The sequence below is a fragment of the Anopheles gambiae genome, chromosome 3 (genome assembly GCF_943734735.2).
Source record: "Anopheles gambiae chromosome 3, idAnoGambNW_F1_1, whole genome shotgun sequence".
Classification (NCBI taxonomy): domain Eukaryota; kingdom Metazoa; phylum Arthropoda; class Insecta; order Diptera; family Culicidae; genus Anopheles; species Anopheles gambiae.
The window spans coordinates 82,363,842-82,639,186 of NC_064602.1; the positions used below are offsets into that span (position 1 = coordinate 82,363,842).

Genomic DNA, 275,345 nt, shown 5'->3' on the forward strand with positions numbered 1-275,345 from the left:
CGTTGGAATAATGTCGCAGGCTGAGACAATAATGTGCATAATTTCGTCTTGAAAGGAAAGGGAAAAGCTTTTAAAATGGAGATCACATTGGTAGCAAAACCCTACAGTAACATGTAAATAATTTGCTCTATTCAGCAGGCGCGAACAGTCTAGTGAAGCCGTCGCCTATTTGAATGCTTCACGCAAAAGACGCCTAAATGTATGCAATGGGTACAACAATTGGGTAAGCACGCTTTCTTCACTATGACGCAGTAACTTCATTTACATGTAAAATCAACTGTGCCTCAATTACAAATTAGCTTCACTGCAGATTTTCGAGAGACTGTTTTTAATAGAGTTAAAATAGTGTATCCTATCTGTAGTGATAGCAAAATCTTAATTATTTTCAAAACATTGTAAAGTATTTTAAAACTAATAATAGCTACAGTGCAGCGTAATCGGGTGCATCGCAAAACCGATCACACGAAAATGCTCAGTAATGGGAGAGAATGAAGCTGTCGTTTACCAACTGCTCGAACAGCTGGTAGCTTTTATCTGCAGAAAACAGCTGCTCAAAGACAAAAGAGATACAAAAACACGTCAGTTACCTTTCGTTGCATTGAGCTTTTAGGGCAGCAAGTTAAATAATGGACTTGAATTTTTATTCGAATGTGAAAAAACATCTTTAAGTCCACAAGAACAAGAAAAAAACCCTAACGCAAGAAAGCTTGATAAGACAACGTACCTTAGAATTAAGACGCGATGTACTTGACATCTCTCTGAAGCGAAGTAAAAATGGGTTTCATCTCTCCTATCCCTCTTTTGCTTACCGCAAAAAAGTCGCACACCTAACGGGCATCTCGCAATGCCATTGTTGCCCTAATTGTTTGACTAATCTTAAGCTCGAGCGTCCGTCCGTCGCGATAAAGCTCCGTCCGACGGTGGCACTTTATCGGGACCGTGTTTTCTAGTATTTCTGTGGCACATTGCACGAAAAAGCACAACCGCTCACAGTTCCACAGTTAATTTGTGGTGACTGTGTTTAACCTTTCGCCAGTTGTTCTTACTCGCCAGTTGCCAGGACAGTTTGCTTCTTTTGACACATTTATTTCCAGTGGGACAATTAGAGCGATAAGCGTAAGACTGCTCCTGGACGAGGATTGCCCCTGTTTTTGTTGTTTTGCTTCTACTGGAGCCGGATTTTGTCTGGTCTCTTTCAGTGTGCCTTCACCGCGCGTTTATCTCAGAAACAATAAGACAGCACCGTGCGGGAGGAAATTATCTTGTAATTAGAATGTTTCGAGTGTTTGCAATCTCGCTGCACTTGAACTTGTTTGAAGCGGTTTGGGGTTTGTGAAGTCGTTTTCGGTGGAACCTTTTTTCCTGTGATTTAATCTTAACAACCTCTCCAACAACGGATGTCCACTTAGCTGCTTCGGCAAAAGTTCAACGAACAATTGCTACCTAACAACTGGCATTGGACAGTGGGTAAACACATTTTGCCTGACCTGTTCTTTCCTGTCAATGCTGCTCCAAGAAGCACCCTATATAACCCATCCTTAACCCGCATATATTAGCAACACAGCACTTAAACGCACCGAATTCAATCATAGACTTCAACTTTGAACGGCATTTTATGACGTAAAGTGACACCAGACATACAGGAGAATAGGAAGCCGAGCCGAGGGCCTTCTGGGAAGGGCGTCTTCCCGGCCTGCTTTGATGCCCTTTAACGTTGGAGTGAAATGGAAAAGCAAAAAGCATTTCCAGTTGCTTGATCTTGGAAGGCAAAATCATTTAGCCGTGGCAATGATTTCTCTTTTGTGGTTAGGGATTGTGGGACAAAAAAAGGCAAAATTTTACTCCCTTTTTTTGTGACTTTGTGTGTTATTTTATGGGAAGAATGTTTTTATTTCTTGATTGTAGATAAATAAAAATAAAAACAAGCGCATGCTAACCTGCAACAAAATGAATCTGTTTTGGTTCTGCCAACCGATGCAATTCGCTTGAATCAAGCAAACCTTTGACATTTGCAAACAATTGCAAACCGAATGGCGGGGAGGCGTGCGTGCGTGTGGAATATTAATGCGATACGGTTACAGCTCGAATATTTGCATCCACTGTGGAGGTAATTGAATCGAAATTGCTACCGACCGAAGGCGAGATTCTGAGACCGTCGAAGACAAATTCCTGACATGATAAGCCACAAATTACTCTTACGGTAGCAAAGTGGGCTGGGGCCAGATGGCTTCCTGTGAAATGTTGGCTCTTCCGGAAATTTATCGAATGTATCACGAATGCAAGACGATGCCGAATGTGAAATTATGCCGGCTGCATAAACATTGGCAGCATTCTGTTGGTAGTGTGTAGATTTGGGTTGTCCGTTACGTGCCTGGCTACAGACCGGTTCTGGACGACCATGCACCATAAGGAAGAATTAGTAAAGTTTTGCAATACCGGAAGAGTTTGTGTGTTCATTCTAAACAGCGCAATCTGGTCATGCCGATTGCATAACTTTAGGCGCAATAAAAGCTCTGATAGAGTAAAGCTAAAACTAACTGCCTATAGCATCTGGGTTAGTAGTACAAACATTATAAAAACGTGACGCATTCGCATCATTTCATTGTTTACGTTTGCCTTACCTTACTGTCCAAAATAGTGCGCAAACATTTTTACCCACACCCAATATGGCTGCCAGTCATGTATGCTTCCCAATTACTCAGCCGCAAAGCTTCCCCGAAACACTTAACAATTATCTTCCGATTTTGAAGATGGACAGTCTTGCTTACATATTTACACACACACTCACACACATACACACATACATACATGCCCACCTAAGCCCAACCTACACATACACACACACCGAGCTGCCCTGTCGACCGAGGTGTCGTAAATCAAACCTTGCTCATTTCGCACGTCTGCCGTGGTCGTACGGCGGAACGGCCCGGGGGCAACCGAAACCCGACGGTCGGCACCTTCCGGTCGCAGGTTGTCGCCCTTTTGGTGGGCCACAAATCTTGGTCAGCGTTGCCGGTCCCGTTCCCGGCACAGCCATTGCCACCCTCGGTGTACTCGTCCGACGGCAGCTCGTGGGTCGTTGCTAGCCTTGGGACACCCTTCGGTCGGTTTCCGGTGCCCGCTAGATGGTGCTTTCGCTGTTACGACAAACAGACCATTTCCTTCTCGAGCACGGCACCGTCGGATTTGGAGTTGCCGTTCGGTATCATCACGATCGTCGTCTCCTGGATGTTTCTGCGGAAGAGAGAAAAAGTAAACGGGGTGTTTATTTTTCCTTGTTTTTTGTGGGGGGAAGAACTAGTAAAACTGTTGAGCGGTGAATTGTGAATGTTTAATGAGTAATGCTGATTCAAATTGATGTGTTGAATTGAATCTTGATATTGAATTATTTACTCTAGGTTAAAGCATATTTTGACTCCGTTTGAAAGTTACAGATTGCATAAAGTTATTTTTACACAAAATACAGAGTTGCTTACTTTTTCATTTCAAGCTCGCGAGATCCACATATGAATAAAAAAAGGATTGGTAATTTGCAGTAATTACTCTGTTTTGTTGCAGAACCATTTGCTAACTTTTTCAGTGTACTAGGAAGAACCAAAAGCTTAAAAGACTATCATTAGCACAGGATATGTTCTTACTGGATGTGCAAAAGTCGTATTAAATTTCAATCGAACATCGAATGTTAAATAAATCATTGAATTGACTCGAACAACCCGTTTGAAGAATCCGTTATTAGACCATAATATTATAAGAAAAACCTACAAATTCATGAAAATTTTCAAACATTTTCGCTAAACAAACATGAGATTTAAAAAAAACGTGATACAGACTTGGAAACACGAAAATAAATTAAAATTAATTCATTAAAAGATCCCGAAGTCCCGCGGAGATAAACGGCGTGCGATTGTAAGAAAATGAATCCCATTCGTTCTTTAACAACGCATTTGGCTAACTTAGTAGCCAAAAAACATTTAGTGGTGACTTAAGAAGAACTCTGTTTTTAGTTTAAGGCCGGGGGACACTGTCCGTACTCGCTAGTGTAATTTCAATTTTCACTAGCGCATCTGGTGGCGGCTGACCGAAGCATTTTGCCAAACAATTTGGAGCCGCTTAAGAAAATATGTTATTTTTCGACGTTATTTTACTTAAATCGGACGAGAAAAGTTTGGTAAAAGGTAGATATACATATTCTGCATGCATTACATGCATTTTTGTATCGAAAAACGATGCAAATACTACTTTATTTTGAGATCCGGCACGAACATCCACTCGATGATCAAAAAAAGCTTCCACCAGCGGCCGAAAGATGCGCTTGTGAAAATCGAAATTACACTAGCGAGTACTGACAATGTACCCCGGCCTTTATAGTGTGCTGCGTTCATGGCATCGCTTAAAATCGAATCGTATATGTGCCACATGGAAAGAAACTCTGTCATTTCAAAACCACTTTCAGTGCACATCTATTGATAGAGCCAACGAGTGTCATCTATCGGGAAACCACAAACCATATCGTTCTATTGTAGCTTACCGCCGATGTCGTGTGGTGTTACATGTAACGTTTACTTAAATATATACTGTGCATTGACAACGAAAAGCACAACATTGATTAATTAAATTTAATACATAACTGCTACATCAATCGTACGCTCTCGTATGTAGTAATGATGTGGTTAGTAAAGTTGAAGCAGCGAAACGCAAAGGGGAATGTATGAATAGCAAAACTACCTCCCCAAACGCTCGTTCGGCCCAACAAAAGCACCAAGAGCAGTACGATAAGTGAGGCACCATTAACATTATTGCAATTTAGTTCCGGGATAAATCAGACCGACACTGAATTAGCTTAATACTGGGCCATCATTACCGCGCGCGCTCGCTTTGCCGCGCCGCCGCCGAGGATTAAAGCAATGCCCCGCACTGGTTGGGAATCGCAATTGATCGCACTTTTATTACCGGATCATTTACTCATTGTTTTATTCGCGGCAAAGCTATTGCGCAGCAAAACGATTATGGGTAATTTGTGTCGATTAAATCGATCGGCTTCAGCGAGACTGCCCTCGTTTCAAGCATCGTTAAATATCGATTTCCACCAGTGTGGCATCGGACCACACCCGAAAGAGACAGAGAGAGAGGAACAACAAATCCAGGAAACTAGGAGGCTTTGTTTCATTTCCGCCCTGTTTTCTTGTGCCATTTTTCCACTCATTGCGTGGCCCCGTGTTCACCAACTTACGGTTGGTAGCTTTGGGTTGAGTTTTGCCCGCACAACACACGCCGAAGGGCGTTTTTGGTCTAGGGGCGGTGGAACTGAAGCGTTATCATTTTCGTTCTCTTCTGTTTTATTTAACCGCCATCCCTTTTTTGTTCTTTTCTCCCTTTTGTCGTTTTTGACGTTTGTATCCTGCTTCCTCGCTGCCCCGTGTGCACACGGATCAAGAAGCGGATGCGGAAAATGACAGCAAGCGAGCGAAATTAAGCAAGGATTAACGTCGCCATTTGGCGAATTTAATCAAGCAAAAAGATTAGCCGCCTTAAAGACCCATCAAAAGGGGTGTGTTTGTGTGTGTGTGTGAGGAAGGGACCAAATAGGAGATAGTGGTTTGGGTCGCCGTGCAGAAATGTGGGCATATTAATTTCGGTACCGATTGGAGAGATCGTCCGTGCGAAGTTGGGCAGGTTAGTGCTCACATAAAACAGCCAACAGCAAGGGGCTCGTCACCATAATGCCCGTGTTTGTATGAGATATTAAGCTATGGTTATTCAAGTGACTAAATTAAGCAAAAGCAGCACTGTATTTAAGGAAAATTTCCGGTGTAAAGCTCTCGGAACGGTATGCATGAATGGTACAAACACGCTTAAAAACGCTGGTGCCGTGACCAGGATAGAAAATGGTGAACAAATTTGAAATTGGAATTTAATCATCTAAATCACTTGCCTTGAAAGTATTTAACAGCAAAAGAAGTTTACATTATTGAGCCAACCCTTGCCCGTCCCCTTCCCCTCACTACCGATCCTTCCCGCACTGAAAATATACGGTACGGTCTTTGTTCTGCTTTCTGCGCTGATCCTTATCAGAGGTGTTACGGTAGCCAATTACAAACCCTGCCACCTTCACACGCAGACATGGGAAAGTTTATTAAAAAGTTTCCCATCTTTTCCTGCTCACCCGTACAGTCGACGAGAAAATGGCATTTTCTCACAAATTTTATTTTACAGCACCTTTCAACCATTCCACCATCTGGTACTAAACGTACACACGCACACATAGACACCATATCAAAGTTATACTCTCTGTACAGCACCGAAAAGGTCAATCGTCGCACACCGCCTTACCGTGGGGTGTTTCCGTTGGGTGCCGGCAAGGATATTTACTCCTGGTAATCCACCTGTGGCGAAGAGTAATCCCCGATAAGATGGGGTTTAGCTTCCGCTCGATGGGAAGCTTGACAGCTTATCAACGTTAGCCGTAAGCATCCGCAAACGGTGTAACCGCTCGCCCGGAAGGAGTACGTGTGCACGGTGGCCCGTTTCGGGTTACCGGGGCGGGCACTGGCGCAACTTTAATTGAAGAGTTCCGGCAGCTAGAGCTAGGGACTTCTTTGTGCTTTGCGCGTACGGTTCCTCGCATTCAAGCGTATCGGACCGTGACAGCGTGCAGTGGGGTGCGCTGTGTGTCGGAGGCCGAAACCAGATGTCCACTGGGCTGATGTGTCCCGTCCAGCGTATGGTGCGATGTTGCGGCTTATCTTGACACTGTTCTTGGGAAATTATTGAATTAACGCACTTTTTGTAAGCTTAGAAGAAGGCAGCAAAGAGGGAAGCAGTGATAATAGATGGATAGATAATTGCATCACTGGATGAATATGTGCTTCAATTATTGGATATAAACATATTTCTGCTAAGGGATCATAACTGGCTTATGGAATGTATTCACCCGAGCGGTAAAAAACTGAGTTATTTTCATACACATTTCTTGTAGAGCATAATCTTTAAAACTGTTGAGCTTTCGTTGACATTTAAATGTTAGTTTAAGCACAACATGAGTCGATCAGTATCGTAGCTCATTTGACAAAGGTACGATACAACAACAAGCTTGTCATGGGTTCAATTCTCAATTGGAAACATACTTTTTCCATAGGTTTGAGAATTAACAAATGGATATTGGAATGAGAAGAGAGGATGTGTGTAAAGTTCTTAATCTCACAGCAGTGTGTTTAGTTTACGGAATTCAATTGCCTACACTATTGAGGCAATTTCACAAGGAGAAATTGAATCTTGTTCTCACTACACCATCTACCAACCGTGACGTGAGAGCATACGGGCGAGCTTCCGACAATAACGACCCAGTACCAAGGGCCCAACAGCTGACAGCTGACCCATTTCATCATCCCACGTGTAGATTGCTTTGGAATTGAAAAGAAAGGATAAAGAATAAACGTGATTTTCAAACACCCAGATTTCAATTGAAAACTAGTGCATATGCAGATCCACATCTCGCCCGCACAAGACTGCTGGGCTCACGCATACGGTCCGTAATTGGTACGCATTTAATTAATCACGACTGTGTGTACTCTCGAACGACAACCAAGCTTGGTGTGGAATCGATTTTTGTGTGGTTTTTTCCGAATGCTTCTTAGCTGATTGTATGCTCTTCGTGGCTCGGCTGCACGAACCGAATTCTATTATTCAGTGCAGCAAACGATGCATTGCTTTGCAACGTACGGTAGACATCAAAGTAGATTTGACCTGAAGATTTTGATTCGCAGGAGTGTCGATTGTTGCGAATACGGGGAAAATGTGTTTTACGTTGTTGGGATGAATTCACCGTACAAGAAGCTATTACAGTGGATGAGATGAGTCACTTCTTTGGACACGATCGAATTGGGAGTTTTTCACTCACAATAGGGAGCTTAATGGAATTGAAATGTTTGATGACGTGACTGTGATTGTTCTACGAAAGTGTCAGTTAGGCTCAAAAATATCATTCCATATTCTAGTTGCTAAGTCGTTCTATTTTAATCATTTGCCTTGGGCTTAACTTAAATTTGAACTGATTATCGACACGGTTTGCGACTCACCCTACTAGCAACCATTTCGGCGTCTAAATTGAATCGAAAAATGCGTTGAAATGTTGACTGGTGTCGTGAAACTTTATTAAAAAATAGTTAAAATTATACAGATCCTGGTCACGGCACCACAGCCGCAGCCGAACAGCACATGCTTGCTTTGGTAAAATGTTACTGAAGATACAAGCAATGAAAAAGCATCAAACAAGCAACCGAGCAGACGAGAAGGATGGAAAGCCATTTAATGAACGTCTGCCGACGGTGTCAATTTTGTAACAATCTCATTTAATTGCATTCGCCTCCTGCTGCTACGAAAACAAAACAAAATGCCAAAGGAAAGTAAGTACACACTATCCGAAAAACCTTTCTGGAAACCTTTTCCTGCGAAAATGTTGGTATTCCTTTCCACTATTTTCGGCGCACGGTAACAATTAGCAGCCATATTGCTCTACCTAACCTTACCGGGAGTGGAATGGGAATAAAAATACACACACAGCAGTGTCACTTTCCCTTTGTGAGTGAATGAGCTATAAATTAAACAAATTAGCTTACTGCGTCAGCAAAATGGAGGTAGCAAAAAGGCCTTTTCGAAGCTGTGTGTATGTGTGTATATGCGTGTACCTTGCTGACAGCGCAACCAGCTGACAAACGCAAGATTGCAAATAAACGTCAATATAGGCGAGCAACAAAAAAACGAGGAAAAAGGAAAAAACGAAATGAAAAATAGAATGGTATTAAAGAAAACAAAAAGCGTAAGCCAACACAAACGGGAAAAAAAGTGTGCGTTAGCCAGCTTTCGGATTGATGATACAGTCAACCAACAACAACAACAACAACAAAAATGGGATAAGGCGTAAAAAAAAGCATCCCCATCGAGGACGTGACGAATATAGTACTAGGAATTTCAATACCGGTGGCGTTATTTGTTTGCCAGTTTAAATAGAAATCGCACTCGTAGAAGGGACGAGTGAGCGAGGAAAAGCCAAAGAGAACAAAGCCCAATATATCCCGAATGCCTGGTGGCAATTCGATGCAGACAAAATACGCTTTTCAGAATTTCAAAAGAACGCGCGAGGCTGTTGCGCTCATGATGGCTTGGCTCTGTGAGGAAGCGTTTAAGTGGAAACGGCAAACGCGTCCACAACAAAACCAAGTGTAAAGATACGTCCTATTTTTGGCAACCATCAATAAGCCAGCCCCGAAACAACAAAAAATCTGTGCTAAAGAAACGATACACGACTCTTCCTCGATCATCGGCGGCTATTGGCATCGTTTGATATAAGCGCCGAGGGGGATCAGTGAGCCGGGGCAGGGGGCTGTTTGTAACAGCTGGGAAAAGCAATACGCCTTGCAGCGAATCGATACTAATATGGATCACGTTCGACGTTTGCCCGCATATTTAACCAACCCGGCCTTATGCCGTGTGTTAATGCTTCGTTTTCTCCCCCTGGTCTCACACAAAATGCCCGTGTCAAGATTACGTCAGCATAGTATCGAACATTAATCATCGTTCAATTCGCTGTACAGGCATCGCAATTTGCACAATTTGCCACACGGCTTATTGATTAGATGGCTTTAATAAGCGGTTTTGTTCGATTTGGACGTGGAGAGAAGACACTAATTTACCGTGACAGCACACCGGATCAGGTTTGTGACGGTGGGTGGACGTCAAAGGTTAGATAATTTTCACAACTCATATATGACCACACCGCAAGGGCAAGGCAGCTACTATTGATGATAATGAGAGATGGTTGCCGGTGGTTACGCTGCTTTCATCTTTTCGCTTTCTTTCTCGTTTTGTGCCAAAAAAATTGTCACTTTGCCAACTACCCCTATGGTGGCCAGTGTGACCTTCACGCAAAGACGACGACAACATGACAATGGTTCCGATGGCCTCGTCTAGCCATTTGCAATCTTCTAGCCTTCTCGCAGAGATTTTCTCCCTGTAGCGTATGTGTGTGTGTTTCTCTATGTAATGAATTACACCCATCATCTGCCGGCAAAGCAAAGAGAGAAAAATAGGATATCACTCATACCGTCACCATAGGGCAACGTTTCCCTCCTCATCAGCATCCCAGCATCCCACCCAACAGTGAGAAAGGAAAGGGCACCGAACGACGGCACAGCACACGAAACCGGCTCACCAAATTGACAGATACCATTAGAGATTAGTGTTACCCTGCGGACTGCGGGCTTTCCTTCTCTCTACCGTGTGCTCTGCACGTGTTGTACGCCACATTCTTAGTATGGTGTCGTTTCGTTCGTATGAAGAAACCGGACAACAGGAAATTAATGACGGCGCGTTACTTATGGAAGATTTTCTACCCACTTTCCAACGTCTTCATTACCGGGGTTTTGCTTGCGTTTGGGGGGGATGTAGGAAAAAAAGGGCAGCCAACACAAACAACGCTTTTCGCTCGTCTGACGCATTTTCGGGCAATGCAAACGGCAACCGCACGAGAGATACCTTGAATGAAACGCTCTACGCGGGCTCTCTACAGGCTGTACATTTTTGCCTGGTGCCTGGTGGGAAAAGCATCGTATCCATCAAGCACGAGCCGTTGGAAGCTCTTTTCGATTGGTGGTGTACGCAATTCATCATAGTTTCTTAGAAATGCGGTTTCATGTGCGTGTGCATGTGTCGCAGGTACGGAGTGCCTTTTTACTAAGCCGCTGGAAATGGTCGCTGGTAGCGATTGCTATGAGCAACTCAAAGGAATATGCTCCACGTGAGAGTAGATGGAGACGCCTGGTGTTTGATGAATTGATAGGTTTTCTTCCTAATTGGACGAGATGTGTGAATATGTTTTTGACGATAGCTGTTTAGGATCAGCAAGTGTAATATTTAAAATAAATCACTAATGAATGTTATATTTGTACGGTACAGTACATACAATTATAGAGCTTCTTCTTCTTCTTTGGCTCAACAACCGATGTCGGTCAAGGCCTGCCTGTACCCACTTGTGGGCTTGGCTTTCAGTGACTAATTGATTCCCCCCATAGCAGGATAGTCAGTCCTACGTATGGCGGCGCGGTCTATTTGGGGATTGAACCCATGACGGGCATGTTGTTAAGTCGTACGAGTTGACGACTGTACTACGAGACCGGCTCGACAATTATAGAGCACATCAATAAAAAAAAACTACCTCAACAACTTTAGTTTGGTGCCGTGACCAGGATGAGAATTAATTTTACTATGTTCAAACATTGCACTACATTTTTTTGTAGTTTGCTATGTCAAACTGAGACTTTCATAAAATAATCTCAGTGATGGTATCAAACTTCCCGAGGTACAGTCGTACAAATCGTGGGTTCAAGCCTTATACAGGGTTTACCAAGTCACACAAAAAATTAATTTTGAAAAAAAAAAATGTAAACATCGCGGACGGCTCCAGCTAACATCCCCAGCTAACAAGACTTCATATAGTGGATGAAAATGAATGCGGCGGAATAGAAAATTATTTCGGGCCAAATGAAGTAGCGCATCAGAATAGAAATACGTCTCAAGTGAGATGAATTGTGCAGCTCACATCGCAAAGTGACTTGGTAAACCCTGTAAGGCTCATAGTTCATGTAGCAGGGATCTGGCTATCCGACTGGTACTTAATAAGTCTCAAAAGCCTATATAGGCTGGCATGACCGCGTAGCTCGTTCTGGAAAATTGCAGAACGTATCAAACATGTCTAATACATTATGCTCGAAGGTGTGAGTGAAAAACTGCTGATTGAAACGCGTCCAAAGTAGTGATTTTCTCCTCAACTTAATTAGCTTATATGCTTACTCGTACTGTGAATTGATTATGACAGTAGTTGAGTTGCTTTGAAGTAACAGTACACCACCTAGCAGATCTATCTCGGTGCAAGCAAATGGTTTGATGTTACAAATCATCATATTTTACATTATCGTTTTACTGATGGAGTCATATTATGCAAACACCTTAGCTAAACCAATTCCATCATGAATATGTGTAGACATCCTACAGCCAACCAGTAACATTATTGATGTTTTTCTTGATTTTCAATCATTGCCTACGTCATGTTGGTCTTGGCGCAAGCAAAAGAAAGAAGAAAAAAGACAAACAAACCGCAGATATTATAAACAATTCGATCATACCTTGCGTTTACCGTTTACCTTCGAGTCAAATTCAGCAACCTAAGTTATTATGACAACGTGCACGATGTTTTCCCAACCAATCGACATTGTAAGATCCCACCCACATGCTTATTCAAGAGTGGGTTCACCGTACATCTGACAGTGCCAGTAAAGGACTTTTTGTGTGCTTCTGATGTGTGTGTGTGTATGTGTGTGTTTTCCCTTTTGCAAAACCTCCCCATTAATACATGGAAAAGAACACGTGTGGGACAGAAAGCTCATCGGTTTCCCATCGGTGAGCAGGAGCATAGCATCGTCTTGTAAAGACACCATCTCCGTGAAACCCCGATACCTTTTCAGTAACGACTGCATTGTGGGACGATTTTTGTTGTCGTTGTAAAAACTAGTTTTCCCAACGCTTATTTTGGTAATAGCGGATAGCTGAAAGAAAAACGGATTCACTACAACCTTATTTCACTGATTTCATCCTTCGCTTTTTTTTTGAGTTGCCCGAGGTGTGTTCAACTTCACACCGATGCAAACAAAAAATAATCGAAGAAGCTTAAACCCCCAGCGACGCTCTGTGACGTCCGTCATTGACCGAACCCTTTGACGGAACTCATCCAACCCGTTCAATTCCCCATCCTTACTGCTAATCCCATTTCTTGCTTTGCCGGAAATGCTTCTTACATTCGTAGCGATTGCATCCGTTTGCTGGTGTAACGGCGGGACATGGTGCTGGTGAGGGACGTGTCTCTCGGTGCCAGATTGTCTCCGTGCCGTCGCCGACTGTTGGAGCTACCATCGCACAGAAGATACCTAGGCAAAGAGATGGAGAAAGAAAAAGAGAAAAAAGATGAGTAAAATGAAAACAAACACGAAACCTTACACGATTGTAAAGGGGTTTTTTTTTTTGCAAGACCCCTTTCGGGTTGATGAAGGTCCTGAATAGAACAGAACATTGCCTACATCTAGGCTGAAGCTGAACGAATTAAATAGTGCAAAAAAAGGAGGGCAAAAAACGTAGTCCTCATTAAGTAACAAGGGAACCGGTCAATGTGGACATGACCCTGCTTGTGCATGATCCGGTTCATTTTGAAGGAGTTGGCCATTTCACTCGATAAAGAAAATATCTGATGTACTTACAACTAAAACACTGTCGCTACTTTTTGTTGCACTGAATGGTGCAACTATACATACCGATTGAAATGTTTCCGGAAGGCACCACTCACACAGTACAGAGCCACAGGATTGGCGCAGCTGTTGGCGAACGAAAGGCAGAAGCCCACTATTCGCAGCACGTGCCAGAACCCGTTGTAATCTTCGTTGAAATTTGGACTGTAAAACGAATAAGAGGAAACGAAAATTTCATGAAATTTGCGTATAATTTCCACCTGCAAACGGGTTAAAACTATTTATAAAACAACTTAAGCTTTAGCGAAGTAAAACTTTCCACTCGGTTCATTTCAGTCAATTTGCGTCCACGTTGTAGCGTTTGCAATCCTACACAACTTTGCTATAATTGCTTGAAAATCAGTTTTAAAGCGTAGGTTTTTCCACATCATCAAAGGTAATGAAGGCGAATCAGACAGCATCAGTCACATCGACATCCCTACGACAGCTGCTGAACGGTTATCAAAAGGGGGAAACAAATCTCAGAAATAGGTAGAGAAATTCCGTAGAAATAGATTATACGAGATGGAAAGCAAAAAGAAAACCAGGCGCGTGGAACAACCATAACTTTTATGCATAAGAATTAGGATGTGGGATGAAAGAGATCCTTTTTTTTTAATGTGCTTTTGCAAAAGTGCAAAAAAAAAGGTTGATACGAAATATTGGACGATGTTCAAAGCAATCATTTTGATTCTTTATATGGGTGCGATGGGTGTGATTGGAATCCTTTTTTATGATAAACGACGTAGCAGGTAGTTTTGTCTGACCGAATGCATACTTTTAGGAGTTTTATCTGCCTTAACTTTTACTCTTCGCCTGAAGATATGCAATATGTTGTTTTATTGTGATTTTGATTCAATTGTAGTAACAATCTTTTTTTTCTAGTTGGAAAATGTTAAAATAAATATTTTAATACATTAAACAAAACTTAAATTCACACAAAAATAAAAATAATCATTTCACACCAGTCCGTAAGTCTAATCCAGCTTAAAGCTGGCTTAAAGGGTAATGTTTACTCAACACCCCTTTAAGAGATAACCTTTCGGTCCCTCCCATTTGTTAAAATGCTTTATGAGCAATATAAATAAAACGCATTGCTTTGCTGGAAAGAATACTAAAAGGGCATGTAACGGCAAGTGCTTGATACGATTCAAGACTTTATTTCAATTATTTAATTGCAGGGGAAAGAAAACACTTCAGGTTTACAATCCTAATTAACCATAACAACAAATTTAATACCAACCAATGATAAATTGCCTCCACTTCGTATGACAAATGGGTATAAAATTGTGTTGCTTTTTTGCTGCTTTTGGTTTCCCGTCGCCTGTTTACTTAACAAATTGCAGTGTAATTGGTAAAACGGGCAAGCACAGATAGATTAAATAAAGCAACATCGTGTAATTTCGTTAATAATTTAGATCGTAACAAAAACAAAATCCATCAGCACGCGCTAGTAGCTTGTGCGTCTTAAACAAATTATAATTCATTATTTAGCCACCCATTTGCGCCATACGCGCCTTTCGCACTAATCGTACATTTCATGGCAGCCAGTGCAATCAAACAATTTTCCCTCATTGCCACATGGTGGCGCAAAAAGCGGCGCAAACGCTTTGCCATCTTTGCCTTCGGAATCATCGAGGCAGCAATGTGAAGAAGCAATCTCATTGTTGAAAGCTGGCACACACAAATGGCAAATGGCGTTGACGTCGCCGGGCAAGCAGCGATGACGGGGCGTTTATTTGGTTGATCCGTGAAACGAAATGTACTGGGGAGAGAGGGGGAGAGATTTTGTACATACTTACCGCACACGAAACCGGCACAATCCTGCGTGAATCCGCAAATCACGTATTTCATCACCGGTGGAAGGTTTAACGCATTTGTGGTTTTCTGTGTTTTTGCGGTTTGTAAGAAATGAACAAGCATTTCTGTGCGACTATGGATTCAAGCAGGGAGCTTAAGTGAGGCATACATTGATGGATGGCAGCATTTTAGCGCCAGCACTTTCGACATGCTTCTTTAAAGTGTTCCCACAAGATGAATGGGCACGGTAAAATGGTACTCTTTCCCCCCTAAAATGGTTCAAGCTTTTGTTAATGTTTAGACGCAAAGCTGAAGCAATTTCCGTCTTTTAAAATCCATCAAGCTTTTGCTTGTCTATCAGAGGGCGGTAATAGTATGAATTTGTTTAAAATTAGGCTTTTTTGCATCAGTTGAACGTTCAGCCCGTATGACTGTCCAAAATAAAAACGTTTAAACAATCTCGTTACATTTGCTTAGTCTCTATGTTCTTTGATAGCTTTTATGTTGGCTTACCTGATGCATATAAACCACATGGACTTGTTTGCATTCCATTACACAATCTTCAAAATATATTCATCTCCTTGAAGGTACATCCAAACTTTCAAACAACATGTATGCAACGGATCACATCGTTATTTACATCACCTTGCAGCTAATTCCCAAAATAAAAATAATAATATACACAGAAAAAAAACTCACAAACCATCATTGCCCTATGTGAGGGAAAAGTTACGCATCACGGAAACTCAAAGGGAGCGAACAGTTTGGTTCTACCGCACCGAAAGCCATCGGAGGCGATGTAACGTTACTCTTGCACCCGAGAAACTTCATTAAAACAAACAAAAGCTCCGAAATGATTCATGCTTCACGACAGGAACAAGAGCAACCATTTTTCAAATTCCAAACCACTCGTAACGAACGACATGGCAGTTTGTGATGTGTTTTGTGGTGATTTTGTTCTGCGGTATAGTTGAGCACCCCGTCCATGGGAAGTCTACAGCAGTCTTTCGTTCGCTGTTCATCTAGCTGTGCAATTATTATGGTACAACTATATCCGCCAAACTGTTGCCAAAGTTGAATACCCAAGGCAAGGGTTAAGGCACACGGTTGAACACTGATGGCTGGTTTAAACTTGGAAATTAACAGTTATGCATTTAAAGGCATAGCTTCTGAAGGAGATGATGATTCTGTGTAAAAAGCGATTTTCTCCGTGCGAGTTTTGGGTTTAAGACAATTTAACAATCCACAATAAGTGCTTGCTTCATTCCAGAGACAATTTCTTTATTGTTTTAAAATATTTTCAGCTAATGAAAAGATATAACAAATGATCTGCTAAACAATATCACAAGGAAAATTATCAAAAATTGCACCTTGTTGATGGTTACAAGAAGTCCTAAAGCCATGTACATACATCTGATGCATTGTTGCGCATGGGTGGTTCGTTGCACTTTGAGAAAGATTCTTTCAAGTCTTACACCACAATAAAAAGTTTTCGTTCTCGTGAACGAAGAGTGTAAAACAAAAATTTTGAAGAGAATTTAGAACTTTCAAAACACTCAAAGCGAGCAAAACGAGATTAATTGAAGCATTTAAAAGACACAAAAATAAATTCTTACGTTGAGTGAGCGTTTAAGCTTTGGGATTTTCCAGCGATGCATGCTTTCAATATTCAACAGCAATATTCTTTATATTATCTAATAAATCATGTTCTTATGTGAGTCTATATGATATCTGTATGTATAAAGGTTTTTTTAATGAATCGTTTGAAAAAAAGAACATACACAGTTCTAAACGAAATGCAGCACCAATTGCCTACTTTTAGGCGCAAACAGTTCGCACTTCCTTGAGCAAACGTTAAAAATGTTACAAGTAGAACGCAAACTGACATGTTTAAATATTTACACCATTTCAACGTCGCAGCGATGTTGTTGATACTCACTTGTAATAGAACCACAGCATAAACAGATGCGAAGGCAGGAAGCAGATACCGAATATGACCACAAACGCTAGCACGGTGATGGCCACTTTCCGGCGGGCTTTGATCTGTGGGTGGTGTATGCCGTATTACCCACGTCGCGTTTGGAAAGTTTCGCCAAATGTTAAAGTTGATCGGTGGAGATTTCATGTGAAAAAATTCACCCGGCAGCGGGTGTGGGTGATGGTGGGCGTCGTATAAACATGGCACGGTGTTCGAGTTGAAAAGTTTGCCGGTCCGAGGGAAGAAAAAAACAAAATAAACCACGTGTAAGTATATTCACGCTATTCGCATGTGTAGGAAGTATTTATTTTACACCCGAGTGCACCGCTTTATTGACTTTGATTTAGTGATGAAGGTTATTTTTAAAATGAACGTCGTATCTGGTTTTTTAATAGGTTTACTTTGTAAAAAAGTTTTAATAAATGTTCCCTGTTTGAAAATTATTTGGGCTTACTGTAGTTGACAAATAAAAAAAAAGTAATTACTTTGCGGACTTGACGTCCTACACCTCACCAGCAAGACATGAGACAAAAAACGCCTAAATGTATGCAACACGCAACAAAAGCCCTTCAGTTTTTAAATCCGCTCAATATGACGCTGCTTCTGACAGTGTGCAGCTTCATGTCAAGAGTTCATCCGATTATAATCGCAACTTTTACAGCACCTGTTATCGTTTTATACTGTTTCCACCGATAACGGGGGAAAGTTGGTGTCTGTTGCTTGGTGCGCAATGTTCCACGCACTTGAAGCATTATGCCATCGCTACCGGTGCTGGGCTACCTGAAATGCAACCATTTCTCTGCACCCCGCCATTGAAAGCTCACACCCTCTGCTGCGGAGAGGGTTTTACAATCAGCTTTCACTCCCGGGCTTGATATGGCGCCCATAATCTGGTTACAAAAATCCATAAAAGCATTGAAAGCAGCTACCACATTTAACGGTTCGCGTTAGCCGGGTAATATCCTCCGGTTTACGTGGCAGCACTTGAATGTAGGGTGAATGAAAAGCACCAGTTACGTTTTAAAACAGGACATTAAAACAAAATCGATCAAAAAGGTTATGATTTTCAGCGAGTACCAATGGTGTGATTTATTTGCCAAAAAGTAAAATAACAGCCTAGCATGATAACAAATGCAACTGCTATTTTTTTCGCTCAGGTTTTCAGCATTACCTTTGCGTAAAAAGAAAAGTAATTTAAATTGAAACTGTAAATAACATTGCGATGCGCTCGCAAGATTAAATAAATGCACATGGTAACTTCTGCTTACCTACCCGACTAGTCACTGAACCGCAGGTTTAAGCGCAACACAAATAACAGAAGTTTTTCCAGCCCAGTGCAATGCAATGCCGAGCGGGGCGAATGGTAGAAAAATGGTACACAAACTGTACAATCAGATTTCTGCCACGGTAGAGACATTGACCGTGGCTTTATTAAAGGACAACATAACACAAAGAAAGCTTTGCATAATCAGTGCACTTTCCATTGACTTTGCAGCAGCGCCGTTGCTCGTAGCAACTCGGATAACTTGATCCTGGTAGCAACTGCTTGAAAAGTAGTGGGTCTATGCTTGCGGGAAGCTACTTTGTTGAAAAAAAAATAAGATAAAAAAGTAAAGAGAAAATATTGTTCAAGCTTGGCAATAAAATTTACACTCCACAACTCGAACCAACACGATGTAGAAGGATGATCAGTCCGTCGGAAGGATGTTTAGTTTACATTTTCTATGCAACACATTTTTCCACAACCAGCACATCATGGGCTAGTCCGTTCGTGCAACTAAAGCCAGCCATCTTCAGTGTGCAGGATTCTCCTATTCACTATCCATTTTCTATCACTGGCATACCATTTTCTATGCCACATTACTGTATCCATGCACTACAGAGACTGCTTCGTCTTTCATTCACCGTACGCGCATGAGAAGGAGAAAAGGGCAGCGAAACGTGGCGCCACGTTCGGTACGGCACGGATTGCACTTACCTGTCGCACGGTGCCCTGCATCTCGCCCGGTACGTGTTTGGCGCTGTGGATGAGATGCCGCGCTATCAGTGCGTAGAAGATGCCAATTATGAACAGCGGCACGGCGTAGTAGACGAGAAACTTGCCCAGCACCATCCCCCGGGCGTACTGGGAGCCCCACTCGTCCGGAAATGGGTAGCAGAAGTAAAACGACACGTCCTTGTTGACGACGACGGTCTGGAAAAGGGAGTGTTTGAAAGGACGTCAATGTGACCGAATGCCGCAAGCACACTAGTACTGGTAAGTATGTAGACGTTCTCCAACAAATATCTTTCTACTCAAAACAATGGCGAGTAAGTTGGCTTATGTTTAAGGACATACATTGATGCTAGTTTTTTGTTTATCAAATAAATCAGTAAGAATGTTTCGATTTTTCATCACGAGCTTATTGTGCTACCAGTTAATGTGATGAATTTAAAGACTTTTTTTTTTAAATAAATAATGTTTTTTAACAAGATTAGCGTAAATTCAGTACGAATTATATTAATCTTCTTTTCCCAAATTTTGAAACAATGTATTGAATTAAATAAAAAGCGCCTAAATGCATACTGTATATTTGTGATATTGATTATTGAATACCAATTTATGGCTGAAAAGGTAGTAAATAGTACAACATAACAAGATAACACAAACATTGCATGCATTTAGGCGCTAATTAAATGACAAGGGAAAATGGTAGTTTAATTGCTCATTGTGTATTAATTACAATCTGCATTACATTCACGAATGATTTAAATATTACTTTGTACGTAAATTAAATTGTACGTTCTACTTTTATAGATTGCAATAAATCACATTTTCTCATGCATTAGCAAATTAATGCATAACCTCTCTAGCAACTACTACCAACAGCTGCACGAACAGCGACTGTCATTAGAGCTAATTTGGTACCGTTTTTCCCCCCTATCCATTATATTTTCCAATCTTGTGCATACTTTACACAATATAAGCCAACGTTACAATGAGATACGTGTGTTTTTCTCGTGACTTTCGCCAGTGATCCTACCTTGATGTGTGATCCAACGATGGCCGGTACGGCGAACGCGATGGCCAGCAGCCAAATTAATACCGCCGTCGTGATGGTCATCCGTGTCGCACGCCGTCCCCCACCTAGAAAAGGATCTACTGCAATGAGTGTGTGTGCGTGTGCGGCCCGAACCGGTACGACAAGACATGTGTGCGCGTGTGTGTAGTGTTTGAGTGTATATCGAGCGGAAAAAGGTAATGAAATGATTTCCTCCAGCACTAGGATGAGAAGATGCAAGTGAAACGAAGTATCGCATTTTTGCTTCAGTTTTGTAACGCACTCAGTGTTATAAGGTGTACGTGATGGATACAAAATGTATATATGTGTGTGTGTGCTTGGAAATCACGGGCGTAGCGGAAAGTTTTTACATTCCACCTGCATGAGCTGCAGGCCCGGTAATCAAAACTACACTGATTAAACAGCGAAACTTTATCAACAATCATCAACGGAACAGCAAACTCCTGCAGCGAATCTTACCGTGTGCGTGAAACTTCCGGAGCGGATCGACGATGGCAAAAAACCGATCGCCCGACAGGGCAACGAGCGTGAACACGGACACGCCGATCGACACGTCCTTGATGAACTCGGACGACGTGCAGAGCAGGCTGCCCCACGGCCACGAATCGAGCGTGTAGATGATGGACGTAAACGGCACGGTCGTTACGATCAGCAACAGGTCGGCTAAGGCCAGCGATAGGATGTAGCTGCAGGCAAAAAGAGTACACAGAAGAGAAAAAAAAACAGTCAGTACAAAGGAACGGCAACACGGCAAGCATCCGGGCGGAGCATCATGGTAGTTAATTAATTTAGTACAAACAGTACAGTTGCCGTTGGAATGTGTTGGCGTCGAATTGGGTTGCACTTAGCAGAAGGACACTGTAAGAAAATACGCCACACACAAAAGAGCAAATACTGCTCGTGCTTCGATATTACGTGACACGGATACTATTCCACTTACAACATTATGGTGTGCTGGTGGAGCATTCGGTTTGCATTGCTGTGCTGGGGGAGAGAAAGAGGGAACAGCAAAAACCGATGCTGGTCTGGTAAGTTCTACGGGTCAAACGATACACGTTTGACTATGGTGAGGCTAATAATTGATGAAATTACGAGCTAGAGTCATACCGTGACCGGAAACTGCTTCACCGGAAAGTCCTAAGTCGTGGACGGCGAAATGGAATGGTTTTTATTTCCTTCATGTAGTTGCTATGCGATGCACTTGCATTTGATTAATGTTTCTTCTAATAGGACAACGGAATGCAACCGAAAAATGTTTTATAAACGAAACATTTGTTGTACTCCTCTTGTATACAGTTTCGTAAAATTATCTTATTAAATACGCTTGTTTTAAATTAGGCATTTTGACATTTTAATTTTGTGTTATATTTACTTGAAGTTTAATTTTGTAAAAAAAACTGTTTTTTTGTTTTTTCAAAACTTTATAAATCACAGCATTACATAAGCTAGATGGACTTTTCTAGATTATCGTAACGCAGTTTAAATAATATTTAATGTCTAACCATAATTTTATGGTTCCTTTGACTGCAACATTGCAGGCTTTCATGTATTGTATACATTTAGGCGCTAATTATATGCTTTTAGTACTTTTTGAGCTTGCTTGAACACTTTCAACCACATTAAGCTCTTTATAAAGGTGATTTTCTATGCATCAAGCCTTGCACCGTTATACCGACAAGGAAAACAACTTGTTTTTCTCCCCCAGGTAACCATAAATAACATCACCATGGCAAATGCACGTATACACTCAAACACACATTAGATCACGCAGCAAATAAATGTGGCAAGCGAAAAGGTGACGGAAAAGCTTTTCCACCCATTCCGGGAACAACTTCTCATCCGGTCGTACGCCCGCGATTGCAGCGGTTTCAACGCGCCACGCTCATTAGTCCATACACTCTGACCCGTTCACGTGTTCCCGGGTGCACTAAATGGATAAACGTTGTGATGTGGTTTTTGCTGTTTTGTTTCACTGCTGTAATTTTATTGTTCGCTGCAACGTATCGTGATACGGCAAAGAGCAAAACAAAGCGAAATAAAAACACTTTGCAGAGAGCTATCAACTTTTTGTTGTTGCAACCGACAAGTACGCTACCGAACGCTGCAATACAAAACTAATCCCTGTATAAAAAAAAAGCCAATTCGAAGAAAGCGCCAACGACCGGGGGCACAGGGCGAGATGAGACAGCGGAACAAGAGCGAGCAGGATACCGTAAATTGCATTTATCGTGCTTGTTTATTCGAAACGGTCGCCACCACTAACGGGGAAAACCAGCCATCGACCACGCCTAACGGATAAGGCACCACAGAGCACATTAATTTCGATTGTGCGACTACCGTGATGTAAGCCTGGCTGACTGGCTTCCTTGTCGTTTTGCCTGGTTGCTTGTCGCCCGTATGGGAATTCTAATCGTGAACAAGAATACAGCAGAATACAGCATCCGACGACATTTCCTACCAATTAAAGGCCGTTCACCAGTGGGTCTATCTAATAGCATTCAACGTTACGCATATGGATCGTTGCAAAAGTATATCACGCTTCCAGGCAAACTAGCCAATGCGTCAGAAAAATCGTGGAAAATATTACACAAATAGAACGTGTTTAGTTTCCAATAATTGAAAGGTCAGCTTGTTAAACTTTCTAGGAAGATACTGATCTGATTTTAAAATCTAAACTCTGCATTCATAAAAATAGCAAAATTATTGCCTACATTTCTCATGAAGTGGAACGCATACAATAGTCCATATCCCTTCGAGCCAGATGATATGACCATATCGGTCTGTGAAACCCCCGCCAACAAGCCTAACATTCTTTTTCACTTTAATATGACTTTGTGATGGACCAACCTGGTCATAATTCCCGAAAATATGTCCTTGCAGAAGTGGTTGATTTATGGGTGCTTCAGCGCGGGATGATGCTATTCCTCGCACCAGACCCACTCCACTCAGCCTTTCAGTAGCTTCCCTTCCTCCCTGGCACTTTCGAAACGACACCGCGCATGGACGCGAGCATGAAAAAAAGCGAACACTGCTTCGCGGGAGGTAAAATGACGCGCAAAGCAAAGTTCATATTTATAGGCTTCATTGACCTGTCAGAAAGTTTATCATGGCGCGCTTCCTGATAATAAAGGCCCGAAATGCAGTAATTGCTTCGGTACGGCGTTCTCTACGCAACGAATGGACGGATGGGTGAGAGGCGTTCGGTGACAGAAAGCGGCGTTGGAAGTTCTATGGAAGCGTTACCTAATTTTCTTGGAACGATTTTCCGATGCTTCGGTACGGTGACAAGTAATTTTGCGTCCCGGGATGCTCTATGGATTTGCAAGGAATGTTTAACATGCCCACTCAATGCTGTGTACTCGAATCGTTTACAAGATTAATCGAATGTTCGAGGAAACGCCTTTGCATTGATGTTTTGGTTGATTGCACATGATTTTTTGTCTTTTTTTTAAGGAAAGAAACGCCTAACACATAGCAATACTGCATAAGGCAAGTGACAACGTTCTATGAAGGCTAACTTTAATAAACAGCAAAAGTCATGCAGATTGCATACATGTAGGCGCTTCGACACGGTGCTAGAAAACTTTAGCTCGTGGAATATGAACATCAAATTTTCACTATAATGATTCTTGAAATAATGACACAAAAAGTTATCACTTCATTCCTGTGTAAAAAAAGCATAGCCATTAGAGAAAATTTCACTCGCAACAACGAACCACCTCCATGCACTTCGGCTCCATTCAAATGCGCTCCCAAGCTGGTTGGCATTCCACTTGAAATCCAAAGTTTCACCGAACAGCGGATAATTAAGCATGGAACGCTTTCTGTCCCATTTTTGGCCACCATTAGCACCATCGATGGCACTTTCGTACGAACATTGGCAACGTTTGCGCGAGATATTATTTCTCCCATAACCGGTTTTACACTGTCGAACCCTCCGAACCCTTGGCTCGCTACACAGTCCGTCCGTGTGATGGTAAAACGACATGAAGGAGCGCTTTTGGCAACTATCCAATGAATGCTTCAGTGTGGCTGGTGACCTTTAATTAAATGTGACACAAAAGCGAGCTAGATGGTGTTGCAGGCACTGGTGATATCGGGTGATCAGGTCAACGGAGAAAGGATGGATGGTGTATACGAGCAAATGGTAAAACAAATTTTGAGCTTGGTATTTACATTCGAACATTTACATTGAATGAAAAGCTGCACAGAAGTAGTGTCCCAGACTTAGAAAACATGAACTCAATTCATGATTGTTAAGCTAATGAACAAGAGCATGCTGACTATAAAAGTCCATGTGACTGCTTTATGTCCATGTGACTTCTACACGTTATGAGTGTAGCAAACAAGCTTAACAGTTCATCAACAGTTCAATTCATGTCATTAATCGATTATCTTATTTGTGAATCTTTTGTTTGTATTGTCTTTAAGCGATCAAACTTTCATGGAATCAATCTTTCATCGTAAATTAATTCTCGAAAGCTATACATTACTCAGAAGCTTTCAAGTCTGTGCAAATTAAGAGCACGTGAAGAATGCATCCCAATTCATCGCTAGCTTCCAAACCTAGAAACAACACACCAGTAGTGCATGATTAAAATCAAACCGGTACTTACGTGTTGGGAACGTTGCGCATTGCCCGGTGCCTGAGGAACACGATTATAAGTGTCCCATTGCCGAGCACGCCGATGATAAAGATGGCAGCGAACAGTATCGGCACGATGTACGTCTCGGGCCGCAGCTCGTACGGTGTGTAGGGCGTTTCGGTGGCGGACGCGTTCCAGAAGCTGCCCATCGGTCCGCCCGCGGACGAGTTGAGCAGCGCTTCGAGCAGTTCGAACTCGCTCAAGGGCATCTGGTCCGGCTGGTGCGGCAGGGAGGATGGTGCCGACGGTAGCGAGGTGAAGGACTCTTCCCCGTACACCACACTGCCGTACACCTCCCTATCGTCCAGCGTGTCGGCGGGCGTGGATTCGTTGACGGTGGTGAGTGTACCTTGTTCCAGCATCCTGGTGCTTCGCGCAAGCAGCTGCTTGCCCGATGTTTGATTATGCGACAAGCTTACACTACGATAGGCGACATCAGCGAGCGTATCCTTGGAGTGATGTCTGTGGGAAGCGAAACAACAAGGTGAAAGACGTTATAAGCATAACGATTTCATTTGCGTACGTTAGCGAACAAAACAAAGGCGAGAGAGATTGCAAAATTCAATAAGTACTGGTACTGCTCAAGATGCTGCCTCGCTTCAGCGAGTCAAGTTCGCAGGTAATGAAATTCTTGCCTACCCGCAACGCTTCCAATCTTGTCGCTAGTTTTGCCACTATCGAAAAGCGAGGAGTTTTAACACTAGCGGTGTTGTACCGTGTTGTTTGATACACATAGGTTTACTGATAATCTTCAATGCTAATCACTAGTACCACTGTAAGTAGAATGAATTAAGCGAATCATACATTCAATGCGCATATCCATTAACTCTTTTCTTGCTTTCGGAGCAATGCGAGGAAAGGATTCTAAAAACAGCTCCAGAACATAGCCTTTTAATGTAGTGAAGCATTATTATTGCATATGTACGTGCTTAAAATAGGATTAAAAGGCTTTTAACGTCATACTCGAGTGATAAAAGCTTTTAGGAGAGGGATTATTCGCCGTAAAGTATGCAATTGTTACTACATACCCATACTTACAACGCTTGATCAATGCATAAATACGTCATACGGCTTTAAAGGGAGAGTGGAAGTAGCTTCCAACGATATGATTTATATGAGGAGAGGGGTATCATGTTGCGTAAGAAACGATTTATTATCAATTCTTCAAAAAAGGAAAATTTAAAGCAACGTCGCACGCATTAATATCATATAGTTATGCTATCCTGAATTAATTTACACTTACTTGGAAAAGGCAAAAGTCGGTCAGAGAAATTGAACATTTATCAAAAGGTGTAAAGGAAGGGTAAGACATCTTCCACTAGGAATGATTCTATTCTGCTTGGAGAAAGAGGGCGTCAAAGAACATTGGAACGCATTTGGTTCTATTTAATGCTTATTTATTTGACAACTAACTGGTAAAAGACAACAATAAAAAGGAAACTTTGATAGTATACAAGCAATCACGCAAGACATACCCACATTCATAAATTCCATCGAATCAAACTCCAGTCACATTGTATCTCCAGACGAATTCGATTCGACACTTTCCTGCACCTTGATAAACTTAATCTTGATCATGTCTGGCTTCCCAGTATCACTGCCCTCGCTCAGCTGCTCTTCGATGCGCTGTTTGAGCTGCATGTGCATCACAAACGATATCACCCCAAACGTCAACGAAACTAGCCCACATTTGGTCAGTAGCCAGCGTAGCTCTTCGTTTTCCTTTCCGCTCGAGGGAGGCCGTAACTTGACCGCAATTTCCGGCACGGTACTGTTCGGCTTCGGTGCCTCCTGCTCGAGCGTCGGTAGCAGAAATGGTCGGTGGCAGCTTTTGATCTCCTGAATGTAGCGCTCATAGATATCGCACCTACAGTGCAGTTTAGCGCCGGTCTTGCCGGAACCATGGATGACTTCGTTGGGGAGAGAAAGCTGCTGCATAATCTGAAAGTTTTGTTGCACTGTGTTGCGCTTGTTGACGAACAACCAGTACGCATACTCTCCCAGCATGCGCCCGAGCACGTGTTTGAAGCAGTACAGCAGTAGTAGATAGTGGCGTCCGTCACCCAACAACCGGTAGTGGCGTGTTTCACCGACGGTACAGGTACGCATAAGCGGCCCTCTCGATCGGTGGCGCATCTGATCCAACGCCACCGTATAGCAATCTTTCGGCGATACGTAATACATCACGTACTGTACGACCACGTGATCGCAGCGAAACCTTAGCTGAACTGTTTGATGGTACTTTACGCGTTTCGATGGCGGAGTACTTGCATTGAAATAGCGATAGCTGTTAATTCCACAGCGCACCGAAAGCTCGATACAGTGCGGTTCCACTCCCGGGATGACGAATATTGTGTGCCGCTTGTTGTACTTGTCCTGCAACGGTTTATAGCGCAGTGAGGTGAGATAATCGGTTTCCAGCGCACCGCCCGACGATCTGTTGAGCAATTGTAGCTTCTCGTCGCAAAACCATCGGCAGCTCGATGATACATTGACACAATTTCCAATCCCATCTTCGTCCAACGCGTGTATACGGATGATCCAAATGAGAAAGAGAAGCAGCCGTGCCAGACTCATCGGCCACATAGTTGAAGGTGATGGATGTGACTGATTTTACCTATCCACTGTGAGTTGGCTTTGAGCCATTGCATGAAAATTAAGCGTTTAATGATGCATGAAACAATAATGCACCATACGCTCGATGTGATTGGGAATGTTTCAGGGGAAGCAAATGAACACCTATAGTAATGCTGCTAGCGTTTTACTCGAATGGCAGAGTGAGTACGTGCAGCAACACAGTATATTTTTAGAGCGATAGTTTTTTTTATAAAATAATTTAATTGTTTGTTTCAGATTTTTTAATGCTTTATTTTTCTACCAGGCAAACAATTCTTAAAGAATGAAATTTAGTTTGAAAAAATCGTACCATTACATACTTGAAAGAGTAATAATCAAGTTAAGCAAGGCATATTGCATATATTCAGGCATTTATATTGGTGGTTCTGTTAGCCTAGTATATGCAAAGTGATGAAAATTGAAATATTGTTGCAATTTGCATATCGTTAGGCGCTTAGAAAGGGAGGGTTTTCGTTTCCGATATGGAGTTCGGTTACTTTCGACCGTGTAAATACCGACTCATCAGTAGAATTTACACCTGGTGAGGATGCGTATTTTCTCTTATTTTGTGTATGATATTTGAATAAAATTTATTTCGTTATGCCTTACATTGAATTTACATTCCGCTACAATACTAGCAAGGAACAACTGTTTAATTGATTCTTTAGCACGGCAAGCTTTTAATGCTGAGTTTTACAAAGTACCAGGAACTAGTTTAGGATATTCAGCATTGTATATTTATTGTCTAGAGAGCATTTAGTCATGGCCGTAACGTGCATTAGCATTTGATACAAAGAAAGCTAGTAAATATCGGTAGCTATCTCTCTTTCTCTTTCTATCTCTCTCTCTTTCTCTTTCTCTCTCTCTCTCTCTCTCTCTCTCTCATCACACGTGGCCCGGTCAACAGTCTTTCTCCAGGATGCTCGGTCACTGGCTGCAGCCTGGGATCCATGTAGACACCCGATCTCCGACAGGGCTCGCTCCATCTGATCCTGCCATCGAGTTCACTTTGCTCCCCTGCAAAGTCTCCCTTCAAAAAGGGTCATTCGCGAACACCTTCTTGGTAGGGCATCAGTCCGGCATCCTCATAACATGACCCAACCATCGTATCCTGCCAGTCTTCACCATCGTCAGGATGCTCGGTTCGCCGTACAGCTCAGCAAGGTTACTATCATGAATCTTAAATCATTTCCTCCATGTATTGTTTAAAGTACAACAATACAGCACAGAATAACATGCCAACAGATGCCGAAGCAATAAGCATGAGCGCATATGACGGTATCCACTCCAGAGGAACAGTGCTTACCATGCCACCCTGCTGTGCATGTGTCTGCGTTTCGTTTGGCTTTATAAGCTGATTTGCTACCGCATCGTCGCGTGTTGCAGTCGCAGTGGTGTCGAGCGTTACTTTGCAGCTCCTCACTTTACGTATATAGCGCTCGAACAAATCACACCTACACATGCCTTCTTTTCCGCTTGCATTAGCACTCTGACCGTACGGCTGATAGTTAGATCCACCCGGCAAGGCAAGCTTCTGCATGATGTTCCGGTTCTGTTCCGGCGTATTGCGCTTATTTACAAACAACCAGTACGCCGGTTTACCAAATTTGCGCTCCGAGATAGAATTTACGCACAACACCAATATTACATACTGATGGCCATCGCTCTCCAGTCGGTAGTTGCGGGTGAATGGCATCTTGCACGTTACCTTGCGATTCCACATGTGATGCGCCATTTGGTCGAGAAAAATGTCGTAGCAACTATGATAATCCTTATACCATCCAGAGTAAGAAGCGATAAAGTGATCGCAGCGAATGTGAATCTGCAGAACACTCGATTTTGCATATGCTGGACGCCCAGTGAGGGATGTATTTGGTGCGGGGCGAGCTGCCATGCACTGGATCGAAAGTTCTAAACAGTGCGGTTCAATGCCTCCGATCGCAAATATCGAGTGTCGCACACCGTATTTTTGTTCCAGCGGTTGAAGCACTAGCGAAGTGAAGTAATCGGTTCCCACTGTTCGATCAAAGGTCCGGTTGGCAGTCGAGGTGGGCGAATCACAGAACCAGCGACAGTTTCGAACTGTCGCATCGCATTTGAACAGGTTGTCAGACGACACTGTGTATGTATATGAAACCGGCATCACAATGAGTAGTAGCAGAGTAAGGCTTGCCGGGTTCATGGTAAAAATAAGACGTTTCAAGCAATCCGTAGGCACAGTGTTTAGCGAAGAATCACTTTCCAGTGGTTGCCTTAAGCAAAAACACACCATTCGCTAATGGATTACCAACAACATTTGATGCTCCGGTTCGTGTAGGCGCATGGGTCTGTTCAGGGGAATAGTTGCATCAAAGCGTATTACTGCATAAGTTATGAGCTCTCACGGTGGTGTAATATAACCCCTAACCGTCCCATCGAACGAAATACGAGCCATTGAACGTTAATGGAGAAAGATGTGGAAACTATTTCACCCTTTACAACTAGTACATTGATATTCTTGGTTAATGCGTGACACAACTACGTGCCTTTGTGTAGCATAGACCAGTGATCTTCAACTAAATGTATTTTAAAAGCCAAGTGGTCTGCGATCCTAAAGCCAGGTTGGAGAGCACTGGCATAGACGATATCGTAACAGGCGCATCTTTAGAAAAGTATTCGCAAAAGCTGTAGAGATGATTTACCACCGAGTTTCTATAATTCAACCGTATTATGAGCAAACTACAATATCTGCTACAATTTACTATCTAGCATGAAATATGTCAGATATTTCAAACACATGTAGTATTAGGTCTGACACATGGTGAGACAATTCTTTTGCATGAAGGTATACAATATAAATCTTTATTTCATTACAGCTGTATCGTTATATCTTTATTTTAAATGTATGTGGTAAAATTTGTGTAAGACAAAAAGGCTTGACATTTTTTTAAAGGATAAAGTTCTTGTTGAGTCGAATTGATATTTTATTTTTTTTGTTCAATTTTCCGTTGTATTTACGTTTTATTCATAAATTATGTTTTCTTTTCACGTTCTTTGTCAATAAGATCGGTATTAGTACCTTTTGTGGATAAAAAAAGCAACATCAAATTTTAGGTCTTTAGTAAGCTATAATTTGCGCTGTCATAACTGTTCACAAGGTGTTATAATTATAACTGCTAGCCCTCGCAAGCTGCTTTCATGCGAGGTCGCTGGTTCTATTGTTTTACGGGTAATGATCGTTTTGACAAGGATAACGAAAGCAAAAAAGCGTTTTCTACCCATTTTCATTAACTTAAGATCGCTAGAAATGTGCCTACAAAATATAAAATGAATCGAATTTTTCCGCTCCCATAAAAACTGCTCGAATCATGGAGTTGCTCCAACAATACTAAACCTTATTCCTATTCCAAAATTCCTATTATTCAAAACATTCAAAAATTTCATAAATAGATTTTGCAGAGGTAGGTACATTTTCGAAACCCTCGGGAACATAAAGACATATCATGTTTTGTTATGACATCATATCGCTCCATACGGATCCTTAATTATAACAGATTAGGATAGAAACATTCAATTTATAATGCCTACAGAAGCTCCTCCGTGTAAGGATGAACATATAGATATATAGCACAAATCAGAACGCCAAAAGTACTCGAAACAACCACCAGTACAAAAGCAAACATCATGCCTTCCTTCAATACTGTCACGTAGTCGTCAACTTTATCCGATTGCTCCTGCTCCTCTAGATTTAAATGTGATGTCTGATGCTTATAATCCCGATCTGCAGAAGCTGCTACAAATGGCATATTGCAACGCTTGATTGCCCGAATGTGGCGTTCAAATCGGTCACAGCGGCAAGCGTCCTTACTGCTTGCGTTAGTATTCTGCTCAAACAATTGATTCATCATCGCTTTCGGCAATGAGAGCTGCCGGATGATCTTCCCGTTCTGTTCCGGCGTGTTGCGCTTGTTCACAAACAACCAGTACGCACCGTTTCCAACCTTTTGCTCTTGCACCACACTCAGACACTGGGAAATCAACAGAAACTGATGACCATCGCCGTCTAACCGATAGTTTCGTTCGAGTGGTATCTTGCAGCGCCGGTTTAGCGACCACATGAAGTGTGGCATTTGGTCCAGACTAAATTGGTAACAATCGTTTGAGACCGCGAAACGAGCCTCATGCGTCGCAATAAAGTGGCCACATCGAAAGTTGAGCTGTAGTATACGCTTTTTCGGGGAACCGATCGTCGCTGGTGACGGGGAGCCTTCGGCCGAACAGTGCACCGATAGCTCCAAACAGTCAGGGTCCACGATTCCAATGGAAAAAATCGTGTATTGCTTGCTGTACTTAGAGTTGTACGCTTGGAACAGTAGCGGTGATAGAAACTCCGTGTCGAAGGCTCCTTGCGAGGTACGGTTCACCAACGGTAGGTTTTGATCGCAAAACCAATTGCAGTCCTTACGGTTACATGTAAACAGGCTGTCAAACCACTGGGGATATACGTGCGTTATGTCCATCATTACACACAAAAGATACAGAACGATAGTCGATTTCATGATTTTAGTACACCCGTTAAACATCAAATGTACTTCTACCACATCCAGGAACTAACCATATAGTTCCGGGTATAGATAGTTCGAACCCTGTATGATGGAGGCGTAAAGAATGTAGGGCATCACAAATTGGTTCCTTAGAAGGTTACATCACAGCGTATCAATGCATAAATTACGAAATCTAATAAGACGTGAAACTGCTGGACGATACACCGTTCCATACGATGAATTATAAATTGAATACTTTGGAATCATTACCTTGCCCTGACATGCTTCCTTATGTTTTCCGCATGAAATTAGTGCCTCCCAGCAAGTCGTCTAGTGCACGTAGGTCAACATTTAAGCTACTGCTACATACCTTAAAGGTAACAAGCAAGTTCTTATGGCTCCTTATGGATAAACATGGATCATTGGACATTCTGAAGAGACTATAAGTGGACGACTGGACAGAGCTATCGTAAACGAATTTGAGAACTGCGTCAAGGACCCAGTTTTGATGGGCCAACTCGGGTCATCTCAACGGTAAACATTTTCACGCTCCGAGAAGAATTTGAAGGAATTTCTGTTCCTTCCCAATATGTGAAAATAATGATTTATTACATATTTTATATTTTATTTCATGGTGATTTATGTCAAGTAAGGTACCAGCTTCAACACCAGCAGGTTTGAGTAGAGCTGATGTCTTGACACATGACGCAAACAAGCCCGTATCATGGTTCAGATGCTTACAGCAGTTCCTCCATGTAACGACGATAGTGTAAATACACAACACAAAACAATACGCCAAAAGTACTTGAAGAAAACAATAACAGCAACGCTAACAGCGCTTCTTCCTTCGAAATTGCAACGAAACCACTTGTGCTGGCTACCTTAGCGCCCTTCCCTTTGGAGGTTTGAAACTGGCGGACATTTTCTCGATGCCCTATTGCACCTAAGAATGGCTTATTACATCGCTTGATTGCACGAATGTATCTTTCAAAGAGGTAACACCGGCAGGCCCCTTTGCTTGTGCTATCGTTTCCAGTACTCCGTTCGTACATCTGATTAGTGATCGCTTCTGGCAATGGCAGCTGCCGGATGATCCGTCGATTTTGTTCGGGTGTGTTGCCCTTGTTCACAAACAACCAGTATGCTACGCTGCCAGGCTTACGCTCTCGCACCACATTCAGGCATTTGGAAACTAACAGAAAGTGTTTTCCGTCACTCTCTATGCGATAGTGTTTGGCATACGGTATCTGGCACAATGACTTTCTTGCCAAGAATATATGCGCCATTTCGTGTATATAGATCTCGTAACAATTGTTCGTTTCCTCATAGTGTGCCTCGTACGTTGCGATAAAATGCTCACAGCGAAAATTCAATAGTAGTACACGACTTTTTTGCCCTTTCGGTGTTGAACTGGCTGATGAGTGTTGCTTTCCGGCACACTGCAGCGACAACTGCAAACAGTGCGCCTGTGCACCTGCGATCGTAAAGATCGTGTGCTGCTGATTTTTCAACGGCTGGTGCACTATCGACGTTAGAAACTCGGTCTTGAAGCCACCACTCGTGGTACGCTCTACGAACGGTAGGTTTTGATCGCAAAACCAGCTGCACACATGTTTGTTGCATTCGAACAAACTGCCAAACCACACAGCATATGCGTTTGTTATCCAAATCTGTAGGAGCAAAAGCTCTACAACACCTATGGGACGCATGGCAAACGGGACTGCCACCGTGACCATCCAAGCACTGGGTATAATGTAACATCAAGCTAGTGTTCAATCACACGTATTCCGTCATAAAAGACATTTGCTGCATAATTTATAAGGTCTAGTGCAATGCATATTTGGGTCTGGAACATGCTAGAATCAAAATTTGATCGATTTTGTGTAGCTTTTGGTGTCTATTCCGAGCTGATTATTATTGGTTGATAGAGGTTTGTCCGTTTGTTTCAACTTGTCACTCGATTTTAGTTAACGTATGTTCACAGCATACTTTTCAGGTAATTAAAAATGGATAACAGATCATGATAATAAATGATGTAAGACGTCCGCTTTTCTTCTTCTTCCTATCCTTTGAGCCCCACTCACGATTGAGCATGCTGTGCTGACGACCTATCCCTGTTAGATGTATATTATCCGCAGCCCCAAGGCCTTTCATTTCAGGGATCGGACGTCCAAATCGGCCGATAAATGACCGAGTAAATAAACTCTAAAGGAATTTACCAAAAAGTTTGGGACCGTGTTAAGAAACATTAGAATTGCATATCTCGAGAACGTGTGGTCCGATCGGGATGAAATTTGATAGGTGAGTCGGGAGCAACTACTTTTACAAAATGCATGTTACTTCAGCGGATTCTTATACCAGCCGACTCGGCATCGTTGGTTGGGACCACTTGAACGCCCCGCATTTCTCCTATGACTATCCCCGATGATAACCGACAGAAAATGTCGCGACAAAGTGACTGAACAAGCGTTGGTTGCTAAAATGTCACCAAGCTTTGGATGGTCGCACCAACCTTTTGAGTATCATCTCTGATCATCTCGGTAGAGCTCGTAACGCCGATATAATTTTGATTCAGTCGGAATTTGACATGACTATATTGGTTGACATATTGCAGTCATGTGTGTCGTGTCAAAAAAAAGTCATGACAAAGAGACTAATCAACCGTTGATTGCTAAAATGTCACCAAGCTTGTATTGGTCACACCAACTGTTTGAGTCAAGTCAGTCATTTTTAAGACATTGCCAGTGACATTGTGCAGCACTGACTACATGTAGGATTATGGCTAAGATTTGATGGCCATTTTGGAAGAAAAGTTCTATTAAGATAGACAGATGGAGAGAAATATTTATTGCGTTCATTATATGATTCCTTGTTCTTTCAGACTTCGAGTGAAGAATTTTTAAACTAAACCATACTACAGAACTTACTGCATTTTTATTCCTATTTTATGATGTAAAAAATCTAAGTCTTAAACTGATTTTGCGTAACTGATTTGGATGTCGTACATAGCCTTGTCGAGCTCTGGGTGTTGTCATAGATTCAGGCTGACATGGAAGAATAAAAGTTGAGGCGTTACAGTATATCTTTCGACATATAACGTTACTCTAATACTGTACAGCAAATCTTGCCATTATTTGAATATTATTCTATATAAGAACAAATTAAAGATCCCTTAAATGCTGGGAATTGAAAAAGGCCAATACACAAAAACTGGATAAAAAAACACTTGATTGAGTTCATTATTTCGACACAATATCCTTAAAATATCCCTCGCATCAATCACCAAAACATCAAACAATAAGCTCCAAGCTTAAGAAAACTTGAAATCAAACCCCACAGGGTTAGCAACAGTAAAACGGTAGCTAAAAATAAGAACTAGGTATCCATTTATCTACCGCCTGGTGGTAAACTTATAGACGAACTCAGTCGCTTGGCAATACATTGTTTCTAACCATCCGAAAAGCTGAAACTGGAACCATTCGCGACCGATCTCGTAACCCATAAATAACCATCGTCCAAATGCTTTGTATTGACATTAGACGCCGACGGCCATTGTACGTACTGTGCACTCCTGCTCTTTGAGGTGTTGCTTAAGCCGCCGGTAAATTATGACCCACTAGGCATTGCTGATGGTACCTCGCAAACGCAAAACGCTTTCTGGGATCGAATACCAAACAAAAAGTAAAGAAAAACCTCCCCATTTGTGAAATAAATGTCCGTTCGTTTTCCAATCGACATTCCATTGTCGAGTGGAATGACCGTTGCCATAAATGTACACCCGTGGATAGAAAATGGGTTACATAGCTGCGCTGTTTCCCAAACGTATGGTACACGAGAAGGAAAACGATTTACGAAAAGCCGTCAAAAATACCGACGCAAACAAAGCTCCTCCAGCAACGTGGTGAAGGATATTTCAAAACCTCCCCCCGATCAAATCGAACAACGCGACAATAAACAATTCCTACCCGGTCAACCCGGGCCGATAAGAAAATGTGTTGGAAAATTCAATGTGCCAAAGTGGCACTTCCCCATCATTTGCGTCATCCATCTTCGACACGAGGCTGGTGTCGCCTGTGCGTTGCGATGGAGAAAAGTTTCTCCGTCCGGTTGACAGATTGAAACGGTTTTTCGACAGTGGGGCGGACAGCGCATGCAACTGTCACCAAAGTGCTCCCCCCGGAAGACCCGGTTTTAATTACCATTTCACGTTTTTATTACCACTTTTCGTTCCAGCGCGAGCGACGCTCTGCCGTGTAACGTGATCCGGCACGGGGCCTTAGCGGATGGTTGATGGCTGACGCTTTACGACGTGCAGCAACGCGTTAAGATGTGCGCGCCACCGGGGAAATGGTGGGACGCAGCAGGCACAAAGGAAACAAAGGAGCGCCCAGAAGTTCGGCGCATGTTTTGTTCGTTTGATCAATCCACTTCCGGTTTGATTGTTTTTCCCTCACGGTTCCTTTCGCCCGCGCTCACCGCTCACAGCGATGTTCAACGTGTCCCACGAGGCAGCGGGTGGAAAAAGGTCATTTTTCATGGGGAAGGAGCTGTTTCGCATGGCTCTGGCCACAGTTGCGACGGTCGTGCGATGGCCTAGAGCCTTTCTCCGGGGGCGACAATCATGTCGCTAAACTTTATGACTTTCACTTAAAGTGTCACTTCCGGCAGTGTGGGAAGCGGTTAGGGTACAAACCTTCACCGCCCGGAACATAATTTAAGAAGTGTTTAAGTGTTTGTTTCCCTTCGTGCTCTGGTAGTGTTCTGACAGTGACAAGGATCGTGCATTAAGTAGGTAAGCGAACACAAAACAAAACATTGTTACTGGAAATGGAAACGGAAATCAGTCCGTATCCATCGGCTGCACATTGACAGCTGTCATCAAAAATATGTCATTTCAACAGTAGCGACAATGATTCGCTTTCTGAAATGCTGAAAGGAGGAAATTTATCATTTTAATGGAATTTGAAAATCTTGACAATTTAAAATTGATATAAATTGTTTACAATCTCTTATCGAGTTTGTCAGCGCATCTGAAGTCACTTCTATTTTGCTTTGATTTTTATTAACGTCAAATTTACTACCTGTACTACTACTTAGTTGCATTCGTTTAGCAATTTCATTCTGTTAGGTGAAATCCGGGCCTAGAGCCAACAATACGGTACATAGTAAAAGTATGTAAAAACTGCATCATACATTGTTATAAACACAAAGAACTCAATTTAATTTTACTCAATGAACAATGTCCTGGGATTATTGGAGTTTAAATCCCACTCAAAAAACTACTACACTGCTCGAAATCGGCGCCTAGGGTCTGTAAAGTCTGTACAATACCTTGAAACATCACGTCCTTAGTTAAGATTTCATTGAGAAACTAACGCTCGTTTCGTTTATGTTGATGGTATTACCACAAAACGAATGTAACAAACGATGCTCTTGAAGAAGAAAAATGGTTGAGTGAGAAAACAGCACTAGTTTAACGATGTAGCAGGAATTTAAGAACCTTCTGCAGTACATTGGGCTACATTTATGGTGATTGAATATCTTTGTAGTCGAAGGACCTGGGAGAGCAAAAGTGTTAGTTTCCTTAGGGCCGCAATAATAATGCTGCCAACAACAATCCTTTTATGACTTCATCAACTAGACGCCTTTAAGGAAGTTAGAATCGTTGAATTATTGTATAGTTTTTCGAGGTTTTTTGTTGGTACTTTTACGGCATTGCAATAAAACCACCGCATGATGAAATTTCTTTAAATTTCAAATATTGTTTCCTTTCAACCGTGTACTTTTGAAGACTAACACTAGAGCCAGTTCTTTAATTCTCTTTCTTTCCCTTTTGCTCGAAATCAGTAAGATGTCGGACCTATTTCATCATTCATTTCAACCCCTGTTCCGCTTTAAGGAAGTTAGAAATCTTATGCCAGCGCAGAGGAGCTTGATGCACAGCGTGAGAATTTAATATCTGCTCGGACAATGCCCATAGACCAGCTGTAAATCTCTTGGTGAATATTAAACATACGGACACAGGTATAAAATATGCTTGCACCTTTAGTATATGACACATATTAACTAAGTCGTTATGCGACAACGCGCTAAAAGTGCCGAGTAAAATCAAAATCAAGAGCTTATACTTCCTGTTCTGCAGACCGTACGCAATTCAACGCTTCATCTTTTCCGGTGTTGCCTACGTCAACGAAATAATCTCCCTCAACAGTGTTTGAAAACTACCTTGACCAACGTTCGTTCGAGCATATTCAGTTTTTATACCAAAAATATACTTTTAGCACTAGACAGCACAAGCCTTTATGTACGAATAATTTTCTAAAGCATACGGAACGTTAAAAAAAACAGCTACACCGTTTTAGCTACACTCGCCATCGTTAAGCAGAGCTAAAAAAAGCCTACCAAAGTGATCGGGTTTCATTTTAAGTACCGTTAACTTCGCCCACAAAATTGACTCATGCAAAGAAAACAAAAATACATTAATTCATCATATTCCCTTCAGTTCCAGCTTCACCTGCAGCAGCCGTCAGATAAATATTTACATTTTTAATTCCACTCTCGAGTATGGGAGCAGTTGTTGAAATATGAAGCGAGTAAAAATGAGAAGGAGAAATAATTAAAATACGATTATCTTTCCTACCTTCCACTACAGCACGAACACGAAGCTAAGTGTAGGTAAGTTTTCCCTTTTTAAAAATCGTTAATTATCATATAAATTAACTTCCCTGTGGGGCAAAGTGCTACAGATAGATATTGATACTGTAAAACAACTCGGAAATGAACAGTTCGGCACACAGCCATGACGATTTATCATGTTTGCAAGTCTCAATACTGAGAAATGTCCGTTGTGCACTTATTATTCCAAAATTCAAAATTCACTCCATCGTTTTATTATATTTCACACATTATAGATTAACACAGTCAACTCGGCACTAGTTATTCTTTCATCTTTGAACGTCTAGCAGAAACGTAGGTCATCGCACTACACGAGCATTGTAAAAGTGTTGTAAAACTAATTCCATCTCCCCCTCCCCGACAACCTACAATAAACCCCAACCATGCTTCCCCGCTGCTTACGCATAATAAAACGACCACCGAGGGAAGGCAATATCGCATTTGTCACACTGTTTCCGTCCGATCGATCACGGTTTCTAATCAACAGCCAATTTTGCCCATCCGCTTAAGAAGCCCGCGGGGTGTAATGAACGGCAATAAAGCTGGAAATCAGCGCAATTAAATTGCTAGTGGGGGGGGGGGGGAGGGCAAAAAGCGCATCATGTTTATTGACGGTACGCATCATAAATCATAGCAAATGGTAGTTTTCTAACGCTTGTGGCGAAGATATGTGCCCGGTCCGCTCATTCGTGTCAGTCATGCTGAACAACACGTCAAGGGGCCGGAGGTTGGATGTTTTATGAGCATAACGAAGTGAACACTTTTATTGGCCCCGTTGTTCCAGTGTATAGTAGAGAGATGTTGTTGCTCGCTTTTCGCTGGTGAAAGTGATGCTGGTGTGATACACGTACGAAACATTATGCTGATTGTTAATTGTCAAGTGTTGCGGTGGCGGAGATTTTTATGGCATAATCATTGGGTCGTGTTTTGAGTAATGGTGTTATTATTAGGCTTTGATTTGATAGTAGCAATTAGGCCCGTTAATTTTCAAGCCTACATTTATATTGTTGGAGATATGTAATTATGTGGTAAAACGAAATCTCATCATTTATATTGGTGAATAAAAATATCCCCTGGCGAATGCATAGAAATTGCCATAGTTTAAGTGATATTCAATAATTACAGAGTTTTCCAGGAGGCCGCATAGCTGTGGGACACTTTATTGACTCCTTCTTACGTGACATAACTTAATGTAATGGGAAATGGACTCTATAGCATACTTGTTGGACAAATCCAATAGGAATTTCCAAGAAGTCTGTCCAAAAAGGATGCCATAGAGTCCAATTTCCATCATATAAAGTTCACTTCACATAGGAAAGAGTCAAGGAAGTGTCCTGAAACAATGAGAACTCCTGGAAAACCCTGTAAACATAATCGCAATAGAATTGTGAACGACTGAGACATTTTTGATACAGTTTTAATAACAATATTCTTATAATTATAGGTTGTAATGCTTATTTCATTTCGTTTAGTACATGAAGCGCTAATTACAGCCTAGTAAGGTGTATTATTAGTCAGGCTTAAATTATGAGAAACAAAAATGACACATTTAATTTTATTGTACCCTACATCCATTTCTACATGAAAAATAAAAAGGGCAAAGATAATCCTTTTTCGTTCGCTGTTTTCTAGGATTCTGCTGACGAATTAAATCCAAGCAACGAAAAGTACGGATTGCTTCGCAAACAGAGATTGTGAATTAAAAAAAAAAAAGAATGTCCCAGCTTAGGACTGAGCTGTACATTAAAGTAATTGCTTTCCTGTTTCAAGCAATCATCGCCCCTGCAAGATGATCTGCCTGCTCGGGCATTGTGCAAAGTGCTGTATGGGTAGAACAAAAAAATGGCTTACTTTTCCTTGCTACATAGATGAATGAAACTGCAAGGATTCATGTCGATGAAACCAACTCTTTTCTGCGGCCCACTGTTAAAGGCACGAGTTGTTGAAGCTCAATCTAGGCACGTCCTTGCATTAATACACAGCACATAAAACAACAAGCCAAATGATTAAAACCATTCATCACTTAACACTTCGTGGAAGCGATATACCGTATGCCATCATCGATCGCATCCTCTCGTTTGATGGATGGATATGAAAAGGATGGAAAAAGAAACGTTTGAAACGGTGTTTCCTGAGGTTTCATGAGGAAAATCTATCAGTTTTGTTGTGGTTCGCATGCAGGTTTCAAGTTTTATAGTAGTATGCATAGTAAAATGCCTTAATTTCCAGTATAATTTGAAATAAAATTGCTAAAAATTACCTTTTTGACATCTTTTACCCATCTATCCTCGCACGATTGACCATTTATGGAGGCGCATGGTGGATTAATTGAGCTTTACCATTTCGAAATGACAATATTTCTGAAGTCAAAAATTAATCAAAAGCTGCATAATGTAGTTAGTTATTCTTTAAAAGGCATTCCAATCAATTAAAAAAAGCGACAACATAAATTACACTTTATCGATTATTGATGGAGACGCATGGTGCCTAACGCGAAAGCCAATGATTTGGAACAAAACTAACACAAGAGTGTATATTTAGTTTTTTATTAATATTTACTAGAATTTATGGGGCGGTTCCGTGGTATAGTCGTCAACTCGAACGACTCGATAACATGCCCGTCACGGGTTCAATCCTAGAATGGACCGGCCCCCCGTAGCAAGGATTGACTATCCGGCTGCGTGGTAATGAATAAAGTCTTGAAAGCCTGTATAGGCCGGCATGTCCGCATAGGACGTTACGCCAAATATAAGAAGAAGAAGAAGAAGAAGAAGACGACATTTTAAGTGCTTTTAATACATCGACTTTTTTTGACAAATTCAAAATGCTTTTCCACCATTAAACGCTGGGTAACACTCATGGATGCTAGCACACCAAATCTTAAAAATTCCGTTCTACAATAAATCAGATTAATCACCTTTGCCAGTGTTATGGTGAAATTGATTTGACAAGAATCATCTATTATCACAACGACTAAAACAACATTCTTCTTATCTTTTTCTTATTTTTCTTCTTTTTTGTATTATGACCTACACAAGGTGACGACTGTACCACGGGAACGGTCTTGAATAAAACGCTTCCTCACAGCTCTCGGAACAGCCAATATGCTATAAAAATTGTATCGCATTAAATAGGATACAATGTAATTTAAAGGTTCTCTATTCGTTTTCTGGCAACACCATTCAATAAACTCCAACACTTTTTCTCTCTCTCCAGGAAACCGTACTATAATTTGTCATCTCAGTCGTTACCGGTCGTGCATGGAATACGGATCACTCCAACCATTAGCCGCGTACGACAGTGAGCCTGTTCGGTGTATCGAGATAACACGAATTTATTATAATTGCCCCACGCTGGTCAGATTAATGTCAGCGTTTAGTCACAAACGAACACTAATGGAACAGGGCAAAGTATCGAAGGATGGGGTGAAAAAAAATACTCACAATCTCTAAATCAGCCAAACCCTAAGCGTAAAAATAAAATCAGCTTAACGGTACGCTGGATGCCCGCTACAATAATATCCGTACGATTTAGTAACATTAACACACACACACACACTCACAAACACTCCAATGTTTGCCTTGGATTCAGTGGTTAAAAATATTTTGCTGACGTGCTGGGCAGCCCGTCCGGATGTCCGGAAATGTGTTAAAGGTGCTGAGGGTGTAAAAATGTTATCAAAAGCTCACGCCACCTTACGTGTGACATGGAATAAAGTACACAGAGCGTTTCGTTTTCATACTAAAACCATAACCAGAGCTATTACTATTGGTTGTAAGCGGTTTTAGTGTTGGCCATGAGCTACCGATAATCAAATCAACTAGACCAGCCTTATGAACAGTTTCCGATTTAATGACTTTTAGTCGAAAATATTGCCACTGAAATGCATGCAACTACCATTTCCGAATCGAAAGCTTTAAGACTGATGCGCACAGTATTGTTCCTTTCAATAATATTCACACAAGTTTATTTGCACCTGATTTAATGGGCCTTTAAAATATGATTTAAAATACCTGGAAAACATCGAAAACAGCTCAAGTTCGATCGTAAAAAGCTTCGCATGTAACACCTTATCAGCATCAAAACGCTATAAACCAATTGTTTGAACATACACTCATTTGGGGTTCACGCACTTCTTTTTACGATCCAATGCCATAGAAGAGAAACACCCATAAACAGAACAGCAGAAAGAGCAGAAAGATGCACAGCAGAAGTTAGCAAAAAACAAGCTGCCGAGATACACGCCTCGCTTCACGGCAGTGTACGCAAAGGTCATCCATTTTTGAGCATCTTCCCTAACTTCAAGGGTCTCGTTCGCGCCATTCGAAGAACGTTAAATCAAATTTTATATTTATTATGATTATACGTCGCTCCTGCTTTGTCTTCATTGTCTGGCACAGATGTGTTTCTTTTTTTTATAACGTGGTTGTTGTTGAAGCTTCTAGCTCCGTATCTGCCGGACAAAGGCCGATCCCTTTGGTTTGTTTTCCCCCATTTTTTTCAATCCCAACCAACTGTCCTACCAAGGATCCATTTTGCCGGCAGCCCAATGGGGGGAACCCTTACCCTCACGGAGCGGAACTCGTCAAAAGGGGAACACACTCCGCACACAGCATATGATCGATTCCCAATCCAAAACAACACCACGGAACTGATTCCTTCACGTTCGGTCAGTGGAGATTTTTCTTTTATTTCTCTCCGAGTTCGTGCCCATCCTTCTTCATGTGATCAGCCCGGGGGGTTGAAACATCCAGCGCAAGCGGGCCACAGCAAAAACGGACAACTCCTTAGGATCGTATAATGGTATTGACTCTATAAAACGATGCGCACGGTTTGTGTGTGCGGTGCCACGATGCCAGGCGTTGCCGGTTTTATGACCGAGATGGAAGTGGCAGCGGCCGCTGCAGATGATAAGTTTCCCTGTGGACATGCCCCTCTTATTTGTCCACGTCGCCTCGGTTTGTCGTGGTCGGTGGTTTTTTTTTTGTTTTTCTCCGACAGTTCCCGGCGAAGCGGACATTGAAAGGGGACAGCGCGTGGCATCAGTATTAGCCGGTGATCAAGTTCGTACGATGGGTACAATATTTTACTTTTCATATCTTAGCCGGGTCAGCCACATCGCGAGCGTGCGGGATGGGGTAAGTTGGTGAGTGAAAAATAAACCCCGTCTTTTGCTAGGAGCTAGGGTCCATGATGTGCCTGGGCTTTGGTGGGCCCGAGGCACTTGACTCTTCTGTAATCTCTATAAGCCTTACCGGCAATGGCACTGGGCTGTAAAATGGGACGGCATGTAAACAGACCCTCTATTCTGCTGAGTATTGCCTCTCTTACAGAAAATTGTAAATCGGATTTAACTCGCAGCGAAAATTTCGTGACAATCTAGTTTACCAAATTACGGGTGGGCGTTTTAGTTTTATAGTAAACGCTCGAGTAATACAGTTCAAATAGGGATAGTTTATGTGTAGTCAAAATTGTGAAATGTTAACGAAACCACGACCCGAATGTGAGTCATTGATATAGTTCCTTTATTCATTCCATGTTATAGTTATGTTTATACAAAAGTTATGCTACAAGTGGCTCGATATATCTGCAGCTTTTCAAATGTATGCGCAAATATTCACATTCTTTATACAAACATCGATTTTTATTTTGAAAGCTCAGTGTATTTGCGACGCGTGGATATGCGTCCGTGAATGTTTGCTCCATGAGTTTTGCGTTGGAGAATTCGCATCTGTGGTTTTTGCGTCTTTGATTTTTGCGTCTGTGACTCAAAATCACGACAGTATTATGAGACCAAGGATTTTGCGACCGTAGATTTTGCAACCAATCATTTTAGAAATGGATTTATACCTCAAAGTTTGGCGAGCACTTAACCAAAAAGTGTAGTCAGGTGTTGCTATAATATTTAACACAAATAAAAAGATTGCATACATTTAGGCGCTCCAGTCTAGCTATCGATGAGAAGTTGGATTGCTATAAAAATGTAAAACGGTAATGCTGCTACCATTGAATTACAAAATGATTGTTAGTAGATGTTTCAAAGGTATTCCCCTTTGAATGTTTGCTCACTTCCAACCAAATCAGTTCTCGTTACAATTGCACAAGTCCTCTTTTAATATACCTTAAATAATCAATCAAGATTATCCACACAAACGACTTTCTCTCTCTCTCTCTCTCTCTCTCTCTCTCTGTACTGTGTCAACGTACTCCACCTGCATAATAAAGCTGCATCTGCCAAGCACAAACGCACAAAGAAGGTGAAATGGTTTCCCGAGCATCGAATCGTTTGTTCCCTTGCACCAGGTAGCGTTTTATCCGCTTCAGATTTCAGCTCGATCGAAGCGCCACAGTACATGAGTGATTGCGAACACGATTGAAGTTGACACAGATTGCAAATGGGATGTTCTGTTTCATTTTCCTTGGCAAATAACGAAGCGCGAACCCGTTTGCCAAAACCATGAAAACGTATGTACGATTGTTTGCTATGGTATTTTCATCTTGACGCGTTTGCCCTCTCCGTACTATAACTTCATGTTCTTTTTTTCTACCTGATCCAGCTTGATGCGCTCCGCATTCAATTTTCGCCACAGTTTCAAATGAGGATAAATATATTGCATTGGCAAGACTGTTTAAATTAGCTTCCAGGTCACGGAGTAACATCTTCCCGCACTGCATGGCGAAAACGGAGAAGAGAATGTATAACATAAAGGGTATACAACACAATGCAAGGAAAAGGAAAAGGAGCGATTTCTCGCTCCAATAACACGCTCCGGCAGAGTAATGTTTCAGCAACACGCTTTTCAAGTGTCCTGCCTGTCAACTGCTCGCTTTTGCTACCATCTTCTATCAGCAGAGTGTTGCTTTGGTTTTACATTTAACTAGAATAAATGAAACGTCACGCGTTTGCACAAATTGATATGTCGAACGTTTCACCACATAAAATTGGACGACAAATGCGCTGCAGCTTGGAAGGAACCTTCCCGTTGACATGACACTGAATCGTGCATAGTGAAACAGAATCCAACGAATGGCATTACTATTGCGGTTCAATAGTGGCAGTTGTGTGGTAACATTCTGATACAACTTGAACTTCTCCTAAAAAAAACATATACATCACATGGTACACGCTCGCTCGCTCTCTTTACGATGTGTTTTAACCGCTTTTCCAAAATTCTTGCGAAACATCTACAACAGTTCCGGACAGATACATCTACAGGCATTTCATACCTGCCACTTGGGATAACTCCCACGGGTTGAAAGTTTATTTCCTCACAACACCAGCGGCAGCAGCAGCAGCAGCAGCATCATCATCGCCCAGACGGAAACATTCAATTATTCAAATAATTCCACGGAAACCTTTCCACGGCCGTGTATGCGGAATTACACAAACGAACCAAACACTTTCGGCTTCCGTTGCGTGTTGTCGTGTAGCAGAGAGCAAGCGGTGGTCCCCCAACTCCCCTTACCCCCTGTAACAATGGCACACCTTTCGACGTGCAGACGCCAAAAGACAAACGATGAATAATCGGTGGAGCCGAGTAATGTGTGGCCACGGGTTGTTTACTTGAAAAATTTACGCTCCAGCAATAAAATCAAACCTGGCTCCGGGCGTAAACATCAGATGCCGCCGGAGCAAAACACCGGTAATGTATCATTTACCATTGTAACCGCAGCGAACACAACTCTTCCGCGTCCGAGAAAGAACGGCATCGTCGGCGTGAGACATTGTCACGGGGAAAGAGAGGAGGGGGGGGGGGGGGCACAGAACACAGTGAGCGCACAAGACACACGTTTGCGAGAAAGGGCGAGAAAGGTTTAAATACACATGCTAGGAACCGGTAACATTAGCGTGCCACATGTTTGCAGGTGTACACGCTAAGTCGTGTTACCGTCGTTCGCTGTAACTTATCACACGAAGTAAAAGCCCAAAACACGGTGTCCATCATTTTGACGAAGAAGCAAGAACACTGCCAACTAGTTGCTGCAATAGCGCACGGTTATAGTTGCGGCTTGTTTACCTTCACCTGTGTGTCATCTGCTGACAGCGTGTGCGCGGCACATGCAATCATGATGGAAAGGTTAAAAATTTGTACCATACGAGTGGAACGCCTCCGCCTCCTGCTGTTGCAAACTGTTAAAGGTGCTAAAACCATTGCTACATGTTTGCCCAATCAGCTTGTGGCAGAGGCTTGCGCACACCCTACTCCGGAGCGTGATGATACTTGGAATTGGTGATAAACACACGTGTCGATATTGTTTCCTGAAGGCTCGTGTAGCTACCGTTCAGTAACAGAAGCGGTAACGTCAATAAGCGGTACATTAGTTCAATAAACAGAGTGAAAAGGGGCGTTTTAAGGTGCAGTTGGTAAGGCTGCTAACTATCATTATTATGCGGTAGCTTGGGTAGAATATTCAGCACCGAAGATTTTTTTCAGACGTGTCATAGCTGATTGTAGAAAAAATATTAAATTCTAATTAGTTGCTAATTCTTCCATTTGTGATTCAATGAAATTCGATTTAATGATAATGATTTAATAAGGTAAAATCGGCAATACTACAATGCCCATTACAATATACAAGCAATTTGAGTAACAATTACGAGCAATCATTTAAGCACAGTATACAGTTTGTCACTGAGCGTGCAGGAAGCTCAAATGTTAAGTTTATCCATCAAATAGTTGATTGTGAGTAATTATCTTTTCCAATGGAATTCAGCTTCAAATGAATTTTTAAATTTTTATTTCATTATTTGTGTCAAATTATTGAAAAATGGGATGTTTTACGTCACCAGCGCGGTTTACGATCAGATGGAGTTTGAATCCTGGGAGTTGAAATTTAGCCAACATTCCATCTTCTTCTATGTGACTTCTTCTATCCTTTATGCGGACATGCCGGGCCTAAACAGGCTTTCGGGACTTAATTCATTACCCAATCCGTGCTACGGGAGGACGCGGTCCATTCTAGTATTGAACCCACTACGGGCATGTTATTGAGTCGTTCGAGTTGATGATTGCGCCACGGGACCACCATTCCATACGAAATCATAATCGAAACATAAACCTCAGGTTTACAGCCTAAATTATTTATACTTGCAAAAAAGATAAACTAACGCCGATTCGTAGCAAGTTGAATCAAGTTAGCTCATGTATGATTGTATTTATTTGCTGAAGCATACATATTTTGTCAAGAAATGTTAAAAACATAATCGATATTTAAACGATACAATATTAAACGTAGTTCAACTAATTTTTCAGTGTCTACCAGCTCTATCGTCATCGTGTCATTCAATATCGTTGTATTGACATCGTTGTTGGTGCGCTTTTATCGTCGTTCCGTCAAACCCATTCATCTACGAAGCACACTATATCGACGCGTTTATGAAACTGGTATTTTTACAATCTTGATTACCTTTTTCATAAAATTATCTCCAATTTCATTCTTCAATAAAAGTTAAATTCATTTAACAAAACTATATTTAAAATTAATATTCCAGTTATTTCTGCATCCTAAATCAATGGGGTCGATGACAGTAAAGAGTTGCAGTGACAGTGACAGGAAGTGATATTTATCGATTATGATTTCTCGTTAGTTTCACATGCAATAAAAAATCATTTCAATTTTCATGTTAGTTTTAGTAGCACCTTAACCCGTACACAGTTTTGCCCGAGCAGTGCTCAGCCTCTCCTATAAGATTCCTATTTTTTCTATTTGATGGGTTTTTTTATGCATTGTAATTTAATTTGTAATCAAAACAGATGTAATGGGTGATAATGTGTTGACATATTTTTTTCAAAAACACGTGACTGTAAAGGGCTTAATGCCTTTCAAATGTATTAAAGTACTTCATATATTACAAATGTATTAATGCCTTTCAAATGTATTAAAGTACTTCATATATCACGTTAGTCAGCAAAAAAATGTAATTTTGTATAAAACTTGTAATTTGAGCAACGAAAACCATTTTATTTATTTATTTTTTCATTTAATTACACTCAAAATGCAAGTTAGTGTGTATTTTACAATTCAATAAAATATTTCTATCATTTTTTTGTATCCATACCGAGACCGTTCACCTTACTAAACATGGTCGTCTTACGTTGGCAATCGATTTGAGCACACATAGAATTGAATCCAAAATTTGCCAATGCAATCGTTTCCCCAACCAAACGACAAAGTCAAATTTGCTGCCTTCGATGGTCAGCATACAGTTAAAGCTTCCGGTGTCGAATATCATAACGACCGAAAGCTGATGGTACGGGACCGCTTTTATAGCTAACTTCAATGGCCCTCTCCATCCCACCACTTCCAGCTGACAAGCAACGCTACGATTTGTTTTTTGTTGCTGCCGTCTCATTCACACATTGATTGGCGTGTTTTGCTGTAAGCGATCAAGGGGAAATAGTACAAACTAAACCGCATTAGACATTGCGGTGCTAACATGCACGCCGGAGCGGCAGGGAAGCAAACACACGCCTGTAAACATTAGCCTTTCTCTCGCCAGCTAACATTCGGGTTTGTTCGTTTCTCCTTCCAAACCGAAATCACTGCCATCCTACGCGCCGGGGCCCACTACACTACACGGAATCTAATCCCAACTGTTTACCTTGCAGCCGGGGCACAGATGGTTCCGTGTTAGGTGGCTCGATAACCTAAGCGGGGGGTGGGGCAAAGAAGATTAACATTTTTATTGCAAACAACCAGTAGAGATGGCAGAAATGTTACGAAGAAAACCATTCTTGTTGCAGGAAGAATGTAGGTTAGGAGGTTTACTAATCGGTTCACTCAGTGTTAATGCTTATGCTGATGCCGGGGTGACCAATGCACAATGGGCATTTGCCGGGATGAAATTCAAAAAATCAACTTTGTAATATCGCAATTCCAAATAATAGGTTTTAATACTAAGGGTTAAACTAAGAAAAATACCAAATATGAGCTCTTCATCATTTCTGGTTCTCTAGAAAAGACCTCTCAAAGTCGAGACTTGTTAAAAAAAACGCAGAAAAAATTTCACTTTTTTGGAAAACTTTGAACCTTTGTAACTTTTTCAAATATGAACCGATTTTGATAAGTTTAGACATTTTAAAAAGGATATTTAGTCAGCTTTATAATATATTAAAGATTTTGAGTTAAGTTATTTTTTTGCAAAAATATACGATAAGAACTGAAAAAACTTCCCGAAAATGTTCATCATTTTAATTTTTGACTTGATGCCATTATGGAAGTGGCGTAGAGTGGCGTTGTCTCATATATGTCACATAATAGTGTAATATATATACTATCAATTTGTGAAGAAATATTCTGCGAAAGTTTGCGAACGCGAATTTTATAGAAGTTTTTTCACATCAACTTTTTCTAAAAAACAGACACATGCGTAACTAGGCGGCTCCATAGGTGCCTAGTGTAGCGTATTTAGTGTATTCTACAAAAATATATTCTACGTGCTTTTGATTACCTTTAATTTCCATTACGAAGCTGTGCATCTTAGTTTCAGCTCATGTGCTTATCTAATATGTAAATTTCTATTCTAACCTAACTTTATTATTAAATTTATTATTCAGAAAGAACGGCTTCGGCCGTATTGCTGACTTTATTATTAAATATAATGAAGCAAATCAGAACCAAATACCTTTTGGTACTGCTCCAGATTATAGACGGATGTAAGGAAAATAATTCTAAAATTATACGCATAACAGGAAAATGTTATGAATACACCAGCATCTATTGCCGAGAAGAAACTCCCAAAAGTCATGACAAACTAAATATAAGGATAGAGGGGAATATGCTACAAAGAATATTTTGCAAGAAAGAAAATGCATCCAGAAGGACATTTTGTATAATGAGCTGTATTACTCTGATTCGTTAACCAGTTCAATATCAGTAGCTACACACACTAAAAAAAAGACAGGGCTTATCATTACAAATGAAGTAAATACTTTGTTTGTAGCTATAGTTGAATTCTGATTTTTCAGATAGTTGTAAAACCAAGAACATCAGATTTTTATTTTTATTATCCCTTCTGAAGGCAGTTCAGGACTTGGAAAAGTATTGGATGAATATTGTGTGATATCAATGCCCAGGAAAATGTGTAATTCCTATTTTTTTTAAACAACAGATTTAAAATTTGAACCATCAAACACAAAAAATATGTGCAGCTTTTCGTTACGAATTTGGGAACTACTTTATTTCAATGTACCTGCTCTATCTAATTATTTAAATGCCTTTATTCATGTCTTTAGAAATGTGAACTAGACGTTAGAAGCTTGTAATAGCATCCATCTAGGTTGTGTATGTACATTTTTAATATTTGTACTACCTGTGAGTAAAAGTGATGAGAATTAGCTACAATTGTCCTATACAAAGCAGAAAAAATATCTTATTCAAAATGATTATGTTTTGTTCATATATTATGGAACATCACAGTATATTTTAAAATGGTTTGTACTATTAGAAACAACAAATACAAGAAAAAAACACACAAAATAAAAAAACAAAGCAAAGATCCCTTAAAACACTATTGTATGTAGCGCCACCTGGTGGTATGGATGCAAACTACATATAAAATGTTATTTACTATCATAACACTTTACTACAAACGATAAAAACTAACAATTTCTGCAAAAATAATTTTATCCCGAAATTTGTTCTAAACTGCCCATTGTGCAATGATGTGTTCATAGTTTAATAACTCTTGTAATTTTCTAACAAGCAAGAGCTTAAGTCTCTGATTGGTTCTGATTGTGTATGTTTCCTTTTGCTAGTATGTTTTTTTGGTACGAATTGTTTTATGCTTCAAAAAATCAAATGTAACATAAATTCAAGTGTCAGCATCATCAAACTGATAACATTACACCAGTAATCTAAGGCATCTCAATCATGAACATATCAGACACAAATCGAAGTATGTCATTGAACCAATCCGTCTACCACCAACTGCTCGAACAGATCTCAACTCACCGCACATTGAATGCCGTCTCAAGTGTTGGTCCAATCAAAAGTTATCAAACTCTCCCGGCAAAACCGGCAAATGTAGCTTGGGAACGTACCGCACCGCACCAAAAACCAAGCAAACTCGCAAAATCCGTTTTGTTCCGTTCGATTTACGCCCCCGTTACTGTGCACCCGAGATGGGAAAATCACTTGTAGGAACCGTTTAGAATAAAGTTTTACTTCCTCTCCTTTAAACGCATGGTAAATTTCCGTTTGCACATCCTATTGCATTGCACACTTGAACTACTCGAATTTGTTCGCTCGTTGGCGGTTAGGCTTCGGGCGAGCTGCTAAGAAACGTGGTACACACATCCTGGCACATGCTTCTGAGTGTGTCGGTTGGGGAACGAAAATAAACACTCTTCTGTCTGTAAGTGTAAAAAAAACGGACACCATCAATGAGGTCCGCATGAGAAGAGGAAGGCAACATCTCGGGCCCACGGTCCCGCCAACTTGTTGACGGTGATGTTGTCGGCATTTTTTTTCCTCCTTCTTTTGCAAATTTGCTTCCTGCCGCAAGAACGAACCGATTCGATAGAAATGTAAATACGCTCCGGCCGGTAAGATGCTACCGGTATCAATCTATCAGTGTGTCTGTTGGTGGTGGTGATGTAAACAACGCCAAACCGTGCAAGTGTGATCTGTCAGTGAAATGATCGGTACCGATTTATTATGCCGAAAATGGATGGATCGAACCACCGTACCGGGTATCGGGTGGAATTTATATTCCCTTCCATCTTGGATTATGATTTATGAGTTATTTTTTGTTGCTTCTCTTCCATTCCATTCAATTGAATCGTTTATAATTTCAAATGAAAAATAGGGTACCAGATAGGTTGAGCAATTTGTGTGTTGCCTGAAGGTTGGGTGTGGAATATTAATTTTTAAAAAAATACTGACAAGAAAAAGGTGTTTATCTCCAACCATTTGAAGTCTCTAATTTTATGCGTATCTTTCAAGGTGGTTTATTTTTACAATGAAAAACCAGATACTTTTTCAGTAGTGCTTACACCATACGGTGAAGATACTCATCTTATAATCATGCAATCTTTTTTTTGCCTTAAATTAATCTACAAAACCATATCTTTGATCATAGAGGATAAGGTTTATTTCTGTTTTCGATCCTCAGTCCTGTCGAGTGTTGCCCTAATCTATCGACCAACGCAAAGCATAATGCGTCGATTCGAAAGGTTTACCGTATACTTCGTACGTAAACCCTAATATAATAAATTTTGCATCAACAGCAAAAAACAAACCCCATCCCAACAACAGATTAAGCTCGTTTCCGGTACCACTCCAGCGCCATAATCGGTTTGCGAATGAAAGATAATTTTCTACATGCTTTCCAGCGAACAAAGAAAATGCTATCCCGGTCCAAACGGGCTTCTCTGACGCTTGTGGAGTGTGCCGAACAAGCAACAAAAAAAAACCCCATACGCCGACCTGAAGCTGCAAACCTTAATAGACATACCGTAAAGCCTTGCTCCATAAATAATAACCTTAAATCCAGCCGGTACTTATACCATCTGGCGTTACGCACTCCAGGGAGTGCCTAACGTTGCTGCAGCAACGCTGCAGCTCGCTTAATAGGTCCGTGTTTAAGTGCTGCCTGGGCTCGGCAGCAAATCGCGAAACCCTGTTTCCAAGAGCCAGCCCGCCGGAAGAGGTCAACGGCACCACCGTTGCAATGTAGCGAAAATAAATCAGAAAAATAAATGTCCAACAATGCCCTTGACAATGCGCCATAAAAAGAAAATTACCCTGCCAAGAATTGTGAATATCGATTTTGGGTGTTTTTACATTCCATTCGTGTTTACAACCAAAGGTAAATGTATTCACATTTAGTTAACTATAACTATGATTTGCACAGCCAAAGCGTGCCACTGGTTTGACCCATTGTTGGTTGGATTTATTTCATTTATTTGTTCTCCAGATGCTCTGCACCAAATGTGCCCTGCATTGTATGATAATAGTTGCATGGACAATGAACGTAACGAAGCGGCGCGCATTCACACCTCCAGTAGGGATGGCTTTCAACAAAGTAAGCTAGAACAAAGCCTATCTAATGATGCCATAAACCTTGCTTCAAATCATTTATTGCTAGGCCCGAATGGTTAGCAGCCGATTTGAAGCTGTGCAGAAACACCCGCACTGAGCAATCGCATCTCATTTCCCATTCAATAGACGGACACCGGAGAGAACGTGCCCATTGTTGATGATGATTTAGGAGGAGCATTTTTTCAGGGTTTCCTTCCGCCTTAAGGTTCCGTATAATGTCCATTTCCAAAGGTAATCTTTTAACACAAAAACCAATAAAAATTCAAAATAGCTCATGTGTTAAATTATCCCGCAAAATAGCAATTGAAGACAAAGGTTTTCTTTATAGGCTGCAGGAAGCTGCTTAAAACTGTTGAAAATAACAATTGCCTACATTTAGGCGCGGACGTTCGATTTTATGGGCATTTAAATTGCTATTCAAAAGTTACGCAATGTGCGCAATGAAGCTTAACTTCACCTTAATTAAAAAGCACGCTTTTCATTAAAATTCATCAATTGACATGGCGCACAGTATCACAGTATGGTTTAATAACACGTGTTGCATTTTGTTTGCTTTCCCCCTCTATCCACTACCGCCCAAAAGTGTCTCTGGCGCCAACAAAATAATTAAAATCAAAACATTAACGCTTTCCGCAGACAGTTTCAAATTATTAAAAGCATCATTTGTTCTTTACCCCAATTGTCGGTTTTTTGTCTACCCCAAACTTAAAAATGTAGGTAGGGCCTGACGTACAGTGCTGGTACAACTCACCCACCCTTACCGGAGGAATTTTAATTGCTCCCCATTGTGCCATTCAGGTGGAAAAATTGAAATACCTAGTTGAAAAAGTTCACTACCCCTACCGGGAAAGTAAGGGAGATGCTGCAGGGCGGGTAATGTTTTTACACGACACTGCTTCCCGCCCCCTCCAAAATGCTCGTTCATTGTTCAACGGCGAGAAATTATCGGGCTCTTGGTTCTTTTTTTTGTACCGTGTCATCGCTTGCCAACAAAGACATTCTTAAGCCGAACAGGCAAAGAGATAGAGAGAGAGAGAGAGAAAGAGAAAGAGAGAGAGAGAGAGAGATAGAGAGAGAGAGAGAGAGAGAGAGAAAGAAAATCGTTTTGTGACCAAAAAGAAATTCTTTTGAATTTAGTTACGACATTAACGGACAGCAGCCTGAAGACGATGGCGTAGGGTGATGTCGCGAACGAAGGTGTTTTAGTACACTGACTTGGGTCACGGGTCTGCAAGTAATCAGGACTTATTTTTACATTATGTTCAACACGCTTCTGTCCAAACAACAACAACAACAACAACAACATAGAAAGCTCGAGGGCGCTGTCACTGACAAACTCAATATCTTGGGCGTTCGGAAAAGGACCTTACCATTCTGTGTCACTTGCTGATCCACGGCTGGGTCGCAAAGCCGACCCAACTCAGCAGGAAAAAAGCTGCACAAAGGAGCAGCGCAAAAGCCATCGCATAATGGTTCACTGACCCCCATTGTAAAGCCTGCAGACGGATGAACAGACAGCAAAGAAACGAATCTGCTGTGATTTTTTGTTGTTAATGTTTTCGTTTCTTCAGGTCACATAGAAGACTTTGGAATATTTTTGGGCTGTTTGATTCACATTGCCAAAGACGTTGTCATTTGGTACCGGTCGCTTACGAAACAGGCCATTTTAATTCAAATGTAATGATGTGCAAAAGGCAATCCCAGGAGCACTATTCACAGGTGATTGTGTAATGTAATTCCTGGATGATTGTGCTTCAACTGTGAAAAGCCTTCCTTGTGCTGATGCAGAACACGAAAGAATGCGATTAACATTGGCAGAACAGTAAGCATTCGATTTTGCTGCGCCAAATGCATACCTTTAGGCGCTTTGTTCGCTGCCTTTCTGATAGTGTCTCGGTAGTGACACGTGCAGTACACACAATAACGCTTCCGAGAAAGTGTTTACACGCATGAACTGCAGCCCGGATGGATGTAATTTATTTCCCTGTATTGATATTTGGCTCCTCTGACCCGTTCCTACTCATGTGCCGTGCTTTCAACGCAGTCAGCGACGCTTTTGAGCCGAGGATTTCGCCAACTGAGTTTAATGATCGTGTTTCTGTGTTAAACTTGGTTCCATAGTGCACATTTTTATGTTCTATGTTATTGTAATCCATTGTAAAGAACTCATTGTAAAACATTGCAAAAATGGTTCGAGAGGGCATTATTGTCCATCGATAGACAAATAAACATAAACATAAACATATTACCCGTCCAACTATGCGGTGGCTTCAACCACGTGTTCAACGGCCAGGGCAAGCATTCTGCGAAAATGGATGGCTTAACAGTACCTGCACCTACAAGTTTACGGGATCTACAAGTTTATGCACAGACGACATTTAGTCACGAGTAGCTGCTTGTGGATGGAAATAGAATCGCTACATCTTTGAGAGGTTTACACGCGTCACCGTTGTAAAAAAAAGCCAGCCATCTTCATAGCATGTAAACACACAATGTTGTGGCCACTTCGGTTGATTAAATGGTAACGGTGCCACATAAAGCTTCATATTGCCAAAATAACCCACCAAACGTAATTTGCATTACCATCGTAAAGTGGCGAACCATTTGCATGTGGACAAACAACGCAATGAAGACGGGGATAGAGTTGGAGAATGGACGCTCAGCCGGTTTTACGATTGTTGTTTACGTAGCCATATCGGTAATTTTACATAATTACAATGTTTTGCAGTATTTGTATGCTCTAATTTAAAACAACAGACATTCCAAAATATTAAATTGATTTCATAGACTACATGAACACGCTTGGCTGTATAGCCTGTATAGCCGTTACATCATGTTTAATGGAAAACAAAATCTCTCTTCAAAATAACATATTTCACTTCCTTTAAGCCGGTTGATCCAATCTCTCCTTCCGCTCCACGAGAGCCCATAAAAGATTTTCCCATAACATCACCCACGGTGGCTTCATGAGGGATCGCTCCAATAATGCTCGTTCTCGGGCCGCACCCACTCGGGCCCGCTCTGGCGGCACACTGGCCCAGGCCTTAGTCATCGTCAAACAAATTTAGTATGATCCCACGTTCCAGAGGAGGTGTGTCAATCAAAATCGTTTTATGGATTCCCCACAAACCCCCAAACTCACGCGGCGAAGGGTTTTGCGCGAGCCGGCGAAGCCTAGCAACCTTCCCCTTTCTCCCTCAATTTTATGAAAGAAAGTGCAATTTTTTGTTTAGCTTTTTTCCCACACGTATAAAAAAAAAGCATGTTAGTATCGAAAAATCCATCCAGTACACACACACAAAATGATGTCCACAGCACACACACACACACATTCACAAACACTTTCCAAAAATGCTTCATAAAGTGGGTAGCACAGGGTGTTTGGTGTTTTGGTGAGCTGTGAGCCGGGCGGCGAGCTTTGAAGAAGAGGATGAACAGAAAAAGAAATCAATCGAAAGTGGTAGTACTACCTACCCGTCAGCCAAAGCGTCCAATCAATCTCCTTCATCCAGCGCATTTGATTCGATCTTCCATAAAAAAGAACAGCCAACGTCAGTCAAACCGCGCACACGGCCATCGACGGGACAACAACAAAGCTTTCCAGTGCCGAGATTTGGCGCTCGTAAAATAAACGGGAAAAGCTCACCCCGTGCAGTGGTATGCCATATAAAAAAAACCACACGCACTCGTGCAATTAAGTGTCAACCGGCTGCAGGTCGATCGGGGCATATCATAATAATAACGTACAAGTAAAAATAACAAAACATATTTTGATATTATGATTAGTACTTTTAGCGTGTGTTGCTGCACGCTTTTTGCAACACTTCTGCGTAACTACCCCAATTGATGGTGGGGTCATATCAACGAAATTGCGCTCTGTATGTGCGTGCTTGGGGAGTGGCTGAGTGGTGCAAAATTTATGATTCCACCAATTTCAATGAAAGCTTTCGAAAAAAAACAACCACCATGGTTTTAGCGCACATCAAAACTCGACAAACGTTTAATGGTTTCATCAGCAGCCAACGGGGAGAGGAGTTGAAAATATTGACTAGTTTTGACCGCAAGCAAAAACTAGTTTCCTGGAAGAGTACTTTTGCATCAGACTCGAGAAGCTTTTTTGCGGGTTTGTTTGGTTCAGGTACGCTTTGATAAACCCTATCCAACTGTTTGCGCTTCGGTTGGCTTGTTTGTATATTTAAATTGCAACGTTCACTCAGATTGATAACAAATAAATAGACAATTTATAACAATTTGAGATCGCATTTCACTGCTAAATATTGTTTAAAGTGTGCTGGCATATTTTCAGAATGATAACAAACATAACAAATTGTCACCATTTTGCAATGTTCACAAGAGAAATAGCCTCTGAAAGGTAGTTGACAGTTTTCCATGTCCTGAGTCCTTTGATGCTCTGATCAAACAATAAATGAAATCTCTTTAAAACTCGAACGAACGAGTCAACGAGTATTTTCATTTTGTGAGGTTTCATTAAGTTCCCTGTATCTATAAAGCCCATACATTGCTGTAAAGCAGTGATTAGTGGTATCATAAAAATAGTAAATCTTTTTTTTTCAATTTACTCCAAAGACAAGCTCAAGTATGTCATTTAATGCATCGAACGATAGCATTCCCCAATAATTAATAAGCATAATTGGTAATATTTCAGCAAATTTACATATATTACTTTTACGCTATCTCGATCGTCGGTTTCATTGAAATCAAACACTCAATCAATGGTGCCCGATTGGTGTGCAAATGAAGCTGTAGTGTATGAAATTGAAAATTATTGCTCTTTAACATCCAGCAATAAAAAAACGACTAATTAAAATTATGTACGGCCTCAATGACTAAACTATTTGATCGACAGCTGCGCACCGAGACCCCGAAACTCACGCCCACCTCCCTAAATGGACCGATGGAAAAGGATTTGATAACAGAGCGGTGTAAAAACAATTTTGCACAATTCTACCATCAACGTCCCCCCCCCCCCCCCGGTAACAGACACGAACTGAATTTCATATTAAATTTCCCTTCCAAAAAGGATCTCTTTACAGTGCGGCCCTGAGTAGCACACCCCTTTGAGGTTAGGTCACCCGAAAGGACAGATCAGATCCGAGTGACCTTCTATTTTCGGTGGTTCGAGCAATGGAAAGCAACAAACAAACAAAAAAGCATACAAATTGTCATCTTCATTCATTTTGGCAAGGTGGGACAGCGGGACAAAAAGTGGGTGAGGAGCCATTTATCACTCGCCAACCACCTTTTCTCGGAGCGAGCGAGCGGTACACGCACTTGGAAAAAGGCCATACCGACCCCACGCAAACACACAATCCGTACCGTAGGTTTCAATGTAACGCTGGAAGAGTGTTCTTTTTTTCACGTATTATGTTCACTTCTTTTCTTTTCTAGTGTGCCCACAGCAAACTAGCTGGACGGTCAGCTGCGTCAGGGCCTTCGGTTGGGTGGTGCCGATCGGTTTAATATTCCTCTGCGGTAGAATCTTTTATAAATAGCACCCGTGCACCTCTTCGTTCGAAGCGAAAGGTGGACAGAGTGATGATGATGCGGTGAATTCTACGCCCATCGCCCTGCCTGCCAATGACAATGGCTGCTGGGAGAACCTCGGGCGGTGACGACTTTCCGGTGGGCGATTTAGAGTACAGACAGAAGAAAAGGTTTCGCAAATCACACCAACGGCGCTAACGTTACTATCACACTCAGCAGAGAGGTCAGAAGTGGGCAAAGGAAATATCATTTTCCCAGAAGAGTTTTACCGTAGGAGAATGGGCACAAATGGAAGCACGAACACATTTGTGGAAATCAGAGATCGTAATCATTTGCAGCGAGCGACCCATTAATCGTTCCCAAAGGACTTGTTTGCAACTAGGCTGGGTTATTTATTTCTGTTCGTAGAATGAACGCTTGAAAATCGTGATTTTGTTCAAGTTACTGTTGGGAAAAAAAAAACAAAACAAATAACAAAAACCCAATTTTTTCGACGAAACATCTAAAAATGTAATTTTGTTATGCAGATTGCATAATTATCACCTTGCTATAAATTTTAACACAGGGTGTGCAAATCGCATTACGACATAACGATCTCATAAATAAGATCAAGGTTTTTAAGTGGCCCATTATTTTTCAACGGAGTTTAAAATTGAAGTTTCCTAATCCTTCATTAAGCTTTACCCCCACTTGAAATTCACGTAAAAAAACAACATTAAAGAATGCCGTTAACATTCACCTGCACGCATAACTTCGATCAACTTTCCTTTACGCACAACAAACTTTTTCGATTGTGAGAGTAATATGACGCATGCCACTCCAGTGCATGAAACAATTAGACCAAATGTGGAAAAACTCTAAATTAACTCACCGCGTAAGCCGATGAGCCCCAACTGCCTGCCTGTGGTCGAGGCGAAAAAACACACAGAAAAAACATCAAAAAAGTACTTTTCTTCCCACACTGCACACAAAACAAACTTCACTTTAAGAGGAAATTATTTCAAAGGAATTTTTCAAACTGGCCCCGCACACCACGCAGCACTCAAACAATTTCATTTTCTTATTGGATGCGTTCCCAAAAGTTGCCATGCGATACTTCGTACGGCTTCGTACGCGTCTTTTCCTATTCGAATGAGTAAATTCGGTTTAGAAGATGTTTAGGATAAGTACACCGAAAAGTAGCACATAAGTCGAAGCCGAGCACAGCAATACATATACAAACGGGGAGAAGTAGAGTAAACTTTTAATGAAATTTAATTTTTAGAAAACCTCACACATGTTGGATGAATTTAATGTGGAAAAAAAACGTGAATGAGCTATGGATGGGAAAAGTTTTTCTATTCACTTGCCTTTTCGAGAGCTGCTTCTGCTAAACGGCTTTTGAAGTGTAGATTTGTTGATGTATCGCCTCAACAACAACAAAAAAAAGAATATTATCACATTCACCAAAACTCTTCGTATTTTTCACTTTTCCTCAAAATCACTCAAAACACACTACACAACCACTCAAACTGCCCGAAACCTTTTTGGCGTTGAATTTTTCACGATTTTTTATATTCCTTTCAAGCGCACTTCCACCAAGAGGAACAATATTTGCACAACACTTACACTTTTTACACACGCAGCGGCTGCACCAGTTTCTCCGCTGCAGACAACCCTGGAATGATGGGGCTATTTTTAACGGAATTAATAATCTTTCCAGCAATCCCACCGACGTGTAGCAAAACGGCAAAAGCAAGATTAGATTCCTAACATCGGGGCAATTTCGACCAGAGCATAGTATCGGGAGGGAAATCGAAAAAAAAGGTTCGAAGAAAACACACTTCTATTATTACTAACAGAGTTTACTCTACCGACCAACATCCTCCATATCCTCTCCGTCAGCAAGCTACAGCACTGTTCTGCAGACGCCAATTTCCGCACACAACAGCTTTTTTATCTTTTTCCCTTCTTTTTTTTTCTTCCTCTAACCACACACCGCGCATGGGGGGCTGCAAACACTTTCACTCGTAAAACTGGTAAAGGTAAACAGCTCGGGGTGAAATTAAATTCATCAATTCCACACCATCGGAAGCTCCAGTGTTTTGTGTATTCTAAGCGTTAGCAGCCCTATGGCGCGCGGATCCCATACGTTCTGTGACGCAGATTTCATTTTTCATCTATTTTTTTTAGCATAAATACTTTTACGCTTTTGCTTTGCGACACGGAAAGTGTTGTATAATGTGTCCGTCAGCTGAGTGAAACTAGATATTGATAAAAATAATAACTGGAAGTCACACAATTTATTAGCACTTGTGTTGATGGAGACGACAACTCTTCTCACTTCACAGCTAAGTTTGAACATCATTTGAACATACGGACACCATCGATAATGGATTTATGTACTCATCAGTCGATTGAAGAAACATACCAAACCGTGGATATTTGAATCTTCTCTGAAGAACACTTTTTTTGGGTATTTTTGTTTTATCATATTTTTGATCAAGATTTTGATTCCTCTAAAGATGTAACAACCATAAAATAATTTAAATGTATTTAATAAATTTATAATTTACACAAATACACAAAATAAAAATTATAATAATAAAATATTATAATAAAAATAGCTATAATATTGTGTGTGTCCAAATAAATCACCTCTTTAAAAAAAAAACTCGTTCATCAATTACACTTCACAGCACGCAAGACACACCGCGAACTATTCGATGTTACAATACACGACGATCGCCAACGCCGAACTCTCTGAACCAGTGCGATGTTAGCACCGACCGTTAGCGTACCCACCAGAGATCAATCCGACACCGTACCCGGCACAAAAGCTACTGACAGTGGCCCTCGGTTCGGTACGTAGCGCTACTGGCGCTCTCTTCTGCTTACAGGAAAATAAAAACACCGGCCGCACATACACAGGGTGCGCGTCAGCATCTGCCGCTGTCGTACGAAACCCGACGCGGCTTGTACCAGGTCAGGCTGGCTGGTGGCGATGATGATGATGATGCTGCTGCCCGACCCCGTTCCCGACGACACATCAATGGAATACGGTAACGTATTCAGAAGCGCGGGAAAATGACGCGCAGGCGCACTTACCGCTCCGGCAGTCGGATTTTTGCACCGTGTGGCCACCGGGTTTGTTTGGTAAACACAAGCGGGTCTGTGACGTCGCTTGTCGCTTGCTATCCGGCCGAACGATAAGTTCAGGCGCGCGCTTGAAACAAACCCGTTGACAGCCGAACATTCCGAACTAGCACGTGCTCGTTCGGGTACCAGGGGTACTGCACCTCCTTTAGTGGTTCAGAAAATATTAAAGATTAAAATAAGATATTTTCAATGAACCATCTTGGAGCTCCTCTAGATATAAGATACATCATGAGTCGGGTGGGCATAAGTGTCATTTAGTTGACAGGATCAAATTCCAAATCTCGACAAGTCTAGTTTTAAGGTATAGTCCCTTTGCCAACCAATCCCCAAGTACTCGCTCTCTAAATACATCTTGGAGCTCCTCTAGATATAAGATACATCATGAGTCGGGTGGGGTCCAATGTCATTTAGTTTACATGATCAAATCCCAAATCTACGAATATAGTTTATAAGGTATGGCCCCTTTGCCAACCAATAGTCCCTTTGCCAACCTGACAAGGTACTCGCTCTCTAAATACTTCCATTTCTACATCAGACTTCTAAGAGATACTGGTTACCCTGATCCAACATCCGTACTCGCTGTGCTGTCTTATGTCTCTTCTTCTTGGTGGATCTTAATGGTACGCCTTAACTGTTAGCAAAGAGGAGGTTTAACCGTCTATTAAAAGCTTCTCAAAACATTCGTTCCTTTCATTTCTTTCATTTATTTTTTCAAATTCACAACTCGTGAATTTGATATATTTTGGCCTTTACCGTTAAAACCTACCGATGTTCGGTCAGCAAGCTCGTACCTCAACATACTCCTTCACACGCAATGATCGAACAGATGACTTAAATATTGTGCTTCATTATGCGGATCTCAGAAATGTGTGGAGCATGTCGGTTTTTAATGTTAGTTGTACTAACGTACCACCGTTCCAAGTTAGCACAACTCCACTGTTATCTGACGTGTCTAATCTGCTTTACAAAAAAGGTTCATTGTGCTTCTTCATTGTGCTTCCCCCCTTCCATATGAAGCTAAAGTTCTTTCAGAGCACCAGAGAGTTTCGTAGTATTTTTGTAAAGTACTCCGCGATATGTTTATTAAACTTGCCAGCGATTACAGGCTTTTGGGATCTATTCAGTACCACGCAACTTGATAGACAGTCCTTGATACGGGAGAACAGTCCATATGAGGCTTAACCCCACACTTAGCATGTTATTAGGTCGTTCGAGGTAACGACTATACTGGGGGACTAAATATCGGCATCGATAGGTATGAGCTTACCAAGTCCCTAACGTGTTTGCAGACATTTCGACATGAACTAATTTAAGGTCATACATTATCATGTTCAAACAAATTGGTGCATTGACAACTTCGTATACACGATAACAGTATACCATAAATGCATTCCACCTGCACGGGAAACTTCTTCCACTTTCATTCTATGAAACCGGAAGAGTGCAACTCATTTGTCTGTTTACAAGTAATGAGTCAACCGCATGGAAAGCACTACCTATATTTAATCTGATTTCTCGGTAATTTTCTTACCAACTTTTGCACCCCATCACCCCAATGTCTACCTGAATCAGTCATCGCTCATGCAATTGGAGAACCTATTGCTGGTGCCAAGACCCCAACATATACAAAACCAATACATACAGCGAGAAGCTATTCCGTATTCTTCTTCCAAATCCTTCATGCAACCGGTACAATCCGACGATATCGGCCGGTATAAATGTTGAATAATCAGTCACACTACACTATCTGGAGCGATTTTGTGCGAACATTTATCTTATCAGTACCGCGTCGCTGTAGATGTATGTAGCTGTGTACACCTTTTGGGGCGTATCGAGCGTGACTGTGTACGTTCGTTCGTTCGTTTTTTTTAGCGATGATAACGAACATCAAATCTAACCTGCAAGACCCGGACCGAAACACCGCCCCAGTGCAAGGGTTCAGTTTCAACGGAGACTTTGCGGAGGTTTCGCGTGCGTGTTTTGTCCTCCGTGGTGCGGATTCGAACGAACAGCAGGGTGATATGCGTTAGGCCCGTAACGCAACATCCACATCCCCCGGAACGAGTGTGTTTGTGTGCCCCAGTGAAGTGTAGTTTATAATCAGATTTTGAGACGCTAGCACTACTGCCCACACCTAGCCATGGGTCAGGTGTACCGCTTACCAGTATTATTGCTCCTGGTCGCCTTCGGTGGCTTTGCCGCCGGACAGCAGCAAGGTATGTAGGCCATCCGGCCCCAGCCCGGCTTGATCATGTGATTCACTGGGGAAGGTGGCAGACTAGACAGACAAGTTAATCCCTAGCTTCGGAGGGCTGGGATTTCCCCCCAGGCCTTTAACAGCAAGTCATTTAAATCAACCACGCTGTGTCATAATTGGCAAAGGGATCGAGGCTACTAAAGATGTTGTAGTTCAAACGTTATTCTACAGCACTTTCGAGCTGTCAAATTAACTTCTAGTTGCTAGAAAATCATGTCCCCGCCGTTCAGTGATAAGCGATCACGAAGTTAACCACTTGAGAACATACGCTGGCTGCTCTATCAATCCCATCCTGCTAAGCTTATCAAAATGGCCACTTGTGCCGTCAGCGTAGGCGTGCGTCTTATGGGCGCCCCTTTTCGGATGATTTATTCTACACCTCTGAAGGTCACAAGACAGGCAGCAGACAACAGATTTTCACTGTCGAGAAGACTGTTTTGTTTCACGTTTACTCTCCTTAGCCTTTATCTCGTTATCTCAAGCGAGAACATTATGAGGCCGCAGAGTAGGGTGGTAATTTGCCACCGGGCCTTATGGCCGGCATATACTTGTATGTTGGGGGCAAATTCGTGGACGCTACCTTACATCACACATTCTTGGATGCTTTAAAAAGGGAGAAACTACAAACCCCACACCATGGCCATGTATTTTTTACAATCTCGATAAGCTCAAGGTTTTATCTCCCACTCATATGACTCTGGCGGGACATTAAAAATGAGCATATTAAAGTTTAATGTTTTCTGGCTGCTAACGAGGATACTCTGAAAGGCTTCATCACGGACAATTAAACGCTTGTGAATGATGATTCGAACAAAAAAAAGTAATGTTATGGCATTTAAAAGCAATTTCTGGAGAAGAAAAGCTTCAAAAAGTCAAAAATGTCCACACAAATGACTGAACTATTAATTATTGATGGCTTCGCACGCTAACTGGCACAGGCTTGTCAATTATCTTTACAACTTCCGGTGAATTCCAACCATCCCGCGTATGTTGTAACGAGTGCTTTACATCGTACAAACTTCTCCCCTTCCATAAAAAAAACACATTAACCCAACCCTTATGAATCTAGAGGACCCCCCTCCCCCATCAGAGCGTTAAACGAAACACGTTACAGAAGCGTTACGGTGAACTCATGCACCATTCCTTCTTATTCTCCGCTCAAAACCTCATCCAAGATGCCCGCGAACCCCCCCGAAAAAACGGCCAACATATCGACGAGTTTGTCGCAGTGCTGCCTCTGCCTCTCTTATCAGCCCGAACACCCCATCGCTGCTCGTGATAGCGCGCGCGATAACCTAAGCAAACAACTCAGTGCTGTACTCACGACTCCGTCCCAGCACGATACAACATCGCGATCAATATCGAGAGCTTAAATGCAATCCCCCCCTCTCTTAGCATGATGCCTCGTCGTCTAAAAATAAAGCAAACTTCTAAAACATTATCGATCGAAGCAATCGAAGAGGTTTTGGGGATTGTGCAGTGAGATCGTTGGAGTCCACGATGCGTCAGAGAGCAATCCGAAGGAGTGGTGGTGCTTACGATGTGTACAAGCAAGGGAGGGGATAAAAATGTTGGAATACGACATACCTTACAGTCATTCGCCGTACACTGTTTGCCCAAAACCCCATTTAGAAGATAAGATAGGAGAAGCGTGCAAGCGCGCCATTTTCGACAGTTCTAAGCGAATCTCGAAAAAGCCCATCCAGCGGTGGAAAAAGGGCCTATTAAAATGACTAATATCGTACCCAACTGCTTCTTCTTCGTCTTCTTCTTCTGCAGAGCGCGTCTGTGCCGCGGCGCGCTACACGGCCGAATGCGAGCAGCTGCAGCGCGGCGCCTCGGAGGTAGTGTGCGTCCACGTGCAGGACAGTGTCGAGTGCGCTCAGCGCATCCGCAACGGAACGGCCGACTTTGGCGTGTTCAGTGCGGAAAGTGTGCTGCTCACGGCCAGCCTCGACTGGGAAGGGCTGACCGTCATCAAGGAGCTGCGCAATGCCGAGCGAACGCGCGAATCCGTCGACTTCCAGACGGCCGTGGTAGTGCGCAGTCGCCATACTGGGGGGCTTGATGGGCTGCGCGGTCTGCGCTACTGCCATCCGGGCTTGCACTACAGCCGCACGCAGCGCTGGACCGAGCGGGTGCTGAAGCACTTTGAGCGGCTGGTCGCACCGCCAAAGTGCGAGGGCTTCCACACCGTCACCGAGATTGAGACGGCTGCCGTGGCGAACTTTTTCGGTGCCTCCTGCCGGCCGGGCGTCTGGTCGCAGCTACCGAAGGAAGACTCGGACCTGAGTGAGTAATGCAACTAATTGAGCGATTTGAAACATTACATGGTTTGCCAGGAGTTCGCATAGCTGTGGGACATTCTATTGACTCTTTCTTATGTGAAATAACATCAATCTAATGTAATAGGAATTGGACTCTATAGAACCCTTCCAACAGGAAGGTCCTGGGCAAATCCAACAGGAAGCCTGTCTAAAAAAGGGTGCCATAGAGTCTAATTTCCATTATATGAAGTTCACTTACCATAAGAAAAGTCAAAAACTTGTCCAACAACTATGAGAACTCCTGGAAACCCCTATATTAAATGTAAGTTTTGGTTTTGATTGCATGATTCCCTGTTTTTGTAGAGGAAAAATACTCGAATCTCTGCTCGCTCTGCCCGAACGTGTCGTCCTGCTCGTACGATGGGTACGCCAACGGGCAACAGTCCGCCCTGCAGTGTCTCGAGCGCGATGGCGACGTGGTGTACGCGTCCGTGCTCGAGATCCAACGCTTCTTCACCGATCGGAGCTCGATCGCGAGCGATTTCTCCTACCTCTGCCCGGACGGTACGCTGCAGCCGGTCAGTGGGCCGGCCTGCCCCTGGCTAGCCCAGCCCTGGGGCACCGTTATAGCGTCCGCGACCAAAGCCGTCCAGATAGCGGCCCGCATGGACGTTTGGCTGCGCAACTCGCTCACCTCGGGCGCACCGTGGGAAACGGCCATCATCGACATCCTAACCCGGCACAATACGGACCGGATTGCGGCGGCGTCCTCGATCCAGTCGCCGGTCGATTATATGCGGCCGCACCGGCCAATGCCGATACCGGCCGACATCTGCCAGACGACGGCCCGCTGGTGCACGACCTCGCTGGAGGAGCAGGACAAGTGTGACGTGCTGGCAAAGGCCGGCCTAACGTCCGGCGTGTATCCGCTGCTGCAGTGCAACAATCCTACCACGAACCGGATCAACTGCCTGCGGGAAATATCTGCCGACCGGGCGGACTTTGCCGGCATCGATTCGAACTATGGCTATCTCGCCCGCCAGTCCAACCTAGCAGCGGCGCTATACCAGGAGACGGAGAAGGAGAAGTACTCCTCGGTGGTGGTGCTGACGAAGGAGGGCAAGGGGCACGATCGGTTCGAGAAGTTGCGCAACGCGAAGGCTTGCTTCCCGGAGTTTGGTGGCATTGGTGAGTAGCGAGCGAGGTCAACGTTTCTTGAAGGAAGAATAACCGTACTGACTTTAACTATCTTTTTCCATTCCCCGGAAAGCTTCGATCGCATTCGTAAATGTGGGTCGTTCGCGTGGAATTTTCGATCGCAACGAGTGCGACTACGGCCACCTGATGAGCGAGTTCTTCTCCGAGTCGTGCGCTCCCGGGTCGCGCGATGACCTGCACGATCCTACCGGCGAGCACGCGGAAAACCTTTGCGCACTGTGCCGGTACGCCGAGAAGCCGACGCCGCGCGAACTCGGCACCTATCAGGCCACCGATGACGAGGGCCTCAACACGGACAGCCCGCTGGAAGACGACGCCGAGGAACCACCGGTCGAGGGCATTGATCCAGCGCTACGCCAGAACGACGGCATCGGTGGTTCGATCGACCGGAACGTCCTGTGTGCGGCGGCCGAAACGAACCGTTACTATGGTACGCGCGGCGCACTGCGCTGCCTGCAGGAGGCCGGCGAGGTGGCCATCATCGAGGCGCAGAACCTGGCCGAACATGCCCAGTTCCTGGCGATGAACGCGAGCGACTACCGGGTGCTGTGCCGGAACGGTACGCTGGCCGCCTACACCGGCTTCAACGTGGACGAGGAGTGCTACCTGACCACGATCGTCGACGGGGAGATCGTGGTGCGCCGCCAGTGGGAACAGTCGGACAACATCGTGCATCTGCTGACCTCGCTCGACGTATACCTGCAGAACGATCCCGACTTCCGGATGTACAACATTTTCGCCGGCCAGCGCAACCTGCTGTTCGAGGATTCGGCGCTCGGGCTGGTTTCGCCCCAGCACAACGAGCTCGGCACGTCGGTGAAGAACTACATCCGGCTGTTCGAAAACATCGAAGACTGCCAGAATGCGGCCCCGTCGACGACGCTAGCGCCGGGCGGTACCGGTGGCCGGGCGGCGATTGTCACGGTCAACCTGCTGCTTACGATCATTCTGGCGGGCATCATTGCCTGGCGGTTGTAATCATTTTGTTTCTGGTGGGTGTTTGGGCTCTCTCTCTTTCTCTCGCGAGAAGCCACACCACACCCAGAAGTGAAGTTTTGTTTTTGTTTCCCCCACTTAACGTGTTTACTTTTCTTCGAAAGCATCATCGCGATATCACTTCAATCCATAACTAGCGTAGTTCTAATGCCACACCGGAATGAAAAGTATATTTAGTGTAACTGGAACATTCATTAGTTTAACGGTCGAAACGTCACGGAAATACTAATAAAGAGAAACACTTTAAACTAACAACGAAAAAAGGGAATCATTTTGTTTTAGCTTCACGGCGACTTGTCCCTCACGTAGAAGGAGATAGTCGGAAATTATCAAAGAGGATTCCGAAACGGAAAATCAACCACTGCACAATGGGCATTTGCCGGGATGAAATTCAAAAAATCAACTTTGTAAAAGCGCAATTCCAAATAATAGGTTTTAATACTAAGGGTTAAACTAAGAAAAATACCAAATATGAGCTCTTTATCTTTTCTGGTTCTCTAGAAAAGACCTCTCAAAGTCGAGACTTGTTAAAAAAACGCAGAAATTTTTTCACTTTTTTGGAAAACTTTGAACCTTTGTAACTTTTTCAAATATAAACCGATTTTGATAAAATTAGACATTTTAAAAAGGATATTTAGCCAGTTTTATAAATATATTAAAGATTTTGAGTTAAATTAATTTTTTGCAAAAATATACGATAATAACTGAAAAAACTTCCCGAAAATTTCCATCATTTTAATTTTTGACTTGATGCCATTATGGAAATGGCGTAGAGTGGCGTTGTCTCATATATGTCACATAATAGTGTAATATATATACTATCAATCTGTGAAGAAATATTCTGCGAAAGTTTGCGAACGCGAGTTTTATTGAAGTTTTTTCACATCAACTTTTTCTAAAAACAGACACATGCGTAACTAGGCGGCTCCATAGGTGCCTAGTGTAGCGTATTTAGTGTATTCTACAAAAATATATTCTACGTGCTTTTGATTACCTTCAATTTCCATTACGAAGCTGTGTATCTTAGTTTCAGCTCTTGTGCTTATCTAATATGTAAATTTCTATTCTAACCTAACTTTATTATAAAATATAATGAAGCAAATCAGAACCAAATACCTTTTGGTCCTGCTCCAGATTATAGACGGATGTAAGGAAAATAATTCTAAAATTATACGCATAACAGCAAAAAATTATGAATACACCAGCATCTATTGCCGTTTTTGGAGAAGAAACTCCCAAAAGTCATGACAAACTAAATATAAGGATAGAGGGTAATATGCTACAAAGAATATTTTGCAAGAAAGAAAATGCATCCAGAAGGACATTTTGTATAATGAGCTGTATTACTCTCATTCGTTAACCAGTTCAATATCAGTAGCTACACACGCTAAAACAAAAACAGGGTTTAAGTTTACAAATGAAGTAAATACTTTGTTTGTAGCTATAGTTGAATTCTGATTTTTCAGATAGTTGTAAAACCACGAACATCAGATTTTTATTTTTATTATCCCTTCTGAAGGCAGTTCAGACAAGTATTGGATGAATATTGTGTGATATCAGTGCCCAGGAAAATGTGTAATTCCTATTTTTTTAAACAACAGATTTAAAATTTTAACCTTCAAAGACAAAAAATATGTGCAGCTTTTCATTACGAATTTGAGAACTACTTTATTTCAATGTGCCTGCTCTATCCAATTATTTAAATGCCTTTATTCATGTCTTTAGAAATGTGAACTAGACGTTAGGAGCTTGTAATAGCATCCACCTAGGTTGTGTATGTACATTTTTAATATTTGTACTACCTGTGAGTAACAGTGATGAGAATTAGCTACAATTGTCCTATACAAAGCAGAAAATATTATCTTATTCAAAATTATTATGCTTTGTTCATATATTATGGAACATCACAGTATATTTTAAAATAGTTTATACTATTAGAAACAACAAATACACGAAAAACACACAAAATTTAAAAAAAAAACAAAGCAAAGATCCCTCAAAACACTATTTTATGTAGCGCCACCTGGTGGTATGGATGCAAACTACATATAAAATGTTATTTACTATCATAACACTTTACTACAAACGATAAAAACTAACAATTTCTGCAAAAATAATTTTATCCCGAAATTTGTTCTAAACTGCCCATTGTGCACTGATCAGATCTTTACCATGCTTCAGATCTTGGAGAAGATGGCAGAATGCAGACACAACACGTACTATCTATTCATTGACTTCAAAGCCGCATATAGCATAGCCAGAGTAAAATTGTAAGACGCTATAAGCTCTTTTGGAATCTCGGCCAAACTGGTAAGGCTAGTTAGAATGACTATGACCAGCGTCACTTGGTGAAGGTGGATGGAAGCTCTCAGGGCCTTTTGCTACCACCAAAGGTCTGCGCCAGGGGGACGGGCATGCCTGTCTCCTATCGAACTTGGCACTAGAGAGAGCCAACGGGGATTCGAGGGTGGAGACTTCGGCAGTCATCTTCAATGAGTCAACCCAGATCCTGGCATAGACATCATTGGTCTCCGACTATCCTATGTAGTAGAAGCTTACCAAGGAAACGAGCAGGCGGCAGAGAACCTCGGATTGCAGATAACTGACGATTAGGCATAGAAACTCGGTCCGGATAAGACCAAACTGATGGTGGCAACATCATATGAGCTACCCAATACCAAATCCAAACTTACGTAGGCGTGACGTACAGCTAGCTGAACGCACCTTTAAAGTCACTAGTTAATTTGGCCCGGTTGCAGGTTTAAGCAACAGAACCTAAGACGTGTATACTAACTGCAGGGCACATTTAAATGTTTTCATTCAAACATGTAGGTAAGCAATCCTGCTCTCTTTTGATGTCTATTTACTGATACTTTTTATGATCGTGTTGCTATCTTGGTACAGGCTTCCATCCTATTGTGATTCCGGTTTATAGTCCTTCCATATTTTTGTCTCATTTACAAATGTTAGATGTTCCATTACATTAGCAATCGTGGTCCACTTTCTTTTTCAGTATGTTTGACTATCGGCTGGACTCGTGGTACAGTCGTCAACTCGAACGACTAAACAACATGTCAATCATGGGTTCAACTTCCAGTATGATTGACTATTATCCTGCTATGGTTTATCAAAAAGTCACTAAAAACTAAGCCCCGGTGTGGCGCAGGCAGGTCTTGGCCGACAACGGTTGTTGTGGCAAAGAAGAAGATATTTGACTATTCCGCTATCATTGACCATTTTCACAACCATATAGGACATACGAAAATTTAATTTAGTCATTTTGAACTTATGGAATAGCTACTATTAAATGTCATGACATGTTCATATGACATATGGGTCCGAGTCTTCCATCCACAGGGCTCACTGTCACGGCTTATTATTGACCCGTGCCCCATCTTCTGCAAGACTATTTGTGTACCAAGCAACAATGGATATTCAGGAGTGCTAAATGCTAATAAAACAATTAAACTTACTTCATTTAACTTTGTAGCTTCATCATGTGCTCATATAAAAAAGAACCCCTAACCCAGGAATGTCCTAATTCCGTGTAAATTATTATCCTATTACTTTTCCCAATAGGAGTTGCTGTTCATTTCAGTTTTACAGTGCAGTTCAGTTGTAATTCCACTGCTGAACCATACAATTGTTTTTTCCCACAAGATATACTTTCAATGGATGAATAAGTTGTAGCAACCTTGATCCCATAATAAATGGGAATTATTATAGCTAGGTTAGGTTTATAGATTAGGATAGTTTATAAGAATAGAAGGAAGTGAGAATAAAGCTCTTCTTTTGGTAACGACACAGCCGCGAGACTAAGCTCCGTGAACCCGCTACAAAATATTAAAATTCAATTATTCAATTTTTGTTTTTTTTTTTCAAATGTTTAACACAACTGAGCCTTATCCAACAATCTGCGTATGGAGACCCGATCCATGGGAAATATAAACCCGTTATATGCATGTTTTAAAGTTGTTTACTTAGTCCTAGTTATGTAGCTCCGATGGTTTCACTATATTCCATTGTACCAAGCATTTTTGGGTTAATGTACAATGGAAAATTGTAATTGTTAAACATTCACAGCGTACGATTTGGCAATCCTTTCAAGCAAGCATTTGACTGCATTTGGATGATGGTACATGAAGCAAGTACATGATAGTTCGAAGCAAGTCTTTTAATTTAAACGTTTTGAACCACACAAAAAACACTACTACGCATGATAAAACGGATGGAGCGAGGTAGAATCTCCACCACAGAATTATTTAGAATCACTGGGAATAATTTGCTAATTATTGATACACTTTCAACACGTGTGTAGAAGAAAACAATGATGTCTTTTGATCTGAATATATCAATGATTCAATCACTCTACCATTGCTTAATGCCTCGGAAAATGAAAACACCGTAAAGAAATAAAAATCATCCAAGCACCCATAGTTGGTTAGCAAAACCGTTCTATAGTGAGTAACTTTTTCGTGGAAGGAAGATCCTATAGTGAGCAATCGTTTCACCTATGAGCGTAACGTGAGCGTGACGTGAGCGTCACCTCTTACTTCGTTTTGTATAGGGAGATCCCAGAATTAACATATCTCGGATCAAAAGTCAGCAATGAGAATAGTTGCACGCAAGGATGCTGGCTGCCAACCGGTCATTCTACAAAAGCCTGAAAAATCAGTTCACATCAAAGAACCTGTCGCGACGGACGAAACTTGGATTATTAAGCACTTATATAGTACCGGTACTCACATACGCCACTGAGACATGGATACTCTCCAAATCTGACGAAACCCTCTTAGCCGCGTTCGAGAGGGAAATGTGCAGAAGGATTCTTGGCCCCGTATATGTGGAAGGACAATGGAGAAGCCGTTATAACGACAAGCTATACGAGATGTACGGCGACCTCACTGTAGTGCAGCGCGATGGAAACGGACGACCCAGCTCGTAAAGTCTTTTTAGGTCGTCCACAAGGACAGAGGAGGCGTGGTAGGCCCAAACATAGGTGACAAGATGGTGTGGAGGCGTCCGCTATTAAGGCCGGGATTAACGGACTGGCAGACGAAAACGCGAGACCATGAGCGGTTTCGGATGCTCCTGAGGCAGGCCAAGACCGCAAAGCGGTTGTAGCACCAGTTAAGTAAGTTAAGTATATGGGGAGATAGAAACCATTCTGACTTACCCAAATCAGTGACGTTTGATCCTGAACTGCTGAACTCTCATGCCAACTCTGATTTCACCAACAACTTCGATTTCTCGCAACCGGATACAGAAGTGTCAACACAGCCATCTTTGTGCACTTATATTCCAGGAATTCTTTATTTCTTCGATGACACGCTTCTCGTTGTACTTCCAATTTTTCGTGAAACGCGCTTTTGCTGAAAATCAACACCTTGTTGGGATTACCTTAGAGGAGCTTACACAAAACTAGTATCCTTAACTGCTAATGGCTTGTGGGTTTTCTTTTTAATACAAAACACAGCCTGCTGTTTCAATTTTCAGCATTAACTCACTCTGTTTTTTGCTCTCTCGCTCTCTCTCTCTCTCTCTCTCTCTCTCTCTCGCGCGCGCTATTTCTTCAGCAAGGCTGCGGCGCGTATGGCGTTATTCACGTGACAGAATATGGAGAGCTCATGGAGCTTCCTGCTTGCCACTTGAACAATTGGCTGACAAATCCCCGACTCTCGTCCGTGTGTCGATCGCGCTTATGAATGTAGTAAACTGTTGATCTACTCAATTATCTCCGCTCTGCTTTGTTTCTTTTGTAACGATATTATAAGAGAATTCATAAGATGCAGCATACGTTAAATTGATTTACGCGTAGCGCTAAATGAAACCTTCTTGCTCTCGTTTTTTTTCATTTTTTCTATCTTATAAAACAAATTTTTGACATTTTACCCAAAAAGGGGTTTGATTTTAATTTAGACAGAGTTCACTTTTTGTGTATAAAAAGACACATTTCTGGTGCCCAAAATCGGCAGCAGGATGGCAGTACCATTTTTTTAACCATATTCTACTGTTCCATTATTCTTCGTTACTCTGGCTGGCTCCCACATATCTTAACATACTTCTACCGTAAAAATACCATACCTTCCCCCAAGATGCACAACCCACACACACACAAAGGTACCACACACAGTCGCGGCCGAGAAGCTGGCTGGCGGGTGCACTCTTTACGCATTCAGTATATGGTAGACGGTCATCAGCACGCACCAGAGCTCGTTCTTATCGTTTCCCTCCGGCGTCATGGAGTAGTGCTTTACCTGGCCCTCGATCAGCCGCACTAGCGGGCTGCTTTTGATTGCAGCCTTGCCCCGCTGATTGTTGGCAATCATCTTCCACACCGCAACCGCTGCCATCAGGACCTCCGTACGGCAGGAGGTGCGCTGCAGTGCGTTCTGCAAGATAAACATGTAGTCCGCCGACGCCAACAGTGCCGCCCGGTTGTTCGGCACGAACGTCAGGTTCCGTACGATGGCCAGCGAGAGCAGTCTTACATCGATATCGGATTTGCGTATCAACGCACCCAGCACGGTCAAATGTCTGCAAAAGGAAGGAAAGGGTAATGGTTAATGGAAAATGATAAGAAAAAACGTATAGAAAGAAAAGTCAAAGAATGGATATTAAAAAAAAATCGAATCACGAATAGAATCATGTGGTTCGTGAAGCATGAATCATCGAATTTCAATATTCATGATTCAAATCATCATGAGTCAATATACATGATTCAAATTATCATGAGTCAATATTCATGATCCAAATAATCTTGAGTCAATATTCATGATTCAAATCATCGTTTGTCAATATTCATGATCCTCATAATCTTGAGTCAATATTTATGATTATAATCATCATATGTCAATATTCATGATTCAAGTAATCATGAGTTAATATTCATAATTCATCAGATATGGGCTTTGACTGTAGTCTGCTAAATCATAGGCAATTGTTTGCGTTTTCAGTTCCTCACCTTTAGTTACGTTTTTCTGAGGGTGCTCTTAAACAATAATGACTCATATCTTAGAAATCGCCCGAGAAGAATGATCTTCACTCCACTCTCCACTTCGACTAGTAACTCATTCGTAGTAAACGAAATCATTCGCGAGTTAGATAACTCTTCTGAGTGTTAGGCCACCAGGAAATAATGAACTCTTCTGTACCGATTCGCAAATTACTCAGAATGATTTAATGATTTTATTTTATTTATTTATGATTCATGATTGTGTTAAAATTCATCATTCTAACTCATTCGCCAGAATTAATTAACCATACTAAGTAATTATTCCCATCACTATGAAAACTAGTGATGGGTAAAGTTGGCAAAAAAAACCGGAGTCGACTCCGATCCGGCTTCGATAAAGTCGGAACCGACTCCGGAAGGGATCTACCTACAGCATTATCCGGAGTCGTTCGGAATCGTCTGGAACCGTCCGGAGTCACCCGGAGTCACTCGGAGTTGGAGTCATCCGGAGTCGCCCAGAGTTGTCCGGAGTCGCTCAGAATTGTCCGGAGTCGCCCGGGGTCATTCGGACTCGTCCGGAGTCATTCGGTGTCGGAGTCATTCAGAGTTGAAGTCGTCTGGAGATGGCCAGAGTCAGGCTTTGAAGGTCTCATCACAAGCACATTGCACCGGACGGCTCTAATGGACAACGATCCGGAAGATTTCGGGATCTCCGAACAACTTCAGGCGACTCCGACCGGCACCGACCGACTCTAGACGACTCCGGATGACTCCAGACGACTCCGGACCACTCCGAAACCGGGCGGAACTAGTTGTTCCGATTTTGCCGGAGTCGGAATCGGACTAACAATATCCTTAGTCTGATCGGAGTCATGGTTGCGCTCCAGAAAGTACATCACTAATGCAAACCACAGCTTACACAATCCGTAAGCTTCGGATTTACGAATAGTGCTCTGCTAAACTGCTAAAAGCCCCTCCCACCCCACAACTCACCTCACTTCGCTGACATCGACGTAGCGGGTGTACACCTCGTAGAACTCCAGCCACAGCTGCGTCACCTCGAGCCACGGTTTCTGCAGCTTCGTCACGCTCGGGTGCAGCTTGCTGATGTTGCCGAACACGTTCAGCTTGCCGATCATGCTGCGCCCCTCCTGGCAGCAGCAGCAGTTCTTCAGCAGCCGCAGCGACACCCGCAGCAGGTTCAGGTCGTACTTCGGCCCCTTCACCTTGGCCGTCTCGCCCGTCGCCGCCACGATCAGCAGCTTCATGATGCTGTGCGGGTGGCCGGGATAGGTGGCGACCAGCGCTTTGCACACCGCGATGCGGCACTCGGACAGGAAGGCGAGCACCTGCAGGAACTCCATCTGCAGCACGCCGTGATTGCCGAACCAGGGCCAGTACTGCAGCACCATCTGGCACAGCCGGTCGATTTGGGCCGGTTCGAGCTGGCACGGCTCGTCCGGCACGCTGAACCACGTCCCAAGCACGCTCGCCAGCTCCTTCAGCTCCGCCATCACCGACAGCTTCTTCACGTCGCCGTACTTGCGCACAAACTCGGCGTACGTTAGCCGCCCGATCAGCCCCTCGTGGATGGCATCGAACCAGTCGAAGATGACGGTGAGCAGATCGTTGCGCCACGCGACCCGGCACGACTCGATCGAGAAGTGCAGCATGGTTTGCAGCGTCGAGTAGACGGTGCGCTTGTAGCTGCTGGTCGTAATGCCGCCGGCGACGAGCTGATCCCGATTGCAGAACGACTCGAACTGCTGCATCAGGGCGCTGAAGATCACCGCCGAGCCGCTGCGCAGCGTGCCGTCCTGCTGCTCCGCGTCCTGCTTGGGCTCCGGCTGCTTGTCCTGCTCGGCGGCCGCGTTTGCCGCCGGCCGGTTCGGGTTAGTGTTTTCCGTGTCGTCTTCCGCCTCGGAGTAGTCCCGGTCGAGGCTTGGCTTCCAGCATTTGGCCGCGTCGCCCGCGTCGGCGTACATGTCCATCTGCTCGAACTGTATCAGAAAGGTCGGATATTCGGCCGTCGGCGAGGGCCGCTCGTCGGAGGTGTGCATCATCATGCAGAGGAATTTTAAGCACATGATCTGAAACGCTGCAGCGAAAGACGGGTTGTAAGAAACGATTCGTTACACTAGGTGGCCGTAGCCCCTCGTACTTACTTTTCGACTCGTGCGAAATGCCCAGCTCGATCATCTTCGCGATCGGCTTGACGTCCTGGTGCCCGAACTCGTGATGGATCTGCTGCTTGCCGGTCGGCGTGACGACCAGCGCGCACAGGAAGCGCATGATGTAGCACAGCGTCTGCTCCATCACCGGCTGCGTCAGCTTCCCGTACAGCCACGGGTTCAGCATGTAGATGACGCTCTCGATGAAGTTCTGGTGGCCGGCGAGCAGACTGCACACCCGCTCCCGGTTCGGCTCGTCCAGGCAGCGCTGCAGCAGCTGGCACACGTCGCCCACCATCAGGCAGACGGCCCGGTTCGGCAGCATCGCCTGCTGCTCGACACAGTCAAGCAGCCACTGCAGGCAGCCCTTCTCGCCGATCAGCTTCCCGAACCCGGCCGGATCCAGCTCGACCAGCGCCCGGAACAGTACCGCGAACGCGCGCACCACGTCGGCCGAAATGATCGCCCCCGGCTCGCTCGGGTTGACGTCCTCCAGCAGGAACTCCATGCACGTGTAGCCAGCGAGCGTGTGGCGCGCCGCTTCGAAAAATTGCTGCTTCGCCAGCAGCTCCAAAATCACATCGAACGAACCACCGCCCTTCGGCGTCGTTCCCGCACTGCCGGCTGCGGTCGACGCCGCCCGCCGCATGCTGGCCGCCCCGTCCATCGGCAGGACGGCGGGCTGCAGCGACCCATCCGCCTCGGTGTGGGACAGCAGTATGACGAACAGCCCGACCGCCGACTCGCGCACCAGGCACGCCTCGCCATCGTCCAGTATCGTGCTGAGGCAGCTCGCGTGTATGCCCCCGGGCAGGTAGGCACACTCCTGCACGATCGCTGCCGCGCCGGCCGGCGTGCGGGCCACCTTCGTCAGGATGTTCCACGCGAACGAGCGCACGAACGTGCAGCTGTTGCCGCACTGCGTCGAAACCGTTTTCAGATGCTTCGCTTGCCACTCGAACCGGAGCTGTTCGGGCGACGTGCGCTCGAGCAGATGGGCCGTCGCCATCAGGCACGAGCGCACGATCACCGAGCCGGTGTAGCTCGTCGAGCCGACCTGGCGCACGCACTGCAGCAGCTTCGGGATCACCTCGCCGACGTCAACGCGCCACACGTCGTCCAGCAGCCCGGTCATCATCTCCACCAGCTCCAGCAGCGACATTATGCGCGACAGGTTGCACTTCTTCAGGCACACGTCCAGCTGCTCCAGCACTGCCCGGAACACCCGCACATCCCAATCGTTCGTGCCACCAGCCTGCTGCTGCTGTTTTTCCTTCTTCGTCGCGGGGTTATCCGCCGTCGCCGGATCCTTCGTACCGTCGTACAGCTGCAGCAGCCCCCAGATCAGGTTAGCATTGCGCGTAAACAGCGGCTCGATGCAGTCGCTCGAGCGCAGCAACCGCAGGAAGAAATTGTCTTCCGCCGCCAGCACGGTGAACAGCCAGTCGCGCAGCATCCGGAAGTTAAGGTGCAGCATGATGCCGATCACGTTGAACACCTCGACCAGCATCTCCTGGTCCGCGACCGACACCGGCGGCGTGTGGATGTAGCGCTTCAGCGTGCTGATGATCACGTCCTGCTGGCAGATGGTGTTCTTGAGCGGAAAGCTCAGGTTCGCCTCGAGCGTCGCCAGCCCACCGTACACGTCCGTGTGCGCTTTGGCCGACGCGAGCCGGCGCATGCTCTTGCGAAAGATGGCCGGGAAGTCGATCATCTTCAGCCAGCGGATGTCCTGTCTGGTAAGCCGCAGGGCCGCACTGAACTCCATCGCCTTTTTGTTTGCGCCCCGGTACACCAGCGGGTGCTGGTCGTCTTCCGCCACCGCCACGCCGTTACCCGCACCAGCACGCTTCACGGTGGAGGCCGTCGTTTTCAGTATGTTCTCCAGCCCGCCGAACCACAGATCGGCAAACGTGAAGCGAAGGTAGCGCTTCGCGTACTCCACCCCGACCACCGACGGACGGACGGAACAGGCACTGCTGCCCTCCTCGGCGCACCCATTGGCGAGCGCAGCGCCCATCAACATCATGTCGCCACCGGGCCCGTCCTGCAGCAGCATCCGCTCGAGCAGCTGCTCCATTTCGCTGCCGTACTCGCGGAACGGGCTCGCCTGCCAGTGGAAGCACGACACGAACGGCAGCTTGAACGCGGACGCCGCGCAGACCGCCGGCAGCGACAGCAGCGCCCCGTTGCCGGTGGAACAGTCGGCAAACAGCAGCAGGTAGAGCAGGGCGCAGCACTCCACCCGAAACACCGGCATGTGGTGGTGTGCCAGCAGCGCGCGCACGATCAGCTGGTACGCGTTCGTGTTCGAGCCGAGAAAGCGCCGGAAGGTGGTGTTGCTGAAGCACAGCTTCGTCAGGATGCCGACCGCCGGAAGGGCCGCGTCCGGGTAGTCCAGCACCGGGTCGGCCAGCAGCGAGTTGTACAGCGCCTTCATCACCAGCACCCAGCCGGACGCGTTGTGTATCAGCTCGCACAGTGCCGGATCGTCCGCCATCACGTTCAGCTGCGTGAGGGCGCTGCGGCGCAGCGTCGGGTCGCCCTCCTCCTGCTCGAGCGCATCCAGCAGCGGCTTGACCGCGCTCACCTCGTACACGTTCGCGACCTGCTGCCGCCGTATGTCGTACGGGAAGGAGAGCAGACACACGCCGTTCGGTACCGTGTCGCTGATGTGTTCGATGCGCGGCGCCAGCTTTTCGCTCTCCTCGACCGAGCTCAGCAGAAACAGAACCCGCGTCAGCGCCTCCTCCCGCACCGCACTCTCCAGGTGGAACAGCAGCCGCAGGTTGCCCTGCAGTATGTCCAGCCACGGCAGCCCGAAGTCGGGATGGAACATGTTGAGGACGGCTTTGCGCAGCTTCGACTCCTCCCGCCCGACGGCCACCGTCTGCAGCAGCGGCGTGATCTGCAGCAGAATCTCCTCCACGTCGGCCCACTTTTCGCGCAGGAAGGCTTTCGAGTTGCACAGGAACAGCAGCATCGTTTCCGCGCATTGGTGAATCTGAAACATAAGGGTTGCGACGACCGTTTGACTTGCTGAATAAAGTGGGTACCACGTTCGCGTCACCGTAATTACCTTGCTGTTTTTGCTGGTGTACCCAAAGCACGTGATTTCCGTGATGATCTGCAGCGAGAGTGGCATACCCATAGCGCGCAGCTTGGGAGCCGAGCTGGAGAACAGGCTGCGGCGGGAAAGGATGGCCCCCTCGTCCAGATGGCCAATGAAATCTTTCATCATGTTAGCGCACAACTCGTAGGCCACACTGCAAGGGCGAGAGATCGTTGGAAAGAAATTACAGACACACATCAAAGTAACCAAGGTAAACTCCAAATGAAGTAGCCATTTACCTTCGTATCTCTTCGTCTCCGTGAGCGAGCAGTCGCACCGTTATCGACTCAATGACGTCCCACAGCGGTTCATCCTCTGTAACGGAACTGGCCCAGCTAAACCAATGGAAAGAAAAAGAAAAGTATAAAAAAAACCCATTTTCTTAACCACACTTTTCACACGCTGATATTTATTCTAGTGGTGAGAGCTCGGAATCGGACCTACCCGATTCCGATTCCGTGTTCGTTATCAATTCCGAAGCCGGTTCGCTAGCTGGAATCGACTCCAATTCCGAAGTCGATTCCGGAGTCGATTCCAAAGCCAACGCCGAAGCTGATTCTGGACTTGACTTCAGAGCCGATTCCATGATCGGCTATGGAATTGACTCCGGTATCGGCTTCGAAATCAACTCCAGAATCGACTCCGGTATCGGCTCGGGAATCGGCTCCGCAGCCGATTCCGATTCTGGGAGGAATTCTGATTCCGGAATCGATTTAGGAGTCGATTCCAGTACCGATTACAGAGCCAACGCCGGAGTCGATTCTGGAGTTGATCTCAGAGCTCCGGAACATGATCGGCTCCGGAATCGATTCCATGATCGGCTCCGGAATCGATTCCATGATCGGCTCCGGAATCGATTCCATGATCGGCTCCGGAATCGACTACGGGATTGGCTCCGAAATCGACTCCAGAATCGACTCGGGAATTGGTTCCGGAATTGACTTCTGGAATTGACTCCGGATTCGGTTCCGGAATCGCAATTGGCTCCGAAATCAGAATCGGCCCAGAAACGGAATCGACCTTCGAATTGCAATTTGCTCCGGTCACGGAATCAGGATTGACTCCAAAAATGGAATTTGCTCCGGAATGAGAATCAGTTCTTGAATTAAAAAAAGAAGTTTCCGAAGCCAAGTTTCATCTCGATGAGAATGGATCGTTTACAAGTAAATTTGAATTCTTTGTGGCTATCAATATGTAGCAGCATTATTGGTCCCAAACTATTCTTATCGAAATAGTCGAAACTGACATTGATTTCGAAGCCAATTCCGAATCCGGAGACGATTCCGGATCCAATTTCGATTCCGAAATCGATTCCGGAAACTGATTTCGGACCTACTATCCGGAATCGATTCCAGAAAATTGCGTAGCTAGTCGGCATCGCATCCGACGAAAACTTCATTTTTCCCACCACCAATCCATACCTTTCGACCGCTTTCAGCAGACACCGGACCATCTCGACCGACCGGTGCAAGCCGAGCGTGCTGATCGCTTCCCACCCGAGCAGCAGCTGCCGCTCGGTGCAGTTCTTCCCCGATCCGGAGCCGTCCTGCAGCAGCTGGACCGCCGGCACCAGCTTCTCCCGCAGGCGCGTCAGCGTCACCAGCATCAGCTCGTTCTTCTTCTCCACGTGCGCCCCCAGATGCTCGTACAGCTCCGGGCAGGCAATGCCGAGCGGATAGTCGTACAGGGCGAGCTGGCACTCCTCGCGCCACACCCCGTCCGACCGCTCCAGCGCCTGCCGGTGCGCCGTCGAGCTGACCTTCATGTCGACGAACTTGTACTGGATCGTGCCGGTGCGTCCACCGGCCATCGTCTCGTCCGCCCCGCCGTCGACCGCGTCCGGCTCCTTCTGCCACAGCCGCACAAAGTCGGCCATGATTTGCAACGCTATCCGGTAGCGGGTGCGGGCGAACGTTCGCTTCCCGTCCACCTCCCACTCCTGCCGGTAGTGGCGCACCAGACGGCCGAGCTCGCCGCACAGCTCGCCGAACCGGTGGGCCGGTATCTTCTGCTGGTCGCAAAAGTGTTCCGTCATTAGGAACGAGGTCGTCTGACTGAGCACGATCAGCATCATGTTGGTGGCGAGCCGGTCCCCATCGCCCGACAGTCCCTTCAGCTGCTCGATGCACAGCTGGAACAGCTCGTACACGAACGCACCGATGGAGATCTGCGGCCGGCGGCGGCCGTGCGTGGGGCGGCGACCATCGGTCTCACCGTCCGCCGGCTTGATGTACGTAACCGTCAGCATCCGCTGGCGCATCCGCTTGCGGAACGAGATGAGCAGCGCGAGCATCATGCCGTACCCCTTGCGGGCACCGAGCCGTCCGCTCTGTATGAGGTGCAGCAGAGACAGCCCGATGTACGGCGGCTGCAGGAAGAACTCCGGCGGATAGCTGCGCATGTACGGGATGGCGTAGTTGAGGGCGCGCTGGAAGTTCTCGTCGCCCGGTTCGCCCTCGAACAGCGATTCGTTCAGCCGGTCCAGCACACTCTCCACGGACGGCTCCGGCACCTCCCAGCATTCGGCGTAGAGCGACGGGTCGCCCTTCCAGCGTGCCGCGTACGCATCGATCACCGTGCGTCGCTTGCGCTTCCGGCCGCCCTCGGTGCCGGTGGCCTCCTCCTCCTCCATCGATTCGCCGTCCCCGGCACTGCCATTCGCTAGCGGGACGATCCGGTCCAGCTTCAGGCTGGCCATGCTGCTAGCGACACTCTCCAGCAGATCGATGCTGGAGGACGATGTGGCGGACGCCGAGGGCGTCGATTTGAGCCGCTCCACCTGCTTGATAATTTTCACCACCAGCTCGTCATACTCCAGGTTCGACCCGATCAGGCAGCGGATCTTCATCAGCTCCTTCACGATGCGCATCGGCGTGAAGAAGCTTAAAATATCTTTCCCATACTTGCTCTACAATAGCACGCGGATGGAGAGAGAGAGAGAAGAGAACATGAAATCGAGTTGATGTGACCCCCTGGGCAAGGCAATAAAACATAAAACGACATAAAATCGCGCATAAAGGCCGTGCGAGAGCGAGCGCTCGCGCGCTTACCTCCAGCAGCAGTGACATCAGCTCCAGCACGGTCACTTGCTTGATGATCGGCACATGCCCGAACCAGCGTATCAAATTCTTGAACAGTGGCGACGCCACCGCCCCAATGTCCGCATCGTCCCACAGTGCGCGCTTCAGCGTGTTCTCGATGTCGTGCAGGGACCGGACGCGTATTTCCTGTATCGGATGCACTGAAACGAGTGGAATGTGCATCAAAATCAAACACACACTCAAACACAAACACGCACACAGTCACACACAGCCATGTGCACGCATTCCGGAAGGCAGCAGCGCGTCGCTCCAGCCCAGGAGCCAACCACCCAGGTGTAGGTGAAGGGGGAGCAGCAAGGACGGCGGCGACGGCGGCTGCTGCTGCTGCTGCCGCTGGGCTACTTACGCAGTTTATCCAACGTGGCAGGATTAACCGCGGTGGCCATCCTGGTACTTCTCCGACCCACGGAGGCACACTCACGCTTGCGGTTCGGCGATGATTGCACGCAGCAGGGCGGATAAAATCGCAGTAAGCGTGTAGCGAATTCGCGTGTATTCGCGGCTTCCCTTCTCCAGCCAAGCACAGTGCTGCTGCCTCATCGGTGTAGAAACAAAAACTGGCGGTTATTCGCACCCGGCATTGGCTCTTATTTTGACACGCACTGTCAATACGCGCGGCGCCACTTCCACAGTCAGAGTGACCAGAAATACCGATTTATCTGCATTCCAACCGATTTTTCATGTGCCTAACAATTCACAGATGAGCCTGCTAAAACTACCGATTTTTCATTTAACCTACCGAAAATCATAGATTTTCTCATAATGCTGACCAAAAAGTCATAAAACCATTTCCCAAATCATTTAAAAAATTAAACTCCATATGGAAATCACCAGCAACCTGAACCAGAAGTTGAACAGAGACAACTAAGGCCTGTGTCTGTACTTCATGAGATGCGATGAAATCGGACGCGCTGGTAAAATTTTATATGGGACTTGACAGATAATGTAACCCGGCGCTCTAGCAGCAATCGAACACGACATCGAACATGAAAAATGTATGGGATTTGACATGTTCGATTTGTTGGTTATCAAATCGAGCATGTCAAATTCCATATATTTTTCATGTTCGATGTCGTGTTCGATTGCTGCTAAAGCACTGCCTAAGGCGTGCGATTTTGTCATACGATGGAATCAATTCAGGAGTCACTTATACAGGATTTTTAGAAACAATCTCTAATTTATGTTGTGTTATCATTAAACTTACTAATTCATCCAAATAATCAAAATAGCTGCTGACAGCACATTCGATTTGCACTGACCTAAGCGGCCGCGTGAAGCCCCGAAAAGGGAGTCCTCAACGCTCTGAAACAAATGTGCATCTCAATCATTCGTTGGGTTAGATTCCCTAGTACAATTTTCAGATTGACACCTAGGAAAGGCCTCATGTGACCGCTATGAATCAAATCTAAACTATCTCCTTTAAATAAATAAAGGATGTATTTTCTCGTGCTGCTGAACCTTCGTTGGGCAGATTAGCTTCCATCGGCACCCTCCGATAAAATTTTGATGCGCCTATAGAAAACCACCAAAATAATCTGGCCACTTTGTCCACAGTCACCCCGGTCAAATTGACTGACGTTTGATGCTCCCTTCGGGAACGTCGCCAACCGGTTTGCGTATCGCGATTGCATTCTGCAAATTGGGCTGTTTTTGTTGTTTGTGGTGCGTGGTGCAATTTCGGCACCATAATGTTGCTTCTGAGAAGAATCTTTTCCCCAACGGCACAAATCTGCCGCCGGGTCGCGTACGTACAGGGCCAATCGCCGGCGCCGAAAATACGCGAATATTTCTACTACATCGATCACGAAGGGATGGTAAGGGATAATTTGTGTTTATTTGCCCTACCATCACAATCACAACTTCACTTTGCAGCTTTTCCTAGATGATGCGAGAATCAAAAACTTCACCTCCTGCTTCAAGGAGAAGCAATTTCTGGAGTTTTTCTTCAAACGATTGAAGCTGAACGACACCGATCGGTATACGGACGAGTTTCCTTTTCTGTCTATTTGTGGCCGGGAACGAAATTTTATCCGCTGTGACGATCTACCGATCGTGTTTACACATGTTGTGAAAATTGGTTCGTATTTTTGTATCGTTAATTCAAACTGGCAGTTTATCTCATAAACGTTTACGCATACCTTACACTCTCTAGATAGCGAAGATAGGTTGGCTTACGCGCACGGGTACGATAAGATGAGCGTACCGTGGCAACCCGACCGGATTTGCATGTTCCCCGACACCGGGCGGGTGTACCATCCGGCCCCGGAACGGTACGGGTCGATAGGCCTGGTCCGGTCGAAGCTTGCGATCGAGCTGAGCTCTTCGTTTACATTCCAAAATGGTGAAGATCGTCCGCCGACACACTTCCGGTGGAAGGAGCACAATTACGAGCTCGATCAGGACTGGTGGAAGGAGACGTACATCGGCAAGAGGTCGCAGCAAGACTGACTGCTAGCGATGACCAAAGAAAGGGAGTACTGTTTTGTAGAATAATTTGAAAATGTGATACAATATTGCCGCACAAATGTTGAGATTAAATGTGTTGACTGTTAAACGATTAATTTAAATTTCTGCTGAATGGTTTCGTTTCGGATGGGCTACCAGGCCTCGCTGCCCATTCCTCACTATCTCATGTTGCGATCATATCAATCTCGTTGATCTGGAAGGAGTGTAGTAGGCTTTAGTTAAATTAGAGAATAACTCAGTCGATATGTTTCACTCGTACGAACCATTAGTACCCGACCGATCGTCAGAGATAGGGCAGCAAATCCTAATCTATATTTAAGATCACAAATCTTGCATGTTACGCTATGAATTCATGTGCCCATTGCGATCACAACTGCTCATCCGGACTGAGCGCAGCTTGCTCCACATAAGATTTATAGTCAACGATTGCGGACGCCTGCTGCACCGCCGAAACCGGCTGGTCCTTTCCCCCGGTAGCAGCACCATCCCTCCCTTCTGCCGTGTTCCCTTCGGGATGCTTTCCCTGAACCGACCCCGCATAAGGAGCGAACTGGTGGAGCGATTGTTGAATCGTCTCCGCTTTTAACTTTTTCTCCCGCGCTAGCTGCCTCCGTAGCCTCACCTTCTCCCGCCGTGCCAACTGTACTGGGGTGAGCACTTTGGTTGCTGGTGGCACCTGCGTCGCCACCGTAGTTGCCGCCGCCGCTCCAGACCCTGCACCCTCTTTCTGAGCGCCTTTCTTCTTCTTGCCGCCGGATGCTTTCTTTTCCACCGGCTTCGCCTTCATCTGGCTTTGGCGCGTGTTTAGCCACCGCAAGTTCGTCCAGTGCGGGAAGCTGCACGGGAACAGCGTGTTCGTCCGGTGCAGCTGCGTTATCACAAACTTATCGATCGGTATCCAATCGTACTGCTCCAGCGGTGGACAATCGTACTCCACCTTGCACAGCAACTCCTCCCAGTTCAAGCTGATTCCGCTGGGAGCGTTCTGTCCCGCCAGTCCTCCGCTCCGTTCGCTCGGGCGCGCGTACACCGACGGTCCCTGGGTGCTTTTGCCGTCGCGCTTGAGCAGATACTGGCCGGCGGGAAAGTTGCGCATCAGCTTCAGCATTTTCCACACGTTCGTGAGCAGATTGTGCGGCTTTACGCCGTACAGTCGGTTCAGCTCTTCCTCGATGTCGCGCAGCTCCAGATAGTGGTGGGAGATGATCGTTGAGGTCGTGCTGTTGATGCGCAGGCGCATCGTTTTCGAGTGGGGACGCAGCAGCTGGCGAGCCCACTCCTGCAGCAGCTCCGGCAGTGTCATCTGTTCCGCACCAAACTCTGGTTGATACTCCAGCTTGATGGAAAAGTTCATAAAGACGCGCATCTTGCGAAACGATTCGTAGCAATCCTGCCGGTAGCACACCAGCAGCTGATGCTCCTCCTCTTGATCCTTCAACTTCCACGGCTGGTAAAACCGGTTCTCACGCGTTGTTTCGTTGGCCGTTTTCTTCTGTGCCAACTGTTGCATAAACTCATCAAACGGAAGTGGTCTGAAGGGGCCTTCTGCAGTGTCCTTTTCCACTGTGGCATCTGATTTATCCAATTCAGCGTTTGATTTCTGCGATGCCAGAAAGGTGGTAAAGCTTCTAACCAGCAGCTTATACGCTTTCACCTTTCGTGCGTGCGTCGACAGCCGGGTCGGTGGCAGTCTGCTGTCCATGATAAGCACGTGCCGGCCGTCGGCCATTTTCTTCACCTGAAACGGTATCGTCCACTGTTCCTGGGCGTTTTGTGCATAGTTTAGCAGCAGCGTCAATGCACCCGCCGGCACGACGAGCGAAACGTCGGGCAGCTCGGCCAGACACGCGTCCACATCCGCCAGATACTGGTCCCGCGTGCAGCGCACCGAGGTCCACTCGTGCGCAAAAGCCTCCAGCACGCGTTCGTTGCGTTTGAGTGAAATGCAGCGCAACACATTCTCGCTGAACAAATTCCGCACCGTGCCCGTTTCCCGAGCCTGCTCCTGCTCCTGTCCGTACGGCTCAAAGCTCACGTTGGTTGCGTTTTCCGCGCGGCCAAAGAACGGCACCACCGTCATCAGCACGTACAGCCCGCCGAGCTCCCGCTGGAGACCGATCCGTTCCTGTACCTTCGCCTGCCAAATGCGCACCACCAGCTCGTTCAGCTCGGGCTCGATCGTTTGCACCCGGCGCAGCAGATGCGTGTTGAAGTGGTTCCGCACGAAGCTGTCGAACATTTCCTTCTCCGGCGCAAGCTTTTCCATCAGCACCTGGTAGCGGGCGTACTTTTTCTTCTCCTCGGCGGTGGTAAAAGGCAGCCGCATGTTGATACGATTCTGCACCGTCAGACAGTGCTGATGCTCCTGGCGGGTCAGTACCGAACCGGAGGGGAACCGGCTAAACAGCTGCAGCGGTTGAACGCATTTCACCTCCAGCTGCTGTATCTTTTGCCCCGTCCGCGGATCGGAGGGCATTTCCAGCGGCAGGAAGAGGGCCGTATCGGCGGCACTAATGTCCTCGATCTGATGCATCGGATCGATTTCGTTAATGTGCAGATTGAAGATGTCATTGTGATAGTCGGCGAAATCGATCGACGCCTGCTCGAGCAGCTTCCCTTCCGAGCGGGGATTGTGTCGGGACCTGCGGTGGGAAAGCAAACACAATTACAATAAACCGGACGACCCAATCACTCATTTTGGTCCTTCCACATTGACCAAATTTCATGTGATTTTGGACAATCACTGGCACCCAAGGCCCAAGGTTTCTCTTGGAGATCCAGATGGAGTGTTTTCGGAAGGTTGGTCACTTTTTGGCCACAAAAACAATCTCCGTACAAGTCCCACATGACCCGCCTGCGATGTAAAAGTCGAAAAATAAAACCATTTTCCTGTACTTTTCCCACACTCACCAGATTAATTTCTTGTACTCTTCCATCCGATGCCGGCAGGATCGCGTGCACTTTGTTTATGTTTTGGTTCACCAAATCGTAGAAGCGAACTGTCATTTCGTGGAATTTTGTTTTGATGGCGTTTAACTGTCAAGGCGTGCGTTGTGCGTGTGGTTGTGTTTGTTGTTTACCTGGCGAGGAAAACTGAACTGAGCTGCCTGGTTCATAATTTCATTACGCATCATCACTAGGCGAGGACAAACAGTAGTACATAATAGCGCCGATTGATCAAAGGGACGCAATGCTGACGTGAAACAGTGTGCGTGTGTGTGTGTGTGTGTCTGTTCCGTGCCCGATAACGCTCTCCTATTATCCGTCCTAAACAGCAGCTCCCGGAGGATTCTGTTGTGTCCCCTATTCTGTCGTAAGTAAATCCCCCGCGAAAAATCCCGTCGAAAATGTCCTTCCTCGGGCTGCTGAGCTACGTTTCGCTGCTGGTGCAGATCTGCTTCGTAACCGTCTCGATCGGTACGTAAACAAGTGCCAAGGGTTGGTAATAATTTCTTGGAACGTGGCCATCTGAATGTATTTTTTTCTGCGCTTTACCTTTTCACAACAGCTGCCGGCCTGTACTATCTAGCCGAGCTGGTAGAGGAGTACACGGTCATCGCGAAGAAAGTCATCAGCTGGATGGTGGCCGTGACGGCCTGCCTGTACGTGATATTCATCTTTACCGAACACTTCAGCTGGACGATGGTGCTGTGCGGGCTGGGCGCCCAGGCACTGCACGGGCTCATCCTGACCGATTTCCCGTACGTGCGGTTTCTTTCGCCCGCCTTTATCGGGGCGGTCGGGCTGCTGGTCGGCAACCACTATCTGGCCTTCGTCTACTTCCAGCTGCAGTACCACGCGTTCACGGAAGTGTTGGCGTACTTTACCCTCTGCCTGTGGTTGGTGCCATTCGCGCTGTTTGTGTCCCTGTCCGCCAACGACAATGTGCTGCCAACGAGCAACGAACGGACGCATTTGCTCAGTAAGAAACAGTGAACCGCCCGGGACGGGACCTCCGAAAACGAGAATTTACTTACAACACTTGTTTTCCCTTTTAACATTCCAGGTGGCAATGACGACGTGGTGACGAATTACTTCTCTAGCCGTAAAAAGATGGGCCTGCTTTCGCTGTTCAGCTACGCGAAGGAAAGCCTGCTGCCGGAACGCAACAAGAAAGCGTTCTAGTCCGCGACCACGAATCGAAACATTCAGTAGCCATCGGTTCGCTCTTGTATATTATTTCTATTTATTATGAACGAAGAAGAAAAAAAAGCAAAACTCCAAGATAGGAATAATAAAAAAGCAATCAAATGACACAACACAGATTAGGCGCTCCGTTCCGTGACCGAACCATCCTGCTGGCCAAAGTACGCCTTGGTCGCCATGCCAACGAACAGCCCCGTATCAACGACCCCCGGTATCATCATGATCTCCCGATTGACAGCGTCCCAATCGTGCTCCTTATCGGCCGGGAAGCTCCAGTCCAGTATGAAGTTACCGTTGTCGGTGACAACGGGGCCCGCCTTGGCGACGGCCATCCGCAGCTTGAGCGTGCCCCCGAACTGCGACTCCACCTTGCCCTTGATCGGCACGTAAGCCATCGGTGCGACCTCGATCGGAATGCCTTTACGGTACTGTTGGCCCAGCTTGGCCGAGTCTTTCGTGTAGTCCGCTATCACCACCAGCCGGTCGGCACAGGAGGCGACGATTTTTTCCTACCAACACACGCACACACCCATTGAAAATGTTTAGTTGCGATTACTAATACAAAAAAGAAAAGCAACTCACCTGCAGCAAACATCCACCGCCACCCTTGATCAGAACCATCTTGGCGTCCACCTCGTCCGCGCCATCGATCGCACAGTCCAGCCGGGGATTGCACTCCAAATCGCCAAGCACCAGCCCGTGCTCGATGATGAGCTGCCGGGCCTGGAAGCTCGTCGGAATGCAGACCAGCTTCAGTCCTTCCGCCTTCACCCGCTCCGCTATCCGGTGCACCGCGTACACCACGGTTGAGCCCGAACCGACCCCAACGACGGTATTATCCTTCACGTACTCATCGACCGCCTTGTACGCGGCACACTTTTTTGCTTCCTCCAGGGACATCTTGGCGGTGGCGGTGGTTTGCGTTGAAAACAGAGTAAGGTTTGTGCTGCAAACGAGCGAACTCCACCGTCCCGACTGTACTAAGCTAGGTGAAAGTGAATGCACCAATTGCCGGAACATGTGCCCCACGAGGATGCACGAGAACTTCGCTACCGCTATCGATCAAACCGGTCGATCGTGTATACCGGTTTTGACAAAACCCTTTCCAGCGCTGGCCCAGCTCGACAGGGGTGTCAAATCAATACTGTTTTATTTCTCATTTTTGTTTCAAACCTACATTTATTTGAGCAAAAGCAGACAATGAAGATAAGAACTTGACTATATGTTTCTTTTTATAAACTACCGTATTGCTTCGAATTACGAACATTTAAGGCTTTTTTGGCATGTAAATAATTTCTCACTAATTCAAATTTAGTAACCCAAGTGCCACAAATCCACTAAACGACCACTAAACGGCTTCTAAACGACTCAAGTTCTCTACCTAAACGGAATATAGAAAGACTTCGTTTAGCAGACGGCAAACGACTCATGCATTCTAAAAATAGCAAAAAAGCTGGTGGCGTTCTCTGTTGGTGGGATACCCCAACCAGTTGAGCTTCATCGCTTGGAGGAGAGCTTTCTCATTTTCTCTGTACTGTTGTATAGTTTCGCATTGAAGTTATGCATCGCTAGAACTAGAACGGCGATACGATTGGTTAAATACTAAACTCCAACGGAAACCATCAGCAATGAAGCAAGTGAGATTTGAGTAATGGTCGTTGGTGTTGATACCCACGTATCTGACCACACGACCATTTATATAGATTTTTGCTCAGAAAGTTAGAAGGCTATATAGGGGATTTCATGATAAGATGAAACTTGTCGAAACACATTGCAAGAAAAGGATAGCAATATAATGATGAGTTGTAATACGCCATCTATTAATCAAACCAATGAAGCTGTGGAGCTTTCATTTTTTTTTCTATGGATATTCAATTTTCCAGTCGTTTAAGCTTAATCTGTGGCGCTTGGGAAGTCATACCCCAGCATAACCCACTTTACCCAAGTGCCACAAATCCACTAAACGACCACTAAACGGGTTAAAATGGCTCAAGATCTTAACGTAAAAGGATCTGCTGCATTTATCTACTGCAAAAGGCGAATTTAGCGATCTTTAGCTTGCCAAAATTGGCTGCTTATGCAATTTTGCCTATTTTTATGCATCACATCTTGGCAATTTAATTCAACTATCTCGAATTAAAATGAAGATAAAAAAATATTACTTCGAGTTCCGGACATTATTAAATACGTGTTTTAATGAAATTCAGAGCACAATATAAAAAACCTTGTTATTTTCTCGTTGATAACTACTTCCATAATGAATACCGATGTATGTCAATGCACGTGTGCGCGATTAATAGGAATTACCGAAGAAATAACATCGGTTTGAAGTACAACGTCTAAGCTAAGATTGCCTTTGGTTATAAAGTGACCGAAATAAATTACTTATTTACAGTGGCATCAGGGCCTACTAGAGGTCAGACACATATTTACTTTATTCTAGTGCGTCATGGCAATTATCCCAAGCACCACAGATTGAGCTTAAACGATTGGAAATTCAACTATCCATAGACAAAAAAGAAAGCTCCCTAGCTTCACTGGTTTGCTCAATAGATGGCGTATTACAACTCATCATTATATTGCTGTCCTTTTCTTGCAATTTGTTTCGACAAGTTTCTTCTAATCATGACCTATATAGCCTTCTAACTTTCTGAGCAAAAATCTATATGAATGGTCGTGTGGTCAGATATGTGGGTATCAACACCAACGACCATTACTCAAATCTCACTTGCTTCATTGCTGATGGTTTCCGTTGGAGTTTAGTATTTAACCAATCGTATCGCCGTTCTAGTTCTAGCGATGCATAACTTCAATGCGAAACTATACAACAGTACAGAGAAAATGAGAAAGCTCTCCTCCAAGCGATGAAGCTCACCTGGTTGTGTATTGCACCAACAGATGGCGCCACCGGTTTTTTTTATTGTTGGTATTTTTAGAATGTATCAGTCGTTCACCGTCTGCTAAAGTCTTCCTATATTCCGTTTTTGTTGAGAGCTTGAGTCGTTTAGAACCCGTTTAGTGGTCGTTTAGTGGTTTTGTGGCACTTGGGGTATCGTGAGCAGGCCAACAAGAGAAATAGAGAGAGAAAGAGATAGAGAGAGAGAGAGAGTAAGAGAGAGAGAGAGAGTGTGAGAGAGATAGAGAGAGAGTAAGAGAGAGAGAGAGAGAGTGTGTGTGTGAGAGAGAGAGAGACTTATGTTATCTTCGTCTGAAAATAATTACAATTTTGAGTAAAATAGATTGCACACCTTTCGATGGGTTTGACATTTCTGTTATACAGCTTTGTAGGACAGTCAAACAGAAGAAACCGTATGGCGGCAGATTTTTGACAGCTGGGAAAATTGTTTACCTCAGCGCATTTGTTGCGGGCTTCTGGGAAACGGCCATTTCTCAGCAGCGGCAGCAGTAATACACAATTTTGCATGTGCGATTTCGTTGATTTTACCGATGGAACCCAAAATGGATAGTGGAAGCGTGCTGAAGGCACCGATTAACTTAAGGTAAGCGCACGATTCCCTCAGCAAGCACGCCACACAGTCGTGAAATAACCATTGTCCCGAATCGTTCCAGCGATCTGCTGAACGGTGGCACCGAGTTCCAGATCGATACCGAGTTCAACGATCACGAGGGTGACGAGTACTTCCTCGACGATGACTACGGCAGTGCGGACGAGGACGATGAAAGGTACAAGCAGCTGCAGACGCCCTGGGAGCGAACGTTCGACGAGCTGCGGCAGGAGATGGACCAGATCAACGAGCACCTCTACAAGCGCGTCACGAAGGCGGGCGTGGGCGAACCCATTCCGGACAGTACGCGCGTCGTGATCGAGTACAATGCGTTCTTCGAGGGGGAATCGAAACCGTTCGATTCGACGACACTGCGCGACAAGCCGCACCGGTTCGTGGTGGGCAAGAGCAATGTGCTGCCCGGGCTGGAGCAGGCAGTCCGCACGATGCGCGTCAGCGAGGAGGCACAGTTCGTGATTGCGTACCAGCTGATGTACGGTGAGTTTGGCTGTCTGCAGCGCGTCAAGCCGAAGGCGGACGTGCTGTTTGTAATACGGCTGATTAGCGCAACGCCCGTGAGCGATGGCGAGGCGCTGGCCAAGCTGAACGAAACCGAGCGGCGTACGTACGCGACAGTAAAGGACAAGGTGACCGAGATTCGCCAGTACGCACGGGACTGCTTCCAGCGCAATCTGGTACCGAACGCGATCGTGAAGTATCTGGAAGCGGTGCACACGCTGCAGACGTGCCAGCTGAAGGACGAAGCCGAGCAGGCGGAGCAGCAGAAAACGCTGATCGCACTGTACACCAGCCTAGCGGTGTGTTACAATCGCCGGGACCGGCCGAAGGATGCCTGCCGGATGGTGAACGAGCTGCGCCGGCTGTGTGACGTGAGCAAGAGTGCGAAAATACTCTACCAGGAGGGCAAGGCGCTGATGAGCCTCGGGGAGTACGACCGGGCGCGCAAGTGTTTGCTGCGCGCCCAGCAGCTGGAACCGCAGGACGAGATCGTGCAGCAGGTGCTGAAGCAGCTGAACGATCGCTCGGTCAAGCACCAGCAGGAGGAGAAGAAGATTTGGTCGCGTGCGTTCGGGCTGGCGGAGAAGAAGGAGAAGCAGCTGTCGGCGGAAGATACGGAGCTGCTGGATAATATGAAGCAGACGATACAGCTGTTTGTGGAAGACGAGGGAAGCAGCACGCTACCGCTGCCGGACGGGCTGACCGACCGGGAGCTGGCGCTGATGGATCAGCTGGCGAGCGAGCTGAACCTCAAGCTGAACGTGCACGTGACGAACAACAAGAAAAACTACAAGCTGCAGAAGTAATGTGGCGCTAAAATCAAGGCAACAACCAGGCTTAGCCCGGCATCGTATCTATTGGTATTTGCCCTTATTAAGCGTTTAACTAGAAATAAGTTCCTTTTTTTTCCTCAGAGGTAGCTTCGTTCGTATATTACAGAGTTCTCTTTTATAGGAATTATCCTGTCGGAAGGGCATATTATTTGAAAGTGCGTAAAAATAATAAAAAAAGGATTGGGAAATGAGAGACGAAGATAAATAAGCATGAATTTGAACAAAACCACGAATAAAAAACACCAAAACAAACAGAAACACCTGACGGTTATGTGTCCCCGCTCCGATACGATCCGATTAGCACTCGTAAAAACTTGTTTGTCCACCAATTTTGGTACGTTTCGCGCAAAAGAATGTAAACAAAACAGTCCCGTCCACACGTGTCTCCGCCGCCGCAGCTTTGCCGGAATTCGGTTACGTTTTGCCCAAACACATGCAACGTGCGGTCTCTCGGTCATGCGCAAAACACGTTTCATACGTTTCGTGTATGAGCAGCAAGAAAAAACGCATCTTACATCCTTTCTGCCAGCGACCTGACAGTCAGACACACAGGACATTGTGAAGGGAACGTTTCCCGTAGAAACGGAGTATCGTCTTACAGCGTATTAAAAAAGGATAATTACAGCGAACTCCCTGCGTAGCAAGTTCCCCGATATCGATTTTTGTTGTTCAGTTTTACTGCGAACGGTCCTCCAAATTGCGAATTGTAGTTCCCAAATCGGCATTCCGTGTGTGACTCGGCTGGTGGTGGCCCCTAAACAGCGTAATTAATATTCTGGCAGCAGGTGCCGCTGTCTTGGAACGCCCCTACCATACGGTGGTACACGAGCAATCGGTAACTTGATGGCCATATAGAGCGTGCTTGCCGTCATCGTCACGGCCATCAACGCATCTCGCGTTGAGGCCTGAGCGAACGAGTGAGTGAGTGCACACGCGTGGAGGGAGACACGGAGTAATGCAGCATAGTTCTGCGTCTAGCCGTTAGTCAGTCGCACCTCGGACGTTCCACGATGTCGTCGTCCGCCTCCAGGGCGTCGTTCGCTGTCGAGCAGGTGAATCGTTCGCGGTCGGAAACGGTCCTCTCGCTGGACGGTGGTTGGCCACCGCCAAGGTCGCCGTTTGCAGGCAGGAGTGGACGGGTCAGCAACAGTCCTTACGGTGCAGCGCCCAGGTTCGGTTCGCGTCCCGCCCTGCCGGCCTGGGTGAGTGGTTCCAGCGGAGCGCTACCGCGGGCCGGCAGCCGGGACGAGGTGAAGCTGCACAAAAGTCTGGAAGAAATCTCCAAGGACATACGCGAGCTGGAAGACTTTATCAGCGTGACGGAGGACATACTGCGGCGGGAGCGGGAAGAGGACGAGCAGCTCACGCTGCGGGAACGCCAGCGCAAGGCGGCCGAGCGTACCATGGCGCTGATACGCAGCAAGTGCAGCCCGACGAAGAAGTGCTTCAACCGGGTCACCAGAACGTCGCCCGACGGTCCGCGCAAGGTGCTGCTGCGCTCACCGACGTACAAGGTGAACATTACGCAAAAGCGGCGCATTAAATCGTTCAGCCCGAAGGGGGGCGGCGGTGGGTACAAGTCCAAGCTGTACTTTCGCAACGGCAAGATCGGGTGCCAGGAGGCGGAGAATGCGGTTTCGAATCTGCGCAGCACGCACGAGCTGGTGAAGCGGATCATCAACGACGAGAGCAATATGCTGGTGAAGCTGGAGCATCAGCACTACACGACGGCGGAGCAGGATGGGCTGGAGTCGCGCTCTAGCTCGGCGGATACGCCGGTAGAAAGCTTGCAGATGTGCGTCACGGAATCGGCCGGCACGTCGCTGTGCGAGGATGAGGTGCCGGCAGCAGGGCTGGCACCTTCACAGCCATTAGCACTTCAACAAGAAACCGTTTCGATGGTTCCGGGTGGTGATTCGAGTGGGTTAAATGGGGAAGAAAGGCAACGCCACGTGGATGATGGCGAGCACATTGAGAGCGCGAATGGAATCTCCATGGAACCGATGGAGGATAGACGAAATTCTGAGTAAGTAACCGAGGGCTTTTAATGATTTCATTGAAGCATTGAGAAGAATTCCCCTTACCAACAGCTGCCCCTCCGAGACGATGCCAACAAGTGGGAATGACTTTGTAACCGTCCGATTGCGCCACCTGGCAAACCGTTTCTCGGAGCGTACGCGAAAGATGCGCAGGAAGCTCGAGATTCCGCCGACACCGTCCAGCAGTGCCAGTGCACCCTCAACGGCACCTTCCATGCAGAAGCACAGCGTAAACCGTAAGTTATACGCTCTCTCAGATACCCATCGGAACATAATAAGCTAATGTCCCCTTTTTCCGGGCGTTTCACATGTACACCAAAAAGAGCGCACGATACAAAACTCAGCCTTAACGCTTCAGTCAGCTACCGAGACGCCCGGTTGTAGCCACTATCTGTTCTGTCCCATCTTTTGCTGCGGCGGGCGCAGTGACAATGTGCTCGACCCGCAGGGCAAGTTTTACATCGCCTGGCTGTTTATCGTGTCGCTGTCGTTCCTGTACAACGCGTGGGTCATACCGTTACGGTCGTCCTTTCCGTACCAAACACCGGAAAACACCAAGTACTGGATCGCGATGGACATTTGTGCGGATGTGATCTATCTGCTGGACATACTGTTCGTCAAGCATCGGCTGATGTACCTGTACGAGGGGTTCTGGGTGAAGGATAAGAATCTGACGCGCAAGAACTATATGCGCAAGCTGCAGTTTAAGGTAAGCCTGAAAGGCACTGATTTGCAGTTCGTGAAAGTAGGACTTTGCTAACTTACTATTTCCAGATGGATCTACTTGCACTGGTTCCGTTGGATCTGCTGTATCTTCGCTTCGGGACCGAGCACGTGGTGTTCCGCGCACCAAGACTGCTCAAGATACAGAGCTTTTGGGAGTTTTTCAAGCTGATCGATCGGGTTATCTCATCACCACACATTGTAAGTCACACAGGATCTTGATTGTAGTTCGGAAATAGATCTGCTAGAAGCATCTCTTCTCTTCCAGATTCGTGTAGTGAAGACACTGACCTACATGCTGTACATGATACATCTGACAGCCTGCGCTTACTACGCATACAGCGCCTACCAAGGTATTCTTCAAAACAAACACACTTCAACCCCAACCAACAATGCCTACTTCCTGCTCTTCTTCCCATTCCAGGGCTCGGTTCAAATCGGTGGGTTTTCAACAACAAGGGTCACGCGTACGTCCGTTGCTTCGCGTTCGCCACCAAAACGGCCACCTCTATTGGTAAAAACCCAAAACCGGAGAAGGAGGGCGAGCTGATGTTCATGACCGCCGCCTGGCTGATGGGTGTGTTTGTGTTCGCGCTGCTTATCGGCCAGATACGGGACATCATAGCGACGGCTACACGGTCCAAATCCGAGTACAAGCAGCTAGTGGACGAAACTCTGGAGTACATGCGACGCCTCAACCTGCCGACCGATCTGCAGCGCCGCGTCAAGATGTGGTTCACCTTCACCTGGGAGCAGCAAAAGTGTCTGGACGAAACGCACATCATGGACGCGCTGCCCGCTAACCTAAAGACGGACATTGCCATCTCGGTGCACATCCAAACCCTCTCCAAAGTGCAGCTGTTTGCCGACTGTGAGGAAGCGTTGCTGCGCGAGCTGGTACTGAAGCTACGCTCCGTCACCTTCCTTCCCGGGGATTTCGTGTGCCGCAAGGGAGAAGTCGGCAAAGAGATGTACATCGTGAAAACGGGCCAGGTGCAGGTGATGGGTGGCCCCCGGAACGATGTAGTGCTGGCGACACTGTACGAAGGATCCGTGTTCGGGGAGATCAGTCTGCTCGCGATCAATGGGGCGGAAGGGAACCGCCGCACGGCGGACGTACGATCGAAGGGTTTCTCCAACCTGTTTGTGCTGTCCAAATCGGACCTAAACGAAGCGATCGTGTACTACCCGAACGCGCAGGCCATTTTGAAGAAGCGCGCAAAGAGCTTGATGCGCAAGAATGCGGCACGGGAGAAGGCAGAATCGCAGCAAAGCATCGACACGAAGGGTAGCGAGGTGGATGTGGTCATCCGGAATCCGCCCGATCCCGCCTCACCGAAGTTGCTGAAAACGGTGATCCAGGCGTTGCCGCAAGAGTCGGCCGCCGTTCAGCTGCTGATGCAGGGTTTCAAGATGGTGGAGGCGCCGGTGGAGGAGCCAGAGCCGGAAGAGCCCCAAAGCCCGGAAGTTGGTGGTGAAAGGGTGTTGGAGAAGGAAGTGCACGAACCGGACACGGCATCGGTGGGCAGTGTGGAGGTGAGGCATACGACCGAGGTGCAGATCGAGAATGAAAAGAACGTCGAGCTGCCGTGCGATTTGGTGTACAGCATCAAGAAGGAGCTGATGGAGAACAATAGCTACATCAATCTGACCGATGCGGAGAAGTACAAGCTGCTGCACGAGCTTTCCAAGGATGAGTACGAGGATCAGGAAAAGTCGCCCGTTTGAATTCCTGTGCCGGGACTATGAGGACCTCTGTTTCAATGTCTAACGACCTGCTTTATGATCTGCTTCTTCTCACTAGCTTGTATGGAGAATATGGCCACGTATTTTGATATTTCAACCTAACAAACAATGTGATGTTTTATATCCCCTCTGTTGAAGGCCCTTTAGAATATGCTGCTTGAAACTTAAAGTTAGGTCACTACAAAGTTAATTGAAGAAACCGCATAACGAAGTGTCCGAAGAATCCCCTTGCCATCGGGCACCATAGGTGTGCCTAATAACAGCATTGACCACTCTCATCGTTTGGATGTGTTTTGCGTATCGTAAAATCAATGCTAAGGTCTCCGCGGCGTCCTCCACCATTGTGCGCATGCATGTCGCGTGCATACTGCAGGCGCAATAAATTAGCTCGCGCACATACAAGCACGGGAGAGCGTGTGCGCCTTTGGCGTAAGCGTCGGAAACGTGATCGACCGGCTGATGGCCGATATCTTCGATTCGAATCAACAGACACACACTCACAGAGTATTACCGATGCCTTGGAGGAGGAGGAGGGAATGCATTCGAGTTGGCCTTTGGGAATGTTTCAATAGTGGCGCTCGAGCGGAAGCGGTGTGCCGTTGGATGATTGATAACCGTTTTTTAATGTCGGATGTTGTTGTTTTCCTATGTGGGTACCTTTACTTTGCCAAAGGCGGCTTTGGATAGAGAATATTGTTAGAATACATGTTTCGATGTACTTGACTCACTTACTTGTGCCACAAAAACACATACACACATACAAACACAGTCTATAAGATTGTTAAATAAACTTGTGACTTTATAAAATGACATCCAAATGGGTTCGTTTACAATCGTGGTTGTACGAGGGCATGGCGGCAGAGGGTCCTGAAGGTTGAGCGAAGCAAGGAATGATTTTATTGGCCTTTGCGTTGAAACTCCCATTCGCCATCGATGAACGCACGTTTGATGCGTTCAAATGGGTGGTAGAAAACCAGTTTTGGATTTAACGATCGTACGGATCACGTGCAGGTAAACGGGGCCTTTGATGATGGAAGAATATTTATGATATGGGAGGATTTTACATACACTTATTGGCAGGTATATAGAGTTTTCTTCTCTTTACGGTTCTACAAAGCCTTACCATAAATCAACATTTGTTCCGTGTGAAGTTTTGATCTCCGTAAGAGCTCTGTTTTGACCACGACAGTGTAAATTCCATTCCCATAGTTCTCCCTTCGCCAACAAGATGCGAAACTCGAGCTGCCGGGGTGGGGGTTAACGATTTTTAAAGTGCGTTACAGCAACAAGTTATCTCCACGCGTCTTGTGAACCGGTCGACCGATCAGTTCATCTGTAACCGTTCGCCGATTGTGACTCGTTTGAATTTGGCGTCTTAATCTTCGCGTTGTGTTAATAAATACAAGATCACTTCAAACAACATTAAAATGGGTAGGAATGTGGGAGAAGAGTTTGTATTGTGGAAGGCTATGAATATTAACTCCTCTTAATCGTCTATCCATAACAGCAAAACTTATGGTAGTTGCACTGGCCCTTGCGCTGTGCGTCGTGCTTGTGAGTGCTTGTAAGTGAGCTTTGAACCCGTTTAAATCCTGGTTGCATCCTTGTGCAATAATGTTCCCTTTATCTCTTCAAATCACAACACCACCACCAGCTGGCGATGAGTGTCCACTCGCGTCCAAAGTTGGCTCCTGCTCACCGACCTGCCTGACCGATCGGGACTGTGCCGACATCGGTGGCAAGTGTTGCTCCAACGCCTGCAATCGCAAATCCTGCGTCGAGCGAAGCAAACTGAAGCAGGGCAGCAACAAGTGTAAGTATAAAGCGCCGCTCCTACATTATGACCCACATTTGCTTGCAATGTCCACCAGAGTGCTGATTATAACCACGCACGCTTTGTGCACGCTTCATAACCGAAGTTGACGAGATTGACCGTTTAGGGGCAGATTACTAAAAACATCATACTGTCTTTTGGTATTTGGAATTATGTTTTCTTCTATGCTTTACACACTCGTTCTATTGTGTTTTTCAATATATCTAAAGATTGGCACTTCAGTTCAGGGCTGCTCATTAATCACGGTCCTCTCCGTTATGGTTATCTTGCATGTTTTTTTTATTGCTATTCCACCGGCTTTATTGTTGCTGCGTCGGCTCCAGATGGTTCCAACTCCGGTTCGGGCTCGTACTGTGGCAGCACCAAGTGCAACTCGTTCGAGAAGTGTGGCGTCGATCCATCCTCCAAGAAGCCGAAGTGTGTCCGTGCGTAATGGAAGCGAGAAGCTCGAGGTCGGGAGTGAAATGATTAGCTTATAACAAACAAAATTGTTCTTAAATAAACTATTAAATTTTGAAGGCATTTACGAGTGGGTGTTGTGTGGGGTTGTGGCGATCGCAAAAAATTCACAGGTAGGTGTACATCGCAGTTAATCGTGTGAGGCATCTCCTCAATAACAATTAAGGCTTGACATTCTCAAGACCTCCACCGATCGAACCTTCAACTCCAATTAGGATACGGTCGATATCTCGTACATTATCTCTCAACCGTCATCTCAATGCTTGTAAAGTTGTTTATCGTCATGTCTGAGCGCAACTTCAATGACTAATTACACTATACCGTCAATCGCACAGCAGAACTATCCATACATTCATTTTGAGTATGTTGCAAACACTCACTTATTTGCTGTCTGGATAAACTCTGCATACACGGACAGTTTTATGACTGTTTACAACCTAAACGCACTTCGTTAAGTAAGCAGCTTCGTTTGATGACTCAAGACAACAAGAGTACGGCAGGCATACCGGGCTCAGCATGGATTCGTGGTCGCTTCATTTAATATTCTTTATAAGAATATAAGAGTAAAGGGAACAAAATGAATATTTTTTTTCTATTTGCAAATTATTAATTTGTATTAAATATCTCAATCAGCATTCAATAACAGACTGTTCCCGGATATTCTGCAGACTGTTGAGAGAACCAATCAATATAACGCAATTCTCTGCTGGGCATGCATGTAATGTCTTTAACTACTTAACTTCCCGGCGTTCTACATAGGACATAGGACTCGTGGGACGACTCTTAAGGGCTGAAGGAATCTCAATGACTTGTATAAGGACAAATGTAGTTCGGAATCGGAATTCTCTCCCCTTATGATAGAAATTGTCTATTCTGCTGCAGGTACATTCGAAATTCTTTTTCTTTTTCGAAAAAACTGTCGAAAACTATTGACATTCATTAAGCCACATAAATACTTTGTACTTATCTAACTAGATAATCAAATCCTAGCCCGTTCTCCGAATTTGATTATTAACCATTATAGCATACGTAGGACAGACTATCCTGCTATTGCTTACTCAATAATTAACTGAAAGCCAATCCCACTAGTGATACAGGCAGGCCTTGACGGATAACAGTTGCTGTTCCAAGAAGAAGAAGAACTATTGTGGAATAATAATTTTTCCCCAAATTTTGACATTGAAAACAAGGCTATTAGGAGAAAATGTGTTATCTCCAACAATTGTTGAAGGACTGTGTATGTTTCATATTTGCACACAGTTAAATAGTATTATTCTCGCGAGAAATCGTTATTTATTTACACTACATGAAAAGATCATCTCTTTAAGCATTATTTCCATGCATCCTCTATCATCTGGCAAGCTTGTACGAATATGCATACGAATAAGAATCTCACAGCCATCCAATAAGAAAGTTCAACAAACACTTCTACACATGTAATATTTTTTTGAGCAAAGTTGAATCTTGCCAATGTCGAAGAAAATAAGAATCTTTCGTTTTCTCAAAAGTACGAGTACTTGTTTGTCACATTCTTCTAGATGGATCGAAATTTGTGAGTAAGATCAAGTTTGGTAATATAATTACTGATATCCCAAACAGGTCTTACGTGCGAAATTATTTAAAACAGATCTTTACATTCTACAGCACAAACCACACAAAAAAAAAAACATTTCAACGCATTTGTTCATAAATAACAGTCAGATCTTTTATTGCATTCAACGATAACCGGAGCCGTGAGACGATCATAACAGCACGCAAACATTGCCCGCTTTTCCGCTTTCCTACTTCTTCTCTTCGTCCGACGCAACTGGATCCTCTTCCGGTTGCTCCTCCTCCGACGACGCTGCTGCCTCCTCGGACGATGCCGCCACACCGTTGCGCTGCGGTTTGGCAATATCGTCGGCGGTGATCGAGTACGAACCGGTCAGCGAAGATGACACGTCCGCCTTGCCGTGCGGATCGACCTGCGGTCCGTTACCGATCGGGATGTTAATCTCCTTCACCACACGGTAGCCCTTGTCGTCCGCTTCGTAGTGGACGGTACGCTTGAAGAACCCGTCGCTGTACGAGTACATGCCCTTCAGCGACAGCCCATTGCGTTCCTCCTGGCGCATGATGGCATGATCGTTGATCGTATCGTTCACGGACGTATCGTACGCGTACTGAGCCGACTTGGCTTGGATCTTCTCCAACGATTCCTCACTAGCGGACTCCTGGGAAGCGGCTTCCTGGGAAGATGCCACTGCTTCCGCACTTGCTCGCTCTTCCGGTTCCGGTGCGGCTAACCGAGCCTTGGCAAAGGGGAACTTTTTCTGCGGAGCACTTTCAACTACGCTGGTGGCAAACACCAGAACCACCAGCACCAGGGCGGAACAGCGCACTGTAGCCTGTGACACCATCTTATCGAGCTACACACTGGGCAGGAATGGAAAGAGATATTCGCAAAACGACAGCCAAGCTGGGACTAACTTTGCCACTTTTCCAGACTGACCTATTTATAATGCATCTTTTCGTGGATGCGCACAAGCTGGAGCAGAACATGGACGATCAGGTTTTTGTTGTTGCTGATGTTGTTGATGTCTTCTGCCCCACCGGTAATGTCCGGCAGTAATCTCGACCCGGTTTGGCTGGACACCGGCAGAAAGAACAAGTTTCGCTTTCTACGGCATCTCCCTACGGAGGAGGGGAGGCTCGTGAGACAAGAATGCAAGAACGCGACTGGTTCGATGAACCTGTGTTGGTGAGGTGCTGGCTTTTCCCGAACGCAGCTTGACCCAAGAGACGGAGGTCCTCATCGCCGACGGTCTCGGTCGAGGTCATCTAGCATTTCTAGTACTACGGGACGTGCCGCGGGTGAAGATAACAACCACTTTGCTGAATTGCTGAGAAGGCGATTCTCAGATTCTCACCAACGGGGTTGTCGTCGGGGTGGATGTTGCGCATAATGAAGGTGGCGATGATCGTTAGTGTGCATAAATTATACACTGTGGTGGCAAAGGTATGCACAGAACCGGGGTGACTTAAAAGCACAGAAAGTAAAGTTGATAAAGAACGCACAACTCTCGGCATGTGGAAACGAGTTCTGGTGAAGCCATTAGTGCATAGGAATTAGGTTGTTTTTTAGAGTAAGTCTGCTTTTGTACAAACGAGAGTGACAGTTTGAACTATGCAAGTTACAGATGGTAGTTGCTAACGCATAAATCTAAATAAGACACCGGTTTACCTAACGACAGCAGAAGTTTCTTTATTGCATCTCTTCTTTGGTCTCTTTTGAGCAGAATCAACGTTACCACGGTTCAATGGCAAGGTTTTGCACAGTCCAGCGAACATAAACGGCACAAGAAGCAGTCAATGACACATGCTGCGACCAAAGGTGCTAATTATCGGTAATTCAATTATGATTTCCGTACGGACATGGTACTCTTTTTAATGTGACTATAATTGAAAGTGCATGAATATTCAATACAATATTTGCATATTTCAGTACAACAATTAAATAGCAAAAGAAAAAGAGAAGTCCCCTCAACAATTCTTCTCCACATGGTTTTCGCTTTCTCACCTGGAGCAGGAGAGGGAGAGAAACGTGTAATATTAAGAATTGAGAGAGAGGCATCATTCACATAGTGTGCCGAAACCCGGGATTGAACCGGGGACCTTTAGATCTTCAATCTAACGCTCTCCCAACTGAGCTATTTCGGCGAGATAAATGGAAGGGTTCATAAATACGTTTGGATCGACACGCTCCCTTTGGAGAGGTAAGCGTTGCAGTAAATAAAACCCCTGTGTAGAGTGAGTGCAGGGCATTATCACACACGTTGCACGCTTGCAATCCTACTCACCACACCAACCGTGCTGCTTATTATCAGTACAGTCGATGCTTACCATTCTGAACGCTAGCCTGAGGGTGTCACGAATTTTTATATTCTCGTTTAAGCGGAAGAAAGCGAATTATGCTTTTCATAACGATTATGCTTGGATTGACCGTTCGCTGTAACCCTTGAAGGTATAAGTGACTGAATCGAACGGTGTTACTGCTCTTAGAATGTTAAGAATTTTCGTAAACAGCTGGGTAATCTATTCGTATAAGGTCAGATCGAGTAGAATTGGAACATAAACAGAGTGTGCAAAGGAACACTGTACACTGTTATCAGCACTGCTCCTGTGGAAGGGTTTATTGTGTGCGCTGTGCTCTATTCGTCGCTCGCCAATCGTCGTTCGAGCGAGACGTCGTCCTTGACATCACACTTTTGCATACTGTTGATTTTTGCCGCTCTTTCCTTTCCGTCGCCGTCTTTGGCATCCGTGGTCCCCCGTTTTGCTATGGAATATTGAAATTTAAACTGACGGCCTTTGCGGGTCTATCCACAGCAAACCCAACGTGTTTGGTTCGCGGGCAGAGGTGTCAGCGAAAGAGAGAGGGTTCAGTTCGAAGGATAGTGTCCGTGACTTTCAACTTCAATTTCGCCGACTGCGGAGGTCACTTGTTAGTCGAAACCCCCGAGGGTTTTTGTATTTCTTTTTCCCCTATTTTTGCTAACAAATTTGGCAACAATCAGCTCGATCGATTCATCGATATCGAGCGATTCGAATTTAAAAGCGATTGAAAAAAATCAACAACTGCACCGCTCTGCACCCTCCTTTTGCTGAAACATGGTGCGGTTAGACCGTCCTACTTCATGGCAAGCGATAAAACCACCAGTACCTCCTTGAAGAGCATTTAAAAAGCAATAAGGATAAATTTACGTTGAAGTTCTGCCCGCCTCCCCTCCCCCGGCCACGAGTGTTCCCAATATGTAGCCCCAACAAAGCCACATAACTTATTTAGCCCGCAAAACGCAATAGAACGTCTTACCCGTTCTAACAGCACCACAGCGGGTCCATGTTTGTCGAAACTATCGGCCCCGCAAGCAACGAAATGAAGAGTCCTACCAACCATCCACACCGGCAGCACTTTCTTCGTATTCACCGCTTTGTCGTGCCAGTTTCCACTAAACTTGGCCATAATTTCCAAACAGACTACCCCTAACCCGTTTGGCAAATGGCAGGGAGCCGCACCCGTTTGCATGCCAAGCGATTGACTGGGTAATGAAAATTATAAACTTTTTCGTCTGATGAATTCCCTTTCTCCACGCGTTTGCTAAACGCTACAAACAGGCAGGTCGGCGGTGGTGGCATTGAGGATGTTGGAAGCTGCTCCATTCCCTTCTCTGCTCTGCGTCGTACGGTCGGGAGTCCGTCCTTCGTGGTTTAGCATTATTATCGGGCTTAACCTGTCCGTGTTGAAATTATATTTGTCTAATCAATACTGGACCGAAATGAATTTAACCTAACCCTCCCTGCTTGCTGCTTGCTGGGTGGGGTTCTCTTTTGTTATTGCTGTTTTGTGCCGGGAACGGGGTGTCCTAAAGAACTCCTGGAGGAGAGGGGGCGAAAGTTGTTCAATTTTTTGTGCTTTTTAAACCGTCCACATAAGAGTGCTTATTGTAATTCAAAATATTTAAAAAAATCTAAAAAATACGATTTCTACGAGAATTTTATACTATTTAAATAGCAACTAATAAAGCTTCAGACATTGGACACACTAAACAATGCTCTGGGAGTCAACCACTACGCAGACCGGCATGCAGCCCGGCCGTACAACAAACCCGGCCATTCTCAATCAAACAACAGTACGGCAACAATAACAGCTCAACCGAGTGAACTACATGACAATCTTTACACCTGCCACCACCGTTGGTAGTACAACGACACAGCGGGCGCACGTGTTGTGGCACGCGTTACTATACTACAGGCAGTCAGTCAGTCACTCGGGCCGCGTCTTTCGTGCCAAGTTTCGGCTTCACAGAGAGCGAGAGCGAGAGTGTGTAAGCCCCATCAGAGCCTAAAACACTGCCGGTCGTAGCCCCAAAACCACCAGCCAGAAGCCAGAAAGTTTGGGCGAAAGTCAGTACCTTGCCAAGCTGCGTATGCGTCGGACATGGTGCCGAAACGGTTGCAGTAACCGTACGTTCACCATCTGTACGTCGATCGATGTTTGGTGTTGCAGCGTCGGTGTTTTGTCGGAGAGCTGGAGTGAGCTATTGTTGTGAAGAATAAGCGAATAAATGTTTTTCCAAATTTGAGGCAGTACCTCAAAAAGGTTCTCCAAAGTTGACAAGAGCTTTGTGAGATGTTTTAAAAAGTAATAGTGTTGAGTGTATATGTGTGATAAAGTGATTCATGTGAGGAATGCTCATAAAGTGATAGTGACGCAAAGTAATTGGTGCGCGACTACACAAACCCCAAGGATTACTCATCGCTCAACCTAAAATGAAGTCTTCAACCTGTTAGTTGTACTCTCCCGCTTACCTATCTCCAGCAGCACTTCCAACGCAACACCCTAGTCCCTCGAAACGGTAATGTAACATGTGCATTTTATTACCTTTTAGTCTGTAACATTCACTGACACTTTTCTACATCGTAAGGGACGAAGTGTGAATCCCGTTTCCGACAAGCGACGTGCAGTTCCGATGTGCACAGCCCAATAATGGCACACTGATAGCAAGAAGTCTAGGACGACATTGGGGCCACGGTAATGCCTACCAATTGGAACCTTCTACTTCTACTACTACTACCCGTCGGTTGCGTGTGTCTTGTTGTTTGACTACTTTTGGTACGCTTTACCACTACTGTGGTCGCGTAGTGGCACATGTGGCCCGCGGCACCCGCCAGGTATGCGTGTCATTTGTAACGAATTCGATGATTTACTGATTGGATAATGGGCACCCCCGGGGGGTGTTTGGTGGCGCATTACCCCGTTTCGGTGGCAACATATATCCGTCTATTTAGTGGTTGGAAAATCCGAATCCCCGTGTCGGAAACTATTACGCTGAAGCCAAATGACTGGGAGTCGGGAATGAAGCAAAATTATTTGAAGCGGTAAAACAAGGCCCGCAGATAGCGATCGCGATGGATGGGTTTTGGTCGGAATCGTTGGATGAAGTTTAGTTTAATCACTGGCAAAGGATCATAAACCTTAAATGAGAATTAAAGAACCTGAAATATCTTAGAGACTTAGAGACTATGGGAGGAGGATAGTAATTTAGGTCTCTTCATTATTTCCTATTGAGTAAGTTTTAGCATATTCCAGTGATCTCAATTTCACTTTCGTTACATTTTTGATAATTAAACTATCGATCCTAACTTGTCCTTCCGCAATAAAATATAGTAAAACCTTTTTAGGTTATTCAATTTTCATCAACAGCCAACTTCACCGGCACAAGTCTATGAAGGATCAATAGCTCAACTCCAACAAAACCCAGTTCGAATTATTTCCCCCCGAATCCTTATCTAATTGCTCGCTCACCAGTTTATCGATAAACGAGCAACTACGATGACGGTGCATTTTCAAGGAGCAGCTTTTCCAATAAGCCGACAAATTTCAATACGAAAGCTCATAGCAGCGGAATACTGTAGCAGACATCATGACTGTCTGATTTCCGTTTTGGGCACTGACAACGGTCCTGTTGATACCGATAATCGCCAAAAACTCCTGTTCTACTACAATAGAAGACACCTCTGTGTTCTGCCACGATAATGCGCGCGATAATGAAAGGATAAAAATAAATGTTTCATACCTTGATTTTTTGTTTTGCTTCTTTTCGATCTTTCTAGTTGAGTTGAGTTTGTCTGTGTGTCTGTTTGTTTGTTTGTTTGTTGGTTGTTGGTGTTTGCATACGCCCTCTGTACAGGTGGGACGGTATTTTCAAAAACTATCGAGCACATTGGTTTCAGTTCCGCGTGAGCTATCGTTACGGTTGGAACTGTTTCAAGGAAGGTTCTGGCTTGAAAACTCTCGAGCGAGAAGCGCTAATTATTTTGAGCAGTTTATTCGCAGTGAAATTTAAATTCTTGTTAAACCTCTTTTTTTACGTTCCAGCTGTGTCTGGAAGGAGAACGTGATATAGGGGTTTTCTTTTAAATTGAGGAGTGTTTCCTGCCTTGATTGATTGTTGATTACTTCCAAATTCATTCTAACTGATTGATACCAGCAAAAGGATACAACATGAATCGCCAAGCGTTTCGTGGTGGCATGGTGAGTTTAGTTTTGTTTGTACATAAAGTGGCTGTTTTGAATTTTAAGTATGACGGCTTTTCAAGAGCCACACAGCCACTGTTAACACTTCTTGTGTGTTTTTAACGATTGAAGTGTACATATAAAGTGATCTTAAAAAAATTGGCTATTATCTGATATAGTATGATGCTAGGGATTAATGGTGAAAAGTCTCTAGCTGTTTAAAAACAAAAAATAAATAAAAAAGTGTTTCGTGTTCTAAGCAAATTACTTTAATTGCTTCACTGCGTGCAATGATAGCAATTTCGCAAAAAATGGACTGTAGAAAGCATAACGACTTGAACGATTTCCCTTGCGGACCCTTGCGGAAGTAACTGATGCACGAAACGTTCAGAAAGAATTCACAAACTGTCAACGAATGGAACGTTTTAATGTTGGTTTTGTTGTGCTTGAGTTTTAGCTGTGTTGAAAGAACGCTAGGAAGTCTTTCTTTTTTTTAAAATTGGAACAAAATTGGACACGAAGGATCACTGAGGGTTTAATTGAATAATTTTTATCGCATTAAAGGTACCTAAAACTAACTAAAAATCTAACTAAATCATTGTTGTAAAAGGGATAATTTCAAATAGTGATACCCGAAAGATATAAAAAGTTAATAACGAAAATGATTAGCACACGATTCGAATTATTTAAATTAATTTTAAAAGAACAACAATTAATTTTAAATGATCAATTTAATCAATGAATTAATAATAAAAAATTAATTAAACATAATTCAAAATGATTTTAACTGGAACGTAAGCAAAATGAACGTAATTGTTTAAAAAAAAATCAGGAGCCATTAGAAAGTGTTACGATAAGTATTTCTTGTTAATTGTTTCATTAATATACCATTTTTACGATACAAGAAATGCATTTAAACGTGCGTGTTATGAGCAGTAGAATAACAAGCATCAAGCTCTAAACGAAGATTTAAAACACGAGTGCCACTGTCAATAATGTGAAAAAGGTGATCTACTAGATCGGACTTAAACAGGACTAAGAAGCGTCCTCACAGCAAAACCCAAAACTGGAAACAAGAAACACAAGCTCCCGAACGAACACAATCAAAATAAACACAAAAAGTGCGCGCCCTTCGAGTTCGGCTCGTAAAACACAGAACCTCCGTATAAACCACATTCAATATGACATAAATCTAATAAGATAATCGATTTTATGTGTTTTGTGGTTTGTTTTTGCGTTTATTTCTCCTTCCGTAAAAACCTCACCGGCGGTTCGACGAGCTCGTTTGCGTTCTGCCACCGTGTTCCGCGTGTTTGAAACTCCCCACATTGCCTCTTTGTATCCCCCAGCTGGCGTTCGTTGTCCCGTGGTCTTTTGTTGACGAGCATGATTTTACCGGTTTCCGGCCGTCAAACTACGGGGGGGGGGGAGAGGTAGGCGGGCAAAGATTTATGATGTTTCCTGGTCCACTCCTGGGCTGGGCGGCTACGAGAGACGAAGCCAGCAGCGCATGGGAATTTGAGTTCAATTTTGTCAATAATTGAAAATTTCGCCACACGAAAGCCGGTCTATTTTGCGAGACATTACGCTCAAGGTTGTCTATGGTTCTATTGCTGTTCCTACTTAGTGCAGCTCAATGTAACAGGAAAGCTGTGTTCTAAAAATAAAATGCATCCAATGTTTTTGGGTGGAAAGAAGTGTCCTAAAATCACAATACACAACGAAATTACTTAATCAAGTGCATCAAGTAATAAATCGATACGCAATAAGGTACGAGAGAGAAAATGAAGTCTATAATGACATGTTCTGCTTGTGATCTATTTGCAGCAACGCGCCAATCAGCGCAAGATGAACAAACCGATGAACAAAAAGCGTCAGAAAGGATCGAAACCGGTAATAGACGAAATAGAGGTAGCGGGAAAGAATCTACGCGATGAAGCGTTAAAGTACATGAAGGTAAGCTACAACACATTTAAAGATGCAACCAATTAATGCCAATTTATGTGCAGATTCTAAAAAAAAACCTAAAATATACTGCTGCTCCATACTAAAACAATGAATCAAGAAACAGGAATTTTAAAAGCAATACAAAATAGTTTAAAATGTCCCTTTGAAAGCTTATGCGCCAAGCATTGAATCATGTTTCCAATACGTGTAATGATAATTTTTCACAAATTTTAACCTGAATTATTTAACTATATGTTCAATCTCTGTTGCTGATATTGTTTTATAAGATTTGAAACGATTGGATTCATTCGTATAAAAATCCACTCGTTGGATTCTTTCGCATTTAAATTATCTTAAATTTATTTCTTAAAACCTAAAACATTCTTTTTTGCAAGGAATTTCCCCCTTGTCCTAGTTTTACTCGGATCACATAAAATAACTCATTAACTTATTGATTGTTAAAAAAAACTTCCATCACTGTAAATCGAAGAAGGACAACAACCGCCCGTTAGAGCTTTTTCGACGAAGCAAGTGGTAGAATGTTTGGTATTTGTCCCATCGAAAGCTCGTACGAAAGCTTTTGATCTCTATTTGTCTCTATCACTCGCTCAATTGCTTTAAGCGTTAAACGAGTATGGAAAAATCGTCCTTTGCTTTTGCCAGTACAACCGGCCGCTATAATCGAGCTATAAAATCGACGAAAACCATGAAGCTTTTCTGCAGGAGTCTTTATCCTGAGCTTTTTTTATGGTAACTATTGGCGCTAACGAGCAATACATTTGAAAGAGCAGAAATACAGTTTGAACTATACATATTTTGGAATAAATTTCAAAGTTTTAGGATTCATTAACATGTATTAAAATCTGGTTCTTCTTTTCAAAAACCAAACAAATCTTATATTAATTATTGCTTCTTTTTTTGTAGGTTCGAAACTACACGAAAGCGTTGGGATTGTATGACCAGGTGAGCCTATTTCCGGACTCTTGTTTTTTATTTCCTTCCTGCACGATACCCCAGCACGTGTTATTTATAGGTGTATGTTGGTATATGCTACTGCTGCCAAGGCATACCAATAGTGAGGGGCAGCAAACTTTTCCTTCCGTTGCTGCTATTAGCAGGCAAAGTTATTTTTAATGAGTCATCCATTCATTCATTCATTCGACGCATTTAGCACGTGGATTGCAATGATGTAGCGTTAAATTTAGGACCAACAACTTGTTGCCACTCAGTGTGTATATATACCAATCGCAGTGGAGTATAACATTCTGAGAGGTTCATACACCTACTAATACTAAATGCTTTAAAGCAAATAAATGAAGCCTTTAAGAAAGGATGTTTTAGGTAGGTCGCTTTAGTAATAGCAGTAAATTTGTCTGCTTTGAAGAATTTTGCGCAAAACGTAGCCAACGAATGTCTTATATCCTTCAACCACGCATACAACGTTGATCGATTTTTTCGTCCTATGCCGTTTGGGGAATGTCTCGGAAGCTTCTTCTACGGATCAGCAATGCAGATCCGTTTGGTTTCGCTCCTACACAAACCGGTATTACTTTGTATTTGCCATATTTCCACCATAGTCCTAGCGTTTGACTGACATGCAACGAAGGCTGCCCATACCCATACTGTGCAGTATTGTTTGTTTCGGAGCCTATTTCGGAACATCAGGCAATGCCACTTCCCGACGTTTCCGTGCACGCTGGGCTGGATCTGCTGGCTTCCCAACGAAGTTCACCCCACGTCACAACAACGGTTTGTGCTTTATTTATTACTGTTAGATATTTGGTTGTTGGTCGTGTTGGCACCTTCACGCCATCAAAGAAGCACAGCGCACTAGCCCCATTCGCTCGACTCTGACCCATTGACTCCGAACGGTGGTGCACGTACCACCTACCTCCCTTTTTTATATGTCGTGCCGTGCAATTTTTACTATGTTTTATGACAAATCGATTATCAAGTGTTTGTTTCCATGACTCTCCGTCACCCTTTTGGCGAGTGTTTATATGTGTGTGAGTGTGTATGTGTGAGGTTTATGCGAAGGTGATGGGTTTCACGCGATACGCGGTGAAGTGCCGGTACTCGGTTTACTCGGCATTTGGGGGTTCGCTCGTCTGCTACACGGTTATTTCGGTCACATTCCACTTTCAGACGTGGAGCTTCAAAGTTTCAGTTCCTAAAGAAAAAGTTACCCCATTTGCGAGCGGGACACACTGCTCTTGTTACACAGCGCACAGTTCCTTTTAAATCCTTTCAAATCACAGTTTTACTACTGTGTGTGCTGTGCCTACAACTCTACAATCAAGCATGAGCAACGCCAAAACGGCACTGGGCATATTGGGCGGCGAAGATGAGCTGCTCCAAAGCTTTGTACGCGTGGGTCTGAGAACGGACGGTGACGATGACCAGCAGCAGCAGCAGTCGAATGTAACGTTTTCGGGCGGTGCAAGCGGTGGAGGTAGCGGTGGTGGTAGTGGTGGTGGTGCTGGTGGAAGTGGTAGTGGAAGTGGGGCTGGTGCGGGAGGAAGTGGTGGAGGTGGGTCTCAGACGACCACCATCCAGCATCAGGCCAGCCAGGGCAAGCTGGATACGCATCTGATACGCCAGTTTTCTGACCACTGTTCTGATATGAGTGATAAAAATGCACCCAGAAAGTATCGGTGAGTTTGGCAGGGCCTTTAGAAGCACGAGCCCTGTACTGTGCGGCTTTTTTACGATGGTCACGTAATCATCGGTATTGTACCTTTCCTACAGTGACTTGTTCAACGAGCCGGTGGACGTCAAGAAGCGACGTTACTTCGACGAGGTGTACACCGATAAAGATCGTGCGGCTGCCGTTAGTATAGGCAAGAAACTGTGGCAAGAGCTATCATCCCATGAAACACTGATCCTTAACCAGCTAGGAAACGTGTTTGTTTGATTGATTGCAGGAAACTTTGATATAAAGCAAAATCTCATCAACAAACGACGCCAGGAGCGGAACGAGGCGTTACAAACGGAGGAAGCCGAACCGGGTGCCATCCTGGCATTGGGGATGCGTGAGATCAAGAACGGAAACTTGGACAATGCTGTTCTGTTTATTTCCAAGGCACAATGCACTATTTTGCTCTCTATTTACTTTAACGATTACTTCTAATATGTCTTCATCCATCCCTACATTCATGCAGGCACTGGAGATGAACAACAATGATCAGAATGCGTTGGTTGCCAGGAGCCGCTGTTTCTTGCAGCTTGGCGAACCGGGCAAAGCTTTGCAGGATGCGGAGACGGCTCTCGTGCTGGACAAAAACAACATCCGTGCGATCTACCAGAAGGCGGAAGCGCTCTACTATCTGGGCCAGTTCGAGCACAGTTTGATGTTTTTTCACCGTGGTTTGCGCTTGCGTCCGGAGTTGGCTAGCTTTCGGTTGGGTAAGTAGTAACAAATCAGTGGGACTCAAATCTGTCTACCCCCGCGGAAGCTAATCTACTTCCCTCCTGCATCCAATATTCAGGTGTTCAAAAAACGCAGGAAGCGATCGAGAATACTATCGGAAATAATACGAAAAACCAGCCGCAAAAGAAACCGACCAAGGTGGAAAAGCCCAAGACCGCCAAACGCAACCAGCTGTCGCGGGAAGAGCTGGAAAAGCGTGCCTCCCGCCGACTGCTGGGCGATCTGTACATTGACAAGGAGTATCTGGAGAACCTGATCAAGCACCCTGATCTGCGCAAGGCGGACACCAACACGGAGGGTGTGTCGGAGTACGCTAAGGACGCGATCAACTTCCTGAACAATAGGCAGGAGTTTTGGAGACAGCAGAAACCATGCACCAGCTTGAATGCGAAGAAAATTAACGGTGCAAACGGTATGCTTCCGCGCTGGTTGTAAACCTGCCTAGCGGTTTCCCAATAGAAACCGAACAGCACAGTAGAGGAACAATTTAGAAGGTAGTACACGACCGGTGTGATAAGGTAGTGAAAGAAGCATTCCCATTGTTCCGTCCTGTTACGTTGGATTCTAAACGTTTTTTCAGCAATGTTTACCTTAACGGAATTTCATTAGATGTAGAAATGGCTTGCAAACTCTCTATGTGATAAATGCTTATAGTACAATAAAGGTTGATATTAAAAATGATTTTGGATGGATTTGTTGGATAAAAGAAGTCTTACTGCTAGTAGCGATAAGACTTGGAGCACAAAGATATGATTCATATGACACCGGATGACATAGTTCCTAACAAATGCATTTTGTAGGTTGAAAATCTCCATAAAAATCGTCATCAGTTCCTGAAGTCTATCGAAACTATGGACAACCTGCAGAGCAGGTTTGATACTAACAGTGCAGTAGGTAGACGGAGTGGAGGATATGTCCGTTTTATCAAAGCCAAACTAACAGATTTACAGTACCCAATGTTTAACTTTGATCATTTATGAACACTTCCATAGCAATCCAATAATAACAAGCAATTGGGATGACAAATACGGAAGTAAAAAAATACGATGATCTTTACACTATCTTGTAATCCTGTAGGCACCAGGAGGTCCCAACGGTTTTGGAACTGTTCCGGATCTTAGTGTTTGAACAGTTTCAACAAAATGATAATGATTCAACTTATAGACAAACATTTAGTGATTCCGGCGATATCTGCCGAGGCAAATACCAGAATAACGAAGGCAACATCAGCAGCCTTACTAACTGCTCTACATAGGGAAATCTCTTCTACGGTGTGTTCCATTAGAAAAGGAACAGGAGCTTCCAAATATTTCCGGCTGGTCCTGATCATCCGAGTATCCTGATCCCATGATAGACTCAAATCGAGATAACAGTATAACGGAGACGCAATCGGACTCTCCTTTAGCAGAAAAGAAGCAGTACAATACCTTGTAATTTACATAGTTCCGTATTATTCCGAATGATTTCGTCGGTTTCAGGGGTTTCCAGCATTCTTCCTACGATTTCAACTAATTTTTAAACGTAGCCGCGCTAGAAACACAAAACATTTGCATTTCCGGAGTCGGAACCGGTACTGCCAGCAGAGGGTGCAATGCAGAATGCCCATCACTACAATCGACTGCTGCTCTCTGCACAGAGATTTTGCACTTTCTTCACGTATTAACACTACGAGTTTTTCCTAAATTGATGCCTTTCAACTAGAGAAACAACATAAACATACAGAAACGTACAACAGCTGCTTGTATGTATCTAAATTCAGTAGAAATTAGTAAAAATCACGAACCAAAACAAACGCCAGCCGTTACCATTGTGCTGGAAAGGCGCAACTACCCAACCCGGCACCATAAACGGAACGCGGCGCTGTCACATTGAAGTTGTTTACCAAAACGTCATAATACGGGCAAACGGGGGAAGAAGAAGAAAAAATAACAGAGCAAAAATGAAGTCGAGCTAAAAGTTTACCAGTTCTCCTCTGTATCGCATCCTCCTTGCACCGTGCAGCACGGGTGTTTTCCGGACCAGGTTCGTCGCGCCCCACAAGTCGGTCGGTAATGGTTTTACCATTGATAAGTTGAGTGTCGCTGGCGGGCTTGCTATCATAAGAGCCAACACGAGATCACGGCTGTGTGTGTTTTTTTAATGTTGTTTTGTGCACTTTGCCATGTTGTGCAGTTCCCCCAGTTCCGATGTTCTGGAACAATGTCCCTGCCCTGCCTGCTGGTAGTGTGTGTATGTGTGTGCATTGCGGCAAACGGCCGATGCTGCTGTGCTGTGAAATAGGCAAACCGGTCGAATGTCTGTGAATTCCGCCCGTTTCCAGGCGGTAGTGTGTTGTGGAATTGCGTTGTCCATTTCGTCCAGCTGCAGCACAAGCGAGCGAAACGTAGCTTAAGGAAGTGGTCACGGAATTCCTTCACACATCGTGTGTTTGTGTGTGTGTGTTTTTTAATGTTCGTACACACAATCTGTGTGCGTGTTGGAGGGGGTTGTGTTTTGATGTCGATAAATGCATAAAATCATCCCCTCGGGGTGAGCAAAGTGAGCTGAGGATAATGGTTGTTTTCAAAACGGTGCCCGGACGTGACGTGAACGCCCTGGAAGGTCAAAGAACCGCACTCCAGGCGAGCAAGAAACGGCTTAAAAAAATGGACCAAAATGTTTACTATCCCTTTGAATTAGTTTCCTGGTTTAGCAAATCTCGAAAGTGTTCCTAAATTGTGTGGCTTGTTGCGCGTATCGCTCCGGAAGCATAATTTATTGACCTCGCACTGTGTCTCCCTACTGCGCTTATTATAAAACACACACGGCACACGCCCCGAAAAAAAAGGAAGAACTTCCCCTCCCCAAACGAAACATTTTGCTAATTGTCAATCCTTTTCCATGCCTGCGCTCACACACCCACCTTTGCTTCGCCGCATTTCTGAAAGGCTCTTGGGTGGGGATGTAGAGAAGAAAGGGCGTTGGATATGACGAAATATCCCACCCCGCTCGCTGCTCTCCGCCAACCAAGACGATGACTAAGTGCAGTGCCAAGGGGTCGGGAAGTTCATTCCTTTCGGATTCTGTCTCCATAGACTGTGGCGGCTCAGTGCGCGTGTTTGTGTGCGTCTGCTAATGTACGCAAGCTGGCTGATTCGTGTTCAAGGATACACAACACATCATCATTGCTATCATCATCATCATCATATCGCATCCTATTGAATGGAAAGGCCGTGAGTAGGCGATGGCGAATCATAAGTACAATCAATTGTGAAGCAGTGCAGGGTCTGCGCGATCTGTCGCCCGGTAGTGTATGCGCTTTTTGATAAAAAAAAATGTGCTTGTGGATATGTGTGTGTGGGTTGTACAAATGATAAAAAAGTGCTCTAGTGTTTCAGGGTGTGTAAACGGCTTTTTTCTTATTTTTTTCACCTTTCTCCTCCCCCACAGTGAAGTGGTGACGAAGATGAAAACAAGACGGCCCTTGGGTAAAAGGCGGTAAAACATAAACCTCATCGTTCTAGTGTGTTATATGTGTGTGTGAATGATTGTTCCCAGAAACGTAGTGTGAAAGCAAAGGGAAAGGAAATAAAACCGGATCACATTTCTTCCTTCCTTCCGGTCGCGGACTGTAGCGGAAGTAACGGTGTAGAGACGCAAAGAAATACGCCGTACAAAGGAAAGGTGGAAGGGAAGGGAGCGGCAGCCATCGAATCGGAACGTCCACAAGAGCGTGCTTGTGTGTGTGTGTGTGTGTGGGTCGGCAAGCGGGAGAGAAAGACAGAAATAATACGAGTCACACGGGCAAAACCGGAACCACTGGAGAAAAAAAAAACAGAACTTACCCCCGCTGAAAGAAGCACAGGAAGTAAAGAATCGAAGAACGTGTGCGACGGCGGCGGCAGGTGCCAAAACAGCAACAATAACAACAACAAAAAACCCCCGTTGCTAAGAAAAGGGAAAAGGAAACGGAAAGAAAACGCGACAAAAGCCGCGGCGGCGAGCGAAAGAAAATGTTGCCGGCCGTATGGTGGCTGCGCGCGGTCGAAGCAAGCCACGACGACGATCATCAGCAGCTCGGTGATGACCGGCGGGCAAGATAAACAAAAGTGCTTTCATCCATCCCCAGTACCACCAGTGGGCGGATTTTGAAGCTTGGCAGAATATTTTTTACCACCCAAGACCGCGTGCGACATGTGCCTGTGCCTGTGTGGGGGTGTAAGACGTTGGAGAATGGTTTAAAATAGACGAACATAGTTTAGTGCTCCAGCAAACGCGCGCTCCGAGTGTGTCCACACGCGCATTACAACGCTGTAGCTAGTGGCGTAGGGGCGTACACACAAACACACACTGTAATTTGATTTAAAAATTCCACACCCCAGCGAGTGCAGAACGCAGCAGAAAGTGCTCTTGGGCGACGACGCAACAAGAATGCCACGCAACGGTGAAGCATCGTCCGGGCTGGAGAAAGGGGTCAGCAGCTCGAAAACGGCCCCCGAATGGCTGCATCCGGATCATGTCATCATGAACGAAGGTGTTACGTTTGACGTGCGGGTAAGTCGGCCGGCCTTCCTACCGGCTTCCGGACTCCACACTGTGAGTGTGTGAGTGTGTGTAGAAAAATTCTTAACCCCCTTTCACACCCCACCCGAGGGGACCGTCTTTTCTTTGTTTTGCGACTTCCGGTTTTTCCTATTTCTTCTTTCCGCATCTGGCAAAGCCCGGATCGGCAAACAGATCTTCCACATACACCCTTTCGTTCTCGTTGCTGTTCTTCATATTATAACCACTCTCTCACTCTTTCTTAGCTTTGATATAAATAACTGCCACAATTTATTGTTTGGAGGGAAGCGAAAATGTTCCCTGATGCGTGTTGAAAAGTAATGATGGTTCCCACTGGCAGTAAAATCCAGTGCTGCAAAATGTCATGAGCATCTCGAGACGTTCACCAACGAAAACAATCAACATATCCGTGGTAGCTTGATGCTCATTGCTGATACTCTATGAAAGTCCGTCATGGCATCCTGAACGCGACATGCGAATGCTTCATTCTAACGCTTGATACTCTGACTGACAAGCTGAGCATAATAATGACTTTTTCTGCCAGTGAACAGTGCTGCCAAATGCCACTGTTTCAGTCACCAACACTCATGACTGAAACGAAACTCAACTCACAACTCACGTACACAACTGAGTTGATCAGAGATGAGACTCATACAGTTGGTGGTCCAATCACGTGCTTGGTGACCTTTTTATTTGGCACCCAACGCTTGGTCACTCACTTGGTCACGATATTTTGTGTTGGTGATAATCACGACATTCTTGGAATATACCTGACGTGTGGCCCAAGCAGCAAAAGAGTTGGTCGTACAAAATGACACCAAGCATGTAATGGTCGCACAAGCTGTTTGAGTCTCACCTCTGATCATCACCGGATCATTTTAGCCGGAATTTGTCATGACTATGTCAGTGACATTTTGCAGAATTGATCACAGCACACAAAAAAGTCATGACATAGTGACTGACCAAGCGTTGTTCTCAAAAATGTCACGAAGCATGCATTGGTCACACCAATTATTTTGTGTATCACCTCTGATTATCACAATTTAAGTACGTGACGCTGACATGGATTTTGTTTCAGTCAGATTATTTTTATGACGTTGACAGTGACATTTTGCAGCACTGGTAAAATCCTGTTCACCAGACCAGTCCCCCTCCCCCCCCCCCCATTTGAAGCGTAAAGAACTGTGTTGCACATGGCGTTTGGACGGAGCGGCACAACAATCAATGTGCAAAGAGGCAAGGGTTAAACGCTTAGCCAAAGAATTCACCACCCATCGGGGTGTTTTGTTTATCCTTTTGTTGCTGCAGCAGCAAAGGTCCCGCAAATGGGATACGCTCGGGGAAGCGAAGATTACGGCTAAAATTGTGCGTGACTAAGCAGGTGTTAAGAATGTGGGCCAACCGGAAATCCCGGGTAAACAAATGGGGAAAAAGGAATTGATCGAAACGCGAGCTCATATCGCCAAAAAACGCTACATACTATGAAGGATATTGTTTATTAGGAGTATACACAGCTATCAGCAGATTCAAACCAAAGTAGAAGATTGTCGTAGAAAAATAAACATTCAAAATTAAATCATTTTGTCAGTCGTACAACTTGCTTGCGAGTTAGAAATGCAAGGAAAGGTATAATCAAGTTGTTTTTTTTTTGTTTCGGTTTCCGGTTGTTTGGGTTGCTTGCTGACGTTTAACGAAAACATACGTGCCTCCGCAAAAAAGCTGTTAATTCCAAAAGATTATTTTGTTTATCTTAGTATAATTGCGTCTATTTAGATTACCAAAAAAAGCGCACCATAAGCGCGTGTTTTTCATTTCCTAGCGTTTTGTCTTGAACGTGCCGTTATGACACTGGAGGAATAAGAGCTGTTCGGTAAAAAAAACGAAACGATTTTCATGTTCCATTCAAATTAATCGTTATATATTAATAATTTCAAATACTTTAAACGTCCTCATTTTGCGAATACTTTGAGATGCCAACAAACAACGCTGAGATGATTGTTATTTAGTTTTTAGAGAGCTGCTCTGAAATTTAAATTGTCATGAATTAAATTTATTATCATTTTTCCTTATGAAAAGTCGGTCAGTTAGTTTTATTTTTTATTCATTTGTTATATTTATCTGTATTTTACTCAAATGTAATGCATTGTTCCTTGCTCTCCTACATTCTCATTGCATTGTGCTCTGTGGCACTTGCGTAAGCATGTTAGTTTGTAGAATTCCCTATTTCTGTTATGTTCTGTTTGCGGGATTCCCTATTCCAGTTTACGATCAATCAATCGGCTCAGAACAGTAATTCAGAAGATAAATGGTCATCTTGCCATACAGAAACCCAGTGACTGTGGAATAAAAGGAACGGAACTTCGACCTGGCTTCACCCAACTCCTCGTAGCTGGAAGAACAGCAACCGAAATTAGGAAGAATCGTGTGACATATTACAGGGCTTCTCTCTCTATCATCTAGCCGGGTTCAATGCATAAAATCAATTTTAATATTAATGGAATTTGGGGCAAGATTGCCCGAAATTCTATTTCAAAATAGTTACGCCTTTTGGGGCAAAAGAGCCACCTCGTGCCACAAAAGTGCCACACACGTAAAAATCTCCAATTATCAAAGAAATACTTATATTTTAACCAGGTGGCCGTTTTGCCCCATAGCCCAAAAAACAACGTCTTTTTCGACCCTTTTTAAAACGCTTCAAAATATTTCTCTTTTCACTTATTTCAAGCGAAACTCATTTATAAGTGAAGAAATAGATGTAAAATTGCTATGAGATGTAAATCGGTTCTTGATAAGCAAGTTAAAGTGAGTTATAACAAGAAATGTTTAAGATGGCACACATGCCCCTAAATTCCGCTATATCCTTTGCTGACTCAAATTATAGACCGCTCAAACCAATGGATGCATGGATCGTTCGAGTCAGCATTGAGATTGCTGAAATGTGTTTACTTGATTGCCCTTCAAATATTTGCTCATGGCGGCTTGCGATGGCTTGCGAGCGAACCCTGCAAAGACGGCAACGATGGGAACCACACATCATGAATCATGCAGCATACCAGCATATCTAACCAGCATTTCCAAGATCGGCGGGTTGCTTCCAATTCCTAAGAATCGTCCAAGACCCGTTTCACCGTTCGTGGGCCTATTCTCGGAGCGACCAATTAAAAATGCCTTCCCAAAAACACATCCGCTGACGTCATCCGTGTCGCGCTACTGTGTGTTAAATTGTTTGCTAAATTTAAAGCTTGTATTTCACTAAAGCAAATTCCGGGTGATAGTGAAGTATCTTCGCCCGATAGTGATGGACCGACGAAGCAGAATGCAATTTTTATTTGCATTCCAAGCCACGCATGCACGTAATGCTATTTTAGACTTTTTTCAACAAACGAACAAACAAACAATAACCACTAACCGGAAGTGGGGATTGCGTGTGTGTATGCGTGTGTGTACATGCGTGCTTAGCTGGCGCCTTTTCGCAGTCCCCGCTCGAGGCCTGGGTATCGAAATCGGACTTGAAATCGAAATCGCGCGCGCTTACCACTATTTGGCTTCCCATTTGGTATTCTAATGAATCATCGATGCGAATCGGCCGGCACGCAGTGCTTCCGTTTCGGGTAGGGCACTGTCATTCGGCCATTGCCCCCCCCCCCATTGGCGGAAGGAAGGAAGGAAGGAAGGAAGGAAGGAAGGAAGGGAGTATCATGTTTTAAATTCTGCCGACAATCTCGCAACGAGACATTTATTTTCAACGTTTTGATTGTGCGTATGGTTGGTGCTGGTGGGATTGATTTATTGAAAGTCATTGCTGATAATGCTTTTGTAGAGAAATTAACGACAGATATGAGTTGGAAATGAGGTTTTTTTTTAAATCACTATTTTAATGGATTTGAGTTATACAAATAAAATGTTTTTAATGAAATTCATTAATATGTATTTCCCATTTTTTCCTCCATTTCCCAACAGTACATCGGATGTTTGGAGATTAAAGCTTCCATGAAAAAGCTCGACTTCCCAACGCGATCACAGGTGGCAAAGTGAGTACCCTCTAACCAGCAACGCCGCCTACCAAACAATCACTAACCGGTCACCGAATTTCTAACCCACCCCCTCCCCGGCAGAGAATGCATAAATCGGGTCTGCGAAGCGGCCAGCCTGAAAAGCTCGAAAAAGCGGCGAGTCGACAAGCGTGTGCTGCAGTGCATATCCGATACGCCCGACATGGAGCATGCCGGCACCAACGTCACGCTGACGGTTTCCAGCAAGTACCTGTCGCTGGTGAATGTGGACACGGGCGAGATCATCGCCAAGCACGACATGCCGAGAATATCGTTCGCTTCCGGTGGTGATACGGTACGCGCTTTACGGGACCCCTGCAGTCCCTAACACTTGGTTGAACGCTGCTAATTAACATTTTGTTGGTATCTAGGACACGCTGGACTTTGTGGCGTACGTAGCGAAGGATCTGAACGAATGGCGCGCCTGCTACGTGCTGGAGTGTGGCGGCAGTCTAACGCAGGACCTGATCGCCACCGTCGGCCAAGCGTTCGAGCTGCGGTACAAGGAGTTCTTCAAGCAGCCGGAAACGCAGAGCAAGTTCCACGAGCTGACGCGAACGGACAAGGTGTACTACAATGACCTGCCGGACAAGATGCCGCCCGACCTGCTGACCGAGAACGATCACCATTCGTCGTCGCAGTCGCACAGTTCCTCCAGCGCAAAGGTAGACGCCGTTCAGGGTGTTTTAAACGTGGTGTAGTTGGGTTTTTTTGCTAACCTCATTTATTTGTCCCCTTTGTAGCAAACGCGGGAAAGGATACCGAGCAATTTGATCGATCTAAATACGCCGCTTCCCTGTCACGACTACGTGAACGACAAGCATGCAAACGCGACCAACAATTCGCACAGCAATAAGTCAATCTCTTCCAGCACGATCGTAAAGGATGTGTTTGATATGCGTAAGTCCTTTGCTGCAAATCGATCGCTCTGTTTTTCGACGCAATAATTAATTTTCCATTTCTTCTAGAACCATTTACCATCTCGTCCGAGATACAAAGGTCGCAGCTGCTGACGGAATCGTGGTACCACGGCAGCATCAGCCGGGCACAGTCCGAGCATCTGCTGAAGAACGATGGCGACTTTCTGGTGCGCGAATCGGCCGGCACGCAAGGCCAGTACGTGCTGACCGGCATGCAGAACAACTCGCCCAAGCACCTGTTGCTGATCGATCCGGAAGGAATCGTAAGTGCCGCACGGTGCAGTGATACGGCAAACAGAAAACCCGTATATAAAGCTCTTCCCTCCTTGTAGGTACGAACCAAAGATCGAGTCTTCGATAGTATTAGTCACCTTATCAACTTTCACTGGACAAACTCTCTGCCGATCATCTCCGCCGAGAGTGCGTTGCTGCTGCGGCATCCGATCCTGCGGACGACCGATCTGCTGTCGAAAGCCAAACTGGCTCACCTAAACCTGCAGTAGTGTGTTTTTGTGTGTAGAGTGAGTGAGCAAGGAAGGGTAAACGCGCACAGAAACAAACGACATGATCACAAACTTTAGCTTGTTAAGTGAGTATATTAGAGCACGCAGAAAGGCGCAAAGCAAAGCAAACAAACAAGGGACTGGATGCATGCGGTTGCGGATACACATCCGGCATCATCCTGGTAAAGAAGTTAACCAAGCAACGGGGGACGGGCTGAAATGAATGAATGTGCAGAAGAGTGAACAAGCGTGTCGAATGAGTCGAAGGACGACTTCTTAAAACGGTGAGTTTGTCACCGCATTAGCATTATACGAAAAGTAATGAAAAGCTGCATAACGCAGACATGATCGCACTTGTTTCATGTTTTAGTTAAGCGTGATGCTCCTTTTTTTTAAAGCATGTATCTATACGGATACTATCATAAGCATGCGATATAATACTACCAAAAAGAGAAAATGTAAGGGGAAAACGAAATTCTGAACTAAATAAGGAAAGAAGGTGCACAACGCAACCTGCAGTTGCACTATACAGATTCAGCTGATTTTCTCAGCAACAGCTCAGAATCACCTTGATGTAGCACTGGGGAAGAGAGAAGAGAGAGAGAGAGAGTGGGAGAAAGAGAATTAGAGGGACAAAGAAAACTGCGTTAGGCAATTGTTTTTTGAATAGTAGAAATAAGAAGAAACAGATATAAAGTGAATTAGCTCACACAAATCTATATATATACAATTATATATATTCACATACACAGAAAGTCACAGAAGAAAAGCACGCTGCGTGCACAGCAAAAGGAGATTTAAATGCAAAAATCAATGGAAGGTTAACAAATGAATCGTATTACTTTCCCGTACTCAAACTCAACGTTGCAGGGTTTTTTGCGATATGACGCACTTTTGCTAGCAGTGGGAAGTAGGGAAGGGGGCTAGTTCAAGTTAAACATAGGTATGAGAAATGATAAAAAATGAGAGTAGAAATATCAAAAGTTTGTCTTCAAAAGGAAAGTGTTCCATCTTACAATACACTCCAGCCAGCAGTGTGGAGGGAAAAGGCCAAATATGAAGGTAGTTGAGAAGGTGATTTGCACGGGAGAACGCTCTAAAACACAATATTCTAACCGCAAACGCTAACCAGAGGAGGAAATGTGTTCCGACCTCCTCTCCCAATCTCCCCCCAATACAAGGGAGACACACAAATCCGTGCACAAAACAAACGAAAAGAAAGTGTGATCAAAACAAAGTGTTATAACTTATATGTAATGCACCCTCTATCTCCCTGTCTCTATCTCTCTCTCTCTTTAGTCAACGGGAAGGCCAAATGAGATATGCTGATCGTAGTTTGTAGACAGAAAATTAGCTAAAAAGATGGCGGGCAAATGCAGGAAGAGACTAGGAGATTGTCGAGATTGAGTGAGAGTGTAGCCGAGCAATTTATCATCAACCTCCAATGCACGTTGCAAAAACAAACATTTACAACGGCACGGAAAGCAAAGTATCTTGTACTGCGAACACGTGCATATATTATGTATCATATTGAACGAAGGAACGTTAGTATGGGCGCTACCGGAAGCGGTCCCGAGCAGAGGGCCGCGTACGAATGATCCACAGCCATACACAAACACACAACCACACAAATAGTAGCAAAACACATGGAAAGGCAAAACACTTTTACAGAGCAAAGGCATGGTTGAGCAGTTCTAATGATTTTACTATCTCTATTCAATTATTTTCCATTTTGGATAGTTAAAGTATTCAAGAGAGGTTTAATTATTGTTGGACCGTCTTTTTTATATATTATTGTGGCGCAAATGTTTCGGCAAATAGCATTTATTTAAAAAAAACACGATATTCACTTTTGCGTCCGCCTCCTGTTGCCTATTGCCAATATTCAGATTCAGTATTCTGTAACTTTATTAACCATTTCCTATTTACACACACACACACACACACTAACCTACAGCAGAAACAGAAAACTAACAACACACACAACTATAGTAGAGACAACAGATAATGAAGGGAAGATTTTTTATAATCAAACGAAACAAAAGGTAAAATATTTAATGGTTGTTTGTTTAAATAAAACAAAAATAATTAACTCGTTCTCTTAGCAGATTATGCTGAAATTCTCCCGTCTGACTACAATGACTATTACGAGATAAAAGCAAAAAAAAAAGTTATGATTCAACACTTAATAGTACCAACTAAAAAACACACCCACGCAAATCATCTAGCAACATCAGATACAGATAGGTTATTTTGTCTTATCATCACATAAATCACACAGTCAACAAATTAACTAAACAAACCAACAAACAAACAAACAATGCAATAATAAGCGCAAGCCGCAAAAGTGCACCAAACAGTGCAAAAGAAGACACGTGGACGGGCGCGGGGAGACGTGGGAACGCAACTATAAACAAAAATAACCATTTTTTCAAATTATAAACCGTACAACTTCTTTTTCTTCCGCAACTGGAAGTCGCAAACGGCAAAACTGTTACAGCTGGTACAACTTACAACAAAACCCCTTACAACATGCTCTGTATAAAAGGATATAATGCAGTCTGTTGTGAATGCGTGTTGTGTTCGGGCTTTTGTTGTTGTTTTTTTGATAAAACTTCTATTTTTCTACTTAAATTAACATTTCTCAACCACTGAGCAGAGCTAATTTGCTACCTACTAATATGCTTGGAAAGAAGGAGGATGCCTCCTGCAGGACGACAGCAATCAGCTCGCAGCTGTCCCCAAACTACAAACCATGCAAACAAACAAAAAACCATTAATATAGCCTCTCCTCAGCATTGCCTATATGGCATCAAAAAGCACAAAAAATGAGATCAAAAAGAAACGAGACATGCACGAACGTGAAGGAACGTGCGGATGGGGTGTTGCGCGCGCTAGGGATGGCACGAAGGGAGTCGTGCGCAAAGTAAGCTCGTATATTCTAATATGAGTTAGCCATTATTATGATTATTATTATTATTATCATTATTAAATTAAATAATGTTTCTGAGTAATTTTGTGTATGTCACTGTTAACGTATGAAAGAAATTTCCATTCGCTTTTCGGATGCGATGAACGCGATAAAATTTACAAGGGGTGCAGTTTTTGCTGTTTAATGTCTACACTTCACACCTTTATTTGGATTATTTCATTAATATATTGCGGGTTCAGGGGCTTAATACCGGTAAACAAGGATGTCCGGTTGAGTAATGTGGATATTCGAAAACGGAAAACCATTCCGTATTGTACTCGGGAATTGGTGGAAAGTGTATGTTTCTAATGATTTCCCATCATGGAAAGCTGTAGTATTTAACCTATTAAAAAAACGAGTAGATTATTGATTATAAAAGAAAGATAAAAAACATGAAAAAATACAATTATTAGCATTTATCACGTGTCGTACGTGTGATGATACAACCGTAATAGCGCTCGACAGTATAAAAAATAGTATGTGTGTGTGTGTGTGGATGTGTTTGTAAAGGTCGATTGGGGGAGTGTGTTTGGGAGAGAAGTGGTGCACACCTACTTTGAATCTGTTTCCTTAAAATATCCCATATATAATGCTTGTTTTCCCACCTCGACAGAAAATGTGCCTAATAAATTTCATATAATTGTTTGCATCGTTTCAGCAACATCCCGTTTGGCCTTCTGCCGCTTCTTCTGTGTGTGTGTGTTTTTGGTCGGCCTTTTGGGGCCACACCGCACATCAACACACCGGGCGCGGCGGTACGAGACGAGCCGAACATCCCCCCCCCCCCCCCTCCAACACACGTCGCGTCGTAAGTATCACAGGGCGTCGCGTGTGCGTGTGGGCATTTACAGTTTGGCCCGCAGTAGCGCATCCTGCTTCAGGCTCGGTAGATTCAGCTGCCGCAGATGGTGGAACAGCACATCGACGTACTCGTCCCGATGCTTCATGAAGTGGCCGACGTGCGGCGAACGATCCCAACACTTGACCGTCGTCTGTGGGTGTGGGGTGCGCAAATGAAGTGCAATTAATAATCGATTTACATACACATGTTGCGCAACGCTAAACGCAAAACCGTACCTTCACGCCGCTCTGCTCCCAGCTGTCCTTCACGCGCGTGTTGGCCTCCACCGTACCGACGGGGTCGGTTTTCGAAATCAGAAACAGGGCCGGACAGCGCAGCAGATTCGTGTGGAACATCTGGCTCGAGCGGATGTAGTGCGATGTGGCCGGCTCGTGGAAGGCCTTCATGTGGTACCTTTGAGCGTAATGTATGTTTTGTGCGTTTTTAAAAAGCCGTGTTACCATTACCAAACCCCCCCACCAAAACAAACTTACAGCATGTACTTTTTCAACGCACTCTGCAGGGTTGGATTCTTGGGGAACAGTGCCTTCGGCACGCCGACCGATATCTCCGTAATGTCGGCCGCACTGTCCCACACCTGCCCGATCACGCGATCCAGCACCACCTGGTAGTTGGGCAGATCGCGCGCAATGTGCACCAAACACTCGCCCCACAGGTACCCGCCGACGGAAAAGCCGTGCAGCACCAGTCCGTGCTTGAAGTCGTTGTTTTTGAGAAACTTGACAATCTCGGCCGCTACCAACTGAGTAATTGTGGGGTGGGTTAAGCGTGAAATTAGTGCTTTGTATTCAAAGGGAACGGGTTGTCCGATGCTTACCTGCGTTCCCTTGACGGGCCACAGCAGCTGCCAGGGCGTGATGTGCGTGCAGAACACGTCGAACCCTTGGTCGATGTACAGCTGGGCGTACTTGGCCAGATGCTTCTGGCGCGCATTCAGCCAGGAGATGATCAGTACCGCCGGCCGGTCACACTGTTGCTTCAGCCTGCAAGTGAAAAGCGAGAGTGGGGTGTTTACTGTCTCCTGTCTCCTTTCTGCTCGAGATGGAGCATCGAGCATCACAATACCTTAGGGTTTGCTGATCCTTTTCCACATTTCTCGGCTTGTCGGTGAACAGTTGAATGCTGCGGCTTATTTCCTGCGTCGCCACCGTGCGAGCGTTTACCATCGTGTGCACTTTCGGGGCACAGAGCTGGAAAAAGGTACAAAAAGAAAAGAAATGAACTATTTTTAAAAATAACAATCCGTAACATTATTCTCTGTGGTGAAGCAATAATTGGACACAACTTTTAAATCCCTTATCGAACGTCCCTCACAGAAGGGCTCTTATCAAATAATGATGCGTTCCTTAAAATAGATATATGTTGCGTGGTACCTTTAATCCACAAATAAAGGTCAATATGATTAAGCAGCTAAGCCGCGCCTGGCCAGGTGTGTGTTTGAGTGCCGAGGGTGGTTAATCCCTTACGTGGGGGAGTGGGTGTGTGGTGCTCGCGGATGAGGCGACATACAGAGAGCGAAAGATAAAAAAAGCGATTTTGGCCGGTACAGGATCGTACGATGTTGGCCTGGTGGGACCATATTTCTTTTACGTAACATCGGTTCTAGTTTTATGCACCGAAACCGGACCGTAGCTTAAACTAATGCTCTAAAACTTTACACGTAGATAGGAAGAGGAAATTAAAAGGAAGCAAAAACAAAAAAGAGCAGCCCCATACGGTTGTGCAAGTCATTCGCTTGCGTAGACAATGGAGGCGCGGTTTTGTTCTTGTTGCCAGGGAAGGTTTACATTTTCGTTCGCTCGAGCTTAGCCATTGGCGGCTTATCAGAGTGCAAGGGCTTTTTTGCACTGCAAACCGCATAGCGAAAAAGGGTCCCGATCGGTGTGGTACACACAAGTTGCTGGAGTTGCAATTTTGACAGGTTCTTGGGATAGGTCCGGTGGGGGGATATGCACAGGTAAGGAAGCGTCTCTCCTCTATGGCAACACACAAATGTTTGCTTTGATTATAAACATAAATTTATGAACAGCAAACATAATCAACCACTCCCCCTTCTCACCGCTTTGCGTGTTTTCCCGTACGGCTAGGTGTGTGTTTTGCAATCTCTGGCTAGTTCAAGGTCGTCTACTAACTTGTGCAGCTAGGGCCTATGTTCACTTTCCCTTCTCTTTTTTTCAATGCTTGTTTATGCTCGATGTAGCTAATGCACGCACGGTAAAACGACGGTGTTGCTGTAGCGCTGGGTCGAAGGACCAAATTAGAAGACTGCACCGGTTCTTGGAGGTTTTTTCCCCCCACCAGAGCAACTGACCGCGATGCTAGAAGGCTTATCAAAGCAGCTGCCACTTGAAGCTGCTGTCTTTTGCACTAAGGGGGTGTGCTGTGGTGGTCCGGAGAAGGATGGGAAGTTGTCATAACAAGTTTGCTGTGAGCGTTTGACATTTTCATTCGCAAACGGGTCCTTTGCTTTTGGATTTGGAGCGCTTTACTGCCCATTAGATGAGTCGTTTGAGATATTGCAACATTTTTATCCCCTACTTTGCTATTAAAATGCGATTTTCAATTAAAGCTGCGTTTGTCTTACTTTTTTTTCGTTAACTCATTCGCATAATCTTGCGGTGCCCTTTTGCTATAACCCGATTCGATGACCTGCACCCAGCACAAGATTACACGAAAAGACACGCTACACGGGCGAGCGAGTTTTCTACTAGCTAAATATTTGCTTTCTACCCTATTCCGTCGTTAGAATGCGCTGCCACACATACATCTATTTGAATTTCTAACCATTCTACAATGTGATTTCGACCTTGAATCGGGCCCCATAGCGCCAAGCAAGTTCTATTCCGGGGTGATGCTTTGTGACGCATCGGGAAACAATACAGAAGCATAGTTTCTCCCCCTCGTTTCCAACAAGCTAGATTGCAAGCGGGCAGGCCCACATGCATTTAATTCCCTCTCTCTCCCCTGCATTTCTTTGTTGATCGCCTACAGGCCGTAACTGCACGCACCAACGGTGGTGGTGGTGGAGCGCGTACAGCAAAGCAGAAGTGGAACGCAGCAGCAGCACACTTTCTCGCGCTGTCTCCCTTAATTTCCTCCCAAACATCCCGCGCCGTGCAATGTGGTATCGGCGAAGCAGCATACAAATCATCGTCGGGCGGGTACAGCGACCGCCGACTGCAGCATCGGCAACAATCGCCTAGCGGGAAGCCATTTCAAAGTCCAAAGGTTGCTTCGATTCGCAAATCCTCTTCGCCCGTCATACACTCACACAGACAAGGCCCCGGCCACACTCAAGGGGAAACCTGATTTGCGTAAGCGCGCAACACTTACGTTACGTTCTGCCACGATCCGATCGAACCGTCGGTCGCTGCCCTGGGCCGACGGGTGGTGGTGCAGTGCGCTGAAGAACCGTACGCTCGTTCCGGACGCGGACCAGCTGGCAGCGGCACTGCTGCTGGGTGCTCCTGCTCCAACTCGTGCAATGTGTCCGATGAATGGCGGCTGCTGCAACGCACCACCGATGCAGGCCACAGGTTTCGGCACGTTCGCACCGACGCTGGCCACATACCGTAGGGATCGGATTGCCATCTCGCGCACGGAAGTTTAAGGGTGGGTGAAATCACGATTCACTGAGCTGAGCTTGGACACACACGCGCGGAGGACACCCGGTACACGGTACGGTAAGACTGGGGCAGCAGCACCAAACCAGCAGCTCGGCCACCAACGGAACGATGTTGCCTTGCACGTTATTTAACACAGAATTTACAGGCTGCCCCGTACCGTGCTCATCACACAGTCCCCCGAACGCAAAACACAGCACAGTGCACAGTGGGAACGGGTGTGCAGGACGGCGATGTTGACAGCTCGTGCAGGAAAAGTCATTTTGAATTGTTTTTGTTGCATAATTTTTAATATTGGGGCATGAACATTAAATCTCAAAGCCTTAAATTTACTGATGATTTACATTTTTAAGTATTTTATTCGATGAGCCAGGAAAGTTTCAAGATTATTTTATCATTTGTTTTTAAATTCATGGCGCATCCCACTGTTTTCCATAGTATGCTTAAGCTCGGTTGACACACGCAGTGCATCGGCCTGCACAAAAAGCTGCAAGATTGTTTACACTATCTCAACATGGTGGCACCCTTTCTCGATTTTTTTTTGTGGCACAGTAACGAACACCCATACAGGCAACCGAGTCAGGATTGCAGATGTAGAATAATTTAAATAATTGATTGAAGTAAAGTACAGTCTTTCCCCGAGTTACGCGAATAGTGCGTTCCAGGGACATTTCGCGTAAGTCAAATATCACGTTTTCCATCCAAAATATAGTTGTTAAATAGCTAATTTTATTCATCTTAGTACTTTTATGCAAATTATTAGTTATTTCATACAATTTATATAGAAAATTCTGTTATTTGTGTGCATTTAGCGATTTCAAACATAATTTATTTATTTTGCGCTTGACAATTGTTGCAGCAAATTGTACCTGACAGTAACAAAATTAAAAATTCGCGTAATTCGAGTATCGCGTAACTCTGGGAAAGACTGTATTTATAGAGTGAACGGACCGTTATTTTAAAATTTAAAATCTTTTCTAATAGTTCTCTGCACAGCCGCGATGATGGTAAAAGGACAAACTACGACTTGACTAACATTATGGTTGATAGTTCAAGGTCATGTTTATTGCAATACAAAATAATAAATGTGCACATTGAGGATGAGTCCTCTTGCTTGGCACATTGCCTAAAATCGCCCGCACACCGCATAGCTCCACGTCGCAACCGTATCGAGTCGCGTTGCGCGCTATATTTGGATTAGCGCACACATTTGCAATTCCAAAGTCCACGCCGCCCCGATACACGATTGAATCAATCGTCGGCACCGTGCAGACAGCATACAAGAAGGGGGATGATGGAGGTCATCTGCGCGTCTGTCCATCATTAAATCATTACCATAGCTATGTAGATTGGATGGCATGCCCGCGTGCTTGCACATTTTTAATCAATTTAAACCCATTTCGGCGTGATTCATAAGATCACACAGTGGTGCACGTGCGCTTCATTGTCGTGGGAAGTTTATTATTTGCTTGCTTTTTCACAGCTAGATGCGATACTTTGTTGTGTAAGATATCAGCTGAAGGGCAGGATAGCAAAAGAGCTACTATTGCTACATCTTTACAGCTTAAATATTTATCTAATTCCTGATGTGTTTCTTTATCGGTGGACCACACAGAGGTCACACTGGTAGTAGCTGTAGAAAGGCTAATCGCCAGAAAAAGTCACTGGATAACTGACCGGGTACTTATCACCTTATCACCTTATCGCTTTTAATCAAACCAGCTCCCGTTCGAGCGAACCAACACAGGCAGGTCGTTGGATTACACAACAAATCATAACTGGCTTGTCGCCGGGTCATTAGAGCTTAGCCTTACGATTGTACATCGGCAGGTCGAGGGCACAAAGGTGAGCGAGCAGCAGCTCGATGTACTCGTCCCGATGCTTGTGGAAGTGGCCAACGTGAGGTGACTTATCCCAGCACTTGAGCGATGTCTGCGATACAAGAGGCAAAGTCGATAAGCGTAAGACGTCTTGCGGAAAGGGTGTACACAGCTTACCTTTACTCCAACGGATTCCCAAATGCTCCGCAGCCGATTGTTAGCCTTTTCCGTGCCGACGGGATCCGTTTTCGAGACGAGCAACAGGGCCGGACACTGGGCCGGCTCGTAATGGAAGAGATGCGTACATTTCACGTAATACTGGGTTGCTTCCTCGTGGAACAGCTTCATATGGTAGCTGCAAAAATGGAGAGGGGGGCGAACGGGATGAGTTCAAAGTGCAAAAGCGCACGATTTGCGATAAGCCAACGACACCTACTTGATATAGTTGCGCAGGACGCCCTGGAGGGTGGGATTGTGTGGTAGCACCGCATGCGGCACACCGACCGGTATTTCCGTTATGTCCGCCAGACTGTCCCACACCTGGCCGCGGATTTTTGCCAGCACACTCTTGCCGGCCGGGTCCGCGTGCAGCTTCACCAAACATTCGCCCCAGAGGTAGCCACCGACGGAGAAGCCGTGTATGACGATCCCCTCGGGGAATGCGTTGTTGGTGAGAAATTTGACAACGTCGGCCGCCACCTTCTGTGAGCCGTTGACGGGCCACACCAGCTGCCAGGGCGTTATGTGGACGCACAGCACTTCGAACCCCTGGTCCAGGTAGAAGTCGGCGTACTTTGCCAGATGCTTTTCGGACGCCTGTAGCCAGGCGAAGATAAACACCAACGGCTTGTCGAGCGTTTCCGTCAGCCTGCGAAAAGGCAGAAGAAGAAGTGTGGGAGGACAATTCTACAGATCAGTACCATTAAAGCCATACCTTAATGTATGGTTGTCTTTTTCATAGCTTTGCTTTCGATTGGTGAAGAATGTCATGTTTTTCGTGAAGCGCACCGGCTCGGCGGGTCCTCCTCGCTGCGCCATCGTTTCGTGCGACGGTAACATATTTGAATACTGCAAACGAAAGGTCATAGAAATGGACAATTAATTCCTGCCACGAATGAAACCAAAACGCTTGCACAATAGACCACCTTCTTGCTACTGTATCCACTACTGATCGTCTGCTGCTCCTTCAATCGCCGGCTCAGTCCGCTACTACTGTAAGGAGCGGTAAAATGCACTCCAGCGAACAATGAAGCACTTGCACCTAATTGCCGGATCTGCAGTCCGGTGGTTTTCGAACTCCGGGATTCAAACACTCCGCACTGATTTATCCAACGGTGGAGCAGTGTTCGGGATGAAGCGGGAAACAACATTTGGTACGTACGGGTCCTCTGGGTGAACGCTACTGATGAGCCGTCCAGCTGCTGATCATCGTTTGAAGGTGGTTGGTTTGCTGTGCCGTACGAAACAAACCACACGGAAAGATTTCCATCACACTGATAAGCGTGATTGTGCTGCAGGTGGTCGTTACGCTTCCCAGTGTGTGCGGGGATAATTGTTGCAGAAAGGGTTTTATTTGGTGGAATTCTACTTTATCCCATTTAATGAACGTTTTGAGTTGGTGGTTTGCGATTTGAAAATCAAACCGACTGGAGATGTTTGATATGATAAAATGATTATTATGATTGTCTTGTTTTTTTAACATTTGCTTCGGCTCTTTGAGATTTGACGTTAGAAAAGCTATTAGATCACAACCCAAGCGGAAATTTTCGGACGATAACTCATACACTCTCATAATTTGACAAGCAATATATGACTGTATGTGTGGTTCTTCCTTTCGAACCATTTCGCTCTGCAAGCCAAGCGTTGAAACAGGTTATGAGTATTTCTTTTTGTGTATTATGTTTAGTTTGCATTTAAATCAGTTGTGTTCTTTCGTATCGTATCATTCATATAAATACCAACAATTCAAAAACTATTTAACCTCAAAATGTGTAACGCTAGACGTGCAATGAAGATAGCAAATATGCCATTGCACGCTGTTGTGGTTATGTGCCGAAAAAAGTCTGAATCTCGTACACTGTTTCGTTTGTCAAATCGTGCACGAAATATCAATCGAAAAAACAGCCGAAAAGTGACATTTTCACTCGTTTGGGTATGTGCCGAAAAAAGTCTGAATCTCGTACACTATTTCGTTTGTCAAATCGTGCACGAAATATCAATCGAAAACACAGCCGAAAAGTGACTTTTTCACTCGCTTGGGAAGGTGATTCGTACGATCAGCTGAGCGCGTACAGGGCGATTCGGAAAGGAAGACGCATTTGAAATTTAAATATTGAAACGAAATTACGTTTTCGTCCAATAACATAATCACTCATTTTAGCGAGGAAGTGAGAGCAGAAGAGCCGTTAAAGTGAGTTAAATCACTCATTCTTATTTTAGAATTTTAAAAATTATTAGTGATTCATTCTATTATGATAAATGGTTTTCCATGGGTTTTAATCATAATTTTGGGACTCTTCTCATAATTACCGCTCCTTTTTGAACAGGTTTGGAATCCAATAGGAATGTACAATGTGTCTTTTCGAGTCATCGAGAATCATTGAGTGGAATCGCGAAAAAAGTAATAAAAACTCGTCGAGCTAGTCACGAATCTTACTTCTTACATACTAGTCTAGTTTAAGGTTGGTAGATACAGGATTCGTAAGATTCAATCCCTAGATGAGATTCGAATCGTCTCCCATTAGACGTAATCGAAATCGGACTGAATCACATCTGGGGATTTCGATTGGGATTCAAAATAAGATTTGAACGTGATTCGTGTTAGAAGTGAATTAATGATCTCAATAATCAGTAAATAATTTCAGCTGGAATCAGTCTGAGGATAAACATTCATTATCACTTCTTCTTCTTCTTCTATTTGGCGTAACGTAACGTCCTACGCAGCCGGTTAGTCAATCCTTGGCTACGGGGGAAAGGTCCATTCTAGACTTGAACCCATGACGGGCATGTTATTGAGTCGTTCGAGTTGACGACTGTACCACGGAACCACCCGTTTATCACTATCACTATTAATTAATTATAATATGCTTTTGTAGCGATCAGCCTACCGGGTTTTGATTCTCTGGATATCTTAAGTTCCCATTTGATTATCAAGATAGAACAACAACTTGTACCTTAAATAATCATTACGTACACCTAATCAACCTGTGCATCAAGGAGTTTCCGCGAAAGCGAAAATCCGATTGTCCGATGTTGTCTTGGTTCCATCCGATTCGTTACTGGTTCTGCAAAATCGTCCAATAATACGGGAATGTCCTTATCGATGCTTGAATCAACATCACATTGTTTGCATTTCGTTTTTTGCGTGCAAATATGTTATTTGCAAAGAAAGCAACAAGGTAATTTGCTTAAGAGTAAATACAATTCACTGTCCATTTTTTGTCCACCAGTGTGCCAGAACCCGTGCCTTTTAGTCCTTCGAATACATCCAACCAGTCAGCAAGCAAGTGCATCATGGTGCTACCGAAGCTGTCCGAACCGTACGCCGTGATGCCGCTTCTACTACGCCTGCAGCGTTTCGTTGGGCTGTGGGGTGAACGACGCTATCGCTACAAGTTCCGGTTGGCATTTTTAAGCTTCTGTCTGCTAGTAGTTATTCCGAAGGTTGCCTTCGGCTATCCAGATTTAGAGACAATGGTTCGCGGAACAGCTGAGCTGATTTTCGAATGGAACGTACTGTTTGGGATGTTGCTGTTTTCTCTCAAGCTAGACGACTATGATGATCTGGTGTACCGGTACAAGGACATATCAAAGATTGGTGCGTGATAATGATTGATAAAAGGAACCTTTGAGCAACTCCTATCCCTTTCAAGCTTTCCGTAAGGACGTTCCCTCGCAGATGGGTGACTATCTGGTACGCATCAATCATCGTATCGATCGGTTTTCCAAGATCTACTGCTGCAGCCATCTGTGTTTAGCCATCTTCTACTGGGTGGCGCCTTCGTCCAGCACCTACCTAGCGTACCTGGGAGCACGGAACAGATCCGTCCCGGTTGAACATGTGCTACACCTGGAGGAGGAGCTGTACTGGTTTCACACCCGCATCTCGCTGGTAGATTACTCCATATTCACCGCCATCATGCTGCCTACAATCTTTATGCTAGCGTACTTCGGTGGACTAAAGCTGCTAACCATCTTCAGCAACGTGAAGTACTGTTCGGCAATGCTCAGGCTTGTGGCGATGAGAATCCAGTTTATGGACCGATTGGACGAGCGCGAAGCGGAAAAGGAACTGATCAAAATCATCGTCATGCATCAGAAGGCGCTAAAGTAAGGTCTGCCTGTATGGTGTGGATAGAATACATTTCTAGCTGCTTTCAGATGTGTGGAGCTGTTGGAAATCATCTTTCGGTGGGTTTTTCTGGGACAGTTCATACAGTGCGTAATGATATGGTGCAGCTTAGTTCTGTACGTCGCCGTTACGGTAACTAAAAGCACTGTAGTGATCTGTCTGCCACACCATTCACTGCTGTGTCGTGTTTTATCACTCTTCCCAGGGTCTCAGCACAAAAGCGGCAAATGTGGGTGTACTGTTTATACTGCTAACAGTGGAAACCTACGGATTCTGCTACTTTGGCAGTGATCTTACATCGGAGGTAAGGTGTTTTTCGCTGAGTTTCAGTTACTTTTCCGTTCCCCTCTAACTTGTACCACTTGTACCATTTGTTTGAGACAGAGCTTAAGCGTAGCACGTGCAGCGTACGGTAGCCTCTGGTATCGCCGTTCGGTTTCGATTCAACGGAAGCTTCGAATGGTACTGCAGCGTGCCCAGAAACCGGTCGGCATCTCGGCTGGCAAGTTTTGCTTCGTCGACATTGAGCAGTTTGGCAATGTATGGGGAGACCTTCCACTGTGGCAAGAAAGATTTTCTTTATTAATGCATCTTTTAATTTACAGATGGCAAAAACATCATACTCGTTCTACATCGTTCTGAAGGATCAATTTTAAAGGGGAACTCCCCCGCCCGACCAGACGACGGAAAGCTAACGATGTGCAATTGAATAGTCATTAGTAGCGTTTTTGCTCGCAAACGAACTAACCCTTTGACTTTTTAAGTTCACTACGGTGAGGACAAAAATCAATAAATTAAATCGAGACCGTTGATGAGCAAAAGAAAAAAAAATATTTTACTGATTTTCATTTCGTTCCATCGACTACATAATCATAATTATATGCCACATTTTATTATAAGTTTTTGTATCATTTTTAAACAACACAAAAATGCATCCTTTCGAATATTAGTCAGGTTGTATCAACAATGAAGTTTGAACTGTTTCAAAAATATTCCTCCCCGGACACGGTCTTATCCTTCGTGCTAAGGCTTTTGCATATCGTGGGCATGAATGGGGCAGGATTTCGGTCGCGAATTCGAGTTGGTGGCATTTTTCTGTTCTATTTAATCTTTCTTGTAATACCGCCACTAACGGGCGGGTACACCGATGGTCACCAGCGTGTACGCACCAGTGTGGAATTCCTGTTTAATTGCAATATTTACGGCGGCAGTATGTTCTTTGCCTACGATGTGGCCACTTTCCAAGCGTTCATCCAGGAACTGAAGAGCCTTTCGGTTTTGGGTAATATTTAATTAATTAAAATTGCGTTTATTGCATCATCATTTGTTTCTCTTTGCAGTATGCTCACATTCGTACAGACTAAAGTATAAGCTGACCCGGTTCAACCGTCGAGCGGATATTATCGCCAAAGTGCAAACGACCTGCATGGGTGCTGTAACGCTTTTCTACTGGATTGCACCGATACCTTCCATCTGTGCGCACTACTACAGGTCGACCAATTCCACCGAACCCGTGCGGTTTGTGCAACATTTAGAGGTGAAGTTCTATTGGCTCGAGAATCGCACCTCAGTCGAGGACTACATAACCTTCGTGCTGATCATGCTACCCGTCGTGGTTATGTGTGGTTACGTATGCAATTTGAAGGTGATGACCATCTGCTGCAGCATTGGACACTGTACACTGTACACCAGGCTGACTATAGAGATGGTAGAGCAGTTGGAAAGCATGGCATCAGCGGAACGAACTGCCAGCGCCATACGCAACGTGGGGCAGATGCACAGTGGTTTACTGAAATGCATTAGGCTTTTGAACACGTCAATCCGATCGATGCTGATGCTGCAGTGGTTGACCTGCGTGTTAAACTGGAGCATTTCTCTCATCTATCTAACGAACGTGGTTAGTTTTGTCTTGTTTGGAAATCCAAAAACAAAAAGATGGCTATAATTGAACTTTCTATTACAGGGCATCTCGCTACAATCGGTTACCGTGGTGGTAATGTTTTTTCTTGCCACTGCGGAAACTTTCCTGTATTGTTTACTTGGGACGCGGCTTGCGACAAAACAGCAGCTGCTGGAGCACGCACTCTATGCTACACGGTGGTACAACTACCCAATAGCCTTTCGCAGCAGCATTAGGATGATGTTGAGACAGTCGCAAAGGCATGCACACATAACGGTGGGGAAGTTTTTTCGCGTTAATTTGGAAGAATTTAGCAGGATTGTCAACTTATCCTACTCTGCTTACGTCGTACTTAAGGATGTAATAAAGATGGATGTACAGTGAATGTTTTTTTTTTTGGCTTGGCAACGAATGAAGTTTTCCGAATCTATATTAGATCTAGAATTTAATCTAGATGTCATAATATGATCTTGGCCATGACCGGTTCCTGGTTTTGGAACCAATTCTCAAAACAATTTTGAACTTAGGGCGAGGCATGAAATGTCCCAAGAACCTATCCAAGTTCTGGAACTACATATTACCGAATCTATCCCATTATTGCCTCGGAACTGGTTTGGTGCTAAATATTTGTCCAGATGTTGGTCCTGGACCTATCCAGACAAAGATCTTCAATTATTCCTACCACTGGAACTGATTAATTGATGTAGGAAGTCATGGAGGTGTTCAGGGAGAATTTAAACACTAATGTTCCAACACATTATTTCAAGGGCAATTCTATTTTTTATATGCCCCTACGGATTGATACGTATGTATTACTCCATTTCCTGGACTTTGTCTTGTTCTTGCTGCTGATTGGACGTGAAATGTTGAGAAAAAGATTCTTATTTATGAGTGATACAGAGCCTTTAAATACTCCTACGTTGTTTGCTATTTTAGTATGGCCAGGCTAATCACAATCGCTACCAATGAACAGAATCTCTTCTCATTAAACCCTTTCGATTGATAGTATCAATGTCAATGTCGAGATAATTGAACTGCAAACGATACCTACCTTAATCGGGGCTGAACACATCAAGAAGCAATTATTGTGTCGTCCGTCAGACCTCAGTTCGCGAGGAGGAATAAAATAGATGCCTTCTGAGCGACTTCGTCTCATTACTTCCTTCGGAAAGCCTCAAGACAAACGCACGATGGTACTTCCAAAATTAAAGGATGAAACAGCAGTGATGCCGTTTCTACTGCGAATTCAAACCATTGCCGGACTGTGGGGTGACCGTTCCCAGCGGTACCGCTTTTATCTCATCTTTTCCTACTTCTGCGCGATGGTGGTCCTACCCAAAGTGCTTTTCGGTTATCCAGATCTCGAGATTGCGGTACGCGGCACGGCCGAGCTGATGTTCGAATCGAACGCTTTCTTCGGCATGCTAATGTTTTCCTTTCAACGCGACAACTACGAGCGATTGGTGCATCAGCTGCAGGATCTGGCAGCTCTAGGTGAGTATGCAGCCAATCGATTGTTCCAAACCTTCGCAACAGCCTTCGTAACACTGCTACACTTTCAGTCCTCCAAGACCTACCCACAGAGCTGGGAGAGTACCTGATCTCAGTGAACCGACGGGTCGATCGGTTCTCCAAAATTTACTGCTGCTGTCACTTTTCCATGGCAACGTTCTTTTGGTTCATGCCCGTCTGGACGACCTATTCCGCCTACTTTGCTGTGCGCAACAGCACGGAACCGGTCGAGCACGTGCTGCACCTCGAGGAAGAGTTGTACTTCCTTCACATCCGGACTTCGATGGCGCACTATACGTTTTATGTGGCCATTATGTGGCCCACGATCTATACGCTCGGATTTACCGGTGGCACAAAGCTGCTGACCATTTTCAGCAATGTTAAGTACTGTTCGGCCATGCTGAAGCTCGTTGCACTCCGAATTCACTGTCTAGCGAGAGTAGCGCAAGACCGAGCGGAAAAGGAGCTGAACGAGATCATTTCCATGCATCAGCGGGTACTTGAGTAAGTAAATTCAAATTAAAAGTTTTGCAGGAAATAACTTGAGTGTGTCTGACCCGTGCACATCCTAGCTGCGTGTTCCTGCTGGAGACAACATTCCGCTGGGTGTTTTTCGTGCAGTTCATTCAGTGTACAATGATCTGGTGCAGTCTCATCCTCTACATAGCGGTGACGGTAATAGCATTCTCTTCTTTTCGTTTAACTTAATTAAATCCATTTTAGTGAAGGTGAATTTTCGCCCAGGGTTTCAGCTCGACGGTGGCGAATGTCTGTGTCCAGATCATTTTGGTGACGGTGGAAACTTACGGCTACTGCTACTTCGGAACAGATCTAACCACGGAGGTGCATTGGATACCCTTTGTCTGAAGGTTCAAAAAGTAATTCCAAATTCTGTTTTCGATTTTTCCCCTTTTCCACTAGAGCTATAGCGTTGCCCTCGCCATTTACGATAGCGAGTGGTACAAGTTTTCCATTTCGATGCGCCGCAAACTTCGCCTGCTACTGCAACGATCCCAAAAACCGCTCGGCGTAACGGCGGGCAAGTTTCGCTTCGTCAATGTGGCCCAGTTTGGCAAGGTAACATTAATTACAGTTTGAAAATTCTGAAGAATGCATCTTACTTGCCTTACTTTTCGTTTCAGATGCTCAAGATGTCCTATTCATTTTACGTAGTACTGAAGGAGCAATTTTAGGAGCTGCTGTTTCCCACCCTGAAAATGGCCTTTTCGCACTGTCTTCTGTTTGTTGGACGCACGCAGCACCGAGAGCGCCCCTGCACGCAGTGACGTCTTTTGGCTACTTTGACGTTTGCACCTTTGACAGCTGAAGGACAGGGTACAATTTTTGCTGCTGTTATTACCCGCAGCGCATTGGATACGAAAACATTGGCCACAAGTCCTACGATTTTAGCGTTTATTTACTGTTCGTAACAGCTAATTTCCATAATAAACACACACAATAACGTACCGACAGTATTCTTTTCATTGTAGGGTAGAGAAGCCGCCGGCCAGCAGCCAAAACGCTCCGCAAAACGAAAGGCGGCACCACCAGGGGGGAAAACACGGGAGCAAAACGAGAACAGAACGCAGTAAACAACAAAACCGGCCGGAACAACAACGGTGCCGGAAACGATGAGCCAAGCGTACGTTAGCCCACTCTCCATAGCCGTGATCTGTTCGTCCAACATGAACCGATCGATGGAGGCGCACGGGTTTCTGGCGAAAAAGCGATTCAAGGTACGGTCGTTCGGTACGGGCGACAAGGTGAAGCTTCCCGGCACGGCAGCGGACCGGCCGAACGTGTACGAGTTCGGCACCACGTACGACGACATCTACAACGATTTGGCCGCGAAAGACAAGCAATAGTATCCTTTTTTCTCTCTCATTTTTGTTGCTTCACGTAATAATGATGCTTGGATCGGCGATCGGCAACGAATGGGATTGGGGAAAGAGGAAACCCTCTTTTTACAACGGTGGATAAATTAATTACAATTTCAGGGATTTAGGGGGTTGTCGCACGGTGTCTCACTTCTACAAAACCGTATATCAGAAATTAAATTAACTGTTAAACCCTTTTTTTCTTCACTTAGTCTACGAAAGCACACACGCATAGTTGAAATCACAAATTATCGAAAGATTCAACTCATTTTAAAAGAATTACGGTCAAGTTCATGTTTCTGTTTTTAATTTTTAACTAACACTCGGGACGGCAAGACTATACATGCGATTGTTAGAAAATGTAAATAATACCATACAAACCTACATACATACCGCATCGCTTGAAGTGGCAAGACTATTGCTCTTTTAATTAAGCCCGCAAGAGACAAAGCAGTTTAAAGCCATTTATAGAGATTGTGCTAAATAATATAGTTTTTAACTATGCGGAACAACCATCACCGGTTTTGTGCCACAAATAATCCCTTCTGGAACAGTTTAAAAAGGTAAATGCATAAATGCAACCTCCATACATTTCTTCACAATAACCTAGCCAAGAACGTTGATAACCATTCTATGTAGCTAACGTCGCTTTCTTCCATTTGGATAGGAAGTTTCTTTAAATTCTTTTATATAACCGTCTACCGTTGTTGTATTAAAGTTTAAAATCGGTTTCATTCAAGGGGCGATTTTTAGTCTAAAAATTAAATTTGTTGACATGTTGCCATGCTAATGGTGCGCTACTGCACCAATATTGCTATCCTTTTATTACACCAAAAACCACCAACAACACATTTCCAAAACGCAAACAAGATATTTTCCTTAACAACCGCTAATGCGACTGCACAGCTACACACAGAACGGCCTACTACACATGCTCGATCGCAATAGGCGAATAAAATCCTGCCCGGAAAAGTTTCAGCTCTGCACGGAGCGGTTCGATGTGCTGGTCACGTGCGAGGAGCGAGTTTACGATCAGGTTGGGAAAAGCAATAGCTGCTGATAGAATGTAGAACACACATTGGCACAGTAATACGAATGCGCTACATCTATTTTGCAGGTGATAGAATTTATGGAATCGAAAACTCCCAGCTACAACCTGCCGGTGCACGTGATCAACATTGACATACAGGACAACCACGAGGAGGCGACGGTTGGCGCGTTTCTCATCTGTGATCTGATAACGATGGTAAGTGAAGAAGGAGATTTTTATTTGCTTAATTTGTATTATAGGTAGTTTTTTTGTTTTTCGATTAATGCTCCTGTTTGTTAATGCAAGGGTGAATGCAAATAAAAAAAACAGATATATTTCCAAAGGAATCGTTTGTTTGTGTTTATTCGATGCTAAACAATTCACTTTTCATTTTGTATTAATTCCCTTCGCTTCGCTTGTCTTCAATCCCGTTCATTCGATTTCTCTTTTTCCTCTCTTCTTGTAGATGGCTCAAAGCGAAGACCTGGACAACGATATCGACGAGCTGCTGCACGATTTCGAGAACAAATGCCAGCGCAGTGTACTGCACTGTGTACAGTTCTACTAGAGCTTCTACTGCATCCAGAATCCCTTTTTCCCTCTTTTTGAATGGCCTGTCCCAGCCCCAGCTCCCCCGGCAAGCTGAATGGAAATAGCGAAACACACACACACAGCACGACAGGACAAAAAAATGGCAAAATGATGCATGCTAGTGACAATTATTTTATTTTGATAAATTTTTGGACCAATTTCAGTTTTGTTTCGCGCTGGAAAACAAACACGTTAAAGGAATTGTGTGTGTGTGTGTGTGTGTGTGTACGTGTTTTTGTTTAAACTAATTTGCATTATCATTTGCAAAAATTGTAAAATTGCTACACCAATGCACACACGCAGAGACGACATTAAAGTTGAACAACAGCAAACAGCACACAGGGTATTTGGAAGTGTAGAGCGATTATTTTTTTATTTTTGTTAAATCTATACACATAGGACAACATACTATGTAATTGAACCCCTTCCCCCCAATTCCACGCACGCTCCAACGATCGATCGAAGCGATTAGTGTTGATCGAGGTGCGCGTACTTGCGCCTTAGCTTTTCACGCTTTTCACGCTTCTGGTGCTTCCACGGTTTGCCCGCCACGATCACACCGTCAGTCGTTGACAATGTCGCCGCGCTGCCCGATGGTCCGATCGGTCGAACGTTCGGGAAGTCACTGCGCCCCTTCACTAAACCGTGCGATGCTCGCTCCTTGAAGAACTGTTCGTCAACGTCTGTACTGGATTTTTTCAGGTTCATCTAAAAAAACAAAGCAACAATATTAACGTTTCGCTTTCATCAGCACGTGGCCGTGGTCGGAACTAGTGTTGGTAAAAATGAAGTTTTTGTCGGAATCGATTCCGGCTGGCTTCTAAGTTTTCTGGAATCGATTCCGGATAGCAAATCCGGAATCAGTTTCCGGAATTGGCTCCGGAATTGTTAACGGAATCGGCTCCGGAATCGGAATCGGCTCCCAAATTGGAATGAAATTCGGAATTTGAATCGGCTCCGAAATTGGAACCGTTTCTGGAATCGGAATCGGCTCTGGAATTGGAATCGGCTCCAGAATAGGAATTAGCTCCGGATTTGGTTAGGCGTTTGGGTCCAATGATGATCCATAAATTCTCATGGAGATTCCCGGAAAGATTTCGCTTTTGAAACTTATTTCAATTCAAGAACTGTTTCTCATTCCGGAGCTAATTCCATTTCTGGAGATAATTCCGTTACCGGATTGATTCCAAGGACGATTGCGATTCCGGAGTCGATTCTGATTCCGGAGCTGATTCCAATCGCGGAATCAATTCAGGAACCGACTCCGGAATCGAAATCTAATCCAGAAATGATTTGAAACACGAAATCGGAATCGGGTAGGTCCGATTCCGAACTACCTCCACTAGTCGGAACGCACCTTCATCGCGCGCTGCTGTCTCGGTGGAAGCAGCTTAATGTCTGCCTCCTCCTTCTTCCGTGCCGGAAAGCGGTGAAACTCGTCCTGCACAACCCCGGGCGGTGCGTAGCAGTACAGCAGCTTCCCATTGACGTAGTCCTTCAGCACGTACCGGGAGCCGCGCGACTGGTCCGGCTGCCCATTGGCCGTCATAAAGCCTCGGTTGTACGCGAACGCTAGCAGCAGCTCCTCCGAGTACGGGGGCCGATTCGGATCCTCACCCTCGAGCGGTTTCGAAATCATTATGCCGTACGTGTCCTCGAGGATGTGGCGTGGAATGAGCGTACAGAGCAGATTGACCGGCGGCACATGGTCCCGCATCTGGTCGATCGGCAAGATGCCGTTCAGTATCATGTCCGCCTTGGTGATGCAGAAGCTTGGCATCACCAGCCCGGGACAGTCGCAGAACATCAGCTCGCTGTCGACGTACAGCGTTTGGAAGTGTTTCGTTTTGCCGGGCGTCGCCGAAACGGACACTTTTTTCTCGAGAAAGACCGCATTGATCGTACTGCTCTTGCCGACGTTCGGGTACCCGACCAGCCCGACCGTCACGACGTCTTTGGTGACACGTTCCGCCCGGTGCAGGCTTTTGAAGAGCGCAATCAGCTCGGCATTCGTGAGCAGCTTGGAGCTGTTCCGAATCGCGCCCGGCTCTGCGTCCTCCTCGCGCGCAAGGTCCTCGATTTTTTCCTCTATCTTTTCCAGCGTCTTTTCAGCCCTGTCAACGGACAGTTTTAAATTTCCCAACCGCTCCTTAACCTCCTCCTGCTCCTTCTCCTCCTCCTCCTCTTCGTCATCTGCTTGATCCCCGTTTTGGGCAGCTTGCTGCGCTGCTTCCTCCGCTTCCTGCTCCTTCTTGGCCTCTTCCGCCGCTAGCACGGCCGAGTAAAATGCCACCCGAACGCCCTGCCCGTCGAAATACTTTGCCCAGTGGACGCGCTGTTCGGCCGTCAGAAAGTCCGACTTGTTCAGCAGTATCATGTTCATCTTGTTCGGGTCAACCTCCTGCACGTACCGCTCCAGATCCTCCGTCCGGAAGAGCAGCGGATTGCGGGCGTCCACTATCTGCACGACGATGTCGCTCCGCTCGACCACACGCCACAGCTGGCGCCAGAAGTCGAGATTCTTCTCGTACGGTGTCATCAGCATGCCGTCCTGCTCCTGGAGCGCCACCAGCCCGCGGCGCCACTCGAGAAAGGAAGCGTTTTCCGCGAGCAGCAGCTCCTCGGCCGTCGTGTCCTTCGTCCACTTGGGGCGGCGCGGTATCTTTAGCAGGTCCTTCATGTCGACCTGCTTCTTGATGATCTCCACCCGCTCGTTCGTGGTCAGCAGGCCCACCTTCGACTTGGGGTTGACGTACGTGATGTTAAGCTTCTCCGCCTGGAACTCGGTGCCGGCTAGTTCGGCGGTGCGAAGAAACTCCTGGAAGGAGGATTCCTCCGTCACGGATTGCAGGTTCAGCCGGCCCCAATCGTACCCGTCCTGCACTTCGGTGGTGTGGAGCTGGAATGGAGATTCACGTTTGGTGAAGACAGAGTATGTGTGTGTGTGTTTGGGTGGAATAGAAGCAACTTACCATGCTTCCATCGGCAACCGTTTTTCGATTCCCTTGGCCGAACCGGTCCTTGATCAGAGATCGGCCCAACTGATTAGCCTTCTTTTTACCCATGATTTAACGGATCTACACTATTAAATATCACAAAAAATACACTGCAACACCTTCATACAGTGTCTCTGTATGCGTTTTAGCCTTTTACTTAATTTAAAAGCACGTTTTTCGTCTAATTTTTCCAACAACACCCTCTTTCGCCGACCAATGGTGACGAAATTGCTGCACATAAACAAATAGCACATGGGCTGCTACGAAAACAGTCGTTTGACAGTTGGTACAGTGCTGCCAGATAAACAGTAATTTATTTGATTTTTATGAAGACCAAAACAAAAAGGCCAAAAAATAATCAGAACATAAGCTCAATTAATTAACAATATGTAAAAATAAAACAATTTGCATTGCATTACTCCACATCATGTATCAAGAAAGGGATTAAAATTTATGCTATTTCCAGTATTGTTTCAAAAATCTCTACTCCTTGTTTGGCAGCACTTCCTTCAATCATTTGCATTCTTGCATCAGCCGTCCGGGCGCAAATAAAAGCAAACATACACAAACACGTTTTTTCATGTGCAGCGCAAATAGCAATTAAAAGCGACGCGGAATAGAACGCGTTACTCCTCAGTTTTCGTCTGAAAAGTGTACCAATCCCCTTAAACTTCCGACCCAAAAACCACAACCATGTGGCCCGAGGTGGAAGCCGTGAAGAGTGAAAATCGGCGCGAGCTCAAGCTGACCGGTGCCAGCGTATCGGAACGGATTGTGAAAAACGGCGGCAGTCTGGACGATGCGGTGTACCAGCTGTCCGCCCTGAACCTGCTGGACGTGAATGACACACCACTGGATCGGATTTCACCACGCATCGACAGTCTGACTCATCTGCAGTCGCTGCTGCTGTATCGAAACAAAATTGCACAACTGCCGGCAACGATCGGCCAGCTGGGCGAGCTGAAGGTGCTCGACCTGTCCGGCAACAGGTTGACGGAGGTGCCGGGCGAGTTTAGCAAGCTGCGCTCCCTGACAACGCTAAACCTTTCCTTCAATCAGCTCAAGAAGTTGGATCTTAGTGCGCTGGACCGGCTGAGCGTTTGCAACCTGTCCGGCAACGAGCTCGCGGAAGTGCCACAGTTCCACATCGGCGAGGTGCACCATCTAACGGAGGTTAACCTGGAGAAGAACAGTATCGTGGCGCTGCCGGAAGAGCTTACGCGGCAGCAGATACTGCGCGTGCTGAACGTGGGCGACAACAAAATCGAACAGGTGCCCAAGTACATTGCCAAGTGCGCGAAACTGAAGGGTAAGCGGCAAAGCATGCTTTGATTGGATTGTGAGCTTTTATTATCCTATTTTGTTCTTTCTTTTCAACAACAACAGAATTTAACCTGAAGGGCAACCCGCTCAAGGATAAACGTTTGCTAAAGCTGGTAGACCAGTGCCGCAGCAAGCAGGTGCTCGATTACGTCGAGAAGAACGGGTACCAACCACCGAAGCAAACGCCCAAAGAGAATCCAACCACCGTTAGCAACGGGCAGCAGATGGTTCCACCCCCCAATGGAGCGCCAGAGAAAGAGCAGGAAGAAGCTCAGCTTAAAATAATCGTCCGCAAAGCAACGGCTAGCGCACCGAAGGTAACGTTCACGCAGGAAGCACGTAGTACCCGTCCGCACATCGTGCTCTGCATCGTACGCTCGTTCCCGATCGCGAACCTGAAAAAGTTTCTTCAGCTGCAAAACACGCTGCACGACACCGAGTGTAACCGGCGCCAGCTGGCCACCATTGCGACGCACGATCTGGCCAAAGTGAAGGGTGCGTTGCGGTACCACGCTGCACCGCCGGCTGAGATTGAAATCACCGCGCTTGGCAGCGCCGCCCAGGGTAAGGTGACGGCCGAACAGTATTACGCCGACCTGTGCCACCAGGCCGAGCTGCTGCGCAAGGAAAAGAAGCGCAACACGTACTCGGGCGTGCACAAGTACATTACGCTGCTGACGGCGAGGGAACTGTTTGCGTATCTGAGCGACGAGCAGAAGGTGATCAGCCTGCCGCCGCTAACAAACTGTGATGAGACGAAGGTATCCGCTACCACCACCGATCTGCTGCTCGAGGTGACGAGCAGCGTTGGCCATGGGCCGTGCGTGCGCGTCATGAACGTGCTGCTGGAGCGTATGCTGCTGATGGATGTGGAGGTCGTTTCCGGTGGGGTAGCTGCTGCGACCGAGCAGCCCCCAGCAGCCGGTGAGAGGAAGAAAAAATCGAAAGCCATCGCCAAAGAAGCGGCCGAACGGGTGGCAACGGTTCGGTACGATCGAGCCGTGACGCTCACGGTGGAACAGGTGCAGCTGTACGACCACGAGGGTAAGCCGCACTCCGTGTTCCCCGGCAAGGGCGATCTGTGCGGGGATGAAGCGAAACGAATTGTGGTGGAAATGGCCTAAGGCAGAGTTTTGTCAAGGGGATTTTTTTAACTTTTAACTCATACTTACCGATTTGCGATTGGGAATAAGATTCTACCGGATTAGCTTACAAAGTGAAATTACTTTCAGTACATAAAGAGCGACACACAAATCACGACACGTTTTGAATTTATACACGGATTTATACAACTAATAAATGTTCTTTGGTTGAACTCATGAAGACCATGGACTGTTTACAATTGTTTATGTTTATCGTATAATAAATGCAAGAAAAAATCGAATCCTTTCTTTTGTGCACGAGTTAATTTCAATCGCTATTCGACACTTTAACCTTAAACCATTGAAAAATATTTAAAAAAAGAAACAGTACACAGTTTCACTTATTTCCAACGCAAAGCAAAATAAAATTCTATAAAATGAGTTAAATTCACAACCGATCTTTTAAATAACTCCATATCAAATTGAATTTCGACCGTTGTCGACATAGTCGACATAAACGCTTTCACACAGCCCTGCTTTGACAGCTCCATTGACAGCAGCGGTTTGTTTTGGGCTTTGCTTGGCCAGGCGGGGAGCAAAGCATTTGCACGCGCGATTCACGGCGGAATAGTGTTTTTCACGTGCGTTCGGTGAATATTCCTCTGCAATTTCCATCCCCAAATAGCGCACCACAATGTCGGAACCCAGCTCCAAGGATACGGTGCTGAAAACGGCAATGATTTACGTGTGCGGAGGTAAGTGTGGCTTGATGCCGGCTGATTCACTGTGCCTACTAAATTGGGGGAATTTCTTGTTGCGTAGAATGCCACCATGAGAATGAGATGCGCCCGAGGGATCCGATCCGTTGCCGCGAGTGTGGTTACCGTATTATGTACAAGAAGCGCACGAAGCGACGTAAGTAGATGCATTTTAAAATTAGAAGAAGGAAGCCCCGAAATACACTAACGATCGGCTTGTTTCCCCTTTCCCTGTAGTTATCGTCTTTGATGCCAGATAGACGGAAGGAGAGACTGTTGCAACGCTGTTTTGACCACGTATCTTGTAAGAACCTTTCCATAGATTGTTCGGAAGCAGTAAAAACGCCGGAACAGAAACAATAAATCGGTATTGATATATATCTCTCTCACACATTCTGTATTTGTTTTGTTTTGTTTTTTTTTTTTTTTTTTTTTTTAGTAATTCCCCCGGATGTTGTGTCATATGCTCCGCACTCACCGTTTCGCTTCCGTCACTATTACACGCTACTTTCACACCGAAACAAACAAAAAAAGCGGCGCCACACCTCCTAAGAACACGGTTGCGTCTGCATTAACTCAGCTCAAAGCCGGCCCCGCTCTGTATCGCGTACAGTAGCTTCTCCCGCAGTACGTCCTCCTCCTCGAACGCCGGCAGCTTCAGCAGATTCATGCACGTGCTGGCCGACGGCAGTCGATCCGTGTCGCCCGCATTCTGTATGTAGAACGGTGGATCGAGATCCTTGAACCCGAGCAGCGGCGGGCGCGAGCAGCTTGTGACGAACTTCAGCAGCAGCCGGCGCTGGATGTCATCGAACTGCTCGACCACCTTCCAGAACAGCTGGATCGTGTGGTGCTCGAGCGAAAAGTCCCCACCGTAGCGCGTGTGCTGCCGCAGATCGTGCACGTCGACCGGTATTTCCGCGCCCGAGATCAGCACCTGCAGCTCCTTGTTGCTGAACATGTACAGCCACTCGATCGGCAGCACGTTCGCGAGCCCCTGGCGGAAGGCGGCACACTGGGCCCGGATCTGCTGGTTCAACTTAAAGTCCGCCATCAGCTGGATGTACTCGATGCGGTTCGTCGAGTTGACGATGATGTTCGTACCGTTCGGTTTTAGCTCCTCCACCTGTGTGGATGAGTGAGGAGAATTAGAATGCGCAAAAAGAGGCACGAGTGGGTGGGGGCAACAAGCCCATTTTCCTACCTTTGTTTCACCTAACGCATCACAGACGATAGTAAAATCTAACCCTAAATCAGCCACATCCCCTTCGTACGCTTTTAGAGACATTAAATTTCTAAAAAAAAGGGAAACGAATTTTGGAGTTAAAATTGCGCCCCTAAGGTCGTTAGAATCAGTGCTGTGAAATGTCATTAAAAAAATCTTCGTGAAACAAAATCCATGTCAGCGTCCCGTACTCAATTGTAATGATCAGAGGTGATACTCAAAACGATTAGTGTGACCAATGCATGTTTCATGACATTTTTACGACCAACGCTTGGCTAGTCACTATCTCATGACTTTTTTTTGCTGTGATCAGTTCTGCAAAATGTCACTCGCATAGTCATGATCAGCTGAAACAAAATCATGTCAGCGTTATAAGCTCTACTGTGATGATCAGAGGTGAGACTCAAACAGTTGGTGCGACCATCACATACTTGGTGACATTTTGTGTGACCAATTTTTTTGCTGCTTTTGCAACCACACGTCAAGCACATTCCAAGAATGTCGTGATTATCACCACCACAAAATGTCATGGCCAAGTGAGTGAGCAAGAGTTGGGTGCCAAACAAAAAGGGTCACCAAGCATGTGATTGATCCACCAATTGTTTGAATCTCACATCTGATCATCTCAGTTGTGTACGTGACGCTGATTTCAGTTTCGTTTCAGTCATGAGTGTTGGTGGCTGAAACAGTGGCATTTGGCAGCACTGGACCATCAAGCTACCACGAAAAAGTTAATTATTTTCGTTGGTGAACATCTCGTGATGCTCATGACCTTTTGCAGCACTGGTTGGAGCCGTTCCATCGCAACGCCATACCTATACAGCACCGGATCCAGCGAGGCCAGCTGATGCACATCCACGTCGGAGTGTTTGCCGGCCAGCTTGGAGAGGAAAAACTCGGCCAACGGTAGCTCCACCAGCAGATTCTCGTACAGTGCCTTGCCGAGGATGCGGCCGATGAAGTAGTAGTGGCGCTGGAAGTCTTCCACAATCTTCCCCACGCACGGGTTCGGATAGAGCATGTTGTCTTTCGTTATCCTGTGCAATAGAAAACCAAAGTAAGCGACGAACCGGAAAATGAAGCTTCCAGCGGCAATGAAATTTACATGAAAAATCCGCGATGTGGATCGAACGCCAGCTTGATCAGCTCGGACAGAAACTCGCGAAATACGCCTCCGCCGTCGATGCCGGCCTCCCGCAGCCCCACCGAGTTGACCATTTCGATGCGGAATTTGGGCCGCAAATCGGGTTCTGAAAGAAGGGCAGAAAAGCGTTATTCCGTGTGACAACGAAACAACTTCCCGTTTTTCCTTTCTTACCATTCGTGGGGCTGAGCTTGTCGAACGCATCCTCGTACAGATGGGACCGCCGGACGGTGAGATGTATCGACGGTCCCTGGAGAAACCCTTGCAGGTCGCCCTGCGTCCGCAGCTTGTCCGCCGCCACCAGCCCCTGAAACACGCCGACCCGCGTATTGAACGGCACCACGAACGGTATCTCGCGCAGGATCGTGATCGAACGGATCTGCTTGGTCGATAGCGGCGGGCCGTCCTCGATGTCTTCCCGCGTAAAGTCCCTGATCGGCTGGAAGGGCCGGGGGCCACGCCGCGAACCGCGCGACAGGTGCAGATCGGTCGGTTTGTCTAGCGGCAGGTTAAGGTTTTGCGCCGTCCAGTGTCCCTCGGGACAGAAGCAGCGGCGCAGATCGCGCGTGTGTATCTGGCGCAGCAGCGAAACGCACACCTTGAGCAGGTGGGGCCATATCTGGCGGTTCTGCTCGTACGGTTGGCTGCGCTGCCTGCCGACGAGTGAGCCCGTGCCGCCGAAGCTGCGCGCCTCCCCGCCGCTCAGGGACGATATCATCGTGCGATAGTTTTCGTGCAGGCTGGAGCGCGTTTCGGGAAAGGCGAGCTCGACCAGCCCGAGCGAGATCTCCTTCAGCGTGGTGCTGAGCGGTATGAGCTCCGGTATGCTGAACGGCATGATGCTGCTCACCGTGCCGGGCAGTACGTTCTCCTGCACGAACTCGCCGTCGTGCAGGGAGGCGATCAGCCGCCCGAACAGTGCGCAGAACGAGGCCAGAATCGGAATGGTACGGTCGGAATCTTCCTTCGCTGTTGGGAAGCGTGGGAAATTGCGTTCAATTGCATAATTCATTCAAAAAAAAAGAAGGAAAACTATCTACTTACAGATGTTGATTCCCTTCGAGAGACGCACGATCGGGGAGCTAAACAGCTGGCCGGTGCTGTGCGCGGTCAGCGTGTACCACAGCCCCCGGATGATCAGCGGCTTGGACGCGAGCATGTACAGCAGCTTGTACTCGTACACCGCCATCCGGTTGTACGTCATCAGCTGGTGGCAGATCTGGCAGAGGTGCTGCACCGCCAGCGGATCGTCCAGCACCGTGTCGATCAGGCGCACGGTGAACGATACGCGGCGCCGCTCGTTCAGCATACCGATGACGGCGTGCAGCAGGGCGGCCTCGCGCGGACCCAGCGCCGGTCCGTCCTCCCCGTCCGAGTCGGAATCGCTCGAATCGTCCAGCGGCCGGTTGATCGAAGAGCGGATCGTCTTTCGAGGTAGTTTGGTAATGTTGTCCACCATCGAGGCGACCACTTTGAGGTAGGCACGGAAGTGCTCCTTCGAGGTTGATGTTTCTAAACGGGCGCGAGAGAGAGGAAGAGAGACAATTAGATGAACGCAAAATTTGGTACTAAAAAGCTTCTATAAACTTACCATCTACGTGTCGTTCGTCTAGCTTCAAAAGGGAGTACAAAAGTGAGCTAGTTAAGCGTAGCCGCTCGTCCTGCACCCGATTGGTGGTGCGCGCTTTTTTCGGCGTGCCGACCGGCCGCGATCCCATCGGTGCTGTACCGTCGTCGTCGTCCTCCGTCGTCAGGTCGACCAGTATCGTGCTCCGGTAGTCCAGCAGACCCTGGTACTCGTCGGCCGTGTGGCGCACCAGCGTCCAGTAGGGGAAATCAGTCCGCTCGCCCAACGCCGGCAGCACAAAGTGCTTCACCTGGTCGGAGAGCTGCGGCGAGAGCACGTTAAACGTGAACGATTGCAGTATCTGGCGGCTGAGCGTGTCGCGCGCTTCCGTATCGATCAGCTGCAGCGGGCGCAACAGCATCTCGAACAATGCGTCGGCGATCGGGTTCGCTAGCGCGGTGGTGTCTTCGTCGATTGCCGGCAGCTTCTCTTCGATCAGCTGCCGAACGACGCGGAAGTAGCGCCGCTCGATCAGATGGCTGTAGATGGAGACGAGGTAGCGCTGGATGTACTGCTGGCCGCTGCTACCGGTCGGTGGGATGTGTTTCGTGATGTACGTATTGGAGGAGTAGATTTCTAGCATGCGCATCGGTATGGTCTGTGAAGGGAGAGTGAGAGAGAGAATGTTCGGAAAGTGATTAGCATGAGGAGCGAAATAAATCACAGCGCATTTTCTTTCTTACCGGTGAACATTCCGGGACCAGTATCTGGCCCAAACACAGCCCAAGCAGCCGTTTGATACGATACGTCCAGATCGGATCCCGCTCCACCAGCCGGAACACTTCGCCCGGGTTTTTAATCATGTACTGGCAGAGAAAGATCTGGAACGAAGAGGAAGCGAGAACTGTTAACACAACCGAACGAACTTTTGCTCCAAAACGCTCCTCCCTCCCCCCGGCCTTACCAGCCGATCCCCGTCCTGACCGCTGCGATGCTGATAGAAAAAGATGATCCGCTTGCTGTAGTACTCCAGATCCTGCCCACCGTCCCGTATCGCCCCGTGCGCCCGCCGGTACTCGTCGAACTTGTCCCGCTCCCGCTGCTTGGTGTGCTGGCGCTGGACAAAGCTCCGCACGGCAGACTGTATCACGATCGCACCGCACTGGTGGCGGCGGGCCTCCTCGCGCTTCTGCCGCTCCTGCTGCGCCTTCCGGATCGTCGTCAGCCGGTCGGTTTTCAGTGAGGCACCGCCGAGATTTTGCTGCGGCCGGCGCCGGAACTCTCCATCGAAGCTGAACATGATGATTGGCTGGGGACGGGGAAGGTTAGTTGGTGATGATGCACCACCGGGAAGGTTCCTTGGGAGGGAGCTCCCTTCTCGTCTTCGGTGCGCGCTCCTTCCTCCCCAAAAAGGGACAATTAATTCACTGGAGAACGGGAGCACTCGAAAGGATTGCCTGTCTTCGGTTTACCAACAATAAAACTGTGTCGCACAAAAAAATACTGGCACCCCACAAACAACAAACAAAGACTGCCAAAGTGCCAGGAGCGAATGACTGCTGGCGATGAGGATGATGATGACGACGATAATGGCCCCAAGAGTAGTAATTGCGTGATCTGAATGGGAGATTGGCTTTTGAGGGGGTGGAGGGTGGACTTTTTTACGCTTGCAAGTGGGGAAAACTGTTTTTCACTGTTCCTGCGCTCTTCCCTGTGCTCGCCGTTTGACAGGAAAGTTTATCAAATAACACAACAGTAGATTTTATCCATTGTTTTACGCGGTGATGTATGAGTGAGGGTACGGGTGTGTGTGTGTGTTGGTGTATACGACCGGGACCACTTTACAGAAACCCCTCTTTCATCTACTTGCGTTCCCCTCCCTTCTTCTTGTATTATTGCACAAGCTGTCACTTGACAGTTGTCAAACGTTGTCAACATTCCACACAGGGTGATTCAGAAAGAAACGGAGCTAGGAAAAGAAATTTAAATTTTTACACGTTTTCTTTTTCGAATTTTATTCCACACTTTCCAATGGCGTACATTATCATAATCGCAAAGGAAATGTTTTACTTTTGTATGATACGATTATAATCGACTTTTTTCTCTCTCTCTATTTTCCCGTTCAAGTGTTTTTTGATGTGATCTCATGACCCGTGCTGTGTTGCAAAGAAAACGTTGAAATTCAACAAACCGCGCGTGTGAGGTACTAAATGCTCTACTGAAAAGGGAAACAAATTAGAGAAGTAAGTTTAACACTAAATGATACTAGTCCCTGCTAATCTTTGCGCCCAAAAGCGGAAGGCATACCGTTTCTTTTTACAATAATTTGACCAGTTGAAAAACAGAACCGAAAGCAAACGAAAGTAAAGATTGATGCGAAGAGAATGCGTTCTGCTCTACGCGTTTCCTCCTTCTATCTTTAAGCATTTGGTTTGTTTGTTGCCGGTTTTTGGTTGAACAATTCTTTCCATTTTCTGTAATCAAACTGCTTCAGCTTTTTAGACAAAACATAAACCACATAAAAACGATCCTTTCGTTCCGTGGTTCTTTTTTTGCGAATACAAATTTACAATTCAATCATCATGCTCCATTTTTTTTCCAAGAGTATTCAGTATTCGAGTTCCAAAGTGTTTGTTCCTAATTACAATCTGTCCCCCTGCTTTGCTTTACTTCTTTTGCCCATTTAATCCAAAGTCTCCCCCTTTTTAAGTAAAATTTTGTACAACAAAATAAATGCATGGCAAATTTAAGTTGCGGAAAGTCCAAAAGAAAAGAAAAAAAAAACGATGGCAATGGGCGTTCTCCTAAATCTAAGGGGGCAGATGACCCTTTTCTTCCTCTTTGTACACTAGAGATCGTGTGTATCGTCCCCCGAGCACGTGTTGCCCCACGTGCTGCTGCTCTACCGCCTACTTCTTGCGCTTCGCCGTAAAGCAGCGGCTGCGCGGTTTGCGCTTCCGCTGCTTGCGCGCACCGGCCACGTGCTTGCTGCTGCTGCTGCTGCTCTTCTTTATGGCGATGCGTTTTGTAGCGCGCTTCGAGACGCGCTTGCTCCCGCTATCCGCCTGCATGACCACGCCCGTATGCTTGGTAAGCTTCTGGTGCAGCACGAGCATGTAGCGGCGGGCAAACTGAGCACCACACTTGCGACACTCGCACATCCCCGCCGACGAGCGCCGGTGGCGCCAGAGCGTGTGCAGAAACAGCGACATTCGGCTGTGGTAGTGCGCATTGTCCAGGTGATCGAGCAGACCGCTGGTGCGGCAGATGCGGCAGCAGCGCCGGTTCGTGATCAGCTTGATCATGTGCTTGTCCCGGATGTCGGCCAGCCGGCTCACGGTGGCTTGCGGCTTCTCCGCTGGTGTCGCTTGCTTTTGCACCTTCAGATCGATCGCTTTGCCTTCCTGCTGCTGCTGCTGCTGCTCCTCCGCCTGCTCCTTGGGCTCGGGGCTTTTGCTTGCCGTTTCCATCGACGTGTCCAGCATTTCTACCGCCACGAATGCCATCGGATCGTCGGACGGTGGTGGGTCCGGCAGCTCGTCACTCTCGCCAATGCGACGCGGCTGGTAGCGCTTGCGCGGGTTCCGTTCACCCTCCAGCAGCACTTTCTGCTGCTCTTCTGTTTCTTTCATTTCCGGCAGCTGCTGCCGATCCGCAACGAGTGGAAGGGGAATGATCGTTACGGGGCTCTCGTCTTCCGCGCCCTTGCCACCGACCGTACTGATCGACACTTCCGTGTGGCTTTTCAGGAACTCGGTGAGCGAAAATTGCTCCGCTTGGGCGGAAGGAGCCGTGTCCTGGCGGGCGGCATCCGCCTCCCGCCGATTATCCTCCTCCACGGCCGAGGGCGGCGCGGTCCGAAGTATCGTGGCGGCCAGGGAGTGGGCGGCCGGCTGCGGCTGCTTTGATGCGTTCAATGAGTTTTGCGGTTTTTTGTACACTTTATCAAAAATATCGTTTATATTCTTATTGCTAGTGCTGCTATTGTTATTGTTGTGGTGATGAGGATTGTAATGATGATAATGATGATGATGATGGCCATTTTTGTGAGGGGTGTTGTGTTTGTCGGTTACGCCACCGTTTAGTATGGCACTGGCACCGTTCGGAACGATCACCACCGCGGCCGTCCCGTTGCATTGCTGCTGCTGCGGAACGGCCGTCCCGCCTGTTCCGGCGCTTCCGCCATTGATGCGGTTCCGATGGACGATGGAGTTTTCCTTGTCGCTGGAGGATGCGCTGTTCGCTGCTGCCGCCGACGACGCCGACGATGCCGTGCGGCGCTTCTTCATGCTGCCCATGTCGAGGGCGAGCGGTTGCAGCTGCTGGTACTGGGGGTCGATGAGGGGAACGGTTGCCCCGTTGCCATTTGTACTGTGTGGCGCTGTGCCGGTGCTGTTGGTTGCTCTTGGTGGTTGCTGCTGCTGGTGCTGTTGCTGTGTTGATGTAGCGGGAGGCGACGAAACCATCGTGCTGCCGTAGCGGCCACCATTCGATGCACCGACGTGATGGTGGTCCACTGCTTTCGATGGTTTCTGGTGCTGCTGTTTCTTCTGCTGTTGGTGGTGATGAGGTTGGAGATAGGGCTGCTGCTGCTGCTGCTGGCTCGAATGAAGCTGCAGCTGCTGGTGTGCCACGGCAGCCGTGGCCAGCAGCTGCAGGAAGGACAGCTGGTCGCCACCGAAGAGTGAGGCTAGGGATAGGTTCACACTGTCGTGGCTGGCGGCGCTCGCTTTGCCGTCCGCGCCGTGATGCTTTTTCTTCATCTGCCGCTCGATTGCTGCCGCCGCCGCCATGCTCAGGGCGTAGGGCGACGCCGCTGCACTTGTGCTGCTGCTGCTGCTGCTGCTACTGTCGCCGGCATCACCGCCATTGTTGTCTCCGCCTCCCGCATTACGAAAATCCTGCGTGACTGAAGCCTTGTTCCGTCCGACTGCTTGCATGTGTAAAAGGCTGGGAAGAGAGCGAGAGAAAGAGCAGAAAACAATTAATTATAAAACAGAAAGTGGTATGAAAAATACAAAAACTGATAGCGAACGGCAAAACAAATGAAGAAAAAGTCATTAGAAATGAAAAACAAACAACAAATTTACAATAAAAAAAGGATTCGCCTCAACAAGCAGCAAAACAAAGGGGAAACGGTTAACGAAAACAAAACAGCAGCAAACACAGAAGCGCAAAAAGCGAAAAAGAAAAGAAAAAAAAAATGGACCGAACCACTCCGCATCCAAAACCCCAACCGCGTACCGTGCATAGTCGCCGGAGTCACTGCCGTCCGCCTCTAGGTAGCTATAGAGCAGGTCCGGACCACGCTTCCGGTGCGGTCTCGTTGCGATCCACTGTTGCTGTTGTTGCTGATGCTGTCCACCACCGTTCTGTCCCGCCGCTGATGCCAGGACGTGCTGGTTGATCGTTTCGATCAGATTGGCAGCGTTACTGTTTGTCAGTACGTTACCGGTGGCCGCGTGATGGAGGTTAGTGGAATGATACTGGCCATTCGATGTGCCGTTACTGGGGTTTTTTGTGTGTATGTGTGTGCAAATGTCGATTATTTGTAGAAAGATTAAAGTGGAATCGTTTTAAAAAATGGGCATTGCTTTGTAATAGTACTCATCGCACAGAGTGAGCAAGTGAGCGCTTCAGTTTTCAGGGTAAATGAAAAGGAAAAGTTTTTTTTGGAAAACAATTTGAACACTGGGTTTGAAGGTATTCACAAAAAAAAACATGCAATGCACTAAACCAAAAAAATAATGAATCTCCCAGTCAGTGCAGCAAAATGTCACTGTCAATGTCATAAAAAAATCTGACTGAAACAAAATCCATGTCAGCGCCACGTACTCAATTGTGATAATCAGAGGTGATACTCATAACGACTGGTGTGATCAATGTATTCTTAGTGACATTTTAGCAACCATCGCTTGGTCAGTCACTATGCCATGACTTTTTTTTACTGTGATCAGTTCTGCAAAATGTCACTGACATAGTCATGACAAATACCGGCTGAAACAAAATCATGTCAGCGTCACGAGCTATATTGTGAGGATCAGAGGTGAGACTCAAACAGTTGTTGCGACTATCACATGCTTGGTGACATTGTGTATAACCAACTGTTGGTCAGTCACTTGGTCGCGACATTTTCGGTCAGTGATCATCATGATAGTCATGGGAGCTATGCGATGCTTGCGAGTGGTTCCAAGAAAAAAAATGAGCATGTTTTCTCGCTCTGTTTGACCCAACAGACAATCAAAGCAGAGAGAGAGAGAAAGAGAGAGCGAGAAAACATGCTCATTTTGTTGCTTGGGACCACACGCCAAGTATATTCCAAGAATGTCGTGATTATCGGTGACAGAAAATGTCGTGGCCAAGTGATTGACCATGAGTTGGGTGTCAAAATAAAAAGGTCAGCAAGCATGTGATTGATCCACCAACTTTTTGAGTCTCACCCCTGATCATGATTATGCTTGTGACAGCAGTAAGCTCAGCCTGTCAGTCAGAGTATCGCGTTGGATCAAGCATTCGCATCAACGCGTGGCCGAACGCGACATGTCCCACTTTCACTGAGTATCAGCAATGAGCATCAAGCTACCACGGATATCATTGCTTTCGTTGATGAACATCTCGTGATGCTCATGACATTTTGCAGCACTGCAAACCAAAAAAGGATAGAACAGAGAGTGTACCAATTGTTTTAAAACAAAATAACGAGAAAGGAGTTAATGGTCACCGTTAGGCACGCAAACAAATGAAAAAAAAAACCGAATGAACCGGTTCCGGAGAAAACAACGGAACAGAAAACAGTGGTTGGTGTTTAGTCTCTCACCCAAAGCCATTCCCACTGGTCGGAATGTTGGTGGGCAAATTGTTCGACGTAAATGCATTACCCAAATTGCGCAGGACGACGTTGCCGTTCGTGTCGCCGCCGCCCGATGCCGGCTGATGCACGGCGGAGGTGGAGGAGGTGGATGATGCGGCGCCACAATGGCCACCGGTCGGTCCCGCACCGCTGCCGGCCGAACCGCCGCTGCCCGCCTTGCCAGCTTTCGATGGATCGTGCGAACTTTTGAGCGTGGTTTGACAGGAAAAAGGGTGTACCGATCATTTCAACATTCGCCACGCCACGAGAGGACAGGGTGAAAAATGCAGCATCATGGGGAATTAAAGTCTTGCTTCGGATACTTACTGTGCTTCCTGCAGATGGGCCTCCAGCTGGGCCTGATCCTCGGCGAAGAAGTTACACTTGCTGCAGGCTTTCTTGTTGTGCACCTTTAGCACGTGCGTTGCCAACCGTTCCGAGCGGGCGGCCTTGTAGTCGCACAGCAGACACACGTACGGTTTGGTGTGTGTGTTGAGATGCCGTTTTAGTCCCCAGTTGTCCGCACCTGTAGGAGAACGACAAATGCAATTAGTAAAATGAGGTCCTCTGGCGGTTTTGTAATCCACTTTCCAAACTCTCTTACCTGCCCAAGGACAGTACGTGCAGGCAAACTTCTTCTCGCCCTTGATTTTCTTCGCGTACTTGTCGTCCGGCGAACCACCGGCCGAGTTGGCGGAAGTGTTCAGGCTGCCCGACGAGCCCTTTTCCTGTTTGATCGCCAGCTGAGCTGGGTGCAGGTTGGCATGGGACTGTTGGTGGTGGTGTTGCTGCTGCTGCTGCTGCTGCTGCAACTGTTGCTGCTGATGATGACTGTGAAGCTGCAGCAGCTGGGCCTGGTGACTGCCGTTCAGATGCGCACTGCCACTGTCGAGCGTATGCGAAGGTACGACCAGCGACGGTGCATTGCTGAAGCTTCCGGACGGGATGTTCAGCTGCATCTGGGCGAGTGTCATTGCGGTCGTTGCATTGCCAACGCCACCACCACCACTACTGCTACTGCTACTGCTACTGCTGCTACTCGTGGCCGTCGGTGCCCCACCGGTTTGGCTGCTGGCCGCGTAGTACGTGCCGCCCTTCCCCCCTCCCGAACCACCGCCGGGCGGGTGGCGGCGTGTTTTCGCAATATCGTACTCGAGCTCGCGGTGCATCCGCAGGAAGTGTTTCTTCACGTGGTCGGCCCGGTTGAACGGCTTCAGGCAGGCGTAGCACTGGAACGGTTTCTCGTCCTTGTGGATGTTCTCGTGGCGCGTGAACAGATCCCGCCGGTCGGTGGTGTACGGGCAGCTGGTGCAGCTGTACCGCTTGATCACGCCGGTGGGCGAGGTGGCGGCCGCCGCCGCCGCGTAGCCCGCACCCTTGCCGGCCGTCCGATCGACCGTGCTGGGAATGTTGAGGCCGGTCGGGGAGGCACCGGTCGCATCGTGCGGTTCCGTTTTGGGCTTCTTGTACGCTTTGCTGCCCCCGTAGCCAGAAGGGGAGGAGTGTTTCCCACCGTTCCAGGGATGGTCGTCGCCGGGCTGGTGCGACTGCCAGCGATCGTCTGTTGAGGGTATCGAAATATCTGACGGGGAGAGACATCATTGAATTAAGAAAAATGGTTCTTTTTCTACTAAAGAGACACTTTGTCCCTCTCTCACAACTATGTTCGACACTGCGATCTAGCGACCGTGTACCTAGCAGGAACTCACTTGTGGGCGTTTTGCTCGCGCCGGGAAAGTTAACCGGATTCAGCATCGTGCCGGGCGGCGGAAAGCCATTCTGCATCAGCGCGGCCAGTCCGAATGCGGTCGTTAAATGTTCTTGTTGCTGCTGTTGCTGCTGCTGCTGCTGCTGCTGCTGCTGTTGGGAGGCAGCGGATGACGATGCGGAGGGTTGATTCGTCGTGGTCGTTTCGTAGCCGATTTGCGTTAGTGTGGTGAAGGAGCGCTCACCGCCGTCCGGTGGCGCGCTCGGAGCGCCCGGTGCCAGCTGGGCCACCTGCGTATTGTGCGGGTAGAGCCCGTGGGCCGACTCGTCGCCGTACAGCTTCCGGGTAATCTCCTTAAACATGTCCTCGTACGTCTCAACCCCGGTCGATTGAGACGTCGGCAGGAGGGTGGTCATCGCGGACTGGAACAGCCCACCGAAGACACGCTGGAAGTGGAAATGAAGAGCAAACGGCTAACGGTTAGTTTTATAAGTTACACCGGACAAAGGGAAAATATAAAAACAACTCAAAAATGGCGCCAGAATTGCGCCAAAATGATGCGCCCCGGCTCGGTGCTTTAAAGCACTCCCATCATCATCACCCATCCGCGCGGCAAGCCGGTATTATTTCAATGTCAATCAGCACATCACAGTATGGCAACATTTTAGCAACGCAAGAAGCGGAAACGGGAAACGGGATGGTGCTGTGTGAAAGGTGCAAACATCAACCACGTGGTGTGGGCCGCCGCCCGTTGAAAAGTGGGTGGCTATGGGGCAGAGAGCGTTCTCGCTTGCGCGTTCTCGGAAACAGCATCATCCCCAACAGCCACACTCCATCCTTCCCCGGCCGGTATTCTGGGCGGTTTTCTGCATAAATCTCCCCTCCTCCCCACTCTCCCTTCCTGATCATCATCATCATTGCCACCCACGTTGATTCGAACGCTACAGCCAAAAACCCGAATTCCAGCGCGAGCACAAAACACAAAAACACCAAAGTGATGAAGAATTTCGCTGGCGGAAAGGCCCGAGAAGCCAACGGAGAGAGGAAGCAGCGTTTGTGTGTATGTGTGTGTGTGTGTGTGTGTGTGTGGCCCGAGCGGGGGTAGGGTACACGTCGTTTCATTCATAACTTTTTCGGAACTCGGAAGATCCCCCTCCAAGTGGTGGGCGCGATAAATGAAACATCCCGGGAGGAGAGACGTGTTTGTGCAAATTTCTTCAAGGATTTTTGACCATTCCAAAACTATTCCAAGCATTAATGGGATATCCAAAATGCTACTGATTTCTTAAGCTTCTTAGTTGCAGTTGTTTGCGTTAAGGCCTTGAATGTATTCGCTTTAATTATATAAAATAATGAGATATTGCGGGTCACATGCGAGTACGATGACTCCACCCGCTCCCCGAGCTGTGTGTAAACATGGTAAGTGGTGAAGATTCAAGTTCAACCGGTTCAGTGGCTAGTCTTTGGGCGTAAACCGTCTGTGCCTCTTAAAACTGCTCAATGAACTCTGCAGCAGTATTTGCACAGCGACTGAGCGTACGTTAAGAAGACGGTTGGAGAAACATGGGATGAATATTTCTGATTTTTGTTAAATAACTTCAACAATTTTTGGGTTTTTGGATTGTTCTTTTACAAAGTCTTGTATTATCCCAAGATAATATCTCAATTCTTCAACATCTTTGAATTCTGCTTTTGTTCCATATGAAGATGAAGATCAAAAGAACTAGGTCGTCGATCTGCGTGCCTAATATAAGAACCGACACGACTGTTAGACAATTGGACGTTCTCCAATGACTCATGCACATGTGTCCGATTAAATTCTGGGTCCTCTTGAACACCAGTTCGTCCGAATCCCCAATTCCTGTTAGGTTGATGTGGGAATAAGATATTTATTGATGCCTTACTTTTCGGAATATATTGTAATATCCTTTCCGGACTACCTGAATAGTGCTCTCCAGCAGTCTCCTCCGGACATCTTTCGCCCACAATAGTAGCGGGTGGAGTGCTGTTGGGAAATTGTTGGGAGTGCGCGCGCGCGTACACACACACACACACCACCACCTCAAAGTTTGCACCAACACCAAGAACTAGCAGCAGGGTTTCAGCAATAAACGCGCGCCATCAACGGCAACCATATTCTGCACGTGCAACTGTGCAAGGACCAGAGATCTGGGCCCACGAAAACATAACCGGGCAACCCCCTTTGGGGGGCACCGGCTATCTCGGTGGGTGGTGGATTGACTTTTTTGTTGTTGTTGGCTACTTCTGCTATGTTATCTTGTCATATCGCAACAAAACAAAAAAACTGCCGTATGATTAACAAACTGCCACCCAGAGCACCCGGACGACTAATTGCGACGCCCACTGCATCATGCCGAGGGCATACACCAACCCCACAACAGTGTGCGTAGGCCACGTTCGAAGTGGAAAAACAACATCTTCTCTTTCGTACGCTCGCTGTAAGGCTGCATATTGGCCCTGAAGTCCGCACCGTCTCCAATACCACCCACATATACAAAAACAGAGAGAGAGAGAGAGAGAGAGAGAGCGATGCAGGGCATAGAGGGAAGGGACTTGAAAGGGGTGGGAGATGAAAGGAATCGCGCATCTCCCCACCCAACGAAAGGGCTGCGTAGGAGTAATGGAAATGCCATTCGATTAATTCTCCCTTTTCGTTTCATCTCTCTTTCTCTCTCTCTCTCTCTCTCTCTCTCTATCTCTCTCTCTCTCTCCCTCTCTCATTTGCACTCTCCTTAGCTCCCACACACACGCACACATACACGAATTTGCTTTGCGCGCCCTTGTGGCGCGGCTTCTTCCTTTCAAACGGAGTTGGGGCAATGCAATCTAGTGGGTGGCAGCACTGGTAGGTGGGCTCGCGTCACTTTCCTAGTGGGTGGCGGTTTCGTTAAATTTTTCCCAATCTCTTTTCCCATCTCCATCCACGGCTCTCCCCCTCGGCACTTCTATCCAAGATATGGTATGTCCCGGCAGTCCCAGGCACACATTCATTCTCATTGGCACTTTGTTCCACGCTGCAGTAGGATTGAGAGTGAGGAGCAGGGGGGGGGGGGGGGTAGGATGCAAGGGGTGGACCGACCGGAAACCGACTGCACTTGATTGAGCTGATGGACAATTTGCACCGCAGCAGTCTGAGAAAACAACAAAGAAAATCGATAACGACGCGCGGAGCACGCCGTCTGGCTTTGATGTTTCGCCAACTTGGTTAAGTCGTTTGCCGGGAGCAGTACTGGAGATTTATAAAGACTAGTTTTTAGGCTTCTTCAAGATAATTGAAGTAGAATTAATGAATAAGCTTCGGGTGATATTTATGGACACTTTTAATAAAGGCATCTTCGCTTCACAAGAACATGTTTCATGGTGCAATACACAACTTCAGAGAGCTTCAGAGCCTGCCTTTAAGGCTTTATACAGCTTTCAAACGCATCAGTATGCTACCTCACACGTCGGAGCTGTTAATACATCCTTGTCACGATTCTATCATTCACTGCACATTTCTTCCCTGCACCAAGGAGTCAGGCAACAGCAAAAAAAACCCAACAAGAAGCAACTCTTCTCACTCTCTTCCAGCAGGCTTCGATAACTTCTTCACCACACCACAGAAGCTCGTGCTGCCGCCTACCAGCCAATTGGTCAACCACACAAGTCCACCCAAGCGACACACACACACATTCACAGCACCGCAGCAGGAAGAAGTCCTTTTTCTCCCCCTCAACGAAAAAAGAAAAGAGAACGAACTTGTCCACCCCAAAAAACCGTGCCGAAACCGGAAATGAGCAACCCCACAAAAAAACAGCGACACACACACACACGCGATGGGAAACAAAACGGAAAGAAGTAAAATGGAAAGCGAATATTCACAGAGCAAACCAAAAAAAAAACCACCACCCCCGGGCACAGAGTGACTGTCCAGGAGCGACCGACAAAGGTACGTACTTCTCCATTCGCACCCCCGAACCGATGGAACAATAGTGTGAGCCAACCGAAGAACGCAAACCGTCGGAACCCACCAGCAGCAGAGCGCGCGCCCGAGCAGAGCGTGGCCGACGACGATGGCGGTTGCTGATGACGATGATGATGACGACGATGTCGTCAGGCAACGCCGGCGCCGAAGACTACACACGCACCCAGAGCATATATACATATATAGAGAGAGAGAGACAGATGGAGAGAGAACAAGAGAGTCAATCCACCCCACCGCCGTCATCAACATCATCGAAGGTGGTGGTACTACAGAAGGCGAAGAATCCCGATGGTCGCGAAAGATGACGGCGACGACGATGACGATGGTTGCTGGCAGGGTGGCGCAGGTGGAATGATGCGAGGGTTCATGCGTGGATCAGTCATTCCCCCACTGCCTTTTATTTATTGCAGGCTCCACCAGCGGCAGTTGCGTCCGGTTGCAGCAGTGGATTGAAACGTGTTTAGAAGAATTTTTGGGGGAGAATTCTAGAGTGCAGCCTTCGTAAAGTTTGGTGGAGGTATACAAAAGTGCTGCTGCCTACTGTAGCCTTACAGATCTCAAACACATCGTCTGTTCAATTTTGTTAAACATTTTGTCATCTTGACTACACTGAATTTGGTTTTGTTGAACACTAGAAACACAATTAGTACCTCAGTGCTTTGTTGACGGGATTCTTAAAAAAATTGGTTTTGAATTCTACTGGAAATTACGTGTAGAATAAGGATGTACTAGATGCCTAAAGCCACCCAATAACATTGTCGATGTATCGATTTTTAAACTGTTTGTAAAAAAGCTCGATTTATGAAGAATGGCAACATCCGCTGTTGGCTCTATCGACAAAAAAAGACTGATACGGGAATTTTGGTGTTAAGTGACGGTGTAATTTAACTGGATTAAAGCCTGTTGTATGCTAGAGAAGTTCCCTATACTGTTCCCAAATGAGACGAATTGAGTATATTGCAAAAAATGGAAACATTGAAATAATATTTAAGGTAATATTAAAAACCCCTCCAGTATTAAATCAAAGTAATAAAATCGCCTGAAAGTATGCAATAACCAAAGCAAAAATAGCTTTTTAAGCTGTTGTTTCAAGTTTCTTCATATTCCGATACCGAATGGTTCAGAGTCGTAAAAAGGACGTTAAACGACACAAATTCTGAAAACAATCCACAAGGTTCTGTACTCACAAAGTTTATCTTTTTTTTTTCTTCGTACTTTTTTCAATACTTGTTTTTCACACTTCATTTATTGGCAAGATTTTATCCCACCAACAGTGATGATAAAGGTGGAAACCTAAACATAAACACTGTAGGAAACCTCATAGATTTTATGTAGGTCGTTACGTAAACAAATAAGTAATATTGCCTTCCACGAAACTGAGAAAAGGTTGATTTTTAACATTTATTAATCCTAACATTAATATTTTACATTTTTAATTTATAATAAAAATAAACTCCACTATAAACACTTTTCCATCCGCCGCGCCATCCAAGCAACTCTCCCACCAATACCAATTCTTGTGCGAAACGCACCCGGCAAAAAAAGGAACCCTTTTCCGACAGCAGACCCTGGGCGGAAAGATCGTTTCGTGCTCTCCCTGCTAAATACACACACAGACACACAAACACTGCTCCGTCTGATGGGCAATAACGACCATGGCGACGACGACGGCAATGATGATGATGATGATGATGATTGGTACCGGCGAATAGCAAACAACCCCACCGCCAAACCCACCCAAAACAGCATACTACACACACACACCATGTGGTGGCAGAGCGTCGGTGTCGGCAGGCGGTAAACGGTCGGAAGGAAGTTGAGCATCGAGCGTAGGGAGAGAACTCGACCACCCCTCGGGCTCCCATCTTCCCGCGTGCCCCGCTCGCAAGGCGGTAATGCCACCCAGGGGCACAACCCGCCATTCACGCTGACACATTTCGCGTCGCTGTGTGGAAAGTGCGTTTCAACCATGCAGCTGCTGGAACCGAAGGCACCGAGAGCACAGCGCATTGCCAGGAGTATCTCGAACTCGGTAACCGATGGGGGGGTTGGTTGTGCACATCTGTCCATGGTTTTGGGGGTGGGTACGCAAGGAAACATAAGGAACAGTGCGGGTATCGAAGGTGTTTTTTGTGTTAAAACACAAAGAAAAGGATGAAATATGCTGGAAGAAGCATTATTGTACCCCAAAAAGTTGTGTTTGCACAATCATTCTGCTTTATGTGACGCAATTTAGCTGTAAGCTAAGCCCACTGTCCATCAAACACCCTTCCTTCATGGCGGTAAAACGCACCCATCCCAGGATTATCCCTACGCACCGCACCTTACACCGAAAAACAACTCATACATTCACACACGCATGTGGGTGTGTATGGGTGCGTGCGTGTGTGTGTTGGTTGGGCTGTGAGAGGATGTGTGTATGTAGGCAACACCTTTTGCAGCACAGGCGCATCAAGAACGCCCAGCGCGACCTCCGCCCCGCGTTCGAGCTCGGGGAGGTGGTGTTGACCATCTCACACCACCTTCTTCATTGGCAATTTGAGCCCGGGAGAAAGTCTGGGTGTGGGTAAATGCATCTTGCAAACTTCATTACCGGGCTTAGCAAGGGAAGAAGCAGCAGTGTCTACCTGACTGAGTTGAAGTGCTGCGGGTTCAGGTATTTGTTTTTAGCACCTCCAACATCTGGTGCTATCTGTACCATGAAACTCGGTGTGGCTGTGCAGTGGAATTGCAGGATGGGACTCAAGGGTAGCCATCAAGGGTCGTTGGTTTCTTCTCGGAAGATTCACGGCCTCGGGAGGAGTCTGCCCGGCGGGGGATTGCGAGGAACAAAAAGAAGGGGTAAGAAAATCTGTTTCCAGCACATGTCGACGAAGCAATGCAACTGCGAGCATTTTGCACGGTGCCGTGGCAAATCGCTTTGTCCGAACACACCACGAACCACGTGGGGGGTTCAATGCTATGTAAACAGGAGCTGATGATCAACTGGAAAGGATGGAGGTTCGGTATCCCCATGTGTAAAGGCGAATGAATGAAATTACTAGAAGTAATTCTAATCCTTGGAAGAGATGCGTGTTTCAATCCCAGGCATGTGGCATTATCTGGAATGTAGTCCATAGTCTTGTAAGGAGTTCCTAGGAAGTGAATGCGCTTGTAAGGATAATGCTTGGCAGAAAACAGCAACAGTGGACTTCTAAGTCTCTGCTTATTTGCAAAAAATCTATAGAAATGGCTATTTCAATGGCTAATCAATTTAATGAATGTAAGGGTTTCCCCTAGTAAATTGCAGTATGGCAGGGCTTCATTAAGATAATGAAAGGGCGAGTTAGAATAAATAGGACCTGATATTATTGCAACATGAACAAAAAAAGGAAAAAAGTCGACGAATTCCTTCGAAATTCTAATACAACATTGTTATTCACCGCATCCAAGATGTTTTTCAACAGCTCTCAAATGGGGTATTTTCTTCAAAATGAAATTTCAGTTTCAACACATGATTTTCAACACATAACAAAGAATTGTAAAACTCAATCCAGCTTGAGTCGTGTTAAAAATCATGTCGGAGAAATTAAAAATTATTATGATGGAAATGCCAGATCGATGTGGATTAACATCTTGCACGCGGTGAATAACAATGTTTACATTCGAAAGTGACTTGGAAAATCCTGCCACTTAAAGTCAACAGGTGAATGAAGGCCCCTAACAGCGTCTAAAGCATCTTGAATTGATTGAAAATGATTTACACTTCAAGAACGTAGTTCAAAGAGTTGAATGCAGTATTACAGGGGTTTCCAAGTCACTTTCAAATGTACACATAATTACAGGGTTTCTAAGTCACTTTCCAATGTGCACATAATTATTCATCACCTGCAAGATGTTTTTCAACAGCTGTCAAATGGGGTATTTGCTTCAAAATGAAATTTCAACACAGTTTCAACACATGATTTTAAACACATAACAAAGAACTGTCAAACTCTATCCAGCATGAGTCGTGTTGAAAATCATGCTGATGGAATTGAAAAATATTTGGATGGAATTGAAATTTTAGATCGATGTGGATTAACATCTTGCACGCGATGCATAACATCGTTTACTTTCAAAACTGACTTGGAAAATCCTGTATTGATTATTAAACAATTTTGCTAATAGTTTACACAACACCAAGTTAAAGCATATTTATACATTGAAAGCGCTTTGAATTAAACCTACGATATTCCATTTATGCGGATCTACACGCAATAAGTTTTTGTTTCAGAGATATACAGTTTTCCCAATTTGGCTACTCGTGAAGCTAATTGTACCGATTTGACTTAAATAATAAATTTTCTCACCGCCAAATTTTTAAAATCCTAATGTGTAAATTATTTCTATTTCCTGCATGAATTTCAAAATGGATTTAAAGCCTAAAGACTAAAATTTAATTAAATTTAAAATTTAATTTAAAATTTAATAAAATCGCATATATCCTAACTATTTTATATATTGGAGTGTATTGGTTAAATTCGTTCAAATATATAAATTAATATTTTTTCTAAATATTTTCTTTTTGGGGGAAACATTTAAGCTTGTCTTCCATCTCAAAAACAGTTCAACGCTGTACCTAGTTTTCCACAGCTATTTCCCCCAGGACGAAACAAACAACACACGTGTGCTTTACTTCTCAAAATACACATCCTTGAAATATCGATGACATTCCCGGGTGGGTTTGGTTAAACTTTTAGCCAACACACACACACACACACACACACATACGTTCTCCATTCGGTGCAATTCGTTCCAGAAGGATAATTGAAACCCGGGCCCGCAAACGGAACACAACAGACGCATGGAAAAGAAAGCCGAAAAAGGAAGCGAGATTTATTTATAGCCTGTGAAATCCGTGCAACAAAAAGGACTTCTGCGTCTGTATGTGTGTGTGTGAAGGAATGCCTTAAGGCCGGTTGGTTCGGCTGTGTGTACAGGAACGCATCGCGGCACGGAATCGCATTGCACAAGGATACGCAAGAGAGAGAGTAGGTTCGCTTCCGTTGCGGGTATGGTCGCAGTTTTGAAGCAGTTGTGCTATGTGAATTTGGGTCGGTTGCTGTAAGTAAATCGTTCCCGAAAACGGACATCCTCGCGAAGGATGCGAACGAATTTTCTTCACACAAAATGAAGAAACGTAATTTGATGGGGCTGACAAACTTACTGACCCGGGCGAGGCAAAGGGGGTTCAGAGGGGGAGGAAATAAAATGGCAAACGCGTCTTCGCGGGAGCGAACTAAAATAAACTCCATTTTCTCGGAAACCGTATTATGTTTCGACAGGGGTTGCAACGTCCCCCCTCTCCAACCCTCGTTTTCTCCACCCAACCCCCCCCCCCCTCCCGTATAACCACCCCTTTTTGTTTTCAACGGAAAACGGCGCACAATAAACCGACGCCGCCACCACCACCACGAAAAAAGGGGGCTGGAAGTTGGATCTCGCGCGGTTAAATGGCCCTGAAATGGCAGGCAAAAACCGCCCGTACCCAAGGGGCCCAGGATGTGAACACACCAACACACTCACGCACAGACACACAGGGACACTTGCTATACACGATCGTTCCTTCGAACCGTCGGAGCACCAACGATCACCGCTGTAACGCGGGTGCGCACTCGTGCGCGCGCACACAAACCTCCGGTGCGAAGGATCGGAACAAAAGGGAAAGCGAGATAAAAATTCCATCCCAGCTCAGAGGGGGCGCGCGAGCGGCCCCTTTTTCCCGTGCTCGAAAGGCTGCCTCTGCCTGTCTGTGCACGCGTGTATGTGTGTGTGTGTGTGTGTCAGTGTTTCTTGCACCGTTTCTTTTGAGTTTTCTTTGTCCTCCATTATCCACCCGCTTGCTGCCACCCCGTCGAGGGGTGGATTTTTGAGCCCAACGAACCGCAGCAACAGAAGAGGGTGGTAATGTGTGTGTGTGTGTGTGTGTGGTGGGTCGAAAAACAGAACAGAAGGCATCCATATGCCCAATGGCAGCAGCAGCAAACCACGGGACAAGTGGGTTGGAAAGTCAGCAGGAGGAGAGAGCTGCAGCTCGGCAGGATGCAGTGCGGCGGCAGCAGCAGGAAATACGGTTTCACGGGGGACGGCGAAAGCGCGTGAGGCGAAAAAAAGGGACGAGACAGAAAAAAATAAGAACCTGAAAAGGGTCTTCGATGGGTGGTAGGTGGTGGTGGTGGTGGTGCGGCACACATACAACACTACAGGCACACAAACGGTGGGTTGGGATGGGATCAACTGAGAAGGAGCAGAAGAGGAAGAAGGAGAACGGCTGGGAGGGAGGGAGAGGAGGTCGACAGTTTTACGATCATTATTTCGAAAAACCTGCGCCAACCCAACCCAATGCGTCACACCACCGGGGCATGTAGGAGCTGACGAGACAAAAAAGACCCTGTGGCACATCGGTGGAGTGGAGGGAGAAGGGAAGGTGTGGGCTGCACGCAAACGGTTTTGTGTCTTCCTCTTGGCGTCTTCGGCTACGACACATTTTTTCCCTCCCACAAGATGGCCCAAGGGGGGGAGCGGTTTTGTGGTGGCCTGTGTGGATGCAGGAGACGCACCCTCGCGATCAAGGATCAAGCGATCGAGGGCAAGCGGACAGGCGTATGCCCATCGAGAGTCGCTGTTAGAGTTGGGAGTTGGAAAAACTCTGAACTTTGACGAGGGGAATAACAAACATCGGGCTGGATGACTTTGTTGGAGGTGGTGTCCACCAAAAGGACACACCCGTGATGGTGGAACTGTTATCAGTAACTTCTTCTAGCCTGCTTCTACAAAGGTAGAGAGACCCTTTTCTTATTCCTTGCCTTGGCGCAGCTGCCTACACAGAGCTGAGGGATGGGCCCGGAGGTCCCAAGCAGTAAACCGGCACGTTGCGTTGGTCCCGTAGGGCGGGCGTTGAGAGCTAATGAACCGTAGGGTGTTGGTGGTAGGATAGCCCATAAGTGCACCCAACAAGACACAGACAACCACACACACACACACACTTAAACGAGAAAGAGGGTAAAGCGAACAGAAAATTTCACCACCCCAGAGAGGCTCAAGGTTCTTGGGATCGTCGTCAGGCGGGTGTGTGTGTGTGTTGTTTGCCATCTTGAGGATGGCCCGCACCACGACAACAGGACCTGAGCGAAGGTTGGTTTGGGTTGGGTGGTGTGTGGGTGGCATCCGGTCTTCTCTTTGTTGCCGAGCGTGTTTTTCCCCCTACAATTCCGTTGCCGATCTAGGGTGGGTTTGAAGTTACACAGGGAGGATATGATCGTACAGAAGAGTTTGGGTTGTGCGCATCGTTGGTTTATTTATTGGATCTTTCAATGGAATAGCTTGGGGGATCAGAGTGATGAGCCTGTTGAAAGGATAGGATAGTGAGCGCTTTTTTAAGATATCCTGAGAGTAGTTGTGTTTAATATGCCATCCAATCACATTTAGGGTATTCTACCGCAAGGGTATACTTCAACACCTGCGCAACTAATTTAAATATATAGGTCATATTTAACACAAGGATAGACCGGCTGAAAGGCCTTCAAACATGTTCGTCTTGTGAGGAATATTGGGATCCAGCTATTGGGAAACCGATTAGTCACAGATAACCAAGCCCATTATAGGCTGAGGTGGACCTTAATCGACTACAGCTGTTAAGCCACACAGGAGATGATGTATTAAATGAACACAGACCTAATTCTGTTAAGATTCAACAATTCAACACGGAAAACAGGGAGTCATCGAGTTCCGAAAGTTGCTTTCCATATTTACTTTGTAATAAGAGTAAGCTAAGCTATCATACTTCACAACAAAAGACTCCAGTCACAATCAATCGTTAGCTTAGTTTTGGTCCTTCGAACCGGATGGTGGTTTATGTACCATCTTCCACAAAGCAGGCAGCTCCAAATCTAACGATCTTTAACGAAGCTTGCTCTCTACCTGGATATGTAGTTTCTTCTTCCCTCCGTCATTTCACATTCGCGATCGACGATCAACATTTGGAGGGTTGGGAGGATCTTTACGTGATGACTCCGCCTTAGGGTGCTGGTGCGCTCGTACCCCATATAATGATAGGAATTCACCCAACCTCCCCCCCCCACATACACACAGACACACACATAAAGCGAATTCTGATCGAAAACCGATCGAACGCACCGAGCCAAGAGCAACAGGGTAAAGAGAATCGCGAAATGTGTTTACGAGTGTAGCATTAGGATCTTTTTTTTTCGGAGAAGTCAGAAAATTGGTCATAAAACTCGCCTTTCCGGAAGGTATCCGGGGGGAGCGACTGGTGTACATCGTAAAAATAAGGGATTAGTTGGGAATATAAGTATAGGACCGGCTGACGTTTGATGTGCAATTTCAATTTCAGTTCCAACCGTTTGAACACTAATTTGAACGGTATAACTAACAGCAGAAGAAGAGAAAAAAGGAAACCTTATTGGCAGTCGAAGGACAACGTTCCACCGGTGGGACCTAACAATTCGGCACCAAAAACCTTGATGAATTTGGCGCCTTTTTATAGCGCGCGGGCGCCCATTGCATCCGTTGGGAACCATTCCACCCCATAAACAACTGAGCAGCGGCTAAAGGGGGGTTAGCTCGAACCCGCGGCAGGAAGTCGTGCCGAAGATGACGATGATGATGATGATGATGGGGGACGGGGATGATGATCAGGATGAAACGATCCCCTACCCGTACGTGGTGGTGTGTCTGAGAAGCGTTTTTGTTTTCTTTTTGTGATCCGGCCGGGAATTTTCGGAAGCACAGCTGGTGGGGGGGGGGGGGGGAGGGAGCAAACAGGTTTAACCCCAAAACCGCCGGGTGGGTGGTGTGCTGTTTTAAAATACACACATCTCACCTACCGGCTGCGCGGCATAACCATAGCAACCCAACAAGAGCGACACATACACACAAACACACATATGCTCGCGCACAAGAGCACGAACGGTGTGTGTGTAAACGCATGCACGGCACAGACGCTCGCCCCGACATCGAAGCCACCCGAAAAAGGGGTGGTTTCAGGCGATCATCATCATCATCATCGAAAGAGGGCCTTTTGTTGCTGCTGTTGTTGTTGCTGTTGTTGGTGGTGATGGTGGTCTGCGGCCTCCTCTTTGCGGCATGTGTGCTGTTGATCGTTTATTCCTTCGAAAACGAGGCGACGCTCCTTGGGGGGATTTCTTTTTTTTTTTTTTGTTGCTCGTCTACATCGTTTATTCAGACCAAACACCCTCCGCCCGCCCCTCGATCAATTTCGACTGGAGCAGCATTTTAGTTTCAGTAAGGGAGGTTTTGCATGGCGAGTGAACAATAAAAAAAGGAAGAACAGTGTATGAAATTGAAAGAAGTAAAACTTAGTTTGGTCTAAAGCTTTTAAAACCAACGTTTGACATTGTTTTCGAGTCTTAATATAATAGCAATAATAATAATAATAAAAATAATAATAATAATAATAAAATGTGTTGGTTTTTCAATCCGTAAATGAGTCATACATAATGTTTCCAAAATGCTCAGATCTGTATCCAATTTAAACTTCTGATAGATTTTTAGGCGAGAATGTTCGAAATTTAGCTTGTTTCTTGGTCATTTAGTTGTTTACAGACTTTAAGGAGTTTTCATACGATACAAAAAACAGGTTAAAAATTTATGAAAATAAATACGAAATTATTGTTATGAGTTTCACAAAATATTAAATTTTGTGATTAGATTTTAGATGAAAAAAACTATTTTTTCTAATTTCTCTGCATTTACCCATCCTCCTTCACACACACATGCAGTGGGCCGAACACCGATGCCATGGCCTCTATCCACCAGCCCACATAACCTCATCTGACAGCCATCGGCGACAACCAAACCATCCTAGCAAGCCGATCCCACACCGCCAGGAAAATCTCCCGAAAACACACTCGCCTTTCAACCTCCTCAAAAACCCACTGTTGGATGGATGTTGAGCGAAAAAAAAAACACACAAACACACACATAAAGCTCAAAATGGGTGATGTGAAGGAATCTTGATGGAAAAAAGGGACTCAAACACGCATACAAGGGCACGCGGGCATTCGGAGCCGCGTAGTGTGGGTCTCCTAGAAGCACACATCCTTTTTGACAATCGGAGGAGGCGAACCTAAAGCCCAGCCTACGGCCCAACACCGAAAACCTACAAAGGGGGAACGCTAGAGAATTTAACAAAGGGAACGTGTGCGAGAGAGACAGAGAGAGAGAGAGCGAGGTAGAATAGGAAGCAAAAAGAAAAATGAACAAAAACGGGAGCAAACTCATCTTCCTCTGTGCCGCTGGCACTCGCTCCTTTCCCACCCTCATCCAAAAGGGAGGGGGTGAACAATGCTGGGTGGAAATAGCCGCGGGAGGGTCAGGGAAGAAACCCTTCGGAAAGGAAATTAACGAAGCAAGCAAAAAAAAAAGGAGACACACCGAAAATGCTCCGCACCGCTGCCGATGCAGCAACACACACCCAAAAGGAAACCGACGGCAGGTGGACGACGACGACACCGTCCCGGTCGAGCAAGAAGAGAGAGTGAGAGCGAGCGAGCGTAGAGCAAGTAGAAGGAGAGGACAAACGGGGAAAAGGAGGCAATATCACCCACCGAACATTTGTCACCGTTGACGCGATGGGTGAGAGGACGAGGAGGCTGCAGTCGATAAAAGCGGTGCCGAAAAAAAACCCACCGGTGTGTGAGTGCGTCCCAAGGGCAAAACGCAGGGTGAGAGTAGGGCGAGTAGGCGTAAAAGGGAGACGAAATGAAAAGGGGACGAGAGCGAAAGAGAGAGAGAGAGTGCGTGTGTGTTGAGGCAAATGGATCCCGTGGGATGGGAGGTGGTGGTGGTGAAGGAGGAGGTGGTGGTGGTGGTGAAGGAGGTGGTGGTGATGGTGGAAGCAAACTCCGTCCACACGATCCCGTGTCGATATATCCACCCACCTGATTAACCTCAATTTTTTCGCTTCAAACCTGTGGGCCTGCCTCAAACGCTCTGACTTCCGCGTGTTTGCCGACCGCGTCCCACCCAGCGCTGGGGCGGCACAATTGTTGGCGATTTTTTTCATTGTTTGTAGCGCACTGGTCCTTTAAACTCTCCTTGCAGGAGAAAACATTAGAAAATTCTCCTTTTTCCCCATTCTACGCCACTAGCTGTACAGTGTGAAATCACTTACCGCACTTTTTCTGTTCCGTTTTAATCCAACCAAGTCGTGCGATGGGACAGGGGGTCGCTGGGGAGCCCTTTCTAACGTGAATAACACTCGTGCACAAGGATACACGCACACTGCCAATATCCAAGCAATCCTTGGATCTCGTAGAACGGCACAGACAGTCGCGAGAACAATCACTGATAACGCAATGCGCTACATCGCACAAAATTCACTCCCACAGACACACTGTGTCGGCTTTTCTATCGGTCGAAAAACAATACGACCGCGTGTTGCTGCAGGGCGCGAAAACAAAACGTAACGAACTTTGCGGCTGGCTAGATCTGTCTCGGTCGGCTGACAAGATGAAAGTGTGCGTGGTGTTTGCAGCAGCAGCAGCAGCAGCAGCGGTGGGTCGGCAACCGGCATCCCCAGGCACACACATTTGGGTTTGCAGGGTTGCTCGGGTATGATTACGATGAAACAACTCCTATGAGACACTAAATATTATTTAAAATTATATTTAAATAAAAGTTACATAAAAGTCAATTGATTAAAAGAGAAGCGAACTGAACTAATATTTACCACAAAACATATATTTGTTAACAAATCTAATCTGTCATCGACGAACCCTGTATATCGTTTGTCGTTAGATGGGAGGGGGTGGAGGAGAGAGAGAGAGAGTATTCGCTTTGTTTTCGTGCTCTCTTTTGACCGGTTGCTCTCGTTTGCCCTCTCTCTATATCTATCTCTCTCTCTCTTTCTCTATCGCCTGAATTTGAGTCAATGGTGGGAATTTTGTTTGATTTTTAAATGTAAAGTAAACACATTAAAGCTAAATATAATGGTCATTTGTAACCACATAATATCATTCAGGAAATTTTAAATTGTTTTATTCAGAATAAATTATACAAAAGAAACAAAAACAACCAACAACCGTTTTTGATGCTCACGGAAACAAACGGTAAAGAAAACTTTCCCGTGAGATTATAATTCAAGCAATTCCTTTGAATTTGATCTATCTGGATAGCGTTTCTGAGCAACAGAGGGCGTTAGCGAGCATTTGAAAGATGTTTGAATTACCCACCAACAGATGGTGCTAATAATTTTATGAAACGTGTGCAATGCATTGTACGTTAATAACAACTTTGATGGTGTTTTATATTGAATGAAGCAAAACGTTTCCAGTTACCTGGTGCCAAAATACTAAATTTTGAAACCAAAATGCTGTTTTAAAATTAAAATCCTTTAGTACTTATCCAGCGTTAATTTTTGATTTGTTTGATCCTGATTGATGTCGTCCTTTCTGAGATTATTGTTGCCCGCAGAGTCTTTTAGCAGGAATAACAGTATCTAGCTGAGAATTTGGTTTTCAGTTTGTATTATTTTTTGCTTCCTGTTTAATGTTCCTCACTAACTTGTTTTTAACCAGAAGGAAAACGCAAGCTCTTTTACGAGATATAACGAATAGTTTGAATGTACAATGGCAACAACGGCTTTCTTTTTACCACTAAAAAGGGTGGATAAATTTTACCTGATTTTTGACGACTTTTTTTTTTAAATTTAATGTTGTTAAAGAAATTAAAAAAAACTCTTGAGAAATAATTAATAAATATTAAAACCCATTATTTTTTACAAGTTAACGTATTAGTAAAAAACAAAAGATTAACAAGTCAATGTTTTTACACATTTTGACCACAACCTACTGGCAAGCTAAAATACATGTTAGAGGTTTTATTTCCTGCCTTATCGTGAATTCTACCGGTGTAGTTGTTAAGATAAGATAAGATAACAGCCGTGCTATGTGCTATTTTCCCACCCACCCAGGTAACCAGCATAATGCCGATCGTGATTCAGTTCAGCTCAATCCCTTACCCCGTGCGGTTGTCGTTTATTTCGATTGAATTTGTTGGGGTGTGATTAGTATTAAGATTAACGGATAATAACAGCGTGTTGTCTCATAAACAGGTGAGAAGGAGTGAAGACCGCTAATAAATTAGGTGTAGTTTTCCTAAAAAATGAATCATTCTTCAGATTCATTTGAAAGTCGGAAATTGATCATAATGTATCGTAATCGAGCCTACCAATCACGAACAACAGCCATCGAGACTCGCCTTATCAGCTAAACCCGCTGCACGAACGGTTCTACACCGCTCTAACCACGGGAAGTGTTTGATAAGATAGTTTACACAAACATGGGGTGCGACAAATTTAGCAATACGGCGGTTTTTTTCTCTCTTCTGTCTTCTATGTGTATCAAAGATGATCATAAAACCCCTTTTGGAAGGGAAGTGTGAACATTGTGCATATGTTGTCACTCAAGACCTCGTTGAACCTGTGCGCGTAGATTAGTTTTGTGTTAAGAGAAAAAGAATTGACTTAATCAATGTTGAAATTACAGTTGTTCACTTATGCTACTAACTGTTTGCTACAATAGTTCATCTAATTTAAAAGTGTGTGGTAAAGTGCGAGTATGTGTACACGATCATATTTCAAAAGCCTGCATATTTGGTCGCTGATAGTGGTTGTTTATTAAACTGTGATACGATGTGTGCAATCGTGTAACAAGTGCAAATGTACAAACATTTGAAAAGTGCCTGTTTGAGGTTATAAAACATAAAGTGGCAGTTTGCCTTCTCAAACCGAGTTCCCTTTCAGTTGCGAGTGGAACAGGAGTATAACTATAACAAACAGTTCAATGTTGCAATATTTGAAGCTCACCCTATCCCAACATTAAAGCGATACTGAAACTATTCCGAATAATTTCTTATCAGTTTGTCCTCGGGTTGGCCTAAACAATGTCCAAAACTAGGTCAACACGTTCTCCAAAAAGTTATCCCGGATTTGAGCAGCCCCGTAGAGGATAGCGATTACTGGACGTTGAACAATAGATTCAAGGACACCAAGGTTGTTTCTTCAACTGAAAGGATTTTGAAGAATTTATGAGTGTATTGAGAATACATTCAGTTGTATGGCTTCAGTAGCGTTAGGGCGTGGCACTAAGACACTAGGACTTACACATTTGCCAAGATGCTCTGCGTCTCCACCCTATAAAAAGGCATAAATATGTCAGCAAACTTAAGCATTCCTATGCTACAGCATTTATTCAAAAGTATTGAAAGTATTGTGCCTTTATTCCAAAATCACACCAAAGGATAACACAGGAGTACTGATGAATCAGAGCTATTTTTAATTACTGATAAAAAACATCCCCCTGATTCATCCATCATCGATCGATAGTACTTTTATGCACCACTTCTAGGAAATGATATTGGTATGGTACCTGCTAGAGCCACATGATTCATGGTAATGGTACTCCGCCAGTTTAGCCTTAAACAGATATAACGTGCAGACGAAGAGCTAAAATGAACGTCGCTGCATTATCGTAACAGTGGCAGCAGGTTCATTTCTTGAGTATGACCAAACAAAGCATAGCCATAGGGTGGTAAGATTTCGGCTCCCCACGACAGGTGAATTTGCAGAGCAGGTGAAGCCACATTTCTTACCGCGGTATCGGGGTTCGCGCTCGCGTTATCTTATCTGCGTGCGTCGTAGCGATTCAGCCTTACGCAAGGCAAATTCCTAGTCCGGGTAGGGCTGCGTTCAAGTGGTTGCGAGCAAACGTTTCATTTTCGTGCGTCGATTGAATCGTGTTTGAAGCGCAGTTTTTGCGTTTGTCTAGATCCGAGGATCAATGCTTCGTTAAAATCCTCAAATTCAGCTCTCTTTAAGTATACGCTTTGTATTTTGCAGTATTTTGTGTAGGAGAGCATTACCATGAAGTTAGTGACGTCGGTAACGACGTGTGTGCTGGTGGCCCTGGCACTAACCATCGGCGGAGAGGCGCAGGAAAATGTCCTCACCCGCGTGGCACCGTCCATGCTGGAGTGCTACGAGAGTGCACAGATCTTCGAGCGGGACAACCGGCTGCCAATGACGATGAACATGCTGATCGAGCTGATCCGCAAGGTGGAGGATACGCCCGGATTCCAGCAGGATATTCGACAGCTCGCCATCAGTATGCTGCATCGCTTCAGACAGGATGGTATTGTGCGGGCACCGGGCGTAACCAGCATGTCCGGTGTGATACCGTTCAGCCCTACCGAGTTCCAGTTTACGAAGCATCGTGTGCTGTTCTCCCGTCTACTGCCTGGCAATGCGGTCAACTTCCCGAACGCTACATTGAGCATTGACGAAAGAGTATGTATGATGGTTAATTTCAGCTCAAACAGCTCCCTTTAACATGTTTTTCAACTTCTTCTCTGCAGTGTGCCCTTCATTTCATGCTCTCGAACTCGATCGATCGCCGTGTGCGAGGTGATGAGAACATCCGCTGCTCGCAGCTCTCCCAGTATCGGGCGGCTCGAGTACCGCGCGAGCTAGATTTCAAGGATCGTAGCCGAATGCGATCGAACTATCTGGGCGATAATGAGATGCTGGAGCAACCGGAAATGGATCGCATTCGCGAGCATATCAAGAAGATTAAGCATAAGGCATCGTCAGCCGCACGGCTTGAGATGGACCCGGACGAGGATCACCCGAACGATGAGGAAGAGCATCCCGAGGCGACCGTCGAAGGAGACGACGAACCACAGGAGGAACCGATCGCTGCCGCGGGGGAAGACGAAGAAACTGGCGAACCGCTGGAAGAGGATGGTGCGCTCGGAGAGATCGGTGACGTTAGCTTGGTGGACATTGCCTCGAATGCGATTAGTGCCTGCCCGGTGGAGAACGGTGTTGTCTATACGCTGTGGGGCTCGGTAATGGCCGGCACGGTATTGGCCGGTATTGCGGCCGGTTTGGAACCGCAAACAGTGCAGCTGCGTGATCTTATGTCCCGGTCGGATCAGTACCGCAGCCGGCAGGTACAGCCAATGCGCGTGGACAACCGCTGGGCAGCGACACTGTCGGGAGATTTGGCCGAGGTGAGTCTGCTGCATGCACCGTCGGTAGCGAACAATGTGCAGGTGGGTGCGGCCGGTGCGTGGAATCGAACGGTTGCTCCCCGCTGGTACTTCCTGAGCCAGCGAGAGCATCTGCAGATGACGGACACGGAGATTCGGGCAGGTATTGATGGGCTGCTGCTGGCCACAAACATTGCCGAGTGGCGTAGCCGGGCGAATAATTTGCGCTTGAGTCAGGTGTTGGATATGTACTACTCGCATCGGGGTGTGTTTAACAATACGGTGCGGTCGTGTAATCGTCGCGATCTCTTTACAACGGTTGCACCGATGCAGCAGTTGCGCGAGCAGACGGTTGCGTTCAGCACGGTGCTAGATAAGGAGATGCAGATGCCGTTCACGATTTCCCAGGAAGCTATCATTAACTTCTCTGATCAGGCGACCGATGCGTTGGCTAACTACATTCGTGAGTACCATATATTAATGTGGGAATTCAAAGACCATTGATGACATCACTGTTTGACATCTTCTCCACAGCTTCTGCTCTTAATGATCTGTCGTGTGAAGCGACTGCGATCGTGATGAACGATCCCACCATCTGGCGTACGGCCTCCGATCTGTATATCTTTATTGATGCTGCCTGGCCTCACCGGGACGCGTACTCTGTGGTCTCGTAAGTACTTTCACGGAGTAGTCATGCGTAGAGCTAAAAGACTGTTTTAATATGAGCTTTATTTCTGAATCCTTAGAAACATTCTTGATTCTCTTGATGTGGGTCGCTTCGGTACGAACTATACCATTTTGAATGCACGCGATGGAAATGTGATCGTTAACTCGACCCAGTTCCTATCAGACTTCCATATGACTTACACCCCGGAGCTGCACCAAAGTCGTAAGTGTCTAAAGCATCTTTGGATTTGTAAGTTTGAAGGAGTCCCTTATGTTTCGTTTTATTTTCCAAAACACAGTACCGAATGGATTGAACATCCCGAACGTGTTCCGGCGAATGCGCGAAGAAACGAACAACGTGATGAGCACCGAACGGCGTACAAACAACTTGAGCGGACGATCGAAGCTTGCGTTAATGATCGTACACACGGATCGCGTCAGCGAGGGTGACACCAACTTTGCCATCCAGCATCTGCAAATCTTCCGCGAGGAGGTTCCGGATCTGCGCTTCCTGTATCTGGCTGCCGGCGATCCGGGACGGTTCAATCGGTTCGTGCGGGACGAGCGGCGCGATGTGTTCCCGCTGCGTGAGCTTGAGTCTGGCTCGATCGTGGATACGGTGCGCGTGCAGCTAAGCCCGGTCATTCACCGGATTCAGCAGGAACCGAGAAGGATTGTGAATCCACGCTGTGGCCACGACTGGGTTCAGGAACATTGGGGCTCCAACTCGATGAATCAGTTTGTTGAGCCACGTGGTGTAAACTTTTACCGGTTGCATCCGAACTACTTCTTCCGGCAGGGTGAGAACCGCCGGTTTCGTATTCAGGGCCATGGATTTGCAACGCTAACGGTGTGCCACTCACGTTGGGTTGAACGTCCAAGGTGAGTAGGGGTGGCAGGATGTGAAGCATAAGGCTCAAATGTAACGTATTATATATTCTTTCAGACAAAACTCAACCGAGAACCGCGACTCGATCCAGTGCCGCACGATCAACACGGATGCGTACGATATTGACCTCTCGAATGCTTGCGATGGTCATTCGGTGATTCACACCTGTCCGCCGCTGTTTGTGTCCGTCGAAGGACCGCTCAATCCACCGGCCGTTATACGTTGCTCCGAGCCGCAATGTCGTTTCCCGGACAATGCACGGTTTGCTGTTGTGCTGGACAATATGGGATGCTTCAGCAGTGCTAGCAGGACGGTCAGCTCACTACTGTTGGCGGCCATATTGGCGTTGGTCGTGGCGTTGTTTAAGCAGTCGTAGGAGTGAGAGAGAGAGAGAGTGAGGGTTTTAGGTAACCGTTAGTTTATTGTAAAATCGTTTCGTTTCCGACATCTTTAATGCCCCAAGCTAGTATTAAGAAGGCCCGATGGTACAATATATAATGCGTACCAGTTACGGTTTCATCCATTTCACGTCCATAGAGATACCAGTAACTGAATGACAACATAAACCGATCGTTGCCGATTTGTCAACAAGCATTAAATTAGTATTCGTTCAATAAAGGTTTAATTTTAATATGTTCACTTCCAACCTTTTTTTCTTCTAATAATTGGCCAAGTCATACACACAATTTTTCCTAGACTCTATATGAATTAGTACTGTGTACAGCAATAACTTTCATTCGGATCTGTAATATTTGCGGGTACTTTGGACGGTCCTACTGCTGTTTCTTCGATTGCTCGAATTGAGGCGATACAACAAAAGTTCCCTCTACATAGACTACGTCTACTTTCCTGATAAGACCTCACCAATCTTTTTTCATATGGTGCATGGTGCCGTTTTCCAGACCTTGAGCTTTTTTAGTTAAGAAGGCGTAATGCATAGTGAATTTTGTTTGATTTCCAGAAAATTTCAGAATCAATTTCAAGAATTGATTCGTGATTCAAATGAATTGTCTCAAAAGATTCATTAAGCACAACACTAGCAGTGCCTCTATACGGCGATTTGATAGCAATCTTCCTTCTCACAGTGCGGACGTGGAGACGGAATGCAAAGTAGAGAGCTTTGATGTATCGATCATATCTGGCAGCCGAGTTATCAGGGTATGTTTCCGAAAAGAAAGAAAAGCCCAAAAATACTTTATCAGAGTTGATAAGATAGAGTGTGCCGAAAACAATTACATCTTCCACCGGGGATCGTTGGACCTTTACGATGAAGACTAGCGAAAATAAGCTGTCAGAGTCGATTGTTTGAGAAAAGGAAGCTTTAATGTTCGTAGGCACAACAATAACACATGAATCGATACTAGTTAACACTAAACGGTACGGTAAGTGAGGTTTCATTTTAATCGACTGCTCGAATCATACTCAGTTTTATCTGCTCCACATCTGTCTCCAAACCAACTTCCCCCGACATGTTCGGTAGTCTGTTAGAAGTGTTGCCCGATGAAATCCAAAAACTCGGACACTCGCGTATAAACCGATGGGTAGTTCTCAAACGCACAGCCATAGCCCCAGGAAACGATTCCGACGACACGGCTCTGGTACACCAACGGACCGCCCGAATCACCCTGACAGGCGTCCTTACCCTTGTGACCCGCGCAGATGTGGAATGGTAGGATTGGAGCAAAGTTCTTGTACGCCATTCCGCAACGGCTGTTGCTTACGATCGGAAGCATTACGTGCTGCAGATGATTCGTGGACGGTCCCTGGTACTGGAAGGATTGGATAACATACTATAAGTCTTAAGCCGTTCACTTGCGAACATCAGTACATACGTAAAGCGAACCCCATCCTGCTAGCGATACGGAGGTACCATCGGGTATGGTTAGGCCTCGGTCTGGTAGACTGATCGGTTGCACGGTAGGGCTGAGCTGCAGTGAGCTGACAAGCTTCAAGACGGAAATATCCCACTCGAGCGTCCAATCGTTGTAGCTCGGATGCGTGTGGATTTGGGCAACGGTAATCAGCTGACCGCCCTCATTGCGGAACGTGGAACCAGCGCGTACCTCAAAGTCCGATGGGACAAGCTCTGGACTGGGATATAAACATCAGTGTGTGAGATGGACGTGTTCGTATCATGTGTGTGTAAATCTATATACAAATCATCGGTATACTAACTAATCGACGCAGTGAGCAGCTGTTAGGATGGTGTTTGTGTTCAAAATAGCACCTCCGCAACTGTGCTTGTGCAGCCGCCGAAGCGACACCTGGTACGGATGGGCCTCGATCGTCGTATCGCTACCGCCAACGACGCGAGCCATGTTTCTTTTCGGCACTGAAAGCACACACACACAGATAATCGCAGGTTTAAACACACTCAAGTTCCTCAAACCCCTTAAAACTTACCAGCCGCCAAGCAACTGGCCAACAGCAGACAGAACACCGCAGCGAATCGTAACGTCATCTTTGCGCCAAGGGTAACACCAAACCGTTCAACCGTCAACGGTCCGTTCTTCGCACGGGAGATGAAGTGCTGCTTTTATAAGGTCCATCGATTGCGTCCAGTTGCCCTCCGATCGACTGATATAGCGGGTTTGTCACGGTGGCCCGCGATATACGACCGGTGATAAGTAAATGTGCAATAAGTGTTTATTCATGTAGCCGGCGAGCGTGCCCCACTCTTTATCGGAAACTGTGAGTGTGTCTTGCGCTGGCGAGCGAAACAATTGTAAAGTCATCATGGTCATCAATCCAGATTGGCTTGTTGCAGTGCTGGGTATGTGTGTGTTGAGTGTTTGTAGAAAAATTGGTTACAAGCTTATTCGTGTCGGGACATATTGTCCCGACATCTGAACATCTGATTCATGTCCTCAAAAAGGGAAACAGTGTGTGACTGCACGTTGTACTTTAATGCAAGAAGTTAGCAAGGCTTTGCTTGTATCTTCAATTGTTACTGTCTAGTCACTTAAGCTTAACTAAAAGCTAATCTCTCGAAAACCTTATCCTTCCTATATTTATATGAGTCTGAAAACAACTGAACAACACCGTTACTAATCCTATATTCCGTCTCATCTGATCTTTTCGCCCAATCGAATCATCCGTACCGAAATTAGTAGCAGTTCGGGTACAGAGCGTTCAGTCGCCTGATGTCCTTAAGGCTCATGCCGACACGTTGCCCGATCGTAACGCCACTCGTCTTCGGTACGATCGTTTGCTGTCCGCTGTAGGTGAACGCCGTCGAACCGTAGTGCATCACGCTCTCGTAATCGTACGGGATGCCAAAGTCATCCACTACGGTCGGACCGTATCGATCGAAGTTGGAAGCCTTGTCCGCCTGGATTGCGCTCCAGTTGATCGTCACGTAGAAGTCACGGTCCGAGGCGCTCTGCATGTGCACAAACCCGAGCGCATGTAGGAATTCGTGGATGATCGTACCGCGGGACATGCAGCCGTTCGGTTGCAGATTCACCGTCTGAGCACCACCACGGCGACCCAGACTAGCCCAACAGCCACTGTAGCCACCCTGGAATTAAATGTTTTTAAATTATTATTTAACAGTTTACTTTAGATAGAAATTGTTGAGTTCCTCACCATAACTTTTACGTAATCAGCTTCCGTCGTGCGTGGCTTAAAGCGGACGCAGCTAACTAGCTCGATCTGCTGAATAGCGGACAGAATGCTGTTCTGCTGGCTAATAGCTTAAGAAAAGAAACAAAAAGGAGGGCGTGAGCTACTAGCCGACGCTTCACTTAGAGTGCCAACTGCTTACTGAACGCTGTTGTATCGATCATGTACGGTACGATGTTGTTCGGCCACTTGAACGACTCGCCAATGATAGCGGTGTAGCCATATTTAACCGCCTTCTCCTGATCGCTGGTAAGATCGATATCGCCTTCAAAGTTGCCACCAACTTCCTCCAGCGAGCTCGCCATCTCCATACCTGAGACAAAGCGAGCGAGCAATGTAGTGTCTAGACTTTGGTGCACACTTCCACGATCCTACTTACCAATTTCAGAGTCTCTCTTTACGGGTGTTCCCAGCGTCTGTGACGAAATTGCCACCACACAGAACAATACCCATGATACCGCGTTCATGATGACGAACGGACGATGTTGGTCTATTTCACAGGCCCAAAATAATTCAAACTTGTACTCGCAATCGTTGCAATCGTTCCCAAAACCGAACCGTACAGCGCTGTGTCGGTGGGATGACTTTGGCTAGCGAATTTCGTCCGCAGCGCAAACCTGCACTCGGGAAGCTTAGTTTTAAGATCTGCGTAGAACATCTCATTTTATGACATTTTAGTGAGTTTTTTTTTAACGACCGGAACACGATCGTAAACCAGTGCACGAATAAGGTGCCCAAAATTCAAGCCATAGATAAGATAAGAACGATGATGTACAAAATTTTTGGATATATTTTTTTCAGATGCTGGGCGAAAATGTGATAAAGTTGGACGAATTGTCAAGCAACCAGTAGGGCATTTATAATGGCATTATGATGAGCATGAAAGTGATTTCAGTGGTGTACAGTTGCTTGGGGTGATTTTATGGTCTTCTTACGTGTGCAAAATATGCTTATCTACGAGAGGGATCATTGTTCTGGTAATGAGGTTGGTGTAAAACAATTGTTTGCGATTTTTTATGTAGCATTAACTTCCATATTGTTCTGAACATTATTTTGTAGGTGTACTACTTATTAAACATGTTTTTTTCATTTACTTCATCATAATCATATAGGCAATTTAAACGCGTGAACAGCGTGAACGGCTAGTCGTATTAAGCGTTTATGACAAAATAACTGATAGTTTATTGAAGTACAACACATTTTAAAACCCTGCACAATTTTCGAATGTTGTTGAAGTTTGCGGTAAGTACACAATAAAATATATCCATTACTTTTCATATGAAGTCCAGCAGTCTTAGTGTCCAGATTTTGTTTATGATTGTATGTATCGGTTGCTGAAGTAGAATTTTATAAATAATCACCAAATCACTGTTTTGAAATGCAAGTGCACCGTGTACAAACATCTAGTAACAGTTCGGATACAGATGGTTGAGTTGTTTGATGTCTTTAGGACTTAGGTTATTACGCTGTCCAATCAGAGCGTCTTTCTTTTTCGGAATAATCGTCGGCTGCCCATTTACGCTAAACGCCGTCGATGCGTAATGCATCACACTGTCGTAATCGTACGGTATGCCATGATCGTCAGCCGCCGATGAAAAGTAGCGATTGAAGTTGTGCTCTTTGCCCGGTATTATGGCAGCGTAGTTAATATCCAGGTAGAGATCACGATCGGGGCTACTCTGCATATGAATGAACCCGAGGGCATGCAGCAGCTCGTGGATGATGGTGCCACGGGACATGCAGCCGTTCGTTGACAGGTTGACGGGTTGCTTCGTTCCAGTATAGCCTACCCTAGCCGAACAGACTCCCGGGTCAGTTTCCTGGTAGTCAAATTGAGACAAATAAGAGGGTTAACGCGGCTATGTATAAGCTCTCATGGACTAAAGTGTGCGAACACTTACTGAAATGAAAATGTAACCATTCTGGGTCGTGCGCGGTACAAACCGGATGCAGCTCACCTGCTCGATCCTATCCATTGCCGTGCGAATGCTGTTCTGGTGAACGGAGTCTGTTAAAAAGGTAAACAGGAACACATATCATGTGGAAAACCTAGGAAAAACAGACAAGCATCACTCACTGTAAACGGTGGTATCGATCGTGTAGTAAACGATGTTGTTCGGCCACTTGGTTTTATCATTCACAATGGAGGCATATCCATTTTTAACTGCTTCTGTCTGCTCGAGAGAAAGCATCATGTCTCCTTCGAAGTATTCACCAATTTCTTCATGCATGTTTTCTCTATCAAGGACTGCTTTTTCGTTTATCGCAAGAAGAAGAGAGACACCATTAGTAACACAGCTATCACATGAGACACATCAAACCATACTTACATATCGGAGAGGTCCTTTTAATCGGGGAAGATCTTACTGTATGATGTGATACAAGTGACATCGCACAGACACAGAGAGCCACCAGTGACTTCATTCTGTGTAGAGTTGTTGTAGCTTTATCGCACTCAGAATGATACTAAACTGTTTCACAGGACGTCAGTGGAGCATTCGTGCAAATGGTTTCCGTTTAAGATCTTCACCGTGTGGATTCCAAAGTTGGGAATATTCGCACGATCGGTAGGGTACGAAAAAAAGGCCACGATGAAGATAAGATAAAGCGCATTTGCGGTAATGCTATCTATGCTAGTGTTTTTTTGATGGACTAAAAGGTTCCTCATAAAAGGCAACTGTGGTTGCAGGAAGAGATAATGCTCCAAAAGTAGGTACTAAGTCTGGAGGCTATCATTCCAAGCTTTGTTTCGTTGCACCTCTTTGCTATTCTTTTGAATGACTACATTGGTGCTTTTGAATGGGAGGGCCTTGCTTCTTGAGCGCAATTATCTCAAGGGCAGACAGAACAGTGTAAGCTTAAACAGTCCATTTAACAAAGCGCAATCATTACGGTGCAACAAAAAAGCATTTCTGAGAAATGAACCGGAAAGAATTGTCAAAATGTAAAACAAACGAATCGTGGATTAAACTCCTACGCAGCATCTGGGAAGAGTGACAGATCTTATCGCTAGTGCAAATATTTGCACGCACAGATATTTCGGATGTTTATGTGTCTGGCAGATAGTACTGCGCGATAGTATGAGTAGATACCTAAAAGATCTCAACTGTTCTGCTGCCTATTTAGTAGCAGTGAAACATTTGAACGCATTTTACCATCGTCTGGGAGATATTCGGGTCGTGGATTGTGTGCAAACGTAAATAACACATGATGGCAGCAAAGAGAAAACAGGTTTGTTGATTGTTCATAGGGCGACAGTGCGTCTTGAACTCATCGATTTATGAAAATTCTACCCACAATAAAGGTGGTGCGTCATGTTGTACTGACATGCGTCATACTGTTGGCATTGCTAGTAGAGGAGACTGTTGCCAAACGCTACGAAGAGATTGGAAACCGACATCAGGGCGACATAGTGCTGTCCGATCTACAGTCCGATGCGGCTAATGTCGGTGCCACACAGATCGTACAGGATGCCTTTAGGTGGGTTAAGGGCATTGTACCGTACGAGATTTCACCGGAGTTCTGTGAGTAGTTTAGGGCATGTCGACGCAAATGTTTCTAGTAATCTGTAATGAGCTCTATCTGTCCCTCAGCTCAACTCGAGATGAATCAGATCAAGTACGCGATGGATAGGATTGCGTCGTACAGCTGTGTTCGGTTTGGTCCGAGGAGTCCCACAGACAGGCAGTATCTCAACATTACCGCCAGTCCGACTGGATGCTGGGCAACGCTTGGTATGAATTTACTAGCTAATCAGCTTAATCTGCAGCGAGAAGGATGTCTCGAAACGGGCGTTATTATGCACCAGCTTCTGCATGTGCTCGGCCTAACGCACCCACAGTCCCGCCCGGATCGTGACTTTTACGTACTGGTGGAGCAGGATGCGATCGATACGAGTCTGAAGAAAAATCTGGACAAATATCAGCAGGGTGTGATCGAGGACTTTGGCATACCGTACGATTACGAAAGCATTCTTCACTGTCAGTCGGATGCGTTCGGGTCGTCGGCATCGAATCGAGCGACCGTCGTTCCATTGGTAACTAAATACTAGGGTAGAGGAAAGGGTGGAGTTAATGAAAATGATACAAATGATTTGTTTTTAGGTTGATGTTGAGATCGGTCAACGAAACGAGTTAAGCCTGAAGGATGTGCGCAAGCTGAACAAGATGTACGACTACGAGTACTGTGGACACTGCTACCGTGGCAATTGTAACAAATCTTAATCGCGGTTAAAAAAAATATTGGAGTTGGCACGTAATCAAGCTGGTGGGACTGTAAGCTTTTAATAGTTATTGCATTATTGTATGGTTCCTACAACTCAATTTATAACATCAAAGCCATTGGTAGAGTAGAGTAGATTCCAATTTGATAATAATCCTACTAGGGAAGTAATTATGAACATACATCAATAAATATATGAATTATGAGTTTATGCAATAATGTTAAAAGTGATCGTATAAGCAACTGTTAAGCGATAAGAGTAGAAAGTGAGTTATTCGATACTACAGTGGTTGTAAATCATATGTCTGTTTTCGAACGCCTGATGGCAGGCAATAGTTTGCCAAAATTTTGAATATTAAATTTTATTTCACAATTTAAAAAAAAGCATGAAGATGTTGTCGGTTGATATTAGAAATATAGTATAATATTAAATGCAAAATGTTGAGCAGTGAAGGAAAACATGCTTTTGCATACTTTTAGGCGCAAGCGCATATCAATAATTCAATAGTACGCGAATGGAAAACAAATATTTTGGATTTTTCTGAGAATGTATTTGTTTATTCTTTACATTTGTATTTATTAATATATTTCCCTACTGCAAAGTGGTGTTTTCTACCATTTAGCTACTCTATCGACCACTACCCCCTGTACAGTGTGCCAAACGCACACAAAACACAGATAAGCTGAACCATAAAAGTAAAAGTTTGAAACATACAAAGAGTACCAACTTCTACAAAGAGGGCATACGTTGATGAGATAAGCTATACAAACAGTAATACACCAACACTACTTTGTTGTAAAGTTGTTGAACAAAAGTTCAACGATGGAAACAAATCATTCGAGGAGATTTCAATTTCATTTATTGACACATCGTATAAGTTAATCAGTACAAATTGAAACGAGTCACGATTATTGCAAATGTTTGTTCCATGACTGTCCGCTTAGGGCAACCATTCGGCTGCATTAATCAGTCGTTCGGAACGGTGGGTTCCGGTTTCTACCACTTCGGCTTCCATCTCGTCACTGTCTCCATCGCGATATTTGTTGTAGATCTGCAAGGTAATCGGCAGGTCCAGCAGAAGATTTGCAGCCATGGAAAAGGAAATATTTGCGATAAAAATATAATTAGTAAATTCGTCTTTTTGAAAATAGTTTATTCGAAATCGAACAGACAGTCGGAAAAGTGGACAAAGAATGCACCAGTACGAAATAGAGTGAAAAGTTTTAATTACTATTCGGTAGTAAACGAGCGTTCGCGCTCGAGTGTTTTGTTCGATTTTGCTTGCGCTAGCTGGGCGCTAGTCAGGCATTACTGCTCAAAATAAATGAACCTTTTTGCCGGCGTTCACTGCAGCCTCGAAACCGTCACCGATCGCTTCGCCCGCCTTCCGGAAAGCGTTTGCAATGTTGCGCGTCGAGAAGGTGTCCGGGTCGATGTGAATATTCCATCCGGCTTCGCCCTCCTTCGGGCAGCCGGTCTGGTTGACGATGCTCAGATCGAACGGATCCACCGAGTACGAAGCCAATCGGGTGCGAATCTGTGGGAGAATCGAAAAAAAAACAGAAAACAACGATAAAAGAAAGAGCAACGTGAGTAAAAAAATCGGACTATTAAGCGAATAAGTGCACATCGTAGTATTTCGGGCAGCGTTTGGTAAATGGATTTACGACACCAGGGCCGGAGGGTGACCGTTTCGGAACGAGACAGCTTCCCTGCGTTCCTTTTAAATCTGGCGAAGGTAGTGTGCAAAAAATGCGATCCACAAATTCCCATCAACGTCACGTGTTGACGGTCCTCATTTCAATTTTAATTAATTGCAATCACGCGATTGGCTTGCTGCATCGGTGGCGGTGCCGTGACCAGGAATGGGTGGCGTGTGTGGTACCATCAGTGAAACGCGCGTTGTAAACGTTGGGGTTGGGACAGGAGGGTGATAATGATCAATTTGCATACCGTAGTATACAGTGCCCTATCGAAGTGGCTTAATCGCATATACTTCAGTTTATCACACGTTTTAGTATGATAGAGGACTGGATTTATAGAGGGTTTTAGTCACAAACTTTGAAAGAACGGTTTGACATGATCTATTATTAAGTACTTGATCAGAACCTGTTTAGCAGTCATGAAACATGTATTTTAGTCCACCACTGTAATGATTTGTTGAAACGGATTCGAAGATACTTCAATAAAACAAATAAAATTGAAAATCTTTTACGAACCCTCGCCATGGATCTAACAAACAATGGACATCTCCCAAATCCTAAACGAATTCACAAAAACGTCACGGTATCCACAGTTGACGAGCGTTAAAGTCACCTTTTTGGATCCTCAATGTGTAAGGATAAACATGGGCAGGGTTTTTGATTTTTAATGAGAATTTATTCACCAGTCCCCCTGCTTCTAGGCTTCTCGCCTAGCATTCTACCGTGGCTCTACCAAACTGTGATATACACAGCAAGCTGTGGCAACATTCGGGAGCTCATGAATATTACGCTGACCAGTGTTGACTCGGGACCATCTCGGTCGGGGTGATCCGAAAGCAATTTTGGTGCATGATTTATTGCAGCTCCACTGTATCATCATCATCATCACACACACACGAGCTCCCACACCCACACAGGCAGCGTGGTTTGGGAGGGCCTTTTGTTTGTGTGCCGTTTGGTGTGCCAGTCTGTGGCACAAGCTTCCCGGAAGCATCCCCGCGTGTGATGGCGCAGCGTGTGATTTATTCAACCAACCATGGCAGGGTAAGAAGATTAGAGTATGCTTCACACATCGTTGTTATCAGATTTAACGCACGCCAAGCGAACGGAGGTCAGCGTACGGTGCGGGGAGCTCAAGCTACAGGGTGTTGCGTTCCGTGCAGATTTTGCAGAGATTGTGGTTGTTCGCTGGAAGCGCACACAACACGGTTCATCATCTCGGCAGTCGGCCTATGGGTGGATAAGCGCCGGAAAAGGTGTCCCAGCACGATGCAACAGGTTGGTAAGCTTTTGGGTGGATGGGATGGTGTAATGGGCACGAAACAGGCCGGTTGTAGCATGCCGCATAGTGGAGAGTGTGATTATTTCGATGTAGTTGCTGTGCCATGGTGTTAATCGGCACCGTAAGTTTAGCACTCAAAATGGTAACTTTAATGAAATTTTCACGAAGTAAGGGGCTGTACTTTGGACTGTGAGCCAAAGAGTGCGTTCGTAATTGGAAGATTAGTAGGATTTTCCCATGCTTAGGCCATTTATCGTTCGTTTCATTCATATAGCTAATAGCTTTTATTATTAATAGAACTCGTGCGTGCGGAAAAGATTCGATTTTAAACATGATTATCTCAAAACATAGTTTTAAAGTTGGCCTTTATCACAAATCAAGGTTTTGAATAATCGACCTTTCGTTCCATTAAAGAAAGTGATCTTCTTCTTCTTCTTTGGCTCAACAACCGTTGTCGGTCAAGGCCTGCCTTTACCTCTTGTGGGTTTGGCTTTCAGTGACTAATTGATTTCCCCCCATAGCAGGATAGTCAATCCTACGTATGGCGGCACGGTCTATTTGGGGCTTGAACCCATGACGGGCATGTTGTTAAGTCGTACGAGTTGACGACTTTACTACGAGACCGGCCTAAAGAAAGTGATCATTTTTCTTAATTTTGAAGCTTAAGTTTTACTTGTAATAGTTTTGTATCAAGTGTTCCTCCTTACATTTTTATTCTTTCATGTTTCTTTGCTGTTTCTCATAAAAACTTGTTTGTTTTACTGTAAAGACATTTAATCAAGACATAATATAAAAAACATGAAAGTTTTTTTTCTTTAAAAGCTTCCATTAAAAAAGGATTTAAAAATTTCCTCTATATCCTTGCCTTAAATTGTGCCATTTCCAATCGATCGCTCAATTCATCCACTCTAAACACAATACAAAGCTCTACCACTTAGAACTATTTTAAACAGGTACATCAATCAGTTTTAACTTCAAAACAGAGTCCTCGCATTTAACATCCAATTTAACACAGCAAGCATGGCATGGCATGGTAACCAGTAACACGCTGCCGAAGACGAATGTGACAGCTCAAAGAGCGAGCGAGTAGCTCCAACACCACCACAGTTGTTTGCAACTCGAAGACAAAAGACTAATTAAGTGTCTGGTTAACACTGCCTGCCGGAGATATAGAGAGACATAGAGAGCGAAAAAGAAGAAGGTAGCTACAATTCGCACGTTCTCCTTAGAATTGCACAGTGACTTTTCCGCGCGGTCGTGTAATTCTGTGGGATTTCAAGAAGTGCACACACAAAAAGTGTGTCTTTTTTAAATTCCAAAAGGGCATGGCGGAACACTTTTCGGAACGCTCGAAAACTCCCATGGACTGGTCCTCCGTTCGCCGTCGTGTTTTGCGAGGCTGCCGCACTCAAGCATGTGATGGGTAGGTAGTGGGTAGTTGTTCCCGGGGCTGGATGTAACCAGTTGTAATTAGCACTAGTTGTGAGTGGTTCTTCCTACCTCTCCACCCCTTACCCCCTGTTACCCCGTGTGCAGCTCGTCAACCGTGCGTAACAAGTAAGGGGGACGTGTAAGCGCAACGACAAAACTAGTCAACAGTCATTTCATATTCCCTTTGGTGGGGATCATCTGTCTATGTTGCTCGTTGACTTGTTGTTGGTGGGGGGGGGGGGGGAGGAAGGACTCTGGGAGAGGAAGCAAACACAAGAGCCAGTAGTTGTCTTCCACTTTACATTCGTGCATGTTTTATCGGATCGTGGCAGGTGGGCGAACACGCGCTTGAGGATACGCGCAGGTGCCACACGTGGTTAGAAAAATGGCGCAAATTGAGAATGTGTGCAAGCGGGCTGGCGAGGAAAAGCCGGATGAGCGGGTGCTGGTTTGTCGGTCCACTAATGGGGGTGTGCACTTGGCTTCCGGGTAAGGCTAATATGAAAATGAGCCTTTTTATTCCTCCATTTGTGCACTCGCACAATCCCGTGGGACATACACTGGGCGAGTTTTACATTATTTTGCTGTTTGGTCTTTTTTCCTTGGTTTGGATTTTTTTTTTTGCATACTGGAGTATTTTTTGTGCGTCACAAAAATTCTTTCGTTTTGCTCGAGCTTCTCAACTACCACCGAGCTTCCCCTACTGCCAGCAGCTGTACTTTTCCCCAACTGGAACAGTATTCTCTCACCTCACAACTCATAGTCCGTTTAAACACATCCGAATCTAATTCCACCGCACCTCCGCCTTGATGGTGTGAGTGGTAAAGTTTCAGATTCCGGTTACGGGTCGTTGACCAATTTGAGAAGCAGCCCCTTAAATCCCTAGGCATCTCGAAATTGCTGTTGGATTTGGTGGACTCATCGGTGCAGGGGTACACTAGTTTGTTCGGGTAGCAAGGAGCATGTGCTACAGTTGACCGAAACCTCGCCCCAAAGCTTGGTGTGCAGTGGAGTTCCATGAAGCGGGGGGGAACGATGTGCCAAAGGTAAGCTTTCGGAGCGTAGTTCGTTACACCGTTTGTTGGCCACAGCTGGCTAACGAACAAATCCAGGTACTTCCAGGTGTCGAATTGGGATGCTGGAACGGAATGAGCGTGTTTGAGGAGGGGGAAAAAAGGCTATGGAAAATCAGACCACCGTCCAAGCAGTAACGAGAGTGACAACTAACTCCACCCACTGCATGGGTGGTGGATTATAACAAGGGCAGAATTTTGTCGTCGTCCATCTGGAAGTTGTGCCATTAGATGTGGGCAAAACTAAACGCAACCGTTTACATTTTTCATTAGCCACCGGGCACAGTGGGACACTGGGGTGCGCTGTGGACAGTGCCGTCGAGGTACACTAATTGCAAAATGCTCAAATATTTCTGAAAGGTCACGTAAAATATCATCCGTGTATGTGTTTGTGTGTGTGTGTGTGTGTAATGGAAACTTTCATACATTCCGAATGAATCGCTTGTGATCTACCCCATGAGGGGAGATGTTAATTAGTAGAACAGCCAATTATGGACATATTTTAGTATCTTGCGGAGTATTGTAGGTTTTTAAATCGAAATCAATAGCTGTATTTAAATATTTGGCGCTAAATTTCAAAGTTTTCTTAGGTTTTTATTATTAAAATAGTCAAATAGGTGTATTTTTCAGTGCAGTCTGTTTTACACTAGATGGCGCTAAAGGTAAAAATACTTGGTAACAATATTGATGTAGCTTTTTGGACTGTACTTATAAGTACTTAAACAAAAACTAAACGATGTGTTGTGTTAAACGTGTGCATGAAACGTATCAATTTGTAAAATATTATAATTAAATATACCTAGCCACAATATTCCTAACACAATTCCCTATGAAGATATTCCAGTAGTTCGATTTACACTTCAACACTCACAAAAGTTTCATTTTATGGCCAACCCACCCTCCGATTTCATTGTGTTCATACGTCCGATATACAACCCGCATTTTGCAATTAAGCAGTCCACTTACCTTGTCGACGTAGATTTTGTCCAAATCGCGCGTACGGGACAGCAGGGTCGCACTCTGCCGATGGCCGAACGGAATCTTCTGGCACGAAAACACCCCGGCGTACGTATCGTAGTCGGTCATGAAGATGACAAACTTTGCGGAACCGGCTACGCCTGGCGGAAAGGGTCGGAACGATAGAAAGAGAGAGAAATTCAAGCATAAGCACAGCTGGTGGTACTTTGTGCGAGGAAAGGGATCGATGTTTCAATGACGTCATTCGGAGGGTATGACGCTCGCTTTCGGCAGCTGTGACACTCACTGAGCGGAAACCGTACGGTCATTCGGGCTGGTACGTCCCGGTCGGTGACGGTAAGCTTGCCGGTGTACGAGTACTCGTGCTTGATGGGTGCGATCGAGAGCGGTGCCTTCTGGGAGATCTGCTCGATAAAGTACTCGTCCGGGGTGTCCGGGTTTTTGGTAATGTTGTAGATCACGCAGGTTGAGGCAGTGCCCGTCTTCTGGATAACGTACCAGATGCCGAGAAACTGAAGAAGAAATAGGACACAGAGGGTGTAAAACAGCGAGAGTAATTATTTGAAAGTTTTTTAAGTTTCGCTAATAGAAGAGTTGGATAAAGAAAGGAGTGCTTTTGTTGAGCGTAAAGCTTTGATATTGAGAGACGATTCGCAGATTGAACCTGATCAGTAATTAACAAGTAATCAAATTGAAGCTCTCCAAATTAGCTGTTAATATTTTATTCCACCTTTGTCGCGTTGGAGACACCGCGTGACGCCTTACCCTGAGCGACCTGTGTACCAGTGTCACTAATTACACAGCCATGTCCCTTGTCAAACTCTGCAGGCAAATCATGGAGCCGGTCGTGCGTAAAGCTGTCCAAAAGACTACCAGACTAGAAGTTTCATCATTAATTTTAAATTGTAACCTATTATCCTCTGGTGCCGCTCCTCCCCCTTATAGAGCGTACACACAATTCGTACGAGGAAAACAAAAACATTGAACACGTGGTTTCTAAGGCACTTAAAAGTTTTCCCACCTTGCTCGCAAGAAACGCTTTTGGAGCAGCGTGGAAAAACAGCACCAGTACACTGACCGCGAGAGGTCAAAAGTGGTAGCCCGGGAAAGCTTCACCGTAGTGAAGGCAATGGCTAATGTTTTGCAAAGGTAGGTCCCTCCTTTAACTGCATTGAGCTGTGTATGGCTTGGCTGGCCTTTTTCTTCGTTCTACCGCCAAGTTCAGGGCCGTTTTACCAGCACCATTCTCACCACAACTAGGTAGATTGCTGCCCTAGTGCAGGAGCAAGCCAGTGAAGTTGGCTTCCGCAAAAAGTTTAGACAAGCAGCGTCCTAGGCCTGCTGCCCGACTCCTCCCGTGACGGAGAAATGTTGTCGAACACCAGAAGGCATGACAAACTTTGTGTTCGATCCTTGGAGCTCGGGGGTTAGGTTTCATGGTCTCGGTCGCATCGGGTCGATGTGCGTCCCGTGTCGGAACCGGAGGGATTGACAGGTCAGGGCGATCGGATGTTGTTGCTATGCTTGTGTGTCCGGTGGGCCCGGTGTAGTGTAGACCGTAACTTTTGATTGGCTTATTAAAGTTTACACGGTGCCTGGTTTATCCCGGTGCCCTTTTCCCTTGCACAACAAAAGCATCAATCACTGAGCTAGCTTTGTTTTAGTGTGAAAAATTAAACAGAATGTTAACGTCAAACAATTATCACGAGCAGTTGAACGGGGACTGTCTCTTTGCGCACGCTTTCACGTGCGTTGTGGATGAAGAATTTGCACTCATTTCTCTACCTCCGAGACTCATTAAAAGTCGGTAAGGGAAGGCAAAAGTAACCCGGCCCCCTCGACGTCCTACACTCGTGATGAATTGAAACATTATTTCATGCCGGGAGTACGCGCGACAAGGGGAAGAAGCGAATGTGTCTCAACTCTGCAATAAGCATTTGCCCGGTACTACCGCATTGTGCTGCACACGCATGTCGAGGATTCTCATTATGTGTTCAACTGCTTCAGCTTACAAACTCCTCCCCCCCAATCCCCCACCGGAGGTTTGTCCGGAACTATAAAAAGCGAGCTGCCTAGCGTGTGGGAATTTCAAAAATGAAAATTTATCTTTCCACTTTTCACACCCCGGGAAAGGGGAAAACAGCCGGAAACGCTTGCGCCTTATTCGCTTTCGCAAACGTCATCATCATCATCATCCATCGTCCGGGACGACACAGAGCCTGCGAGTTGGAGTGTGTGACTTGCGTCAGATATGGGGTTGGGTTTGGTGAAGTTTTCGGTGCAATTGTCATTTGCGCCATCTGTGGCGCACACTAGTGTTGCTGCTGCTGCTGCTACTCCTGGTGTCACTTTACTCGTTAGCGTGTGCGTGTTTGTTGTGGCGTTAAGGACACACGCAAGGGGCAGACAATAAATTATCGCCTACGTCAAGAAAGGCAAGGTGTTCTGTTTCACCTTCTTTTTTGTTCTTCAGAAGCGTGTACACAGGGTTTGGAGTGTGGTGGAAGGATGATGCGCTTTCACCACGTGTAGGATGGTGTAATTAGAAGTAATAGGAGCCGGCAAAGAACTTCCAGCTCAAAAACTAACCTCTCGAAAGGGCAGGGCAACAAAGCGGAGAGGAGAAACGTTAGAAGTGGTGTTGTTTGTGTTTTTAAATAACATGTTCGTAAGCTTGAGGGTGGGGTTTTCTACCCCATATTTTCCCTTCTTCAAGGAGTTAAGCTTGACGATGTACGGTACCACGACCTGCAGCACGACCAGTGGATGAAAAATATGTATTTGCCGTAACTTTCAGAAACACCCATCCATATTTCGCTTCAAAAACAAGCACACAGCCTGAACGGGACAGCATAACATAACCTAGTTCTTGTTGCGCAGGAAAATTGAATCAATCGTTACGAACATCTCGCATGTACCGGCGGTACGGAGTCAGGTCGTCGGGATGGTTGTTTTTGCCGTTCACCCACCCATCGCCCACGCTGCCGCTGCTGTTTGTTTGCTTAGTCGAAAAGTTTGTTTATGCACCCGAAAAGTGAGCGAGAAAGCAAACTAATGGCCCTCCATACCTCCGCAATCTCGACCGGAAAGTCCGAAAGCTTATGCCAACACGGGGATGGTAAAGTCAGTGGCAAACAGATGCAATCAAACCCCACACCTCTCCACAAATGGTAGCCGGACATTATCCGGCAACTCCGGAATGGGGGTCCGTTAGGATGGGGTTTTTTTCTCTCTCTCTCTGTTTCGTCTCGGTGTTTCTTTTCCCACCGAGCAATCCCATCCCATCAATCAATGTCAGCAACAGGGGGCCCGAACCGAAAGTAACGATCGGGTTGGGTCATTCTGCCCGGCAGATAGGAACAAACTGTTGCCCGGCAGATATCCCTCGACGGTGGCTCGTTGGTCGCGAGACAAAGAGTGGGTCGCGCGGAGAAGTTCTAGATATTTATTTGACCTTTTTGTAGCCCGCTCCTTTCGGTTCCTTACTTTGGTGTAGGAAATTGATGCACTTCACTCTTCACCAGACAGAACCGAGACGAAAGACGCGTTTACCCTTTTTCTCTCCCTCGAGTGGATGAAAGCTTTCGCTCCGTTTGGGCTGAAATGGACATCGGAGTGTTGATTGGGTTGTGAGGCAGGCAGGAAGAAGATGCTATCCTTGGACGCGTTACAATGGACGGACGAATCGTGTTCGTCTTGCGCTTGATGTGTGAGTGTATCACTATGTTCATCGAGCCGCGCTTCTTCCCAAGCAATTAAGCAAACGTGCGTTTGACGTAGGATGTGACGCCGTGTTTCGTGCGCTATTGTGCGTCCAGAGAATGCATTATTTATTTAAACGGACTGGTGACTGGTGTGGTGAAAGTCAGGAATGAAGGCAACAACACAAAAAAGGATGCGCTAGTATATTAAAAAATCCATTAGACCTTTTTATCTCGCGCTTGTTAGAGGTTCCAGAAAACAGGATCCTTATCGACCCGTTTTCTGAAGCGAGTGCCTATAGACGGAATGATTAATGTCCGTTTCAGACAGCTTGAAATGCTTGCACTCCAAATCTGTTCTAATATTAACACTTTGTTCGTCGCTCGAGTGCAAGAATGTAACTTTTGCTAGCAATAGTTAACTTCCATTATTACATGCCAGAGTCAGTTAATCGCAAGCGGCGCCGTTTTACGCACATCGTAACGGAGATAACGGATGGGTTTACCCGCACGACGTAAAATCGTTAATGATAGGTAACCGATTAACCAGCATCCACTTGAGATGCGAGCATTTGCACGGCCTTTAGCATTGATTATATGGATGCTTATAATGTGGCAGGGGTTGGCAAGCTTGAATGTGAGCAGAATCTAACCGAGATCAACGTGCATTTTTGAAGAAGATTTTGAAAAACCGTTAGGTTATGGTGTTTATTTATCGAGCTTTCGCTTTTTTCCATTATTTCCATCGATATAGACACAAACTCTGTGAAGCGTCTTAAGAGTTATCTCGCACCCAGGTTTAATAATCGTATCTCTTCTTGTTTTTTAATAACTTAATGCGTCATTACTTAGGATAATGATGTAAACACTAAAAACACGTCAAATGCATGATTTATTTTGATACATTGCTATTGATCAACACGCACTTTCGTGAATGGCTTATGAACAACCTTCAGAAATGGTTTAAAATTTTCTCAAAAAACCTCATAGAGCCACGCGTCGTGCCGACCCCTGGTGGGAATCACTGTAAAGCACGATGATGCCCCAGAGCGCTTCATCTCCACAGTGAGAGTGGTTGACCTCTCTTGCGTGTCGTATGCAAATACGTGCGAACAAGGTTATCAGCAACAACTTACAGATCTGCCTGTTTTTTACACTTCGCTTTCTTAAACGTAATTCGATTTGCGCAGAAGTGTATTAATGTAATGAACTAGAACCTTTTTTTCAACATGTATCACTTTTGCTTTATTTTACCTGCTTCATGCTAAAACCACTCATCGGCTCAACCGATGGACAGTCGCCGGTTTTGTACGTATGACTCTGCACAACACCGGCCAGACAGGCTAGAGCGACGACGGTAGCCGTCATCGCCAGTACACGCGGAACTTTAGCCATATTTAGGTGACACTGATTGGCTGTTACACTGTGACACTTAAAACACTTTCACAAACAGTTTTTTTTTCACACACTCAGCACGTTCTAGTGTACACTTCTGGAGAAACTACCCTTTGCTTTCGAGCGAACCGCTTCCTCACAGGCAGAGCGCTGAGGTACGACTGTATCGGTTGCAAGACGTTTGACTGCCTCTTGTAGATCTGGACGTTTCTCACCCGGCCGACCGTACAGTTCACGCACACCACACCAATACCTTGACGGCCACTCAACTCGACGATTATTCAATTGATCTGTTTTGGTGGTGCGTCTCGCGAGCGCGCTGTATGTCTTTCCTGTTCCCTCTCAGCAGATGATCAGCCTGCAGCATCTAGCCGTGGATCGAGCGAGATCGGACCCGTTTGCTGTTCGCTTATCAGCCCAATGTGCCCCCTTCCTAGCGGGTTTCACTACGCGCGTGGTCCAGCGTGTAGTACTGTGAATGAGTTACACTACAGCTGAACGGCTGGGGACTGGTGTCATTGTTTTTTTTTTTGCGCGGTTTATGTTTGCTGAACCGCGAAACCTTTCCCTTAACGGTAGGTGGTCGGTCAGGTGATGGTGAGACGCAGGCATCGTGCCGTTTGGTGGTTTGTTTTTGTGTTGCGCTTGTTTGCTTCACTGTTCGCGGTATATCCGATGACTCATCTGGCTTTGATGTGGCTTCCCCGAGACGCCAAGGCCGACCATCGGCCATAGTTCTTGGGTCTTTTATGTAGTTTATTTTTGAAGTTTAAATCTTTACATATGATTTAGTTTAATATTTTTAAAATAAAGTTTAAACATGTGTTTGTAAGGTTATACTTATTCTAAAAACTTACAGAATGCATAGATTGAGAGCAAATTAATACAAATAAGATTGGTTTCAGGTGATCAGTTCCCTTACAAAACTTAATTTTGATGGCGTTTTACTTCAAAAAATAATTCGAAAACAGTTTTGTAAAAAAAAACTGCCTTAAAAATATATTTCATTAAAAATTGGTTTGGGCTTTTATAATGGCTTTTTATAAACCATTTTCGAATGTATTATTTATTGCAAAATATCTACCTACCTACCTACCAAAATACCTGAATTCGTCTGTTTGATGTAAGCAGTGTAGTGAAGTTTAAAAATGGTGAAAAAATTGATTTCGTATTTTCAAAGCTTTATTGTAAAGTGACTTAAAATCACTTTTAGCACAAATCATACTTTCGCTGTTTTCATCTATCGCTTCCAAATTTAATGTATATAGCAAAAAATCTACTGCTCATATAGTTATCGTAGGCACTGTAGAATGAATTAAATGTGTAGTTGAAATTTCAAAAAAGAAGACCAGAAAATCTTAAGTGTTAGCAAATCGTAAGTGTTAATTACCGGTACTTAAGCATGATTAATCCTGACCATGTGGCTCTTGCCAAAAATCCATACGTGCTTTTAGTACTGGCCTTTTACATAAAGTTTTTGAATTAATTTTATTAATTAGACCTAAGTCTTCTATTAAATACAAACTATATTTTCGAAAATGAGTGTTGTGACTGAAATGATGTTTCAAATATTTACGAAATCATGAACCCTATTTCAGTTGGAATTCAATAGTTGAACATTTTTCCGTCTGTATAAGCTGTTCGTGGTCGACTAGCGACATCGTTGAACTCCTGTCAAAATTGTATAAATGTTCGATGAGTTCGTTGGATCAGTTTTCCATCATGTGCGAGGATGGAGTAGCTCAGATTTGACAAAAGAGGTCCAACTAATGTAGACATGTGGTTATTGTTGATATGCTTTTCAGTGCTGATGTTTGTTAGTTGGCTGACATTTAATGAAAAAGATCTAATTTAAGAGGAAACAATGTCTTAAATTGATCATAAGAATTCAATGGAATACGTTGCAGTAATGACGAATCAACGCTACAAACGTATTACCCAGGACAGAAAGCATCAGCAAAGCTGCTCTCATGCTCTTGTCAAGAAAATCTCCCACTCCTTCGCGTTCTTCGTAATGATGAATAGGATTATACGGAAATGCACTGATTCGAGCCACATTAAAAGCGCATTGCGTTTTTTTTCATAATCCTCCAGCTAATGACCTTTAGCTCCCTGGAGAGCAAACTTTACATTATGCTGTTGCGGCGGGATCTCATCATCCAGGCGGTTGACTTCTGGCATCAAACATCCCACAGATAATGAGCGCAGCTCCCATCTTTCATCGTTTCGAGGCTTTGAGAATAAAGTGAGTAAGCTACGCTGAGTTGCAGCTGATTGCTGTTCTGGAGACCGTTTGGGGAGGACTGCTTGCAGGCGGAAATCATCGTTTTGTTTAAATGAAGCTAATCAGCGACGGGCGAGCGCCCAGTCAGATTCTCACAGGGTTAGCATGATACGCGATTGAAGGCAAAAGAGACAAAGAAAGCGATAAGATTTACTAAACAGTATCAACGTAGGTTCGAAGTTAATGTTGCTTGTTAATAATTGGAGAAGGTCGGTTGGGAGTGGCGGGTTTACATCTTGTTTTGTTTGAGAAACGTTCCAAGCATCTCCCTTGGGATTGATTTGTACTGATTTGTTGTGATATTTGTGTATGCTTTATTGTTATTATTGTCTACAGTGACATGCAGAAAAAAAAGAAACGTTTCCAATTTCATTATATGCAACCATCCAATGCAAACGCATCCATATTTGCAAATGCAACTGTACGATGCTTCATAACATCCCCTTCCCTCATAGCAAACACGGAAACCTAACGCTCTCTCTAGGTTTATTTTTCAAACCATATTCTGTAACGCACCAAAACAGCTCCGACCGACTTGCCACCTCCATTTCTTTGATAAGTGCGCACCGTAAACAAAAAGCAGAAAACCAACACACCCGACCGCCGGCATGTGGCAGTGGGGAAGTGGTGGCGATGAGGTTTAAGGGGTTGGGCAAATAGTAAATTAGATTTGCTGCAACCATTTTCCGTGCACTTTCCGACAGCGCCTTCCGGTTCCGAAGCGCCTGTGATGATGACCGTGACTCACGCGAACGCGTATGTGTGTGCACTTTGCACCAGCCTGGCCGGTAAGGGAGGCCAGTGGGTGAGTGTTTTACGGTTTGGTGCAGCGCTCGGAACTGGAAGCGTTGGCTAAAGGTTGAGAACGAACCCGGGGCTGGAGGACAAGAGCGAAACGGTTCAACGTCGTCATCGTTTGTGTTTGGTTGATCTCGTTTAGCAGCGGTCCACTTTATTTGTAGTTGGTTTGTTGGGTTGTCGATTGCTGTGTGGAAGGTGTTATGATTTTACTCTGCACAGTGTTGTGACGAGGGTTAAAGGTAGCACGTAATGTGGCATATGAGATCGTGTTCCACGTGCCATAAATATCGGCCATGCTGCTTGTTTTTGTTTGGATTTTTTAGTGTCAAATACTATGCCATATTTAGCATATTTGAAGCCTAAAATATTGTGAGAAGTATATCAATTTTTTCGCTCAAAATGTACAGCATATCATACAACAATGAATGAACAGGTCAAAATAACAATCATACTTGGATGTGTTTTTTGTCAAGCTTGTTCTAATTTAATTGTTGGAAGAAATTTTATTTGGTCTTTAAATATGAGCAAGTGTTCATTTCATTAACATATTCATCATATTGAACAGTAACATTTAATGTAAAATGAAGGTAAGAATTGTTCAACATTCTTTCGCAAAATGTTTCTTATCAGAAACCTTATTTAACAAATCAAAAGAGATTAAAGTGGGCGTAAGGTTTTATTCATTGTGTGATTATGGTTAAAAATAGAACGTGACATAAAGATGACAATTTTTCTTCTTCTATTTATGTCACCTTGGAATGATTACAAATCACAAGCACAGACAACGGCAATAAATCGCCCGTCGCCGTGATAAGCAATCAAGGTTGCAAAATCGTTTCCACCTCGTGGCGGGATCCATGCCGTGTGACCTTTGAGAAGAAACAGCTTTCGCTTAGATAAACGGAGTCGATGTTATGGCAAAACATTTCTTGGGATAAATTTGTTTTCTTTAAGAAAGGTAAAAATACCTGCGAATGACCGATACAGCAAACGGGAGACAGATTTTTCAATTGACTCGTTTTCAAGAAAGATGTATTTTTTATTTTAAAATAGTCTCAAGAGCCTGAATAAGGCAGAGCATGTCCGTGTAGCACGTTACGCCAAATATAAGATAAATGTAAATATTAAGCGGACTATCAAAGAAAGAAACATGTGGTGCTTGGTGTTTAACTTATTTTTGAATATTCATTATTAGTTTAGGAACTATTGAGTCCTACTCTAAATTCTACTGCTATATCAAAAGGACTGAAGGAAATGCAATTTTTCGGAATGAAATAAGCTTGCACAAATATACCATTCGATTGTTGGCTTTTTGAACCACAAGCTCTTCCGTTTCAGCTTTTGGGATGTTTCGTACGAGAAAATTTTATTGAAAAATTTGATCTTGCCAAGGGCACCGTTGCCCCTGTCAAAAATTCGACCCCTCTACACGCCTATCTACCACCGCCTGTCCCGAATGCCATCGTCGGTATCTGCGAACAAAGGCAGATTAGATATTGAAATGTAAATCCCATCATTCGCACAAACCGAAACGTACATCTGAATGATTGGTGATTGGATTTGACACCTAGCCGAGGGATCCATTTTCTGGTGAGTCAAAATCAAAGAAGCTTGTGTAAGATGAACAGAAAAAAAGAGACATTGATACGTATCCAATGACAAGAGGGCGCTTTCCTTTCAGCGAACGCAAGGCCATCCAACAGATGCGAAACTGTGTGTCCTTTGCATGTGGTTTTTTTTTTTCAATTTTCCCCATTTTTGTTCGATGTTAGTGTATTAGAAAAATGGACTGCGCATTTTTGAGGCACAAAATGTGATTTTGGTTTCTTTTTGGTGGGTAAGTATTTCTTCCCCTCCCTGCAGGAGGAAGTAACATGGAGGGATGATAGAAGACGCTTCAGCTGCCAGAGCACTTTGCCTTTGGAAAACTGATCCGCAGATTGGATTTTGGCGTTGCTCGCAGTGAAAGATTGCTGTTTTGCCGAAATATTCAGATTCAAGCGTACCAAACCGTATACCCAACGCAAGCAATTTGCGCCCTTGCCCTCCAAGTCCTGCCAGCAAACAGTAAGTCGTTAGTTATTCACAAGCAGGGTCGATTTACAGCTTGTGGCCCCCAGCTCACACATGTACTGCTTGGTATATGGTTCAAAGTTAATGGTGAGGAAAGCCCGTTTTTCAAAGCCAATTCCAATTTGTAGTGCATTATGGGTGTAGGAAAGCGCACGATCATTAATCATGGCAGTTAATTATGGTGCTCGTAGCGCCACACGGTGCTGAGATTTTCGGCCAGCCAGGAACGTGTGGATGAGCGTTCCTTCTTTTTTGGTGGTCGTGATGAGGGAAATGGGAAAGCTGGTGTCACTCCAATCTTGTTAACGTGCTGGCACAAACTTTGCACCGGTGTGTGCACACTCTGTTTTGCTCATTTTAATGGATCCATTACGGGATTTTTTGGGGAAAAGTGTTGGTATTTTTATTAAAACGTTAAACAAGGAAATGGGTTAATGGAGCCAGCAATAGAGCTTTGTTTACAAGACACAAAAAAACAACTCTCTATGTACAAATTCAGTTAATGCCATTAGCAGGTGTTAACGTTTCAAGGTAGTATGAGTATGTAAATCCTCTTCAATATTCATCTATTTGTTCATTTGTGTCGTAGTCCTCTATTATTTGTAGTGCATGTAGTCAAACAAACGGGACATCATTCGATGGAGGAGCTCAGCGAATCTTCTGTACTGGATACTTTTATTTACAAAGACTAACTGGTCCATTAAAAGGGTTTTGGTTGTCAAAGCATCATCGTAAGCTCCATTTCCATTCCTTAATATCCCATTTCAACTGTATTCCCATTACAATCATGTATCGTTTGAAGGAGTAATCAACTGATAATGGTTTATTTCAAACTAGCATTCAAATTGCCAACCTATCCTTGAAGGGTTCAAAATATGTTCTGAGCGGGGTTGAGTTGACAAGAATTCATTACATTAAAAAAAAATGTTTTCAACAAACATTGTAAAGCCCTCAGCCCCTAGCAGCAGCTTCTCCTCGATGCAGACAGTTGACTTTAGAAAGTTTTTGCTTCATCTTATCTAGCCAACGAACTTCTGCTCCACGTGCTGAGTTTTGCTGTGGAACCTTTTCTAGATGGGACATGATGGGTCCGGTATCCTCATAACACACCTCAGCCACGGTATTCTGTAGGCCTATGCCTTCGCCAAGACGACTGGCTCAGCTCAGCAAACTCGTGGTATATTCATCGCCTTCAACTCATTCATGGTACATCTGGCATGCTGGAACACACTGGAAAAGATAGTCCAACATTCGTGTCCATAGAGGACCTACGGGAGAATCAATGGTGACGGCCATAGAAGGAACGATTCACTTGAAAAATACTTTTCCGAATTTTGATGGTGATGTCTTTGTTCCAGGGTACAAACGTTTGAAGATAGTTGAACTCAAAGTGCCTAGAGGTAGTCACCGTCAAATAAAACGCTGCCTCCCAGTTAATACCAATCCCCTCTGAACCTTCGGTAAAAAGTTATTTCGTCTTAATTTCTTGGTGCTTTACGTTTAAATCTGGTATTCTCATCTCAAACTATTGCAGGCGTTTTGCCAACACTGTCAAAGTCAATCGTGAAGAAAAGGAAATGAAAACATTGGTAGAAGTTCATCAGGGCGAAAACATAACTCTGGGTGATTTTAAAGAGTGGAGAAGAAAGTGCGTCACCTTGCCTCAGATCCCTCATTCCGATCTGTGTTGCCATCAGCTCATTCCAATCTATGTAGTCGTAAGTCACGATTAAAATATTCTTTATAAAATAATTGCTACAATAAAGGTATCATCGATGAAGTATTTTGTTTGTTTCACATTTTATGCATATTTATTTCGTTGTATCGTACAGTAAAAAATATTGTATAAAAATCCTTAACGAAATCGAACAGTCTGCTTAAGCGTAGAACACCACTTGCTGTATCTTGTTGATGGATCCCCTGGTGGTCGGTTGATTGGTTGGTTGGTTCATTTGGCAAAGACAAAAGAAAGCTACTTTAAAAATTTGGCCCTAACAGTGTAGTTCAGGTCGATGTATCTGGAATGTTTTTCACTATGTAGCGCGGTTGCAGCGTGCTGAGCACGGGTCCGAGCGTACTATCCAGGTACGCTTTAAAAGAGGTACATTTTTGCCTGTCAAATGGTTTAGAAGGAAAACATAAACATAATATAGTGAGTATAGTTTGATGTTACAAACAATGGACCAGCTTACCGTGTGTTAAGATCGAATGAACTGCCCCACAGAATGATACCATCGGATCCGGTACTCTTCATGGCTGCGAGTGCATTGATCCAATCGCTCTGAAATAGAATAATGATGAAGATAGAGGTTATATTGAAAAACAAGTGCTTTGTTCAGTTTTAATGCTACAATTTAACATCAAGTATTTGGATTTTTAAAAACAAACTCTTTATAAATTAATCTTTTCCATCTTCTTTGGTGTAACAATCATTGTCGGTTAAGGCCAGTCTGTACCACAAATGGGGCTGCCTATCAGTGGATTGTAGATTTCTAATAGCAGGATAGTTAGTCCTACGTATGGGTGGGGCGGCATGGGTCATATAGGACTTGAGCCCATGACGGGCATGTTGCTAAGTCGTGCAACTAAGCTGAATACTAAGTGATGCTTTCAATGAGAGGTTGCGAAGTGGTTAGGTTCTTCTTAACCAGACATCTTGACCAATCATTTATTATTAAAAATTTATAAAATAGCAAAAACAACAGTGCATCCTATTTCAGTGTCTATTTAAAGGTTCATAAAGGGATTTCGAGAAACAAAGCGGTGTTTAATTAATGTTGGAATACAATAAGACATTTCCCTGCTACCAAGAAATGGTTGAAAGGATTATAAAACACGGCAGAGAGCTCCGTGTTAAAAATTAACACAGCTGTTAATCGGAAGATTAATTATCTCGACTCATTTAGATGCACATAAATAACAAAACCACCTTTACAATCTTGTCAAACAGCAGAAAAACGTCCAACTGCTAATGACAATTAGTAAGAAAAAGGTATCATGAGCCAAAAAAAAAAAAAACAGCAACAAAAAGCAGAAAGAATAAAGTCCCCATTGAATTGAGATCTAATTTGCAGCGTTTCGCACCCGGTTGGTTAATCCGTTTGACAGTGCTGTGCACGTGCTCGAGGAGGAGCTTAGGAGTTTTGCGAATTAAAAACGAGCTGGTGAAAATAGAAGGCCAAGAAAATGAAAATTGGACACTCTGTGCTGTTAAAAAAGTGCAATTAGAAATTTGCATTTTACCTCCGGAGCTTAGCAGTGTGACACAAATGCGTCATTTGGTCACTAAGAGAAAGAGAAATTCGGATGGAAAGCTTTTGTTTGCCGTGACCTTAGGGAAATAATAATGAAGTGTTTTGCACTCTTTTCTAACAAAAATTGAAGACTTTCTTTTGGTGCCTCACCGTCTACTTACGGAAATTGCTCATAGTTTTGTGCCCGATTCGTCCTAGATGTTCCGCTGTGATCTGTCTGTATCGCCTCTAACTCTTAGGGTCTCGGGCACAAAAATCGGCATAAATTGTCCCAAAATACAAATAAGACGCAAACAACAGTTGAAGCAAAGTTTTGGGCGAAATGTTTATCCCTCGCAGTTCTGGAAGTCAGCTCACTCAATTTCATCAATCTTCCAACGGCCAAAGTGCCGGTGTGCTGGCGGTGTGATGATTCTCGAAAGGATGGGAAGCAAAAAAGAGTCAATCTCTTCGAATGCAAAACACGCGAAGTAGGGAAAAGTTACCCGAACAAAGCAGCAGGGAGCAAAAATTTAAACTTGATTCGTTTGGAGGATGGAAAAATTCGAAAAGAAATAAACATCAACTGGCAGCACAAACACAGCAAAGTCGAGCGCATCGGAAATGGGCACAGAAAAGGAGTAAGTCAAGTGAAGTGTCTCGTGTTGGTTGTCGTCAAATATCAAGATTGTTTTTTTTTTGCTGTATTGTATCCTTGTTTAGATGGGGCTTGTTTGCGAGAAGATTTTTCCCAACTTCTTCTCCTTTTTTTTCCTTCGTTTGCCACATCAATTCCACTCTTTCGAGCGCAGTTTCCAGTGTGATTTCTCGGAAGTCGTGCCATTGCGCTGTATTTTCCCACACCATCGCACCACGGAGAGCGAGTGGCTTTGACCGAGAATTTCTCAAGTTCAGGCGCAATCTCCCGGGACAGTAGAAAGTGGGTAAAAATAATTAAAAAGTTCGCCCATAGCGTATCCAGGCGCGTCGTCGCTGAATCGTTGATATCAGCTGCTGGGACGGACGCTGGACGAGCCTGGACATGGTTCCGAGAGCATGTTTTTTGTAGATGTTTTTTCCCCTTAGAAAGCAACACAATACACGATTCCGTTAACCGGAGGCTGCATAAACAACAACAGCAACAGCTCAGCTATTGTGTCGGCAGGAGACTGATGTGATGAGCATAGTCGAGAACAAGGAATACCGGCTTCCATATAATGAGCCCTGTTTGTGGGCGCCCGGTTTTCTTCATACTGGTTGGAAAGCTGTCTGGTAGGATTTTCAATTGCCCCAATTGCATGCTCCAATGCCGTGATGTCAGGCATACGAATGGACGCATTTGGGAGAAAGCAGCTATAAGTGACTTAATTCAAAGAACAAGCGTTCAACAGTTAGTCTTAGATGTCACGATATTTGTCAAATTGAGTTTGAAAGATCCGAGAAAAGGGCCCAATATGCCTGGCTGAAGTGTTCCGTACATCGCTTCTGAACTTGAGTATTCTGATGATTGCTGCGAATTATTAAAGTTTTCGTTACTTTTGAATGTAAATTAATGTTTTATATCAGTAAACGTATCTCAAATGATACGAACCATGGCCGTAATGTTGATTAGGCAAAAAATAGTTCTTGTATCTTGGATAATGGACTGGACTGTTATTAATTTTTTTGGTAAAATGAACACATTGTTATCATGCTATTTGTTGAATCAAAACAATGAAATTACGATACATTGTTTCAAATACAATCGGAATGAATGCATAAACAAAGAGAAAAACGAACAAATTTACATTTTTTTTAATATTACAAAACTTTACCAGCATCTCTACAACTACGACCCCCGGGCCGACGTCCCGACCTTCACACCGCCGCTAAAATCGGAAACTTTGCGCTTCTGCTTTTGCTTTCCGTAACTTTTAATGCTTATCATATCCCTGTTCGAAGGATAGCGGGATGTTCTTGATACGCCACTCCCGAGAGGGTAATTGAGTTTGGTGCAAGTTTCCGGTGACCTTAATCAAGGGTTCTTTTGCTTGGCACTCTCATGCAAACTCTCTTGCCATCTGGGCAGCCTTCTGTAATGTATCAATGTAACGGAGCGAGGTGAAGAAATAAGGGGAGCGTTGGTAGGAGAAGCCAGCGACAAGAAAGCTAAGAAAGCAAGTGTATCTTATCCGGGCAAAGAAATGCCGATAAAAGTGCAGTTGCACTTCCGGTGACGTACTTTGCGCAACAGCAGTCAACAATTTCGAAGAAGCGAGCCCGGCGTAATCTTTGTTACCGTTCTTTTTAAGCGCTTGCCGAGTTGATGCTAAGGTTGGGACTATTTTCGGTTTGACTTTGAGAAAAACAAACCCATTCTGTTGTGTGTATTGCGGAACGTTGAAAAAAGGATGTCCCGTCACCTGTCAACCCGTATCAGGTGTTTTATTTCTATCCAACGTATCATGCGGGAAGTTGGTCCCAGGAGTATCACTCTTCAATTCCCAATTTGGTATGCTGATTCGTGCGCAAAGAGTTACAAAAGGGAAGCAAAATCTATTGGACAGATAATAATAATTCAAAGGATAGCGTCCATTTTCAGCTGTCTGTTTACTTGAGCGAACATGAAATGGGACATGATAACGTCTGTCATCTAATATTCTTCCACGGTACGATACTCCATCTCGAGGATTGCAAATGGTACCAAATGTCACACATGTTACTCACGTATGCAAAATAATGCCATCCGTTCATGCTTCCTTCTTTCCTGTTTGTTTTCCGGAGTTCACTTCCCAACTTGGGACATAGTGTTTGATCAATATTTATACCGTCACAAGTAATGCCACGCAAGCGACTGCAGCAACAAGTAGTTGCCGAAACTTCTTACTGAAGGATGTAACAGTCACGCATGCATGGGGTGTAAACTTGTTGATATCCGTAAGTTTCAGGGTTGTTTTTTTTTAAAGGATTGCATGGTTCCGCTCCGGCATCATGCATGAACCATTAGTCGGCACTTGGTGTGCTAGAAGTTTATTTTTAACAGTGCTGTTTACTTGCTCTTTAGAACTGAGCGTATGGCTCGCTGAAGGCGATGAACCGATCGTTCTTGAAGATGAAGTTTAAAGAAAAAAAAAGAAAGAAAAGGGAGTAACTACTCTCCTTCCATCATACTTACTTCCGTCAGGTACTGAATGGAGTCGGTGTAAACGTAGCGTAGATAGGTCAAAACTTTGCGCCTTGGCTTGGTGCGCTGCGCCACCCGGACGGCTTCTCGGACGCGTCCCCGTATTAGCTGCTCCCGTTCGCTTGGTGATAGCTTTTCCCGCAGATAGACAGATGGGAAGATGATGTCCGATCCATCGAACAGCCACATGATGCTGTGGAGGAAGATATAAAATGGATGCGGCATAAGGTTTTAAACTCCAGAACAGTCGTTTCTTCAAATTTTATGAATCGAGTAGGAATACTGGGTTACGACTTCCTTATGTTCCGCAAACAGCTATTCCAATTGAATTGAAAATATATTGTCATTTAAGTTTATTTTGCTCCACAAAAAGAGCCACGATATGTAACAGTTCGCGATATAAATGCTTGTTGTGCGGGAATATGATATGTATTAGCAATCTAATGGTTATTTGTTTTATGTTTATGTTATGAGATATTATCGTAAGAGAATAATGCACACAATTACAATCACTTCTACTAGACTACTAAATCGACATAAAGAACGATGATAATATTACAAGTGTGATGCAGTGTCACACTGCAGTATAATTTCTGAACATGTACAGTAATGTTATCTTATTATTCAGTCCAATATCACTTCAAATGTTAACCAAAGTGATTGATCCTTGCTTTATAGAATGATCCTTGCTTTACAGAATGAAATCTACCACTACTACTATTTAGCGTAACGTCCTACGCGGACATGCCGGCCTATACAGGCTTTCGAGCCTTAATTCATTACCACGCAGCCGGATAGTCAATCCTTGCTACAGGGGGACGGTCCATTCCAGGGTTGAACCCATAATGGGCATGTGATTGAGTCGTCTGATCTGCTAGCAATCTTTTTTTTTTAATAATTTGCGCTGGATGCATATATAATCTAGGCTCTTGAGATGGTCCTTGAAGACCTTTGCTAGATGCATTGCATTTGTAATTCCTGTGTTATTAACTACTGAACATGATTTAATCGATCGCCGTGTGTGGAGTCAGTTAAAAAAGTGTATCAACAAACACAGTGCAAATCCGTTGTGACTTTGAGCTACAATTAAAACAGAATTAAATGATTTGGAAGTTGCGGTACTATATCAAAGTGTTTACAGATACTATAAGGAACCAACTCATTCCATAAAACCCTCGAAGTTAGTATTTTAAATTGTTGGGTAACAAAATGATATTTTACAAAAGCTTCCCAACTCCCCCTTCACTATTCGCTTTGTTCAATGTATAGCAGTTTTCCATAATAGTATCAAGAGTAAATACTTTAGTGCATATCTCCAAACACCTAAAAGTACAAAAACCGCCACCTGGTTTACAAACTCCCTGACAAAGCTCCCACGAGGAGGAACAATAAAGCAATCCATTTACACCGTCGTTTCTTCACACTACAAACAAACAAAGCAACAGAAACAACATGCAGTCTTGCGTCGTAATTTGCAGCTCCGGGCGACTCTCGGGTGCCGGTAGACGAAACTCCCACCGTACCCCGCATTAGAAGGTGTTGAAAGTTGGCGATAATTTATTAATTCCTCCCGCTCGGCCGATTTTCGGTATGCCAGGACTGCTGGTGGCAGCCTGATAGTCGCCTGCGGGGGGTGGAGTAAAATCTCTTTACGGGTGGAACACTATCGCTTTTCCGAGCTACGGAAAATCATCTAACAATGGGCGATGTAAGCCAGACAGAGCCATTTTCTGGGAAGGATTGGAAACGGAACCGGTTGCTGTTTCCGGCTGGGGAAGAAAGGGAATAACAAGGGCTCGTCGCTCTCATTCGCAGTCTGTGTTCCAGCCTTATCCTTTTTTTGGGGCGCCATCGCTTAGATACCGTTGGATGCTGTGTGAGTGTGAACTTTAGAAGTTTGGTGTACTAGGTGTTGTTTTTTTTGGTACCGTGCGGTGAGGTCGAATGGTAGGCGAATGGTTTCGGACAGTGGCCTTGCGCGTCTAAATTACCGGTTGTTTTCTCGCTGCACTTCCGGTGAACAGTTTTCCGAGCGAGTGCTAGCCGCACCGTTCATGTTGAAGCAGTAGGGAAAGGCATAGTAACCCCAGGCCGCTTGGGGTCGTCGCTGTTTCGCTAGCAGTAGCGTTTGCTCCATAAACTCGCGCCCTGTTGCTTCGAATCGACGGGTCGCCTGGGGAAAGAGAGAAAGAAACACGCCGTGTGAGTAAATAAATGAAACGGAACGAGCAGACGAACACTGGCGCTGGAACGTTTTCCTCTACTAAGAACACTCTGCAGGCCACTACTTCACTGGTACTACAACACCTAAAACTCTACATCTAAATCGGCCATAGTAGCATAGCTTTTTCGGTCAGTGGTCCCATCCCGGGGGAGAGATTCATTTTTTCTGTGCCTTAGATTCGACCGGGAACGTACTGCTGCAGGTGGTTACCATATGCTCTCCAGTATGTACACGGTCCGGGGGATAGGTTTGGTTTTTACCGAACCAGTCAGGATAATATACGACCGTAGGACACACTGTACGGTGAAGGCCAGTACCAGCAGGACTCAACGTAGTATTGGGTACTGTTTTAGCGTTATTCTTTAGAATAAGACAGCACCCAGGAGATGGCGGTAGACAGCAACTCGAGTCGACAATTCTACCTTACTGCACCCACGAGTTATTGTGTGGAACGGACGAGACAATGCTGCCCGTAGTCTAGGCTCACGTTGCTTTCGAGAAGCAATGCTTGTTTGGTATCCTGGTGAAATATGGCCACCGGATGCAGGAGCTTCTCCATGTACGCCAACTGGTCGTGTCTACGCCTTTTTGCCACAATGCCTTTTCTAGCACCGTGTAGGTCAGGTCAACGGGAAGACCTTTATTTGAGACAATAGAAATTTGCTTCCAACAGAAAAAGGGAAAGAAAAGATAATGACATTTTAGTGGTTGACAGATAGCAGCAGGACTTTGCATCGGCTAGCATGGTCGTCCCGACGAAGGGCCCGTGTAGAGAAACACCGGTAGCTAATGGTATTCATACAGCAGCAACATTCTTCGCTTCTGAGAGAGTGCAAGCAACAATCTGTCTGCCGTTTTGCATTTCTATTTGTCCCTTTTCTTCCACTTCACAATCTCTTTTTGCTCGCTTAATTGCTTGGCGGTAAGCGTCTGAGGTTATTTGGGAAATGTTTTCAATGGTGCAGCAATTATAGCATGTCTTGAGGGCGCACCATTGTGATGTACTTAAACCCGTAGCAATGCAATGGTCTGTTTGAAGGGAATGGATTTACTCTTTGTGTGGACTGTTGTTAAGGAGGTTTACTGTTTGGATGTGGTTGCTGTGCCATCTTTATGGATATCGAAGCGTTTGCGAGCAGCTTGTTGCAATCAACGCTGCAATTGTTTTGATCTTCTTTTATTTGTGATATTTCAAAATATGGAATAATTCGTGTGATTTCTTGCAAAGGCGCTTAAAAAGTAGCTTAAAAATAGTTTGTTGTGATTAATTTAGGTAATGTGCATAACTCTAGGCGTATCGTGTGATAGATATCCTTTTTTGATAAATGTATGCAATCAATGTAGCATCACGCCTAGAGTTATGCAATTGTCAAATGATTTCTGTAATGCAGGGAGCCTTCAAATTTTAATTAAATCATACTTTTTAAGAAAAGAATGTTTGTGAAACGGATAATGACTATTTAGTCAAGAGATCAATTTTCGAACCACTACTTTGGATTTTTTTAACTTAAATTTAATAAACAATCTAATAAGGCGTTGGTTTTCATTAGATATAAAATTCATAAGATGAAAGCTTCGAGTTATATAGTAAATATAACTGTCATTATGCTACGAGCGAACCGGGCATAACACTCCTGTTATAAGTTCTAGTTAATTCAATTGGTAGTAAAAAAACAATGTATCTTTGATCTCCAATAGAGAAGATAAAGTTGAAAAGTTCCTCGAACTTTGTGCACCATCTACTGTCGGAAATAAAACCATACCCGGGGTGGTTTAGTTTCTTTCTCTACCAAACTCTTTCGGTCATACTATATTTTGCAGTTAGATGTCACCGGAGGTGATTCACAGGAGCAATTTGCACAGTTTCTGATGAGCTTTCGCTTCCTTGCATGAGTGCCTTTTACTCTACACATCGTCGGTATAAAGCACTCCGCTTCATCCTGCCCCAAAAGCGTCGACTCTTTGTACAGTTTGGAAGAGTTTTTCTTTTCCCTCACCCCCGTGCAACAGCACCGACGTCCTGCCGAGCAATAAAACTAATATCGTAAAAGATATTAATTAAGTTTTATTGGACTCCCCGTCGGTGGTTTTTCTTGCGTGCGGTGGAGCGCTGCAAAGGTGATGGCAAGAGACGCATACGAAAGGTGAAGCCTGGCGCATAAAAAGGGGTTGCGCTGTTTGGGAAAGTTTTGCGCCCAAAGTGTGCCGAAAGAAAATTGTAGAAATTGTAATGAACTGGGAAGAGTGCGGATATTGAGTGCTAGCAGGCGAACGTCCCCGTACAGCGTTTATGAAGTGTGCAAGGGGCCTGGAGGAGCGGAAGTTCATAAACAATTGTTAAGTAAGTGGGAAAAAGGTCAAAGTGTGTCCTGCATTGAGGAGCGTTCGTTCGGCTTCGATTGCATTTGCCAGTGTGCGGTATCGATTTGTGGTGTATTGATGTAATTTAGTAGTAGTATGGTATTTTGTTTTTAATATCAAATGGGAAAATAACGTTGTCACTGGTAAGCTTAAAGATTTAAAATCTATCATAGCTAGAGGAAGCTTTTGCCGGAATACTCACTAATGATACCGCGACGCAAACACTCTAATTATAGGAAAATATTTCATTGCACAGCCCAACCGACTGTGGTTAACAGTGTGTTAGGGGCACATTCCATCTAAATTAAACCTTGTCTGGATTCCACTACTCTGCTAAACAAAAATTGACCATTTTCATCAAAACCACAGCAACGTCAAGCGGTTTTGTGAAGGAACCCAAATCACTTTGCACTGCTGCAAAACTGCCCAGCGGAACGAGCGGCACAAATTGCATACCAGGCAGGCGAATTTACATTCATGTCCATGTTGGTTCGCGGTTTTTCCTTTTCTTCCTCCCTAGTTTTGTGGTTTCCCTCTCCAGTGCTTGCGCCGCTGTAATTTGGCTTTCCCGTGTTGTGCTCCAGTAATTTGAAAACCATCCTGTCAAGTTTGTCTCGTTTGACAGTTGTTTCCCAGTGGATTGGACAGTTGGGAATAATGGGAAAAGAATGGCGGCGGGACAAAGAAACAGTAGATCGGGGCGAAATTGCTTCGATATAAATGACCATTTATCAGTGGAAAAAAGAAAAAAAAAACAGGGCGAGAAAGAGAGCGACAGGGATTGAGAGATAGATACAGAGGCATAGAGTTAAAGGAAACTACAAGTATCGACTAAGTGTCATCTACAGCAAGACCAAAGCAATAATACTTTTAAAAAAAAGTTACAGTAAACCTCGCTGGTCCTTTGGTTCACGCTAAACTTAGTTGTGATGAGCAGCATAATAAAAATGTGAAATTCGTCATGCTGTCTTTTTGTGATAACCTTGAACTTTTCCATCGATTCGGACCCGCAGGTTCAGGAGGGAAGGCGAGCCAATTGTATGCTTCAATGAACAGAATTAGAGAAGTTTAGCGAAGTAGCTCAGTGACACAGCAGCAATTTGCTTCCGAAACTTTGCAGCCATCATTATATACTTTGTGAAGGTGATAAATACATTCAAAGATAAAGTTGAAGTGGTAAGAAAAAGTAAAAATTGTATTGAGAATGTTCAGAGCAGTTTTGTTTGTAGCTACAGCGTGTTTTCCCACCGTTTATTTTTAATTTATTAAACTGCTTACTTCTTTTGACTTAAAAAAATGTTTTCTAAAAAAGGAGAATTGTAGTGTGTGTTTATAAACCTCAGTTTTGTTTTGATTGTGCCAGTGTGCATAGAATTATTAATTAGTTCTGACCCTCCTTTACATGTTCGAGCCAAAACGGAAAAATGTCGATGCCAATGCTAACGAATCATTCTAATCCAATAATCGTATGTTGATCAATTATGTTTTTGTATGCTTTTTTTGATATCCTACACTCAATTTCCACTTGCCCACCGGTTCTGAGCACTCTCTACGCCGGCAAAGGATAGGCTTTGTTCCTGGATATCCTATTTTTCTTTCTTTCTTTTTAATTCACCCCCGAAACCGATCAATGTCCCAACGCTTCACTCGTCGACAACGATATCCGGCACGGTCTGTCCGGTACTCTGGGGAGTCACCGGCGTCCGGGATATGATTTTCATTTTCCGGTTTATTAAACTTTCCCTGCTACCTTGGATGCCATTCTGTGTTGCCGCCTACAGCGACCTCAGCCACTGTCCAGCCAGCCTGTTCGGTTCGATTAAGAAGTGCTTCCATCATGTTTCCAAACTCGTTGAACAATGTTAGACGATAGAAATAGGATGGAAAAGAGTAGACAAAAAAAAGACACGAGCGAGTCTCGCCGGATTTGGATGCGATGGCACAGCAAGACATGAATTTCCAATGACAACGCTCGGACAGGGAAATGAAAATCTACATTTGTCACCTGTTCAAGAGAAAAAAAAAACCAGTTCTTTGATGCATGTCAAAACCAAACCCGTTGCGAGGGCGGGTGTGTTTGACAAAGGATACTCTCTTCCAATGTCATTTGCAAAAGTGACTCTAATATGCTTACTAAATTAATGCTAACTTTTAGCCACTTTTAGCTTTGGAACCAGTTTGTAAAATAAAGCAAAGGCAAAAAATATCCTTACAGCTAAATGATTCGCAGAGCTCCAAAATGGCTCCCAAATGAAGGAATGGACGAACAATTGGTGCTTACCGAGCTGACTATGGCAAATCCTTCCCGGAACGAAACGGATTCGTCACTACACTCATTCTTTGCAACCGTTTGGCCAACAGAGCGGAATCAATGAGCTGTAAGAATGGGAAACCGGTGGGGCATTTAAGGGACCAAACAAAAAAAAAACTCAATCTACTTTCCGGGAAACCGAAAAGGCTAGATCCTTGTGCCAGAAATCGTCTTCGCGAAAATATTCACTTCGGCGTGGGGGGAAAAACAAGGGACAACGACAACTGACAGTGGATGGACGGAACCCAAGCCGGTAAGCCAGTGTGGAATAGAGAGATGAATTTATAACGAAGCCTAAACAACTTATCGTTGCTGTCATCGTATCTTGTCCGTGCGTCCCATGAATATATTAAGATGGGGGCGTATAGCATGGTTTGCCGGAACAATTAATTCCCCGAAGGATTTTTCATGCGTGGTTGACGACAGGCGAATGTTTCATTGGATACGTTCAGGTTTAAGCTTGGCTAAAGTGGTTTTGCTTGAAGTTACATTCAGGGAAACAAAAGTGTGAATGAATGTTGATGTGAAAAAGTAACTAAAATGCAATTTAGTGTTATTGTTAAAGATACACCCTTCCTTATAAGGATATGTTGTGCACAGTGATGGGTTGAACGATAGGCAGAATGACTAGTCCAATATATATAAAAGCGTATAATCCCACAAGGGACCTAGTACTAAAGCAGGGTACCAGGGTCAAACGACTATGGAGTCCCGTCAGCAAAACATAATTTTTTAAAATCAAATGTTGAAGTAATTGAATTAAATTCTCCGTATTTTTCTTCAATAAAATTGCTTTAACCATTTATAGTTAAATATACCATTTATATTAATAGTTAACCATTCACGTTACTTCTGAATGGTATGCTCCAAAAAACTGTTTTTCTCCATTATCTGCTACTGTGTAACAAACAATAGGAGTTCAAGAAAAAAAACAATAAGAGGAAAAATATATGCAAAAAAAAAACAAATATTTTGCATACATTTAGGCGCTACACGTAATCATCTCTAAACAGCAAACGAAGAATGATATGTATTAATGTAAGAATTCTTAGTGGGTTGTCATTAGTGAAGGGTAATTCGGAGCGGAGTCATGGATCAACTCCGACTCCGGTGCGCAAAATATGACTCCGAATCCGGATCAGTTCGAATCAGTCCGGATCAGTTCGGATCAGTCCGAATCAGTCCGGATCAATCTGAATGAGTCCGGAGAAGTCCGGATGAGTCTGAATCAGTCCAGGTGGGTTCGGCTGAGTCGAAACGAGTCTGGTAGAGTCCGAGCGAGTAGTTAAGGTTGACGTTGCCATTGCGAACTTGCAATATGACTGTCCATCATCATTTGGACAATTCTTGATGAGTTCATTGACTTTAAAGTAAGGCATTTAATATGTACGATACAGTATCACAATTTTCATTCTTGAAATAATATTTACATTTTTCGTTAGATTAAAAAACCTTTTTCCTTCTACCGTTTGATTCCCAAAAACTCAGTCAAAATTAAAACAGCCTTACTGATTTTGTACCACCTACCGAAACTACTCGCCCGGGCTCGACCAAACTCATTCGGTTGATTTCAGACCCATCCGAACTGATCTGGATTGATCCGTACTCGGAGTCGATGAGTCCAAAGTCAGTGCACAAACCCCCCCCCCCCCCCTCTCCCCGCTTAAACAGTTCGGAGCAACTCCTAGTCCGGCTCTGAGGGGTACCGGAGTCGGAACGATCCGGCTCCGGAAAAAAATGTATTTACCCATCACAAGTTGTCATAATGTTTAGTGTTAGCTGTTTATGTTTTATATGACCTATTTAACCTTCTTGTTTCTCGTGCACATCCCACCAAACCTACAATTTTAACTTATTGACCTAGAAAAGGCTATGTATAATATTATATATTACATTATACATATTACAATATTATTCAAACCTACAAATATTACTTTTAGCTCATTGATGTAACTCAAGGTATAATAGTATAAAGTCTAAGGTAGTAACATCTCCACTATCTATTTCATGTATCATATTATTGACCTTGACTCACCATTACTACAATAGTGTTACTAGTCTTTTATCGTTTAAAAAGTGATCACTATGGTATCCCGTATCAGGACGGGATATAATTGATTGCCTGCAAAACGGTCCACTCTTTGGAGCACAACCTATTATTCATGCTTTGTGCTTTACTTTGCTTTTATAAAAAAACTCTACTTTAGCAGCTCAAAATTTCACCCCTCGGTAAACCAATTCATACTACAGCACATTTGCTGCAGGCTATTTTAAGAGGATGGCGCAGAAAAAAGGATCCAAGCAATATGGACAACCAACAACGCTCGTTACCGTGTGGCGTGGGGCAAAAACGGATCGACACGGTAAACAAATCACCCTTGGTACCGAAAAACCCAAGCCACTGGTTGGGTCACGCATGATTTCCGCATATTTATGATGACGGTGAGTTGGTTGGAAGAAATGAAGAAAAAAAAAGACCCTCCCCACCTGCTACTACCGTGCTTTTGTGCATTCATTTATTTTCCACCCCGAGAGTGAACGGGCGTTCCCGAAGGTTGAACCCTTACCGGCCACTTACCATCATGACGTCGCTGATAATCGGTTTTCTGTTGAGGAGTGTGGTTGGTTTTTTGTGCGTTGCTTTTACCTCCATCCACAGCCCTTAAGATCTGTTACTGGCGTTTATTGATCTTTTTGGAAGCGAAAGAGATCCTGTGTAAAGAGTGAAGCGCTTCAGGCAGCCCCTAAACAACGGAACGCCCCATCCGATCCCGATGGCTTTCTGCACTTAATGCAGCAGGAAAGGCTTTTTGTTTACCCCTTTTTTTTTGGCAATTATTTATGGCAGGAACGGAAAAGCTTCCCAGAAAGCCCGAGTCCCGATTATTGAACGAGAAGCTGGACAAATACATTTGTGGCTTTTTCCGTTTTGCCGCTCGTCAACCAAAATGGACTCTACGGAGGAAGTATCTTGTTTTCGCTACTGCTTTATGTTTTCCGTTTTTCCGTCGCCATTACCGTGAAACAGAGGGACTTTTTCACTGTTCAAAGGGTTGAAACCTTTTCAAAAAGCTTCCCCAGTAATGGGTTCGCTTTGTATGGGAGCGCTTTGTTGTTGCCGCTGGAGACGTAGTAGTATCGTTTACCGAAGAAAAGCAGTTAATCTGTTTACCTACCTCCCGTTCGAGATGGTTGCCCGACCAGTACGGGTGTCGTTCGCGTTCGATCTTGACCGACAGATCCTTGTACGGTTGGAGCGAGCCAAAGTTCTGCCGGTAGATGGGCCGCCAGGACTCGAAGTCGATGATGCCGATACCTGGAAGGTGTTTGGAAAGGTCAAGAAGTGGATGACAGCGGTTGCTGGTTGGTTGGCAACGGGTTTGCTTGTTTGTTGTCGTTGGGTTTTTGAAGGGTAATGTTTTCCTTGCAACGTACCGCTGAAATTGCGATCCGGTATCAGCTCGTCCAGATGGCGCTCGAATATCTCCAGATGCTCGGTCAGGTTGCCCTCCTGCGGCACACCACCGTTACGCTTGTAGAGCGTTTTGGTGGACGGTTTCTCGAGCAGGGCCGGGAACTTGCCCGGATCGTACAGTATCGAGACGGCGTTGCCACGGAAGGTATCGTTTCGGTTTTGCACGACCGAGTACGTCCGGTTGACACTGCTAAACTCGAAGCCAAACTGATTGCACATGAAGGTCGGTATGTTCCAGTACACTTCGAATGATCTGTTTTAAATGCAACAAAGAAAGTAATAGAGAGAGTATTTTCAATCATATAGCCTGTTTTGTTAAGTAAATAATTTGTTTATAGACTGGTGCTTTGTCCTGGCACATGCCGTCAAACCGCGTTGATTGACGAATAATTGATTGACCCCGTACATATACCACAAATCTTTTTGAGAATTTTATTTGACTCCTTGTCTACACAAACTATGAAGTTTCGTCAGGTCGTGTTAACAAATCATTTTTTCTTTTCAAAGTCTCGATGAACTCTTTATTGCATCTTCATTCTTGATTGATTCTTTCGCATACAAAACTTTCCATTTAGTTTACTTATTATTTGAAATTTAAAAACACAATGACAATTACTATTGCATATCTTCAAGAGCTCATCACGTTGTGAGGGAATTTGTTTAATAACAACTATAGTTGGGATAAAATCAACTTATTTTTGTTTCCGGAGCAATTAAGACTTTCAACTGTAAGAAACGTGATATACATGATCTACGTTTTTCTTAAAACATTTCTAGATATATTTGAATTTATTTTTAATTTTCATGGCATGTTTCATTCTTTTGTTCAACGATTTTGAATAGAGCAAAATTTTGAATTTAAGCAAAAAATAAATATCCCCCTAATATATCAACGTCAAATAGCAATGCAATTTGCAATGCACAATTAAACTAATTTTTCCTTATATAAAACAACGATACAGTCGACAAAAAGGCCAACAAAACTCTCAGTGTGTAGTTTTTCAGGCAGCTAAACCGAAAGTTGGAGACGAAAGAAATGTTTTCAGCCAGATATTTGTATTTGTTGACAAATCAGCCAGAACAAAATATGAGAATGAACTGATGAAATGTGTGAAAAATCCTACAGAATTAAAGGAATCGTTTTAAACGAAATATTAAAATCCTAATAATATTATTATTTTAGTCAGATCTAGCCCAAATAGGATGTACTGAAACTGCAGCTTCAGGTCCAAAAGTCAACAAGTACTTCAGTAATATATATATAGATATATTAAAAATATATCCCAATTTTATCGAAAGCAGGTAGCAATTTAAGCTGATTTATGGAGCAATCCAATTACCATTAGATACATAAATGATTTCATTTTCACATTAAAGTGACCTCTAATGCTTTAGACCCATTTGATTAACTATTTAGATTCTAAAGGTAGTGGTGGACTTGCTTCACAAACTTTATCTTTCTTGTGCATCCACAAACCACCGCAAATATCCGCAAAGCTTACGAACTAGTCGGAGCAAGATATTTTAAGCACAGTCTCAATGAATCTCATGAACTGCTCCATACAAAAAAAGCATCTATTTTTAGCCATGCAAGAAGCATCAATCTCCAAGGCTTAAATGGTGACACCGTTTTGCTTCCTGATGGATGCCAGATTTGACGCAGACAACCATTTTTTTGTGGGATTTTAATTAGATTTTCTGCTCCTTGTCAGGACGTTGGCTGCGTTCATAGCTAATGCGCCCGAAAGGAACGGGTGCATTAATTCATTATTAATTTCGGTTGTTTAATTGTGCCGAATTTACTTCAATTAAGATTCTAATCCAGCGTGCGGGTGCGCTGCTTGCGCACGGCGGCTAAGCCGTGCAGACCACGTGGGCAGTCAAACGGTTGCGGGCTACCAGTCCGGATTGAATGTCGCTAGTGGGCTGGCTAGGTTGCCATTTGAAGCTGATGGACCACCCACGCCCGCCACCCACGGCCAGATGCTCCGGAAGTTGGCGGTTTTTGAGATTTAATTAAACGCCGGTACCATCGCTCGGTGTGTCTCGTTTCCCCGGGGCGCTCTCGTTAGGCACGGTACACATCAGGCAGAAAGTAAAGGTATCCTCCCCCCTCTCGAAACACCCGCCCCAAAACCCTCAACTCGGTGCGGCGAAGGGAAGAAATTACAATCGACGTCGGTGTGCGTGTGGTAGCACACCAGCCAAAGAACGTTCATGGGCTGCCGGAAGCGGTTAACCTCTAAAATGATAGTGTTTTTCGGGGGGAAGCTAGCCGAATGGGCCTGCGGCCCGAGAGTAGGAAGGCGCACCCGATGATAGGTTTTTGGTCTGACAGTTTTGACATTGTAATTAAGTGGCGTTAGTAAGTTCTTCCCCTCGTTAGCGTTCAGCAGCTGCAACTGCTGCTGGTGCTTCGGGGTACAAGCAAGCCCGGAATCCATTATGTATGCAGTTTATGCAAAGCGTTTCCAAACTCGGAGGTGGTCTCCATTTGTGGCACACGTGATAAGCGAGCGTGATGGTAGCAGGTTCTTGTGTGTTGGCGTGTGTTTCTTTTTTTGTTCGCATTGACTTAGCGCACGGTTAGCGGTTTAGCAAGGGGCGCTAAGCGCAGAGGTGTTTTTACACTAATGTTTTGTGCTGCACAGCGGCCCCCCTCCCAACCTGGTGGTTCGCTTCGCCCAAAAGCGAACTATCTATCAACACGCCGTCTTGCTGTTTCAATTTGCACACTGTCACCCATTCATTCTGGAAAGCTGGTAAAGTTCTTCTTCAAATTTCTTTCCCGTCTTTCCACACAGCGCACACCGGTGACATATTGCACTTGCACAGTATCACACACAAAAACAGGAAACTTTTGCAGCTTATTCTGGTGTTACAAGCATCAACCACGAGCAAGGAGCGCATCTAATAGTGAACTGTGAGTGAATGATGAATGAGACATGATTGAATGAGCGAACCGTGGTTTTGCAATATTTATTCTTCAACATCCCGCGCTACTGGAAATGAAAAGTTAACTTGCTCGGGGGGAGATGTGCTACGGGGAAAATCCGGGCGTGCTAGATGTTGACTGGTTGATTATCTTCACCATAGTGACTATCGCGCCCAAAGTGAGGCGGTGAAAACGGGCTAAATGGATTTGAAGCAACGGGAGTAGGAGGTATGTTAGCGAAAACAAAATTTTACAGCAGCATCAGCAAGATGTTATCGGTGACAGCTGGCTAAAGTTCGAACTAATCATGGTGAAAAGCTTCGTTATGGTCGACAACAGAGCAACTGACAGAAACGATACGATAAATATAGAAGGAAAAAAAAAAAAACACATCTACACAAGAATTGATATTGACTTACTTGATTGTGACAAGGTTCTGTAGCAGTAGTAGAAGCATCCATAGCGTAGTCGAACGGGTGGAGACGTAAACCATGTTGGTTGGTGTCGATTTCGATGGTGCTGATGATGATGGTGACGATGACGATGCTGGTTTTGCTCGGAATTGTTGAAACGATTGTAGCAATACACGGAAAGCGCTAATCACTTACAGCTAATTGAGACGTGTGTGGGATTTCTGCAAGAGATTTGTCCTCCCTGTCCCATTCGCGTTTCACTTCCGACCACGACACTGCCGTATGTGGTACTTTTGTACCGCAAAACACATATGAGTGATTGCAACTTCACGCAAGATGGTGGCGTTTTCTGATGGTGGTAGCAATTTTTTGGAAGATTACACTAATAAAACACATCAGATGCACTCCGTTTAGCACTATATCACTGCACGAGCGTTGTTTAACCTTTATGGAGCTAAAAATAGATGAAAGGCATCAAGTTTACTACTTCAACAAAACCTCTCAACGGTTGGCACACTATCAGACACTTCACAAAGTTGCGAACCACGACCGTATAGCTGCAATGGACGTTCGAGGATATCGCACATGGAACCACGACAAAAGATACAAAATGCACTGCTGGAAGATAATATATCTTCACACCTCTGAAGCTTCTTGCTTGTCTAGATACGTGTCAAGACAATGGGCCGTTACTTTGCATCGCTACATTCTGATTCATCTGGTTGTGCGGTAGCAATTTAGCAAATCTCCGAACTACACCACAGCCTGGACGCTACTGAATCACGCACTCACTCACTGCTGGTTCACCCTGATCGGCAGTGGTCGTTTTTGTTGCGATCGTCGCCGTCGTCATCATCATCATCATCTCCGACAAAGCCATCTCGTAACTGTCAATTCGAATCGCCACTCCTAACACTCGCACACTCGTGCAGCCGCTGAGCGTTTTCGCATGCCTCGGCTCGCGGACGCGACCATATTAAAAATCCATTAACAAACCGTGGGCGTTTACGCAAAGTAGTCCGATTTTGGGGTTCTGTTCTGGTATCACACGCGCCACTCATACACTACGAATGGTGGAGAACAAACTGCGTGACCGCGTTTGCTCATCGAACTGAACCGGAGGCGCGCACTCTGAGCACTCGTTCGAGATCGCGCACTTCGATACCGTGGAGACGGCCGTCGAGAACGACGACGCAACGCTGTCTGTGCCGCGCACGCTTAAAACACTCTCGAAGCGACAGGGTGATAGAGGGGGGATAGAAGAGCAAAAAAAAAAAAAGCACAACAAAAACAGCTGGTGCGCGCGCGCGATCTAGATCGATTTGTGCGGTTAAGAATCGAGCTTAACTTTGGAGTAGAGGGGCAAAAAAACCCAACTCGAGCGCGTGCAGTTACTTTTTGTTGCTGTTCTGTGTCGCGTTCGATCGTGTTTTATTAATTAAGTTCTACTTCTGACACCATCACTCACTCAATCAAGTACCGTGAAGTGTTGTATGTGTGAACTAAATCGACCTAAACGACGTTTGTGCATAGCACGCGCTGCGAGGTGATGAACTGAAGCGCGCCCTAGATCGTACGCTACTGAGAAGCCACTGCTGTGTGTCACCCTGTGTTGCTACTAATGTAACGCTTACCTGCGCACGTTTGCGTGAACTGGTGCCGCCAGTTCTCACCTGCGGAAAAGTACACCGCAAACTAAATGAATCGCAAACGGCTCTGCTCGGTGTTGTTTGCACAGAAGAAAGTAGTGTTGTTTTGCATGTCTGTCATTGGTACCCGCTAAACAAAAAACAAGCGACCCGTGTTTCACGCGCACAACGATAACAAAAAAACAAACGGCAGCGCACCGTTGCATGCTTTGTCGTAAAGGTTTAACAAACACAAAACACAAAAACGCCCCCTCTACTTTGTCTGCTGACGCTCTGCCTGCTGCCAGTTTATACTTCCGCGTGGTTCGGCGCACTTACGGGTGTGCAAGCATAGTGGCAGCAAGTATGGCGGTATGGTCAATGCGGAACGAGATACGGCAGACGAGGCACGTTTGGCATTGGATCGAATCGTTTCAATTAAAAGATAGGAACCTTTGAACGGAACCTGCCAGCTGATGGTAGACAGTGAGCTACATTCATCTTGTAGAAGGAAGTGACAGTAGCGCGTTAGGACTTGGCCGGAAGCATCCGAACATCTTCGGGCGGGGAGGATATTGGAGTTCATTCCTTCAAGGTAGTAGACGGTATCGAAAACGGAACCTAGCACTGCTCTTATCTAATTAAAAGACATTCTATCTGCCTATCTCAAGATAAACAGTGCAATAACTGCACCACCCTATCGGTGCAATCAAAACCTCCTGGCAGCTTATCGCCGATGACACTTGTTATCGTTCAATAAGTACCGATCAACGTGCTGCGGCCGTCGACGACGGCCATCGGCGTTCAGGTTAATCTTGTGTAATTAAAACCCTCCCATTCCGCACGCCATTGCGTGGTCAGTGTGTGGAATTGCTTCAATCAGGTGGAGATTTGCCCGAGATCTTACGACACATCTGCCGATCAGATGGATTCAAGGTGAAAGCTTATGTCTTCAGGGTGTGCTCTGTTAAGCTACGGGGGCTTAGATGTCATTGATTGGAGAGTGATAAAGTAAACAATCCGAACATTTGCTGCTCAAGGCAGAATGCAGCAGATGTCACGATTTCTTCAAATTCTGTCTTTTTGTTTGATAGGTATATTTGATATAATTTTGAATAAACACCAATCGCTTTGGGAAATTCATGGTAATGTCCTAAACGAGATATCCTTTGAATAAATATTAAAAACCTCGTACCTTGCACCAATATTGCACTATGGTTTTGAAAAATGTCGATGCAAATCGGGTCTTTTTTGTACCGCGTTACCACATTTCCAAGAAAGCGCTGCAAACACAAATAATCCACAACCTGCAGAAGCATTGAATGCAATTAAAATGTACTTGTGCTTTCTACTCCCTTTTTTGTTTGGTTTCGTGCGTAAAGCTACTCTTCAGCTGTGCTATTGTTATAGTTGTTTTGCCCCTTTTTGTTCGAGTTCACAATATTTACCCTTACAAAGCAAGTCAAAATAGCGTAACCTTCGCTGCATCGCCTCTCGGTACCACCCATAAAAGGGAAAGCACTTTCACGGTAGCCTGAACCTTATGGAAATGGATAGCAGAAGGAATGCAATCAACCGGCGGCTGCAAGCAGAACAGCAGCAAACAGCGCGCTCGTGGTGCTAGAGGTGCAGTAAAAAAAAAAAACAAAGAAAAAAACGCGAAACATACCCACGCTGAGCTGCATTTTCAGCCTGGCCGACTTGTGGTGTACAAACAAAAATCCTCATCCCTGCCAGCACCAGCAGCTTGGCGCGAGGGAAGGGCTGCAAAAACAACAACATCCACTTGGGCGGGAAAAGCGCAAGCGGGGGCCATTAGCTTCCATGCACGATTCGTCGTTTGCAGTATCTATGCTTCGTTTTTTTTCTTTATTTACTTAGAGTGCCTTTTTTATATTTTATTCTGAATAATTCAACTCCCTCCATAACCGAAGGCGACTGCGATGCTTCCGCGAATTTGCCGCTATGCAAAATGGGAAGCTTTCTGTGAACTATAGAACAGCGAGATGGCTTGCACTAAACATGGAGCGCGCGAGAGAGTGAGAGAGAGAGAGCTACACAGAGAAAGCGTGATGCTGCTGTGGGGTCGTGTACTACAAACCTCACAAAAATGCAACCTATTCACCGCCTACTCAACTTCCGGACAACCTTCGGTGGAGCGCCACTGAAATGGATGACTTTATTCAAATTGGATCCGTAAATATGATTACAATCGATTGCATCGGGTGCATGCATACGGTGAAGTGTAAGCTTTTGATGATTTGACACTGCACAAGGTGGTGGATGAAAACAGGGGGAGAAAAAATCGAGATCAATGTTGTGCATCGGTCCGGTGTCACCGAACCGCGCTAAGTGTTTATGCGTTCCAGATAGTGCGTTGGGCATGGGGGTAGAGAGATTCTCCCGCAGAGTGCACGCTCAATTTGCACGCGGCTGCGGCAACGTTGCGACAAGTTGAAAGAACTTTATAGTTATGGAGATGAGCCCGGCTGTCAACTGTCGTGTTATGGTAGTGAGCGGCAGCATTACGAGCCCGTTCATTACCGTCGAGGAAGCCCGGCCCGTTGTAAGCACTATCTGGCACACGCCTTGCTGAGCGCGGTAAACATGGTTGCGCTTTTTCGGATTAGCGTGCTTTTAGTTTGGAAATGAAAAATTAAAACTAAATGCAATCGAACTGCATCATTCTACTATCCCAAAGCAAAGCTGTTGGTTCCCCGAAAACCTGCCACCTATTTATCATCTAGTGCCACGTTTAGTCACCGTGTCCAATTGGAATAATTGACGTGAATTGGTACTCACCGCAAACAGTGGAGCAATTGCAAAGGCACGTGGTGATGGGGAATGAATTTTCGTTAAGTGATTTATCTACCACAAGCACACATAAACACCTCAAATTTAATTAAAAATCTACCTCATGCACCACTACTGCTGGTCTATATTCTATGGTGGCAACCGGTGGACAACCCCGAAAAGCTTTGCTGCGTATCGAACGTGTTAGCACAAATTAACTGACACGTGCCGTGCCGGGGACCGGGTTTTCAGCATTAATTGCTACAATCAGTTGATTAGATGTCCGGATTTTCCGGTTTTTCGCCCGGTGTTTGCTAGCGCTGGTGGCAAAATATGTGTCAAAGCAGCACAATTCAATTACACTGATTGAGTGCTGTTTTACACGGTGGGAGCTCCCGGGCAGGAAGTGCGATAAATGCGGTGTTTTACGATGCGGTTGATCGTTTTTCCGGCAAGTAAAGTGGTTTAATTTTAGGTTTTTAATACGACAGTACGTACTTCTAGAGCTAGATGAGCATTTATACTACACAAAACTGTGGATGGTTTGCTTTCCTTTTTCTGTTTTCTGACTTGACTGAGAAATATTGAGATATTAAATAATATGACTAGACTGAGAAATATTGAAATATTAAATAATATCTTTTTAAAATATGATTAAAATAAATATCAATTATAGATACACTATTTGCTGTGTTTCATTTTCTTCGGCATTTTTATCTTGTTTCATTAAATATTTAATACATTTTGACACCTGCAGCTCTTTCGGCATGCAGCTCTACGTGCAGTACTAGGAATTCTTTGACATTTTCTTTTAAATATTCAACAGAAGTGTTCAACACGCCGGGCTGTGTTCTGTTCTGTTTTTCAAACTTTCATATCCGGTTTTACATAAACCAAGCGGTATCATGAATATCACATCCCATGCCCCATTCTCCCACACCGTAGAAAAGACCTTCATTCGTTTCCACTGCAGCCAGAAAGAAGGTTTATCCCAGCTTTGTACCACCGACTGGGATGAATTATCCATTTTCCGGGATAAAGCAGAAACACACACACAACCAGACTGCGGCTATCCGAATGCAAGTTAAATCCGTAACCGTGTAACAAATAGCACAAATGAAGCAACACGAAACGGCGAAGAAAAAAAAAACAACCTTACACACAGCGCTTTTTTATAACAGCAGCAAATCCGTTCACAGAGGACACACTACCTTCCTGTTTCGTTCCAATTGGGAGATGGTGAGTTTTTGTCATATGACGTCGATTTCCTCTACACGCACACACACACAGACGCGCGGGCAGCGCACGGAATCGAAACTGGGACTGGGCCGTAGCTGGAAAGCTTTTTCCTCACAACAGTACACACTCGCGCCGCACAAACCGCAACCGGGAAATGAGCAGGATGTTCGGTGTCGTTTTATTATTTATAAGACCAGCGCTCGGGCACAGCGCCACAGTTTCAAGTGCGTCTGGCTGCAACTGGCAACAGGGTGGGCAATGAAGGGCGCAAGGTGCTTCCGCTCCGACCCGAACCCGATTCGAGTGGCTCGTTGGTGGAGTGAGCAAGCAAAAGAGCCAATCCGGTTACAAGCCACCACCGACAACACACCCGACAGCACGCCATCAAGGTCCCGGTCCCCATTTATGTGCAGCCGGCATTTTGGGTGACGTTCGCTGCGTTCGGGCATGAATGCATGACACTTTTCCACGTTGATCCCATACCATCCCCTCCTCGCACTGTTCCGTCCCGATCGGGTCGTTTAATTCCGTACCAAGAGAGTGTGTTTGTGCACGATTGTTTTTTTGGTTCCTCTTCTTTGCTCCTGCAACAATTTCTGCTTAACTTTTCCCCTGGAGCTTGCATGTTTTGGAGCAGGTTTTGGTATGGTAATGTTTTGCAAAAAAAAAAGAAGAGCCGGGTTTTTTGAAAACACCCTCACTTAAACCTCATAAACACCCACTCAAACCACCCATCCGCACACAAACCCCCCCCCAACCCAGCACGCGAGTTTTGGAATCGGTAGTCATTTGCAGTTTCGGTCAACTGCAGCACGGGCATGTGCAACTTTGAATGAGCAGCAATTTGTTTTGTATGTGGCAGTGTGTATTTTTGTTTTTCTCTTTTTCTACTCTATCGCAGTGCGCACTCTTTTATTCTGGGCCGTGGAAACTATTCCATTGAGAAAGCAAGTCGTCAACGTGCAGGGCTACAGTATGCAGTGGAGTGCAGTGCTGGGGGAAACGGTGTGATAATGAAAATAGAAAATAATATGAAGGTGAGCAAAGGTGGGAAAACTTGTGTGACATTAAATCCAAATTGAGGTTTTTTTTTGTCGGCACGGATTCAATATCAAGCTCAATGGCTTTAATGTGTGCGGCTTGGGGCTACATAAAAATTGGGTTAAGGACAGGGCGGCAGCCGACAGACTAGACTATTGGGGGTACTTTTGAAGGGAAAAACAATTTGGTGGAACAAGCTGTTTAACTTATTCTGTTTTTGTTTTTAAATCAGCAGATGAATTGATATACTGGTTACACTTATTGTGAAAATGTGATAGTGAAAAGCAGAGTTTATTGTTTTTGTCTCATACTGTACTTTTAATGTTTAGTAAAAATAACGGATAAAGTATTCTTCAGAAAATGTACACATTAATCTTTTTTTATGGTGATACAGTATCCAGTATATTTTACTATAAATATAATAAAATGCTTTGATATATAATAAAACATCTATTGATTAACATTAATTCTAATTTATTTGTTTTTTTAACAATATTCAAAAAATAATATAATACTAATCAATATTACCATTTTGGTGGTACTCAATTTTGATTATGAGATTGTAGTTGACAGATGTTTGGTCATTTTAGTTAATTTGTTCATTAATTTCAAAATATATCTTCAACGTATGCGGACAAGCAAGCTAACCTACCAGGAAAGCTTAAGCTTAATTTAATATTGGATATAGTAATGTAATTTTTGTTAATATGTTTTAATAAGTTTCATAGTGTTGACTTTATAGTGTTGTATTATTACAAAATAATAGAGCATGAACATAGCAATAATTTTCGGTGATATAAAGTAGTGGTCTCCAACCTGTGGTCTGCGGACCACTTATGGTCGGTGGCGTTTACAGATGTGGTCCGCGAAAGAATTTATTTTGAATAAGAAAAGCTAATTACTATGTATATCGTGCAATTTTTTCCCACAATCAAGATTAAGTATTAAACAAGTATGTCTAAAATAAAATAAAAACAAATTTTTATCAAAAACGTTCAACTAAGTTTACAAAATGCATGCCCTCAATTGATGTGGGCCGCGGCAAATTCGACTTCAACGTCCCAGTTTCCCAATTCCGCTCCCGTCTTCGTGAATCCTCATCCCTTATGTTTCCCTAGATTATAAGAACACATTTGTAAAACCCTAGAGGCCAACAAATTTAAATAAATAAATAATAATAATAATAATAATAATAATAAATGTATTTTCAAAGCCAAGTGATCCGCGAACCTTAAAAGGTTGTATAGCACTGATATAAAGTATATTTAAATATAGATTAGTGTTGGGTTTTATAAATATTTCGTTTTGATTCATTTATATGAATGATTAGTGATGAGTGATTCGAATCTCGAATCGACTCTTCAAAGATTAATGAATCTCCACGCACTCATGAATCTGGAAATATTCATAAATCTCCAATGACTTTCGAATCTCGAAAGATAAGTGAATCTTTAAAGATTAAATTAATTAAAATTTCAGGGATTGATGATTCTTTAGAGATGTATGGTTTTCAAAATATTGAGTTTGCGCGATCTCACCTAACAACATGCGCGTCGTGGGTTCAAGCGTGTTTTGTCTCCTCGTAGCAAAACAAACTATCCGGCTGCTTAATTTGTAAATCTTTCGAGATTTGTGAGTCTTTAGAGATTCATGAATCTTCCGAGATTTATGAATCTTTGGAGATTGCTGAATCTTTGTATTCGAGATTCATGAATCTTTGAAATCGAGATTCATGAATCTTTGCAATTGAGATACAGAATCATTAAATCATTTCAAAGATTTATACAGAATAATGATTCTGAATCAGATTTACCCAACACTAATACAAATTACTAAACATAGATTCTGGAGTAATATTAATTAAGGAATATTAATATCTTTCATTAAATATTCAACGCTCCTGTAACTTTACCTGAACTCATTAAAACCAGTCATTTCTTCGGACTGTCCATCGACTAGCAATCGAAATAGTAGCAAACGCTCCATCCAGTGAAACTGCACCACATCCAATACCGATGCTCTCTCGCTCTGCAATCGAATGCAAATTGGAACGGTTTCGTGTGCTAATAGGTATCGCAGGAAGTACGGGCCTTGGTTCGGAATTTAGATGACCTTCTTTAGTCGGTGAACCAATTTGGTCCGGTTGGATCCAAATGAAAATGAAATTTTGGGCGATGCGGGCTTGAAAATTAGGTGAATTGCGGCATCGTTTAAAATTGAAGGTTGTTCCATTGGCTAGTGCTGGAGTGTGCGGCATTGGGCCATCTAGATATCAAGAACGGACAAGAGAATATCAAACAACTGCCGGAAACATAGCACGTTGAACCATTTGCCCTTTCCAGGAAGACCTTAAACTCGGTGCGCATTGTTTAATGATAGTAATTAGTGAAGAAGGTGGCTACAAAGGCTGCTTCTATCCTTGCCGGCCGGGCGACCCCAAAAACGGCAATTGATGAACGTTCAATATCTGCACAATCAACAGGTCGGGCTGTTTGCGAACGTACATTAAAAGTCCGCTTGAATGGGTAAAAAGGGGGCGCCCTCACTCCTCTTCCCAAAAGCGTTGGCACAAGAAAGCTCGTGTAATGCGCGGTAATTAAGTCATTCCTGGTACACCAACAAACTGCATTACCACATCTGGGGAGGGTTTTTATGGTCGATCGATGGAAAGGAAGGAAGCAAAGCCAGAGGAGCGGAGGCACATAAAGTTTGTGCACATAAAGTTACCGACCTGCCACTGCCAAATGCTACAAAGCCGGTGCGCCGCTGTGACTGCCGGTGTTATCAGCATGTAGGCGTACGTGAAGGTTTTTGGCAGAATGGTTCAGTTCGCTCGTGACATACAGAAGTAGAAGGTTAGCGCAAAAATGTATCCACCTCCACGCAGGAACACAAACACAGCAATAGCGCGGGAAGTCATTGGCCGGAAGTGGAAGAATGCCCGTGATCGCCGGTGGGGAAGGTGCTTGCGCAGAAGCCGCAACGCGAAATATCCTCCCAGAAGTTCAAAGTCAATGTTAACAGTTCGTAGGAGCGGGATCGAAATTTTATTGACACATTTTTAATTGCCTCGGTTCGTTACGGGTGCTTGAAAATACGGTCCATCTCTTTGTCTTATCTTTGTCGGGCAACCCCATTTTTTACGATCGCCGGCGAAGGACACAGATAAAAGAATCTGTGACAAGAAGCTGTGGATAATAATCTGCACGATTAAAAAACAAAAATCCCGGGTCGTTTCAACGGGGACGTACGGGCACTGAAGATAAGTAAATGATAATCATTATTTGATACCGTTGTTGGGATGAGTTGCCAGATAGTGGCGCGCGGGTGGCCTTATGTTTGCAGGCAGACCGAACGTGGTGCGTGTCATAAATGCACGCACCCGATTATGGGCTTGTCAATATTGATATTTTGTGGGCAGATAACGGGGGTAATATTGTGACGGTGGATGGAAGGTTGAAATGGCATGTGCATTGGAGAAGAGCCCGAGGGGCAGGGCAAAACGATGGTTTCCAGAATGGAATAAAAGACTAAAAAGGATGCATTAGTACGTTTGGTATCGTTAAATGATATCAAAATGTGTGGATTATTTTAACACTTAATGGCATAAAAGATAGAAGGAGAAAGCGTTTTATTTAATAGATATTTGAAGTTTTATTTGCTGCACTGTTAGAACAAGTTTTTGACATGGAACTACAATGAAATTCAAGTTATTGTTGGTTCTTGTGTTACATACGAATGATACTACTAACAAATTACATACGAATGATAATACTTTGTGTGTTGATAGATATTAACGACACGATCATGCAGTTCCAGTCTTTACCGAAATTAACTTTGGAGAAAGAAGGAGCCTGTTGAAATAAATCAAGACTGAGGTTCAATTTTTGACTAGACTCGATGAAATCATTTCACTTTTATCAATTTAACTAAATGGCAGATGAAATCTTCGCGACGATTACCAAATTATTCACAGTCAAATTCAAGCATGCGTGAGGACATCTTGTTCATCGAGTTGCTTAACATTTTTTTTATAATATAAAACTTTGATGACTTTTAGAGAGTGATTTTTATGTTTAAATCAACATTCTAGCTTTTGATTGTTCATTCCCTTTACCAAATTAAGCCTAGCAATAGCTAGTTTCAATGACATTTCTAGTGTATCATATTATTGTCATTCTTTTTACATTTCTAGTGTTGTTTCACATAAAAAATAGCTCAGTTTTGCTGCAAGTACAAGAACACCGGAATGCGGTTAAATAATAACTGAAAAGCAGCTGCGAGTAAGCTTATTTTCCAAACCGAAAGGGTAATTAAAATTAATAGCTATTTTTCATAACACAAAAAGGCCAATCCTGATGCGTAATACAGAATTCATATAAAAGAGAATGTGCTAATGATATCACAGGGTGAAGTGGTACTCTTCTCCTCCATTCAAATGCTATTGCGACTGGCACATCTAAACAAAGAGCGACGCCCAAGTGCACAAACGCAATTGCAATTCATGGTTGGATTTCTGTTGCCTGTCAGGTGTGCACCGCTGCCATGGATAATGAGCAATTGAAAACTAAGAGAAAGGGTCTAATTGGTGAAATTGTTATGCTATGCCGGAGAAGAGTAGCCACCAGGTAAACCGATTTCCAGCTAGCATTATTGTGCCGACTAAAAGCCTGTTGGAATGCATTGCAAACGAATGGAAACGCACCCGATTCCTCGTAACAGCACACATGTTCATGACCGGTCTGCCATGAAACAGAGAAGACACATTTTGGCAAACCATTTTGGCTGTTTTGTGATCCCATTCTGATTGGGAAACGATGCAGCGAATGTTTATCTTTCGCACACAGCAGTCGACAAACACTTCCAGTGCTGTGATAGGGCATCCGTGCGTGCGTACGTGGAAGCGTTTGAGTGTGCTACTGCCACGGAACACAAACGTTCAGTGCGGAAAAGAAAACGTTAGAGTGAAGAAATGTAAGCGAAACGTTTTCCCTGAAGGACGTTAGCATGCATGATTTTTTTTTTTTGGTATTAAAAGTTAGTTCGTGTGTGCGAACAACTTTCAGCACACTGATGCTGATTAACTTCGCCGCACGGTTTGACAATGTACGTCAAAAGGGGTTGCGTATGTCAATTTTGATGGGAACATTTAGTAGCGAAGCAAACAAAAATGTTGAGCAAAGTTTTTATTCGTGTCTTGTGTACGCTCGAAGAGAGATGTTGTTTTAAAAAGCGTCAGCGCCTGTCTCTCGCCGGGTTACGTGAGAGCTCAATTGTTATCCTGCACACAGAAAGCCAGGTGGGCGAATGTCGCGAAGCGTGCGTGCAAAGTTTATCTTTTGTGCGAATGAACATATCTTTCTGCCGAGGAAGAATGGCGTTTCTTTCGCTTGGTTTTGATGTAGCACGTGTAAAAACTTTACCGTAGATTTTATCCTTTTTCATCACTCTTCTCCGCTGCATTTGAAACCGCGGCACTTTATGATACTTTTTTGTGTTTCGCGTGTTTCTTTGACGCTAAAATCACCGCCCCACAGAGCACGCTGACGAGAGCATCGCAAATAGCGGGCATTGGTTCGATTGAGGAGAAAATTGAAACGACTCGAAGCGTATCGAGTTCGTGTCATTTCGCTACTTCTCGCTAGCACGAGACCGTGGAAATCATGATCCTCAGGGAGTGTACCGAACCATATGGCTGCAACCTCAACCGGAGGTGATTGTGTGTGCGTGGTTGTGGTTGAAAAACGATTCCCACCGTGTGATGCATGCAGGTTTTTTGACTGAAGTATTACTCCCTAGGTGCATATCATGTGACATCGTGAGATCGAATCGAAAGACCCGTTTTTACCCCGTTCGGTGTCCTTCGCACTCTAATGGGAAATCGCAATGGGAGCTATCCAAAACTGAACTGGCCGTTGTGTACGTGCATGATAATCCCCAAAGAAATGATATAAAAACCTATCTCACCACGGTGAGGGTTAAATCCGCAATTTGGAAACTCATTAATGCAGCGTAGATATAGCATAAAAAGGTGAGCGCTAATGAATTTGTGTGGATGATACAAACGATTTGGAGGTGTGCATGTAGTGTTTACGGTGACAGTACAAAGTTTGTGCTGGAATAGGAGGATTTTGTACATTACTTATGTTATCAAGCACTCATCACGATCCAACAACTGTTACCAAATTGATCGTAGGCCTGCCAGGAACACATAATGATCCTAATATACGGAGCTATGGAGGCAAATCTATTGGTTTAGATATTGATGCTAGTCCTATTGTGTGTCAACTGATCTCGATTTGATCTTTCTAATGATTCGATCCTATAAGTAATACCGCAAAAGACCTTCAATAGATATCTTCTTCCGAGGCTAATACACACTATGCGATTGATTTTCGGTGACAATACTGATCTGGTTCTTAAACGCAAACCTATTCTAGTTCTGGAGCTGGTATTGCACCTACCACGGACTAGGAATATTGGATCCTAGCCGGATACATAACTGATGTCAGATACAGGTATTCTATTATTATTTGGTAATTCTGGTGCAGGAATTAATTCGGATCTAGATAGTTACCATGGACAGATTAGATTTCGGACAGGAACTAATCCTGATCCGGAGACTGGATCCAAGCTGAACCCAACAGCATTTTATTTATTATAATCATTTTTTTTAAATGAAATACAATCCCCTTACCAATGCGTTCTAGCTGCTATCAAATTATAGCGCCATTTTGCAATGTCTCATTCTATCAGTGTAGCAGGTGTGTTTTAATGGCCTTACTTTAACAACCGCATTACGCTTTGCAACGTCCTCTCCGGAGATGTTTATTTGTAGCTGGTGGGCTAAAAAGTTTCCTTCCTGCTTCCAGTTCATTTCACTCCTTCCTTCACGGTGGTGCCATTTTTAGCCAGCGCTACCATTTTATATCGCTGCCAGCTGAAACCGCCCTAATCATTCGTTTATCGCTGGACCACCTACCAGCAGCAGGTCGTTCCCGGGGCCGGAATATGTATTACCATCGAAAAACCAACCCCGTAGCGGCCATAATTAACGACAATACGATGAACAATAAATTTGACATCATTAGGCCTCCACGGGTAGAAAGGGGAAGGGCAGGACAGGAAAGGCACCACAACACACTGGGGTACCATTTGTCGCACGGCCGTGCGGGTACCGTGCGAGATGCTTGGCGGCGTTCGGTCGCACTGTGGTTAAGGTGTTTGACGTTGCGGTTTTGCCGCAATTCAATGGGCGAGTACAACGTAGATATTGGTTATTTGTTTAGTTCGGCATTAGGCAGTTCAAGCATGAATGAATCATATGGTAGAATAATTGTATAATATTGACATTGATTTGTTGCTGTACCACTAATCTGTCTACTGAATGGGGCTAAAGGAGCTAGATATGGCTCACACATTGCATACTTTAAGGCGTTTTCGAACAAAACTGTTGCTGTTCAGTAGCTTCTGGGTATAACTGATGGTGAGCTATCGTAAACTGTAATAACTCTACCTCAATGACAATCCTTCCAAGATATTGTAATGGTTTAATATGGTTCGTGCCTTTATTGCATCATAATCCCGATGGAAACGTCAATTTATTGCTGCGATAAGTGCATTATCATCCGCTCAATATCGAGCAAAATTGAACATTTGCAAAAGTTATTGCAGCACCGGCTCAATCACGCTTGCACCAGTTTAAAATTAATACTTTGCACAGTGCTTTCATTTCGCACTCGAAGATCTTAACCTTCCTCTCGAGTGCCATTGTGTGTTTGTGTGTCAGTCTGCGATGCAGCATTTCCTACCCATCACCTAATGAAATTACTCGTGCCATCCCGTGCCATGAATGGTACGAAATTGCATCGCAAACTTACCGCCCAACTCTCTCTCGAGCGCGCGCGCCACCTTCTACGGTTACCAGCTTTGGTTTGCGTGTTATCTTCTCCACCTCAAGTTATCATGACACGCTACCGACAGCTTGTAAAACGATTGAACCACCATCGCTGAGGAAAACCGATCTCGGCTGCGAAACTTTGCTTCCCGCACGTCCAGGGGCCTTGCGGCAGCAACAATTACGCAACATTGCCCGCTCCTTTCTAACACAACACTGTTGTGGCGTGCGTGTGTGTGTGTGTGTGCGCAACCAGGAAACTATCTGATCTGGAAACCACAAATCCATTATCGAGCTGGCTTTAAGGCAGAGGGAGAGACGGTGAGACAGAGGCGCCGGAAGCTTCCCTTCTGTCATTCTGCTGCAAACTTGAGCTGATGGTAGCTTCGCTCCCTTTGGGTTGGATAAATTTTGAAATCAATTACATCAACTTTTGTGTCACCCGTTTCGAGTCGGTCGACCTCTGTCGGTCGGGGCAATCTCGCTGGCGTTACACAAACTAGAAGCCTCCCATCCCCATCTGCTGCTGCATTGGTTCATCGGGCTGAAGTTTTCATCGATTGCAGTTGCAGCTTCAGTTTTACCGTCTCGCAAAAACAGTGCCACATTGAATTCCCCTCTTTGCTGCCGTGTGTCTTCGATTGCTTCGAGCTGTATCCCTGCTTTATCCCCGAAGGTGCCTCGAAACGGTTCGATTGCCCGAGATCCTTCCCTTACTTAACGATGTACAGTTGACGGGTACGGGGTGCAACTTTCTCCGCTTTCTTTTCTGCAACACCGTGAAGCGGTATAAGTAATTCGATGCTCTGTCCATCCGAAGGCATCCTGGCCGGTTGGGCAGGGCAGCAAAAGTTTGGTCCGAAGGTCGGACGCTCCATTCTTGCACCGGTGGCTTTCCCTCCAACCAGTATTGGTTGCTGTGTACAGTGCTTAAATGGAAGATTTATACCGATTGGTTGCACGTTGTACCGGATGAGGCGATGCTATCAGGATTAGGATAGTCTCGAAAGGGAAACCAATAATGTTACAGACCGAAGGGGCAGGCGGTTTCGCGGCGTGGCCGGGAAGGGTGGTATAGAGGCAAAAGTGAGTCTTATACAATTTACCTAACAAGTCAGCGGGAGTGGAGTTCAAAAGTAGTTGGAAATTAATAAAAGTCGACCGTTCGGCTGTTCTGCTGAATGCAATAGCAGCATGGTGGGCAATGAGAAAAGGTACCGGATTGAAAAAAATGGAAGAAATTTGGTATAAAATGAATACCGCAATTCTTTATCTTAATAGGATAGGCAACTCAACAGCTGCATAAAGAGGTATATATTTGGTGGATAATGTATTCCATCAGCTAACCTATGAGGTGGCAAAACAAAGCGTTGTTGGAATGTCGCACTAAAAATTAACATCTTTGATTAACCGTGAACTCACTACGGGGCGTACTATGCAGGGCAATAGCCTATCGCACGGTGAATATAAGGAGGAATGTGAAAAGTTAAGAGTTATGCCTCTTGCCTATTAGCACTGTGATGAAGATGACGCTTCATGCCACACGCCTAAAAACCCATAAAGAGTGAGAGTACACGTGAGAGGCGAATGAACATCCAAATTTTAACATATTTATCTCTTTTTCTATCTGATGTTATCGTTTTAGGTTATTTTTTTAACGTTTTGGGTGTGGTGTGTTAAAAGTGTATCATTTATTTTTATATTTTGTGTATTCTTCGTACGATATGATTTCATATAATTCGTAAAACGGACCTCATCTTATAAAATGATCCGTTGTGACGAGTAATGTATTCTATTTATTTTTGGACTCCGAGACTCTAGAGATGTACTAGAGCAAAGACAATGATTTAGTTTTAAACACAAATTTTATTTTCCTTAAACTAATAATCACAAATGAATAAACGATCTCATCACCTAATCGATTGATCCTGTCGGCGGATCTTGTAAAAGACAGCTTAACAAACACTTACAGCTAGAGAGAAGTTTTGAGCATAGTCTACGATTGGCGATCAAATTTGGTAACTAGTAAATTCAATTCCTTCTCAAACGCTTCCATATCGGAACACGCAACTCGGAACGGATAGAACAGAGTTATCACCTGATTACTTCGCGCATCATTGGACGTACACTGTAAACTTTGTATAAATGACTTGCCATTCTCGCCAGCAAAAGGACGCCAACATTGGTTAGATTTGTTGGTGCTTTTTGCATGATTTTCCGACTCTGTTACAGGAACTACCTCAGAACCAGCAGACTGTATATCACTTTGTTCGTGATCATACGGCACGGCGATCGGTCGCAGATCGGTGGAAGCAAACTCCAAACCGCTGCGCCCACGGCCAAACGAGTCTACGATGGGTCGCAGATCAGTAGCAGCAAACTTCATACCATTGTGCCCACGGTCAGACGAGTCTACGATGGGTCGCAGATCTGAAGAAGCAAACTCTAAACCACTGCGTCCACGGTCTTCGTTAGGATTGTTTGCTGCTTGAGATGCTCCTGCTCTTTTTGCGTTATCGTTTTCAAAGCAAGCCGCTGGAAACGCAAGCTCTTGCCATTGCCGTAAAACAGGGCTCGTTCCTGGGGCAGGATATATGGTGGTTGGTTGACCGGAAAGCACGATACGGTAACCGAACTGATCGGCAACGAAGAAAGTACGATGCACACCTTCGCCAGCGGGATGCGTATATCCGTAACAGCCGTACGTTACGTTGTCGGCACTTTTCAGCTTGTGCTGGAACTGATCGTTTACGTTCGTTACTTGGTAGCCGTACTTAAATTGATCTGAAAGACAAGGAAGGTGATTTGATTAGTAATCGTGTAGTTTCCAATACGAAACGGTGTCCGATCTTACTTTCACTATTTTGGATGGATTGGTACGATCGGGCATCTGCACCCGTTATGTCGATCTGATACGCTCTAGAATACGTCACGAATGATAACACAAGCTAAAAATAAAACGGTATCGATTAAAATACGCAAAGTTACGCTGGAGTAATAGTGAACTTGAGAACAGTCTTTACCAGAGCAACAAGAGAACCCATATTGTTTGATACCGTGCTTAAAAATACCCAACGTTCACAACTCACACCATTCACTCAACTGATTTCGGCGATGGTGTTGTGGTTCATTTTTATATCGATTCTTTCCGAGTATGACCTTGAGTGATTTGTTTTTGCGTATTTAGCAACTCTATTCTAGACGGCGATACGCTGGGAGAAATGCTGTCAAATTCCCAAACACACGGATGTCGCCAAGCTTCTGCTAATTAATCGTTCACGCAAACTTCTGTTTTGTGCGAAGCTGGGCTACAGGTGTGAGAGAATTTTAAAAATAAGACGATGAGATGTACGGAGCATTCGTTGATCGATATTTGCATGCGTGACTCAGAACATTGTTTTTTTTTCGTTCTTTGAAAGAATCATTGGCGTAATTCACTCAAAGGAATTGGGGCATCACATAACTGGTTCGAAGATGTGCTACCATAGTCAAGTAGGTAGTATTACTGCAATATGGTCAATTCTCTATGAAGAGCTGTTTTAGTATTTCTTACGAAATTACGCTTTGTTGCATAAATACAATGTATTTTAATTAGACCCTTTCAAACAGAATTCATGCGAATTGTTTTATAAACTTGCATTGAGAGAATCATATGTGTCATGCAAAACAATCATCGAGGAGATAACTTGTTTTCCTAGGAGTTAGTTGCTTGAAGTGGTCTGCAATTTCTCAAAAATTTCCGAGTAAAACGTTCTCTGGGGACGTTTGCATTTGATGGCTTTTGTTCAACAGATAAATACAGATAACTTATCACAATATCAAACGATGATTTTGATGATTTAAAATAGAATATTCATTCTACACTTCTTCAGAAATACCACACCAAACATACCAGATTTCGAAAAAATAGGTCCTAAGTTATGGACTATTTTTTTGAATTCTATACCATAATAAGTGAAACCGAATCCCATACGTCAAACAGTTAGTACTTACAGTTAAAAAGGAATAAAATAGTTTTATATGAGCTAGGTTTAAAATAATTTCCCAATTCAAATGTCATGCCAATACCCCAAAAAGTATGCCCCACACGACAAATCTCTCCTAACGGTGAATAATTCACAAAAGAATCCAAACTAACCCACAAACAAGACTAATTAAAAAGTGTTGTACTGTGAAGTGGAAAAACTTGTTCAGAAAATACTGAATGAGTTGCACAAAATAATACAACCGACAGTGCATGGAATGTATATAACCTGCCAAAAAAAGCACCCTTCTCAAACCGATGCTCAGAAAAGCTACACCATTGACATGTCCTCACAACGAGAGAGCTTCCGTACGGGCAAACTCTTGTAACATCATATACCTCCTCTGGTAACGCTTCCTAGAATCATAAACTGAAATCTCGAACTGTTCTCGAATGCAAGCGTGGCAAATAGTTGGCACAACTTTGCCTCTTACCTTACGGCCGCGCACACTACAATTCCGCACAGCTTGTGGATAATGTTACGCGTTCTTCGCTGCTGCATCGCTCGGCACCTTGTCTTATGCAGTGTGACGTTCTGTTTTACGCTCTTTCCCTGTGTGTTTTACGGTCGTTCGTTTTCTTCAACCGCCAAGTTGATGATGAGTCATTTCCATTTGTGTTCCGGCTGCATGCGCTTCCAAGTGCAGGAACTTTTGCCCGCTCCTCGCAGCTCAAGAGCAAGGTGGTGGCGGTGTTTTTTTCCCCCCTTCTGTTCTTTCCATGCGCATTTCGTGCAGCTTCCGCAACTTTGACTATCTATGGGCTTAGCAGCGTGCAGCAGCGTGGGCAGCTGCTGGAGTGTCGACACGCGAGGAAGGAAAAGCTTACTTTGTTGTTTATTATCACAGTTCCCGTCCATCCTACCCCTCCCCAAATGAGATCCGTGGAGACAGTGGAGCGGTTAAGTTGAGCAGCTTTTTAAAATCACCTGCCGGGGTAATTTGATGAGCACGGGTGCCGTGCGCTCGACAATGGGGTAAGATTGTACCACCGGCCTGGGAAACTGGTGGAAACTTGAGTTAATAAAGTGCTACTTTGAAGTGACACGGTGTGAAGCAGGACGGCAGCTAAGGCATGCTTGTTTGGATGAATTTATCAGGAAGTTGGGGCGTGTTTCGACGGGCAGTTGCTAGAATTGAGAAAAACAAGAACCAAGCTCAGCTTGGTTTAAAACAGCGCATGATTGTGCAAAAATAATAGTCCAAAATAAATAATTCACTACTCCTGGTAGCAACGAGTACATTCCTCTTCGCTCAGAATCAACTCATAGCAGAATGTTTAGTTCACTTCCACAACAACCGGGGGAATAGATACCGTTGCAAACGTAACTTATCGTTTTCCCCAGCAAAAAAATAAAGCGCGCAAAATTCGACTACAGCAAACTTATCGTTTGCTCGTCCAGTGAGCCACTCACAACAGCTCACTAAGCTCTCTTCTCACTCACACGGCCGTGCGCGTGAGAGCAGCTCTCAAAAAGCAATTCTCTTGCATCCGCTCTGAGCAATTTATCTCATTTATTGCATTGCGATAAAACGGTCTCTCACCCAGCGCACGTTCATTGCACGTGTGAATGGGTTTCCCTCCAACAAGTTGTTGTTCCGAAGCGGGGTTTGGTCTCTTTCTTGCACCGCTGTATCGCCGTTTGATAAAAAGAGGGCACAAATGAGATTGTATGTAGGAGAGTAGGAATTGATAAGAAGCGAATGTGCGTGCAGGTGAGATGTTTTTTTTTTTCATTCACACTTAGATAGCCCCGCGAGAGACTTTAGAGAGCGTTGGAAGCGCTCCGTCGAGAGGAGCGCTAGAAACTAGTCTCACAGAAGCTGTGTTCGGCACCGGCTGGTATGTATGTGGCAGCCGCTTTTCCTCGCTCCTTTGTGTGTGTGTTTGTGTGTGTTCAATCCGGGGGCTCCAACGTCCTGCGAGAGAGTGTGGAAAACCGCTCAGTCTTCGAGCTGCCAGCAAGCAGGACGCACACGCAACAACAACGGTGGTGCTGTTTGGATTTGTTCGTTGTTGGTTGGGGGGCCCAACCGTCGACACTTACATTGGGACAAACCATCCCCCCCTCCCCACCACCCTTTCCCCCAGCCCCGCTATCACATTCAGTGGGTGGGAACAGCCACCGGTCAACTGCTGCTGGAGTGCCGTTGCGGTTTAGTGGTGTGCCGCGGTCGAAAAAAAAGGGTAATGGTGGTGACGCACAATGAGCAAAAGTGTAGTGTAGTGCAGTGAATAGATAACCTCCGCCATTGAGAAGGTGTGTTTCATCGGATGAGCTCGGTGGTTGCAACACAATCATGACGAGTGGCACGCGCACCCGCACTTTCCAACGCTCCTGTCCAAATCGCTTGATCTCCAGTCGAGATGATGACGGGACTGTGCAGCGTCTAATTGACACACGCCATTAGAGCGTGTGCGGTGGCGGGACAACCGATCGTGTTTTTGTCGAAACATACAAACACACACACACATACACGCACACATGAAATCCGTTCGTGGTGAAGTGGAAGTGGAAATGGTGGTGTAATTAATTTCGTTTCTGCCACTGCACGGGCAGGGCAGCGATGCCCAAGAGGAAAAGAGTTTGATTTATACCGTTCCACTCATCACTCGGTCCAACCGACCGAAGCAACACGAGGCGGGGTGAATGTGGCTCGCTGCACCAGCCACCATCACCACCACCATCAAGGGGTCGTTTGCCAAAATTTTCTGCAAATCCGATCTGTCACTTGCTTTTAATCGGTCGGAAGAGATGCAATTAATTCAGCCACAGTGGCGAGTCCGTGCGCGGGCCGGTCGTCGTCGTCGTCGTTAACTTGCCTAATGCCTGTGATGTTGTGAATGTGTATCGAGGAGTGGTGCAGAGTGAAAAGGCGCTGACCCGGGGAGGAGAAAGTGGGTGGCAAAAATTGTGACACGATTTAAGTATGAGCGGCCAGAAGTGATCGGAGACATCATTAAAATTTGTAGCGATGGGATTCGTGCAGACCAGTTCGGTGTCTGTTTGTGACAGTTTTGGGCCACACATAACCTAACCCACCGTAAGAAGCTGTGTGGGGAATTGGAGGGGATTCGAGTGCGGTTGTGTAGCGACGAGCCTGGGCCTGGTGACATGAATCTTGCTGTGTGATCAAAACAAATGCGATGTTCGTGTGGTGAATGTGACATATTTTAATAATAGCTCAATAGCGTTCAGTATTTATAGGATTGTAACAAAAACAAAAGAAAAGCATGAAAATCAAACCCCAAATCTGGTGTAAGAAAAATGGCCAAATCTGATATCCATAACCTGGATGCTTACGTCATTACTTTGATTCTTATGCCCACCCTGCTGCTACATAATAGCGCCGAAAATTACATTACACTCGCTCAGGTTCGTACAGTTTGGCGACAAATTTCCAGCCTCGGTTTGAAGCCTCGGCTCTACAGTGGCCTTTTTATTATTATTCCGTATGATTTCGCTCGCCCACACAAAGCTATCGATACAGCAGCCGAACGAACACCATTTGCTTCCATAAATTGCTTTTTACACCCATAAACATAGAAGCGCGCCCGGCCGTCCGAACGATCGATCGACGGCGACCGCTCGCCGCTGATGGAATGTGGGGGGGGAGGAATGGTAGGGAAAAGCGATAAAATGTAAATAAATAGAATATTAAAAAATAATTTACGGCCACGGCATTTGCCACACCACGGGATCCTTTCTGTTCGGGTCGCCAAGCATGCGAGCGAGAGTATGCGAGTTCCTCGGTGGTGATGATGTTTTTTCTTGCTTTTTGTTTTCTTGCTGGAAAACACATAAAATCCGCCCTCCGCGAATCCCAAGGTGGTAGAAACATCGGAGCTCGGATAAGGCGTGAAGGAAGGCGCAGGAAGAGCAGGCGAGAGAGAGAGAGAGGGAAGGGAGAAGGAATGTATGTGCTCAGTGACTGCCATACTCGACGCATGTCAGCCCCTGCTGTAGGTGTGAAAATTGTTGCCATTTGTTGACTCTACGTAACAAAAATGAAAAAGAGAGCTAGAGAGAGAGAGAGTGAAAAACCAACTTTACAACAAACACTGTAAACTGACAACGTTTGGGTCATTAATGTACCCAAACCCGGAAGGATGTACTTTGCATGCAGAGCACGAACGAAACGCCGCCGTAAAACCTTGACGTGAAGGGGAGCAAAGAATGCAGTTCGTGTTCGGCGGGTGCAAATGACCGCACAGGTGTTGTCCAGACGGATGCCACGTTTCGGCGCTCGCAGCTTGGAATACAAACAAACTTTTCTTGTCCGCCCGTTTCAAGCGTGATGTGTTGGTGCAGGAAATGGAAATGCACCACGATGAGTGAGTAGGGGGAGAGAGAAAGAGCAGAAGAGAGGAAGCTTTTACGCCGTAGCAATACAGCTCGCACGATGTGCTCCATTACTATGAGGATTTATGGGGATGTAAAACCAAGGGTCATTAGAGTCAAGACATTTCGATTATGTTTGCGATGAATCACGGGGCCACGGGAGGGGAGGATCACTTTGCGGGAGGAAGGATTTGCAAAACACTTGCCTTGAAGTCAATCGTACGGCTTTGACGGGTATAATAATGTTTACATAGTCGGAGTCATGCTGGGAGATTAAATTGCACTTATGAAGAAAGAAGTGTTCTCGAGCAATTCATGCTTTCATAACATAAAGAAACCCCGTCTATTAAAAATGATTTCAATATTTTGTTTCGGTATTTAATTGCCCTGTAAATTCAGCCAAAAATGGGATTTGGCGTGAGACAGATAATTTCGAATTTTTATAGCCAAGATCTTGACAATGTTTTACATTTACATACAAAAAATACAGCTTAACATGTATTGGCTGGAAATCATCAATAATCTGTTCAACTTTCTACTGGATCTGTTTTAGTGTGAACTTTCCTAAAATAAAAATAAGGTCTAAATTTGGTTTTTTTGAAAAATGTATTAATTAAAACACATTTATGTGACTTATGAGCATTAACTTGATGTCTTCAACCTTAAGACCTTATTCCAAATGGGTGCATACCTAAGTAAATGGGAAACTAAGCAAATCTATATGAGCTTTGTTTGCTATGAGCAAACGGAAATTATCCGTTTGGTCATGGTTTGATAATCTTGGCTTGGGATAGACTTTGCATGCATGGATGCCTAACATCAAAGAAAACAGCTTATTCCTTTGCTCAACAGTTTGTGAGGGTTGCCTTGTTTGTTCAATAAAGTTTGACAAAACTCACTCACGTAATTTTATATGCTTTGCTGCTCCCTAACTGCTGCCTGGAAAGAGAAATCATTGTTGCATCATTATACTAGGTATTATGCTCGTTACAGTCTTTGTTAAAACTGTGCTCGTTACAGTCTTTGTTAAAACTGAACTGAACTGGGAGCTGATTTTTAAACACAAAACATGTACAAACATCAAGCTATTGATATCTAGAAAGAAGTATTGCATACCATTTTCTATTATGTTTTATTTTTAAACTTCTAAATGCATTTATAGAAATAGAATTCCTGCAAAGGTCACCAAGTAAATTTCACCCCACTTTCAAGCTGATAAAAAAACATGAAACACCAAAAAAGATAAAAAGAAAATGATAGATTTCGTAGCAGCAGTAGCGATAGCGAAGTTGCGCGATGTGCACGTTCACTTGCTCACGTGGCATAGCGGAGTGTTAGAAAACAGTTCGAAATTCCAACAAAAACACCCCTTGGGGTGCTTCTATTACTATTCTCAGTACAGCTGCCAAAAGCAGCAACCCCTTGGAAGGCGAAATACGACGTGAAACTGTACTGAAAATGGTACAAAAGGAGAAGGGAAAAAGTGTCACATGAAAGCGCAGTACGCAGTGGGAAAATGGTTCGATTTTCCACATACTCACATACACACACACACACACACACACACACGCCCAGATGCGCTCACCTACATTACGTTTGCCGTCCCACGATGGGTACGTGATCGTAAATTATCTTTCAATCGCAGTTTCGATTTTTTTTTCTTCTCCCACCTGCGCTACTGTTGCGGCTGCGTTTGGGAATGGAAACGATGTATGCTGCGTGGGGGAAACTGACACGTAGAACGATGGTGAGTTTTTTGTTGTCGTTGTTACTTCCAATGGAAAATGGATGGTAAATTGAAACACACCGTCAGGCACAGCGAACGCGCGCGCGCTCAAAACTCGACTGTTTCGCTAACCCAGTACGACTAATAAATACTGGCGTTGGAAAAGTTTCTGGATAATGGTTGCCGCACCCGGAGCTTGTCACGGAGCTGTTACAGAAGGATTCTGTTACCGATGGATCTTGCTGGCCGTGCTGTTGATAAAATGGCAAGCAAGGCATGCAAGGAAAAATGGGAGTGAGGGTGAACAGTTTCTCCCTCTTTATATTGATTTGCACGCTCCGGGTGGGCAACGGATTGGTGAGATACCGAGCAGTACGCTTTTCAAACACACACAGCAGGAGCTGTTTGCTAAAAACAATATGCAAAAGGAAGAATAAGTTGTTGACTACGCAAAAACGATTTTTTTAGATACTGAAAATGGTAGTAAAATGAAACAAATAAAAGAGAAAATCTACAAACATTTAATAAAGTCAAGTAAATAATAAAACATATTACTTTCAGGCTCAACATGTGGAATATACCAGAAAAGCATAAGATAAACATGTGAAATATTAGGTGTGTACAAAAAGAGAAAAAAAACAGGTGAAGAAGTGTAAAAATATAATCTAGTTATTGCTATGAAGTGTTATAAAATGAAGAATACAAGATATAAATATAAATATAAATATACTCGCTGTGTAGAATATTTACAGAAATATAATAGTGTTGTAGTGTTGTTACCTCAAAAATAATAATAAAATAAAATAAAATAATAGTATTAAAAATAAGTGAACGAAGAAGCTACCCTTGCTAAGTGTGACCATTCCTAAAGTATAAGTATGTGCTCGCGGTTCTGAAACGTTTGCGTGTGTGCGAGCGAAACGAGCGTAACAACTCTGAAGTGTTAAAAAAGAGCCCGCGTCACGTTGCGTTAACTTGACAGCTATCGCACAGCGGGCACGTATTATTCGCGCGTTCGCCGCGTTCCGGCGTTGTCAAAAAGTGCTCCAGCTGGCAGCTGTGGTACGCGCGTCCAGTGCAATGCGATCCCGTTTTCTTGTGCGGGTAGCAAAACAAAAAGAAAAAAAAAGTTCATTTGTGATCGTAAATATACACGCTACTGTGGCACGGTGTTTCTATGAAAAAAATGGCGTGTAACGTTTGTGAGTTAAACAAGAAAGAGGGTGTACTGTGTCTGTGTGCTTCTCGGTGTTAGTAGGTGTGCTAGTTTTGACGTATTATTAGTGGAAACTAACCTTAAAAAGCTAACCACCACACACAAACACGCGCGAGTGATATCGAAAGAAACGCAACGATCGATGTGATCGTAGCCGGAAATGAGCCTGCCAGTTGGTGGCTGAAATCGGTGGAATGTTTCGAGCCGCCACGCAGCCAATGCCCCAGCGTTTCGAGGGGAAAATCTGTCGCGATATGAATTTCCGATTAGCATAAATTGTAAGTACAAACAGACAACCAATATTTATTTCGCACAGCGCTCCGCACACCTCGGCGTCGTCGAGGGGGTTTATTTGATTTAATTTTTGGCCTGTTTTGTTTTTTTCGTGGTTTGTTTTTGCGCAACGCGTACAGCCGAAGGGAAGCTAAAATAAACGACCTTATGGTTATTTGATATCGCTTTTCACCCGATACGCGCCCGAAGATCGATTTCCTGTGCTCTATTCGTAGCCTTGGTAGGAGTTGTTTTGGCAAATATGCTCGGCCTGGTGAACTGGTGAAATTGTCTTTTTTGTTTTTTTTTTGTTTGTTTGGTACGTGTTTGTGGGGGAACGCTGCCGAAAGTAAATCGAAAGATAAGACTCGATCAAGTACTGAGACGAGCAGGAACGCAGGAAAAAGTCAGTACTAAGGGCAAGAAAAAAAAAGCAGAGAAAGAGAGTTAGTACGGTAGCTAAATAAAAGATGCAAATTTTATTCCAACTGTCTATCCCTCTCGAATGCCGCCTCGTCCGACGTTCTACGGTTTTGCGCGCTGTGGAGAATTTCGTATGCTGCGATTCTAGGGGCCCCCTAGCAGTATTTTGTACGCGCAAATGGTTTCGGAGAAGCAAGTAAAACACACAATTTAGATCTTCATTCATGGCTTCCTTCCTCTTGGTGCTGTGTGTGCGTTTGGTTTGCCAAATCGGGAGCAGCGTCTTATTTGTTTAGGATTTCGGCTTTTTTTTATTCATTTCATATTCTTTGGAAGGGTCTTCTTCATAAGACAGAAAAAAAGCGAGAAATGAATATCGACTCCCCGCATACCCCCTGTATGGATCGGTTATTTTTAGCTCACGATTGAGGGAGTAACACGCCTTCATGGTGGGGGGGGGGGATAAGCTCATAAAAATATGGAAGCAAATTCAGAAACCATCTAGGAAGAAGAGAAGAAGCGCTGAGAAGATGAGAAAGCAGAAGGTTTGGTACCAAGGCGGGAAATGACTTTTCTTTGGCGGCAAAGAATTGAGGTTTCGAGCACAATTAAGGGTTTATATTTATGACGGGTGTGGAACACAGAAGGAAATTATGCGCTGCGTGTTATGGTGCACGTTTATAAGCCAGTTAAGGGATTGGTAAGAATATAATTAACGGTAGCATGTTTGAAGGTATAAAGAAGGAAAAGTGGAATTTTGATCGCAATGGTACATGCCACATTCGACTGTGGAAGCATATGGGTGGTAAGAAGATGGTGACTCTGTGAAATGAATTGAAAGCAGTAGATTTTTCATTAGAAGGTAAAGAAGGATACTGCGGGAAAGATGGAAAGGGTGACTACATATTTGAGAAACTGTTTTAGCATTCTGTTAAATTGGTTAAACTTGGGAGCAAAACTAATTTTCAAACGTTCAAGCAAAACAATTTGGTGAGGATCTAATTTTGCTACTAGAGATCTTAAGCTCTACAAATTGCTTAGTTTAAGTTTTTGGCAGGTTTACCATGTAAATGAGTTGTCGTGATAATTAAGCACATAACTGCTGCAAGGACGGCAATACAAAATAACAAATACAAAATATTGTATTCTGATGGTTAATCCATCCTGACATCAAAGTGGGAAAGACGGTCATTGAATCGTAGGGGAAAATGAAACAGGATTTTTTCGATCTGTTTTACTTCTGCTATCTGCTATCAATTGGCGATGGGCAGATGTGAACAAATTACCTTAAATAAGGGTTACTGTAAGTCAGGGACCCACCAGCAACTGGAGAAAGCATACAAATTTGCAATAATCTGAAGACCTATGAAAACAGCAGCTATGCATTATGCTGTTACATGCACAACGCTGATGAGGCGCTTAACGAACCCTACTATCTGGTAACATAATCGACTGCATGCTTCTGTGTTCAATCAACAATAAGAGGACAACAATAGGAACTGATACGAACTGACTGAACTAACCAGCTTTTCAGAATAAATGAGAACTTTGGTGGAATCTAAAAAAAATATATTTAAACAGTTTATTTTTGACTTCGTGGAAGAAATGGCATGAAACCTGCTGGGGTCGCGTACATGACTTATTTCCTAACAGAAACTCCGACACTGTTTCTCTGTAGGCTTGGAGCAACCTCAACTGCTCGTGCCAGAGGATTCAACAATAATTTAGTTTCTGCATTCTACGAATTATTGGAAGTGGGGCTCACAATCGGCAATGCAATGGCTATGCATAACGGCTGATTCGTCGTAAATGACCATGATTTACCACAATGAAAATTTTACAAAAACCTGCATTAAGGCCTGCATTGACAAAATTTCAGAGTTAAATAATGTTTTCGTATTAGTAAAGAGATGCTCTTATGACTACTATTCACAACTTAATTTTGGACGATAGAAGTATCCAACACGTCATAGACATCAATGTTTTGCTTACACCAATTATTTCACTTTGTTTTGTGTCAAATATCGGTTTTACTTTGTTTTTGGGGTCCTATAAGTAGAGTTGTGGGGTCCCATTGAAGATACATAGGAGGCTATCAAACTTTGTCATAATCAATTGCACACATATAATCATTGAATAGGTTACATCTCGTGTCAGTTTTGAATTTGTACTAGGATTAACACTTTAACCGCCAATCTGACATCACCGAGTGTAGGGTGAGCACTTAGTGCATGGCAAGAGAGCGATGAGAATGACAATTTGTCGTGCGACTGTTATCACTCACACTTTTGTTTCATTGCGATAAGCGGCGTAGCGCATGTCGTTCTCATTCTTTCTTTCCTCTACCATTCCTTCTAAAGAGAATCGCTGAGCGTTATATACTTGAGTATAATAAATAACGTTAGCTTCTTAAGCATTTTGTTGACTGTAAGATAAAAAGTTTTATACTGTTCCATCAGGCCTTTCTTTCTCAAACATTTTCCATACCATCAGCAAAATTATTCTTGTTTTCATTAGATAAAATTCCTAGAATGTTCATTTTGCTTATGGAAAATAATGCGAACGTCACCCGTTTGGTTATCTTCCTACTGCGGACATAACACTTGTTTGTTTTAAAATTCACTTTGATTTGTTCTGTAGGCTAGATGCAGCTCGCATTATTTCGTTATATTATTTCGTTCGTCGTAAGAATTGTGCCAGTTTTATGTAGAGTGCTGTTCCGGGTATATCATTCGAGGGGCCTTGCCAGCCGCGTTTATAGTACCATCAGGAAAAGTATGAAATTCTGAAAAACATAAGTACGCTCAAAGTATTCCATGGAAAACAAAGCACACGGTTGCAGTGTATGGTTGCGTTACTGAATGAAGAATTCAGACCGGTTTGCGCAGGCAATTCTATAGCATGAACCACGTTCTTGTGCTTTTAATGCAGGGGGAAAATGTCTCTCCTTTCTAACTGACGTCAGCAAAGCACGAGACAACCATGCTTGGTTTGTCTTTTTTTTCTCGACCTCAGAGACATCGTGGTGTGCCTCTTGAAAAGGCAGCGATATTTACGACCTACTCGGTGGATTTTTCGTCTTCTTCTATTGTACGAAAAGTGGAAAACATATCCTGCCGAGCCGAGGAACGTATCGTACACGTAGTAAAACTAATTCCCGTAATGAGTTTGTGCACATTGGCATCTTGCTTGTTGAAGGCGTGCAACAGGCACATTCATCTTGAGGGCGATGGCAAGAGTTTTGCAGATTCATTCTGCCTAGCTTGCGACATTTCGCACGTGTCGTAGACTTAAATAGAAGTGAGAGTTTATGAGAAGTATATACATTTAAAGTTAACTTGTGAGTAAATATTGTAAATCTAGCATAAATTTACTTAATTATTTCAATAGGATAAGAAACTATGTGTGAAATAATTTGGTATCCCTGCAAGTCTTGCCAGTACAAGACATACTAATTTTCTTCTCCATTTGCTACTAAACCTAGGACTAGTTAATAAACCACCAAGGATATGAAACTCTAAACCTCTCCAACACTATCACCTTAATTTGGGTAGCTTAAAGTAAATCCGTTTTGCCGAGCCCTCGCGCTCTTCTTCCACACGCTCGCTTAGCCATGTGAGCAAGTTAATTAAAATCTCGCTTACATCGCATCACTTCTTCGTCAGGCAGGCACCATTTTGAGGAAGGTTAGACGGTGAAGGTTGATTAATGGTTACCGTGTGTACGCCAAACCATTGCGTTGCCATTCTGCGTGCCAGCACCGGTGAAGCAGCGCTCTCGGAGGGAGAACTTTGGAGCCCATCTCCAAGACGATCTTATCGAGAATTTATCGCTTTGTCCTCGAATATGTTCCTCCTGCTGTTGCTGCTGCTGCGCATTCGGCAACACATGACCTAGTTGGGAACGTTTCAGCAAAGTTTGAATAGTTAGTGGCTTTGGCAAATTGAGTGTATGTGTATGTGTGTATGTGAATGGGTTGGGGTGAACTGAGGGCAAGAAATTGGGATGCCAATCTTAATAACATTTGAATGGAAAAGGAGCTCAGTGGAGGCGCATGGTTGTTCACTTGGCATGGGGACGCAAGCTCTGGTAGCAAATTGCTCTGTGCGTCTAACGTTGTGTCCATTGCAATTAGATGGAGGAATTAGAACAAATGATCTAGCTTCCTTTCAGAATAGAAGAAAAGTAATAGCTTACAGCTTGTTTTTTTTAACCTGGATTTTATTGCAGTGTTATTTTTAACATGTAAGTTCAAATGTTTTGTTTAGCAAAAGCAAAAATGTGGTAAAAATGAACAAAGCAAACAACTGGCACTGTCTGGAAAAATCAATTTCACGCCAGAACGTATTTACGTGCTACAGGTTAAGATTTGTTTTTCCACCGCTGTGGGTTTCATGTTTTTTTTGTGGCGGTTTGCTCTGCGCATTTCGTGCTATAAGCCGTACTGCTGCTGTAGCGAAAAGCAACTTTCAGCCTTTTATTTGCTCTCCATTCTCCCCAACAGTGGATGAAATTCACGCCGTTGCGATCCTTTTACGGTGGGAATTTTGTTGCTTTGTTTATAGTGCACACACGCACCTCTTTGACGGCCGGCTTTTCTGGGACCTTTTATAAAGTAAAAAAAAAAAAAAAAAAAAATATATATATATATATATATATATATATATATATATATATATATATATATATATATATATATATATATATATATATATATATATATATATATATATATATATATATATATATATATATATATATATATATATATTGCTTGGAGCACTGGAGGCAGAAAAACAGCGTGGTGACAATATGTCTTTTTTTGTTCGATTCGAGGCTGCTAGCTGAAATGGAAAAAAGGTCACAGACACACAAACAGCAAACTGTGTGAAGAAGTAAATGAGCCCAGTTTTGTAAAGCGCTTGTTGGAGTTTTCTTTTTGTTTTTGTTGTGCGTACGCATTATTAATATTCTTGTTCGAACAACGAAACACACGCGAAGGACAAAACACAACATGCGCGAATAATTTCCGTAACATGCTGTTAGCTTTGTTGTGAGGTTATTTTGCTGCTTGAGCGTAGTTGGAAATAATAAAACTGGTTACATATGGCCCCAAACACAGCATGGGATGGGGTCTGGGCAAATGGTTCGAACTCTACCCATCCCGCCCGTTTGAAGCTTGGAGATCGTTTAGTGTGCAAGTGAAGCGTTTGAGTAGACAAGCAACATCGCCAAGCTTGTGCCGGATTCCGAGAGGGATGCATAATAAGTTCTCATCTTTAATGCCGTGGGCTTTGTGGTAAACCGAAAGGTTAGCCGCTATTCCATTTGGGAAGGTAATTGTGACGGATCGTTACCCTGACGGTGGTAAACAAGTAACTAAAACGAATTGGTACTTTTTGATAAGGTTTTGTGCATTTGATATAATTTTAGCTTAAAGATATTTTATATTAATTGTATGTTTTAACGTTAATGCTAGTAAGCCTGGTGGTCTTCATCACACATCTTTGTGATTTTGAACTATCACTCGTGTTAGTTGCTTGAAGCTGTATAAAATTTATTATTTGTTTTCCAAAGCACTGAACTAAAACCCCTCTCAGTGATTAATCAAAAATAAGTGCGAATGCGCGTGACGCACGGCTTTAGCAAACATAAAGCACACTCCAAGTGGCTACTGAAAACCATTAACCGATGGTTTTAATCGTGATTAAAAAAGTTTTTAAATGAATGCAAAATTGTGCTTCACGCCTGCTGCCTGCCGTCTGCCTGCTTGTGCGAATATCAATTCCGAAGTAATTATTCATTTTTCACCCCTAAAAGCTTTCCTATTGCTGGCAGCAGTAGAGAGAAAATAAGGCAGCTTATTATTATGCGTTCAACGGTTCAATGAACGGAAAACGAGAATGCTTTCCTGTACCCTATGGAGTTAACATTCTTCTGTGTTATAGAAAAAAAAGTAAAGAAAAGCGAAAAAGAAAAGGGTCCAGTTCATCCGCTTGCTTTCGGTTTCGGTTTCGAGAAAACGATGGCAAGGGTTGCGCATAGAATCGGCTTATGTATAAATTTGACCAAATTATCACATAAATTCCGAACAAAAAGCCTCTTGTCGTTGAAGATTGAAAGTTCGCTAGTGAATCGTTTCCACACGATTCCAAACGGTGGTGCTGTGGAGAGGAAATGTTGAAAGTTGTGGCTCAAAACTTTTGCACCAAGGAAGAGAAAGGTCGCTTCATTCGACCAAAACTGGGGCTGTGTTTTTGTGTTATCATTTTCGTCCATGCTGTAAAGAGACTTTTGGGGATTTTTCTTTCTATTGCAAAAAAAAAAAAAATCACTCAAAGGAAATGAGAAAAATCTGAAGAAAACGTTACAATGGCACCGAGCGATAATGATGCTGGGTCCGGTAGGTAGCGAAACAAAATAAGATTAATTATGTTTCGCTCGCCGAAGGCACGGCAGCATCCTTCCGGAACAGACAGCACGATCAAGGAGCAGTTTCGGGGCTTAAAGTTGAAAGGGCTTCAAGACAATGGAAAAGGGATTAAAACCCCGCGGAAAGTGTAGGAAGAGGAGGGTTAAGTGAAGTTGGCATAATGGTTTTGATGGTTCCGAGGGTCGGGTAGGATGCAACAGGACAGCTAATAATTTCGTTCATGTTTTTAGGTTATTTTTGGGGCGCCGGTGGTCAGTCCGTGATCGTTCAATTTGCGATAGGCAAAACTGTGTGCGAAATAAATGAACCTGTTCTCATAGATCATGTAAAAAAATCAATCAAAAGGTTTGGTTTTTCTGATTGCTTATATGTGTTGGTATTAAGAGATTGCGTTTGATTGACTATATCATGTTTTTTTTTTATTTTAGAAACTGTTAGTAGAAACTTGAAATATATAACAGGTTAAGTTTTTTGTATAATTTAATGTGACTCATCCAATGAAATTGGAGTAAGAACAGAATCACGATTGCTGTGTTGAAAATGTCATAAAAGACTAGGCGTCCCCATCAGCTTTAATACTTTTATTCTATTAAAAAAAACATAAAAATGCTGATAAAATGTACAATTTTATGCATTGCATTGGCTAGTTTTCATCCGTGCTGCAGTTTTGTATAAAAGCGCGGTCTACCCTACATTTTTCATCTGATGTCTCACATCCGCGGGACAAAATCGATATTGGGCGACCTATTTTGCGGCCAGGAAATGCTACAGCGCCAGCGGCTGGAAGCTGCAAAGAAGCAGCGCACTGGCGAGCTTAAAAAAGAAACAGAATCTAGAGCACAGCACATGTACAGCACCGCTCTTTGCTCCTTCTCGCACCGAATGCGCCACCTTCCTCCTGGATCTTCTCGAAACAATAGCAGGGTAAAGGATCATTTGGGAAGGAAAATTTTATGCTACGTTCGTGCTTTCCTTTACCTACCACAGTGCCATGAGCAAAGGGAGGGAAAGGTTAACGCAAACTAATAAGCCACGGTCTTGAATAAAAGCAGCAGCAGAAAGGAAAAGCAAGATGTAGCAGAAAGGGAACGAGAAAGATTGTAAAAATGCAATGATGCGTGCATGGGAAGTATAGGTTCTTTAGCGGGAATTATAGCCCGAAGGAAATGGACCGAACGCTCACCAGTGTAAGGAAAACTAGTGATAAAAGAATACTAAGAAAAGACAAAACAAAAATGGTCCCCTCGATCTCTATTATTAAGCGTGCGGGAAGAATCTGAAGGCCAACAAGGGCGTAGCGTTATGAAGTCAAAAGTGGAGCTCTTGTGAAACAGCGGTTGACCCGATTTTAGAAAGCGAAACGCAAGGAATAGGCAGCATACGGGGCTTTCTTATGCCCGGAAGGTAGCAATCTGTGTGCACTTTAGCTACTGAGGGTGTTAGTGCTAGACTGTCAGTGAGATAGTTCACTGACGGTAGTAAGCAAGAAACACAGGAGGAGAAATGAATAGAACGTTCGACATGATGGCGGTGATGGTTTGAAAGAATGGAATAAACTTTCCAAACATTTATGCAAAGTCACAGAACACATTTGTACATACGAATGCATTTTATCCATAAAACATTGTAAACATATTTACTTCACTAAGATCAGTGCAATGAGTAGATGCGACATGTCCCGAGTCGCAAACTGTGATACTTCTGTCAACGGTCCTTCAGTTGCTCTTTAAAACGAACGTTTCACGACGACTGGTATGAGTTGGCGATAGTGCACTTTTGCATTATTTTTAAAGCGATAAGGCATGATTTGAAAATTCTAGTTGTCATTAAAAAAATATCTATAAATATTCAAAATATTCGCTTCGAGTGTTTGTCATCTACAGGTTATTTATTTAACAAACAAATATAGTCAGCAAAAGATAAGTTTAGTGTGTTTATTGGGTTTTTATTTTTCATTTTATCATGGGTAAGTGTGAGTGCACAACAAGCCCCTAAAGTTATACTTGATGCATTGCAGAATGTATCATTGTGTGATCGGTAGAAGCGTTACATATCTGTGTTAAATATGATATTAAGTGCCAGAAAGGGTCTGTTTGATTAATAAATTGTGTGACATTATTTATCGAATTATTCTTGCTGCTAGGAACAACCATTGCATACATTCAGGCGTTTATAACTCACAGCGCAATGACACTTGCTTAGCAAATTGGTTTTATTAAAATCAAATTAATATCAAATATTCAATATTTTTTTTATTCACTTCACACGATTGTTTTTTTTTAAGTTGAGTTCCAAAACCAAATTCTATTCGATGACACAATCGTACTTAATAGACATGTCCTTCCATTCTTCGCTGAAATCGCTCAAACTCGGATAATCCATTTTCCGCTCAGTTTGTTCTTCTCGGTACCCGTGTCCCGGTCCTCGATCCATCAGTCCGCTCCTCGGCAAACTGTCACCGAAATGCGACCGTGCGGGACCAATCGATTAATCTTCATTACAACCGATGCGACAATGTGTCGTCTTGGCCCACCGGTTTTGTGAGCGGTCGTGCCCGGGGTGCCCGTTCGTGTCGTGTTCCGGGGCGGGGGAGTCCAGGGACCGATTGTAATCCTTTCGAACAATTACATTCACTTATCATCGTCGCGGAATTGCCACTCGGTGAGGAACGGCAAAGGCTTAGCTTCTTGATGCGATATTGAAGGAAGGATTCGTACCGCTTTCGCTCGGCGGCTTCGCTACGATGAGTGGCGTAATGAAGTGTTCGGTTACAGAATGATTGATAGTGGTGGGATTTGGTGATGCGGCGAAATGGTTGATAGGAGTGGGTTCGTTCTACATTTTTTACCAGCATATTGCCAGATGAATAGTAATTTATCGTTTCACGTAAATTAAATGCATTTGATGATGTGACGATTAGGCAAAGGAGATGGATGAAGTGATTGTTATAATAGCTGCTGTGTCGAAATGATTATTGAAATCAAAGATCTATGCTTGGATGAGCTCAATCATTGCAGAGCTCTACTGCTGCTATTGGGGGGTTCTTGTATTCAAACGATTAGTTGATATGTAGTTTTATAACTGTAGTTATTTGATACCTCGTACCTAATTGAATCGTATTTATTATTAAACTTATTAAACATGAAGTTGTTGTACTCGTCTTAAGTTATAAAATTATTTCTCGTTCATGAATTGATCTTTCATATTTCCTGTTATCTTGATAAAGACTAATAATCTTTATTTTATTCTACGAATAAATTCCGAGAGTAAAATTCCTGTGAGTCACAGGTGTAAAAATCACCGTAGAGTCACTTGTTCGATGCTACCAACAATCGATTCTTTCATTCCACCACACTCACCTGACCTTCGCCGCGCTTGACACTACCGTCCAGACGTAGAACAACAAAGTGCTCGACCAGGCACTCGCACTGGCAGGTGTTCGCCACATCTCTCGGGACCATTCACGTAACGTATCCTATTTTCCCAGTCGATCGTCCTAGGACAAATAGCGTTGGTAGCTTTTGCACCACTGGTGCACACCGACCCTGTTCGATTGTGAGTGGTTCGGTTGAGCGGTGCCAGGTGAGCGTTCGATCGGAAATGTTGAAGTGGGTTGAAATTATTGCTGTGATTGAAAGCGATTTATTGCGTCTCATTTGAGGTTACCGATTTGCACGATGCAACACTTTTGCCCTTGGTACAGTTGGGCTGAAGCGATGAGGTACCGAGTGAATGCATCCTTCCAGGGCGAGGAGCGTTTGACTGCCGGATCGGCAACAATTTTGCTCCCTTTGCGAATACGGGTTCGGAAAGGTATCAGTTAGAAGCGCGCTTTGCTGTTCTGAAAGGACGGTTGTGTATAGTTCGACGAAAGGGTCATGATGATATCGATCAGTGGCGGTGTGGTAAAAGTGTTCTTGAAACTTCCAATAATTGATACCGGGGACAATTTCATTTCTCGTTTTGTAACAGCCGTACGAACGATTCTTGCTAACGTTGAGATTTATTCGGTACGTTGATTTTCTAAGAAATTTCTTAACAAAAATGTGGTACAGTGAAACTGTGATTTGTGATTATAGTTAAAAATAATAACGTGCTGAAATCTGATAAATATCTATCAGAACATAAGTTTGAGGTGGAATCATTTGCTGGAATGTTACCAGTTACAGTTAATGGACAAAATCATAAAACAGGAAAATAAAAAACAACATCCAGCAGTAAAAGCAATCAACCTTATCATTTTGATGTACCCATCGTCGTTATCTTATCACAAACTGCCCTGGAAAGCTTCCTGATACACTGCCTCCTTTTTCACGTGTCAGCCCTCGATTCGAACATATTTGGTGGGCGTATTCATAGCTGCGCCGGTGAAAAGAAATGAGCTTAATGACAGCGCACCGCTTCCGAAACGCTGGTTCACGAAAATGGAACGTTCGTGGGAACGATGATGGCCTTCGATTTGGGGACGTGTGGAGTGAGCAGTAGGAATGGGACCGGGGAATGCATTAATCAAGATAATATATTCAATTAAAATATTGGTTCGGTGACTGCTGCAATAACCGAACCGGGTAGTAATGAGCAAGTGTAAGCAAGGAACTGGAAGGATTGCTGTAAATGGTGAGTTTGGTATTGTTTTGAATTTTAATCGGTTAACGGAGGTCGCTTTTGTAATGGAGCCCTAATGCGTTGTAATATTATATAAGTTGTATAGCATAGCTTACAACTGTAGGGTATTGATGAGGCTAACATTATAGTAAGGTTGTTTAGAATGTTCAATAAAATCTCGTTCTCCCTGAGTGTCCAATGCTGATTTGTCAAAGTATACTGCACCGAATCATAGTAGAAAATTTAGGTAAACAAATTGTACACTAAACTTACAAAAATACATTAGAAAGACATATTTCTTGAAGCTACAAACAACAATTTTCTATAAATGTTTATGGAACCATAACAAAATTATTTGAAACAGTCCTGAATAGACTACATTTAGGCTATAGCAGACTTACAGGAATTCTTTGTCACTTAATTTAAATATGTTAACTAAGATGGTCCTCTTTGCCCCAAGGCAACCAAATCCGACTCCATTTCAGGAGCTTTGTACTCGTCCGTATGTGTGTGCTCATCCTGTTCGCTAGGGAGCATTTAGGTTATAACAGACTTACAGGAATTCTTTGTCGCTTAATTTAAATTGGTTAAATTAACTAAGATAAATTTAAAAGGGAGCAAACATACTGTCTATGATTATTAACCCTATAAATACATATAAATACAATAAATAGCAAATAAATAGATATTCATTTCAATGTTTTTGTAAATAACAGCTTTTGCAAACATTTAGGAGTATTTTCCCTGAAACGCCTGAAGCTATGCAATAAGTAAAACATATTCATATTTATTACAAATATGTTTCAACGAACATTTCATCATCAGTTTATGGCGATTTTAATAACTATATGGAACATATGACTAGCCAGCATATATCCACTACCAGGAATATATATTATCCTTCCTGTTTATTCTTCATATTGCTCTCCATATCAATGAGATTGAGAAACGAGATTAAATCCAACACGATTACATATCTCACTGGGCAGCAATGAAAAGCGTAATTAAACTTTCGTTGGCTGCTGCACAACACGCTTGACAGATTCGTAGAAGCATAACTACGCGAAGCAACGAAACGATTCCTATCAGCGCACAGCACTCGATCACTCTACCCGATGCAAAAGAACTTCTGTTCCATGTTGAATTGTTTTGTTGAATCTGCCCTCCCACCCACTGCCCGGTTTGTATTTCTTTATTAGCTTCCAATTGTATTGCACGACCGTATTGAATATGCACGCCCGTGCACCCCGGTGGATGAATGGCATAACTCAACCATAAACTTTTCATTCCATTCCAATGGTACAATGGTTCCACGTGCTCTCCCGGTGCAGAAGGTTAAAGGGCAAATACTGTGCGGGCCGTGCGGCAATGGTTGAACCTTTCCGTGCAGGTTTCTGTGCTCAGCTCGGAGGGCATCGTAGACCTTTTCGCTGTAAGAGGCTTCACATGTGTATGGATGCTTGTTTTCTTTTTCCTCACGCCCACTTTTCTCGTCGGGCGATGCCAAATTTGCCGGTAGAATGTCTGACTTTCGGTCGAACAAGCTGTCAAAAGCATATCCACTGGGGGGCGAACAACCGAGACACTGGCTAGAGAAAGAGCAAGGGCTGTTTCGGTACACCGATTAGGAGAAAGTTGATAAACCGAAACCAGTAGGTTCATCCGTGGTGGGTCGTAAATATTCGTTTGTTCCGGATGGGTTTGCCCGGGGAGCGTGATGGACAATCGTATTATTTAGACAGCAATTCCGTTCGACCGAAGAAACAGGTTGTACACGGTTTTGTTTTTAAGACTGCAAGCAACCCTCACCCACGGTTCCCACTGACGCCAGCCGTGACAGTTTCGGGAAGATGGTCATAAATATTTACAGCACATAATTTGATGCAGTGGGTTAATAGAAATCCTGCCCTTTCACTCCGGCGCTCAAGCTCATCACTCATCAGCGTCACGCTTGCGGGGTTGGGGAAACAAGATTAGGCAAATGTAAAGCACCCGCAACGACAACATGCTACACATTTCGACAGACGATGTACATCCGGCAGCGTTGTTGCTGAAAGGTCGTGTGTGTGTGGTCCTGTTTGCCGCAAGGCAACCAAATCCGACTCCATTCCAGGAGCTTTGCACACGCCCGTATGTGTGTGCCCATCCTGTTGGTTAGGGAGCTTGGTCTGCAATCTGCAAATTATGGCAGCAGGATACATACACACACACACACACACGTTCCTCCACTTTAGTGCTGGGTCGGGTGGATGGGCTTCTGGTGATTACGGTGAGCATTACGCACAACACGAGAGAATCTGTGCAGCACTTGTGCACGGCAAGCTGGCCCGGAAGTGAATGCAACACCACTTGGACCACTTGGACGCGGACCGCACGCTGCCCTAAGCTGTCATAGAGCGCGTGGCCTTCTTCGCTCAAGAAGCTTTCCTTCTTGCTGTCCGGTCGTTGCAGTAAACATGGCATCGGTTGCCTGATGTAAATGGATCTGCCATTTGGTTTTCGATTCGATGTTTGAGCGGTTAGCATCTTTGCACACACACACACACAGCGAAGGCAATACACAGCAGGGCCGCACTCTCAAACAAAATACCGGAAATGTTTGACGCGTTCGGTGGGCTTTGCTGCTTGAAGGTTGAGCCTTGCCCTTGCCTTCGCATCCAATCGTCTTGGCGGTTTGTATTGCGTTGCGTGTTACCGGCCAGCGTTTGGGAAAGCAGCATTTGATTGCAGGAATGGTCGGCCGATTTATTGCCTGAATAGCATTCCCATTTACGTGCATTATCGTAATGTAGTCCATTAAGATGAACGGATGGAGTAGAACACCGTTGCACCGGCGCTAGTATGTTTGCTCCAGTTGCTGAATGAATGTGGATTGAATGTTCAAAATTGATTGCAGAGTAATAATATACGGGGATTTTGTTATTTTCTTTATGATTATTAGGAATGCATTGATGCAACATTTCATCATTTATTGTTATAAAGTTTGGGTGTATACACTTTATCAAATAAATTATGTTTTGTTTGAATTAGAGGTATTATAACCAAGTGTCTATACTTGGTAAAATGTGTTGTTTCTTTACTTTTTAATTAGTAATTTTATACACAATTTGAGCATTTATTAGGATTTTTAATAAATTCATAGTGTTTCCTATCAGATATCGCCTTTTGTATGTTTTATGATTGTTTGATAAGGCAACACTGTTATTTCCGACTGTCATATTTAGGCTGTTTTTCTCACTATTAGGCTGGTGTCAGTGCTTCATCGGATGCAAATTTATTGGACGTCTGTTGAAATATTTGTATGGGATTTTAAATATAACATCACACAAATATATCGCATTGCAACTCGACGTCCTAGGTTATCTAACCCCAATAAAATGTTGATAGTACTTCGGATCAAATCGTATCCAATGGCGTGCTGACGTCAGCATTAGTCATTTCATTAAATTTGTGGATAAAATATTGTTTTATAAGGTCCAAAATAAGATATCTTTTGTAGCGAAAATTGTATATTTTGTATAGTACTTTTGCTTATTTATTGGCAATACAGGGTTTCCCACGATTTATTGGTTGGATCCCATCAATTTTTGATGGGTTCCCATTTTTTTTTTTCGGTGCCTTCCTACGATTTTTTGGCCGTTTCCCAGAAGTTTTTGGTCCAATTGTATTGATATCCAATTAGAAAATACCAATAAATTGTGGGAACGAACCCAAAATCTACGGGAACTAAAAATTGATGGGAACGCACCAAAAAATCATAGGAACTGACCAATAAATCGTGAAAACCCTGTATGACAAACACCGATGTAATTCCTATCCCATCTGATTAGTAGGGCCTGTTTGTTCTGGTCAATTGTGCATGGTCTGGCTGAACAGATAGGATCAATGCTGCAAAAGTCATTTTTTTAATGAATTCCTATGGTAAAAAATCGTAAAATTCTTAAAAAGGCTAAACATTCTTAATTGAAATATTCTTTAGTTGAGCAAGTCTCTGTATTATATGTAATTTACCAATAAAACAATAAGTTTTCAAACAAAAATGGAATGAAAGTCAATCGGTATGGCAATACTTATCCAAGAAAACTTATACGCATGTTTTAGTAATAAATAAACAATCTTTGCGTAACAATCTAAGTTGCTCCGCCCGAACAGAAATAAAAAAGAAAAGCTCATTCCGATCCAACGAAAAGCTCATTTGTTTCGTATTTGATTACTCCACTATCTCAAGAGCAATTCTTATTAGAATAGAGGAAATGGGAAAATTAATTGCCCCATCTACAGCGGATCCACCCTGTGTGTGCAAGTGTGTGTCTCATTCGCAATAATCGATTATCGCAAACGTAGGCAGTAAAGCCAAGTTCCCCTAGATCCCCCGTGCATTGACAAAATTGATGAAGGACAAAACATGCTCTATCAGAAAATATTCAAAACATGATCAGCACCCGCCTGGCCCCTGACAGCCGGTGCTGCCCGCGAGCCCCTGTGTAAGTATGACCTTTTTTTTCTCTCTCTCTCGACAGCGCTATGCATAAATAGACACACTCAAAGCCCCGAGGGTTTGCATGTAATACATTAGCATCGCAGCATCATGGCCTACATGTGAGCCGAAAAATAGTCCCCACCCCTACCCTAGGGGGACATGCACTGTACATGACCTTCTTTTACTTTTCTTCTTTTTTAAATACCGTTCAGCACTTTCTGCCAAACCAAATATACGCTTCACCCCTCGGGGGCACAGGATGGAAGGGGCCAAAAACAAAAAAAAAAGGATAGAAAAAGATCACCAGCAACGGTCTCGTATGTCACCCGATGTTGCGCCGACAAACTTTTGCTGAATTACAATCTTCCCCCGCCCGCACCAACCTCAGGCCGGCGGGCGGCGTGATGGATAAAAAGTAAATCCGGAAGCGTTCGATGCATTCCTGGCAATAGGGCAAGCACAGCTTGCTCTTTCCGTTTTATTTTGCTGCCAAGCATATAATCTCTCCTTCTCTCGCTCTCTGCGCAAAGCTACCGGCCTTATGGGGTGGTTGTGTTTGTGGCTTCGTGGAAGGGATTGTTTCTCCGGTTGCTGTAGTCTTTTTTTCTTCTGTTTGTTACCTATTTATTTTGTGGCTACCTCAGCAATTTCCCACATGGACTTATCTGTACGGGCACTGCAATCGCTTCACTCGCCCTCAAGGCCTTCACCCGAATATCCGACATGGAAGTGCATGGGGGCTTCAGCTTCTGCACAAGTGATATGAATAAGTTTTCCTACGTGCTGCCGAGAGCGTACTGGTAGGGTTAGTCAGTTACACGCGTTTTCCATTTACCGTGCACCATCACGCCCTCCCGATGGAATACAGCGGCTTAGTGTCGAGCTGGGTCGAAGCCGTTTGCCACAAGTAGCGAAGTCACTCCCTGTGTGGTTGGCGGGGTTTGGGAAAGTTACATTTTGAACTAAAGTTTTACCGTTTTTCGACCATCTTGGGCAAAGCGGGCAACTGGCAGAGTTTAGTTTGAGTTGCTTTATTTTTTTATCTCCAGCCCTGTGAGCTCCTTTTTCCAAAATTGAACCAAAAAGGGGTGCGGGTTTCTAAACGATGGCAAGCGCTTTTGCATAGCGTACGGGCGACTTGTACCGATTCCCGTACAACCCACTGCCACTGCCGAACAAAGGAACGCTGCAGGAATTTTAATGTTGCACATGTTTTGCTTGTCCAATGGCTCATTGTGTGTATCGTCTTGGGAAACAGATTTCGTGCTGGAGGGCAAATGGGGAAGAATGCTGTACCCAAGCAGCCAAGCACAGACGGCATTGCATTGTGCAATGCATTCCGATGGCAGCCGTGCAAGTGCTCGGGGCTACCACCGGCATCAGATACGGAACTATTTTCTCTGATTGAATAAGTTATGCCCCGGGAGTGGCTTAGGTGCCGGTGCACCCGGTAGCTTCCTGCGCGCTGCTGACCTTTGATAAATGGGCAGCAAGCATTACTCGTGTTTCGCTCCCTCCCTGTGGCTCGTGCCAGCCGCTGGCTGATGGATAGTGGGCGCTCGTGATTGAAAGTTACCAAGCGAAATGGAAACGAGTTTTAAAATATTGCTACTGCTACGCGGGAAGCCGTTGTTGTTCATTTCATC

At 44.6% G+C, this 275,345-nt stretch overlaps 32 protein-coding genes, 1 long non-coding RNA gene and 1 other non-coding gene across 53 annotated transcripts in view; 17 read left to right on the forward strand and 17 right to left on the reverse strand.

Annotated features, from left to right (window-relative positions):
• Nucleotides 1–659: 659 nt before the first annotated feature.
• LOC1278242 (neuropeptide CCHamide-1 receptor) lies at nt 660–27,441 on the reverse strand. Of its 2 annotated transcripts, none has more exons than XM_061658610.1 (9): nt 26,290–27,441; nt 24,785–25,276; nt 20,628–20,854; nt 20,130–20,233; nt 19,085–19,300; nt 17,068–17,171; nt 13,356–13,493; nt 12,846–12,974; nt 660–3,234 (listed from the first exon to the last, which is right to left on the reverse strand). In XM_061658610.1, the coding sequence occupies exons 2-9, from the start codon at nt 25,174–25,176 to the stop codon at nt 3,141–3,143; spliced, it is 1,404 nt and encodes a 467-aa protein (XP_061514594.1). In that variant the 5' UTR covers nt 25,177–25,276; nt 26,290–27,441; the 3' UTR covers nt 660–3,140. The 2 variants fall into 2 exon arrangements, with proteins under 2 accessions (XP_061514594.1, XP_061514593.1); XM_061658609.1 differs by having other exon boundaries at nt 20,130–20,248.
• Nucleotides 27,442–64,235: 36,794 nt separating this feature from the next.
• On the forward strand, nt 64,236–69,317 carry LOC1278240 (transferrin). The gene is made up of 4 exons (XM_317850.5): nt 64,236–64,532; nt 66,353–66,865; nt 67,204–68,028; nt 68,111–69,317. The coding sequence occupies exons 1-4, from the start codon at nt 64,457–64,459 to the stop codon at nt 69,034–69,036; spliced, it is 2,340 nt and encodes a 779-aa protein (XP_317850.5). The 5' UTR covers nt 64,236–64,456; the 3' UTR covers nt 69,037–69,317.
• Nucleotides 69,318–74,339: 5,022 nt separating this feature from the next.
• Nucleotides 74,340–84,992, reverse strand: LOC4577834 (uncharacterized). The gene is made up of 8 exons (XM_061656962.1): nt 84,740–84,992; nt 84,343–84,533; nt 82,714–84,200; nt 81,532–81,627; nt 81,260–81,446; nt 78,175–81,184; nt 77,003–78,107; nt 74,340–75,591 (listed from the first exon to the last, which is right to left on the reverse strand). Exons 1-8 carry the CDS (start codon nt 84,777–84,779, stop codon nt 75,222–75,224), a joined length of 6,486 nt encoding a protein of 2,161 aa, XP_061512946.1. The 5' UTR covers nt 84,780–84,992; the 3' UTR covers nt 74,340–75,221.
• A 979-nt stretch (nt 84,993–85,971) lies between these two features.
• LOC1278239 (UPF0598 protein CG30010) lies at nt 85,972–86,954 on the forward strand. The gene is made up of 3 exons (XM_317849.5): nt 85,972–86,207; nt 86,266–86,470; nt 86,546–86,954. The coding sequence occupies exons 1-3, from the start codon at nt 86,082–86,084 to the stop codon at nt 86,839–86,841; spliced, it is 627 nt and encodes a 208-aa protein (XP_317849.5). The 5' UTR covers nt 85,972–86,081; the 3' UTR covers nt 86,842–86,954.
• Nucleotides 86,955–87,125: 171 nt separating this feature from the next.
• Nucleotides 87,126–89,854, reverse strand: LOC133392767 (uncharacterized). Its single transcript, XM_061653952.1, has 2 exons — nt 89,770–89,854; nt 87,126–89,501 (listed from the first exon to the last, which is right to left on the reverse strand). The coding sequence occupies exons 1-2, from the start codon at nt 89,793–89,795 to the stop codon at nt 87,227–87,229; spliced, it is 2,301 nt and encodes a 766-aa protein (XP_061509936.1). The 5' UTR covers nt 89,796–89,854; the 3' UTR covers nt 87,126–87,226.
• A 283-nt stretch (nt 89,855–90,137) lies between these two features.
• Nucleotides 90,138–91,122, forward strand: LOC1278238 (protein TEX261). Its single transcript, XM_317847.4, has 3 exons — nt 90,138–90,276; nt 90,368–90,781; nt 90,866–91,122. The coding sequence occupies exons 1-3, from the start codon at nt 90,207–90,209 to the stop codon at nt 90,982–90,984; spliced, it is 603 nt and encodes a 200-aa protein (XP_317847.2). The 5' UTR covers nt 90,138–90,206; the 3' UTR covers nt 90,985–91,122.
• Nucleotides 91,022–92,146, reverse strand: LOC3291340 (ribose-5-phosphate isomerase). The gene is made up of 2 exons (XM_554756.4): nt 91,588–92,146; nt 91,022–91,514 (listed from the first exon to the last, which is right to left on the reverse strand). The coding sequence occupies exons 1-2, from the start codon at nt 92,023–92,025 to the stop codon at nt 91,125–91,127; spliced, it is 828 nt and encodes a 275-aa protein (XP_554756.4). The 5' UTR covers nt 92,026–92,146; the 3' UTR covers nt 91,022–91,124.
• Nucleotides 92,147–94,301: 2,155 nt separating this feature from the next.
• Nucleotides 94,302–96,121, forward strand: LOC4577832 (inactive peptidyl-prolyl cis-trans isomerase shutdown). Its single transcript, XM_001237980.3, has 2 exons — nt 94,302–94,505; nt 94,576–96,121. The coding sequence occupies exons 1-2, from the start codon at nt 94,453–94,455 to the stop codon at nt 95,834–95,836; spliced, it is 1,314 nt and encodes a 437-aa protein (XP_001237981.3). The 5' UTR covers nt 94,302–94,452; the 3' UTR covers nt 95,837–96,121.
• A 255-nt stretch (nt 96,122–96,376) lies between these two features.
• On the forward strand, nt 96,377–101,763 carry LOC3291342 (cyclic nucleotide-gated cation channel beta-3). The gene is made up of 6 exons (XM_061653951.1): nt 96,377–97,889; nt 97,954–98,138; nt 98,226–98,611; nt 98,677–98,826; nt 98,894–98,978; nt 99,050–101,763. Exons 1-6 carry the CDS (start codon nt 96,874–96,876, stop codon nt 100,351–100,353), a joined length of 3,126 nt encoding a protein of 1,041 aa, XP_061509935.1. The 5' UTR covers nt 96,377–96,873; the 3' UTR covers nt 100,354–101,763.
• A 60-nt stretch (nt 101,764–101,823) lies between these two features.
• On the forward strand, nt 101,824–102,727 carry LOC1278380 (waprin-Thr1). Its single transcript, XM_317846.5, has 3 exons — nt 101,824–101,935; nt 102,026–102,184; nt 102,529–102,727. The coding sequence occupies exons 1-3, from the start codon at nt 101,887–101,889 to the stop codon at nt 102,636–102,638; spliced, it is 318 nt and encodes a 105-aa protein (XP_317846.5). The 5' UTR covers nt 101,824–101,886; the 3' UTR covers nt 102,639–102,727.
• Nucleotides 102,728–104,341: 1,614 nt separating this feature from the next.
• Nucleotides 104,342–105,145, reverse strand: LOC133392768 (uncharacterized). The gene has a single exon (XM_061653955.1). It carries the CDS (start codon nt 105,061–105,063, stop codon nt 104,446–104,448), a length of 618 nt encoding a protein of 205 aa, XP_061509939.1. The 5' UTR covers nt 105,064–105,145; the 3' UTR covers nt 104,342–104,445.
• A 1,145-nt stretch (nt 105,146–106,290) lies between these two features.
• Trnaf-gaa (transfer RNA phenylalanine (anticodon GAA)) lies at nt 106,291–106,363 on the reverse strand. Its single transcript has one exon. It is a non-coding gene; the product is annotated as a tRNA-Phe (tRNA).
• Nucleotides 106,364–113,637: 7,274 nt separating this feature from the next.
• On the forward strand, nt 113,638–116,778 carry LOC1278343 (outer dynein arm-docking complex subunit 4). The gene is made up of 5 exons (XM_061653954.1): nt 113,638–115,321; nt 115,416–115,507; nt 115,592–115,749; nt 115,829–116,072; nt 116,156–116,778. Exons 1-5 carry the CDS (start codon nt 114,969–114,971, stop codon nt 116,530–116,532), a joined length of 1,224 nt encoding a protein of 407 aa, XP_061509938.1. The 5' UTR covers nt 113,638–114,968; the 3' UTR covers nt 116,533–116,778.
• A 1,213-nt stretch (nt 116,779–117,991) lies between these two features.
• LOC1278346 (SHC-transforming protein 1) lies at nt 117,992–129,128 on the forward strand. Of its 7 annotated transcripts, none has more exons than XM_061653957.1 (8): nt 117,992–118,141; nt 119,527–120,630; nt 124,600–124,670; nt 124,755–124,986; nt 125,063–125,356; nt 125,435–125,591; nt 125,660–125,874; nt 125,944–129,128. In XM_061653957.1, exons 2-8 carry the CDS (start codon nt 120,508–120,510, stop codon nt 126,112–126,114), a joined length of 1,263 nt encoding a protein of 420 aa, XP_061509941.1. In that variant the 5' UTR covers nt 117,992–118,141; nt 119,527–120,507; the 3' UTR covers nt 126,115–129,128. The 7 variants fall into 7 exon arrangements, with proteins under 7 accessions (XP_061509941.1, XP_061509946.1, XP_061509944.1 ...); XM_061653962.1 differs by having other exon boundaries at nt 117,998–118,119; XM_061653960.1 differs by having other exon boundaries at nt 118,018–118,145.
• An 88-nt stretch (nt 129,129–129,216) lies between these two features.
• Nucleotides 129,217–133,818, reverse strand: LOC1278347 (uncharacterized). Of its 2 annotated transcripts, none has more exons than XM_061653964.1 (6): nt 133,281–133,818; nt 131,013–131,137; nt 130,765–130,930; nt 130,421–130,689; nt 130,163–130,340; nt 129,217–130,077 (listed from the first exon to the last, which is right to left on the reverse strand). In XM_061653964.1, the coding sequence occupies exons 1-6, from the start codon at nt 133,536–133,538 to the stop codon at nt 129,931–129,933; spliced, it is 1,143 nt and encodes a 380-aa protein (XP_061509948.1). In that variant the 5' UTR covers nt 133,539–133,818; the 3' UTR covers nt 129,217–129,930. The 2 variants fall into 2 exon arrangements, with proteins under 2 accessions (XP_061509948.1, XP_061509949.1); XM_061653965.1 differs by having other exon boundaries at nt 132,007–133,775.
• A 1,187-nt stretch (nt 133,819–135,005) lies between these two features.
• LOC5667938 (uncharacterized) lies at nt 135,006–137,118 on the reverse strand. Its single transcript, XM_001689011.2, has 5 exons — nt 136,536–137,118; nt 136,325–136,458; nt 135,827–136,258; nt 135,568–135,745; nt 135,006–135,502 (listed from the first exon to the last, which is right to left on the reverse strand). Exons 1-5 carry the CDS (start codon nt 136,758–136,760, stop codon nt 135,368–135,370), a joined length of 1,104 nt encoding a protein of 367 aa, XP_001689063.2. The 5' UTR covers nt 136,761–137,118; the 3' UTR covers nt 135,006–135,367.
• Nucleotides 137,119–137,656: 538 nt separating this feature from the next.
• LOC1278352 (odorant receptor 49b) lies at nt 137,657–140,709 on the forward strand. Its single transcript, XM_061653972.1, has 6 exons — nt 137,657–139,207; nt 139,263–139,719; nt 139,771–139,873; nt 139,947–140,045; nt 140,126–140,281; nt 140,347–140,709. Exons 1-6 carry the CDS (start codon nt 138,904–138,906, stop codon nt 140,395–140,397), a joined length of 1,170 nt encoding a protein of 389 aa, XP_061509956.1. The 5' UTR covers nt 137,657–138,903; the 3' UTR covers nt 140,398–140,709.
• Nucleotides 140,710–141,569: 860 nt separating this feature from the next.
• LOC4577862 (odorant receptor 63a) lies at nt 141,570–142,485 on the forward strand. Its single transcript, XM_317838.2, has 2 exons — nt 141,570–141,638; nt 141,705–142,485. The coding sequence occupies exons 1-2, from the start codon at nt 141,570–141,572 to the stop codon at nt 142,023–142,025; spliced, it is 390 nt and encodes a 129-aa protein (XP_317838.2). The 3' UTR covers nt 142,026–142,485.
• Nucleotides 142,486–142,963: 478 nt separating this feature from the next.
• On the forward strand, nt 142,964–144,346 carry LOC1278355 (odorant receptor Or2-like). Its single transcript, XM_061656647.1, has 5 exons — nt 142,964–143,135; nt 143,225–143,657; nt 143,726–143,828; nt 144,075–144,230; nt 144,296–144,346. Exons 1-5 carry the CDS (start codon nt 142,964–142,966, stop codon nt 144,344–144,346), a joined length of 915 nt encoding a protein of 304 aa, XP_061512631.1.
• A 92-nt stretch (nt 144,347–144,438) lies between these two features.
• LOC1278356 (RNA polymerase II subunit A C-terminal domain phosphatase SSU72) lies at nt 144,439–147,009 on the forward strand. 2 transcript variants are annotated; one of them, XM_317836.4, is made up of 5 exons: nt 144,439–144,575; nt 144,627–145,017; nt 145,937–146,066; nt 146,148–146,276; nt 146,527–147,009. In XM_317836.4, the coding sequence occupies exons 2-5, from the start codon at nt 144,785–144,787 to the stop codon at nt 146,626–146,628; spliced, it is 594 nt and encodes a 197-aa protein (XP_317836.3). In that variant the 5' UTR covers nt 144,439–144,575; nt 144,627–144,784; the 3' UTR covers nt 146,629–147,009. The 2 variants fall into 2 exon arrangements, with proteins under 2 accessions (XP_317836.3, XP_061509958.1); XM_061653974.1 differs by having other exon boundaries at nt 144,458–144,575; nt 144,644–145,017.
• LOC1278372 (large subunit GTPase 1 homolog) lies at nt 146,998–150,046 on the reverse strand. The gene is made up of 3 exons (XM_061653971.1): nt 149,624–150,046; nt 148,009–149,550; nt 146,998–147,359 (listed from the first exon to the last, which is right to left on the reverse strand). Exons 1-3 carry the CDS (start codon nt 149,714–149,716, stop codon nt 147,120–147,122), a joined length of 1,875 nt encoding a protein of 624 aa, XP_061509955.1. The 5' UTR covers nt 149,717–150,046; the 3' UTR covers nt 146,998–147,119.
• Nucleotides 150,047–150,325: 279 nt separating this feature from the next.
• Nucleotides 150,326–152,293, forward strand: LOC1278366 (leucine-rich repeat-containing protein 47). Its single transcript, XM_317834.6, has 2 exons — nt 150,326–150,956; nt 151,034–152,293. Exons 1-2 carry the CDS (start codon nt 150,341–150,343, stop codon nt 152,092–152,094), a joined length of 1,677 nt encoding a protein of 558 aa, XP_317834.5. The 5' UTR covers nt 150,326–150,340; the 3' UTR covers nt 152,095–152,293.
• A 320-nt stretch (nt 152,294–152,613) lies between these two features.
• LOC1278359 (DNA-directed RNA polymerases I, II, and III subunit RPABC4) lies at nt 152,614–153,203 on the forward strand. The gene is made up of 3 exons (XM_317833.5): nt 152,614–152,807; nt 152,875–152,967; nt 153,048–153,203. The coding sequence occupies exons 1-3, from the start codon at nt 152,747–152,749 to the stop codon at nt 153,068–153,070; spliced, it is 177 nt and encodes a 58-aa protein (XP_317833.4). The 5' UTR covers nt 152,614–152,746; the 3' UTR covers nt 153,071–153,203.
• LOC1278379 (ubiquitin-protein ligase E3C) lies at nt 153,184–158,650 on the reverse strand. The gene is made up of 9 exons (XM_061653970.1): nt 157,711–158,650; nt 157,490–157,627; nt 156,771–157,404; nt 156,224–156,691; nt 155,354–156,148; nt 155,141–155,285; nt 154,851–155,072; nt 154,015–154,105; nt 153,184–153,936 (listed from the first exon to the last, which is right to left on the reverse strand). Exons 1-9 carry the CDS (start codon nt 158,044–158,046, stop codon nt 153,382–153,384), a joined length of 3,384 nt encoding a protein of 1,127 aa, XP_061509954.1. The 5' UTR covers nt 158,047–158,650; the 3' UTR covers nt 153,184–153,381.
• Nucleotides 158,651–158,728: 78 nt separating this feature from the next.
• Nucleotides 158,729–180,828, reverse strand: LOC133392769 (protein charlatan). Of its 3 annotated transcripts, none has more exons than XM_061653967.1 (7): nt 180,466–180,828; nt 165,306–165,750; nt 164,201–165,178; nt 163,924–164,122; nt 163,564–163,800; nt 161,991–162,254; nt 158,729–161,696 (listed from the first exon to the last, which is right to left on the reverse strand). In XM_061653967.1, the coding sequence occupies exons 2-7, from the start codon at nt 165,718–165,720 to the stop codon at nt 159,656–159,658; spliced, it is 4,134 nt and encodes a 1,377-aa protein (XP_061509951.1). In that variant the 5' UTR covers nt 165,721–165,750; nt 180,466–180,828; the 3' UTR covers nt 158,729–159,655. The 3 variants fall into 3 exon arrangements, with proteins under 3 accessions (XP_061509951.1, XP_061509952.1, XP_061509953.1); XM_061653968.1 differs by lacking the exon at nt 180,466–180,828 and adding an exon at nt 169,262–169,385; XM_061653969.1 differs by lacking the exons at nt 161,991–162,254; nt 163,564–163,800 and having other exon boundaries at nt 180,466–180,827.
• A 1,447-nt stretch (nt 180,829–182,275) lies between these two features.
• LOC1278360 (uncharacterized) lies at nt 182,276–187,543 on the forward strand. The gene is made up of 7 exons (XM_317830.5): nt 182,276–182,406; nt 184,192–184,638; nt 184,707–185,805; nt 185,877–186,012; nt 186,089–186,231; nt 186,308–186,890; nt 186,955–187,543. The coding sequence occupies exons 2-7, from the start codon at nt 184,216–184,218 to the stop codon at nt 187,271–187,273; spliced, it is 2,703 nt and encodes a 900-aa protein (XP_317830.5). The 5' UTR covers nt 182,276–182,406; nt 184,192–184,215; the 3' UTR covers nt 187,274–187,543.
• A 655-nt stretch (nt 187,544–188,198) lies between these two features.
• LOC1278364 (trypsin-3-like) lies at nt 188,199–189,457 on the reverse strand. Its single transcript, XM_061653979.1, has 4 exons — nt 189,301–189,457; nt 189,073–189,229; nt 188,730–188,988; nt 188,199–188,666 (listed from the first exon to the last, which is right to left on the reverse strand). Exons 1-4 carry the CDS (start codon nt 189,356–189,358, stop codon nt 188,382–188,384), a joined length of 759 nt encoding a protein of 252 aa, XP_061509963.1. The 5' UTR covers nt 189,359–189,457; the 3' UTR covers nt 188,199–188,381.
• Nucleotides 189,458–189,784: 327 nt separating this feature from the next.
• Nucleotides 189,785–191,167, reverse strand: LOC1267549 (astacin). The gene is made up of 4 exons (XM_061653977.1): nt 190,901–191,167; nt 190,664–190,834; nt 190,486–190,592; nt 189,785–190,417 (listed from the first exon to the last, which is right to left on the reverse strand). The coding sequence occupies exons 1-4, from the start codon at nt 190,986–190,988 to the stop codon at nt 190,004–190,006; spliced, it is 780 nt and encodes a 259-aa protein (XP_061509961.1). The 5' UTR covers nt 190,989–191,167; the 3' UTR covers nt 189,785–190,003.
• Nucleotides 191,168–191,792: 625 nt separating this feature from the next.
• Nucleotides 191,793–193,199, reverse strand: LOC133392770 (zinc metalloproteinase nas-14-like). Of its 2 annotated transcripts, none has more exons than XM_061653976.1 (4): nt 192,852–193,199; nt 192,599–192,769; nt 192,423–192,529; nt 191,793–192,341 (listed from the first exon to the last, which is right to left on the reverse strand). In XM_061653976.1, the coding sequence occupies exons 1-4, from the start codon at nt 192,943–192,945 to the stop codon at nt 191,925–191,927; spliced, it is 789 nt and encodes a 262-aa protein (XP_061509960.1). In that variant the 5' UTR covers nt 192,946–193,199; the 3' UTR covers nt 191,793–191,924. The 2 variants fall into 2 exon arrangements, with proteins under 2 accessions (XP_061509960.1, XP_061509959.1); XM_061653975.1 differs by having other exon boundaries at nt 192,599–192,772; nt 192,852–193,198.
• A 441-nt stretch (nt 193,200–193,640) lies between these two features.
• LOC1278376 (zinc metalloproteinase nas-13) lies at nt 193,641–194,953 on the forward strand. The gene is made up of 4 exons (XM_061653980.1): nt 193,641–193,752; nt 193,826–194,045; nt 194,115–194,557; nt 194,625–194,953. The coding sequence occupies exons 1-4, from the start codon at nt 193,729–193,731 to the stop codon at nt 194,742–194,744; spliced, it is 807 nt and encodes a 268-aa protein (XP_061509964.1). The 5' UTR covers nt 193,641–193,728; the 3' UTR covers nt 194,745–194,953.
• A 626-nt stretch (nt 194,954–195,579) lies between these two features.
• Nucleotides 195,580–206,911, reverse strand: LOC5667924 (apolipoprotein D). 2 transcript variants are annotated; one of them, XR_009765805.1, is made up of 5 exons: nt 206,166–206,815; nt 201,497–201,722; nt 201,199–201,350; nt 195,975–196,280; nt 195,580–195,794 (listed from the first exon to the last, which is right to left on the reverse strand). XR_009765805.1 is itself a non-coding variant. In XM_001689010.2 (5 exons), the coding sequence occupies exons 1-5, from the start codon at nt 206,304–206,306 to the stop codon at nt 195,684–195,686; spliced, it is 837 nt and encodes a 278-aa protein (XP_001689062.1). In that variant the 5' UTR covers nt 206,307–206,911; the 3' UTR covers nt 195,580–195,683. The 2 variants fall into 2 exon arrangements, 1 of the variants encoding a protein (XP_001689062.1); XM_001689010.2 differs by having other exon boundaries at nt 196,074–196,280; nt 206,166–206,911.
• Nucleotides 206,912–213,247: 6,336 nt separating this feature from the next.
• On the reverse strand, nt 213,248–237,400 carry LOC1278363 (hyaluronidase Tab y 2.0101). Of its 6 annotated transcripts, none has more exons than XM_061658219.1 (8): nt 237,212–237,400; nt 231,586–232,033; nt 228,192–228,484; nt 227,933–228,072; nt 219,852–220,033; nt 217,852–218,053; nt 213,657–213,745; nt 213,248–213,577 (listed from the first exon to the last, which is right to left on the reverse strand). In XM_061658219.1, the coding sequence occupies exons 2-8, from the start codon at nt 231,657–231,659 to the stop codon at nt 213,469–213,471; spliced, it is 1,089 nt and encodes a 362-aa protein (XP_061514203.1). In that variant the 5' UTR covers nt 231,660–232,033; nt 237,212–237,400; the 3' UTR covers nt 213,248–213,468. The 6 variants fall into 6 exon arrangements, with proteins under 6 accessions (XP_061514203.1, XP_061514204.1, XP_061514209.1 ...); XM_061658220.1 differs by lacking the exon at nt 237,212–237,400 and adding an exon at nt 233,214–233,489; XM_061658225.1 differs by lacking the exon at nt 237,212–237,400 and adding an exon at nt 233,060–233,152.
• A 10,623-nt stretch (nt 237,401–248,023) lies between these two features.
• On the reverse strand, nt 248,024–249,285 carry LOC3291344 (uncharacterized). Its single transcript, XM_554727.3, has 3 exons — nt 249,201–249,285; nt 249,032–249,125; nt 248,024–248,961 (listed from the first exon to the last, which is right to left on the reverse strand). Exons 1-3 carry the CDS (start codon nt 249,219–249,221, stop codon nt 248,174–248,176), a joined length of 903 nt encoding a protein of 300 aa, XP_554727.2. The 5' UTR covers nt 249,222–249,285; the 3' UTR covers nt 248,024–248,173.
• A 2,842-nt stretch (nt 249,286–252,127) lies between these two features.
• The window catches only part of LOC133393931 (uncharacterized), a 28,707-nt gene continuing 5,489 nt past the window's right edge, over nt 252,128–275,345 (forward strand). Inside the window, exons 1-2 of one of the 2 annotated variants that reach the window (XR_009766510.1) lie at nt 252,128–252,461; nt 256,831–257,763. This is a non-coding gene — a long non-coding RNA (uncharacterized LOC133393931). The remainder of the gene's footprint in view (nt 252,462–256,830; nt 257,764–275,345) is intronic. The other variant, XR_009766509.1, reaches the window with a different exon arrangement.

What these genes read in the sequence shown, in the direction of transcription:
- LOC5667938 (XM_001689011.2), bottom strand. Translation starts at nt 136,760, where the DNA reads ATGTTGTTTCCCGCTTCATCCCGAACACTGCTCCACCGTTGGATAAAT. An exon ending in GTCCTGCGCAACTATATCAA is followed by an intron (nt 135,746 to 135,826) that starts GTAGGTGTCGTT and finishes CCATTTTTGCAG; the next exon opens with CTACCATATGAAGCTGTTCC. An exon ending in GGGAATCCGTTGGAGTAAAG is followed by an intron (nt 135,503 to 135,567) that starts GTAAGCTGTGTA and finishes CTTGTATCGCAG; the next exon opens with ACATCGCTCAAGTGCTGGGA.
- LOC1278352 (XM_061653972.1), top strand. Translation starts at nt 138,904, where the DNA reads ATGGTGCTACCGAAGCTGTCCGAACCGTACGCCGTGATGCCGCTTCTA. An exon ending in CAAGGACATATCAAAGATTG is followed by an intron (nt 139,208 to 139,262) that starts GTGCGTGATAAT and finishes ATCCCTTTCAAG; the next exon opens with CTTTCCGTAAGGACGTTCCC. An exon ending in ACATTGAGCAGTTTGGCAAT is followed by an intron (nt 140,282 to 140,346) that starts GTATGGGGAGAC and finishes TTTAATTTACAG; the next exon opens with ATGGCAAAAACATCATACTC.
- LOC1278363 (XM_061658219.1), bottom strand. Translation starts at nt 231,659, where the DNA reads ATGGTTTACGTCTCCACCCGTTCGACTACGCTATGGATGCTTCTACTA. An exon ending in GTGCAGCGAGAAAACAACCG is followed by an intron (nt 218,054 to 219,851) that starts GTAATTTAGACG and finishes CTTCCTCCACAG; the next exon opens with CATCATGTGGCTGTTCGATG. An exon ending in CCATTCAGTACCTGACGGAA is followed by an intron (nt 213,746 to 217,851) that starts GTAAGTATGATG and finishes ATTCTATTTCAG; the next exon opens with AGCGATTGGATCAATGCACT.
- LOC1278380 (XM_317846.5), top strand. Translation starts at nt 101,887, where the DNA reads ATGGTAGTTGCACTGGCCCTTGCGCTGTGCGTCGTGCTTGTGAGTGCT. An exon ending in CGTCGTGCTTGTGAGTGCTT is followed by an intron (nt 101,936 to 102,025) that starts GTAAGTGAGCTT and finishes CACCACCACCAG; the next exon opens with CTGGCGATGAGTGTCCACTC. An exon ending in GAAGCAGGGCAGCAACAAGT is followed by an intron (nt 102,185 to 102,528) that starts GTAAGTATAAAG and finishes CGTCGGCTCCAG; the next exon opens with ATGGTTCCAACTCCGGTTCG.
- LOC1278372 (XM_061653971.1), bottom strand. Translation starts at nt 149,716, where the DNA reads ATGGGTAAAAAGAAGGCTAATCAGTTGGGCCGATCTCTGATCAAGGAC. An exon ending in CGGTTGCCGATGGAAGCATG is followed by an intron (nt 149,551 to 149,623) that starts GTAAGTTGCTTC and finishes TCTCCATTCCAG; the next exon opens with CTCCACACCACCGAAGTGCA. An exon ending in GACAGCAGCGCGCGATGAAG is followed by an intron (nt 147,360 to 148,008) that starts GTGCGTTCCGAC and finishes TTGTTTTTTTAG; the next exon opens with ATGAACCTGAAAAAATCCAG.
- LOC1278347 (XM_061653964.1), bottom strand. Translation starts at nt 133,538, where the DNA reads ATGGCAATCCGATCCCTACGGTATGTGGCCAGCGTCGGTGCGAACGTG. An exon ending in AAGGATCAGCAAACCCTAAG is followed by an intron (nt 130,931 to 131,012) that starts GTATTGTGATGC and finishes TTTCACTTGCAG; the next exon opens with GCTGAAGCAACAGTGTGACC. An exon ending in GGGAGCAGAGCGGCGTGAAG is followed by an intron (nt 130,078 to 130,162) that starts GTACGGTTTTGC and finishes CCACACCCACAG; the next exon opens with ACGACGGTCAAGTGTTGGGA.
- LOC5667924 (XM_001689010.2), bottom strand. Translation starts at nt 206,306, where the DNA reads ATGGCTAAAGTTCCGCGTGTACTGGCGATGACGGCTACCGTCGTCGCT. An exon ending in GACCGTACGGTTTCCGCTCA is followed by an intron (nt 201,351 to 201,496) that starts GTGAGTGTCACA and finishes CCTTTCCGCCAG; the next exon opens with GCGTAGCCGGTTCCGCAAAG. An exon ending in ACAAAATCTACGTCGACAAG is followed by an intron (nt 196,281 to 201,198) that starts GTAAGTGGACTG and finishes ATTCTCCCACAG; the next exon opens with ATTCGCACCCGATTGGCTTC.
- LOC1278238 (XM_317847.4), top strand. Translation starts at nt 90,207, where the DNA reads ATGTCCTTCCTCGGGCTGCTGAGCTACGTTTCGCTGCTGGTGCAGATC. An exon ending in CTTCGTAACCGTCTCGATCG is followed by an intron (nt 90,277 to 90,367) that starts GTACGTAAACAA and finishes TTTTCACAACAG; the next exon opens with CTGCCGGCCTGTACTATCTA. An exon ending in CGAACGGACGCATTTGCTCA is followed by an intron (nt 90,782 to 90,865) that starts GTAAGAAACAGT and finishes TTAACATTCCAG; the next exon opens with GTGGCAATGACGACGTGGTG.
- LOC1267549 (XM_061653977.1), bottom strand. Translation starts at nt 190,988, where the DNA reads ATGAACGCGGTATCATGGGTATTGTTCTGTGTGGTGGCAATTTCGTCA. An exon ending in AAAGAGAGACTCTGAAATTG is followed by an intron (nt 190,835 to 190,900) that starts GTAAGTAGGATC and finishes GCTTTGTCTCAG; the next exon opens with GTATGGAGATGGCGAGCTCG. An exon ending in CTGATTACGTAAAAGTTATG is followed by an intron (nt 190,418 to 190,485) that starts GTGAGGAACTCA and finishes ATTTAATTCCAG; the next exon opens with GGTGGCTACAGTGGCTGTTG.
- LOC1278360 (XM_317830.5), top strand. Translation starts at nt 184,216, where the DNA reads ATGAAGTTAGTGACGTCGGTAACGACGTGTGTGCTGGTGGCCCTGGCA. An exon ending in TGCGTTGGCTAACTACATTC is followed by an intron (nt 185,806 to 185,876) that starts GTGAGTACCATA and finishes TCTTCTCCACAG; the next exon opens with CTTCTGCTCTTAATGATCTG. An exon ending in GACGCGTACTCTGTGGTCTC is followed by an intron (nt 186,013 to 186,088) that starts GTAAGTACTTTC and finishes CTGAATCCTTAG; the next exon opens with AAACATTCTTGATTCTCTTG.
- LOC1278343 (XM_061653954.1), top strand. Translation starts at nt 114,969, where the DNA reads ATGAGCAACGCCAAAACGGCACTGGGCATATTGGGCGGCGAAGATGAG. An exon ending in AATGCACCCAGAAAGTATCG is followed by an intron (nt 115,322 to 115,415) that starts GTGAGTTTGGCA and finishes CCTTTCCTACAG; the next exon opens with TGACTTGTTCAACGAGCCGG. An exon ending in GTTGGCTAGCTTTCGGTTGG is followed by an intron (nt 116,073 to 116,155) that starts GTAAGTAGTAAC and finishes TCCAATATTCAG; the next exon opens with GTGTTCAAAAAACGCAGGAA.
- LOC1278379 (XM_061653970.1), bottom strand. Translation starts at nt 158,046, where the DNA reads ATGTTCAGCTTCGATGGAGAGTTCCGGCGCCGGCCGCAGCAAAATCTC. An exon ending in CTGGATCCGGTGCTGTATAG is followed by an intron (nt 154,106 to 154,850) that starts GTATGGCGTTGC and finishes CCTTTTTTTTAG; the next exon opens with AAATTTAATGTCTCTAAAAG. An exon ending in ATGCGTTAGGTGAAACAAAG is followed by an intron (nt 153,937 to 154,014) that starts GTAGGAAAATGG and finishes TCATCCACACAG; the next exon opens with GTGGAGGAGCTAAAACCGAA.
- LOC1278364 (XM_061653979.1), bottom strand. Translation starts at nt 189,358, where the DNA reads ATGACGTTACGATTCGCTGCGGTGTTCTGTCTGCTGTTGGCCAGTTGC. An exon ending in GCTGCTCACTGCGTCGATTA is followed by an intron (nt 188,989 to 189,072) that starts GTTAGTATACCG and finishes TTTATATCCCAG; the next exon opens with TCCAGAGCTTGTCCCATCGG. An exon ending in CAGGATGGGGTTCGCTTTAC is followed by an intron (nt 188,667 to 188,729) that starts GTATGTACTGAT and finishes CAATCCTTCCAG; the next exon opens with TACCAGGGACCGTCCACGAA.
- LOC4577862 (XM_317838.2), top strand. Translation starts at nt 141,570, where the DNA reads ATGCTGATGCTGCAGTGGTTGACCTGCGTGTTAAACTGGAGCATTTCT. An exon ending in TCATCTATCTAACGAACGTG is followed by an intron (nt 141,639 to 141,704) that starts GTTAGTTTTGTC and finishes TTTCTATTACAG; the next exon opens with GGCATCTCGCTACAATCGGT.
- LOC3291340 (XM_554756.4), bottom strand. Translation starts at nt 92,025, where the DNA reads ATGTTCCGGCAATTGGTGCATTCACTTTCACCTAGCTTAGTACAGTCG. An exon ending in GCGGTGGATGTTTGCTGCAG is followed by an intron (nt 91,515 to 91,587) that starts GTGAGTTGCTTT and finishes GTGTGTTGGTAG; the next exon opens with GAAAAAATCGTCGCCTCCTG.
- LOC4577834 (XM_061656962.1), bottom strand. Translation starts at nt 84,779, where the DNA reads ATGGCCACCGCGGTTAATCCTGCCACGTTGGATAAACTGC. An exon ending in TGATGTCACTGCTGCTGGAG is followed by an intron (nt 84,201 to 84,342) that starts GTAAGCGCGCGA and finishes GTGCTATTGTAG; the next exon opens with AGCAAGTATGGGAAAGATAT. An exon ending in GGAGACGAAGAGATACGAAG is followed by an intron (nt 81,447 to 81,531) that starts GTAAATGGCTAC and finishes TCGCCCTTGCAG; the next exon opens with TGTGGCCTACGAGTTGTGCG.
- LOC1278356 (XM_317836.4), top strand. Translation starts at nt 144,785, where the DNA reads ATGAGCCAAGCGTACGTTAGCCCACTCTCCATAGCCGTGATCTGTTCG. An exon ending in GCCGCGAAAGACAAGCAATA is followed by an intron (nt 145,018 to 145,936) that starts GTATCCTTTTTT and finishes GCGACTGCACAG; the next exon opens with CTACACACAGAACGGCCTAC. An exon ending in TCTGTGATCTGATAACGATG is followed by an intron (nt 146,277 to 146,526) that starts GTAAGTGAAGAA and finishes CTCTTCTTGTAG; the next exon opens with ATGGCTCAAAGCGAAGACCT.
- LOC3291342 (XM_061653951.1), top strand. Translation starts at nt 96,874, where the DNA reads ATGTCGTCGTCCGCCTCCAGGGCGTCGTTCGCTGTCGAGCAGGTGAAT. An exon ending in TTATCTCATCACCACACATT is followed by an intron (nt 98,827 to 98,893) that starts GTAAGTCACACA and finishes CTTCTCTTCCAG; the next exon opens with ATTCGTGTAGTGAAGACACT. An exon ending in CGCATACAGCGCCTACCAAG is followed by an intron (nt 98,979 to 99,049) that starts GTATTCTTCAAA and finishes TTCCCATTCCAG; the next exon opens with GGCTCGGTTCAAATCGGTGG.
- LOC1278366 (XM_317834.6), top strand. Translation starts at nt 150,341, where the DNA reads ATGTGGCCCGAGGTGGAAGCCGTGAAGAGTGAAAATCGGCGCGAGCTC. An exon ending in CAAGTGCGCGAAACTGAAGG is followed by an intron (nt 150,957 to 151,033) that starts GTAAGCGGCAAA and finishes CAACAACAACAG; the next exon opens with AATTTAACCTGAAGGGCAAC.
- LOC3291344 (XM_554727.3), bottom strand. Translation starts at nt 249,221, where the DNA reads ATGGGTTCTCTTGTTGCTCTG. An exon ending in TGGGTTCTCTTGTTGCTCTG is followed by an intron (nt 249,126 to 249,200) that starts GTAAAGACTGTT and finishes TTTTATTTTTAG; the next exon opens with CTTGTGTTATCATTCGTGAC. An exon ending in ATCCATCCAAAATAGTGAAA is followed by an intron (nt 248,962 to 249,031) that starts GTAAGATCGGAC and finishes CTTGTCTTTCAG; the next exon opens with ATCAATTTAAGTACGGCTAC.
- LOC133392769 (XM_061653967.1), bottom strand. Translation starts at nt 165,720, where the DNA reads ATGACCACCCTCCTGCCGACGTCTCAATCGACCGGGGTTGAGACGTAC. An exon ending in GCCCATCTGCAGGAAGCACA is followed by an intron (nt 163,801 to 163,923) that starts GTAAGTATCCGA and finishes CACGCTCAAAAG; the next exon opens with TTCGCACGATCCATCGAAAG. An exon ending in ACCAGTGGGAATGGCTTTGG is followed by an intron (nt 162,255 to 163,563) that starts GTGAGAGACTAA and finishes AAAAAACCCCAG; the next exon opens with TAACGGCACATCGAATGGCC.
- LOC4577832 (XM_001237980.3), top strand. Translation starts at nt 94,453, where the DNA reads ATGGAACCCAAAATGGATAGTGGAAGCGTGCTGAAGGCACCGATTAAC. An exon ending in AAGGCACCGATTAACTTAAG is followed by an intron (nt 94,506 to 94,575) that starts GTAAGCGCACGA and finishes GAATCGTTCCAG; the next exon opens with CGATCTGCTGAACGGTGGCA.
- LOC133392768 (XM_061653955.1), bottom strand. Translation starts at nt 105,063, where the DNA reads ATGGTGTCACAGGCTACAGTGCGCTGTTCCGCCCTGGTGCTGGTGGTT.
- LOC1278242 (XM_061658609.1), bottom strand. Translation starts at nt 25,176, where the DNA reads ATGCTGGAACAAGGTACACTCACCACCGTCAACGAATCCACGCCCGCC. An exon ending in CCGGAAGTTTCACGCACACG is followed by an intron (nt 20,249 to 20,627) that starts GTAAGATTCGCT and finishes CACTCATTGCAG; the next exon opens with TAGATCCTTTTCTAGGTGGG. An exon ending in TCGTTGGATCACACATCAAG is followed by an intron (nt 19,301 to 20,129) that starts GTAGGATCACTG and finishes TCCCTTTTCCAG; the next exon opens with ACCGTCGTCGTCAACAAGGA.
- LOC1278355 (XM_061656647.1), top strand. Translation starts at nt 142,964, where the DNA reads ATGGTGGTCCTACCCAAAGTGCTTTTCGGTTATCCAGATCTCGAGATT. An exon ending in GCAGGATCTGGCAGCTCTAG is followed by an intron (nt 143,136 to 143,224) that starts GTGAGTATGCAG and finishes ACCTACCCACAG; the next exon opens with AGCTGGGAGAGTACCTGATC. An exon ending in ATGTGGCCCAGTTTGGCAAG is followed by an intron (nt 144,231 to 144,295) that starts GTAACATTAATT and finishes TTTTCGTTTCAG; the next exon opens with ATGCTCAAGATGTCCTATTC.
- LOC133392767 (XM_061653952.1), bottom strand. Translation starts at nt 89,795, where the DNA reads ATGGAAGAGTACAAGAAATTAATCTG. An exon ending in GAGTACAAGAAATTAATCTG is followed by an intron (nt 89,502 to 89,769) that starts GTGAGTGTGGGA and finishes TTCCCACCGCAG; the next exon opens with GTCCCGACACAATCCCCGCT.
- LOC1278239 (XM_317849.5), top strand. Translation starts at nt 86,082, where the DNA reads ATGTTGCTTCTGAGAAGAATCTTTTCCCCAACGGCACAAATCTGCCGC. An exon ending in ACATCGATCACGAAGGGATG is followed by an intron (nt 86,208 to 86,265) that starts GTAAGGGATAAT and finishes TTCACTTTGCAG; the next exon opens with CTTTTCCTAGATGATGCGAG. An exon ending in TACACATGTTGTGAAAATTG is followed by an intron (nt 86,471 to 86,545) that starts GTTCGTATTTTT and finishes TACACTCTCTAG; the next exon opens with ATAGCGAAGATAGGTTGGCT.
- LOC1278240 (XM_317850.5), top strand. Translation starts at nt 64,457, where the DNA reads ATGGGTCAGGTGTACCGCTTACCAGTATTATTGCTCCTGGTCGCCTTC. An exon ending in GAAGGAAGACTCGGACCTGA is followed by an intron (nt 66,866 to 67,203) that starts GTGAGTAATGCA and finishes CTGTTTTTGTAG; the next exon opens with AGGAAAAATACTCGAATCTC. An exon ending in CCCGGAGTTTGGTGGCATTG is followed by an intron (nt 68,029 to 68,110) that starts GTGAGTAGCGAG and finishes TTCCCCGGAAAG; the next exon opens with CTTCGATCGCATTCGTAAAT.
- LOC1278376 (XM_061653980.1), top strand. Translation starts at nt 193,729, where the DNA reads ATGATGGCAGCAAAGAGAAAACAG. An exon ending in CGAGATTTCACCGGAGTTCT is followed by an intron (nt 194,046 to 194,114) that starts GTGAGTAGTTTA and finishes TCTGTCCCTCAG; the next exon opens with CTCAACTCGAGATGAATCAG. An exon ending in GAGCGACCGTCGTTCCATTG is followed by an intron (nt 194,558 to 194,624) that starts GTAACTAAATAC and finishes ATTTGTTTTTAG; the next exon opens with GTTGATGTTGAGATCGGTCA.
- LOC133392770 (XM_061653975.1), bottom strand. Translation starts at nt 192,945, where the DNA reads ATGAAGTCACTGGTGGCTCTCTGTGTCTGTGCGATGTCACTTGTATCA. An exon ending in GATCGATACCACCGTTTACA is followed by an intron (nt 192,530 to 192,598) that starts GTGAGTGATGCT and finishes CCTTTTTAACAG; the next exon opens with ACTCCGTTCACCAGAACAGC. An exon ending in ATGGTTACATTTTCATTTCA is followed by an intron (nt 192,342 to 192,422) that starts GTAAGTGTTCGC and finishes TTTGACTACCAG; the next exon opens with GAAACTGACCCGGGAGTCTG.
- LOC1278346 (XM_061653957.1), top strand. Translation starts at nt 120,508, where the DNA reads ATGCCACGCAACGGTGAAGCATCGTCCGGGCTGGAGAAAGGGGTCAGC. An exon ending in GTGTTACGTTTGACGTGCGG is followed by an intron (nt 120,631 to 124,599) that starts GTAAGTCGGCCG and finishes ATTTCCCAACAG; the next exon opens with TACATCGGATGTTTGGAGAT. An exon ending in TGATCGATCCGGAAGGAATC is followed by an intron (nt 125,875 to 125,943) that starts GTAAGTGCCGCA and finishes CCCTCCTTGTAG; the next exon opens with GTACGAACCAAAGATCGAGT.
- LOC1278359 (XM_317833.5), top strand. Translation starts at nt 152,747, where the DNA reads ATGTCGGAACCCAGCTCCAAGGATACGGTGCTGAAAACGGCAATGATT. An exon ending in AATGATTTACGTGTGCGGAG is followed by an intron (nt 152,808 to 152,874) that starts GTAAGTGTGGCT and finishes CTTGTTGCGTAG; the next exon opens with AATGCCACCATGAGAATGAG. An exon ending in CAAGAAGCGCACGAAGCGAC is followed by an intron (nt 152,968 to 153,047) that starts GTAAGTAGATGC and finishes CTTTCCCTGTAG; the next exon opens with TTATCGTCTTTGATGCCAGA.